The 285,451-nt window shown below is 45.1% G+C and overlaps 9 protein-coding genes and 1 long non-coding RNA gene across 18 annotated transcripts in view; 5 read left to right on the forward strand and 5 right to left on the reverse strand.

Moving 5' to 3' along the window:
• Positions 1–13,627: 13,627 nt before the first annotated feature.
• LOC307203764 (inactive serine protease PAMR1-like) lies at positions 13,628–23,403 on the reverse strand. Its single transcript, XM_079954875.1, has 6 exons — positions 21,772–23,403; positions 19,922–20,056; positions 17,200–17,367; positions 16,471–16,674; positions 15,274–15,343; positions 13,628–13,772 (listed from the first exon to the last, which is right to left on the reverse strand). Exons 1-5 carry the CDS (start codon positions 21,836–21,838, stop codon positions 15,330–15,332), a joined length of 588 nt encoding a protein of 195 aa, XP_079811001.1. The 5' UTR covers positions 21,839–23,403; the 3' UTR covers positions 13,628–13,772; positions 15,274–15,329.
• A 935-nt stretch (positions 23,404–24,338) lies between these two features.
• HINFP (histone H4 transcription factor) lies at positions 24,339–34,505 on the reverse strand. 3 transcript variants are annotated; one of them, XM_079954772.1, is made up of 10 exons: positions 34,408–34,505; positions 32,627–32,802; positions 31,600–31,826; positions 30,987–31,098; positions 30,296–30,448; positions 29,314–29,391; positions 29,102–29,222; positions 27,882–28,020; positions 26,839–26,963; positions 24,339–25,854 (listed from the first exon to the last, which is right to left on the reverse strand). In XM_079954772.1, exons 2-10 carry the CDS (start codon positions 32,790–32,792, stop codon positions 25,380–25,382), a joined length of 1,596 nt encoding a protein of 531 aa, XP_079810898.1. In that variant the 5' UTR covers positions 32,793–32,802; positions 34,408–34,505; the 3' UTR covers positions 24,339–25,379. The 3 variants fall into 3 exon arrangements, with proteins under 3 accessions (XP_079810898.1, XP_079810899.1, XP_079810897.1); XM_079954773.1 differs by having other exon boundaries at positions 34,350–34,441; XM_079954771.1 differs by lacking the exon at positions 34,408–34,505 and adding an exon at positions 34,108–34,399.
• A 3,871-nt stretch (positions 34,506–38,376) lies between these two features.
• On the reverse strand, positions 38,377–82,644 carry LOC307203790. Of its 2 annotated transcripts, XR_013833349.1 has the most exons (3): positions 80,886–82,644; positions 69,559–69,633; positions 38,377–38,937 (listed from the first exon to the last, which is right to left on the reverse strand). It is a non-coding gene; the product is annotated as an uncharacterized lncRNA (long non-coding RNA). The 2 variants fall into 2 exon arrangements; XR_013833350.1 differs by lacking the exon at positions 38,377–38,937 and having other exon boundaries at positions 69,548–69,633.
• Positions 38,899–56,080, forward strand: POU2AF2 (POU class 2 homeobox associating factor 2). Of its 2 annotated transcripts, XM_079954841.1 has the most exons (5): positions 38,899–38,984; positions 45,871–45,980; positions 52,209–52,251; positions 53,615–53,910; positions 55,254–56,080. In XM_079954841.1, the coding sequence occupies exons 1-5, from the start codon at positions 38,975–38,977 to the stop codon at positions 55,659–55,661; spliced, it is 867 nt and encodes a 288-aa protein (XP_079810967.1). In that variant the 5' UTR covers positions 38,899–38,974; the 3' UTR covers positions 55,662–56,080. The 2 variants fall into 2 exon arrangements, with proteins under 2 accessions (XP_079810967.1, XP_079810968.1); XM_079954842.1 differs by lacking the exon at positions 38,899–38,984 and having other exon boundaries at positions 45,365–45,980; positions 53,720–53,910.
• POU2AF3 (POU class 2 homeobox associating factor 3) lies at positions 64,051–88,728 on the forward strand. Of its 3 annotated transcripts, none has more exons than XM_079954855.1 (6): positions 64,051–65,256; positions 69,596–69,712; positions 77,104–77,198; positions 82,651–82,714; positions 84,055–84,284; positions 86,527–88,728. In XM_079954855.1, the coding sequence occupies exons 2-6, from the start codon at positions 69,706–69,708 to the stop codon at positions 86,881–86,883; spliced, it is 753 nt and encodes a 250-aa protein (XP_079810981.1). In that variant the 5' UTR covers positions 64,051–65,256; positions 69,596–69,705; the 3' UTR covers positions 86,884–88,728. The 3 variants fall into 3 exon arrangements, with proteins under 3 accessions (XP_079810981.1, XP_079810982.1, XP_079810980.1); XM_079954856.1 differs by having other exon boundaries at positions 64,272–64,313; positions 69,592–69,712; XM_079954854.1 differs by lacking the exons at positions 64,051–65,256; positions 69,596–69,712 and adding an exon at positions 70,428–70,678.
• An 11,723-nt stretch (positions 88,729–100,451) lies between these two features.
• Positions 100,452–130,339, reverse strand: POU2AF1 (POU class 2 homeobox associating factor 1). The gene is made up of 5 exons (XM_079954853.1): positions 130,309–130,339; positions 108,650–108,789; positions 107,505–107,547; positions 106,716–106,987; positions 100,452–102,710 (listed from the first exon to the last, which is right to left on the reverse strand). Exons 1-5 carry the CDS (start codon positions 130,322–130,324, stop codon positions 102,396–102,398), a joined length of 786 nt encoding a protein of 261 aa, XP_079810979.1. The 5' UTR covers positions 130,325–130,339; the 3' UTR covers positions 100,452–102,395.
• Positions 130,340–174,312: 43,973 nt separating this feature from the next.
• LOC307203715 (uncharacterized protein) lies at positions 174,313–192,316 on the forward strand. 3 transcript variants are annotated; one of them, XM_079954728.1, is made up of 12 exons: positions 174,313–174,369; positions 175,284–175,537; positions 178,074–178,195; positions 179,960–180,005; positions 180,132–180,169; positions 180,265–180,911; positions 183,963–184,068; positions 185,041–185,187; positions 186,148–186,208; positions 186,790–186,956; positions 188,651–188,752; positions 190,134–192,316. In XM_079954728.1, exons 2-12 carry the CDS (start codon positions 175,285–175,287, stop codon positions 190,254–190,256), a joined length of 1,812 nt encoding a protein of 603 aa, XP_079810854.1. In that variant the 5' UTR covers positions 174,313–174,369; position 175,284; the 3' UTR covers positions 190,257–192,316. The 3 variants fall into 3 exon arrangements, with proteins under 3 accessions (XP_079810854.1, XP_079810853.1, XP_079810852.1); XM_079954727.1 differs by lacking the exon at positions 174,313–174,369 and adding an exon at positions 174,960–175,171; XM_079954726.1 differs by lacking the exons at positions 174,313–174,369; positions 188,651–188,752.
• Positions 192,317–207,383: 15,067 nt separating this feature from the next.
• Positions 207,384–219,542, forward strand: LOC307203742 (uncharacterized protein). Its single transcript, XM_079954827.1, has 7 exons — positions 207,384–207,565; positions 209,984–210,204; positions 211,851–212,018; positions 213,306–213,488; positions 215,354–215,474; positions 218,698–218,811; positions 218,998–219,542. The coding sequence occupies exons 1-7, from the start codon at positions 207,406–207,408 to the stop codon at positions 219,168–219,170; spliced, it is 1,140 nt and encodes a 379-aa protein (XP_079810953.1). The 5' UTR covers positions 207,384–207,405; the 3' UTR covers positions 219,171–219,542.
• Positions 219,543–223,452: 3,910 nt separating this feature from the next.
• On the forward strand, positions 223,453–273,593 carry LOC307203686 (uncharacterized protein). The gene is made up of 34 exons (XM_079954639.1): positions 223,453–223,915; positions 224,218–224,410; positions 225,352–225,479; positions 227,279–227,416; positions 229,298–229,518; positions 229,864–230,021; positions 230,604–230,831; positions 232,267–232,602; positions 236,739–237,137; positions 239,606–239,776; positions 241,195–241,352; positions 241,468–241,608; positions 242,557–242,695; positions 243,048–243,238; positions 245,110–245,235; positions 247,167–247,368; positions 253,771–253,933; positions 254,817–254,931; positions 255,992–256,261; positions 257,035–257,175; positions 257,904–258,152; positions 258,909–259,112; positions 259,665–259,832; positions 260,486–260,635; positions 260,771–260,950; positions 261,321–261,534; positions 263,286–263,369; positions 263,562–263,684; positions 264,544–264,698; positions 265,676–265,762; positions 267,603–267,749; positions 269,709–269,900; positions 270,772–270,893; positions 272,948–273,593. The coding sequence occupies exons 1-34, from the start codon at positions 223,739–223,741 to the stop codon at positions 273,189–273,191; spliced, it is 6,114 nt and encodes a 2,037-aa protein (XP_079810765.1). The 5' UTR covers positions 223,453–223,738; the 3' UTR covers positions 273,192–273,593.
• Positions 273,594–276,439: 2,846 nt separating this feature from the next.
• The window catches only part of BTG4 (BTG anti-proliferation factor 4), a gene marked incomplete at its 5' end in the record, with an annotated part of 9,035 nt that continues 23 nt past the window's right edge, over positions 276,440–285,451 (reverse strand). The window contains 4 exons of the mRNA XM_079955986.1: positions 276,440–277,261; positions 280,199–280,400; positions 283,392–283,529; positions 285,302–285,451. The exon at positions 285,302–285,451 is cut by the window's right edge and continues 23 nt beyond it. Of these exons, the coding sequence (XP_079812112.1) occupies positions 277,076–277,261; positions 280,199–280,400; positions 283,392–283,529; positions 285,302–285,451 (676 nt within the window). The 3' untranslated portion in view covers positions 276,440–277,075. The remainder of the gene's footprint in view (positions 277,262–280,198; positions 280,401–283,391; positions 283,530–285,301) is intronic.

Consider the following 285,451-nt stretch of genomic DNA (forward strand, 5'->3'; position numbering starts at 1 on the left):
TTCTTAACCTGAAGCACCACTTTAGCTAATGGGGTCTCCTGATGCTGCCGCGCCGCTGGAGCACGATTTCTGTTCTCATCCTGAAGCAAAGTTCTTAACTCAAGGTACCATTTTTAGGTTAGTGGAGTCTGTAACCTGAAGCGTATGTAACCTGAAACGTATGTAACCTAAGGTATCACTGTACTTGATGCAACATCATCTAACTTTCTCACAAACAAATCAGTGGTGGTGGACTTTGGGGCCTCAGATTTTGGCAGGGCCCTGTGTGACACCAAAGTTCACCCCCCCCCCGCCCCTCGCCTTCCAGTCTACATCACAGCTGAGATGCCCTTCTGCAGCACCACCGCTCTGCGCCTCCTAAATCCACCTCTGAAATCAGAATGAATGCTCAATAATTAGTTGGCGTTGTCTAACCCTCTAACTTTCTCAACAAACAGGTCGCTTGAAAGCAACCTTGGTGTTTACTCCAAAATAGTCATGTTTCCCTCACTCCCATTTTTACAGAACATCATCAAATTGTCGTCCTCCTGTTTTCTCAGGCTGCAGACGATATGACTTTGGGGGAGAATCAGGAGGGCTACCTGTGCAGGTGAAGTTTGCCTTAGTGCAACTTTCCCACCTTTCTGAAGAGGAATGGCTTTGAATGTATGCAGTGACATATTATGAATGTTAACCCACCACAACACCCTCGGGACTATATTACCATGCTGGTCACAGCCATTTCCATTGCATGTTTGCACTTCTTTCAATTTTCACTTTCTCGTGTGATACTTTTGCAATAGTCTTTAACAGGGCATCCCTGAAGGGGTGACATCAAAGGGCAGTGGAGATCCCTTTGGGGTCGTGTTGAAGGTGCTTCCTGCCATTGTTGTGTTTTGTTATTTCTGTGGGTATTGTGGGCGCTCCCTGATGATAGCAGAGGGAGCTCCAGGAATCCTGGAATTGTAGCATTGGAATCCTGGAATTGTAGCATTGGAAGGGACCCTGAGGATCATCTAGTCCAACCCTGCAATGCAAGGCAGGAATGTGCACCTGTGCCATACGGGGATCGAACCTGCAAGCTTGGTGTCATCAGCACCACGCTCTAACCAACTGAGCTGTGGGGAGTGTGTCATTTTGTTCCATCTTTTGGTGTAAGCTTAAGATGGGGAGACAGAAGCAGAAGTGAGAGTTCCACATGCATGTCTATTTGCTGGGTGAGGCTAATTGCTTCTGTTGCATTGCTGTATTTTGGATCTGCTAGTAGTTATTATGGGTCCCCATATGTTAGTTGTTCCAGCTTCTATTTATGTTTAGGAGGAAATCTTATCTAAGTGTTATCTGCACTGCACTAAAATGTGGATTCCCCTCCCCCCACGTTCTTTGTATTTGGCATTTATTTGTGGTATTTTTAAGATGCTGTGAACCGCTTAGAGGTTTTCTTTGGAATATGGAACAGTCTATGACTTACTTAAGGAAGCAAATATAATTTTAGAGCAGATAAAAAAAATGACTGCCACCTCAGTCTTTCTAATCAACATCTTCGTTTTATTTTGCTTTTATGTCTTCTTCTTTTTAACACTGAAGGGATTCTCCAGTTTCTGCACCTGTCCCTGGTCTGGAACTCCTTCCCCAAAAGCAGCTCTCACAGGACTCAGCTACATTAGTAAAAAACCCAGCACTTTGAATGTATTCTAAACATGCAACACCAGATGGCGCTGGAGAGCAAAGAAAATTTCTTTGTGATTTCCCTTAGCGCTTTTTTCCTTTCGTTTTAACGATTTAATTTCTGACTTATTTATAGCGGGGGATTTCTCCTGTGCACCCCATGAGCTACAATTCTCAGAGCGGTTTAACAACAGATCCCTCTTTCCAGGGAACTCTGGGAACCATAGCTCTGTGAGAGGTATAGGGGCCTTCTCACAACTCTCTGCACCCTTAACAAACCACAAGTCCCAAGAGTCTTAGGGGAAAGCTAGGATTGTTTAAAGCAGTATGTATGGTGCAAATGTGGTCTAACTCTATATGTTAAGGGCATTACTTGAGGAGGAGAATCTGAGGTCTGGTTTTCCTCCATTGGCAGAATGCTGCCATCCCCTTGTGAGTCATCTGCTTCACCCAAAATCACCACCTTGCCTGGAAGACAAAAGGCATATGGAAAAATGAGTGGCATTAATTTATCACCATCTGCTGCCAATCTTTCCCTGTGCCATGAAAAAAAACCCAACAAAACAGGCGGGGGGAGGTTGGGAGGAAACTGAGTGACGTGAGCGTAGAGATTGGTGAGCAAACTTGGAAGCACATAAAGAGAAGCAAAGATCTCACACTGAGTCAGACCTCCAGTCCCTCAGGTTCAGGATTGGCTCCTCTGACTGACGTCATCCCTGACTGACATCATCAGCATCAGGGTACCAGCCATGGCTACCCCCAAAGATTCCCAGGAGCTGTGGTTTGTTAAGGGCACTTAGAGTTGTGAATAGGCCCCCTATTCCTCTCACAGAGCTACCATTCTCAGAACGGTTTAACAACTAATCAAAGGGTACTCTGGGAATGGTAGTTCTGTGAGGGAATAGGGGGCCTCCTACCAACTCTCAGCACCCTGAACTGCAGTTCCCAGAATGCTTTGGGGAAGCCATGACTATTTAAAGCAGCAGCATAGAATCGTAGAGTTGGAATGGATCCCGTGGGTCATCTATTCTTCTTCAAACCCCTGCAATGCAGGAATATTGTCAGGATGCTGTCAGCAGCTCCTGGCTGTTGGTCCTGGAAAGTATTAAGACAAGGGGAAGTTTCTTACAGTCCTTTTTTATTTCAGTCTTTACAGAGAGGGGCTATAGAACCCAGTTTCTTGGATAATGGTGTTGTCCCAAGTAAATCTCCACCTCCCGTCTCTCTCACCTCCTCATTTGTAACTTCTACCGGTGCTGCTATGTGCGCTCTGTCTTTGAGCTCTTTGCTCTCCTACTTTTAAGGCTCGCCGGGTTCTGGGAGATGGAGGGTCTGGAATGCTTTCTAACAACAATGTGTCAGCCAGGTGTTGTTCTGGCTCTCCCATGATTTCCCAACTTCCCCCCTCATCTGCCTCTGAGCTGTGACTTCCCTCAAACCCCTGTTGTAAATCTATACTGTCTTCCTCTTCCTCCTCCCTGGAAGGGTCAGGATGGGAAGGTGGTCTCCACCATTCTTCTTCTGCCCAGTCCCTGAGAAATATGCACCCATACGTGGATCAAATCTGTGGCTTTTGTGTTATCAGCACCATGCTCTAACCAACTGAGCTAGTCGGCCATCATAGTGCTTTATGTGGCCTAGAATGAGTTGGCTCTGCTTGTCATTCGCTGTCTCTTGTCTGTGATTAACTCTGCAGTGGCAGACTTTGGGCTCTCAAATTGTTTTTGCACCCCTCCCCAGCCCACCTCTTGTACTCCATTCTACAGCATTCTGCGGAGCGGCACCCAGTGTGATTGCACCCATTGCGCTACCTTAAAACCACCTCCGAACTTTGGCTCCACCTACTGTCAGCTTCCTGCCTTCCACCCCAATAATCCCAATGAACACCAGCCACCACTGGCCTCAGAGAGAGAAGGGTCTTTGCCACACCCTATGGGATGATTTTTCTACTTTACGGGTGGGAAACCTTTGACCCTCCAGATATGAGATGTTGCTCAGACCAGCCAAAGCCAGCAATCAGGACTGATGGGAGTCGTAGTCCAACAATATCTGGAGGGCCATAGATTTCCTATTGCCACTGTTTTGGCGGGAAATGCCAGGGATTGCAACCTCCTGCCTTCAGAGCAGCATTCAGAGCAGCAGGGAAGTGAAAGCCAGCCCTAGAATGGTGCTTGATGAGGGAAATAATAATAATAATAATAATAATAATAATAATAATAATAATGTATTATTTATACCCCAACCATCTGGCTGGGCTTCCCCAGCCACTCTGGGCGGCTTCCAACAAAATATTAAAATACAGTAATGCATCAAACATTAGAAGCTTCCCTAATCAGGGCTGCCTTCAGATGTCTTCTAAAAGTCTGGTAGTTGTTGTTCTCTTTGACATCTGGTGGGAGGGTGTTCCACAGGGCGGGTGCCACTACCAAGAAGGCCCTCTGTCTGGTTCCCTGTAACTTGGCTTCTGACAGTGAGGGAACTGCCAGAAGGCCCTCAGCACTGGACCTCAGTGTCCGAGTAGAACAATGCGGGTGGAGACGCTCCTTCCGATATACTGGACCGAGGTCATTTAGGGCTTTAAAGGTCAGCACCAACACTCTGAATCTAGAAAACTTGCCCATTTTCGAAACGCCCTTGGCCCCATTCACTGCCACAAGGCAATTTCCATCCTAGCTTGAATGCGCCCTCTTGTGGCAAGAGCAGAGATTTAACAAGCTACAGGTACTGGCAATCTGGAACTCACTGTGGCTGTCTCCAGACTGCCTGTATTTTGCAGGGGAAATTCAGTCACATAACAGAACCGTGAGGTTTCTGCAGTACAAACAGATTGAAAGCACTCTGTCGCCCCGGTGCAACGAATTCACTTTTTTAAAAAAGGAACCAGACTTTTTTGCAGTTGAAAAGTGTGAGATAAACCATTTATTTATCGGAAAATGTAAAAAACAAATCAGGATGAATACAGGCTGAATGCGCGATAACAACTGGGCATCATCTAACCTCCACCTAAGGTGCACCTGGTGGGACGTGGGTGGCGCTGTAGGTTAAACCACAGAGCCTAGGACTTGCTGATCAGAAGGTCGGCGGTTTGAATCCCTGCAATGGGGTGAGCTCCTATTGCTCGGTCCCTGTTCCTGCCAACCTAGCAGTTCGAAAGCACGTCAAAGTGCAAGTAGATAAATAGGTACCGCTCCAGCGGGAAGGTCAACGGCGTTTCCGTGTGCTGCTCTGGAAGCTGTACGCCAGCTCCCTCAGCCAATAAAGCAAGATGAGCGCCGCAACCTCAGAGTCGGCCACGACTGGACCTAATGGTCAGGGGTCCCTTTACCTTTACCTTTAAGGTGCACCTGCAAACAAATCAGGATGCATGTTCCAGAAATAGGTCACCTGCAGGAGCCTGTAGATGCATGTTTACAAATCTAACCCTGTTGGCCTTGTGCTCCCCATGCCCTCTTTCTGGCCAGCACTGTTTCGGATGCAATTCAGTACAGTACGTATGTCTTTAACATGCGGCAACTGTACAAAGTGGGGCAGGATGTGGACAAGTTCCTTCTGGGGTTTTATAGGGGTATTTGAAAAGGTGACCCCTGCCCCATGGCACCATAGCATTAGACATGCTTTTGCAGCGGCAGCATACAAGCATAATTTCATTCCCTCCCCCCCCCCCCACTTCATATCTTCTTTGCTTCCCTCCACTCTGTTCCTTTTGGTTATATCCCCCCATAGAGGCAGGAACACTGTTTCCTCTTCCTGTTCAAAAGCCAGCACAAAATCCTCCCAGGAATCTTCATGAAAACTCCCCCTTCGGGAGCCAAGCTGCTGCTGGAGTAAGCATTGAATGTCAGAGAGAGAGAGAGTGAGAGAGAGAGAGAGAAGCCATGGGGAGTTTGCTTATTGCCAGCTTTGTCCCTGGTGGTTTATTCACAGGGGAGAATCCAGTGGGTAATTAATATTGCTTCTTGCGTGAAAACAAAGTACAGTACAGTGGTACCTCTGGTTACATACGCTTCAGGTTCCATACGCTTCAGGTTACAGACTCCATTAACCCAGAAATAGTGCTTCAGGTTAAGAACTTTGCTTCAAGATGAGAACAGAAATCGTGCTCCGGCGGTGCGGTGACAGCAGGAGGCCCCTTTAGCTAAAGTGGTGCTTCAGGTTAAGAACATTTTCAGGTATCGACTTTGGAAGAATGGAGGACAAAATTAACAGACTATGCAGAACTGGATAAATTAACTGGGAAAATCAGATTCCAAAAGGATCACAGGTTTTTTGAGGACTGGGGAAAATTTATTTGAAAACTGTATGTGAGGACTGTACAACGCTAGTGTGCTTTAAAGAAGCTTTGTGAAAATACAAGGAATATTGTTAGAAAGCAAATAAGGTCAGAAATGGGACGCAGGTGGCGCTGTGGGTTAAAGCCTCAGCGCCTAGGACTTGCCGATCGAAAGGTCGGCGGTTCGAATCCCTGCGGCGGGGTGCGCTCCCGCTGCTCGGTCCCAGCGCCTACCAACCTAGCAGTTCGAAAGCACCTCCGGGTGCAAGTAGATAAATAGGGACCGCTTACCAGCGGGAAGGTAAACGGCGTTTCCGTGTGCGGCTCTGGCTCTGGCTCTGGCTCTGGCCAGAGCAGCGATGTCACGCTGGCCACGTGACCCGGAAGTGTCTCCGGACAGCGCTGGCCCCTGGCCTCTTAAGTGAGATGGGCGCACAACCCCAGAGTCTGTCAAGACTGGCCCGTACGGGCAGGGGTACCTTTACCTTTAAGGTCAGAAATATAGTGTTTAATGGCAATATTAAAATTAAGGAATGTGAAGATAGGATTCGAACTACGAATGATTGTCAGAGAAGTTGAGGGAGGTCCAATAAGCTAAAATATGTGATGTGTAAATTGATATGACTGGAGTTTTTCATGGAAAAATTTTTAATAAAAAAAAAAGATCAAAAGAACATTTTCAGGTTAAGAACGGACCTCTGGAACAAATTAAGTACTTAACCCGAGGTACCACTGTAGTTCAAATGTAAGCTTTCCCCCCCCCCTTCACTTTCATTACTCTTCCTAAGTTTAACCACAAAAACAGAGGAAGGAGGTGGGTGACTTGCTTATTTTGTTATTATTAGTTATTGTTATCATTTGGAGGTACCGCTGAGCTTTGGAATCTGCGCTGCATACACCTTTAATGCACATTCGAAGCACATACTCTCCTTTGGGGAATTCTGGGCACTGTAGTTTACCTCACACAGCTAAAATCCCCAGCAAGCTTGAGGAAACTACAGGGCCCAGAATTCTTTGAGGTGGGGAATGTGCTTTAAAGGTATAGCATTGACATAGCCCTAATGTGAGGCCTGCCCTACAATTAGGCAGAGCAGGGATGGGGAGCCTTTCTCATCCTGAGGAATGCATTCCCTTCATGGGCAACTTTCTGGGGGATGTGCATCAATGGTGGATGAGGCCAAAGATATTTGTTTAAGCTCTCGGAATTTTTTAGTAGGGGCAGCAGATCTGGCCGCCAAGGAATGCATCCCCTGCTGCTGCCGCCACTGCCACAGTAGCAGCAAGAGTTATGGTCCACTCCTTGGAGGCTGGATCTGCGATATCTTTTCACATCCGGCCCCCAGTGGTGCCTCTACAGCTTCCTCTAGGTCTTCTCTCCCACCCTTGTTCCTGGACACCACCCTTCTGTATTCTACATAGGACAGACAGGTTGTCTCTCTCTACATGCACAAACACACACACAGAGGTGGATTAAATGGACACAAATCTGGCATCTGAAATGGGAATTTCAAAAATCCATTGGGAGATTTCAGCTTCTCCAGATACTCTTGTCACTGACTTTACATACCCTCCAACAGATTCTTCCATTGGGTTACTGTTTAGGGGCATTTTATTGCTGTTATTTATATTAATTTTTTTGGTCTCTTTATTTTTGGATCCTATTGTGATTTATGTGGCAATTATTCCATTTGGCTGTGTACTTTTTGATGCGTTTCAACTATTGTTTGTGACTACTTTTGTTATATTTGTAATTATGGGTTTTTTTCATGTTGTAAGCCGCCTGGAGTGTTTTGTTAACTATGCAAAGGTGGCCTACAAATAAAATGATATACCGCATTTTTCATCCCATAGGGTGCACCGGCCCATAGGAGGCACCTAGTTTTTTGGGGGGAAATAAGGAAAAAAAATTTATTTCCCCCCCAGGTGCGGGGCTGGGGCGGGGGAAGCCCGAGCTTCCCCCAACCCCAGCCCCCAGAACAGGCAGCTCTCCGCAAGCGGTGGGAGAGCTGCACGAAGCCCGAAGCCTGGGGGGCGCTGAGCTCAGTGGCCCCCAGGCTTCTGGGTCCAGGCAGCTCTCCGCAAAGTGGTGGGAGAGCTGCGCGACTTCGCACAGCTCTCCCACGGCTTGCGGATAGCTTCCTGAAGCCTGGAGAGCGAGAGGAGTCAGTGCGCACTGACCCCTCTTGCTCTCCAGGCTTCAGCGAAAGCCTACATTCGCCCTATAGGATGCACACACATTTCCCCTTCATTTTTGGAGGGGAAAAAGTGCGTCCTATAGGGCGAAAAATACGGTATGTATGTATGTAATCAAAGCCAGCTGCCTACTTTTAGGATCTGGGCAGGGGCATTGCTGGGTAAGTTTAAAAGATTCAAATCTGCATATATCAATTTCTATGGATAGATGCAAAATTTAGAATTTAAGTGTCAAAAGCCACAAGCCTACTCATTTCTCATTCAGATCATCCCAGATAAATTCTTCAGTTAATTTTCACTCCTCCTGAATCACTCCAAATCGGTTCCTCTTTGATTCATTAACCCCTAATTAATTTCCCAGTGGATCCCATTCCAAATCAATTAAATCCCCCTTCAATTACTGCCCGTTCATTAACACACACATCCCGGGTCTAAAGAAAATATTAACATTAAATTCTTCTCCAAAATTGAAATGCTACCCAGTGGCATAGATCTCCCCACTCAATCTGATTTCTGCCAAATCCATTAGCCACCCAGAAAGACCTGGGGGGCACTTTGGGAAATGTAGAAGGTGTGGGGATGGGCAGAGATAACCCTGGATCAGTACAGTGGTACCTCGGGTTAAGAACTTAATTCGTTCCAGAGGTCCGTACTTAACCTTAAACTGTTCTTAACCTGAAGCACCACTTAAGCTATAATGGGGCCTCCTGCTGCTGCCGTGCCACCGGAGCACGATTTCTGTTCTCATCCTGAAGCAAAGTTCTTAACCTGAAGCACTATTTCTGGGTTAGTGGAGTCTGTAACCTGAAGCGTATGTAACCCGAGGTACCATTGTAGTAGCATGCAGTGGAGGATTGCCGGGTTATAGGGCTGCGTTTTCTTGGCAGGGTTAAGGTCCACCAACTTGAGGTGTACACTTGCCCCTAAAAATCCTCCACAAAATTCCTCACCCACCTAAGAGGCCCTTTGCCTTGAAGTCAGTCAGCAGCACATCCCACCAAGAAGTCTGCTTAGGCAAGGAAGACATGTCTGCAGCATTGGGGGCGAGTAGAGAGGTGAAGAGAAAATGCAGTTTGAGGAAGCTGCCTGGCTTTGCATTCTCAGCCTGTCCTTGGTGCGTCTCTCTGGGCCTCCACTTTCTCCTGGAGGGAAGGGAAGCTCTGGGCAGCACTGCTGCACTGAGAACATTTGCATTGAAAACCCAGCATTTCCCCCCTCTTTCATCCTCTGCTTTTATCCTCTCTCTCTCTCCCGGTTAACCTTGGAAGGAGGATCTGCTCCTATCCTCCCCAGATCCCTCTTGTCACCAGCCAGACTGCAGGCAGCTGGCGGCAGGGAGAAAAGGCATCATTATACAATGCAGAACACATAGAAGGAGGAGAAAGATTTTTCCACATTGCAGGGTTTTGTTTTGTTTTTGCCAGGGACACTTTGAGATGCTAAAGCAAGCTGAGAAGTTTATCACGTCTTTTTAATGAAGAAGGTGAGACCTATGCACTCAACTGCGATTAAGGCAGCTTCTCAAATTTGGGGAAATACTAAATTACTGTCAGAGGCTGTCAGAGGTGAATGCACAAACTTTTAAGGTAGGAAAGTCTGAGGTGCAAGGTTTGAGGAAAATACAAGGGAGAGGAAGATTGGTCTGTAACAGGCTTCCTCAACCTCGGCCCTCCAGATGTTTCGAGACTACAATTCCCATCATCTCTGACCACTGGTCCTGTCGGCTGGGGATCATAGGAGTTGTAGGCCAAAAACATCTGGAAGGCCGAGGTTGAGGAAACCTGGTTAATAACAAAAATGATACCTCATGTGAACTGATATGGGAGGCTATGACTTGGCCCAAGATAAAAAAATGATACCCTGTGTGAATTGATCTGAAAGCTTTGATGGAGATGAAGCAGGAAAGGCGAGTAAAGGGTGTGAGAGGCTGCCATATGTGGTGGCAATGTAAAATTATTAAGGAAGCCTGGGCAGTGATATATAAAGATTTGAAGAAAATGTTGGAAATGACTTTGGTTAATAAAATTGAAGCAATGATCCTGGATGGTACAGAACTTAATGGATTTACCATGTAAAAGACTTTGCATCTGAGAACGGACACCAGGCCAAAACTAGCCCATCCCTATAGGAGGAAGAAGCCACCGCCAAAGAAGATGAAGGAGATTGGCAAAACAAACCACAGTGGTACCTCGGGTTACATACGCTTCAGGTTACATACGCTTCAGGTTACAGACTCCGCTAACCCAGAAATAGTGCTTCAGGTTAAGAACTTTGCTTCAGGATGAGAACAGAAATCGTGGTCCGGCGATGCAGCAGCAGCGGGAGGCCCCATTAGCTAAAGTGGTGCTTCAGGTTAAGAACAGTTTCAGGTTAAGTACGGACCTCCGGAACAAATTAAGTACTTAACCTGAGATACCACTGTAACTGTATCCCATGTTTCCCAGGGCATTTTCCTGTCAATTTCCTTCTTGCAAAAAGTCCAATTTGGGGTGTGAGGTGAGAGTGAATTTGTTAAGCAAGGATGCCAAACCAGCTTTAACTGTGCAGCTTAAATTTGCCACCCATTAAAAATAAAACTTACGGGAAAAATTGTAAGGACTAGATATTCTGCAAAGGTTCCACTGTAATGAACTATACTGGACACACCAGACAATTTCTTTTCTCCCCCCCTTCCTTAAAAAAGGGAGAAATGTTCAGGCATAAGCAGCAAGCTTTGTGTATTGGTTTTGTACATTAGTTAAACTTTTAAAGGTCACTTGTAATAATATGTATAAGGTTTTAAAATTGAATAGGTAAGGGTCTAAGATTCTCTGGATGTGCATAAATAAGTATAAAAAAATGGAACCAGGAGGGAGAGGGGGAGAGAAGTCAATTAAGATGTATGATTTTGATTGTGATTTTTTTTTATTGGGTTGTTGTTTTTTGATCTCATAAAATTAATAAATTGTATCAAAGAGAGAGAGAGAGAGAGAGAGAGAAATAACCTGAGGAACAGAGAAAGAGACCCTATAAAACCCTATAAAACCCTATAAAGCTGTCCTGTATGGACCCACATGCCTGCTGGCCCCTGTATTTCCCTCCTCAGTAGATATGGAACGCCAAGACAATGAAGGCCTTTAGGGCAAAAAGGAACACTAATCCACCAACCTCAGTCTGTCCTCCTCCAGGCTTCCCTCCCCCTAAAAACCCATCTGCTTTCCTATTTACAACTAATCCAGGAAATGGCATTTCTGGTCAACTTTGTTGCGTGGCGAGTTCCCGCCCCCCGCCAGGATAAATAAAGACACGAGACACCATAATTTAAGGTTATATGGGCGAATTAGGCCACAACTTTATTGAATTCAGGAATGAGAGGCATTGGCTTAGGCATTGGTCCTATCGACTATCCGGCTCCAGCCCATTTGCTGAAGACACGGGAAGGGTTAACACCATAGAGGGGGAGTCTCCTGCTGAGGCACTCCCCCGGGTCACCGCTCTGGGGCGTGCCTTTGGCCCACAGCTCCATAGGCTTCGGACAGGGCCACGCCCCCCGGAGTCCTTTATCGGACCACCCTTCGTTCAATGGGGGGAGGTGATGGCGTTCCTCCCCCCCCATCCTCTTAACCCCTTCTTACCAATGCCTAACCGCCAATGCCGAGGAGTTGTGACAAGTTGCTACGAGGTAGGCGAAAAACCAAATGGCTGTAAATTGCCAATTGGGAAAAATTCCTACCATGCCCCTTGCGGCAACAGACCGAAGTCCATAGCAAAGTCAGAGACCTCCCTAAAGCCTACCCAAAGGGAGGGAGGGTGGGAAAACGTGGGGGCTAGCTGGCGAAAAGAGGGCGAGCCCCCTCTGCGCCGGCCCTAAATAGGGCAGGCCATGCCCCCCCAGCCAGCTGATTGGCTGGCGGGGGGGGGGAGACGCGCCGGGATTCCCCTGTTCTCGCGGGGTTACAACATGTTTTGGTTTACAACTGGACCTCCGGAACGGATTATGGTTGTAAACCAAGGTACAGTGGTGCCCCGCAAGACGAAATTAATCCGTTCCGTGAGGCTCTTCGTATAGCGGTTTTCTCGTCTTGCGAAGCAAGCCCATTGACAGCTTAGCGGATTAGCGCTATTAGCGGTTTAGCGGCTTATCAGCGGATCAGCTGATAAGTGGCTTAGCGGCTTAGGAAAAGGGGGAAAAAAGGGGAAAAAACCCGCAGGAACTCGCAAGACATTTCGTCTTGCGAAGCAAGCCCATAGGGAAATTCGTTTTGCGAAGCGCTTCCAAAATGGAAAACCCTTTCGTCTAGCGGGTTTTCCATCTTGCGAGGCGTTCGTCTTGCGGGGCACCACTGTACATGGGTATATGGGAAATAATTGTGTGAAAACGCTGGCGGAAAACTGGGATGCGCGTTGTTAACCCAAAAATGGAAAACGAGCGAGGTCTCAACCAAAGAAAAATGGCAACTTAAGTTGACAGAATATGTGCAGCTTGCAGACTTAACATATAGAACAAGAGAATAAGAAGAACATACATTTAAAGGAGATTGGAAAATGTTTATTGAATACAGTGTACCTTGGTTTGCAACCGCTTTGGATTACAACCCTATTGGATTACAACCATGTCAAACCCGGAAGTGTGTGTCCCTTTTTTGGATTACAACTAATTTTTTTTGGGAGGCCCTACTGCCGCGTCTTGGGTTACAACCTGTTTTGGTTTACAACCGGACCTCCGGAATGGATTATGGTTGTAAACCAAGGTACATGGGTATATGGGAAATAATTGTGTGAAAACTTGTTTTTTGTTGTTGCTTGTAAGCCGCTCTGAGCCCGGCCTTGGCTGGGGAGGGCAGGGTATAAATAAAAATTATTATTATTATTATTATTACACTGACAGCATTAAGATAAATTAATCAGTGTAAATAAGTTTTGATGGGTGCAATAATGGAATACTGATTGGTATAGTTTTTGTAAAATATGCAGGCATTTAAGGTATGTAAAATGAATCATGGAAAGAGAAGAAGGGAGGTCATTGATGTCTTAAGGATGTAAAATGGGTATTTGAAATTGTAAAACAGATACACACACACACACACAGGGAAACATCTTCTGGGGCCAAGCTCGCATGTGCTTTTGGGTGCCGTGCTCTCTTGTGAGATTGCGGCCCTGAAAAAAAGTGCGACTTTCAGGGCTGCGCTCTTGCACATTTTGGGGCACTGTGCTCTTGCACGAGAGCACAGCCCCCCCCATGGGATGTCCCATTTTAATCAGGACATTTGAGGGCTATGTCCCTGCCTTCCACTCCACCAGTCTCAAAGAACACCACTTGCCAGCGCTCCAAGGTCTCAGAGTGAGGTTCTCTCTCAGCACTGCTACCAGGTGGTATTGCACCAGCCTTGCCAGGGATCAATTCTGGAGACTTCTGCATGTCAAGCAGGTGTCCTGCCACCAACCTGTGTGTCTTGACAACTAAGGATTCCAGTCCTCTGGGAACCTCCCCACCCTAAAAGAACATGGCTGCTTACAGGGAGAGTCAGAACGCATGCGTTCTTTGCAACAGGTTTATTTGCACACAATTAACAAATTTCCAGTCGCCATTCCAGAAACTGGTTAGGAAGAGGAGATGAATCCAGCGGGGATTATTTCATCAGTGAGCCACATCCCTGAGAAAACAAGGGTTGCTTGAGACCTGCTGAAATCAATAGGAAAGATTCCATTGGTGTATGAAGGAAACCTTAGCTAATTAGACAACAGAACATGAATGCATTCATCAGTCATATAAATCTGCATACAAATGAATTAGTCATTTTGAATAAATAAGAGATTTTCAATGGTGCTTGTGTAGCAGGGATGGGGAATCTGGGTAAACCTGTGTCCTGATTTACAGAGGACAGCCTTTTATGTGGAGACATCCTCTGTTTTAGGAGTGGGGAACCTGTAGCCCCCAAGATATTGCTGGACTACAGCCGCCATCAACCCTAGCAAGCTGTTAGTTTCTGTTTTGCCATTGAGCAGCTGCTTAGAGTCACAAGGCTCTGTTTACATTCCAGAAACAGTCCAGGCTGTTGGAAGTCTCACGGGAGAAGGGAGACGGATGTGATGTTACTGGTTTCCTGTCCCTTTGTTCAGTTGCTCTCTGCTTTCATAGAGAGAGGATGTTTCTTTGCTGTCTGCGTAGTAAGAAATAAAGCGTAGCATGTAGCCATAAATATCATCACTTCTGCATGCTGTTTTGGATTCTCTGCTGAATGGAATGTGCCTGAGGCCTCATCAAAGGTTCAGGTCGTTAATTATTTGTCAGGAGGGCGATTCCAGAAGATGAGCTTTATCAGCTTGGCCGAACGCAGATTCCAACACAAGCCTGGTCTATGGTGGGTGATGCTGGGAGTTGTAGTTCAGCAACCTCTGGGAGGCCACAGGTTCCCCCTACCTGCTCTGTTTGAAGGGCTCTCTGGTCCAAGTTGGGGTTAAAAGACAAAGTTGGGAAATAGACCAGGCAGGGGCCCATCAATAGTTGCATTGAACAAGCACACAGGTTGCCTCACTGCAATCTCTTTCATCATAGTGGGGAAGACTGTATCTCTTACTTCAGATTATAATTATTTTTTTCAACGTTTCGATTTTTTTTTTTTTACATATAAATAAGCACGTGCACATTTTATTTATTTCTTTGTTGCATTTATATCCCACCTTTCCCCCCAATGGAACTCATCGTTCTCCCATTCCTCATTTAATCCCCACAACAACCCGTGACGCAGTTGGGCTGAGAGGTAGTGACTGGCCCAAGATCACCCAGTGAGCTTCATGGCTGAGTGGAAAACTGAACCCTGGTCTCCCAGGTCCTAGTCCAACACCCTAACCACTGCACCACCATTGGCTCTCTATTTTACAGGGTGTGCAAGCAGCCACCATATGGGGAACCTGTGGCCCTGCAAGTGCCGCTGGACTCCAGCTCCCATCATTCCCCACCATTGGTCACGCCAGTTGCAAGGCCTGATGGGAGTTTGAGTCCAACAACACAGAGAGGGCCAAGGGCGTCTCACCCCTCCCCCCACCTTGCAGCAGGCACCATCTTGGATGAGGTCTTCCCTCCTGTGTGAGGTGAATGACTTGCTAAGGCAAGTTAAATAGATTAAATAAGTTAAATAGATTAAATGTCACAGCTCTAGGTGTGAAGGGTGCCTGAAACTTACATAAAAGTCAGGTGTTGCAGCGCGCAGAGCGGCCCCTCCACAGGGGTTGGGTTTTTTTATCCTGAGGAAGCTGTGGAAGAGAAGAAATTGGGTGGTAGCCTTCGGGTTCTCACCAGTACAACTACTGGGGACCCCCTGTGGTGAATACCAGGGCCCCCATCTACTCCACAAGCTCATATCAGCTTTGTATCACTTTCCCCCCAAAGGATGCTAGGAAAGCATACTTTGCTGAGGAGACTCTTCCTATTGCCCTCCTAGAACTTCAGTTCCCAGGATTCCTTGGAAAGCCTGTGTGATGGTTAAGAACATCTGGGGCTAGCCCAAGATATTTGGCAGCCTGAGGTTTAAAAAAAGGACAAGATGGCAGCCCTTGGACTCCGTGCTACAAAGCCAACTAGACTGATAGCTGAATCTTACTGCAGCACTGGTCAATATTTTTCACCTCACCTTGAGGAAACAAGGCTGTCTTAAGGGGCACAGAACAGGCCACATACCAGAGACAGCTGTTCCCTATTCTTATCCCCCACCTGAGGGAGCTGCTTGCCTCTGTCTAATGGTAAGACCAGAAACTGAGAGTATCCTAAGTAAAGGTAAAGGACCCCTGGATGGTTAAGTCCAGTCAAAGGCGACTATGGGGTTATGGCACTCATTTCGTTTCAGGCCGAGGGAGCCAGCGTTTATCCACAGACAGCTTTCCGAGTCATGTGGCCAGCATGACTAAACCGTTTCTGGCGCAACAGAGCACCGTGACAGAAGCCAGAGCGCACAGAAACGCCGTTTACCTTCCCGTCACAGTGGTACTTATTTATCTACCTACACTGGCATGCTTTCAAACTGCTAGGTTGGCAGGAGCTGGGGCAGAGCAACGGGAGCTCACTCCGTTGTGGGGATTTGAACCGCCAACCTTCCAATTGGCAGGCCCAAGAGGCTCAGTGGTTCAGACCACAGCGCCACCTGCGTTTTACCTCTAATATCCTAAGTACCCTGGCAGGATCAGAGCAAAGTTCCATCTAACACAGCATCCTGCTTTCCACACCAGCCAATCAGATGCCTCATCCCCTCCAAAATTTCTCCAATAAAAATGGGACATCCTAAGGAAAAGCGAGACATTCTGGGATGAAATCAGAAACTGGGACGGCTTCTGTAAATCCAGGCGTGTCCCTCGAAAATAGGGGCACTCGGAGGGTGTGTACTCACCGCAGGGGACGTAGCAATCGCACTCACAAAAGTCACAGCGAGAGAACCATCGGGTCCAGCCAGATTGCTTAGTGACACAGGAGGAGATCTTGATGCAGCCATGATTGAGAAAGGCCCCTGGGTACACCTTATGGGGACAGGTGGAGGAGCAGCTCCCATCGATGTCTCGCTCGTTTATCTCAATCCGACCCCGGAGGCAGATCCCTTCGCAGAAAGACAGAAAGCAATAAAAGCAGACATGACGCCCGAATGACTCGTTCAAGAATATGCAGAAAATGGCGAAACTTACCGGAAAAATAAGAAATCAAGATAATGACCTTTTAAATAAAAGAATGGAAATGGTTTATTGAATATTTACAAATAAACTGTAAACAGATAAGAACATTGGCAGGATTATTGTAATAACCTCCAGTATATATTTACAGTGTATATCTATAGTAGATAATTAAATGAGCAAGTTAAATGAATTTGGATATGCAGAAGATATTAAAAATAAATTTAAGGAACAGCAAAAAGGGGGGGAAGGAAGTCAAATTTTGAAATGTTATATTGATTGTAAAATTAATGAAATGTATAAACATGAAAAGTATAAATAAAAACTTTTTTAAAAAAGAAAAAGATTGGCAATGGTGCCTACCTGAGAGGTGCCAGAACTGAGCTGCAGCAAGTTCGCACTGGAAAAAAAAAAAGCTCTGGATACATGCATGAAAGGCACACAATTATACTTACTGAGGCAAGTAGGTTTGGGGGTCCAGCGGCCACTTGATTGGCAGGCACTAGCAGGATCCCCCACCAGCAGGTACCCAGGCCGGCAGCTGTAGCGCACCACAGACCCAACCCACCAGTCATTCCCATAGACCACCGAATTGAACTCTGTTTCTGGTCGTCCGCAGTTCACTGTGAAAGAAAAAAGGCACACGCAGGGACCCTCCAGGTGGTTGCTTTGTGGCAACTGTGTTCCGCAACATGCCGTTGACACAAGAATTGTGCTTTAGCAGTGGGTTTATAACGGACCGTCTGCATGCCATTCTGCTTGACTGCCCATTCAGCTATGTTTCCTCCTTTCGCCTTTGAGAGGGACACTTTTGCACAGCAGTGTAATGCTGGCAGGACGGTTGGAGGGTGGCGGCTAACAGATTGAGGTTGAATCCTGACAAGACAGAAGTACTGTTTTGGGGGGGACAGGGGGCAGGCTGGTGTGGAGGACTCCCTGGTCCCGAATGGGGTAACTGTGCCCCTGAAGGACCAGGTGCACAGCCTGGGGTTCATTTTGGATTCATAGCTGTCCATGGAGGCACAGCTCAAATCCGTGTCCAGGGCAGCGGTTTATCAGCTCCATCTGGAATGCAGGCTGAGCCCCTATCTGCCTACAGACTGTCTCGCCAGAGTGGTGCATGCTCTAGTTATCTCTCGCTTGGACTACTGCAATGAACTCTACATGGGGCTACCTTTGAAGGTGACCCGGAAACTACAACTAATCCAGAATGCGGCAGCTAGGCTGGTGACTGGGAGCGGCTGCCGAGACCATATAACACTGGTCTTGAAAGACTTACACTGGCTCCCAGTACGTTTCCGAGCACAATTCAAAGTGTTGGTGCTGACCTTTAAAGCCCTAAACAGCCTCGGTCCTGTATGCCTGAAGGAGCGTCTCCACCACCATTGTTCTGCCCAGACGCTGAGGTCCAGCGCCGAGGGCCTTCTGGCGGTTCCCTTGCTGCGAGAAACCAAGTTACAGGGAACCAGGCAGTGGCACCCACCCTGTGGAATGGGCCTCCCACCAGATGTCAAAGAGAAAAAGAACTACCAAACTTTTAGAAGACATCTGAAGGCAGCCCTGTTTAGGGAAGCTTTTAACGTTTAATAGGTTATTGTATTTTAGTGTTTTGTTGGAAGCCGCCCAGAGTGGCTGGGGAAACCCAGCCAGATGGGCGGGGTATAAATAATAAATTTATTATTATTATTATTATTTGACAAAATAAAAACAAACGCAAAACGTCTGCGGTCGAAAAAGTTGCAGGATTTAGCAGGAAGTTATGGGACATGCACTGGTTGGAAATGAGGTGGTATGCCTGCCCCAAAACTTTTGCAGGCATATCCAGTACTGAAGATTAAGTGTAACTCCCCAGATGCCATCATGAGAACAAATCATACTGCAGAAAATATGTGATTTTGCTGGTTTCTGGTGCTGAAACTCTTACACAATCCTCAGAGTCTGAATTTCAGTTGGCCTCATTCCATTTTCAGTTCATGTTCCCCGCAAAGCATCCCTCCACCCCAAACATTGGGCCCTGCTTCCAATCCCAGGCCAGCATGCTGCTGAAGTATTGTCCCACAGGATCAGAGCAAAGGCCTACCTGGTCTAGCATTCTGCTCCCAACCAAGGCTAACCAGGCGTCTCTGGGAGCTTCATCCACCAAGTGGGACAAACTCTTTCCCTTGAGTTTGTCCCACCTGTATATCAAGGTAGACTATCTAGTCACACGGAAGTTCTGTTTAACTAGGATGACAGCCTGCCTTATCAGCCTCTCCTCCACCGTGAACCTGAGTAATCCTTTTTTAAAAAGAGAAGTTTAATCCTCTTTAAATCCTCCACGTCCCTCCCAGTTACTACTATACGATTAGCTAAACGCTTTACAATCTCCATTCTGTTTTGCCCTCATTAACAACACAATCGTTTCCAAGAGCGGGGATGACATGTGATTGCAGGAGGTGCGTGTGCTAAATTATTAATGATTTCCCCCCCCCCTAAGATAAAAATCCTAAAAAACCCACAACCCCATATTCCTCATCAGCTACAAATGATATTGCTACATTTTTTATCTTGGGGGGGGGGGAGGGGGTTAGTTGCATCCAGTAATGCCATGGCAAATTCAGAAGTACAGGGTCCCTTCATGACCCACACGCTCTCCAAAACTATTGTATGATCTTAGAAGGTTGTATAATCTTATAATTATACAATAATCTTAGACTTATACAACTACTAGGGATGCAATGCAACAGTCAGTTCAGATATCCGATGTGCTGCCTTTCAGCTAGATTTCTATGCACCTATGTGGGCAAATGAATTTGAGTCCTCCAACATCTTATTTTAAAGTGACTTAAAATTTTGTTTTCCATGATGTTCCATTGCACAGCATTCTCTTTTCAGCGCTTGGGTGTTCCTAAATGTGTGTTCCCCCTGCCCCCACTTCCCCCCAACTTGCAGAAGCCATCCTCAATGGCTGATTCACCTCCTTTCACTCTGATTGGTTCCAATCAGCATCAAGGATGAGAAGAATTATTCTCAGTGGCTAAAAAACCCCCCCTCCCCTTTCAGGATATTGGCGACAGGGACCCTGCGGCAGAATTAGCAATGGCCTTTGACCTGTCATGACCCTAGACCACTACACCCCTAGTTGCAGCTTGCAGCATAATTGGGATTTGAATCTACATATTCTGGATTTGCACATACCCCGGCAAAATGATTTGTACCCCAACCAGCAGCAGCTTCCATTCCCACACGTGCTTTTCTTCAGTTCTTTGTGCTTTCCTTTACAGCCTCCCATGCAGATGGGGGCAGTTCCAGACCAGTAAGTGTCCGAGTTTTCTGGAAAAAGAAGATTTTTTTAAAAACAACAACAACAACAACAACCCAAAGTGTAATAATTTGTTATATCCTAAAAATAAATTATAGTACAGTGGACGCTTGGGTTGTGAATGTAATCCGTGAGGGATGCACGTTTGCAACCTGCAGTGGTGTGTCTGATGAGCATGTGCAAAGCGCGATTTAGCGCATCTGCGACCGCCGAAACCCGGAAGTAACCCGTTCCGGTACTTCCGGGTTTCGGCGGTCCGTAACCCAAAAAAACTCAACCTGAAGCGTCTGTAACCCAAGGTATGACTGTATGTGATTGTTATACAGTGGTACCTCAGGTTACATACACTTCAGGTTACAGACTCCGCTAACCCAGAAATATTACCTTGGGTTAAGAACTTTGCTTCAGGATGAGAACAGAAATTGTGCAGCAGCGGCGCAGCAGCAGCAGAAGGCCTCATTAGCTAAAGCTTCAGGTTAAGAACAGTTTCAGGTTAAGAACGCACCTCTGGAACGAATTAAGTACGTAACCAGAGGTACCACTGTAAAAATTTATGAAATGCAGAGCTCTAAACTGTAGCCCCAACCATGTCTATTCAGAAGGAAATCCTGCTGAATGCAATGGAGCTGACTCCTAGGTGAGGTTAGGACCGCGGCCTCTATCTGTCAGCCAGATTGGTATAACTGAATGAAAATGTTACATTTGGTAAACCCCAGCATTTAAGTGACAGAATTAAAACTAGGTAGTGTACATACTAAGTGTCAGTGTCTGAAGAAGTGTGCATGCACACAAAAGCTCATACCAATAACAAACTTAGAGACTTAGGTCTCTAAGGTGCTACTGGAAGGAATTTTTTTATTTAGTGTCATAACATTTCATTTATATATCTGTTTAAATGGGAGTTTGCTACTTTCCTACTTCAGAGTCTGCAAGGTGCCCCACAACAATGCTGGCAGAGGCTGATGGGAATTGTCGTCCAAAACACCTGGAGGACACTAGATTTAAGAAGGCTGCCTTGAAGTTTAGCCAAGAGGTCTTTAAAACGAAAGAAAAAAATCTGTCAAGATTTAAACTCGACATCAGAAAAATTTAAAGTTTCAAATTTTTCAAATTTCAAACTTGTGAACTATTTAATCTTAGTTTAAATTCCTGGAATTACACAGCACAATAAACAACAATGGCTTTTAGCATCAAAACATGCAGAGCAATTAAGTTATTATCTTGATAATCCTTTTTTATAGGACAAGTCTATCCCTGTCCCATTGAGCTCAATGAGGCTTGCTCCCAAGTAATCAGATAAGACTGCAAACTTAGCTACCCTATAAAAGTGTCAGTATTTTGTCTTCTTTTAAAAAATTTGCTATATTGTAGGATTTTGTGTGTGTAAACTTTTATCATCATCTTTCCCTTGAACTACAATAAAAAGGTCATTTTACAGACGTGTAACTGAGGCTCAGATAGATTGTAGTTTGTCCAAGGTCAGCCAACTAGTTTCTGGCAGAGTGAAATATAAACCAGGGGCTACCTGGATCATTTAACTATGCACCATGAGTTTGAAACTTTATTTGTGCAACTGACTTGTAAGACTCGTCACTCCTTCTGCAGCTGCTGACCCAGAAATCAGTTCCTTTTAACCCAAAGAGCTACTTTAGCATGGATGAAGCTTCCAATACCAAGAAGGAGGACGCTCAGCCCTTACCTTGTACCTTGGCTCCCTGTGACTTACCTTCCAACTCCTTGCCCGAGAGGAACTCGCAGAAGGAAAGGAGGAAGAAGAGAATAATCAGCGCCATGGTGGATATAGCAGGGCTGGCACCCCGCCAGGGGACAGCTTTTCAGTGGCTTCAAAGGGAGAGGTGGAATTTGGGGAATAAGTTTTTTCACCTGCCCCCGTGGGCATGGCAAAGTTGAACTGATCACCAGAGGGCCTTGCAGCAGACCAGATCCATTCAAACTGCAGAGAAAATCACCCTCGCTTCTTTTTTTCCAAGATACTGTGCAGCACAGAGGTTAGGAAGCTTCCACAAATCCCTCCACAAACCCTCCCCGCCTCTCCATGCCACAGATAATCCCACAGCAGCAAGAGCGATTATTTTTTCTCTCTCTTCCAGAAACCTTATACTACAAAGTCCTGGAATCTCACACAGGAGCACCAAACATAGATGCTTTCCTAAACCAGTCATTTTCAAGTAGTTAGTGTGGGGAAGTGGGAAAGGACCACAGAGAATGGTGAGACACACTGGATAGAATTTGGGGTATGGAGAACTAGGACTGGGTGGCTTTTGAGCAAACCATGTCCTATCAGCTGCCTTAAACCTACCTTACAGGGCTGTTGCGTGTGAAAATGTCACAAGACACTACAGAGAGAGAGCATTTCAAAGAAAGAAACCTGGGATAACCTCTGGAACAGAAGGCAGCTTCTTTGCAAGACAAGCTCCGTAAAGGGATGGGTAAGGAGATTACAGGAGGGTCTCCTAAGGATATTGGCTGTGTGTGTCTCTCTCTGTGTAATGGACTGTTTTTAAAAGGGGGAACCCAGGAAAGCATGTAAATGCTGCCCCAGTCTGTCATTTCCAGGTGACAATCTTAAAGCGAAGGGAGGGAGAGAGAGTCAACTTTCCAAGTGCGAGTTATATTGTAGGAACCTTGATCCAGAGTTTCCTGGGACAAAACCTAGAATGCTAAGCTCTGGATTAAGAGCCTGTACTGGGAATGTGCAGCAAACAGAACCAGCTGTTCAAGATATATCCCAGATTAAGGCTGAGGTGGAATAGCAAGCAGATGCAAAATACATTTTACAAATTTCCAGCCCTTTCTTTACCAGGCTTCAGGTACCCATCATGAGGCTAAAGCAGAGGGACCATTTTAGTCCAGTGAACCACTTTCCCCCTTGGGAAACCTCCCAGAGGCATCAGTGGGTGGGGTCAGCACCAATGATGGGTGTGGCCCAAGGCAAAAGCAACAGGTATGACTCCTGCCTTTGTGCAGCCAGCTGTGTTTCAAGCACACAAGTGTCAGATTCGTGTGCACACATCTGTCATTCTCCATCCAGGAAAGCAATAGGTTTCATCACTGGTCAGGAACATATTCCAGTCAGGCAAAAGCACAGAGGGCCAGGTCTGTTGCAGGCATGGCCTGAGCAGAGTCCCCAGGCCTGGAGCACAGTATTTGGCTCCCAAATCAGAGGTTCCCCACCCCTGCGTAGAGGATCTCTGGTGTCATCATATGGGTATCTCGGGGGTAGTGGAAAATCACCTGCCAGCACTTTGGGACCCCTTTTACAAGGCAAGAGCCTGCCTCTCCCCCCTCAACAAAGAAATAATCCAGGCCACAAAGTATAGATACAATGCGCAGCAACAGGGTTGTCAGGAGTGGGTAGATCTTTGAGGCTGGCAGCTGCTTGGTCCTGCAGGAAGGGAGAGATGAGCAGGAATTTGACCTCATGCTGGGTCAGAGGAGCGGAGGACAAGTGTTGCTGCTGCCAGTCCAACACCAGAGACAAGTTGCTGTTTCTCACACAATCACTCTGTGTGGAGGGGTCTGGTAGCTACAACAAAAATGATTGGCTACTGAACCCAGCCAAAATTTGTGGACCCCTGACCAGGTGACACCATGGCAGGTGTTAGCAGAGAAAATGAATCCAGATGAGGCAGGAAGTGAACCCAGCTGCATGCAGCAGAGGAAGGCAACCTCCCCATACCCCACTTTTAGAGAAGCCGTCCCTACTGGAGCAGAAACTTCTTCCTGGCTGCAATACGGCCACTTGTTTTAAACTGTTTTTAATGTTGTATTTTAAATTGATGTGGCCTGCCCCTGGGACCTTACGGTGAAGAGTAGGAAAAATATATATATTAATGGGTGGTGTTCAACAAACTTGTTATGCCAGCGCAAGGATTTATATTTGCACAGTGAAACCTTCCTCCCCCTGTACAGTCCCTAGATCTGTTCTGGGGTTTTCCCCAACTCTCCAGAGCAGATGGTGGGAGGGCACTGGAAGATGAGAGCAGGGGGAAGTTCCATTACATGAGCTGGAATGCTTGCATTAACAGAATGATCATATAGCGCTACATTTGATACCATGTAATAATGAATCACGACGCTAAGCATGACAACAAAACCCATCTCCAAGTCTTCATGCAGCTCCACGTCATTCATCAGTTGTGACAGCCACCCCACCCTGGCCACTGACTTAAGGATTTGAGCTCTTGAACTGCCACCTGTCTCAAATCTGACCCAATCACGTGCACCTCCAGGACAGATTACAGCAAACATCATGTCTACCAAAAGACCTGGTAGTATTGTTGTTCTTTAATTATTATTTTTTTGTAACACAAACCTTGCGGGCCAGGAGCAGGAACCCCAATGTGGGGGAAGGACCTCAGGGCAAGAATTAGCACCCTGTTTTGTTCTGCTCTGCCTCTCTGTGCTGTGGGAGCCACTGCAACACACTGCTTCCTGCACTGCTCAGGTAACATGAAAGCCTGCAGCTTTCTACATTACCTAAGTGGCTCCCATGCTACAAAGATAATGCAAGCGGAGGTCATGCCAATGACAAAAAAGGCAGTAAGCAACTAACTGTGGAATAGCAGCTGGGAATAACAGGGTCTCAAAATCTCACACTCCAGAGCAAACAGATAACAGTGCTGGAACTCTCTTGCAACAGTTAAATGCAGAACAGTCTGGAAGGGACGGAGACTGCATCAGGTATTCCTGTCTATGCTGGGCAAATAGGATAACAGAAAGCATCTCAAAAGGCAGGGGTACCAACAGGTGAGAGGCAAGAGGCATACAAAAGAACCACAGAGTCCGAATGTGGGGCTCACAGTAAGGAACAAGGCTGGCCAGGATGCAGCCAAAGGAAAAGTAAACACTTCTGGCAGGGGCACTGGTAACCGTCAAGGCAAGGAGCATGAGTTGGCGTCTTGGAAAACCCACTGCTTTGACTCAGCCCTGATATTTTGCATTCCCAGGATGGTCTCCACAGCACAGGGTACACCAGAGGCAGCAGCCGTCCTCGCCTTCCTAAGTAACTGACAGGTGAACCAGCCCCTGCCCTCTGTCCTGACCATCTCAGAAGCTGGCTTCCTTCTTCCTTTTGCCAGACCACCCACCAGATCCCCATGGCAGGAGAAAAGAGGAAGCATCTGTTGGGTCTGGAGCCTAGGGAGTACTGCTTGAAGGGTGGGGAGAAACAAACAGTCCCCTTCTCCCTGTAGCATCATCTGGTTCTCACGATGTGCATTAGAGGAGCACAAGGTGCCAAAGCAGAGCATTCATGACTCCAGGCCACCTACTGGGATTGGTGGAAAGCACCTGATAATCCATCCAGGAGCCTCACACAATCTGGATGCCCAGTTCCTCAGCTGTCTTCTGAAGCCTGTCCATGACGTTCTCCTCCAGGTCCGTGGCAAACCCACTAGGCGCAGCTGCCCGGCTCTGAGAGGGTGCATTGGCCATGACGTAGTATACAGTCTCGCTCTCCCCACGCTCGTTGGTCCTGTTCACAACGCGAATGATGGGGCTGGATGGCGCACTTGGTTCTTGGTCTGGAGACGCATCAGCCTCTGGCTGAGCAGGCCCCTGAGGGGGCGTGGCAGCTTGCAAGTCCACGTCAGCATCTTCCTCCATTGACGGTTCCAATATGATGCCCTGCAGGCTGCCCTCAGCCCCCGCCAGGACCACACACTGGGCTGTGTCATCCAGGACCTCACCCTGCTTCTCCCGGTCCTTCAGCAGCTGCTCTGTCAGTTCTACGCTTTCATAACGCACCAGCTGCAGCCTCATGTAGCCGTCCTCGTGTTCCTTGTACCTGGGGGAGGAGTGTTGTGGGTTGGTGGGGAGGAGGAATAAGCGAGGTGTAAGCCATTATGGAACGCTGCATTCTAAGCTGTTTGTGCACAGCATCTACTAGGGCTGAAATCACAACCAAACCATGTGGAGATGGCTGATATAAGAGACGGCCAATTTCTAAAGATCCAAGGGACACGCTGGAAAGGTGTCATGCCACCTATGGGGCAAATTCACATGATAATTCTTTATACGGAAATCTCACCTCAAGGTGAGACAATGCTTTAAGGGCATAATAATCCCAGAGAAAAATATTCCATCCCACCTGGCTATTAAAGTAATGGGAAATGAGTCAAAGTTCTGTAAAAGGCAGAATATGAATGTTTTTGCAATGCAAAGGCTAATTGGTGAGTTTTGCAATGCCAACTGCCCCATCTAGTGGCTCTTGCAAAGAGCACAAGAACTGGTGATTTTATAGAGACTGCTTCAGCCTGTTTTTGCAGATCACAAGCCACTGTACTGTGGCAACCACTGCCATTGTCGTTTGTGGCCTTGGATCCAACTGGATGGCAACAAGCGTAGCCTTAGGGATGTGAATTGAGGAGGAGCAATCCTGCTCTCCAATTAGTCTCCTTGCTTGTTCTGTGCAGTCTGAAGAAAAAGGCCAGCAAGGCCATGTAGGTTGGGGGAGGGAGAGAGGTTGGAAGCAAAATAAAGGTATAAACACCCACACCCAGCTTTGTTTGCCTTTTTTGGGGGGGGGGGCACATGATTTAAGAGGGGACTGGCTAGAGCTCCTTGAAGGCTGGCAGCTCTGATTAACTTTCCCCCAGAATGCCATTGGGTACAAGATGGCAGCCAACAGCCCACTGCAGTAGCAAGCTGATTTCCCCCCTCAAAATCTTGCAAATCCCGCCCCCCAAATCACTCAAGCTCTCATTGCCTGCAAATGAGGGCCACAAAAAAGAGGAGGGAAGGATGAAATCCCATCCCTAAGCCTACATACCTGAAGCGAGGATGACCCGAAGGCCACTTGAATTGGTGTTTTTTCCTGAGGTGCACAGTAAGGTTGTTCCCACGAGTGAAGCACTTGTCACAGACGTGGCACTTGTAGCGGGGCTCCGAGTCACCCTGAGCGGGTGCGGAAAAAAAGAAAACAAAGGTATGCATCTTTTGGTTTGCTGGAAAGTTCCTATACACCATCTGCATCGAGCGTGCTTTCTGGTCAGTACAGCAGTGGCGAGGCACAAATATCTTCTACCAGCGCATCATTCAAGAGCACACGGTTTAAGTCCTGGATGAGAAATTCAGCATGCTGCAAACCTCAGCTTTCATTGTTGCTTTAAAAAGCAAGTTTCTAGATTAGGGTAGACAGCATGGTGCCCTCCAGATGTTGTTGAGCGATTACTCTCATCATTCCTGACCACTGGCCATGCTGGATGGGAATGATGAGAGCTGTAGTTCAACAACATCCTGCGGGCTTCACATTGGCTAACCCTCTACCCAAAAAGTCAGGCTGGTAAAATCTTTAAATAAGGGACTGAGCTGAATTTCCAGTACTGAAGGGGGAGAATCCCAGTTATTCTTCACCCCACCCCATGGCTGCAGTATTTTCAGGGAGATAATAACACAAAATTAGCTGGTGCAAATATTATTATTATTATTTATTAAATTTGTATACTGCCCTATACATGCTGGTCTCAGGGTGCTTCACAGGATAAAATCAGAATATAAAGCCTCAAAATAAAAACAAAAACAGCCCAATAACCCTTCCCCAACACATTTTAAAAGGGCATAGGATGTCAATCGACCAAAGGCCTAGTTAAAGAGGAATGTTTTTAGGTGTATAAGGTGTATAATGAAGGTGCCATATATCCATATGCCCTTTTGCTGGAAAACTGAATTTCACTTTAGCTCTAGCCATTGGCATTGTCAAATCTCCACCATATCCTTCATGAACGCTGCAAAGATTTTTATTGTCCCCTGGGCCTTGATGCTCTTTTGAAAATCGAAGAGTAAACAGCCCCAGGCTCTGTGACTCCATCTCACCTCATGAACCTTCTTGTAGTGCAGCTTGATGGAGCAGAGGGACCGGGCGCTGAAGTTGCAGGACTCGAACTCGCAGCGGTAGGCCGGCTCTTTGCTGTGTGTATCCAAGTGCTTCCGTAGATCAATGAGATTCTTACAGCTGGAAGGAATAGGCAAAAGGAAGGATCTCAACCTCTGGCACACTAGGACCGCAGCTGACAGTCTGCAGAGGCTCCAAGCTAGAAGGTGCACATGTTGTACCTGCGCTGCTAGTGAAAACAGCTCTACTATTTTCAAGTGCAGGAGAGTTCCCAGGAAGAATGGCTTGGTTTTGCAAGAGTGAAAAATGTCAAGCAGTGACTCAATAAAAGCATGCACCAAGGCTGAGTTTTCCTGCTACTTTTGGACCCAAGTACTAGAGGGACTTCCTTCCACCAAACAACCCCCTGCTCCACATTCTATGATTCTCCTCAGAAGCCACCCTCTGTTCACCCTGCTACCTGCGGATTGTGACCAGGAAGAGGGTCTTCTCAGTTGTGGTATCCCATTTATGGAATGCCCTCCCCAGGGAAGCTCATCCAGTGTCAATTCTGATGTCAATCAAGCATCAAACAAGGAAGCTTCTATTTACCCAGGCACTCCAACATTTAACATGTGCTAGTTTTCAGAAGGCTTTTCCTGCTGAACATTTTTTGTTTTGACCGCTGCTGACCTGCCAGCTTTATGCTTGTAGTGACAGACATATATTTGTTTTTACCCCTTTAATGTATGCAGCCCTGAGTTTTATACTGAAGGGTGGCATAGAAATTTTAAAAATGAAAATAAATAAATACATTTCCCCCAGAGGACAGGACAATAGTGGCCTGACAGATCAATCCTTGAATCCACAGATATTTGAATATCATTTGAATTAAGTATGGTGGCTTCTTTTATTAAAGTTAACAACCCCTATGTTGGGAAGGTGGGTAGATTAGGAATTTTAGGCCACAATAGCAATAATACAATTCAGGGCCAAACAATGGGACACAGTTGTCTGTGTGTTTCCATCCCACTTACGCAATAGCTATTTTTTGTCACAACTCAGGCCTCTGTAATTCCCAAAATCTTAAAACAGTGAAAAAGAGCCAGTTGCAAAAAATGCTGCTTCCTTCCTTAATGTCCAGCCTCCCTCTCTACCTTGCTCTGTGATTCTGTGCCCACCCTCCCCCTGCTTCCCTCTCCCTGGACCAGCCTCAGTTTACCTGTGGTCACAATAATTGCACTTGAAGGGCCGCTCCTCGCTGTGCCTGAAGCGGATGTGGTTGCGCAGGGAGGAGGGCAGAGGGCAGGTCATGTCACACAGAGGGCACTTGTAGTGGTTAACTGCCGAAGAGGAAGAAGAGGAGAGGTTAGCACACGGAGGGGAGGAGGGATGGAGGAGGGAAAAGAAGGAGAAGCTCCTGCCACCACCTACCATGATTCCTCATATGATCACGCAACAACCTCTCTGTGGCGAACCTCTTGGAGCAGTGGGAGCACTGGAATCGCTGCTCTGTAAAGAGGAGGGAGCAGGTGAAGATGAATCAGATAGGGAACAGAGAGGGGCAAGACTCAGGTGGAGAGTGTTTCTCCCTCTTGGCACCTGTTGGCAGCAACCAGCCCCCTCTAACTGCAAAACCCACAGAGGGTATCCTGCCACGGACCCTCGGAACATCCTCCCATGTGCAGTTCATGAAGTGGAAACAGTAGCAAGCTTCAAATGCTTCTTGAAGACCCATCTATCTATGCAGTCTCCCCGTCTCACAAGATTCATCACACTGCTTTGTTCTACTGATGCAGACTTCCTATTCACTGGAATTTGTTTTAACTTTGCTTATAAATGCTGTGATATGGATTTATTTTTTTTAAAGAAATGATCTCATTGTGCTTTATGTAAACCACTTAGGGATCTCACACAGTAAGAAGAATAGTTCTTTATCAAGACGGTGGAACCTAGGAATTGACAAGTTATCAAAAATGGTATATGGATATTGTAAATAAACCATCCAAGTCAGGCATCATGGAACTGCCCTGTCCGTGGGCATGTCTAACAATTTCTGTTGCTTCTGGAAAGACATCTCAGGATTTCCAGCATCAGCTTAATTGTTTCTTTAAAAGGACTGTTTTTAGACCTCATTGTGATGCCTGTCAGAGGACATTTTCACAAGGGGCACAACTAATGCACAAAACGTGTAAATGTAGCTGACCTGTTATGTGGAGTGATGAAAAGTCTTTTTTTTTTTTTTTGTCCAAATGATTCCATATATGAGACTATTTAAACTCATATATTGTGGACAATCTTTTTTTCTAGCTCTGGTAACTAGAAGAAGCTTTAAAGTTCCTAAAATACCACCATCAAGTGTCACTTTTGCCAGAAAGAAACTGTGTCTAGGCCCTCTGCCTGCTCAGATACTCACGTTCTAAAGCTGTCTGCCGGCGGATGTGGTCAAAGAACTTGGTGTTGTTGGAGAACATTCCGCCGCAGGTGGGACATGCCACCACCTTCTCCTGTGTGTGGCTGCGCAGGTGTTCACGCAACTTACACCGGCCTTTGAAGGCGCAGTCACAATCTAGACCCGGGAGGAAAAATGATTAGAATCGTATTTGTTCTGAGCAGGTCTAAGGATGCTAGTTAGGCACGATCCATTATGAAATCATCCAGAGGTGACCTCTGGGTTGTCTCCTGTGTTACAGAGGCCTGACTGACCTCATCTGGAAGTTGGGCATTTAGTGTTGCCCACTCCATGCTGAGGAACAGTCTTCCAGCAGAGATTCCACAGGCACCCCCCCCCCCCTTTGGCTTTCTGGTGTCTCTTGAAAACTTATTTATGCCAAGAGCTTAATGATTATGTTTATTGTTTTTCAATAGTGTGTTTTATTACTGCACGCTGCCCTGAGATTTTACCATATTGCAGTATAAACAAATAAACAACAAACACACTCAGCAGAACTGTGAAAAAAGATTTTCTAAATCCCACAGTATTTTAGATATTTTGTTCTGGCTCAAAGCAACAGGAAAACCTGGAGTTACCAAGATGCTCTGAATGCCACTGTGTAGATCCACTTCACCTCAAACCCCAAAGACTCTCATGCAAGGTGAACTCCTACCTTTCCAGCCACAGAAGAACATGTGGTTCTCCTTCCCAATTGCCTTGTACTCTGTGCAGAAACTGTGATCTTCCACATGCCTGTAGAACCACTCAGGGTTTTCAAACCCTCTCTGATGAGAAGACAGGGAAAGGAAGATAATTTCCTAATGAGCTGCAAGTCGGGCAGCGGAGAAATAGTCACATCTTGTAAGCCATACAGAGAATAAGTGGCAGACCAGCTTATCAAAATTAAAAACCAATAGGATTTATATACATGTCAATCTCAATTTCAATCCCCAGACGTTTTTGGCCTACAACTCCCATGATCCCTAGATAGCAGGACCAGTGGTCAGGGATGATGGGAATTGTAGTCTCAAAACATCTGGAGGGCCGAGTTTGAGGAAGCCTGTTCTAGAACTTTAGGTGTGTTTACTCAGTAGTGAGAAGAATTTGTACAAATTGATAGTTTTGTTTTAGAAAAAGAAAAGTGCAGTTTAGTTACAGTTCATTAACAAACTCCATTGCCTTCCTCATTGAATCTGGCTGTTCTCCAGCTTCATACACTGAACAGTCCACCCCCACCACCCTGATGCTTCCCCTGGAAATACTTCAACACCCATCCTGTCTCTCACCTCACAGTACTCCCAGAGGCAGAGGAAGTTCTCTTGGATCTCGGGGATAATGTTGCGACTCTGGAAGTCCAGCTGACAGGGGGTTAGGTCCGACTGGCTCTGTAAGGCGTGTAGTCCCCACTGCTTTAGCTTGGTGTGGTAACAATGGAAGTAAACATGGCGGGCCAGCTCTGTAGGGCTCTCGGGAGAACAGAATCCACACTCCTGCCAAAGGCAGGAGTATTTTTCTAAAATGCAAGAATACAGGAATTCATACTTGCAGGTAGATGAGGGCCTGCAGGTCCAAGGAACTAGTATGCATGGAACCAGAAGACCTTTCAAAGGCAGTTCTCCTCCATAAGTATGGGAATGACAAGCTTTTTTCATAAAGCAAACAACAAAGAGTCTTGCTCACAGTGTATCTGATCTGTGGCAAGTGCTAGTTTTAGAGTCTTCCCTTCCCTTCTCTTTTGGGAAATACCACCCTAACTTATGTGTAGGGCTGCTAACACTACTTCATTTTTTTTTTTAAATGTGAAAGTCTATGTTTCCCAGATTTCATCAAGCTGTGTTCCCTACTTTCTAAGCCTATTGGAATGCCCACATTTTCACTAGTCACATTGAAACTATACTGTGTGTTATCTGCTTGTTTCTTGCACTCCTGATCTGCCGCTCCATGCTACTTAAATTCTACACACAGAAAACTGAGGGCACAGCAGAGAAGGGCTTGCAAATTCACTTCATACAACCCTAGTGTGATCTTGACCACACTTTTGCATATCCCAAGCATTAAGTCTTTACAGCTGTTGTTTTCCCACTACTAGTGTCCACCACCAAACCTGGATACTGCTCTTCAGTTTATCAAACCACTGAGGATCCCACCCCCATTCAATAAAATCAAGCAAGTCAATGCAATTGTTATGGCAGGGCTGGGGAAAGAGATCTGTCTTGTGGGGGACCACAGAAGTAGCAGTTTTCAGAGAGTAACACTGTAACTTACACTAAAGACTAATTCAGGGTCAGTCTCATTTTATACTGCACCCCTTACCGAGAGAATCCACTTCATCATCCTCATCTTTGTCATGGAGATGCTGCTGCAAGTGCTTTGACACATGTTCACAGAACTCCTCCATCTTTGAGGCCACAAAGCTACAAATGTCCCACTCACACTGCAGGACCAAGGCTTGCTTGTGGCTCACCTTCCCAGGAGGCATGTTAAGAGCACTAGAGAAAGACAAAGAAGAGATTCTCTAGAGAAATACAATCTCTCTTAGATTCAGAGATAGAGACTGACAGCCTTCCTCTCATTCTCTACCACAAAACAAATTACCTCAACAAAAGCATATATATACAGTATATATTTGTGTGTGTGTGTGTGTGTGTGTGTGTGTATCAGATAGATAGGAGTATCATCTTCTCCCATGTGCCTCCCTTAGCTTAACATTATTTAGTGGAATTTTACTGGAAGGCTTTTGACTTTTTGTTTTTAGAAAAGTATCCAGCTTCCACAATTAGAAGAACCTTGGCTTTCTTATATTTCCTCGCCTGCAAAACACACACACACACACTGCATTACACTACAATTATATTTGAACTTCTAAATGTGAACTTTTACAGGTTTTGCAGTAACCGTTTTGAGGCTGTGACTGCTATATAGAATCTCAAACTGAAGCCATTTTTAAAATTAAGATTTTCCATTTTTTAATCTGATAGTTGAATTAACTGTGTAAGGTTTAAACACCGGACAGAACAGAAATCCACACTTGGCAATTTACAGTTCAAGTGCTTTTTACATTATTGCAATTCGATGCACAGTTACTTGAGAGTAAGTTCCACTGAACTCAACAGTACTCACTTTCACATAGATATGCATATGATTACACTGCAAAAAAGGGGTTCGTCTAAAATGGGATAGTAAGCGAGAATGCAATGAACTATTTTCTAATTTAAGGTATCTATACACTGTTTTGTAGTTTAGCTTCACATAAAAAAATAAATCAGCCTGTAGAAATAAAAGTGATAAAATAATACAGAAATCTCTACATTGCGCTTTTTAAGTACTTCAGATACATTACAGTACCTTGGTCACCCTTGGAACCACCCTTTAAAAGGGGTAGATTTTGTTATCTGACCCACTCTGCCAATGGGCAAGGATGGCTCAGGTGTGGGGAACCTTTGGCCCTCCAGATGTTGCTGAACTACAATGCCCAACAGCGTGAGCAAGGAATGATGGGAGTTCAACATCTGGAAGGCAAAGGTTCCCCACACCTGCAGGAAAGCAGATTGCCAGAGGCTAGCTTGAAAAACTGGACCACAAACCTTTCAACTTCCCCAGTCATTTTACTTATTATTTTTAGACCACACATAAAGCCCTGACAGTCCTAAGTTTTTCGTTTAGAGTTCCTGGCAGGGAAGCTGCAGCCTCTCCCAAAGCGAAAGGACAGTTGCTGGAGCGATAGATAAGAGATATATTTTGTTTTTCGGCTAGAGAAGTGGAAGTTGGTTATGTTTCATGGCGCTGCCCCTTACCTTCCTCAGATCAAGCTGTCCCCAAAGAAGGCCAAGGCAATCTCTCGATATACTGAATCTTATCTCCCCTCCTTCAATTCGGAAGCCACCCCCACGAACGTCCCATTCTCCCCCCTCCCAGGCTACTCCACCCTGCCCGATTTTCTAGGGCTCTGAGCAAGACAAGGCAAGGGGCTTCCCAGTCCCTCCCCACTCAGGAGCCCAACTGCCGAAGAAGCAAAAGCTCAGGGAACGAAAAAGACCTTCGGGCCTTGAACCCAGGGCTTAGAGGCCGGCACTAGGCCCCGTTTCCATAGTTACCGTCAGTTTTCCGCCCTTCCAACTTCCAGCGCTCGGTCGCCTTCCCCTCCCACCCCCGCCACCTGTGCGCCGACGAACGGCCCGGATGAACCCTCTCGGCCAATGAGACCGCTAGGAGCAGCTGAGGCAGCCAATGGCGTCGCATGAAAGGCGGGCCCCAGCCGGGCTGTCAAAACATAAAGTGGGTATCGGGCTGCGGAGTCCGGCTGGGAACAAGCGGTTCCAATGTTTTGGTTCCGGGTGGTTTGAAAGCCTCGCGGGTTTTTAAAAGGGGACATTTGTATGGAGAAAAACATAAACAAATAAAAGGATAGAAAAAGACGCTGTGCGCGCGTGTGTAGTAACTAGTACTTAGACGTTGTTTCCAGTTATTATGGATTGGAACTAAGACTTCACCCTTCAGCACGATCTTGTGGGTGCTTTTATTTTTCTATGTAGTTGTGTGTTAGCCTGCTCATCAATAAACAGCCTCTTGTTTGGGGCTTCCAAAATGATTAAACTTGCCTTGTATTAAATAAGCACTGTACTATAAACGCCCAGAACCATCTCATGCCCCCACCCACAATGTAAACTTCTGGTGAAACACTCCCTTGGAGCCTCTCCCAGGGGATCTTGGGAATTGTAGGGAGCCTTCATAAAAGTTAGGGTCTGGCAGACTGCCACTCTAATTTGAGCCCTGCATATGAATTCAGTTAGCTTCTTAGCAAGACAATGCGCTGAACTGGGTGATCGCTAAGATCCCTTTCTACAATTCTGTATTCCATGGTTTCCACCAGCTGTACCAGACATTATACTGCTCCTGTTCAAAAGGAATAGAGTGTGCCTATGGCAATCTATGCCAGCATGGTGATCTCCCCATATTTTGGTTGGGCTGCCATATGCTCAACAATATCGGTGGTTTGCTTAAAAAACAAACAAACTCAACAACTGTTATGTACTGAGTTGAATAAGATCCAAAATGCAGCAGTCTGATTGGTCCTAGAACAATAGGATTCAGAATGCAGCAGGAGCCACCCAATCCAGCTCCAGGTGGAAGTGAATCCGCAACCTGATTGGCCTACAGGAGAATCCCGGCATTAGCCAATCATGTGGGGCCCATTGTGTAAATAATGTATATAAAGCAGACATTCTGGGGGAAATTCCATTCCTCCTCACCACTATGAGCTGAATAAAGAGCATGAAATCCACTCTTGACTCTGAGTATATTTCAACAACTTTCGGGGTGTCCTGGTTTTTACTTTTTGAAATATGGCAACCCTATTTTTGGGTTGGGGCTGATGGAAGTTGTAGCCCAAAACATCTGGAGATCACCAGGTTGGTGAAGCCTGGCTTTTGGAACAGGGTGGCCCTGGCTAAAAATATGGCATAACCTTCTGTTCATGTCACTCCTCCGGTGGGGTGTTTAGTACCCTTTTATGGTTTGCCTCGGGTAAAAATGTATTGTGCCGTCCCTGTGTGAAACATTATATGGTACATCACTTTGAATGTTGTGTATAGTTTTGGTTACTGCATTTTAAAAAGGGTATTGGTAGGGCTGTAAAGGTGCAGAAATGTGCATGCAAAATGGAGTCATTTCCCTTTGGGGAACAGCAGTCACGAAATTAAAAGATGCCTGCTTCTTGGGAGAAAAGCAATGACAAACCTAGACAGCATCTTAAAAAGCAGAGACATCACCTTGCCAACAAAGTTCCGTATAGTTAAAGCTATGGTTTTCCCAGTAGTGATGTATGGAGAAGGCTGATCGCTGAAGAATTGATGCTTTTGAATTATGGTGTTGGAGGAGACTCTTGAGAGCAAGAAGATCAAACCTCTCCATTCTTAAGGAAACCAGCCCTGAGTGCTCACTGGAAGGACAGATCCTGAAGCTGAGGCTCCAATACTTTGGCCACCTCATGAGAAGAGAAGACTCCCTGGAAAAGACCCTAATGTTGGGAAAGATGGAGGGCACAAGGAGAAGGGGACGACAGAGGACGAGATGGTTGGACAGTGTTGTTGAAGCTACCAGCATGAGTTTGACCAAACTGTGGGAGGCAGTGGAAGACAGAAATGCCTGGCATGCTCTGGTCCATGGGGTCACGAAGAGTCGGACACGACTAAACGACTAAACTACAACAAAAAATAATGTTTGGCACTTTTTAGTTTAGAAAAATGTCAAGTATGTGGGGGACATTATTCAGGTTTATAAAACAATGCATGATGAGCAGAAAGTGGACAGAGATATTTTTTCTTCTCTCATAATGTTAGTACCCAATGGGGTCACCCAATGAAGCTGAATGGTGGGACACTCAAGACAGCGCCAAAGTGGGGCAACAGATGCCAGGGACATCAACAGAAGGTGAACATTGTAAGATTCAGGATGGACAGAAGGGAGTCTTTGTTCACACAGCAGCACAAAGTTAAACTATGGAATTTGCTTCTGCAAGTTGCAGTGATGGCCACAAACTTGGATGGCTTTACAGAAGTTGAGACAATTTTGTGTAGGATAAGTCTGTCCCTGGCAACTAGCCACAATGACTATGTTTTGCCTCCACTGTTGGAGTCAGCATGCCTCTGAACACCAGTTGCTGGGAATTCCAAGAGGTATCTTGTTGGCCATGGTGGAAAACTGGATGGGTAGGTTTTTGTCTGATCCACCCAGGCTTAATCCAGGGATTAAGAACAGTCAAGAGTTAGGCAATCGATCTAAGAACAGGAGGTGGGAACAAGAATTAACCAACTGGGCATGGAGATACACAGCCAAATAGACCTATCCCATAATCAGTCATTACTGTGAAATATTTATACCTAGCCAGGATAATCAAGGGCAAATCAGTACCGAATGGTGGCAGCAAGCAGTGGAGGAAGATGGAACAAAGGTTATGTACACAGCATTATATTTAAAGCACACTTCTTCCCCTAAAGAATCCTGGGTGTTTTCCCCTCATGGAGCTACAATTTCAAGCACCTTAAACTACAGTTCTCAATATTCTTTGGGGGAAAGTAATGTGTTTTATACATGCATGGTGTGCACACAGCCAAAGACACCTGCAGGCCCATAGAGGGGCATCTTCGTGGCAATGGCATCCTAGCCCTTTGAATGCCAGGGTCTAGGTTTTGAGAAGCACCACCTCTCACACTTCCTGCATTCAGAAAAAATAAATTGGATATTATTCAACAAGAATGGTTAAGCCTCATGTTCATATTCATCACATCCCCGATTACTAAACTCTGATCTTGCAAAGCTTATCTTGGGTTACTGATTGCTAAGAATTCTGGTTTGATCAAGCAGCTAAGCTTTGTGAAGCTTCAGATGCTCACTGCTCATGCAGCTGGTTATCATGAGCTTTAGGGATTTCAGATACAGCAGAATCCATGTTGCTTTTCCACTGAAATTTGACAAAGTGTTAACAAAACAAAAAGCTATTTCCTGCAACATGATATGCCATGTGTTGTGCTGCATTCGATCAGAACATGAAAAAGACGCTGGACTTGTGTAAACAACTTGCTCTTTACACCACCATCCCATAATATAATCCAGCTCCTGACAGCTGCAGTTCGCTACCAAAGCAGAGTAAACATGAACCATTTGACTATTCATCAAGTAGATGGTTTCAGCTGGAAGATAATGTTATTGAGCACAAATTGGCAAATACCCCCCTTTACTTATAGATCTGAAATTCTGCATAGGTGAATTTGAATTCTGAGATGCTGTCAAATTTTGAAGTGTACATTTCATTTCAGCTCTTTTTTTTAGAGAGAGAGAGAGAGAATAAGGCAAGGAGCAAGAGTCTTCCCCCACCTTCCTATGCAAAATTTATTAAGATTTAAAAATATATATAACAATAAATTATACTAGAAATGAAAGAGAAGAAACCTAACTAAAATTAGAACAAAAATTAAAAGTTTTGAAAAACTCCCTTTGGAAGAGGCTTCTAAAAATTGAATGATGTTGTTAATTGTTAAAGGTAAGGACTCGCGTAACCAGGCTTCTATGCTATAGTGTACTTAGCAGAATGGTTCAACTAGACCTTACAGGGGGGTCTCTTGGCTAGCCAATCCTGTGAAACATTTAGTTCAAAAAGGGTCTCTGTAAGCAATTGAGTTACAAATGCTGAATAGAAATTCTAAGAATAATCTAAGCAAACAGTTTTGAACAGGTCCCATCATCTTTAAGCAGTCAAGCACTTGAGGAATTTTATGTTAAAACACTCTACTGCAAAAGTATTTAATTTTTTATCACTAAAAGAACACCCCATTTATTTTATTTTTATTTTGCCCTCCCCTGCTTCTTTCTTCTGAAGTATCCTTTTGGTCCAGTGAAAGAGCCTTTTCATGGTGTTCCTCGCCGGCCATGCAAATTGCATCTAAACAGACATCAAAGGATTTGCATGTACGCAAATCCCAGGCAAGCCATTTCAGAGGCATTGCCCCAAATTGTGGAGAAGGCCATTTCCGTCTGGCTCAGAATCAAGCTTGACCAGGAACAGCCCTTTGCAGTGGCTTCATTTGCAGATCGGAGCACATGAAGGTTGATCATCCCGCCGTAAAGTCCTGTCGAATACAGAGGTGGAAGTGATCACTCTTCGCCATGGAAACGGGTAGGTGTCATCGACGGCACACTCTCTTGATTGTTACACAAAAGATCAGTTATTGACAATGGAAAACATACATATTTACGTATGTATTTCTATAGACACAAGACAGAAAAATGGGGCCCCAGACTGGGGTGATGCCTTTGAAGGACAGGTCCATGGAGAAGTTAGGAGCCTGATCATTTCATTCTTAATAGGGTAGCCTCAGGCAAGAAACTAGTCCTCAGGCTTAGTCCTATAAGAGTAGTATGGTAATGATGTCAATCTTTCCTACAGGGTTGTTATAGGGATTACTAAAATAATGGTACATTTTGGACAAATGTACAGTGGCTTAATAGGACGCAGGTGGCGCTGTGGGTTAAAGCCTCAGCGCCTAGGACTTGCCGATCGAAAGGTCGGCGGTTCGAATCCCTGCGACGGGGTGCGCTCCCGCTGCTCGGTCCCAGCGCCTGCCAACCTAGCAGTTCGAAAGCACCTCCGGGTGCAAGTAGATAAATAGGGACCGCTTACCAGCGGGAAGGTAAACGGCGTTTCCGTGTGCGGCTCTGGCTCGCCAGAGCAGCAATGTCACGCTGGCCACGTGACCCGGAAGTGTCTCCGGACAGCGCTGGCCCCCGGCCTCTTGAGTGAGATGGGCGCACAACCCCAGAGTCTGTCAAGACTGGCCCGTACGGGCAGGGGTACCTTTACCTTTACCTTACAGTGGCTTAATAAGCTGAGATTTCCACTTTTGCCTATGCATGTAGCCCTTTTCTTCTGCCTCTGCAGCCTGAACCAAACGTGGACATCTTCAATTAAACATAGTTTCCTCTTTTGTCCAAACTAGGAAACTGTGATTACCAACTTCAAGATTTTAAACCATGGTTTGAGATCCCGTCTTGTCCTAACCATAGTTTCTTTATCTGGACAAAATGAGAAACTGTGGTTAGCTGTAAATTTCTGCAGTTCATTCAGGTACAACACACAGAGAAGAGGGGAGAGGTCATGTATGTAAGCAAAAGGTTCCTGTCTGCACATTTCAGCCTATTAATCCAATGTATGGTTGTTGAAATGCAACCAATGTATTGTGTGAAGCATTTGAAAATGTGTTATGTAAATTCTACCTAGTATTTATTTATTTAGCAAAATTTATATGTTGCTTGATTGTAACACAACCTCTAAGTGATTTAGAAGAATAAAACATTATCATTATCAAGAAAAAGCAGTCAATGAACATTTGGCAGACTGGAACCCACTAACTACGTACACAGGTTTATGACAAAATCTGACACATTAATCTTCTGTTTCGGGGGGAGGAGATGGAAATGGGGAAAACTTAATGTTTTGTTCATATTTTGTTGAAAATCAATAAAAAATCTATAAAAATCTTTTATAAGAAAAAATTAAAAGACAATCAAAACCAGGTATTAAAATTTTTCAAAAGACAATTAAAATCAACACCAATATAAAGATAGATTAAAGCATATGTGATATTTTCTACATGTCTCTGGATAGGTTGCCTAAACAAAAATGTTTTAAGTAGGTGCCAAAAAGAAGAAAGCGAAGGTGCCTGATTTCAATAAGGCAGGGAGTTTCAGAGTGTAGCTGTTGCCACACTAAAAGATCAATTTCTTACAAGTGTGGAACAAATATTATTTGGCACCAGTAACAGTCCCAGTTCAGCGGATCAAAGTGGTTGAGTGGGCATATATGGAGTAAGGCAATCCTGCAAATAAATGGTCATCTTCTTGATAGCTCAATTGGTTAGAGCATGATGCTGATAACACCAAGGTCACAGGTTCGATCCCCATATGGGACAGCTGAATATTCTTGCTTTGAACTAGATGATCCTTGGGGGTCCCTTCCAATTCTACAGTTCTGTGGTCTTTTGTGCCAACTAGGAGTGGGTGGTGGCGATTACCTGGCCTCCTATTACCAACAATGCCATGGCTTATCAGGAGGGGAAGGGATGAGTTTGCAGTGGTCCTAATGCACCTACAGAGGCACTGGATTGACTCTGCTGTGTGTTTGCACTGTGCCAATTTCGGTAAACTCAGCTCCGCCACTGACTGCTACTGGTACTGACCTTGTACATATTACAAGAATCTTATTAGATTACTCTGGGCTCTCACTGGGCACTCAACACAACAACAAGGTGCTTCCGGGTGCGTGTTTATTGTGAGATTGGCACTCCTCGTGCACGCATGTTTTTTGCAATGATGTAATTGGCATCAAAACACCAGTCAATTAAAAATAAATAAAATCCTTATGTAATCCTGATTTACTCTTTCTGGGAGATATCCAAGAATTAAAAAAAACCTCTGTTGCCAAAAACCTGACTGAAACATTTCAGTGACTCATTTACAAATCAAACCCTCATCTGGAAGCATCCTTTGACTCCAGTTATTAGTTTAGGGTGGCAGCAGCGTTGACCAAGTCTGCAGAGGTTCAGGGCATTTGATGTCTACAAATATATGCTTGCCTTTCCTAGGTATTGGTGCCAGAAGCTACCTGTGCTATAAAAGAAAAAGTAACATTTATTCCCAGTTTTTAAATATAACCAGGGCTTTTTCTTCAGCTGGAGCTCAGCTCTGGCACCTCTTTTTCTAGAAAAATAGCACTGAATATAACATATAATAAAGAAAACAGCAGAGCAATTCAAACATACCTTTTTCAAATCCATAAGCCTGCCTTTGCCAACTTGGGATCTTGAGATATTTTGGACTATGACTCCCATCAGCCCCAGGCAGCATGGTCATTCTAGCTAGGGCTGATGGGAATTGTAGTTCAAGATGGCTGAACTTGAATTGTAGTTCAAGATGGTTGAGGAAGGCTGCTTTAGCTTAAAGAACAAACCATTTAAATCTCTGAATAGTATTGGTGGTAGTAGGGTAGATGAACCTTGTGCCCAAGGCTGTGTGCAGTGCACAGACTGCTATTATTATTATTATTATTATTATTATTATTATTATTATTCCCCTTTCAACATATATAAACACATAATGGAACATTAAACATTAAAAAAAACCTCTCAATGCAGGGCTGCCTTCAGACATCTTCTAAAGGTTGTGTAGTTACTTAACTCCTTGGCTCAGGGGTCACAGTACTCCATAGTCTCCCAACATTTCTCTGGTGAAAATAGGGATGTCATAAGTAAAAGCGGGACATTCCAGGACCAAATCAGAAACCAGGACAGCTTCTGTAAATCCGGGACTGTCCCTGGAAAAGAGGGACACTTGAAAGGTCTGACAGCCTAAGCGGGAAATTGGAGAAAGCTAGAAACAAGATGGTCAGCTACTTTTTTTCTCGGGGCTCGTCCAGACCTCCGCCTAATGTGAGCTTTGAACCCCTGGTACCTCCTTTAATTTACCCTCATCTGTGCGATGTTCTCCTCTAAATACTTCTGTCCCACACTTTGTCCTGCTTAAAGCTGTAGACTCCCTATATGCAATCCACATAGCTCTCCTGTTTGGATTTCCAAAGTATGGGGAGACTCTGGATTTAAGGAGGAGAAAGAGCAGGGCAAAAGTAGTTGGAGGAGACTGCCACATGGATGATGAAGAGGAATTAAACGAGGCCCAAGGGGTTCACAATCCACATTCAGCCAAGGTATTTTATAGGCCCCCATTCTTGGGGGGTGGGGTGGAGGAGCTTCTGTTGAAGCTCCATCCCTTCCTAGCAAAACTAATCTGGCTGCCGCAATCCAGGTGAAACAAAAGCTCCAAATGCAAACCCACAAAAGGTCCGAATTTTGGAACAGCAAACCAGCACTGGAAAAGATCAAACAATTCCCCCGTAGGGCATGAATGTTTGTTTTAGCTCAGGAAATGCTCATCTTTGTTGTTTTCTAAAGGATTAAGCAGAGCACCACGCTCCCACCTGTAACATTTGACTAAAAGCTCTCCCCAGCCTGATGCAGGCTTCCATCACAGGTGCAGGTTCTTTCCATGGGCAGATCCCAATGGGGCAAACGGAAGAAAAGAGATCCTGCCTCATTATCCTGGGCTGGCTGGCACAGGGATGGGCACTCTCAAAAAGGTCAAAAACATACAAACAAATAGCCAGTTTAAAGGCACGACTCAAGAGACATAATGAAGTGAACAATGGGCATTTTTGCGAGTGCGAAACGAAATCCTTTGTTGCAAAGGGCTGGCACACGGTTCTCTGCACAAGGGGCAGTTGTTTGCAGGAAGAGGCTGCACCACTTAGCCAAGCTGAATGCTTTATTCATAGCACTAGAAATCACGGACATCCAATGAAGCCGAATGTTAGAGGATTTAGAACAGACAAAAGAAAACCCTTCTTCACACAGTGGAACTCACTCCCACAAGAGGGTACCGACAGCCACCAGACTGGAGGGCTTTATTTATTTTAATTTTCCCCCAATTTTTTTATTAGTTTTCCAAATTTATAACAAACAAAAAACATCAAAAACAAACATACAAACATTTATCCTAGCTATAACAGTTCCACTTTTGTTAACATTGTTGGGTGACTTCCTCGAATCCCCCTGGCTGAGTTTCCATATAAATCCTTGTAGCAGTTTTCCAAAACTATTTTCACATAAAATTTACTTAGTCAATTAACATCTTTCTTTCTTTTCATTTCAGCTTTTAACATAGTATTCTACACCACCACATATTTAAATCCTAGGCCTATCTGGTACTCGCAAGTAATTCTATTTAAGTTATCTTAAAATATTTAGCCAAGTAATCTTTGAATTTCTTCCATTCCTCTTGGTACTCCTCCTCCTCCTTCTGGTCGCGGACTCTTCCGGTCAGGTCGGCTAACTGGAGGGCTTTAAAAGAGTGTTAGACAAATTCAATGGCTACTAGACACAATCACCAGAGGTGGCTGGAAACTGCAGGAGGGATGTATGCTCTTGTGCTCAGGGATGCTTAAGGGTTTCCCATGGGCATCTGGTTGGCCACTGTGAGAACACGATGCTGAACTAAAAGAGCACTAGCCTGCTCCAGTGGGCTCTTTTGTTATTATTGCTATTGTTGTTGTTTAGTCGTTTAGTTGTGTCTGACTCTTCGTGACCCCATGGACCAGAGCACGCCAGGCACTCCTGGCTTCCACTGCCTCCCACAGTTTGGTCAAACTCATGCTGGTAGCTTCAACAACACTGTCCAACCATCTCGTCTTCTGTCGTCCCCTTCTCCTTGTGCCCTCCATCTTTCCCAGCATCAGGGTCTTTTCCAGGGAGTCTTCTCTTCTCATGAGATGGCCAAAGTATTGGAGCCTCAGCTTCAGGATCTGTCCTTCCAGTGAGCACTCAGGGCTGATTTCCTTCAGAATAGATAGGTTTGATCTTCTTGCAGTCCATGGGACTCTCAAGAGTCTCCTCCAGCACCATAATTCAAAAGCATCAATTCTTTGGCCTTCAGCCTTCTTTATGGTCCAGCTCTCACTTCCATACATCACTACTGGGAAAACCATTATTACTATTATTATTATTACTATTAGTATTTTTATTAAATTTGTATACTGCCCTATAACCATCAGTCTCAGGGTGGTTCACAACACAATTGTTACAATATACAAAGCACAAAATACATAAGAAAAATAATCAAAACACAAAATACATAAGAAAAATAATCAAAACAAAAAGGCAGGCTCTTATCATGTTCATATTAGTTTCTGACTCCCACAGTTTTAACAATAGCTACAAGAAAAGGCACCCCATCTAAATTAGATTGCTGAAGCAAAGAAAGTTTGTGGGGAAACCAGAACTGAATTTGTATGTGAAAGGACCATGAGATGAGTTCTGGTCCTGAAAGCAAATTGCTGGGCTAAGTATGTGCACAGAGTATGGATGGGGGAGAAATCCAATATTGTTTGCATTTTAAAGAGACCCTACTAATTTAATCTCAGATCAATACATGAACCGAAACACAGCTATCCTCTGAAATTTGCAGTTGTCCAACCATTGTGTGCAAAAATGCATATAGGAAGGGAACCGTATGCATAAAAATATGTGCATTTGTGAAAACAATGTACCGAAGTACAGTGGTGCCTCGTAAGACGAAATTAATTCGTTCCACGAGTCTCTTTGTCTTGCGGTTTTTTCGTCTTGCGAAGCACGGCTATTAGCGGCTTAGCGGATTAGTGCTATTAGTGGTTTAGCGGCTATTAGCGGCTTAGCGGCTTAGAAAAAGGGGGGGGGAGGGGAAAAAACTCGCAAGAACTCGCAAGACGTTTCATCTTGCGAAGCAAGCCCATAGGGAAATTCGTCTTGCAAAGCACCTCAAAAGATGGAAAACTCTTTCGTCTAGCGAGTTTTTCGTCTTGCGAGGCATTCGTCTTGCGGGGCACCACTGTACATTATATTAGGGGAAATAGTTGTAAAATGTGTATATTAGCCAAAATTGCACACAGGATGTTTATCAGAGAAAATTCACACTAAAATGCTGACAAATTTTCAGGAGGACTTTAAAAAAACAAAAATGCAAATTGCTGCAGAAATGTAAAGAACCAAATTTAAGAATGCAAAAAAGAGAAACCAAAACTAATGGACTCCTCCATCCCTACATGTGCTTTCTTTGGGGAAAAGGCTGTGCTTGCTGCAGCTTTTGGAAGCTGTAGTGCAAAACATCTGTAGGGCATCAGTTTGTTGGAGGCTGCATTGATCTCTGCCCTTCAGTCCACCAAAATCCATCAGGCTTCACCCCCTATGTTACCAAAACCGCCCAGGCTTTGTCCCTGTCCCTGCCCATTGATCAGGGAGTGGCGTCAATAGCATTGCCTTGTTTTATCCTCACAACGACCCTGCAAAGTAGACTGGACTACCTAGTGAATAACCTGGCTGAGTGGAGAACATGTGGGCCTCCTCAATGATTAAGCATTGGGCTCAGAATGAAGTCCCTTTTGGGTGTCCTCCTCCCCGCTCATGGTTCTTTCTTTGGTTCAGTCCCTGCAGACTACGGCAAGCGGGTTTACCAAGGAGTCCGGGTCAAGCACACGGTGAAGGACCTGCTGGCTGAAAAGCGTTCAAGGCAGACCAGCAGCTCACGGCTGAACGTAAGTGCATGTTGAAGAGTGCAGTGTGATCTGGAGCAAGGATGCTGTAGGCTTGGGAGCCAAATGCGGCCTCTCTAACCGGCCCTCAGGACTCTCCCCAGGCTTCTAGGCCATGCCCCACACTGGCCCTGTGCCCTTCTTGAGTGCATTTGCTTGGATGAAGGATGGGGAGATAGAGGTGTGCATGTCTTGCATGGTTGCAGAAACCTCTGGCTTGCGTGTGGCTGGAATGTAACCAGCCATTGCACAGAGGTAAAAGTCACATCCATTGCTGCGACTCTGGCCTCACCCATGTCAAGGCTCTTCCCAGACAAAGGAATGCATGCACACAGCAGACAGTTAAGTATTTATTGTCAAATATAACACTTCTGCAGCTCTGCAGACCTACGTACACCAATCTAACAGCTAGGCAGCTATTTCCAGGTCCATGCTCCATGGAGCGGTTGCATCAACAGGAGACCCTTAACCAGTTTATGTATCTTCCCCTGATGGGCTGCACATATGCAAGCAGAGACTGTGCCTGCGTGGAAACTTCCTCTGCTCATCCCTTTTCATTTCCCTGCTGGTTCTGGAAGGCAGGGGTGCAGGAGGTGGGGAAGCACCTGGCCTTTCATTTGCCTGACCTGCCTCTTCCTCCGACCCATCCCGTGCTTCACCTTCCAGCTCTGAAGCTTTCCCTGCCTCTGATTCTTGCCTCCTGGCTAGTACAGGTCCCCACAAACCATTGCATCCCTCTTTTGAGTCTAGGCTCCAGCTAGCCCTGTCCTTGGTGTGCACTCATCAGTGTCTTGCTGGTCCCTGATATCTTTGGAAGTCTGAAAGAGGTACATACTGAAAGCAGATCTCAAAAAGCGCACTAATGCCAAAAGCTGGGTAATGATCAGTGCTGGTCTGCCTGCAAACCAGCAAAGCCACGGAACAAAGCTGAAACTTCTTTGGCTCTTTAGAATTGTCCTTTGCAGACTCTGGATCACAAGTGTTCCCCAGATGTTCTCCAAATGCTCAGAGATTCCCCAAATATCTGAAATCTGTATTTGATGTTCAATGGTATTTGATGTCAGCATTTGACAGTTGAAGTACGGCAGCATTTGACAGCCGACATGCGGTAGCGTTTCATACTTTATATTGATGGATGTCTCATACTTGATGTTGATGTTTCATACTTGATACTGATGGCACAAACAGCATTTAGTCATCTGGCATCATGCAATGACATACAGAATGTGACAGGGTGCGATAGCTAACATGCAGCGGCATTTAGTATATGACCACTTCTTAGGCGATTTCATATTTGAGGGCTGACAAAACAATGATGAGTTGCCAGCAAAGCCACATGTCTTTCAAGTCTTGGGTAAAAATTCACCTTCGAAAATGTGAAGAGGATTTAAAGATATACAGATCCAAAATCTGAATGACAAAATCAAGCTTAGAAGTTAGAACTATCCTGCAAGGTAGGTCTCCACATTTTGCAGATGTGGAGCTGAGGTTAGGAATGTCAGAGAATTTGGAAGAAAATGGGAGTATACCTGTATACATTGTTCAGCCTGGCCTCTGAGGTCATGCTTCGAGGGCCTTCTGGCAGTTCCCTCACTGTGAGAAGTGAGGTTACAAGGAAACCAGGCAGAGGGCCTTCTCGGTAGTAGTGCCTGCCCCGTGGAATGCCCTCTCATCAGATGTTGAGGAAATAAACAACTCTCTGACATCTGAAGGCAGCCCTGTATAGGGAAGTTTTTAAACGTATGATGTTTTACTGTGTTTGATTTTTTAATTTGCTGGAAGCTGCCCAGAGTGGCTGGGGCAACCCGGTCAGATGGGCAGCATATAAATAATAAATTATTATTATTATTATTATTATTAGAGGAAATTGCCAAAGTTTGCTTATCTGGCACATATTTGGAGCAGAAATAAATCCATACTTATGAGTATTATTGTTGCTGTTTGTTTCAGTTTGATAAAATACGTAATTGATTACATACCCCATTTGCATTACGCTTCCTTTGCATAGGAATGAACGGGGTGGAATAATGTTAATGGAAACATAATTTACGCAGTTAATCATCTCAGTTATGTATATTTGCCACAGGGGGCAGTGAGGTGAATAGGGTGGTTCTTGGTGGCAGGTGAACTGTGGCTGAAGGGAAACAGTGCTGTATATGATGGATACAGGGCAAGACAGAAAACAATGCCTTCTTGCATCCCTAGCTGAGGCTGAGAGAATAACAGCTCGCCTAAGGATGCTGAGTGGGTGGCTGTAGGGCATCAGCAAACAGCGAAGCAAAGACCTCTTGGTTCACAGCCAGATCTGCCTCTCAGAATCAATACACTCCGGCAGCTATCAATGGGCCCATTCAACCCAATCCAAAAGCTACAGTGTGGGAACAAACTTCCTTGTTTGCACAGAGCCCAGGCGGCACTCTGGTCAGTCTCGCAAGAGTGTTGTCACAGTTGTCGCAAAACAGATACTATAACCCTGAAAGCAAACAGCAGGTGAGTGGGGGGTGATTCGGCCAGCTGATGAGGAAGGAGCTTGCCTTTCCTTGGAACTGATATTTAGTGCACCCAAAACTCTGATTTGCCAAAGGAAAACAAAAAAGCAAAAACAACACTTTTCATGGGCAGATGATTCTAGATCTGTCTGTGGAGAAAGAGGGTGGGGCTCAGCAGATGGCCTCTTGTCTAAATGAACCATCAACACTGTTGGGATTTTGAAGTCCTGGCTCTTACCTGACAATCACGAGAGGCACAATTTGCATGGTGATGATATATGCGCTGTTTGCATTTTTTATTTCCCAGGAGGGTAGACTTGGGCTTCATGTGTGCCGTGGATCAACAGGGGTTAGCCAGGGGCAGTGGCGTAGCGTGTGTTGCCAGCACCCGGGGCAAGGCAAGTATCCTTGGCTCCACCTGCCAATAGGTTGCAACGGACAGGCAATGGCTCGGCAACCTACCTGAGTGGCAGCCGCAGCACCCCATGAGTGTTGAGTATGGCAGAGAGCGGGATTGGAGATTGGTTGGGAGTGGGTATCTTTCTAAAGCACCTTTTCCCAGATCCTCTCCTCAGTCCGCTGGGAGATTTTCTGTGTGATGGGGAGGGTACGCTATTTTTAAAATTTGTCATCCCTTCTTTCTTCTGAAATTTTGCGCTCCTAATAATTTTGTGCCCAGGGCAACTGCCCCCGTGGCCTCACCCATGGTATGCCAGTGGACGGGGGATTCATTTAGGAAAAGCAGTCCCTTACAAAACGCCACTCACATTTCAGGCCACACATTCTCCTCCTCCTCCTCCATATCTGGCCCGTTCTGCACATCTCTGGCTCTGTGCATCATTTTCTTTTGGAAATGGGACTTGATAGTATAAAACTATCAACTAAAAAGGGTTTTCCCACTGTAAATCCTTCAGGACAGGCCCTTCATAGTTTGTAAAGTACCATGTGCTGCTATATAAAGCAGCTGCAACAACAATATCCTATCGTCTCCTTCCAGCTGTAAACTCAGCGGGTGAGTGCCAACTGCCCTATAGTTAAGGATGGGTGAACCTGTCAAATTCAGTTGCTCATTTTTCCAAATTTAAGTTCTGTTTTCCACATCTCCGCATTACTTTGAGAATCATTTTACAAAGTCTTCATGAAAATTCATCAGCGTTTCAGTCCAAAAATTCTCCTAATACGCACACAAACACCCCCCTCTTTGTATGCAATTTTGCCGAATACACACATTTTTGCAAAGTGATGTCCCCAAATATACAGCATTTTTGTATGTTACCTGCACCAGCATATGTCGTTTTTGACCCCCCCCCCAATAGAGACATTACTAGGCTGGAGAACTGCATTGCAACATTTGGAGAATTGTGAATTCTCAAGGGTGGCTGCGTTTCTGTTCACCTATTGATTTAGGAAGTGCAAATTTGGAGGATTTGCCTCAAAATGCAAACTTGATTGAATTTCCCATCTTTCTCCACTTGTAGCCAAAACAGGGAAAAGCAAGAGGAATGTACCAGCATGTTCAGGAGAACCCAGAAATTTGCAGTTCTAAAAATAAAAGAAGGGGAAACCTAAAGGTCAAACAAACAAACAATCCCTAAAAAGAGAGGGCATGGCCAGTGACCACAGAATGCTGTCTGTCTGTTTGGGGAATGAAGGAGAAAAATGGGGGATGGAATGAAGTTTCCTGAAAGGGGATATGGTTTCCCAGCTGGAATCCTGAACAGCAGCATTCAAGTCAGTAACATTCTGTTGCAGACCTCTACCTATTGATTCTTTTATAATTTTACATTCTTATGATGTTTTAAGATTTTAACTGTACACTGCCATTATATTTTTCTTATGGGTAGGGCTTTTTTGCCCAGCCAGAACTCACTGGAACTGAGTTCTGTCACCTCTTTGGTGCCTTCTGGCACCTTTGTAGCATTGCGGTGGCAGGAGAAGAAAAGCTTTTTTTAAAAAAAGGTCCTCTCTCTAAAAGCTCAACCACTTGGGTTGGCCGTTACCCCATTCCACCTCTTTTTCTAGGAAAAAAGCCCTGCTTATAAATTACCATTTTGTAAATATTCTTATAAAATAAACAACACTTATTGTGCAGTCATTTGTGCTAGAATATCCCAGACATCACTAAATGCAAACCAGAGAGAATAATAACTATTTCTAGAATTTGCAAATGCTCCTTTTTAAACACTCAGGGCAATTCCAGACTCTCAATATTTTCAAATGGGATTGAATCACATACCAGCATATTGAGGTTGTGCAGTTTTAAATTATTATTATTATTATTATTATTATTATTATTATTATTATTATTATTATTATCCTGCTCATCTGGCTGGGTTTCCCCAGCCACTCTGGGCAGCTTCCAACAGAACACTAAAACACTACCTTATAGGGAGGTTTTGTGCAACAAACCCACTTCCCCAAAAGATCGGACTTGTTCTGCATATGATCTTTAATAATTCTTGGACAACAGGTGGGGTCCCTGCAGGCTGCAGGTGGGCAAATGTTGTCCACATCTTCAAAAGTGGGGGGGGGGGGGGAGAGACCCAGGTAACTACCAACTGGTGAGCTTGGCATTGATACTGAGAAAGGTTCTAGAACAGTAGAACAGATCATTCAACGGTCGGTCTGTGAGCACTTAGAAAAGGATGCTGTGGTTACCAAGATGCAGAATGGGTTTCTCAAAAACAAGTCATGCCAGATGAATTTCCTTTTTTAAAAATGGAGTTACAAGCTTGGTGGATCAGAGGAATACTGTGATTGTAGTGTATCTTGGTATTAAAGCATCTTGATTTCAGTAAGGCTTTTGACAAAGTCTCCCTTGGTATTCTTGCAGAGAAGCTGGTAAAATGTGGACTGGATGAGATAACTGTTAGGTGGATTTGTAGCTGGTTGAATGACTGGACCCACCAGGTGGCTCCACACTGCCAGTGATTTTGAGGAGTCCTTGGCTCCAGACAAGATCTTAGGGAGCTTGCATTGCTGGAGAGCTCCTGTCAGCCAGAGCCAATAATACTCAGCTAGGTGAACCAATGTTCTGAGTCAGTGGTAGGCAGCTTGGTAGGTAACCTAATGAGCCCCCCAGAGTGATGACATGAATCGGTTTTTCCAAAACAATCCCTGGGATGGTGTCAGTTTCGAGTTGCTGATGGAATATTGCATCGCTTCCCCCCTGCCCTGTGGTTTGTAACTACGGCAAGATCCAATGAGCTCATTTCCATGGAAGAGCACATGGCCAGGTGGGAAGCTGAGCGTTGTTAACCCGAAGGAAGTCTTGACACTGGCAAATTTTAATTCAAATCCAAACCTCTAAATTTGGTTGCTTGCCATGTCAGGAACTTCCTATTTGCACTATGCAAACTGGAAGGAGGTTCAAAGCCAATGGGAGCACTTCCCTACTCACTGCAATAGTCTTGTTTTTAGTGGAGGATGGAGGTTTGGGTGAGAATGAAGTGGCCCAGTTTGTATTGAGAGAAGGGAGCTCTCTCACACATCAGCCTTTGCAAACCTAGTGACTTCCAGATGTTTTTGGACTGCAACTCCCACCAGCTCCAGCTACCTGGGGACCAGGTTGGCATAGTTTGTCCTGCATCGCTGCCTTGTCACTAAGTTTATGCTAGCACTTCAAGCTTGCGTCACTGGCCCCAGAATTTCACTGGGATTCCCAAGGTATTACCCAGTCAAACCTGGTAAACGTGAGAGGGAAATTATTAAGATTTCAACACCTTGCTCTTTTTCCTTTCAGGGAAGTCTTGCCACAACACAGTCGTCATTTGTCCCACTGGCAGGTGAGTATATTCCTTCCTCCAAAGAGCCCATGGGGACATAGATGGGTTGTGCTGGTTTGTCTTTCTTGAAACAACTCAGTGAGCATGAGATGCCATAGACGTGTGTGTGTGTGTGTGTGTGTGTGTGAGAGAGAGAGAGAGAGAGAGAGAGACTGAGAGATTGTTAAACATCTCCCAAAAAAATATCTCCTGGTCACGATTAGTGGGAGAGAAATAATTTTAAAGGGAATGCTAAAGAAGGGAAAGAGAAGGGTTAAAGTGATAGAGTTGATTTCTAAAGAAGCAAGATGGACCGTAGAGAAATCTGTGGCTTGCACAATTTAGGAACTGACTATAGGGTATTCAACTAAGTTTTACTCAGAGTAAAATGGTAAAGGTAAAGGTACCCCTGACCATTAGGTCCAGTGATGGACGACTTTGGGATTGGGGTGCTCATCTTGCTCTATAGGCCGAGTTGTCCACAGACAACTTCCGGGTCATGTGGCCAGCATGACTAAGCCGCTTCTGGCAAACCAGAGCAGCGCACGGAAACGCCGTTTACCTTTCTGCCGGAGCGGTACCTATTTCTCTACTTGCACTTTGACCTGCTTTCGAACTGCTAGGTGGACAGGAGCAGGGACCGAGCAACGGGAGCTCACCCCGTCATGGGGATTCGAACCACCAACCTTCCGATTGGCAAGCACTGGGCTCAGTGGTTTAGACCACAGCACCACCCGTGTCCCCTTTACTCAGAGTAGATCTATTTAAATTAATGGACCGAACTTACTCATGCTCATTAATGGCAGCTCTGAGTAAAACATAGCTGAATGCTGCTCAGAGCAATACAGGCAAGAATTGGCCACAACAGCTGTGCAATAGGCCATTGACTGGTGGATAATTGTATGGCTATTCACCTGAGTTTAGGGGGTCTAAACATAGCTGTCAACGTTTTCCTTTTTTAAGGGAAATTCACTTATTCCGAATAGGATTCCTCACAAGAAAAGGGAAAAGTTGACAGTTATGGGTCTAAAGCAACTTGGAAATTCTGAACTATGGGCAGGGTGGGAAACCATTAAAGCTGAAAGCATTAGATGGGGGATGTTTTGAGCAGACGCCCTGTGAAAAACGAGTGAACAAAGTGTGGCTAATTCATAATCAATGTGCAGCATGGAAGCAGCCAGCGTGTTTCTTCATTCACAACAACTGTTTTTACCTCTATGCAAATGCAATCAATTGTTCATCTCAACCTTAATACAATTAATCAGCTGTGATTACTTTAATGGGATGGCAGCTCAAACGTTAGTGTGTGTATTGATATGCTGTGTCTATCCCCATGTCAACTCACTTCTGGTGCTATGGTAACTGATTTCTCCACTGCCAATAGGTTCTTCTGCTATGTCTGGTTACTATGGCATCCGAAGATCCCTAATGGCAGATGTGGATTTACAAAACAATAAGCAGATCTCAAGTGACACTTCCTCCCTCATAGCAAAGCCATTTGCGTATGAATCACCGGCAGTTCAGGGATATCCTTCGCTTCTAGACACCCATTTCATTGACCAATATACCGACCACCGAACTGCATCTGTCACCTCTGGAGCCTCATCCCTCTTTAGTGCCTCGTCGCCACTGACGTCGGTCATGCCATCCTTCCCAAGTGACTCGGCACATTTTTTAAGTGTAAGTACATAAGATAGAACACACTAGGCCCATTAAACTGGATCAAGCCCAAAGGCCTATCTAGTCCAGCCTCCTGTTCTCACAGTGGCCAACCTGGAACCAGTGTGGTGTAGTGGTTAAGAGCGGTAGACCCATAATCTGGTGAACTGGGTTCGCTTCCCTGCTCCTCCACATGCAGCTGCTGGGTGACCTTGGGCTAGTCACACTTCTTTGAAGTCTCTCAGCCTCACTCACCTCAAAGAGTGTTTGTTGTGGGGGAGGAAGGAAAAGGAGAATGTTAGCCGCTTTGAGACTCCTTAGGGTAGTGATAAAGCAGGATATCAAATCCAAACTCTTCTTCTTCTTCTTCCTCTGGGGAACCCCCAAGCAGGACTTGAGTGCAACAGTTTGCTCCCCACTTGAGATTCCCAGCAATTGGTCTCCAGAGGCATACTGCCTCAGACAGTGCAGGTAGAAAAGAACCATCATAGCTAGTAGCCATTTACCTACCTAGCAGATTCTTCTATCCAAGAGCTTAAGAAGAACCCTGGTGGATCAGGCCAAAAGCCAATCAATCAATCAATCAATCAATCAAATTTATACCCTGCCCATCTGGCTGATCCTCCCCAGCCATTCTGGGCGGCCCCCAACAGAATATTAAAAACGCGATAAAACATCAAACATTATAAACTTCCCTAAACAGGGCTGCCTTCAGATGTCTTCAAAAAGTCAGGTACTTGTTTATTTCCTTGACATCTGATGGTAGGGCACCAATACTGAGAAGGCCCTTTGCCTGGTTCCCTGTAACCTTACTTCTCACAGTGAGGGAACTGCCAGAAGGCCCTCGGAGATAGACCTCAGTGTCCGAACTGAACAATGGGGATGGAGACGCTCCTTCAGGTATACTGGACTAAGGCCGTGTAGGGCTTTAAAGGTCACACTAACAGATTGAATTTTGTGCTCGGAAACGTACTGGGGCCAGTGTAGGTCTTTCAGGACCGGTGTTATATGGTCTCGGCAGCCACTCCCAGTCACCAGTCTAGTTGCCACATTCTGGATTAGTTGTAGTTTCTGGGTCACCTTCAAAGGTAGCCCCACATACAATGCATTGCAGTAGTCTATCTAGTCACCATTCTGTTCTCACAGGGCCAACCAGATTCCCGTTATGGGAAGCCCTTGTGCAGGACCCTGATGTGTCCCTGCAACAGTTAACTCTCTCACGTATGCACACACAAAGAAATAAACGGAGGCTATCTAGGGAAGGCCTTATCATGCCTCCCTGCCCTAGCTGCTACCTGTAACTCTGTAGGGAGCTTTGCTTCTTGACCCCCTTTCTAAGCTGTGGGCCGTTTTCTTCCTTGCAGAGAGACTCCTGGGAACAGGCCATGCCTGACAGCCTTGGCCAATCGGATGTGTGTCCTCCCGACTCCCTTCAAGCACCTTCCATCACTGCTGGCTGCCTCTCCTCTCATGAGCCGGGAGTTTCCTCCCAGTACAGAAATCCCAGCTGGAATTCGCCCATCTCTGGGACTCAGTCCTACTCTTTCCATGCTCTGGACGATGTCCACTACGCAGCCGGCTACTCTGCGGCGTCTCCCTACCCATTCTCATCTTTTATGTCCAGTGTGGCCAGTGACCTGACTCCCAAGATGCTCCAGACCTCTTCAGAGGAGTCTTCAGACACAGCCCCTCTCCCTGACAACAGCTCCCTCTGGCCAAAGGAAGATGGGAGCCCCCTTTGGGGGTCGTACGAATGTCGAAGGACTTACTAAACCAAAGAGACTCACGACAGAGAGGCAAAGATAAGCCCCTCTGGTTTTATTTAAAGAACTGCTAAAAGGGTTCTGACCATCTTGAGAGAGCCTTTGTGGTGTAGTGGTTGGAGTGTTGGCCTATGAACTGAGAGGTTCAAATCCCCACTCAGCCATGAAGCTTGTGGGGTGACCTTTGGCTCGTCACAATCTCTCAGCCCAACCTACCTCACAGGGTTGTTGTGAGGATAAAATGGAAGAGAACCATGCATGTCACATTGAGTACCTTGGAGGAACGGTGGGATATATATGTAATCAATCTAAGATGTGGGTGGACTTTAGGCTTACGGGATCTGTTTTGGTTTTTGCTGACAGTATGCCAACTGGGGCCCAGTGCAAAATTGTGGCTCAGCTGAGTGCGTATTCTTGAATAAAATAAATTCCTTCCAGTAGCACCTTAGAGGCCAACTAAGTTTGTTATTGGTATGAGCTTTCGTGTGCATGCACACTTCTTCAGATACTGAAAGCTCATACCAATAACAAACTTAGTTGGCCTCTAAGGTGCTACTGGAAGGATGCTTTTTTATTTTGTTTCGACTACAGCAGACCAACATTGCTACCTACCTGTAACTATTCTTGAATAATTGAGGAACATGGTGCCCCTGGGCACATGCTGAAGCCAAGAATGCGTGATCAGAACTAGAGCCAAGCCTGCACAAAAATCCACTCCTTGTTTTCCCCCAAGCATTCTTTTCAGCAACCTGGGGACATTTTAAAAATGTTGCTGCTCTTAAGACAGCTGGCCATCAGAAGGCCTTGCCAATCTACTGCCGATTTCCCAGAGATCTACCTTCTGCTCATCCCTAGACTAAAGCTGCACACACAGAAAAACTCCACACTTATCAACAACCAGCCAATATCATCCAGATTGTAAGGCCCCATCTGCACTACACATTTACAGCAGTATCATAACCATTTTAAACAAGTTTTTGTTTAAGAATATTGGGAAGTGTACAGTAGTTTGTTAAGGGCGCCAAAAGCAATTTGGAGACCTCTGTTCCCCTCAGAGAGCTCCAATTCCCAGAGTTCCCTGGAAAGTGGGATTAGTTGTTGCAGCACAATTCTATGAAGGCTAGCAAACTAAGATATTCAGGAGAGCTCACACATACATGCCAGTCTCCCCTTGATAGTGCAAGAGTCTCTGTTCACCACAGGCCTGTTAGCTAGGGTTGTGCAGAAACAAAAATAAAAAAATAGAAATCCAAGGAACTGGAATTATTCTCCACACCTGCCTTCTCCAACCTATTCTGCTCGCCACACCTGTTTGGGATCTGTTTAGTATGATGCTGATATGGAGCAGGCATGACTGAGATCATGCAGGAGATCATCTCTGGATGGTTTTGGATCAGCATGAAGAGAAAGAAAGGGGAAACGCAAGATAACTTTGAAACATACACAAGCACCACACCAAGGGATTCAATCATATGCTGACAGATTCAGGTTGCATGGTAATAGTTCGTTGAGAGGTCTTCTGCAAACATACCCACGTCTGCCCAGAAACAGACCTTTTGCAATCAGGAAAGTGTTGGGGGAAAGCACGGCAAAGTGTGGGGTGGCACTTCCTTGATGCTATCTGAAAACAAAGCAGAATAATGTTCAATAAATAGCTGGTGTGGTCCAGCCTTCTTTACCTGCACACAAATCAGGGCAAATACTCAAGGAGCGATGCTGCAGGAGAAACTGTGGAGTTCTTCTGAAAATATTTCCTAGCCGCCAGGGGGTGCTGTGCACACGCCATGAAACCTCTGCCTGCATTTTGCCATCATTCAAAGCATGAAAAGAGCACCAACCTTGCATTGCAGCACTAGTCTAATGACAGCTGCTTTGCTCTGCTCTGCTCTAAAAAATCATTTGCATGCCAAAAACCATTTTCTCCTTTTGGGTCATAGAACTCAGAGAAAACCAATAGGTCGCCTCTTGATCCAGTTCCCAGGGTTTCAGGCCACACTCATAATACAAATACCCCCAACTTGAACCCTTTGAATGGATGAATTTTTCAATTTTGGTTTCTCATTTTTCCAGTTTTAAGTTTAGACCTTCATGTTCCTTCATCAGTTCATGAATAGTTTTGTTTTTTTAAGTCCTCATTAAAACCCACCGACATTTTAGTGCAAATTTCTCGTAGTACGCCATTTTTCCTGACATGCACATTTTTGCAAACAATTTACCACAACGTAAAGCTTTTAAATGTTATTTTCACTAATATATAGGCATTTTAATGTACATTTCCCCCTAATAGAGGCACTTTTGTACACATTACTGGGTTGGATAACTGTCTTACAAGATTCAGAGAAGAAAATCTGTGTTTCAGTTTGCAAACGGTTTCAGAAAATGCTAATTAAAGAGGGTCACATTAATTCAGAGCCAAACCAAATTTCTTCCCTTTTTTACCCAAGAATTATTAATTAATTAAATTATTGCTTTCATTCTTAGATTTGTTAATCGCTTGCTACCAGAAGTTCTCCATGTGACTTACAATACTGTTGAAAACACAAATATATTGATAATACCAGAAAACAAAGAGCGGGGGGGAGGGGGGACAAACCCCATAATCGTCACAAGACGTTTTGGCAGCACAGAATAACAAGCAGTATCATCCTAAGTCTATCAAAAGCCTGGAGAAAAAAATACAAGTATTTACCAGACTCTGATAAAATGTAGTTGAAGCCAGGCAGACCTCACTGGGGTGAGCATTCCACAAATGAGGAGCCCTAACTGAAAAGGCCTTATCCACAGCCTCTGATTCTCCCTCGGACGTGGGACCTGGAGAAGGGCCTGCGTGGGAGAGGTATTCTAGAAAATATTGGTGTCCCACGCAATGAGTAGCTTTAAATCTCAAAACAAGCACTTTGAATTGGGCTCAGAAGAGGCAGCCAGTATAGCTGGAACAGAGAATTGATGTTATATTATCTGTTCATCTGAAACCTGTCAACAGGCAACCACATTTTGCATGAGCTTCCAAGCTTGTTTTTCTATCACATTCACATTCTGTCACATTGACCAACCAAATGCATGGCATTCCCAAATACGATCACCAGGTGGTGGTGTTTGCGCATATACACACCCACCCACCTACCCACCCCTGGCTTTCCTTGGAAACTTGCCAGTGATTGTGAGGCTCTCAATATATAAGCACCCAACATGAACGATGCATTCTGGGATATATCCCAGAATCCTCTGCTGTGCACAGTGGTTCTGTGGCAAATGCAAGAGACTGCTCCTCAGTGGATAAAGCCAATGTGAGAATATTTCTCTGAGGGTAGAAAGTGTCTAAAACTAACAGTATAGCATGTTAATTCAGAAATTTAAACTCACACACAATAGGCATTTTGATCTATTTTTCATAGCTCAGCTGTAAAATCCTACACACACACACACACACATATACATATATATATTTATATATATCTCCCCCTGAGTGCTCACTGGAAGGACAGATCCTGAAGCTGAGGCTCCAATATTTTGGCCACCTCATGAGAAGAGAAGACTCCCTGGAAAAGACCCTGATGTTGGGAAAGATGGAGGGCACAAGGAGAAGGGGACAACAGAGGACGAGATGGTTGGACAGTGTTCTCGAAGCTACCAGCATGAGTTTGACCAAACTACGGGAGGCAGTGGAAGACAGGAGTGCCTGGCGTGCTCTGGTCCATGGGGTCATGAAGAGTTGGACACGACTAAACAACTAAACAACTATCTATCATCTATCTATCTATCATCTATCTATCTATCTATCATCTATCTATCTATCTATCATCTATCTATCTATCTATCTATCTATCTATCTATCTATCTATTATCTATCTATCTATCTATCATCTATCTATATATGAGAAAATAACTCTTTTCTGCTGCCAAACATCCACACACTGTCACAAGGGAGGCTCAAAAGCAGGGGAAATGTTTCCTTTCAGCAAAATATCAACTAAGAGAGAGAGATTGTCATAAGGCAGGCAGAGAAACCATTGAGTTTAGAGCCAGCTTGACTTCCGGGCTGGTTGGTCAATGGTTCCTGGCTCGCAAGATTCCTGCTGCATTCCCTGGAGGTTGAAAATGCTTCGGATCACTCGCTCTGCTATCTCCATCAAGCTGATCTACCTATGATACAAACTGAGGTGGTAGAATTCTGGATTGGGCTGTTTTAGATTACACACCTTGGAATGCTGTTCCCACTTACCAACAGCGACAATTCTGCCATGCAGTAAGGTAGTTCACCAGAGAGAAGGTTTGAGCAAAGTATTTTGTACTACTTTGCTTCACACAGGGGACTTGTGGTGGATCACACACACACAAACACACACTCCTACAGTCTCAAGTATAATTGGAATTCCTGTGTACAGTTCTGGTTGCTTCACCTCTAAAATAATATTTCAAAGTTGTAAAAGGTTCAGAAAAGAGCAATCCAAATGATCAAGAACAGACATAGGCAACCTTTGGCCCTCCAGATGTTTTGGCCTACAACTCCCATCACCCCTAGCTAACAGGACCAGTGGTCAGGGATGATGGGAACTGTAGTCCAAAACACTTGGAGGGCCGAAGGTTGCCTATGCCTGATCAAGAGGATGAAACAGCTCCCTATGAGGAATGGTTGCAGCATTTGGGGCTTTTTAGAGGAAAAGTGAGTTAGAGGGGACATGATAAGAGGTGTATAAAACAGAGAAAAGTTATTTTCCCCCTTTCATAGCACTAGAACCCAATGAGATAATCCAGTGAAGCTGAATGTTGGAAGATTCAGGCCAGGCAAAAGAAAAGACATCTGTGGAACTCACTTCCACAGGAGGCAGTTATGGCCACTGACTTGGATGGCTTTAAAATACGATTAGGCAAAGACACAGAGGACAAGGTTATCGGTGGCTATTGACGCCATGATAGCTATACTCTGCCTCCATGGATGGAGGCAATAAATGCTTCTGGAAGCCAGTTCCTGGAAACTGCATTCAAGTTCTGCATTCAAGTTCTGCTTGTGGACTTCCAAAAATGGGCACCTGGGTGGCTGCTGTTAGAACACGATGCTGGACAAGGTAGGCCACTGGCCTGAACCAGGTGGCACAGCCCAGAATTATTAGGCCTTATTCCTGCTGGCTAAGTGAAGAAGACATCTGAAGGGGGTCCCACAGGTTTATGAGAGAAGGGTTGTATGGTTTGAGGAAGAAGGCTGAATTTATTATGGGAAACGGGTTCTCTTTTTGCATTGTGGTGCAGTGGTCAAGAGTGGTGGACTCGTAATCTGGTGAACCAGGTTCGCTTCCCCACTCCTCCACTTGCAGCTGCTGTGTGACCTTGGGTTAGTCACACTTCTCTGAAGTCTCTCAGCCCCACTCACCTCACAGAGTGTTTGTTGTGGGGGAGGAAGGGAAAGGAGAATGTTAGCCGCTTTGAGTCTCCTTCGGGTAGTGATAAAGCGGGATATCAAATCCAAACTCTTCTTCTTCATTGCTTTCAGTTTTTAAAATTGGGACCAATTTTAAAAACAAGGAGAATATTGTGTTGCCATTGTTTTGAACATATGGTGCCTACAGTTTTAAGGAATTTAGGAGCTTTTTTTTGCAAAGGGAGGAAACCCCATTTGTTTTTCTTGTATAAGACCAGGCGTTTTCACCTTCCTCAAAGACAGCTTTCACCAGCCACGGTGCTCTCCAGATGAGCATCAGGCTAGGCCTGATTATCTCTACCTGACCTTGAAGCTCACTGGCTGACCTTGCATCACTCACCGTCTCTCAGCCTGTAACCTACCTCACAGGGTTGCTGTGAGGAGGAAGAGAGTCGTGCATGCCACGTTGAGCTCCTTGGAGGAAAAGGGGGGATATAAATATGGTCAATTAATTAATGGGACATGTAGCCCAAGACCTCTGGAGGACCTCTGGAGATATCTGCCTTAAGATATCTGAGCAAATAACAGAAAGCCTGATTCCTTGGACTTGTTGGGTGCCGAAGTTTGGAGCTTTGGATCCCAGCACCTGTCAGTTGCTCAACATTTCATTCCATTTTGGAATTCCTGGTCGTTTTTCATCTCTTTCTCAAAACCCTGTTTCGACTTGTTAGGATGGAAACCCAATCGCTGCAGGCTATGTGCACAGCTGACCCAACCTCCTCAGGGTTATTTTGGGCTGTTGCCACATCGCTTAGGAGGCTTGAACCAAGCAAGACCCAGAGAGGAAAATTACACTATTATACACATGTGTATATATTCAAGCAATCCTGGACTTTGCCCCCGAGACAAAGCAGGATGTTGAGGAAGGCAGGTGCCACGCGACAGCTATGGCCCAGACTTGTGAGATGCAGATTATAGCCCGGTAAACGAAAAGGGCCTCTCATTTCCAGACCTTGCTTGCAACATGCAGTTCAAGGGCGAACTCTGCAGCATAGCTAGAGGCTGGGTTCAGCCTGCTGTTAAGAAAACAAGAGGAGGAGCCCTTTTGGATCGAATCAAAGATAGTTCGGCATTCTGCTTCCAGTTGTAGAAACCAGACTTCCCTCCCCACTTTTAATTCTTCTTAATTAGCTGTGTTTATATTCTGCCCTTCCTGAAATATGCCCTCAGACCTGGTGCAGAGAGAGCACCTTAGAGCATGTACAGAGTGCATCTCTCATCACCCCCAGAACAGTAACCTTTTAAGGAACTGAATCCTGGAAGTTTGCTCATTCATTTGTGATCCTGAAAAAACAACACATTTTGGATGCTATGATGCAGTTCTGTCTAGTATCTGTTGTTGGGGTTTTTGGTGGGTAACCTCTGGTACTTGCTTTGAAACTCCCCCGTTTGGAGGTGGATAAAGAAGTACCTTGAACATATACAGAGTGCACATGTCTGTCATGCTGCATGAGAGGGATACTCAGAAGAAACAGGGCTGGCTCTTAGGAGCCCCACTCTGGTCGTGAGGCCTGACAGGCTTACCTGGTAGGAGAAGGGCTCTGCTCCAAGCTGGGCTAAGCACCATTAAATTTCCCACAGTCCCTTGGTGGAAGCTAAGGAACCACACTCTGTGCAACTTTCTTTGCTCTTCGGCATTCCAGGCAGGGATGATTGGGATTTAATCCCAACCAAGGAAGATGTAAGGGTGGGGTAGTCTGTTGATTTCAAACTCTCATTATTCAAGACTTCAGATCATCTCTCCACATTTCCACATCAGTTCGCCATTAAGTCATCGTGAAAATTCACTGGCATTCCCCCCCCCCAAATTTTTATTAAGTTTCGCAAAATTATACACAAACAAAACACACAAACAAACAAACATAAATCATAACCTTATTAAAATTACACTTATTAACATTTTTAAGTGACTTCCTCGCTTCCCCTTGGTTGAATTTCCATGCATATCCTTATAACGGCTTTCCAAATCATAATTCTTATAAACTTAACTTAGTCCATTAACATCCTTATATCTTTTCAATTTGAAATTGTATATGTTAAACATCACTTAACTTATATAAATTCCTAAGCCAATCTGTTGCTTGCAAGCTATTTCCAATTAGTTTAACTTAACAGAAAATTCACTGGCATTTTAGTGCGAATTTCTCCAAATAGAAAACCTTTTTGCAACACAGTTTCCCCTAACGTAATGCACAGCTGCATGTTATTTTCACCAACACATGCATTTCTCAGGCCACACTTTACCCTAGCAAATGCATTTTTGTATATGTTACTTGGCTGGGGAACTACCTGAGAAGTGCAGTTTTGTTTTGGTTTGCATCTTGTTTGTTTTGGAAAGGGAGAATTAGCATGAACTGAATTGAATATATCTCCCATCCCTAGTGAGAAGATTTTTTTGAAAAAAACACATACACAACTGAATTCCAGATAACATTTCTTTTAGGAAAAAGAGTCTACATTCAGGTTGCCGCCAGACTGTCTGTATTTTATGGGACAGATTCAACTGCATGTTAGAACTTTGTGCAATTAAAGCACAGTTTAAAAGGACGTTTCGCGGTTAGGAACATGAAGAAGAAATGCATTCGGAGTGTGGAATAAATGACTGACTAACAGCAAGACACGTATCCTCCACACAAGCAAATACAAATGAATGTTCAGTAAAGACCACAAATGAATGTTCAGTAAAGACATAATCTAGCCTCTGTATAAACTTTGTGCAAACAAATCAGAATGAATATACAGGTTATCTGGAGAAGCCCTCTGTCCTTTTTCAATGGTCAACTGAAAGCTGAGATGTGGCAGCTGGGCCCTGGGGCAAATTTTACTGGGGGTGGGGTGCACAAAGCCAGCCCCAGAAGCTTCTCCTAAGTCTCAAATGCTTTCACAATTCCTATAATCTGCCTCCTGATTTTAACAGATTCCAAAACACATGGGTTTGCCCATTGCTCCAACATGGTCTATGATGGAGAGAAGGAAGCTCTTCTGACATGCTAGCCACCATTGGCCCCTCCCTCAATGGTTGCCTAGCAACAACCATTCCATCAGGCTACCCGAATGGTTTCCATTTCAGGGGATCCTTGTCAGAACTGTGGGCTGTACCAATTAGCGCCCTTATGGGGAGCACAAGGACCTTTGATCTGGTGGAGCTATCTGCTAGCAGAAGCAGATCCCTCTCCCCTTGACAGTGCCCAGCACCCCCCTCCCAAACTGCTCTGGACAGTTGGGGGATCCCCTCCAAGTACAGTGTGAGACAGCATGATCATGAAAGGGGTGCTTCCCCTCTTTTACCAGAGGTCTCTGCTGCAGAAAAAAACAAGAAGTTCCAATTGGATTTCCACCCTTCCAACTTTAAAACAATGGTGCCTGAGCTTGTATTTTTCCTCTTCCCTCCCTCTACCCTTTTCCATGCGTGCCACGTCTTTTACATTGTAATCCTGATGGCAGCGATGATCTTACCACCTATCTTGTAAGCTGCCCCAGAAGCCTTCCTGGCTAAAGAGTGCTTTAAATGTTCCTTTTAAATTGTGCAACTTCTGATGGACTCAACAATATCTCGGGCTGGGCTGGGCTGGGCAGGGTGGGTATTGACAATGGTGTCTTCTTGGACTAGCTCTGTGGAATGGGAATTGGGAGGCCCTGTGCTAGAGTCTCACACACAGAGATTGTTTCAGTAGTTTTTCCAGCCTGGCAGTGGGGTTTTTCTGAACAGGAGCTGCTGGAACGTCACCCCAACGGCAGCTGCCTCGTATCAACTCCCTTCTCTCCAGTGGTCTCCTTGAGAGGAGAGGATTTCTCCCCAAGACTTTTGCTCCAGAGGAGTCCTTGTCTATAGTCAGGCACTTCTCTAGATAGAGCTTGGTTACCATCTGTTTTGGGACTCATCCTCATTGCAGAATTCTGGCTCCTTCCCCAAGATGGAGCCTGAGCCATGGAGCGCTGTAAGGCCAGGGCGTTCTGGGCCTCCTCTGATGAGGATTCCCCTGGCTGGGAAACAACACCTACAATCTTCCAGTGACAAAACAGCCCCCAAAAACTTTCATCAGCTAGTAAAGGATGCATTTTGTCAGGAGTGTGGTGTTATCAATCTTCTCAAGGATGCTAGTTCAACCGGATGGGATTAAGCAAGACTAATGAGTTGAGATGGTCTTTCAGCTGGTATCCCATCTTCTGACAGACATTTACACTGTTGTTTAATTGTTTTGGTATTGATGCATATGTTCTTCAGCTCAATCACAGTACCATTTTCATATTTTGCATCTTGTTGTTTATGTACGGCTTCCCTGATCTTTCAAGGCTAAACGAACAGCGCTGCATTTCAAACTCATAACCAGATTTACCCAAGCAAATACTGAGCCAGTGGAGAATTTGAGGGGTGGTTTTTGCACTTGCAGGATTGGAAGTATGCCCTGACGCATTCAGTGGAACTTAGTTCTCCCCCACCCAAAAAAGATGCATAGGATTGTAGAGTAACAGTGCAGGATCTGAGTGTCAGGACTGGACCACCTGGATCCTTAACTGACACCAGACAGCAGTTGGAGCATCAGGCCAGGACCAGGGAGCTGGGTTCGAATCTACACTCAGCCATGAAACTTCATGGGTGACCTTGGGCCTGTTGTCAGATAGCCACTTGCTGTGATTCCTAGCCTCAAAATGGATTTACCACAGATAAATCTATCAGCCTAGGCTACCTCCAAGGACTGTTGTAAAATACGGAGTATGGGAACCTGTCGCCCCCACCAGATGTTGTTGGACTCTTAGCTCTCATAATCTCTGACCATTGGCCATGCTGGCTGAGGCTGATAAAAGCTGGCACCCAACATCTGGATGGCCGCAGGTTCCCCACCCCACTGTGCTTCATAAATGGATAAAACTCTGGCAATACAGTGTCGCCACAACAACCTCCAAATGCACTTGCCCCATAAACAGACTAATAGGAAGCTGTTTGTCCGGATAGCATGGGACTGCAATGATGATGAATTAACGTGGCCAGCTTCAACTCAAGTTACCACAGAGTGTCCTCACTTATTTTACTACAAATAGTTCGAGATACTTGAAGAATGTCATTTTTCATTTTAGCCACATCAAAGCTGGTCTCAGTCCGGGCACAAGCCACAACTGGGCTGTCCACACCCCACCACCACCTTGGGATTAGCAGCGACCACAGCTTTTCCCTTTTGTTTTTTTTAATTAAAGAGGATAAGGGGGAGAGTGGGAAAAGAGACAAGATTCACATAATATAAAATAAAATAAAAATGTAACCCCCCAAATGCATATTGGGGTTAAAAACTAGAGTTTATTTCTCTGAAATACAATTTTACTCATGTTTACTCCAATGCTTGACAGAGCTTCAGAGGCCCTTACTCTCTGGTAAGTGCTCATTTTACACAGATATTTTTATCACATAAAAGTGGTTTATATGTATAAAAAAACACAACTTTTTAAAAAATGACATGTTGAGAAGAAATTCAATTCAGTTTGCCTTTAAAGGCAAACCCACCTAATTTGCACCTTCCAAGACAAAAAAAAAAGTGAACTGAAAACACAGACATCCTTCAAAATTTGCTGAAAGTTGTTAAAAGACCCCTTTCTCCCTCACAAAGCTACAATTCTCAGTGGTTTAGCAACTGATCTCTCTTCAGAAGCTCTGGAGATTGTAGCTGTGTGAGAGGAATAGGGGTCTCCTAACATCTCTCAGCACCCTTAAGAAATGACAGCTCCCAGAATTCTTTTGGGGGGAAGCCATGACAGTATAAATGGATAGCGTGAATGTGGCCATTGTCTAACCTCCCCCCAAGCTTTTTGCAAACGAATCGTGTTGAATGCTCAATAACCAGGTCATCTAGGAGCAACCTTAAAATATGGCCAACTCAGAAAATGGCGTTTTATGTGGCTGTTTTTTTAAATGGTCGTGTCCAGTCCGTTCACAGCTACCGCTTTCTGTCTTCAGTTGATTCCTGCGTTAGAGGCTACCATGTAGATTTTAAATTGTAGCATCAATGGCCAAATAAATGTTCGAACTAGAGCTCTTAAGGCCTCTGCATCATCTCACGAGATATTCCATTATGTTTATAAAATTGGAGATCAAAACATATCTCTGTTTCAACCCATCCCAGTGGGTTGGTTTCGTTTCTCATCTCTGAAGTCCATAAGTTAATTAGCATTCAAACTCAGAAAACTGTCTCGAGTAATCTGCCGCACCTTTTACTTAAACAAAAATTCAGCTATATTTTCCCATCTCCCTCTACCTGTCAAGCATTGAACTTTTTGAAAATATGAATTTGGAACACATACCGGTACATCAAGGCAGTGTCATGGTACCCTGGCTGGAATTTTTAATTTCCCCAATGTAAAAAGAAGAGGTTTGAAAAAAATGACTATGAATATTAAATCAACAAGAGAAAGCACAGCACATCCCATATATAGACCAATCAACTCAACTCGCAGCTACCCAATTTAAACAGGTGATTTATGAGAGGAGGGGAAGAAAGAAGTCTCCGCTTCTTTTAACATTAGACAGATCTGTTGTAATCTAAACAAAACACTCACTTCCTTTGACAGAACTCAAGCTCCTTTTGTTTTCTGTTTTTTCTTTCTTTCCAATGTTATTCCTTTGTTTCAAAAATCCAAGAGTTGAGAGTACCCAAGTTTTGGCACTGGAGGTTAGCAGTATTGCTACCAGGCCTTAATACGGGTCTGTGTTCCGCCTTAGATGGCAAGAATGCAGCCCTGGAATAATCCAAGTAACAGCAGCAAGGGTGTCCCTGAGCATGTGCAGAATGCCTCTCTCCCCAGAGCAATCACAGCACCACTCTCGGCACATCTGGAATCGTGAAGCAAGGCTTCTGGGCAGTTGTCTTGAGATCTGGCATCCTTTCCATTAAAAATTAACACACTAGCTGTTGCCACGGGTCAACGATGTGTTCATGATTGAGCAGTAATCCAAAAGTTTCTGTTTAATAAATACACACTTCAGGATGCGAGGCAGCTTCTCCGTCAAGTCCTCCACCCCAAGCAAATGTTCTGAACGTTCTTAATTGTCGCTTTTAACTTTAAAAAACAACAACCTGGTAATTTAATTGTTTTGTTCTCTTTGTAAACCACTTTCAGGTTTTGCTGTGATCAAGCAGTATATAAATCTTGTGAAATAAATATGCAATTTCTGCCTCTTGTGAGTAAAGTGTTTTTATCACTATCGATATGCTTTTTTCGGGTGGGGAGGGAAGCACAAGCCACCTCCTCTTGAACAGATATCCAGGAATTTTTCCTGCATCTCTCAGAAGTCTTTTCATCCCCTCTAGCGTACTTTTAAGGAGATTTGCATATATATGTATATATGCAATTTTTGTATATATGTGAATATATATGTATTATTATTTTTTAAAAAAAAGGATTACAGGTTACATGTGCCAGAGTCTATGGACTGATGAAAAGCCAGTAGAAAAGAAGTATTTCTAAACCCATACCACTCCCTAACTCAAATCAAGTTATATTTGTTGAACTTCTATAATAAAAAAAAATGAACTGGAACAATGGCCAAATTATAACCATGGTAGATGATTAACAGCTTCGCCTACACGCTGGTTGACCCAGCTGTCCCTGCCTGAGGCCTTCTGCTATCCTGTGAAAGGGGGGGGGGCAGGATTATGAAAATGCAATGTGAAATTTTTGGGAAATTTCATCCAAGGGCAACATTATCTCACAACACCCAGTGCCGCTGCGAGAGAACTGGGGCCGGGCGTGGGGGTGGGCAGCGATGCCAATTCATTTCTTTCCCAGAATGCAAACCAGAACAGCTGTATTGTGAGGGAGGGACACATCTGTCTATGTGAAGCAAAACTTTGGTGGGGTGGGGGAGCCACATGCAACGGGGAACATGAATAGGAAATGCCAGTGGAAGTGACTATAGCTCTGTTGCCATCCGCAAGCATTCCTTGAAGGCCTTGACAGCCTTTCCTGGCCCTGCCACGCCCCCCGAGGGCCATATTCACTCCCGGAAATCTCACATGTGGTCCCCCAAAGCGCACCCCGAACCCCACGGCCCCCAACCTGTTGCAGGAGACCCCCCGACAGCTGGCAGGGGACATCAGAGGTCCGCAAGAGAGCCTGCTTTCCTCTCCCGTGAAAATAACGCCCATCCTCAAGAATATCTGGGTTGTTTGTGGCAAGAAAGCTAAAAGGTGGGCGATGTCCCCCAAGCAGGGGTCCCAGGGAGGCAGCAGCGATGGATTTTATTCCATCAGACCCTCTGCTATGTGGGGAGATGCTCTTTTTCACTCAAAGGTAGGCCATTTTGTGGAGCCTTTGAATATTCAAATTGAAACTATCGCGCAATCATTGATTGTCAAATCATTGGATTCTTGAGGTTTTAAATACTTGGCTTGCGGGGAGAAAAATTCAAACTTATATCTGTAGGTATAAAACATTAATATTGTTTGTCTCCCACTCGAGATCTCCACAAAGGGTTTGGAATGATTTTTTAACTGAAAAAACCTTGTTTTCTTCTCTGTTTTCCACTTGAATTAGGAAGCCCAGCTGAGGATCCCTTTTTTTGTCCACAGAAGATCCCTGGGTGTAAAGGAAAAAAACACAACCCAGAATAAAGACCTTTTCTTCTTCTTCTTCTTCTTGCCCTGGAAAATGTCAGGTAAGTTTGATTTCAGTCTCTCTCTTTGTGGGGTTTTGGTGGGGAGGGTGGATTAATTCTCACCCGTGTAGTTTGTTGGGACAGTTTGCTTTCAAATAAAACAGGGAGGAAGAGGAAAGGGTGGGGAGAGTTAAGAACAGGAGGGCACCAGTGGCTCCAAAATGCAGTGAAATCAATGTTTCTTTAAGTGCATGCAAGTTAAATCTAACCAGATGCAAACTCATATACATAATAAATATATAAATATATATGCACAGGCGCACACAACACATCAGAGCAACAGGGCTACAGGAAAAAGAAGCGTCTCAGCTGGGAATGTTTTCGAGTGCAGCTGCTCCAAACTTCACTGTGAAAGGCAGCATTTAAATATATATATGTATATGTATAAGTATATATTTAAAACACACATTGCTTATGTGAAATTTTCACCTCCAAAGCCAGCCTCTCTGCCCAGGCAACCAGGGGCTACGGATCTCCAAATTACAAACATTTCTCCCCCTCCATCCCCGGGGTGCAATTTAAGACTTCAGCCGCGTAACTTGCCAGGTGATTAGTTGTGGATTTTAATATTCAGGGGACGATCAGAGCCCACCCACCACGACAGCGGGGCTTACCCAGCCACCTGGCTCTCCCCACTTCCCGGGAGGAAGAGGAAAGGCTAAATGAGTGCACCCCTAATACAGTAGGGTAGGGTGCGGTGGTTGGGGGGGGGGGGACAGATGGGACTTTTTTTTTTAATGGAGTGCGGCGTTCAATAAGGGTCGCTTGTGCCCAGAGGTCCCCCGTGCTATTCCTTTTGCGTCCAGCGGCGGCGCTGCCGCGCAAGAAAATCCACGCGGGGAAAAAACCCCGCTGCGCTCCCCACGCGCGATCGCTTTCCATTCTTCCCACGCGCAATATACGCTTTCCGTGCACGGCTTGGGGAGGCAGGCAGATATGCGAGGTGGAAGGAAATGGGTATCTCAGGTGGGTCTCTTGCGGGTAGGGTGTAAAGTAGGGGCAGGGAGATTGTCGGTTGGGAAGAGAAGCCGGAAACTTCCGAGTAAACAGGCATAGGATCGCGCTGCACGCGAGTCCCCTGGATTGCGACGGCTCTTTCTCCGGAGCCAACGTGCACAAGGTTGCAATTGTTATTATTTTTGGCGGGGGGGAAATAAATGCAAGCGATCAAAAACCGTGTATAGAGTTTGCAATTGCTGTGCACGTTGACTTCGGAGTCCCGAAGCCGGATCCGGGCCACGTTTTACTCGGAAGTAAGCCCCACCCCCGTGCTCCACGGCGCTTCCTTCTTTCCAGGTAAGTAAGGGCAGCTTGGCAGGCGAGGAGTCGCCCGCCGCCTTGGCAAGCAGCCTGGCTGGAGACGGCGCGGCGCCTTTACTCCCGAGCAAGAGGGCTGCGGTGCCTCCTAACCCGACCTCGGGAGCCATCCGCAGCGAGATTCCTTGGAGCGGATCCGGCCTGCCTCCGCCCGCTTTCCCGTTCCCACGTGCGGGTCGTGCAGGCCTCGGAGCAGGGGCCTGTTGGCCGGCGGCGCGGATAGGAGGCAGGCGCGGAACGGAGCGCGGTGGCCCGCAGTTACTCACGGCGCTTACGAGGGAAGCCCCGACCAAGCTCCCTCCGGCGCAGCCAGCCTAGCGCAGGGCTCCGATCCGTGGCGCGCTTACTCCGGAGTAAGCCCGGTCGAACTCGGCGTGCCGTGGAATCGGTTTGCAAACGGCTTGCAGCAGCCCGCTCCCCGTCTGTGCCCCCTGCTCTTCTTTTTCTTATTTTTGAGGCGCGGGGAGGGATCAGAGCCCCCCTCTCCAAATTTCACCGCTTTCTTCTCTCCCCCCCCCCCCACTTCCCAGTCCTCAGATGCCTCTGCAAAGCTCTCTCACACACACCCTCCCAAAGCAAACGCGGGATTTACTCACGAAAGCAAGGGTTCTTGGGCGAGATGTTTGCACCACCCAGAGACATGAAATGGCAGGATTCTGAGCTGCGGAGAGTGAATAGGCTTTTCCTGCAAAACTACCCTTCCCAGGCGGCCCCGCAAGCCCTGACATTGAAACCGGGTTGGGGATAAACGCATTTGTGACCTAGGCTCGCCTTGTGCAAAAGGGACACTTCAGGGAGCTGGCCAGACACCAGTTGTTCCTCTCCCTCGTGGAAATCGGCTCTAGTGTAGGTGGTTGGTGAGTGGCAGATATGGAGTAGCGGGAAAACATCATAGAGTTGGGCAGAAGAACCCATTTCATCCATACTTACCGCTGAGTTTAGAGGCCCACTACAATTTACAGAGTTGGTTTGCAAAGAATTACATAGGGTTGTACCCAGAATTACATAGAGTAGACCCATTGCCGTTATTGGACCTGACATACTTAGGTTCTTTGATTCCAGTGGGTCAGCTCTAGCATTGAATCCAGCCCACGATAGGAACAAAGGAAGCTGCCTTATATTCAGTCAGACCAATTGTGTGCTGTTGTCTAGACACTGGCAGGCAGCAGCTTTCCAAGGTTGCAGGCAGAGAGTCTCCCCCAGGGCATGCAATGCTCTAAGCTGCAGCTGCTCAAAAGCTCTTCTGAGTGCTTGCCTTGCATACCCATCTGGGTGGCTTTTTAAAAAACCAAGGGATGAACTTATTTACTGATTGCATTTATATCCAACCCACTTTTCTGGTAGCGCCAGGTGGCAGGCACGATTCTCCGCCTCCTCCTTTAACCCCCACAGCAACCCTAAGCTAAGAAGCAGCGACTAGCCCAAGGTGAACTTCACAGCTGAACGAGGATTTGAACCCAGGTCTCCCGGGTCCAAGTCCAACACACTAACAACTACTGTATACCACACTGGCTTCTGGGTATTGCTGGGCTCTCATCAGCCTCAGCAGCAGGGCCAGTGGTAAGGGGTGATGTACATTGGAGGCCCCAGAGAATTTGTATGGACACAGGTTCTTCACCCCTCTTGATTCTGGAATTCCGTTCTGCATGTTTGCAACACTTTGAGCCAGCCAATCTTCTAGAAGCCATATACGTTTCTGGTTTTTCAGAAGGGGGTGTCACACCCAGTGGTTGTGGGGCGGGTACCACCAGCATAAGAGTGGGGGCTAGGCTACACCAGGATTCAAATTCCCTCTCCACCATGAAGCCCACTGAGCCAGTCTTCTGTCTCTCAGCAGAACCTACTTCGCAGGGTTGTTGTTGTTGTGAAGCTAAAATGGAGAAGGGGAGAAAAAGTGTGTACTTTTTGAGCTCATTGGAGGAAAGGTGGGATATAAATGTTGCCATGACCAAATCACTACTGCTTCGTCGTGCAGCTAGCTAATTTTATACTGTACTTTGGACTTACACAAGGGCCCACCTCTTTAGATGAAAGGTATAAATTTACTGAGTCTTAATGCGCAATTGCATGTAATGCACACCTCAATTTTCAGAACCTTTGAAACCAAAAAAGGTATTTGCTGTCGAATGTAAATGTGCTGTCGAATCTAATGCGCACCTTAATTTTCGCAACGTAATTTGGCCAAAAAAGGTGAGCATTAGATTCGAGTGAATACGGTACTACTCCACCAAAATGTGGTAAAGCAACCTTGCTGTGTGTGTGTGTGTGTGCAAATTTCCTAAAATCCTAGCCTGATGGCAACATTCCCGCATCATGACTGCACTCAATATAAGCAAGGCTGCACAGAATCTTGAAGCAACACAGTCTGGGGTTTTTTGGGGGGTGGGGGTGGGGGGGGGTGGTACTTCCACCCAATAAGGCCAGCTAGCACTGAAAATAGTAGTGAGTTCCAGTAAAAGAAAGGCCTCTCAGTTTCCTTTTCCCATGTCACAAGACACCTTCCTTAAAATAAAAAATACTGCCGCTGATTATATACATTTAGGCATTTTGCAGTGGAATGGCATGGTCTCAGATGGTGCCAGATGCACAAGGGCCACCCAGGTTTCTCCCCCTGCTCTGTTTCCCAAACCTCTGCAAGGGAATAAAATTGTTGCAGCTTCTCATCTGGCAAACTCATTCTAGGAATCGTCAGTGCTGTTTGTCAGGGCAGGACACTGGGCAGATGTCTGTGGTCCCCTAAGCAGAATGAGCAGGTGCCCCCCCCACTGCAAAATAAAAATAAAAATGGGGGCTCACTGACCATCCCTGGAAATCAATCTGTAACGCATTACTACCTAAGGACCCCTCCATTCCCTGCAAACTGTCCTGCTCAGTTAAGACCATTAAATCAAGAATCTTAACATTATGTAGCTGCAGCACTGAACGTTGTTGGCTGAAACTTGATGCTTCTGTTTTCTCTGGACAGGTATCACTTGTTTGGCTGTTTAATACATAGCACTTGCACAGCACATTTTGAGCGTTGTGGAAGGCCTTCACATTTGCTCTCCCAGGCAAGTTTCACAACAGCCCTGTAATGTAGACTCTGGTATCATTCTTCCCACCCCGTGGATGGGAGTGAGAAGGACTGAGACTAACGCTGTGTACACACAGTACATTTAAAGGACGTCTCCCACCGCCCAAGAATCCTGGGAACTGTAGATTGTTAAGGGTGCTAGGAATTGTATCTCTCTGAGGGGTAAGCCATAGTTCCCAGGGTTCTTGGCGTGTGCTTTCAATGTGCTTATACAGCTTCTAAGCGTGAGCTAGAGTAAGCAGGTGGAACCATGGCAAAGGCGAGGTTTGAATTAGGGACACCCCAATTGCAAGGAATTCACAGCCAGGCAGCATAAGCACGTGCAACTGGGATAGCTCAGTCAATAGAGCACACTATTCTTAATTTCAAGGTTGCGGGTTTGAGCCCCACATTCGGCAAAAGATTCTTGCATTGCAGGGGGGTGCAGTAGACAGCCCTTGTTGTCCCTTCCGACTCCAGGATTCTGTCATTCTATGCATGTCTGCTAGGGACACGGGTGGCGCTGTGGGTTAAACCACAGAGCCTAGGACTTGCCGATCAGAAGGTCGGCGGTTCGAATCCCCGCGACGGGGTGAGCTCCTGTTGCTCGGTCCCTGCTCCTGCCAACCTAGCAGTTTGAAAGCACGTCAAAAGTGCAAGTAGATAAATAGGTACTGCTCCGGCGGGAAGGTAAACGGCGTTTCCGTGCGCTGCTCTGGTTCGCCAGAAGCGGCTTAGTCATGCTGGCTACATGACCCGGAAGCTGTACGCTGGCTCCCTCAACCAATAAAGCGAGATGAGCGCCACAACCCCAGAGTCGACCACGACTGGACCTAATAGTCAGGGGTCCCTTTACCTTTACCTATGTATGTCTGCTAGGAAGTAGGTCTCACTTTGCTCAATGGGGCTGACTCCAAGGTAAGCCCGCACAGGATTGCACCATTAATGACAACTGTCTACTGCCGGGACGAGTGCTAGTTGTATCTGCATAACTGTGCAACGCTCACTTCCTGTTGTTTAATGACCAGTTGTATTTTGTTGTTTAATGACTGCTGGTATTTATTTATCAAGACAAATATACCGCTTAATTATCATTTTTTAAATCTCTTAAGCAGTTTACATAAAATGATATACATATTAGTTTAAAGTAGCAATAGAAACAGATAGCGTGTTAGTGGTGGATTTATACTGGGCTGTCTGCACATCATTCCGCTTGGGAGAAGAACCACAAGGAGCAATGGGACATGCGCCGATCTGAAATGAAGCAGTGCGCCCTGAAAGCAGGATTACGCATAACTGCCCCATCATGAGCACAAATTGTTATGAATTCAGAATTAAATAGATGTGCCCATGAAGCCTTGCATCACAGCATAACCAAGGCTCTTCGTTACTATAAGAAAAAATATGGTGCGAAATATCGGGGTGTAGCCCTTGGCTGTAGCCAGGATTTTTGTTGGGGGGGGGCATGACTTTTGTTTGGTGGGGGAGGGGCTGAACCAACATGATTGGTCAGTTAGTTATGTATTTCTATTGTTTTACTTGATTGGGGGGTAGCTGCCCCCCTGTCCCCTCTTGGCTACGCCAATGGTGTAGCCAACACCGGTCCCTATTCAGACTGTAAGTCAACCCATTGACATTAACGGACGTGGCGCAACTCATTTAGGGTTATTGATTTCAGGAGGCCCACTTGGAGTAGAACTTTGTAGGAGACACCCCATTAGTTCTGCAATAAGCTTCTAGGATAATCTCCCAGCCTTAAAATTCTACTTGCGTCTCCCCAGTCGTGCTGAAATGTGTTCTCCTCTCTGCCACCGCCCTCCCCCTGAGAATCAAATGGGAGGATGTCCAAAACTGAGTTGCTGTTATGTGAACGGGAACTCATACTGGGTCACGACAGGACCATCAGGTATGACAAAAAGATACTGAGCGCCCTCCCTGTGGTGTGTGTCGGGGGGGGGGCAGATTCCTCAGACTTACTGAGCAGAATGGCATGAGACCTCCTTGAGTGTAATCTGGACTTAATCGGTTTATCGAACTCTAAACTCATGTTGGGGGAAGCTTTATTTGACAAATGTTTGACAACACGCGTTCTATCAGGAAGTGTTTACAAATTAAGGAATGGTTGTAAGGCCATCAATAATATATTCAGAGAGATATACTGACATCACGTTTTCCTTTTTTGAAAAAAATGCTTTTGATCATTCCACTCATCCAACAGTCTGCCATTGACCCCGTCTTTCTGAAGTATTTATATGTTATCCATAAAAGTCTGATAAATGTTCACACAAATACAGTTTTTAGTATAAGGGAATGATGGTGAACATTTAACAGTACAGTCCTAACTACATAGACTCAGAAGCAAGCCCCAATGGTCAGTTGAGTTTACTCCCAGGTAAGTGGAGTTGGAATTGCAGCCAAGACAGTAAGTGCCAAAGTGGCGTTGCAAACTAAGTGGGATTTACTTCAGAGTATTATTATTCTTAATAATAAAGTGCTATTATTTATATACTTCTTAATGAATGGCAAAGTAGGTGACTAGGCAGTTTGATGATAAAAGCCAATTACACGGACTTAAAATTGCAGGTATAAAAACCAATTATGCAAACATTAAAATGTAAACATACACAATGTGTTTCTAATGTTGTACACCACCCTGTGATCTTTTGATAAAGGGTGCTATGTAAAGTGTAATAAGAATAAGAATAAATTCTATGTTGTGCTCAAGCTGATGTAAAAAATCCAATTAAAACATGCAAAGGCTCAAACCACATTTTAAGGCCTTTCCCCTTACAAGTTTATTTTGACTTCCTGTTTTGTAATTCAGCATGACTTTCAGCTCCCTCCTACCCAGAGGTAAGTAAACCCTGTAAAGGAGGAAATATTTCACGGAAATGTGGTCAGGATTAGAACCCAAGTTCCCCAATCACTTGCTTAAGCAATTTATGGCTCCAAGCTGGTAAACCCTAAACTCACCTTTTACTTTTCAGAATATAAAATCCTATTGTTAAATTGATTCTTTTAGGAAAACCAAAGGTCTATCAAGGTGTCCGAGTCAAGATTACAGTGAAGGAGCTTCTGCAGCAGAGAAGAGCCAAGCAGGCTGTGGCAGATGAAGCAGTAAGCACCTCCTCCTCTTCCCACAGTTGTGGCTAATTGCATAATAATAATAATAATAATAATAATAATAATAAACTTGTTATTTTCTTCCTTTCAATTAGTGATGTGGCCTGCACCATGCCACTTGGTTGTGCAACACTTGAACGTGTGTGAACTAGAACCTGGGATCATGAAACAGCTGTTCCTACACAGCATCACTTCAGATTTAAGGGGTGATGCATTCGAAACCTTTCCTACCAAACCCTGCATGTAGAAAACTAGCTTGTCAGTGAGAAATGTGGGGCTTACAACCCTTCTCCCTAGCATATTAGCTTTCTATTGCAAGGATTAAAATATACACAAGAGCATTCACCATTGTCACCCTCCACTTGCAATCTGAAGCGGTGCAGTCCAGGAACAGTTTATTGCTCGTTTAGACTGGGCCTGACTACAGAAGAAACATTGTACTGGAGCTGACGCAAAGCCATATGAAAGTCTTCCTGCAATAGTTCATTCATACATACAGTGGTACCTCGGGTTACATACGCTTCAAGTTACAGACTCCGCTAACCCAGAAATAGTACCTCAGGTTAAGAACTTTGCTTCAGGATGAGAACAGAAATCGTGCTCCGACGGCATGGTGGCAGCGGTAGGTCCCATTAGCTAAAGTGGTGCTTCAGGTTAAGAACAGTTTCAGGTTAAGAACGGGCCTGCGGAACGAATTAAGTACTTAACCCGAGGTACCACTGTATTGGTGAAAATAACATACAAAATGCATTCTGTTAGGAAGAAAATGCCTTGCAAAAAATGTGGCTATTAGGCAGAACTGCTTCTGCCAACCTAGCAGTTCGAAAGCACGTCAAAGTGCAAGTAGAAGTGCACTGCTCTGGTTTGCCAGAAGCGGCTTAGTCATGCTGGCCACATGACCCAGAAGCTGTACGCCGGCTCCCTCGGCCAATAAAGTGAGATGAGCGCCACAACCCTAGAGTCGGTCACGACTGGACCTAACGGTAAGGGGTCCCTTTACCTTTACCTTTAGGCAGAACTGCATGCAAGCATTAATATTAGTAGAAATTCATGCTCATATGTCGACGAATTAAGTACTTAACCCGAGGTACCACTGTACTACCAATCACCCCTCAAGCATTGAACATTTATCTGTAAACCAGCCATAAGGTGCCCTCTTTGTTCTCATAAATTAATGCATGAAATTTTTGACCAGTATTTTCTGACCAATCAAGTATCAAAGTGCAATCATCATCTGGGGACCTTCTTTGTGTGCTTCCTCCACGAGAGGTCTGGAGGGTGGCAACATGAGAACCAGCCTTCTCTGTGGTGGCTCCCTGTCTGTGGAATGCTCTCCCCAGGGAGGCTCACCTGGTGCCTTCATTAGACACCTTTAGGCACCAGGCGAAAACGTTCCTCTTCAATTGACATTAGTGTTCTATGGCCTTTAAAATGTGTTTGTGGGAGGAGGGTTATTGGTTTGTTTTTGTTTTCTTACGCCTTTTGAGTTCGCCTTTTGTATTTTTATGTTGTGGACTGCCCTGTGATCTTCAGAGGACGGGCGGCATGCAAATTTAACAAATGATAAGAATGAAAGCCTAACCTGCTAATTTTAGCAGAAGAACATAGGAAGCTGTATTATGCAGAGACCATTAGTCCATCTGACTTAGCACTGTCTACAATGAATGGCAGTGGTCCTCCAGGTTCGCAGCTGTATCTGGAGATACAGGGAAACTTCTGCATGCAAAACTTGGGCTCTAACATCTCAACCAGAGGACCTTCCCTTTCTGTGGGTGGTTTGCAGAAAGTGGAAGTTTTTGGTCCAGAAGAAAGAGGCAGAAGGGGGTGAATTCAATGCTGAAGGACTGCTCCACACACACCAGTTTGGATGTGGCACCACAAGTCAGCTTTTGCAATGCATAAACGAGGTGGAATTTTTCGGGACTGTGCTTGAATTTCTGCTGAGTTGATACTCCAAAGCATCAGGGAGGGTTATGACACAGAGACCTGGGCGTTTCTGTCACCCTCTGATGCCTCCACTCTGGATGTTAGGCCAACGCAAGATTCCAGGTTACACCCATCCCTGTTTCACAATTTAAACCATGGGTAGTCTTACATGGTCTCTCTCTTTTTTAAAAAAGCTACAATTCCCATTTTCTAATGGTGCTGGTAGGGTGGGGAGGCTATAGCTCAGTGCTGCAACACCTTCGCATGCAGAAGGACCCAGGTTCCAATCCCTGGCATCACGATCCGAAAGAATCAGGCAGCAGCTGATGTGAAAAGGTTTGTGTCCGAGACTCTGGAGAGGCGCTGCCAGTCAGAGTGGGCAATAGTGAGCTAGATAGGCAAATAGTTTGACCTTACATAATGTAGTTTCCTGTGTTATCATTTGTTGAATTTACAAAGCAAGAGTGCGTAGACTTTTGGGACGCAGGTGGCGCTGTGGGTTAAAGCCTCAGCGCCTAGGACTTGCCGATCGAAAGGTCGGCGGTTCGAATCCCTGCGGCGGGGTGCGCTCCCGCTGCTCGGTCCCAGCGCCTGCCAACCTAGCAGTTCGAAAGCACCTCCGGGTGCAAGTAGATAAATAGGGACCGCTTACCAGCGGGAAGGTAAACGGCATTTCCGTGTGCGGCTCTGGCTCGCCAGAGCAGCGATGTCACGCTGGCCACGTGACCCGGAAGTGTCTCCGGACAGCACTGGCCCCTGGCCTCTTAAGTGAGATGGGCGCACAACCCCAGAGTCTGTCAAGACTGGCCCGTACGGGCAGGGGTACCTTTACCTTTACCTTTAATGTAGTTTCCTGTGTTATCATTTGTTAAATTTACAAAGCAAGAGTGCGTAGACTTTTGAGTTTCCAACATTTGTCATCTTTGGAGTAGACCCATTGAAATTAATGGACGTGGGTCGTTTAGATCTGTTCATCTGATGAGAGGAATTTATTAGGCTGCAGCCTGTAATCTCTTAAGAGTTAAGGTGTAGCTAAAAAAGGTAAAGGGACCCCTGTCCATTAGGTCCAGTCGTGGAAGACTATGGTTGCGGCGCTCATCTCGCTTTATTGGCCAAGGGAGCTGGCATGCAGTTTCCAGGTCATGTGGCCAGCATGACTAAGCTGCTTCTGGCGAACCAGAGCAGTGCACAGAAATGCCGTTTACCTTCCCGCCGGAGCGGTACCTATTTAGTTTCACTTTGATGTGCTTTCGAACTGCTAGGTTGGCAGGAGCAGGGACTGAGCGATGGGAGCTCACCCTGTCGCAGGGATTCAAACTGCCGACCTTCTGATCAGCAAGCCCTAGGCTCTGTGGTTTATACCACAGCGCCACCCATGTCCCATAAGGTGTAGCTAATCGGGCTCAAATGCTGATGATGGTAACACAGAGCATCCTATAGCTCAGGAATGGGGAAGCTGAGGACCTCCGGATGATACTGGACTACGCGGCCCATCATCCCTGATCAATGGCTGCACCGGCTGAGCCCCGGTTCCCCGCCCCTTCCATTGCAGGAAGGTGGGAAAGTGTTAACTGCTCTTTGAGAGGAGGAGTGATCAAGAAGTCACACACAGTACATTGCACTATGTGCAAAGAGCTCCCCTGGCTTATGTTGCTTTAGTGATTTGCATAAAGAAAAAGCCAGCCAAATACTGCTTCCGGGTTCACATCACTGGAGGGCTGTTTTCCACCTTCACAGATTAACTCTAGTACCCACCTGTTGCTATTCCTTGGAAAAGACATTTGCCCTTTGTCTAAGAAACTGGGCAATCTGGAAAGTATGTGTGTGTGAGAGAGAGCATCAATCCCTTCAGCACTGAAACGACCCTGGTTGAAGATACGTCTTCTGATGACATAAAAATCTGTGAATGTAGTTTAGTTTTCTAGCTGTGCTGTAAGAAAACAACAGTCGCTTTCTTATCTAAGCAGGAGGTTTTAGAACACAAGCAAGGCAGCCGTTAAGATGATCCTGCGGGCAGCCTGCAAGGGAAGGGGAGAGAAGAGACGGCAAAAGAGATTGTTTTTATGTATTGGGGCAGAAACAATATGCAAACTGAAACACAAAATCACCATTGGAAATTTGCACTTCTCCAAATTTGGCAGTGCATTTCTTCTATCGAGTAATGTGTGTGCGATAAAGTGTGCATAGAAATGCATATATTACGTTAAAAGAGCATACAAAAATGCTTTATGTTAGGGGAAATTGTTTGCAAAAATGTGTATATTAGAAGAAATTAGCAGTAAAATGCAGACAAATTTTCACACAGACTTCTTTTTAAAAAAGAATCTGCTTGCTGATGTGCAAATTTGTGTTTAAGAGTGGAAAAATGAGAGCCCGAGAGAAATCAAAATTGATAGATTTGCTCACCTGTCATTTCATATCATATCCTTCCTCGTGCAGGGAAGAATTTAAGCTTTTCTCAGTTTCTACTGACAATGGCTCGTGATACTGCCTCATGTCTGCTCCTGAGACTTTAATGCCATTTCACATTCCTGTTTCTGCTTTTTATTTTTTTAAATGTTTCTTTGCTGCCTCGGGAGTGTCCTAAGCATTGTGTGTCAAAAATGGAATATTATAAATAAATTATTTTTAGTGTAAATACACAGATTAATAGCAATCCCAGAGGGACCTCTCCCCAATATTTAAAACCAGTGGGTAGAGGGTTGTTGTAACATGCAATATCTCATCTGAGAAATTTCACTAGCTTTCTTTGTGACTCAGATGGCTTTCCTCAACATAGTTTTGGGTGATTGAAACTGCCTTCGGATTTCGCTTGAGTCGAAACCTGGCAAGGAGTGGAGGGACTGTGAAACACCCCCCCCCCTTGGGGGAAAATTTCGTTCATCTTATGGAGAACCCCTCTGTTTGTGGAAGAGCCATCCCATTTGCTTTGAGCTGCCTTCAAATTCCTTTTTAGGTGAACTCTGTGTCTAGGCTCTAGACTGGAGTTCAGTTGGAACAGCTGCTGTTACAGAGCCTGCCTTTATGGATTTAACTGTGATCAAACAAAGCAAGGTTGTAAATTCCAGCAGGGGAATGCTTTGCAAATAGGGGTGACCTTCCAGTAACTTTTAAAAAATATTTCCTGCTCTCGGTGGCGCTTCACCCTAAACACAGGCATGTTGATAGCAGGTTTTTAAAAAAAAATAATAATGCCTGTCCCATGGCAAAATAGTGCGTTCTTAACAGATTTCAGGAATTGCATGTTTCTTCTATGGGAGCATGCATCTTATGAGTTAGGTAACAGACTAACTAACATCTAACATGGCCACAACTTCAACCTACACAGATAACAGCAGAATCAACCTGCATTGCTAACTCCCTGCGTGCTCCTCTTGGAGATAAAGCCTGGACTTACCTCCACCGTGTTAAGGGGATGAAGGAAGGAAGGAAGGGGGGAGGGAAGGAGGCAAGGACTTCCTTCTGCTTTATAAATGGAGAACCACCCAGCTGTGCTTTGCTTTATTCCTTGTGTTCTCAGGTTTCCGGAGAAGGCAGTGGCAGCAATGTCCATTTGACGGAGTCTTTCTCCCCTCCCTGTGCAGGTTGGTACAAAAAGAGAGAGCACCTTTTTTCCTCTCTCCCCACCCCCCACCTTTCCCCTCTCTCCCAAAACACATCCCACTTCTTTTCCGGACTTCCTAAACCTGGCATTTAATTAGGAACCTAGCCAATCAGAACTTTGCTAAATGCAGAGGAGGACACACAGAGGGGGAAGCCAGCAAAGATGTCCTTGCCCCACCTGGCAGCCTCTTCATCTCAGTTTGGGGCTGGCCTATAGACCCATCCTGTTCCCAAAAGTTTAGTGGCTTGCTTTCTCTCCCATCCATTTCTCTCTCTCTCTCTCTCTCTCTCTCTCTCTCTCTCTCTCTTCCTGTTAATCCAGCGGGTGGTGGTGGGGTTAATCCTTTCACATCTTACATCAGCTCCTTCCTGGTGTGCAAGAACTCCTACTGTCAGAAAGTCCTTCCTGATGTTTAGTCCTTGTAACTTGAATCCATTGGTTCGTAGCAGGAGAAAACAAGTTTGATCCACCCTCTACGTGGCAGCCCTTGAAGATGGCTGTCATATCTCCTCTCAGTCTCCTCTTTACCCTAAGGCTACCAGATTCCCCCCCCCCCCCCAAATGAATCCAGTTTTCAACTTCAGTAGGAATGATAGGATATTGTCAGGGGACTGATTTGTAAATCTGGGGACGTCTGGTAACCTTACTTTACCCGGCTAAATATACCCAGGTCCTTCAACTGTTCCTCATAAGACTTGGTTTCCAGACCCTTGAACATCTTGGTTGCCCTCCTCTGCACACCTTCCAGCTTGTCAATATCCTTAAATTGTGGCACCCAGAATTGGGCGCAGTATTCCAGGTGTGCTTTGACCAAGGCAGAATAGAATGGTACTATTACTTCCTTTGATCTGGGCACTATACTTCTGTTGATGCAGCCTAGAATAGCATCAGCTTTTTGCTTTTTGCTTTTTGCTTTTTTCCCCTGCTACTGCTGCATTGTTGACTCATATAAAGCTTGTGGTCCGCTAAGACCCCTATATCCTTTTCACGTGTACTATTGATATTCCTGGTGTCCCCCATCTCCTATTTATGCAGCTGATTCTTCCTGCCTAGTGTCAAACCTTACACCTTGTCATGCGTTCTTCAATAATTGTGTTATTTTTATGGATTTTTTCTTTTCTTATTTGCTTGTTTTCAGCTGCCCTTTGGCTTGTGCAAAAGGGAGCATATAAATCATCTAAATGATGCAACTAACTAAAATGACAGCTGGCTTGTGCAAAAGGGAGCATATAAATCATCTAAATGATGCAACTAACTAAAATGACAGCTGTTTGTCCTTGCGTCCTACTGTCTTGTTCTCTCTTCTCCTTCCTCTCTTAGCCTCTTACGTAGACACAGAAGTTGCCTCTTCTTCGTCTGGCTGCGTACAACCCTGGCAGTTCCAAAACTGCACTGCCTGCGAGGAGCTCCCCAGTTACTTGGAGCAGCTGGTTGATTCCTGCCTTCAAACTGAGCTACCTTTGGATGCTACTATGGGGACTACCCAGGGCAACATGCCTTGCTCTCCCGACAGCTTCCAACTAGGCCCTCCCTACCTCAACCAAAGCATGGTAATTGTGCTTCAGTTTTTATGGGCTTGGGGTTCAGGATTTTACAAAGCACCCGTATGCTTGGGGGATTCATACAGCAGGAAAGTAAGAGCCACGACTGCAGGACAGAAATAGCCGAAAGCTGTAAATAGCACATCTGCTCTGATGAAGCCTTGCTTTGGGCATCTGTTAAAGCAATTAAAGAAAAAACAAAATAAAAAAATTCCTTCCAGTAGCACCTTAAAGACCAACTAAGTTAGTTCTTGGTATGAGCTTTCGTGTGCATGCACACTTCTTCAGATACACTGAAACAGAAGTCACCAGACCCTTCTATATAGTGAGAAGGTGGGGAGGGGTATTACTCAGAAGGGTGGTGGGATTGGGTGATTGGCAGATAGCTGTGATGAGCCTGTTGACGACTCTTAACGACTGCAATAGGTCTTACAGGAAAAAGCAAGGGGTGAGAAGGTGAAAAATGGCTTTGTCATGTATAATGAGATAAGAATCCAATGTCTTTGTTCAGACCAGGTCTCTCCATGGTTTTAAGTTTGGTAATAAGTTGCAATTCAGCAGCTTCTCTTTCCAGTCTATTTCTGAAATTGTCCAGGAGAGGTCAATGACAGTTCTCTTTCTCAAGCTCTGGGAGGAAGACCTTTCATTGCCTACAGACAGCCACCCAATCTTAAACAACTCCTAACCCACAATAATACTACAACCAGACTTAACACGGACACTGGCACCAGAGCCTGCAATAAACCCAGATGCCAACTTTGCTACCACATACACCCGGACAACACCATTACTGGCCCCAGCAACATCACACATACCATCTCGGGACTATTTAATTGCTCATCGTCTAACATTGTGTACGCCATCAAATGCCAACAGTGTCCTTCAGCTATCTATATTGGACAAACAGGCCAAACCTTACGACAAAGAATAAACAGACATAAATCTGACATCAGGAACCACAAGACAGAGAAACCAGTAGGAGAACACTTCAATCTCCCAGGACATTCTATACAAGATCTCAAAGTAGCTATTCTATTACAAAGGAATTTCAGAAATAGACTGGAAAGAGAAGCTGCTGAATTGCAACTTATTACCAAACTTAAAACCATGGAGAGACCTGGTCTGAACAAAGACATTGGATTCTTATCTCATTATACATGACAAAGCCATTTTTCACCTTCTCACCCCTTGCTTTTTCCTGTAAGACCTATTGCAGTCGTTAAGAGTCGTCAACAGGCTCATCACAGCTATCTGCCAATCACCCAATCCCACCACCCTTTTGAGTAATACCCCTCCCCACCTTCTCACTATATAGAAGGGTCTGGTGACTTCTGTTTCAGTGTATCTGAAGAAGTGTGCATGCACACGAAAGCTCATACCAAGAACTAACTTAGCTGGTCTTTAAGGTGCTACTGGAAGGAATTATTTTATTTTGTTTTGACTATGGCAGACCAACACGGCTACCTATCTGCAATTAAAGAAAGACAGTGTGATAGTGTGGTTAGATCATGGGTAGGCAAACTAAGGTCTGGGGGCTGGATCCGGCCCAGTCACCTTCTAAATCCGGCCCACGGTCGGTCCTGGAATCAGTGTGTTTTTACATGAGTAGAATGTGTCCTTTTATTTAAAATGCATCTCTGGGTTATTTGTGGGGCATAGTTCATTCCCCCCCCCAAAAAAAAATAGTCTGGCCCCCCACAAGGTCTGAGGGACAGTGGACCAGCCCCTTGCTGAAAACGTTTGCTGACCCCTGGGTTAGATTGTGTGACTAGGGAGACATGGGTTCAAATCCCCACTCAGCCATGAACCTCACATACGCCAGTCACTCTCTCTCAGCCTAACCAACCTCACAAGGTTGTTGTGAAGATAAAACGGAGAGGGGGAGAACTGTGTTTGCCACCTTGGGCCCCTTGGAGAAGAGGTGAAATATATAATGGTACCTCGGGTTAAGTACTTAATTCGTTCCAGAGATCCATTCTTAACCTGAAACTGTTCTTAACCTGAAGCACCACTTTAGCTAATGGGGCCTCCTGCTGCTGTCGCACCGCCGGAGGACGATTATTGTTCTCATCCTGAAGCAAAGTTCTTAACCCAAGGTACTATTTCTGAGTTAGCGGAGTCTGTAACCTGAAGCGTGTGTAACCCGAGGTACCACTCTAAAGGGAATCAATAAACGAAGCCTGGAGCCTTAATTATTATTGACTTTTTTCCTTAGATGCCTCCTTTTCTCTCTCCTCTCCCTTCTCCGTAGGGTCCCGGATCCCCAGATTCCTCTGACCCCTCCAGCTCATTTGATTACAGCTACTCTCCACCGCAGCCTCCTCCTTTCACCCCACTCTCTTACAGCTCCCCTTCCCCTCTGGATGCTAAGAGCTGCATGTATCCATCGTCAGAAGGAAGCCCCTATCACCAGCAGTCCCAGTTACAGTACAGCCACGCCCCTTCTGCGTGCTGCTGTACGTCTTGCGGCTCCCAGCATTTGGACGCTTTCAGAGTACCGGAATATTTTCCCTATGCAAACACGGACTGCAGGGACTATGCCCCTTCCGTCTCCGTAGCAGATGACTTCTTCCGGAGAGATCGGAGCTGGGATACATGCTATAGCTAATGGGGGAGCGTCCGGTGGGCGGCCGCTGTCCTAAACGCAGGAGATCAGCATAGACTCTGGTTGCCATTCTGGTTGGAGGAGGGTGCAAGCATCCCAGCTTCACAGAGTTCTTCATCGGGTGTAATGGAAAGGGGGTGACATTATTGGACCGTTTGTTCTCTGCGCTAAAACACACACACAGGAGAATCCACATTCTGCACGGAGAATAGCTGAATCCTGCAAGCGACTTAATTGATGTGGATGTCACTTGTTTTGCCTAATTTGCTTTGCCTCTGCTGGTTGTGGGGAGAATCAAAGGGGCTAGGCAGGGTGCTGCCATGGTACTCCTGGCCCACTGGGTATCTTATTCACCATATCTTATTTCATCAAGCACTGCCTGTATACTTGCAAGCACATCTCTGTAATCATAAGTACTAGAAACTTCTTTTTTTTTAAAAAAAAGGCTTGAGCTAAATTGTGCATCCAGCAACACATTTTGCAATTCTTCTGTACCCAATTGGAATTGCGGCATGCGCACAGCCCGTTGTTTAACACCCTGGATTAGTGGCATGTTTTACCCTCACAACCCGGTGTGCTCAATATATTTAAAACTTTGGTCCCCTCCAGATGAAGGGTGCTGTGAAACGCAAAAGCTTGCATACGCCTATCCATATAATATATATTCTGTTTCCTTCATCTCTTTCATGAATACAGCATGTATATGTGTTTGTGCTCGGATCAGATAAGCCAGTATATTGCCTCCACGAACATAACCCAACCTTTTCCTTCTTCTGGTGGTGTTTTCTCTGGGGTTCATTTAAGGGTGCGCACAACGTTTTAAACCACATCACAGCATTTCTTTCGCCATCCTGTCATTCTTGTATCTTTGATTCCATTAAACAAACGTCAGCCAATTTGCCGCAGATGGGTGTGTTTTCCCCCTTTCGTTCTCGCAGCACAAACTGATAGCTGGAGGCGTATTTCAATGCATTGCGTTCACACAGAATGAAATAATTGTAGAGTGGGCTGGGACCTCGGTGGCTATCTAGTCTGACCCACTTTTCAGTGCAGAATATGCAATTACAGCACCCCTGACAGCTGCTTAAATGTCTCCAGTGAAGGAGAGAGCCCAGCATTTCCACTGTTGAACAGCTCTTGCCATTAGGAAATCCCTCCTAACACAGCTGAAATCTGCTTCCCTGTAGTTTCTAGGTTCTAAATTTTTGTCCTGATAAAATTTTGATTTTTGTCGTGGGAGAGATACTTTCCATTTCCATTAAAGGCTGAGTGGGGAGGTTTATTGGATATTCCAGAGTAGTCCTATAGACATTGTCAGTATATGGGTGTAATCTATCATTGGGGGTCAGTTAGTCAAACCACCCCATCTTTCCTCACTTATGGCTAGCAGCATGCATAGCCTGCAGAAAATTCACCAATAAACTAGAACTTGAAATCCCAAGTAATTATTCTGCCTTTGCTCATCAACAAGAAGCACTTTGCATATCGGAAGTGTGGCTCAGTCTTCTGAGATCTGAATCACACATTTTGAAGCCTATGTTTACAAGGATTGTAAGAGGCAGACCCACATAGAATGCATTACAGTAATCAAATCTAAAGGTTACCAGAGCATAGACGACAGAAGTTAGGCTATCCCTGTCCAGATAGGGGCACAGCTGGGCCACCAGCCAAAACTGATGGAACAATAAAACAACAGGGTGGCGATACAATGACTACTGCAGTCGACGCAAGCTAATATCACCAACTGTCTGTAAACAAACAATAAACATCCATAAAAATGGCAAAAGTAGTTTCTTTCCCAAATAGGTTTTATCTTTATCAGTAAATAAAGAGTTCACTTGTATTATATCAGTGGTTCAGTGCTCATTTCTTCTCTTTCCAAAATAGATTTTATCTTGAACAATTGCAAACACAGTAATAAAGAGTCAACTTGTGCTATACCAGTGGTTCAGTGCTCAGACGGTGTTCCGGTAACCAGACGTTTCGTCACTTTTGTCACAGTCATCGAGCTGTCAGAATCAGTTGTATCAGAACTGCACTGAATTAACAAGTAGAATAAGGAAAATTAAAAATACACAGAATGCATAAGTAAGACATACCTTTGTAGTAAATAATATACAAGGTAAGACAGTATGTATACAACTTAAAGCAGGGGTATATCTACAAGAATAAAGGCGAGACAATAACTAGTCCATTCATACATACATAGTTAATACCCTTAGTCTCACTAATACAAAAATTCTCTATGGAAACTTACCTGTTCCCATCTGTATGTTTCCATAGGGAGGAAATGTATTTAAATTTGTGAGCCCTACCCATGTTTCCGAAGGGGGTTTAACAAACTGAAGGACATCATCCTCTTTCTATGCTCCTCCTGATACAATTGATTTTGACAGCTCGATGACTAATCTCTTTAACGATGAAACGTCTGGTTACCGGAACTCTTTATTTACTGCGTTCACAATTGTTTAAGATAAAAGCTGATGGAAGGCACTCCTCATCGCTGAGGCCGCCTGAGCCTCAAAGTGATGGCAAGGGATCCAAAAGTACCACCAAGCTACGTACCCGCTCCTCCAGAGGAAGTGTAATCCCATCAAGAGCAGGCAACCTCCCAGCCCTCTGGTCTAGGGAACCATTCACTAACAGTGCCTTTATCTGGATTGAGTTTCAGTTTGTTAGCTCTCATCCAGTCCATTACCAAGGCAAGGCTGGTCCAGTGCTTCCACTTCTGCACCTGCAATTGTAAAGGAGAAGTAGAGCTGTGTGTCATCAGCATATTGCTGACACCATACTGCAAAACTCTGCATAATGCCAGTAAGCAGTTTCATGTACTGAGATGTTAAACGGCACAGAGGATAAAATTGAACCCCGAGGAACTCCACATTAAAGCATTGTCCTCTGGAAACGACCGTCCAAGTAGGACCAGAACCACTGCAATGTGCAACCAACCCTTAACTCAGACAGCTGCTCCAGAAGGATACCATGACCAGTGGTATTGAAAGCCACTGAGAGGTCGAGGAGAATTAACAGGGACACATTTCCCCTGTCTCTCTCCCAACAGAGGTGACCAAAGCAATTTCTGTTCCAAAGCAGCACCTAAACCCTGATTGAAACGGTTCTGGAAAATTCATTTCCTCCAAGAATGCCTGGATCTAGTCTGTATTCACCTGCTCCAGAACCTTGCCCGAGGAAGGGAGATTAGCAGCAGGTTGGTAGTTACTTAGATTTTCTGAATTCAGGGAGGGTTTATTAAGAATGGTGTGGCCTCCTTCAAGCAGGCAGGGATCACCCGCTCTCAAAAGGAGGCATGAATCGTCTCCCTGGCCCAGCCAGCTGTTCCCTCCCTACTAGTTTTTGTCAGCCAAGAGGGCCAAGGGTCCAGAGCACAAGTGGTGGCCCTAACCAGTCCAAACAGCTTGTCCACATCCTTAAGCCTTACTAACTAAAACTCACCCAACACACCAGGACTAGACAGTGCTCTGAACACCCCTTGAGAGTCATCTGCTGTAATAGCGGAGTCAAGATCCCAGGGGATGCAAGGGATTTTGTCCTCAGCTACTGTTGGTTGTTTGGGGCAGCCTGTAAGAGGCCCCACACTACCCAGAAAAGCTCTGGCACAATGAGGATGCAATGGAGGCAGCAAAGTACAGTGGTACCTCAGTTTACGAACTTAATCCGTTCCAGAAGTCCATTCTTAAACCGAAACTGAGGAACGCTTTCCCTAATGAGGCCTCTCGCCACCGGTGCCTTTCCACCATTCAACGTCCGTTCTTGTTGTTGTTTAGTCGTTTAGTGGTGTCCGACTCTTCGTGACCCCCTGGACCAGAGCACGCCAGGCACACCTGTCTTCCACTGCCTCCCGCAGTTTAGTCAAACTCATGCTGGTAGCTTCGAGAACACTGTCCAACCATCTCATCCTCCATCGTCCCCTTCTCCTTGTGCCCTCCATCTTTCCCAATATCAGGGTCTTTTCCAGGGAGTCTTCTCTTCTCATGAGGTGGCCAAAGTATTGGAGCCTCAGCTTCAGGATTTGTCCTTCCAGTGAGCACTCAGGGCTGATTTCCTTAAGAATGGAGAGGTTTGATCTTCTTGCAGTCCATGGGACTCTCAAGAGTTCTTAGACCGAGGTAAAGTTCGCAAACCGGGACACTATTTCTGGCTTTGCAGATTTCGTAAACTGAATAGTTCGTAAACAGGGCTGTTCTTAAACTGAGGTACCACTGTGTACCTTCATTACTGCCTTCGCTGCCACACAGTAGACTCGATGATGAGCCCTCTCCAGGGTTTGGTTGCATTCAACTGGACTTTTCCTCCACTTGCGTTCCAGCTGTCTCCCAGCTTGTTTCCTTGCCCTAAGCTCTGGAGTATACCAGGGTTGAGAAGACGTGGGCTCCACAAAGTGGGAGAGGGCGCTCAGGGGCGTTCATGTCAACGGCCTGAGCCATTTGGATGTTCCAGAAGTGGGTCAAATCACGCCAGTCAAATCAGCCAGAAAATACCCCAGAGTCATCTGAAAACCCATTGGATCTATCAAGGTGGACCATCCCACTTGGTTCTTCACCTCTGTACAGGGGGGAAAGTGCTGAAAGCCTAAATCTCAGCAGGAAGTGATCTGACCATGTCAAGTGACCGATGTCAATATCGCACACTTTCAGATCATCCTTTTCCTGCCCTGTTGAGAAAACAAGGTCCAGAATGCGGCCTGCCACATGTGTTATGTATAAACATCTGGATTTGAAGGAATGTTGTATCTCCACCTCTAGAAGCCCATAGTGACCCCTGCTGGACGTTTGTAAAATGTTCCGTTTCCCCCCATGGCCTAATAGGAAAAAAATGCAATGACTTTGAGGATATGTTCCTGTTATTCCATTTAACAGAACATGTGTTTGGGTCAAAAAGGAGCTTTTTCCTTAGGTGAACAGCAGCATGGGGTGATTTTTGTGCAGATTGTGCCTGCGGGCAGGGGGAGGCTAACCCTACAACTACTGCTATTGATGTCATTACAGTGGTACCTCGGGTTACAGACGCATCAGGTTACAGACTCCGCTAACCCAGAAATAGTACCTCGGGTTAAGAACTTTGCTTCAGGATGAGAACAGAAATCGTGCTCCGGTGGCACAGCAGCAGCAGGAGGCCCCATTAGCTAAAGTGGTGCTTCAGGTTAAGAACGGACCTCCAGAACGAATTAAGTTCTTAACCTGAGGTACCACTGTATTTAAAAACTGTCCTGCTTAGTTTGCTTCTGACAAACAAGCTTCCAAAAGGAAGTCTGTCTTTTCACAATGCAAAGAAACTTAATTCTGCATCTGCGCTATGCCTTTAGAGCTACTAAAAACAGCCATGGCTTCTTCCCCCCAAAGAATTCTGGGAGCTGAAGTTTGTTAAGGGTGCTGAGAGTTGCTAGGAGGCTCATATTCCTCTCACGGAGCTGCAATTCTCAGAGTGGTTTAGCAGTCAATCCCTCTTGACATCAGTCTCTGGGAGTTGTAGGGAATTGGTAATTACAGAGTTAAACATTGTTTCCGGTTACTATGGGTTGGAGCTTAGGTGCCATGCTTTAGCTTTTTTAAATTGTGGTTACTTTCATTTTCCTGTGCAGTTGTGCCTTAGCCTGTTCCTCAGCAAAGAGCCTCTTTTGTCCTGGGTCTCCAAAGTGAGTAATCTTGCTTTATATTCGCAACACATCTCCACTGAAAAGTATTCTGGGCAGCAGGCGATGGGCAAGATCCTCTTTACCTGAGGCTCTTCAGGAATCCCGCACTGTCTGAACAGACCAGAGGTAGTCAGTGTGGCGCTCTCTGGATATGGTGAGATGACAGCTCCCACCATCCCTGCCCACTTGCCATGCTGTCTGGAGCAGATGGGAGTTGTAGTCCACTAACACTAACACCGCTGGAGGAGACAGTACTTGGCAAGAGGGATGAATAGTCTGACCTTGGGGAAGGGTCGTAGCTCTGTGGTGAAACATCCACCTTGCATGCAGAAGTCTCAGATTCAATACCCAGTTGCACCTCCAGATAGGGTTGGGAGAGACTCACTGCCCAAACCCCTAGAGAGCTGCTGCCAGTCTGTGCAGACAATACTGAGTGGACCAAAGCTCTGACTCTGTGAAAGACAGCTTCCTGTGGACCTGAGACCTGGAAGGAGGTTGCTTTCTCATGTATGGCCCAAAAGAAAGCAGGATTTGTGTTGCCTTCTGTGCTCCCTGCAAACACTGGTGGAGGAAGGGGTGGGTGGTGGGTGCAGCCCACCCCAGGTGTCATCCCTGAAGGGGGTGACATCACCGGGTGGCCCCCCTGGGATGCTTGCCCTGCCCCTGCGGGCGGCTAGCCCCGCCCCCTGGTGCACAGCATGTGTGCCGCTCAGGGTGCAAGAGCAGCTAGCTCTGCCTCTGCCTGCAAACAGTGCGCCTGCCAAAAGTTCCTTTTGTAGCGCAAGAAGCCATGATTTATAGACCCAGATAGAAGAAGCCCCATTCCTCGCCTGTTGTTCCAAGGCCAAGCCTTAACAGACGGAAATGAGATTAATCTTTATGGGTGTTTTGTCTTTACGTACCTGCACTCAGATGGCCGCATAAAGCACTTGCCTCGCCATAACAACTTGCCATAATTTCTCTGATTCCACTGCTAGCAATATGGTTTTCAGAAGAGCTGTTGTACATGGGAATTCTTTTTCTGTGTTGTTGTTTTTTTAAAGTCCTCATGAAAATCCATCAGCATTTTACTGGAAATTTCTCCCAAGATTCACATTTATTTATTTTTTGCAAGCAAGTTCCTCTGAGAGAAGGCATTTTATATTTTCACCAATTGCACCACCCAACTCGGCGAGGTGCAAATTTTGAGGGACAGCTGTGCTGAGATTGGTGTATTGTTTTCAGAAAGTGTGAACTGGATGGGGAGGGTCCTGGATTAAAATCCTAACTGGATTTATCCTCCATTCCTAATTCAAACTCAGCGCCCTCCCTATGTGTTAAGGAAACAGGAATTAAATGTGTGAACTCTAAACCTCCCCCCCCAACTCCCTGCCCCACAAAAGCTGGACCAAATAAGGAGAGCCAGATGCTGGTTCAGAAATTATTCAAATTCTTCTACTGGAAAAGAAAGATTGTATTTTCCTTGAGGGGGGTTGGTGGGGGCAGGAAGGATGGTCCAGAGACACGTCAGAGATAAACTAATAATTTGCAGGCGACTCTATCAATGTCAACAGTGAACTTATGGAATTACCAGGAGACAGTGGCAGGAATGTTTTTTTTTAAATGGAAGACTATTGCCCCATACAGTGGCTCCGGAAAGATAAAGGAAAAATTACAGGGTGGAGGTGGCAGATGAGCTTCAAGACTGAGCTATCTTGGACGAGTGATGTGAAGTGAAGATAACTGTTTTGGGCCCATTTTTGCAAAGCGCAAAGCACAGACGCTGTCCACAATCAACCTGACTTTGGAAGAAAATGCCTTTTAGAATTTCTGGCTCACATACCTGCGGTTTTGGGAAAGACGGATGGCCAGAGAGATGTTCAGATTACTATTTTCCAAAGATTGTGGCAACATGTTTTACACAGAGAGGCAAAAGAAAGAGAGAGGGCTGAAGCTGTGCACTGAATTTTAAAAATTCCGAGCATGATAATTTGGGAGAGAGCAGATTATTTGTGATAAAGATGTTGAAAGTTTTGTGGCATCCAGAGGTCACAATGTATAACTTGGATTGTAGGGTAATGCAAGTACATGCATTGATTTCAAAAATCCTTTGGTGGACTCAGCTTTTGAACCCAAAGGAAATAGTTTGCTGTTTAAGCTTGCTCACTTTCAAAACATGGACGTAATTTTAATAGAAACGTTACATTTACCTGTGAAATTTTAATAGTAGAGTCACTCAACAGTTTGGGGCCCATGGGCTCATTTGTGAGCATCTTATGCACACTGTCACAGTGCACAGACTGCAGTCACAGATGTGCATGTACACTTCAACCAGGCATACTAACTCTTCCTTGCCCCCACCAACAATTAGGCATGAAAATAGCCCTTCTCCTGGCAGCAATAGAAGGCTTCTTTCAAATCTCATTTCAGTAGGGGCGGGATATGAGTTCAAAGGCTGCTTTTTTTTATAATAATTTTTATTAGTTTTCCAATTTTAAAACAAAACAATAACAACGACATAAAAACATCCACCAATACAAACAAACACACAAATATAAATTCTTAACCTCATTTTCATAAGCCTCCTTTCTCGGACTTCCCCATACCTCACCTTTTTTGCATCCTTATTTTACAATTTTTCAGCAACCCTTTTAGCCAATTAAATTTAAATTTGTTATCTTTCTCAATTTCACCTTAAATAACATTTTCAGCTGCAATTCTGCATCTTCCTTCACCTTGACATTTTAGCACTCATCAATATTATAACAGTTCTTAAGATAAGCTTTGAACTTCTTCCAGTCTTCCTCCACCGTCTCCTTCTCTTGGTCACGGATTCTGCCAGTCATTTCTGCCAATCCCATAAAGTCAATTACTTTCGTCTGCCATTCTTCCAGTGTGGGGAGTTCTTGTGTTTTCCAATACTTTGCTAGAAGGATCCTTGCTGCTGTAGTGGCGTACATAAAAAAAGTCCTATCCTTCCTTAACACCAATTGGCCGACCATGCCCAAGAGGAATGCCTCTGGTTTCTTGTGAAAAGTACATTTAAGTACCTTCTTAATTTCATTATAAATCATTTCCCAAAAGGCTTTAATCTTTGGGCAGGTCCACCAAAGGTGAAAGAAGGTACCTTCAGTCTCATTACATTTCCAACATTTATTATTGGGCAGATGATAAATCTTCGCAAGCTTAACTGGGGTCATGTACCACCTGTAAATCATTTTCATAATATTTTCTCTTAGGGCATTACATGTCGTGAATTTAATACCGGTGGTCCATAACTGTTCCCAGTCAGCAAACATAATGTCATGTCCAACATCCTGCGCCCATTTAATCATGGCTGATTTAACTGTCTCATCTATTGTATTCCACTTCAGCAACAAATTATACATTCTTGATACATTCTTAGTATTGGGTTCTAGCAATTCTGTTTCCAATTTCGATTTCTCCACCTGGAAGCCAATTTTCCTGTCTTGTTTAAAAGTTTCCATTATTTGATAATAATGAAGCCAATCTCGCACCTTGGGCTTTAATTTCTCAAAACTCTGTAGTTTAAATTCACCGCTTTCTTGTTCTAAAATTTCAGAGTATTTTGGCCATTTGGATTCCATATTAAGTTTCTTCACCTCCTTAGCCTCCATAGGTGATAACCACCTAGGAGTTTTATTTTCCAACAAATCCTTGTACCGAATCCAAACATTATATAATGCTTTCCTAACAATATGGTTTTAAAACCCTTATGAACTTTAACCTTGTCGTACCATAAATATGCATGCCAACCAAACCTATTATCAAATCCTTCCAAATCCAGAATATCTGCATTCTCAAGAAGTAGCCAATCTTTCAACCAGCAGAAAGCTGCCGATTCATAGTACAGTCTCAAATCTGGCAGGGCAAACCCCCCTCTTTCTTTAACATCAGTAAGTATCTTAAATTTTATTCTGGGCTTTTTGCCCTGCCAGATAAATTTAGATATGTCTTTCTGCCACTTCTTGAAACAATCCAGTTTATCCACAATTTGTAATGTCTGAAACAAAAATAACATTCTAGGCAATACATTCATTTTAATCACTGCAATTCGGCCTAACAAGGAAAGCTTCAAATTCGACCATATTTCTAGATCTTTCTTTACCTCTGTCCAACATTTATCATAATTGTCTTTAAATAAATTCACATTTTTAGATGTCATGTTAATCCCCAAATATTTTACTTTCTTTGCCACCATTAACCCAGTTTCATTTTGGAATCTCTCTCTTTCAGCATTTGTTAAGTTTTTTTCCAGAACTTTAGTTTTGAGTTCAAAGGCTGCTTGTGCCTTTAGCGCCATAGGACGCCTTCCCTTGCTTTACAAGATGCATCTTCCTGGATCAGACCAAAAAAAGGACCCCTGGATGGTTAAGTCCAGTCAAAAGGCGACTATGGGGTTGCGGCGTTTATCTTGCTTTCAGGCCAAGGAAGCCGGTGTTTGTCCACAGACAGCTTTCCAGGTCATGTGGCCAGCAGAATTAAACTACTTCTGACGCAATGGTACACCGTGATGAAAACCAGAGTGCACGGAAATGCTGCTTATCTTCCCGCTGCAGCGGTACCTATTTATCTACTTGTGCTAGTGTGCTTTCGAACTGCGAGGTTGGCAGGAGCTGGGACAGAACAGCGGGAGCTCACCCCATTGTGGGGATTCAAACCGCCAACCTTCTGATTGGCAAGCCCCAAAAGCTCAGTGGTTTAGACCACAGCGCCATCTGGTCCAGCATCCTGTTATCAGAAGCAATCAGCAGGAAGCAACACCTTCCACCGTGGTTTGCCCTCAACACCTGTCACTCAGAATCTCTGTACACTGAAGTTATTGGTTCAGTATTGCAGCTCATGTCATCACCATCACCATCACCATCACCATTTTATTTGTATGTCCATTCATAGCCTTGTATGTCCATTCATAGCCTTCATAAATTTGTCCTCTTTATTTCTTTTTAAAATCTAAGCCAGCCAGTCCATCGCTGCTTCAGTATAGTATTAGTTCAACAACCAAGCCCCAACCAAACAAGTTCACGGCTGCTTCGCAGACCTGCTGTCTCCATGGTCAGGAACCAGGTGTTATCCCTGTCAACAGCTGCAAGGGCTGGTAGGTAACCATCTGCTAAACCATTTTTTCAAAAAAGAAAACTGGGGGGAGAGACAAGAATCTTGCCTCTAGCCTGGTGATTTTCTTGTACCTCTTGTAAAATGTGACTTGAGGCCACACGTTGCTTTCAACCGCTTTTCCTACTTAAACTGCTTGTCTTTATAGCTCTCAGGTTCCGGAGCGATTCAGTAAATATTTGTATGCTCTGGGCTCACGGATCAAACACTTTGATTAGCAGTGGCATTTACTGGGGGACACAATACACACACCTGGCTTTTCTTGAGTGGAAGAGAGAATCTGCAGTAAGGGTAAGGACGCGGCTAAACCCACAGATCTTGGCATGAGCCCTGATTTCTGGTTTTACACAGAGCAATAACTAGCGATATAGGAAGCTGCCTTATCCTTGGGCCAGGTAGCTCAATACTGTCTACATTGGCTGGAATTCCAGGATTTTCAGCAAGGGACATTCCCAGCACTCTGGGGTTGCCGGGGATTGAACTTTCGACTGTCTGCATGCAAAGCCGTTACTCTGCCACTGAGCTACAGCCCCTCCCTTAATACACAGGAACATAGAAAGATGCCTTATACCAAGCCAGACCATTGGGCCATCTAGCTCAATATTCTTTACGCTGAGGGACCAAAGGCAGACAGAATTTCAGGCAGACTTTTCTCCCAGCCCTGTCTGAGATTGAGTGTGGCACCTTCTGCATGCAAAACAGATGCTGTTGACCATTGTTGATAGACTTCTCCTCCATAGTCCAGCCACAGCAGAATGAAAGTCTATCTAGCCCAGCATCCTGCTTTTGACAGTGGCCAGCCAAATGCTTTCAGGAAGCCTACGCTCCCATGCAGCGCTATTTTTCTAGAAAAAGAGGTGCCGGAACTCACAATGAACACCTCCTTCATTCTCTTAGAATAGCAGTGACGCCAACCTGAGAAGGGCTGGAACTGAGTTCCTCCTGAAGAAAAAGCTCTGTTTGCGTGGCATGTCTGTACTGCATTGTTTTCCTCCATACATTAATTGATGAAATTTCATATTTGATGCCTACCCAGATCAAACCTGCTGAGACATGGCAACAAGTCTAAAACACTTGTACCAAGTTAAATCCTACATTAAGAGTTCATGCTCCAAAATGGGAAAAAAACCCAAATGTGAAAGATCTGCATTCACCATTGGCAGGGCAAAATTGGAACATTTGCCAGGTGTGGGCTATTTAATTTTTACTGTGATGAAAGTGAATTCTACCATCCTGTAGGCAACCCAACACCCCTTGCAATCTTCAGGAACCTGAAAGCTCTGCATTGCATTCTAAGTAAGGGGTGAAAAAGAGGCTCCCATCCTGTAGGGCAAAGCTCAACATTGCTTTGCTGCTCTTTCACATCCTGTTAATACAGACATCAAAGCTTTTGCAACACAGCTCTCCTGGTACGAGTGTGCACAAAGGCACATGCCCAGAGTTGGAACATCGGTTTACTTGTAAACAGCTCTACTAGCTTCGGCCAGTTGTGGGAAGAAGAAAAAACAATATTTTCCCTCTGTTTGAAGTCCATGTTCAGCAGATATGAATTTTACTTTACAGTGGTGGAGGGAAACCTGGCAATAGAAACAGATGCCATTGGACTCCATTTCCCATCAGCCCCAGTCAGCACAGATAATTGTCATGGGATCATGGGAGTTGTAGTCCAGCCATATCTGGAAGGCCACAGGCCCTCCACTACTGCATTACAACTTAGGACCAAGGTAGCTGGAGGATTGCCTTTCATATTGCTTGCGGATAAAGCTTGGGGCGAAGGAAGGAAGGAAGGAAGGAAGGAAGGAAGGAAGGAAGGAAGGAGAAAAGAAACACCCAGAGAAGAAAACTGGCAAACGCAATCGCTGAAAATGGCATGATGCTTCCACTGGTAGGGTAGAAGGCAGGGAGGCCAACAGTAGGTGGCGCCAGAGCTAACGGCAGGCAGAGGCAACTAATTCTAGTTTTGTCTCCATCCTCCTCCCTACTGAGTGCCACAAGGGCAACTCTAGGAGGATGGTGACAGGTACTACCACTCCCTGGACTAATTGTTAAGTAAGAAGGCAAGCGGGTGGGGGCTGGCTTTTGCTGAATAATGTTGGTGAGGCAGTGCTCTGTTCCCCCCAATAAAGTGGCCTTCACTGTGCAAGGGGTGCCAAAAGAGAGTAGGTTTGAGAGGGCAGAAAAAGATTTGGGCAGGTGAGGGTGTCAGGCTTGAAGGAGCATAGGCCATAGGGTTATGCCTGCGTGAGCATGCTGGATAATTCAGGTTCTACCCTACAGAACTAGACCCGACTGCTTCCATTTAGTCTCCCAGGCTTTGTTGATCTTTTAGATGAAGAATTGCTACACACAGCATTCAGTTAAAGCAACGCTTTCCCCGTTCCCAGACAAAGAGTCAGTTGTTTCTCCAGCAGTCGAAATCCAAGCCAAAAGAAGGGGAAAGGTGCAGAGGTGTGTGTATGGGGGGGGGGGGGAGGGAGAGAGTCTTAAATTGCCTTTTTTTAAAAAATGCTCCGCTTGGCCCTCGGATCCTGCAGACAATATTTGTCCCCAGATTGTTATACTGTACACACGATAAAAACTTTACAGCACTGAGTGCTCAGAATGTCGACAGTCCTTTTGGAAATGAAGCAATGCCGTTTGCCAAGATAATGTTGAGTGTACATTGGAAAAGTGTCCTTTCTCTAAGAGGGTTTGGCTTTAAAAGGTGCTCTCTGTAGCATCCTTCACAGGAGGAATATTCCTTGCATGGGAGATCATTCTTAGGAAAATGCGTATGCAAGCAGAGCCATTGGAACACTGGGAATGTGCTACATCAATGCTAAGTTTTATTATGATTTTTGCCTAAAGAAATAACAGCACCCAGCACGAATCCCTTCTTTAAAATATAAACACAAGCCAGATTTCAAAAACAGCAGGGACTCAGGTTGCCTTTCCGTCATCTTCATTGGTTTATCCTGACTATTATATACAAAAAACTGGGAGAGCTCCTCCAGACAACTCTGTGCATACTTTACTGAGCATACTTTTTGATTTGTTTACAGGGTGGTTATACGACAGTAAACGTTCACCCTGCATTCATCCTTATTTGCTTGTGGGCTGTTTCCTGTGAGTCAGCCACCCATCCCACATTTGCCTGTCACTTTCCAAACTGCAAAAAGTTTTTTTTTTTCCCCAAACGTGGATTTGGGGTGCTAGGACGACACTTTTAATTACGCAAACCTAAAGCTCGGCTATGTGCTTAAATCTCTCCTGGAAAATACTGACATTCTGGGGGACACTCTGAGTATCTTGGTGTAAGAAAACACAGAAGGTGAACTCTACATTCAAATATTTCATTTTTTTTTAAGTGTATCCAATCCTACTCCTACTCTGAGTAGGCCTATTGAAGTTAATGGACATGCCTAACTTGGGTTTGTATTTTTTTATTGGCTCTACCCTGAATAGCTTGTGATAATCCAGTGTTTCAAGAGATAATTGACAAAAGACACTTAATATGACAGGATATTTCTAAATACGTTTCGTAAGGGCTGAGCGAATCTCAGAAGAATGTGCGTCTTTAACAGATTGAGGGAAAGGAATGTAACGAGCCTTTCCCAACGTGACACCCTCTACATGTTTTGGACTACAACTCCCATCATCCCGAGTCAACACAGCCCAATGGCCACAAGCTGATGGGAGTTATAGTGGAGGGTACCAGGCTGTGAATGGCTGGTGTGAGCGCTTGGGGCTCCTTTTGTGCCATGATTTCTAGGCACAGCTCCGAACAGTTTTTGGGGTTTATTATCTTGCTGCTTCCTCCTGGAAAACCAATGTTTTACTGCTGAATTGGAACAAACGTCAGGTTTTCCATGAACTTCTGTTTGTTCTGATCCAGTGATAAACAGTGGGTTTGCTCGGGGAACGCAGTGGTGTGACCAAAACAAAAAACCACCCATGCCTACAAATCATGGACTAATAGAAATTGCAGCACAGATGAAAGTGTGGATAAGCCCTTGATCTACAAGTGAGGGACTTCCATCCCAGGAGTCAAATGTGGCCTTCCAGGCCTCTTTGTCTGCCCCTTGGTACTCTGCCCAGACCACACCTTCTCCTTAGGCTAGCAACACTCCACACCTTCCTTGAGCACTTCTTCTTAGAGTGTGACAACTGACACTTGCTTGCCTGGAGGGAGAGGGGTGTGAGTGGGAATGGGCACAGAAACCCCCAATTGAATTCAGCCTATGGTACATTCCTTGCAAGGGAAATGTGTCCCCGTCTGCTCCTTGCCCCCTTGAAAGATTTTTCTAGAGGAGCCCATAAGCAGCACCTATTCAATTCCCGAGTTCCAGGCAGCCTCCTGAGCCACTCATGGAACTGGGTGGGTGCTTAGCCATACGAATTAAGGTGCTATGGGGCTCCCCGGGTTGTACTTAAGCTGAAATAGGGTTCTTGTGGCCTGCCTTACCACTGTCCCCCTGTTTCTGCGCTTTATTCCATCATCTAGAAGGAAAGAGCCTATTCACAGTGTGGTATTCCTAATTGTGGGGCTGGGCTGCTGTATTTCTTTTGCCAAAACACGGGTGCTGAAGAAATGCCCCGATAAACCGCCATTTCTCTGCATACGCAATATGGAAAGGGGCTCAGCACACAGAAGACAAACCGGGTTTTCACACCCAAAGGAGAGACACAGAGAGAGAGGGCTGGGTTGTCCTTGAGCCACAAAGACTTGAGACGTTTCAAGCTATCCCTGTATGCCGAAACTCTGGCTTTAAAGGCCTTCGACCGGGAGGCTGTTGCTCAGATCGTATGTGCCGTTGTTTTCATCCTGCAGAAGAAGCTTCTCAATGGTCAGGGTGCCCATTTCCTTCCTTGAGTCCTCCAGCTCCTCGGGGACCGGATCTGGGATTGAAACGGGAAGAGGCAGAAACTGGGGTGCAGGGAGGGTGGTTGAAGCCGGTTGGTATTGCAGGGACGGTGCTGGTAATGTTGAAATAGGCTGAGTCCATGGGAAGTAGCTCAGAGGAGCTTGCTGGTCCATGACATCCAAGTGAGGCACAACAGCTGGTGTAGAAGTGGGTCTCGCCTGTTTGATTAAAAGGAAAAAACAGATTGACCCATCACTTGTGCTTCTCTGGAGCAGGAGAGGCTAAACTTTGGGGGGGCCCAAATGTTTTGGGTCTCCAGATCTTACCAGCACCCAGCCATGATGCCTCCATTCATTTATTAAAAATAAATAAGTCAAAAACAATGGTCAAGATTAAAATCCTCCAGACAAAAAACTGCAAAACTAGCAACGAACCATTACAAATAATGAAGGATACAGTATGGAAGTGAGAGCTGGAGCATAAAGAAGGCTGATCGCTGAAGAATTGATGCTTTTGAATTATGGTGCTGGAGGAGACTCTTGAGAGTCCCATGGACTGCAAGAAGATCAAACGTACCCATTCTTAAGGAAATCAGTCCTGAGTGCTCCCTGGAAGGACAGATCCTGAAGCTGAGGCTCCAATACTTTGGCCACCTCATGAGAAGAGAAGACTCCCTGGGAAAGACCCTGATGTTGGGAAAGATGGAGGGCACAAGGAGAAGGGAATGACAGAGGACGAGATGGTTGGACAGTGTTGTTGAAGCTACCAGCATGAGTTTGACCAAACTGCGGGAGGCAGTGGAAGACAGGTGTGCCTGGCGTGCTCTGGTCCATGGGGCCACAAAGAGTCGGACACAACTAAACAACAACAACAACAACAGTGTGAGTAACTAGGCTACAGATGGGGAACGTGGGTGTTGTTGAGCTCCATCTCCCATTAGGCCCATCCAGGACGGCCAGTAGTCAAGGTTGATGGGAGTTCTAAGATCTGGAGGCCCTTGGGTTTTGCACCCCTGCAATAGAGTGTTGGCCTAGGATTGGGAAGACCCAGGTTCAAATCTCCAATCAGCCATTAAGCTCCCTAGGCAACCTTTGGCTAGGAATGTGGGAGGATACCATCAGAAATGGAAATTGCCACAATTTGCTTGCTCACCCACAGGTCAGGAGCAGAAATTGCACAAGCGAATAAGAGCAGAATCTGCTACCACTGGATTAATTTTTTTTTTTTAGTCTGCAAAAGTCATATAAATAATTCTGTCATGCCAATGTGTCAACATGGCTCCAACCTCATTGCCCCTCTGCTAAAGAAGCATCAGCCTGCCTGAACCTTGTCCATATAAACAGTAATGCCGTTCGCGTCAGGAGGGGTTTTGTGACTTTGCCCCACACCCCACCAACTGCTGCTGGGCCAATCACTCACTCTCAACCTCACCTGCTTCATGGGGGACATTGCCGGAGAATAAAATGGGAGTTGGCAAAAAACCATGGCAGCTGCCCAGGGCTAATGAATAAATAAATTCTGCTAACTGATGCCATGAAATACCTGGGAGGAGAGGGAAACAACAACAATGGCAGCACACTTGCTTTGCATGCAGAAGGTTTCACATTCAATCCCCGGCAGCTCCAGTTTTAGAAAAGGTCAAGTAAGTATTGACAGCAAAGATCTCTGCCAGAGTGTCACTGCCAGCCAGTGTGGTTGACTCTGGGCTGGAAGGACAAAGTCTGACCTTGGTATGAAACAGCTTCCTTTGAGCCTACTCCCAATTAACTCTCCTTGCATTACTTTATTAGGTTCTCAACTTCTGGACCTGCCAAGAGAGATGGCAGAGAAATCCGAGGATTTCCAAACTGTACCAGAAACCACCTCAGTTTGTGTGTTCGTTCCCAACCCAGAACAGAAAACCTTCTTCCACATGCATACGAATGGGAGAGTTATGTATTGTTAACTTGCATGGTGGGAAATAGGCTGGATTCCTTAACACGGCTGATGTGTCGAGAAGCCCACCTGCTACTAGGCACCCTTGCAATAACAGGGTCCTTAAAGGTAAAGGTAAAGGGACCCCTGACCATTAGGTCCAGTCATGACCGACTCTGGGGTTGCGGCGCTCATTTCACTTTATTGGCCAAGGGAGCCGGCGTACAGCTTCTGGGTCATGTGGCCAGCATGACTAAGCCGCTTCTGGCAAACCAGAGCAGCGCACGGTAATGCCGTTTACCTTCCCGCTGGAGTGGTACCTATTTATCTACTTGCACTTTGACAACTGCTAGGTTAGCAGGAGCAGGGGCCAAGCAACGGGAGCTCACCCGGTCACCGGGATTTGAACCGCCAACCTTCCGATCCGATCGGCAAGCCCAAGGCTCAGTGGTTTAGACCTCAGCGCCACCAGTGTCCCTAACAGGGTCCTTGCTGTGGTGCAACAAGATTCCTCCCTCCCCCCTGCTGTTTCTAGGGATGTTGCCTCTTCCTTCCCCATATAGAAATTAATGGAGGCATCGTGGCATTAACTTGGATCAATCACTTGCGGAGGTGTGCATACCCGTAGCTGAGTAAAACAACTACAAGAGAAGAACAGAACATGTGATCTAAGTTCCTCCCACCTTCGATGGCACTTTGCTGTGGCACATAGCATGAGGCAGTGTTGATCTCTGACAGCAACAACTACATTTGCAAGAAATTCCAGCCCTGTGGGCTTCAGTGTGGAAGACAGCCCAGTATCTGCAGACTGTCCCTCTTGATCATGTCTGAAATCAGTGGGTGATCAGGTCTTTGGTTGGGAAATAGGCCTCACTGCTGCTTTTGCTATATACAGTTGGTCTTGTGCAAAGTGTTGTTTTAAAAAACAACAATGTAAAGCACCCTGAAAGCCATCAAATAAAATAATTATTCATAGCATTTGAAATGCATCTGAAAACAATGTTGTAAAAAATATTGTGTGGAAACAGACCAGGAAGAAAAGGACCCAGGTGCTCCTCACAAATATTCAGATCCGATATTTGATATTTTGGGTAGCAAGACAGAACAATGCAATTTATGGCACTCTTCAGTTACAGCAATTCAGAAGCTGCCAGTCGGAGCGATGAGATTCCTTGCTAGTCAAAGCCAATACTAAGCTGATGACTATACTCTCACTTTCTCTCTCATTTTTTTCCCCTGAGATGCACACAATGATCTTATTTTTTTACTTCTCACATGAGGAAGCTTAATTCTATAACAGCCTGTGCTTAAATTAGAGTCGAAGAGGATTTGCATCAGGAAAATAATCCCTTTGTGATGGCCTCTGAGAATTGTGATGTAAAACATTCACTGTATATTTAAATATCTGATGAATGCTTACTGGATATTGCATACAATGTGTATTTGTCACCCAGTGATACTTGATTTCAACAATACTTAATGTGCAATCTTGAGGGAAATATTTCACCAAGCCCTCAGGAGCCGGTCACCAGCTTGCTTAAAGGACCACCTTGTCCCACTTGACCACTTTGATCTATGAAACTGGCATTCTTGTAAAAATAGAATTGCCCCTTCAAAGTAGCAGCATCTTCTCTTTGGAACTCCCTGAAGCAGGTGCCTTCGTTGCACCCTTTTCTACAACTGCTAAAAGCTTCATTGCTTAGCCTAACCAAAAACGTAATTTTACTATGTGCATTTGTATTTAAAACTGTTGCTTTTCATCGATATTTTGATCATGTTATCGTCTCGGTGTTTTTAAAGTTTTCTGATTTTATCTGCGACATCTTATAAATGGCTGATATAGTTTTAAGTTAAACCACCTAGAGGCTGCCGTTGTTGTTAAAGGTAAAGGTAAAGGGACCCCTGACCATTAGGTCTGGGGTTGCGGCGCTCAGTTTGCTTTATTGGCTGAGGGAGCTGGCGCACAGCTTCCGGGTCATGTGGCCAGCATGACTAAGCCGCTTCTGGAGAACCAGAGCAGCGCACGGAAACGCCGTTTACCTTCCCGCCAGAGCGCTACCTATTTATCTACTTACACTTTGACATGCTTTCGAACTGCTAGGTTGGCAGGAGCAGGGACCGAGCAATGGGAGCTCACCCCGTCGCGGGGATTCAAACCGCGACCTTCTGATCAGCAAGCCCTAGGCTCTGTGGTTTAACCCACAGCGCCACCCACGTCCCAGTGTTGTTAGGAGGCATATAAAACATGTTCAATAAAAATGTAAGAAATTAGTAGAACTGGTCCACTGCAGTAACCCAGCCAGACTCACCGCAAAGTTTGTGATCAGTGGCTGAGATGCATAAGTGAGCACCGAAGACGTTCCGACAAGTGTGTAACTTGGGCACATGGGCTGGACATACATGTCCGCTGAATAAGGACAGCTGACAGCTTCATGTGAGACATAATCTGGGTAGGTGGTCCACTGGGTCAAAGGCTGCAGAGAGGCTGGAGAAGGTTGTGTTAACCACCCGGAATACAGCGACCCATCATCCATCACTGGCAGTGCAGAAGTGACAAAATCCGAATCTGTGCAGACTTGGCCTGTGAAGAGACGAGAGTCTTGAAGGTAGGGAGAGGTAAATCTGTGAGTTTCAGCTTCTCATTTTTTCCAATCTTAAGTCATTTCCACTTAGGGTTGTCATTTTTTAAGGTCCTCAGAATTCATCAGCATTTTAGTGCAAAGTTTTAACATACATATTTTCCTATGCAATTTTGCCTGATAGACACATTTATTTATTTTTGCAAACCGTTTGTTTCCCCTGCATATATTTTGCACACTGTTTTCGCTAAAATATTCATTTTTAGAAACACATTACTTGACTGGGAGATCTGCACAGCACAATGCAGAAAGGTGCAAATTTCAAAGGATGGTTGTGTTTCGGCTCACAGCTAGCTTTGGGGAAAGGCCAGTTAGGAAGGTTCGCTTCTAAACTGAATTGAATTTCTCCCCCAGCTGTACTTGAGAGTTAAGCTGTGAGAAGGTCAGAAACAAACCGGTGAGCAAAGAAGTAGAAACAAAAGCAAAAAATAGAATAGACTAGAATACTGAGACACTTACCAGTGGGTGAATAGGAAGGGACAGGCTGATGGGGGAAAAATACCTAAAGGAAAATAATAGTTTGACATCAGCTATTTAAGAAAACGAAATACCAGAGAAAATATTACTCAGAGGCCAACTAGGAAACTCATTTCAGTGATATTTAAACTGCGATCAGACTTCAAGGCCAGCTAATGAGCTTTCAGGTCCAGCATATGGTCAGGGCAATAGGGAGCTTGCTTAGGCCACCCATGTACCTTACATTTAAAGCACTATGATGTCACTTCTCCCAAAGAATTCTGGTAGCTGTAGTTTGTTAAGGGTGCTGAGAGTTGTTTTCTCTTCCCCGCACCCCATTCCCCAGAGCTCCTTGTGAAGAAGAGTTGACTATTAAACCACTCTGAGAATTGTAACCACTCTTGACAAGATGCATCTCCCAGAATTCTTTGGCGGAAGCCATGGCTGTTCAAAGTGGTACCACGACTCTTTAAATGCAGGGCGTGAATGTGGCCTTGGTCATTCTGCTACCCTCAGAAGAGCAGGGAATGACAACCTGGGAGAAGGCTTTCTCTGTGGCAGCACCTCAGTTGTGGCACTCCTTTCTGGCAGGAGTTTGTCTACCATCTTTGTTGTACAGCTTACCACAAATCCTGAAGATGCACCTCTTTACCCTGGCCTTTGACAGTTAAGGTGTTTTGTTTTGCGGGACCCACCTCATCAGTTTTGATTTAAAATAATAATAATAATGGTTTTACTTGCTCTTGTAACTGTATTATATTGTGAGAATCCGTCCCAGGTCTTGATGACGAAGGGTGGGTAAGAAATCTTATGACCAAACCAAATAAAGGCTTTTGATTGGAGAACAAAAGGGCAGAAGGAGTGGGGTGGGAATTCCACAAGCCACGCTGCCCCACAACAGGCCACCTTTTATTTCAGCTGTTTGCAAGTGCTGCTTCTCCTGGCTCAGTTTTTAAATTCAGATTTTCGCCACGTGAGCTTTGTACAAAGCTCGATTTCAGATCTGCTTAGCCTGCCAGCTCTGAGCATACGACACCAAGTTTGGCGTAGGTGACATCATGATGGAAACCCATATGAATCAACAAGGAGATTCAGAGAGGAAGAGGATCTTGCCCACAAATTGTGGTTTTGCCCACAGCTCTTCTTACCGTCGTCGCTGCCCCAGCAGTGGCCACGTTTGCATTCTGAACACTGCCACGCTTTCGCTTTAGGAGTTCCTTTACGGGCTCTTTGACACGGACGCCTTGATAGGGGCGGGTTGGGGGCGGGGGCTGCTCGGGTGCAGAACCTGGGAGGGGAAGATGATAATTATTTTTCTCTCTCAGTGCTTCAAATATTGCACCTTCCACTTGTGCAATAGAATTTCCCCTTGCTCCCTTCCACCACCCCCCACACCCAGTTTGAAGCTGGATTAAATGTGCAGTGTAGACATTCCCTGACCATTCCTTCCTCTCTCTTTTCTAGCAAATTAAAACAATTGCAAATCGTGAGGTCTGAGCCCCATGGCTTGCTATAAAACCTCCTCTGAATAATCAGCCTGGCAGTCAGCCAAGAAGCCACTCTGAAGCCTTGCGATAGTGTGAGTCACAAGGAAACACAACTCACTTCTGTATCTGAAACAGGTAAGCTTTATCACATGCAAAGTATTTGGCGGCGATGACTTGACACCGTATCAAAGCTTACGGGCGTAAGGAAATATTGATAAATCCATTGACGGCAGCAATTTTCGCGGCACAGGGCTTTGACTGCAATCGGTAGGCATACCTGAGCTGATAACCAGTGCTTCCTTCCCAACCAAGTTCTAACTAATCAAAACAGGTAACAGTCCCGTTCCTTTTCAGATGAGTCCAGCTTCACCCTCTCTCATTAAAGCCACATCAAAACATAAACAACTTGAATGGTTGGATGCAGGAAGCAAGCTGATTTATACAGATTCTGGCCCATCTAGTTCAATACTGTCCATACTGACTGGCAGCTGCTCTCCAGGGTTTCAAGCAGGGGTCTCTCCCAGGTCTTCCTGGAGATGCTGGGGATGGAACCAGGAACCTTCTGCATGGAAAGCAGGCGCTCTACCACCGAGCCACAGACCCAGAAGGTAGTGAGCAGAAATGGGGAAACACAGATATGTGCCATTCCACATAAAAACACTGCTTCTTGCCTTTTCACAGAATATGCACAGCTTGTAGACTTAACATATAGAATAAGTGAATAAGAAGAACATACATTTAGAGAAGATTGGAAAACGTTTATTGAATATATGGGAAATTACTGTGTACAGCTGAAAATGTTGGCAGCATTAAGATAAATTCAACAGTGTACGTTTTGATGGATGTAATAATGGAATACTGAACGGTATAGTTGTTAAGTTGTGGGCAAACATATCAGACAACACAGTGATTCTTCCAAAACAGCTCTTTATTTGTAAGCTGGAACAGAACTGAACTGAGGAGCTCAGTCAACCTGCTTATATAGAGCTCCAGAACAATCGTAACTGTTGCAACTTTCTAAAACTATCCAATCACTGAACGTCACTTTCGATCCTTCATTTGCATACAAACTATCCAATCACTGAACGTCACTTTTGATCCTTCATTTGCATAACTATCTACAGTATCCCCCTGCTGGCCCAGGGTGAGAACTTCAGTACATAACAATAGTTTTTGTAAAATATGCAGGGATTTATGATATGTAAAATGAACCTTGGAAAGAGCAGAAGGGAAGTCCTTGATATCTTAAAGGTGCACTTTAAATTGTAAAACAGAAAATTTAATAAAAAATATATTAAAAACAAAGGAAAGGATCTTTGCCTTTAGCAGGTACAGTCATACCTCGGGTTGAAGTAGCTTCGGGATAAGTATTTTCGAGCTGCGCGCTGCGGTGACCCAGAAGTAACGGAGTGCGTTACTTTCTGGTTTCGCCGCTTGCGCATGTGCAGACGGTCAAAATGACATCACGTGCATGCGCAGAAGCAATGAATCGCAACCCGCGCATGCACAGACACAGGTTGCGTTCGCTTCTGGATGCGAACGGGGCTCCGGAACGGATCCCATTCACATCCAGAGGTACCACTGTATAAGCAAGATCTCTAATGGTAGCTAATTTTTAACAGAGGCCTCCACTGCCAGAGGTGGTACCTTGTTTATAAATTGCCCCCTTTAGAGAGTTCCACCCAGCACCTTCAATCCTGAGGGGAGGGTATGTCACCCAGTGGTCAAGCACTGACTTTGCACACAGAAGGGCCTAAGTTCAATCCATGGCATCTCCAGTTTAAAGAGCCTCAGGTACCAGGCAACAGGAAAGAGCTGGGATGGCTGGGGTTGATGGCTATGCTGCATAATATCTGGATGGTACCAAGTTGCTGGTGGCTGATCACAGCCGGAGGGCAGTTTCCAGCCAGGCAAAGCACTCAAAGAGTAAGGAACAGGGCCAGGGAGAGGTGTAGCTTCAGGATAAATGTGGCCTGGAAAGTAGGCTATAGACTGGGGAGCATCCTGAGGACCAGGCAGAAGTCTTTGGAGAGCACATTCAACCCCAAGGCCTGTGGTCTTCCAATTCCTGCTTTACAGCCTCAATTCAAAGCCTAATCTACCAATTCAAACACTAATCTACCAATCTGCTACACACTGTTACCTTTCACCCCCATCTCGCCTCTGTTCTAAACGCAAGCACCAGGAAACCGCCTTGTCTTTGCCAGAGATTGTTCTGTAAATATTTCTACTGACCCACACATATTTTAAACATTTTGCAACTGACGACAAATACCTGGCTGGAGGAAATAAAACCATCTGCCAGTTTCAAAGTCATCCAGCAAAAAGCCTGTTAAGGCAATGTGGTTGGCTCACTAATCCTTGGACGAAAATTATATCCAATGCACATTTTATACTAGCCTGAAGATTCCCCTGAGGTTTGGGTACAGTTTTACAGGGTGCTGCTGTGGTCTGCCATCCAGTCCTTGATGGAGCTGCCGACGGGCTTGTGCCCAAGTCCATATTAACCCCATGCATTTCACCGCATCAGACCCTCGTGTTGCTGGCCGATTCCAGACAGATGGAGTTTTGATAAAGATATATTGTTTTAAGCTGTTTCTGTCCAGCAATGTGTTCATTGTAACCCATGCCAAGCTGTGGGGACTGGGAAGACTAGCCACACAAGGAAATAACCAGTGCCTCCTCCCCACCCCAATGAATGGAGTAAATAATTCAGGAGTAAACAAAGTGTACACCTAGACAACCCACCAGAGATATATGAAGCCTTTGGACCAGCACTTACTCCACATCACCAACGAAAACACAGGATAAGTATATATGACTCTACTTGCTCTCAAATAGTCCCTGTCTCTCAACCCACCCCATATATTCTATTGACCATCAACTTCCCTGTGTCCCCCATTGATCCTCAGTTTTCCCGTGCCTCGCCACTGACCCTCTACTTTCCCACAGCCTCTCATCTCTCTCCCTCCTCTTCACACCTTTGTCAAAAATCACATTGTAAGCTCTTTAGGGCAAGAAACTGTTGCTTTATCTTATGTTCTTCTGCAAAATGCCGTAAACATTGATGCCTGACTGCACAAATAGTGTGATCTTCTGATAGATAAACAGACAAGCACTGCCAGAGAATGAATGAATCACACTCTTGCACGCCACAAAACAGAAGCTTGGCTGGCAGGTAGGAGAGGCCAGATTCTTAGTTCCTGCGGTCACCATTCGTGACTAGAATTCATTTATATGGGGAAAGCTATAGTCTGGCCAGGGCAAATTGTGTCCTATGCCCCTGTCATTGACAGGCTCCCATAACAGGGATCCTTGGAGAGGCTGTACACCCAGGAAACCATGAAAAACACAAGCCCCATCTCTACAAAACACCTCAACTATCAAAATTACAGGCAGTTTGCTAAGTCTGTGATGACAACTTTAGGAACTGGGTCCCATCACCAGAAAAAAATTTGAGACATAGAGGAAGGGGTTGTATTCATATTAGTGCTGAGTAACACATCTCACCAGCACAAGGATTTCCACTTGTGCAATGGGACTTCCCCACTCTCCTCCCCCACCCCCATAAATCTGCTGCAGGGATTCCTCCAATTCTCCAGAGCAAATCTGGGGACAGTGCAGGGCACATGGCAGGGAGGAGAGTGCAGGAAGACCCATTGCACAAGTGGAAATTCTTGCACTAATGGGATGCATTAGTTGCATACCAACCATAGCCCCCCAAAATATGGAAAAACAACAACAGACAAAGTCACATGAAAAAAACACCCCAGTGAAATTGGTATAAAAGAAATTTATTAATTGATAAAACAAGACTGCATGTAAAATGAAAATATATGCACACATGTGGTAGCTACTGTTGGGAAACAATTACAACAATTTCTCCAAACACAGCAAATGATCTCCTGGGTTGCACCTCTTTTCATGCTCCATCAGAACAAGTAGAGAGTTTCTCACAGATGGCCGCTGAAGACCACTCCCTTAGAATGTCTGGTTGATCTTTTCAAAACTATGTTGATCTTTGTGCTTTTCAAAACTAAATTCATCTGAGCCAGGGGTCAGCAAACTTTTTCAGCAGGGGCCGGTCCACTGTCCCTCAGACCTTGTGGGGGACCAGACTATATTTGAAAAGAAAACAAAAAAACAAATTCCTATGCCCCACATATAACCCAGAGATGCATTTTAAATAAAAGCACACATTTTACTCATGTAAAAACATGCTGATTCCCGGATTGTCCGCGGACCAGATTGAGAAGGCGATTGGGCCACATCCGGCCCCTGGGCCTTAGGTTGCCTACCTATGCTCTAAGCCAAGCTATTCCTCAAGAACTTCATAGATGGAGCTACTAACAATGGATGTATTGTTCTCCAAAACTGTAGTTTGTGGGGACTCGGGGAGAGAGTGTCAGCCTATGTTGTCTCCTTAGGGAAAGACGAAAATCAGTGAACAACCACATGCCCAATTATTGACTAGAATGTCATCACAGAAAATGGCAAAGCTTATGTATGCAAGAAAGGGTAGACACAGATAAAGAGCGAGAAACAAAAGCAGAACTGCAACTCAGGATTTAAAAAAAGACAGAAATAAAAACAGGGGGTTGTGTTTTTCTGAAAAAGGAAAGAAGAAATAAGTTGGAAGATTACTGGGAGAAAGTTATTTAAAAAGTTGTTAAGGCAACATTTGAAAACTCGCCAGTCTTTGCAATGACAAATGTTTCTGGGGAAATGAGCAAGACAGGACATCGAAACGTACTAAAGCTGCTGGTGGTGTGAAAGCAGAGAGAGGAGGAAACCCAGAACCAAAAAAGCTCCTCAGATGATGATGTTGCAAAGAATGTGGCAGAGTTCAGAGCAGTTAACAAGAAAGAATAAAGAACCAGGAAATTCTCAAAGGTGGTGGAAAATGCTGCCCAGATGTATGGATGGTGGTTGGAGAAAGACTGAACATGCACCACAGGAAGATCTGTGAGATCAGTTTCAGAAGCTATTATAAGATGCACAGGTTGGGAATCAGAGAGGGGGAATCCTCAGCAACCTCACAAGCTTATTTTTTTTTAACTTAGTACCAACTTCATGGACACAGAAAATTTCCCAAAGATGAAACCAAGCTATGACACCACAAAGGTGGATATAGGCATATTGGAATGTCAGTAATTCAGGGGCATTGTGGAAAGGGGAAATACACTTGCAGGAAATGTTGGCAGACTAAAGAATTTGGAGTTTATGGGAGAGGGCCACATGGAACCATAATTAAGACATTTGTGGGGAACTATAAGTAAGAGGTGAGAATGTTCTTACTCAAGGAAGTATCTGAGAATGTAATCTGGGAGAGTAACGATAGATAATGTATCTATTCAACTTGTTTTGCTATGTTGTTTAATGCTCTTTTGCTTCAGTTATGTTTCATAAGGCCAGTTGTTTAGGGAAACAGGGAAGAAATTGAATTGTAACAAGTAGGGTTGAGGGCAGGGATGCAGGAGAAGTTGAATTCAGTTTGCATTTAAAGGCAAATCTAATTCTCACAATATACAAATGGAAACACCCACCTTTTGCAATTTGCACTCCTCTGAATTTTGCAATGCAGTTCTTCAGTCAAGTGATTTGTACACAAATGATTATATTAAACAGTGCATAACATGTATTTATTATCAGAAATAACATACAAACATGCATTATCTTAGGGGGAAACTAAGTATTAAGGAAAATATACTTTCAAGAAATTGTGTATTAGGCAAAAATTAATACAAAAATGTGTATATTAGGAGAAATTAGCACTAACACACTGGATAATTTTCATGAGGATTTTGCTTAAAACCAACCAACCACAAACTGCTGTAGAAATGTGAAAAAACTGGATTTAAAATTGGAAAAATGAGAGAACCAAGGTTGACAAATCCTTCCACCCCTGCTCACAGTTTCACACATGAGTCCATAGGTCCCAAAACATGGGTGACCCATGTCCTGGCGATTCACAGATAATAAAAAGGTTTCTATTAAAACAGCATGGCTGTTATGGCAGTGAGTAAGCTTCACCAGCAAGCTCTCTGCCTGATGCTCTAGCCCACCAAATAATTTTTGAAATCAATGCTTGCACTCTCATCACTCTGCAGTCCAAGCATTCTCACAACTGGATGTCACAACTGGATGTCACAAATTGTCCAACACCTTTATCACAAATAATTTCCCATGCCTATTCTCTCTCTCTGCCTCTCTATTTCACTTCTGTCTCTGTATATGTAAAACATGTTGCCACAATCTTGTGAAATAATAATCTGTGCCTCTCTCTGGCCAGCCACCCTTTCCCAGCCTGCAGATATGTGAAGCAGAAATTCTAAAAGGTATTCTCTTACAGAGTCCTGTTGATCACAGATGGCGTCTGTACCTTTCACCTTGCAGAAATGGGCCAGAAGCATTTATCTTCACTTAGCATCACTTGCTCATCATCACACAGTCTCCCGCCACAGTCCCCCTTCCTCCATTCTTCGTTTATCTTTCTGGAGCCATTGTATGAGGCAATAGCCCCTTCTGTTAAAGAATTCGTGTCTACCACCGTCTCCAGAGAATTAAGTAAGTTCACAGTTGACATTGACAAAAACACCTGCAAATTGTGCATTTATCTCTGAACCGTCTTTGGAACATTGGGGAGTAGCATGGGATGTAGGGATGGGGGGGGGGAGAGAAATATGATTCAGACCACATTTAAAAGTGAATCTATCTAATTTGTACTTTCTGAAACAATATGAGACCAAGACACAGCCATCCTTCAAAATCCCCTCTTCTCTTCATTTTTCAGTGCAGTTTTTCAGCCAAGCACAAAAGAGCATATGCTAGGGTACAGTATGCATGCGATTGCATATATTGGTGAAAATAACATACAAAATGCATTCTGTTAGGAAGAAAATGCTTTGCAAAAAATGTGGATATTAGGCAGAACTGCATGCAAGCATTAATATTAGAAGAAATTCACACTCATATGTTGACAAGTGTTCACGAGGACTTAGAAGAAAGTGCAAGCTGATGTTTAAAAGTGAGCTGATTTTTTTTTGATTTTTTTGGGGGCGGGGGAGAAATGGGGAGAAGCAAAAACTGTCAGATTTGGCCATCCTTGCTCAGAAGAACACTTGGGCAACTCTGTATTATCAGCAGGGACAAGGAAAAAGAGACAGTAGTGTTGATTCATCTCTCCAGAAAAAAATACTGCTTTGTAGAGGAGAGGGTTATATTCTGGGGAAATGGATCCTTACCCCAATTTATAATAAACACCATTTAACTAAACTGTTGTGTAGTCGGCTCTTCCCAGATGGCGTAGTGGGAGTGTAGCTTTCCACCTGGCACAGACTCAAGGGACCCCTGATGTCTTACTTGCAAGTGCAGTTGCAGAGGGGAAATGCATTTAAATCTTACAAGGAAAATCAGTGTGTCCTAGAGGACTTGAGATTATGAGAACCTTAAGAACAGACAAGGGAAATTAATGCCAAGCAGATTGATGGCACAGACAGAGGACTCTCTCTCTCTCTCTCTCTCTCTCTCTCTCTCTCTCTCTCTCTCTCTCTGCAAAACCTTGGCTCCTGAAGCAACTGAGATGCAACTCCTTCCAGCTCTATTGGCTTCCTCCACCACAGAAACATGCTTATCGCTGTTCTGTGTGTTGCACCAAGCACCACGGCAGTCATAGGAATGATAGACAGCCAGGAGGAATCTTGCTTTGGGAGGTTCAAATTGGTGTGAGGTCTTTCTTCTCCCTGCTCTGCATCTTGTCAGGGGCCAATTCTTACCATGAGATAAGAAATGTTGGCACATGCCTTCCAGAACTGAGGAAGGGAGCATGTATTATTATTATTATTAGTTTGTTTTTAAAGAGAAGTGATTTAAACACAAGCCAGATTTCATTCTTCACCTCCAGCGCATTCACGGTCTCACCTGCCGACAAGCTTCAAGGGCAATTAATGGTTATCGAGGAAAGATAACGTGCCCAGTAATTTTAATGTCCACAATTGTCAGAAGTCTTCATAAACACGCCTGCCCGATTTTAACCTGTTATTTCAGGTCTTCCACATACTCTGCAAATGGGAACTAGAGTCTAATTCCCACCATTCTATTTAAAAATAATAACAACTTTACTTAAAGCTAGGAAACGGCCTCCCACTAGGTCAGAATATTGGTTTATCCAACCCAGTATTGGACTTCCCAGTTGGCAGTCTCTGAGGCACAGCAAGATCCACCTGATCCCTTTAACTATAAACACCAAGGACTGAATTTGGGGTCCCCTGCATGCAAATTACATGGCCTGACACTGAGCTATGGCCCCTACCCTGTTGTTTGCCTTTACTTATTTCCATACATTTGTATCGTGCTTTTCTTCTCTCATGGGAGACATGTGATTCTGTCAGGGACTGGACTGAAATAATGGGAGAGGAGGAGGAGGAGGCAGAGCTGGAGCAGCTGGCTGACATGTTATCACTATTTTATTTTATTTTATTTTATTTTATTTTATTAAATTTCCCATTTTAACAATCCAATAAAAACCACATTAAAAACATTCCAAATTATAAAATAATCAAACTATCCAAATTTAATGCCAAATTATAAGTCTTGGTTGGCTTTCCATGCTCTGAGGTTGAGGCTGACATGTTATCACTAGAAAGCATTCCAGACCCACCAGCTCCCAGAACCTGGCAAACCTTAAAAGTAGGAGACGAAAGGACTCAGAGACAGATGACCCTAAACGGCAACCGTAGAGGTGGTGGTGCTGTTGATGAAAGGAGAAGTGGAAGAGAAGGGTGTGTGTGGAGATTACTTGGGACAACGCTATTATTCCAAGTGGCTGCATTCTCAAGGCTCTCTCTGTAAATACTGAATAAATAAAGTAAGGCAGCTGCCTCCTGTACCATCTTCAGACCAGCCTTCCCCAAGCTGGTGCCCTCCAGGATGTTGCTGGGCTCCAACTCCCATCAGATGCCCCCAGCTGGAACTGCCAATGCTTAGAGGATGGTGGGAATTGTAGTCCAGTGACATCTCATGGGCACGACGTTGAAGGAAGTGGCTACTTCAGACCTTGGATAAACTTCAGAGGCACCCAAGGTTTCTTCAAAAGCCACAGTGAAAGGCAACGTTAACCAAGGACCAAGGGCCCCTGAGAGTTTGTTGAGGGATTTTGAAAGGGTTTATTGGCAACAGCCCGTCACGGATATTCAGATCACAAAGGAGCTGAGCCCTCTTTTGAGAGCCTGCCAAGCTTCACTCACACTACCTCTCCAAGTTAGCTAGAAAGGACTTTTTTTAGATGAGTCACTAGGACTGTCCACTGAGCCAACTTTCCACTGAAAAGAGTTTGTCACCCTGCAAGGGTTTGCATGGCTGACTGGTTGCCTTTCAACCCCCAAAGTGCACACTTTCCGCTAGGCCTTTCCCCAGCCCCTCCGACACTCTGGCAGGTGAGAAATCTATCAATTCAGAGGCGCAAACCAGAACACACTACTGTTTTCCTTCCCTCCCCCCGCCCCCCGCTTGCATTTCTGGTATAATCACAAACACACACACACATTAAAATAATAAGCTCTTGAGGAGATACAATGGAAATCCTTTTCTGTTTGCAGAAGTATGGAAAGCAAACATTCGCTTGATAACACAAACCCCAAGGAGCATAATTGTTATGATTCAGAAAGTGTTTCCTTCTCAAGGCAGTTGGGGATCTTGGCTTGTTTCTCAAAAAATGAATTACACAAAATATTTTCTCACACTTTGGCACACACTGTGCACATTTGTTTTTTTTTAAAGAAAAGAAACCATTCTAAACTTTGTACTCATGCAGGCCTGATTCCTTGTGCACTACAATAATGTACAGTGGTACCTCAGGTTAAGTACTTAATTCGTTCCGGAGGTCTGTTCTTAACCTGAAACTGTTCTTAACCTGAAGCACCACTTTAGCTAATGGGGCCTCCTGCTGCCGCTGCGCCGCCAGAGCACGATTTCTTTTCTCATCCTGAAGCAAAGTTCTTAAACCGAGGTACTATTTCTGGGTTAGCGGAGTCTGTAACCTGAAGCGTATGTAACCTGAGGTACCACTGTACACTGTGCATACACCAGGACAGCAGGGGCTTTCTTGAATAGCACTCACAGGCATGCTCACATTACAGACCACCACCTCTTCTTCCCAGAGAACCATAGGAACTTAAGAGCCCCGGGGGATCAGGCCAACAGCTCATTTAGTTAAGCATCCTGTTCTCACAATGGACAACAAGATGCCTATGGAATGCCTATGGAATGCCTATGGAATGCCTATGGAAAGCAGGACCCTGGGAATTGTAGGTCTGTTGGAAACACCTCGCCAAACTACAGCTCCCAGGATGCCCTGAGGGAAGCCAAACTATTTAAAGTGGTATAAAACCACTGTGCATTTGTAATTTAGACAAAATCTTAGCATAGGCAGTGATTGTGCTATGCCCTCTGTACAGTCAAAGAGGAAGTATCAGAAGGCAAAATCATTTGCATGTGTGATTTGAGGCCAGAGCACAGACTACCCTGTGGCGTGGTAAACGGAAGCCCCTTAGCATTCGACAAGCACAGAAGCAAAACTGAGACCCTGTTTAGACAATCATGTATATTATTTCAGTTGTGACACACAGTTCACACTTATTCTGCCTTCTCTCGCCACCATTCCAGCTTGCTTCTACGTTCTTCCCTTTTTAAACCCTCTTAAATCAGAGCACCATCACGACTACAGGAATAAAACAGAGTTTGCACCTGCTGCCCCGACGCTGAGCACATTTACTCCAGAATAAGCGGCAGTTTGCTGTCGAAAATGGTGTTTCAAAAGTAATAAAAGGAGCACCTGTCACCAAACCTGAGTTTTGCTGTTAGGCTCATTTACATGCGGGGGGGGGGGAGTCTCAATACATCTGGCGGCAAGAAGTCAAGGACAAAAATGGTGTCTTCCTCCCATGGTATATTCAGAAGCAAATTGGACCAGCAGCTGAATCTTAACATCAGCAGGGGCAGTGGAACAGTGCGTCTCCTTCAGACTTCCTTTGTTGCTGCATTTCTAGCCACAGGCTGGCACTTGAAAACTCCTTGTCCTCTTTTTTTTTGCTCCGGTAATTTCCCCATAAAAACTCACTCTTTGTCACTGAATCAGACCAAACTCAAATTGCTGTTTGCTATTTGTTCCGATTCAGAATGGGTTTTCATGGGGGAGATGCCAGAATAAGAGTTTGGATTTGATATCCCGCTTTATCACTACCCGAAGGAGTCTCAAAGCGGCTAACATCCTCCTTTCCCTTCCTCCCCCACAACAAACACTCTGTGAGGTGAGTGAGGCTGAGAGACTTCAGAGAAGTGTGACTAGCCCAAGGTCACTCAGCAGCTGCATGTGGAGGAGCGGGGATGCGAACCCAGTTCACCAGATTACGAGTCCACTGCTCTTAACCACTACACCACAGGGACTTGGCACCAGGAACAGAAAGTAAAAGAGGCAAGCAGGCTGGGATCAGGAGGACCACAGGATGGAAAGAAATTGGGAGCCAGAAGAAACCGGGTCTAGGAATCAAGACAACCATACATGCTGGTAGCAAGTGCAAGAGGAAGCAATGAGTATGGGGGTAAAAGGGGAATATCTGGTAGACATGAATGCGAGGAGGAAACCTATAAAGCTGGCAGTGTGAGGAAGAAGCTGTTGAGCTGCTCTATCTTGGAGAGACTAACTGGAAGCCGGAGCTGATCAGACAAGACCACAGCTGGGACTATTTTGGGTAGATAATCTCAGAGCAGGTGGCTGGGTTGAGGAGGTGTAGAAGGACATCTGGAGGCAGAACAGCCTCTGCTTTGAAATGCTATTTTAGATGGTTTTGAGTGTGGGAGGGAAACGGTAATATATTTCATATCAGCAAGGTGAAAAAATAACTAATTGCCAGTCTGCATGACAGGTTATTTACCCATCGAGCCCAGTACTCTGACTGGTAGCAGCTTTCCGGGATCTCAGGCAGGGGCTCTTTCCAATTCCCTGTTAAGTTCATCTTCTCTCAGCTTTCCAGTTTTCCAGTCTTCAGTCACACCCATAGCACACTTTTAAAGTGCTCCCTTGAATCCTGGGAACTAGAGTTTACCCCACCACGGGGCTATAATTGCCAGCACTTTTAACAAACTACAGTTTCCAGGATTATTATTATTTTTTGGGGGGGGACCAATGTCCTTTAAATGTACTTACGGTGTGGATGAATCCTGCATTGGGTTTGTGGCTTATTTATTTTTTAAATTTGTAAGAATTTTAGTGCAAATCTCTCCTAATACACACATCTTCATATGTAATGTTACCTACTAGAAACATTTTTGCTAGCCGTTTCCGTAATATGCGTTCTGCATGTTATATTTTCACAAATTAAATGCATTAATAAACACACTTTACTAATGTGCATTTATGTACACATTACTTGGCTGCAGAACTGCGGTGCAAATTTTGGAGAAGCGTGAATTTCAAAGAATGCTTTTCTTCACGTATTCTTCCAGAAAGTGTGCGTTAAGCATGTGAACCAAACCTAATTGCTCCCCCATGTCTACCTGCTACCCCCAACCCTTTTAACTTGAGATTCCAGGGGTGTAATGCAGGGCCTTTGACACCTAAAATGTGCCACTGAAAGATAGCCCATTCGCATCAAGGAGGGCCCTGCCAAGCAGAATTGCCTGGGATAAAATCAGGGCGCATTCAGATTTCTAGTCTAATGCTCTCGCAGCTGAGCTACTTTGGCTCCTGTGTTCACAAGGACGTTGCCACATCCATGCCCTCTCCACACCTTCCTGTGCCATCAGGGTAAGACTGGGGGGCAGACATTCAGGGCCCTACTCAGCATAATTAGCAGAGATGAGGGGCCCCAATGCAGTATGGTGGGCTCTGTCACCTGTTGAACTAGGTGAATTAATATGACACATTACCATCAAGAGAGAGAGCGAGAGATGCCACACAAAAACTCTTCAGCCTAGGACTCTGCAGTTCCAGAGGATGTCTTTGACTCTAGTAAGTGCCGTATTTTTCCATATATAAGACGCCCCCATGTGGGGGGGGGATGTATCAGTGTATAAGACACCCTCTAATTTTTGACATTATTTTTTAGGAAAAAAACCTAGTCTTATACATGGAAAAATACGGTACAGTGGTACCTCTGGATACGAACGGGATCCGTTCTGGAGCCCCGTTCGCATTCTGAAGTAAACATAAGACGTGATTGTGCATCTGCGCGTGCGCGGGTCATGTTTCGCTGCTTCCACACATGCGCATGACATCATTTTGAGCATCTGCGCATGCGCGAGCAGCGAAACCCGGAAGTAACACGCTCCGTTACTTCCGGGTCGCCATGGAGCGCAACCCGAAAATACTTAACTTGAAGCTATTTCAACCCGAGGTATGACTGTATATGCTTCCTACGACTTCATGCTCTGTGATTCTCCTGAGTTGGTGGGAAAGTGGGGACACAAGAAGAGCCAGGTGCATCCTGGGACTTAAAGTCAACAGCCCTCTTCCATTGCTTGCCTCCCCCCCCCCAGCAACCAGTAGTAAGTAGCACAGGCTGCCCCTGAACATGGAGGTTCTACTTTGCCACCACCGTGAATTTGACAGTTTGCATGGACAATAATATGGAAGCCACACAGCCGTGCCCCCATGTTTGTCCCTGCAGCCCTCAGAATCTCAAGAGGAGCGCCAAAAAAGACACTACCTTGGAAGGGGTCCTGAAGAGGGATCTCTCTGTGACCTCAAGAGTACCTTTTTCCTCCTTGGCTGCTGTGCAGCTGTGTAAGAGGTAGCTGGCCTGTGGGAATGCCTTCTGCTTCCTACTGCGGTTGTCAACTCAGTGCTGGGTCAACACGCAGAAGACAACCCTTGTTTTCTTGACTGTCAGTTGCTCCCATCGCCCTGTCAGTGAGCTTGTGGCCTCAGTTTGACGCTGTGTGTGTCACCGCGATCCCCCAACAGTGTCAATTATCCAGCAACGCTCACCCACCCACCCTTGGTGCATGTTGAGGCCTGTTTGTTGGAGAGACTCTTGCAGGCTCCCTTCTGAAACTGACACGGGTCTAGCTTTTCCCAGGGTGGCATTTGATTTTCTGGAGCAAAGCTGTCACTTAAAGCTGGCAAGGAATGGATCCAACCCCCCCCCCCGTGCCCTCCCCATTTCTGGTCACATCTGGGTCAGGATGTTTCAATAAACATTTAACCCTGTGCAAAGATATTAAGCAAACACCAGGCTGGGAGTGTTTACTCAGTGATCAAAAGCCCTTGAGCAAAAGTAGAGCTGGTTATAGCGCTGGAGAATTCTGAGTATATGGCTGACAGAGCATGTGGGAAAAGCGTTTTGCACGGGCCTTATTGGCGCGTGTGGCAGAAGAGGAAAACCCCACCAATACAAAGCAGTAGTGGCCTATGTCCAGTGCTTAGCTCTGAGTGCTAGAATGGTTAGGTTGCAACAACCGGAAAGGCTGCAGACTCCTGGATACTGCCATCATGGTGCTTGCACAGAGGGAATGATAGCTCTGTCAGTGGTAAGGGAAGGGCGAATCCTGTCAATTTTTGTTTCTCCCAGTCTTCAGTTCTTCACGTTTCCACATCAGTTGTGATTCATTTCTATGCAATTTTTTCATAATAGACACTTTCTTTTCTGTGCAATTATGCCTGATATGCCTATTTTTTGCAAAACAGCTTCCTCTAACATACTGCGTTTATGGATGCTATTTTCGTTTATGCACCTTTTTAGGCATGCAGTTCCTTAGCTTGTGTGTTTTTGTACACATCGCTTGGTTAGAGAACTGCACTGCAAAATCTGGTGTGCAAATGGAGGTGTGCAAAATGCCGAAAGGCGGCTGCATTTTGGTTCTCGCACTATTTCAGAAAGTAAGTGCAAATTAAATATTAACTGAATTGGATTTGTCTGCCAGAAGGTCCCAGATTCAGTCCCTGGCATCTCCTGTCGTAAGGACCAGGTAACAGATAATGGGAAAGCCCTCTGCTGTAGATCCTAGAGAGCCATTGTCTGGCTGAGTATGCAAAGATACTTGCCTTTGTAGAAGGCCAATACCTCAATGGCAGAAGTCCCCACTTCAGTCCCTGACATCTCCAGGTAGGGCTGGGACAGATTCCCTGTCCGAAACCTTAGAGAGCTGCTGCCAGTCAGTGTAAACAACACTGAGCTAGATGGACAGGTGAACTGCCTCAATAGATTGCAGCTTCCGGTTTTGTGACAAGATTGGCCTAAATGGGAAAGGTGTCTCTTAAAGCAAGGTCTTTGCTTATATGTATGTCCTAGACATGTTACGACAGCATCACAGTTCCTGGACTTGAGGTTCCTGGCCAGGGAATTGATGAAGAGGCAGGTTTGGGAGGCAACAAGGGGTTGGGTGGCAGCCAAGATGTACAGCTGTGTCCCTCTCCAACAAATATATGCCACTCTGAGGGAGTGCGAGTCACTGATGCAATATAGTGGGCCGTGACCTGGGATTGGCTCTCCAGGATCACATGACATACTCCCAGGACCAAGAGGTCTCTGGTCCATGATATGAGTCTATCCTGGTTTAAGCTACAGTTTTAAAAATAAGGAGAAGGAAGTTGGGATCCAGATGATGCCAAACTCCGCTCCAGGCATCACATGGTTTGCTCACTCTGCCAATTTGGCAAATACACATGAAGTGAGAAAATGTCATGCTTCATGCTGGGCTCTCTTTGCTACCAATCATAACAGTGTATGAAGAGCCTACTGGATCAGGCCAATGGCCCATCTAGCCCAGCATCCTGTTCTCACAATGGCCAACCTGTGAGGAAATCGCAAGCAGGACCTGAGCACAAGAGAACTCTCTCTAGAACAACAACAACAACAATTTATTATTTATCCCCGGCCCATCTGGCTGGGTTTCCCCAGCCACTCTGGGTGGCTTCCAGCAAAATATTAAAATGCAATAATTCATCAAATATTAAAAGCATCCCTAAACAGGGATGCCTTCAGATGTCTTCTAAAAGTCAGATAGTTGTTTATTTCCTTGACATCTGATGGGAGGGCGTTCCACAGGGCAGGCACCACTGCCGAGAAGGCCCTCTGCCTGGTTCCCTGTAACTTCACTTCTCGCTGTGAGGGAGCTGCCAGAAGGCCCTCGGAGCTGGACCTCAGCGTCCAGGCAGAACGATGGGAGTGGAGACGCTCCTTCTAGCAGATGGTATTCAGAAGCATTACTGGATCTGACCATGAAGGCAGAGCATAACCACTCCCTGTGCTATAGTTAGATATGGGGCAGAAATTTGATTCAGTTCACAATTTAAAGACAAACACACCAAATCTACGCTTTCTGAAGCGGTACGTGAATTGAAACACAGCTGTCTTTCAAAATTCAAACGTCTCTGAATTTTGCAGTGCAGTTCTCCAGCCAAGCTACGTGTTCAAAAATGCACGTACTAGAATAAAGTCTGCATATATTAGTGAAAAGAACATGCAAAGATTACTTATATTAGGGGAAATTGATTTGCAAAACTGTGCATGGTAGGCAATATTGCATATAAACTGGGAGAAGCCGAAATTGACAGATTTGCCCATCCTTAGCTGCATTTTACATTTCAAGAAACAAAAAAATCTACTAAGAACCCTGCTGATGTTGTTGGCAGTCAAGCAGCTGTCTTACGAAGCCTCAATGAAGTTCGTTCCCCCCACCAACTTTTCCCATGGTGGCTTCGCCTGAATGGAGGCGCACATGATGGAACACATCACACATGGCGGTTCCATCTTTCGGTCTCACTTCTCAAGAACTCTCAGAGCTGGGTTCTTAACCCTCACCTGCTGCAGAATCAGTGAAGGATAAACATTTGACATCCACCTTTTCATTTCGACTGGCTGTGCTCGGGATGTCCAAATATTTGATGTCCTGAATTTCCAAGGGGACTCATCTGCACAGTGGCAGTTTAAGAACTGCGCTAAATGGATCCGTGGTCCTGCATCCTTTCCCCATCAGTCACCAACAAGATGCTTCTGGGAAAACCCCAAACCGTGGTGTGAAGGAAAGAACCCCCCCTCCCACCGTTTGTCCCCAGCACCTGGTACTCAGAGTGTTAATTTGTGGGTGAACATATCAGACGACACACTGATTCTTCAAACAGCTCTTGTTTATTCACAGGCCAGAACAGAACTGAACTGAAGGGCTCAGCCACCCAGCTTATATAGAGCTCCACTACAACGCAACAGTAACCACTTTCTGTAACTATCCAATCACTGAACGCAACTTTCAATCCCTTATTTGCATATGTGGACCTGAGTGAAAACTATCTACAGTATCACCCTGCTGGCCCAGGGTGAGAACTTCAGTACATAACACAGAGGGACACTGCCTTTGAACCTGGGGTTCTATTTTGTGTCCTTTGATAGGACCATTTACTCCATGAATTTGTTTAATTCTTTTTAAAATCTCCCTAAGCCAGTGGCCATCTTATGGCAGCATATTCCATAAATTAACTGTTGGAAATGCCCAAAATAAGAAAGCACTTCAAAATATGTGTTGGTTCACAGCCAGAATGTGATTGGTTAAAAGTTCGTTTTTTAAAAAAAGCATTCGCAGTAATGGCAAACCAAATGGAGTAGCAGCCTCCAGTTCCAATTGGGATGGAGGAGAAATTCAGATAGCCTAATTCACACTTTTCAAAACAACGCACGGACCAAAACACCACTATCCTTTGAAATTCACACTTCTCCGAATTTTGCAGTCAAGTTCTCCAGCTAAACAAGGCATACAGAAATGCATGGATTTGTATAAGATAGGGTTGCCATACATCTGGAATTTCCAGGACATAGCCGGGATTCAGCTGTTGGAAATTGTGTCCAGGCAGAAATTGCTGAAATATATGCGAAAATTCAGATGTATGGCAACCCATGTCAGAAGTGTAGATTTTGGCGAATTTCCTTAAAAATAGCTCAAAAACCTCATTATTATTTTTTAAGATTTTGCCATAAAAGGCTAAACAACTTTTGCATCTGGATTTTCACTTTTAGAAATATGGCATCCCTAATATAAAACGTGCCTATAAAGGCATATATTAGTGAAAAATAACAAAAGTAACATTTATTAAAGGAGAATTGCATACAAACATGAGTTTAATAGGCAAAATGTGCTCTTAAATGGCACTTAAAGTTCATGAGAACTTTAAAAGTAAATAAACATAATAAACGAACAGAAATGAGGAGAACTGTGCTTAAGATTTGGAAAAGTAAGAAACGGAGAGAACCGAAGCTGAAAGCTTCATCCATCCCTGTTGATGGATGTAAATACTGTACTTTTACCTGCTTTTTCTGATTTGTCAGCCACTTTGAATCTATGCTATATAGAAAAGAAGGAGGGAAAGAAATAAAGGTGGTTGGGTACCCTCTAGTTACATGCTCAAATGCAATAGCCCAACAGCAGCTGCCAGTGGCCTGATCAATGCCATTCCCCTTAACTCTTTGCTGATTATTTGACATTTTTTGAAGGCAGATGCAAAAGATAAGATTCACTTTCTAAAATGGAAATTGTTTGGTTGGCAACCACTGCTGTCATTTAAAAAAAAAAAAGCATTGCTGCACTTGTGAATCATTCAGTGACATTTGATTCACGGTGACTAATCTGACAAAAGCATTGGAAATATTCTCTCTGCATTATACATGCTGGAAATTTGCTTGCCCCACAGAAAGTAAATCGACTCGCCAAAAAAAGTGACTAAAAAAGGGACGTGACAAGAGGTAAATGATATTATGCATTGTCTAGAGAAAGCAGACAGTCTTTATCCCTCTCTCAAAGAAGCTGAATGTTGGAAGAAGGTTCAGGACAGACCAAGGCAGGTGCATAGTTAACCTATGACATTTGCTCCCACTCCCTGCAGTTACAGCCACCAACTTGGACGGCTTTAAAAGAAGGTTGCATAAACTCCTGGTGGAGAAGGCTACTCCTGGCTACTAGCCTGCTGTCTACAGTGGTACCTCGGGTTACATACGCTTCAGGTTACATACGCTTCAGGTTGCAGACTCCGCTAACCCAGAAATAGTACCTCGGGTTAAGAACTTTGCTTCAGGATGAGAACAGAAATCGTGCTCCGGCGGCACGGCAGCAGCAGGAGGCCCCATTAGCTAAAGTGGTGCTTCAGGTTAAGAACAGTTTCAGGTTAAGAACGGGCCTCTGGAACAAATTAAGTACTTAACCCGAGGTACCACGGTACTTGCACTGTCAGAGGCAATGTGTCTCTGAATAGCACTTTGTGGGATTCACAGTTGGGGAGTGTTGCTGTTGCGCTCATGTCTTGCTTTTAGGGCTTCACAATTGACTACTCTGAGAACAACATGCTGAACTAGAGGGGATTTTGGTCTGATCCAACACAGCTCTTCTTAGATCATTACGTTCTTAACATTCTTTCATCCTCCATCTCTGTAAAACGGTGCTTTAACTTCACCACTATCCTTGGAAGCCTTAGGTAAGTTACAGTGGTACCTCAAGCTGCATCTCTTCAGGTTGCAGACTCCACTAACCCAGAAATAGTACCTCGGGTTAAGAACTTTGCTTCAGGATGAGAACAGAAATCGTGCTCCGGCGGCACAGCAGCAGCAGGAGGCCCCATTAGCTAAAGTGGTGCTTCAGGTTAAGAACAGTTTCAGGTTAAGAACGGGCCTCCGGAACAAATTAAGTACTTAACCTGAGGTACCACTTTACCCTCTGTACGCTCCTAATGGCAAACTTGCTCGGCTACGGGCAGATAACACGATGCTGTGACATTTCCTGGGATTCCACGTACGTTGGTTTTTAGAGAATAACAGTGCCGTCCTTTACGGCAGGGGTTGACAGGCTTCAGGCTTGCAAGACCTGCCATATTTACACAAATCTAATGCGCCATCAAATTTAATGTGCACCCTAATTTTCTTCGATGTAATTTGACCCAAAAAGGTGTGCATTACTTTCAAGTAAATGTGGCACATTGTTTTTCAGTAGAACTCCAGGACTCAATCAGAGTGAGGTCAATTATCTATTGCTCCTCACAGATGCAAATCGATATCTAAGTTATGATTGATCAGGAATCCTGACACAAAATTCCCTGATCAGTAGTAAAGCAGCACTAAGACCTGATCAAAGTTAGGCAGTTATTATACAGGTGAGGATCACTGAGGCTGAGAGGAAAGAGGTTTGCACAAGATCATCCATAGCAGATTTTTTAAAAATCCATTTTACTTGCTATTTTTGAAGTATTGGGAATCAGAAATCCTTGCCAAACTACTGCACATGACACAGCTATCAACTAGGGGATTCTGCTCTCTCTTCTGCACACCTTACATGCTTACTTGGAAGCAAGTCCCATTGTATTCACTGGGGTTTACTCACTAGTAAGTGTGCTTAGGATCGCTGCCTAAAGCTGCTGAGCTATTACCCACTTACCTTGGAGAATCCTCCATTAAAGGTCAGTGGGCTCTACCCAGCTAAGTTATACTCAGAGTAGACCCATTGAAATGAACGAACCTAAGTTAGTCGTGTCCATTAATTCCAATAAGTCTACGCTCAGTAGAATTAGCATTGGATACAACTCAGCAGGACTGGCTTCTAAGTAAACCTATGCAGGATTTAAATCGCACTGTGAATTTGTATGTGTGCCAGAAAACAAGTGATGGTTCAGATAATTTGCCTTTCCAGTACACAAAAGCCAAACGTCTTCTCTGAAGGCATTGCCACAGATCTGTCAGCCTCAGATCTGTGGATTCTTAGCAGGCGCACTTGAAGCAAAGCTGAACGGTACCAAGGTGAGAGTTAAAAGAGTAAGAAGAGTTAATTCTATTCTGTTGGTTGCCAGCCAGGATTCAGTGACAAAACGTTGCAAGGTAGTTCTAGAGAGCAGTGTTCATCTGAGCATATGCAAAGTGCTCACCATTTATCACCCGGTAAGCACGGCTTGTTCCAAATATGCCAGAGAGCAAGAGGAAAAGGCTTCAGCCTTGCACCTCCTTCTTTTTTATGCTGTGAATGATTTAATCTGGAAGAGCTCCAGGGCCATCTCTGCTTAAGTCACAAACTCTCAGCCTCAGTCCCCCCCAGCTGCAAAATGTGAATAAGAATAAAGACCTACCTCAGAGTGGTTCCAGTACAACAAAAACTGAGAAGCACTTTGGAAAAAGGATAATAAAAATTAGCAGTTCTTCCTCTACAGTTTTGCTACAGAACTGTTCAACAGTGCAATCCTAACAATGTCTACTCAGCAATGCATCTTATTGAATTCAGTAGGGCTTACTCCCAGAGCCTATCTTTGCATTCTAGTTGTTATTATTATTATTAAAAAAAAAGAAGAGTCCAGAACTCACATTTTTGCCAGTGCATATTCTGGGGCAGGAGGGGGTCCTTTCCACCCCTCTTGGGCTTATTAGTTGCTCGTTGCACCTTGATGTGATAACAGGCCGTCAAGATGTTCCTTTCTGCTTTTTTTTTAAAGACCAGGTTCCCGCTGAACGGCGTGACGATGTCACATCCTCTAACCACAAGCACTAAAAAAAAAAAAATTCCCTCCCTTTTGCACAGTGCTGTTCTTTACCACAACATACAGTTCCTCCAAAGTTACTGTAATGTGAAAGATGTTGGGCACAAACGGCACAAATTTCTTATCTGAGTGTTAAAAACAACAACAATCACCCCACAAAGAACACCGCATATTTTCAGCCTAATAAAGTAAGCTGTTATTTATGGGAGGAAGGCACTGTTGTAGGATTCTTAAGGCCAGCAGACCTTTTATTAGGGGAACTTCAGACCCAGGAACTAAATGTGGCCCTCTGGACCTCTCTGCCTGGCCCTCGGAATGCTCCCTGGCCACACCCACTTTCCCTGGGCAAGGTCTGCTGTGCAGTCTGAGTGCTTTTTGCCTGACTGGAGAGCATCCTTGAACTCTGATAAAGCATTTTGCTTGTCTGAATGGAGGATAGTGTCGAAACTAGTCTGTAGTACAAGACTAAAATTTACATAGGTCGCTCCACCCACTTTTGCCTCTGGCTCCACCCACCAGTCAGATGTGGCCCTTGGAAGCTTGCCCAGAAGGGAATGTGGCCCTCTGACTGAACCCATCACTTAGATAACCTTGTGAGTGCCTGCTCACAACCAGTGGAAATTAGCCGGGTGAGTCATGAGGAGCCCTTCTGCTCATATTCTGATGTGAGCTAGAGGATTTGGGTGAAGAGCTGCAACTCAGAAGTGGCTGCTCCTTTGAGTACATCAGTTCAAACCTTGGTGATTCCAGTCAAAAAGGACCAGGCAACAGGACCTTGCCTGAGACCCTGCCAGGCAGAGGACAAAATCTGACCCTGGAGATTGAGTCTGTTTTAAGGTAGCTTCCAGGATACTTTAAATTCTCTGCTAAAACCAGTTGGCGGTTCTCCTCATTTATTTACACCAAATGAAGGACTTGTCTCAGTAACGATTCTCAAGAAAGGTGGCTGGTGCTCATGTGTGACCCCCACTCCAGTTTCTTTACAAGAATCTGAAGTCCCTGGGGTCCCTATGTCAGAAATGGGGAGGAAGCACCTGTAAGAATGTCATGCCTCATCGGACAAAGACGACCGATTCCTTTCAGGTTCATGCATGTGAAAATATAACATTTCCTATAAGGGTCAGAGCACGGTTAGTCATTTTAAAATCAAAAACGCCGCTTTAAAGTGGAGAAAGACTGACAGATGAAACAGCCCCAGCTGTTTCAGTGAAGTCTTGTTTTTAGAACATCAGGGCAGCCTGGCTGCTGGAGCAGACCAAAGGCCTATCTAGACCAGTAGCCTGTTTTTGACAGCGGCTGACCAAATGCCTGAAATACAAAGCCCAGGGGCAGGAGATGAGCATAACAGCCCCTTCTTTCTGGAGGTGGTCTAAAGGAAAAATTCAATTCAGTTTGCATTTAGAAGTGAACCTACCAAATTCTCACTTTCCAAACCAAAACACAGCCGTCTTTCAAAATCTGTGCTTCTCTGAATTCTGCAGCGCAGTTCTCCAGCTACATTACCTGTACAGAAATTAATATATTGGGGTAAAAAAGAGTGCATAAAATGTGCATATTAGTGAAATATAAACCTTGGGGTTGTAAGTTCTGCTCAGAGTAAACCCACCTAAATTAATGAGCTTAAATTAGTCATGACCACGAATGTCTATGAGTCTCCTTAGAGTAGGAGCAGCATTTGAAAGAGGCCCTGGGAATGTTGACACTGGGCATTCCATGTTGTTGTTGCAAAATGGTGGTTGACAGCCATTGACGGGGTCCATTCCAAAGTGCCACCAATGAGAAGACATGCCCAGGGAGGGGAGGGTGACTGGCGGCAGTAGACACATTCTTCAGTAGATGCAACACAAGGTGTGTTGGGGTGAAGCAATGCCAAGCAATGGTTCAAGTTGTTGCAGCTCCAAGCTGTGAGTCCACTCAGGGAACAATTCAAAGTGTTGGTGCTGACCTTGAAAGCCCTAAACGGCCTCGGTCCTGTATATCTGAAGGAGCGCCTCCATCCCCATTGTTCAGCCCAGACACTGAGGTCCAGCTCCGAGGGCCTTCTGGCGGTTCCCTCACTGTGAGAAGTGAGGTTACAGGGAACCAGGCAGAGGGCCTTCTCGGTGGTGGCGCCCGCCCTGTGGAATGCACCTCCCATCAGATGCCAAGGAAATAAGCAACTATCCTACTTTTAGAAGACATCTGAAGACAGCCCTGTTTAGGGAAGTTTTTTATGTTTAATTCTGTATTGTATTTTTAATATTTGATTGGGAGCTGCCCAGAGTGGCTGGGGCAGCCCAGTGAGATGGGCGGGGTATAAATAAAAAAATTATTATTATTATTGTTGTTGTTGTTGTTGTTGTTGTTGTTGTTGTTGTTGTTGCTGCTGCTGCTGCTGTTGTTGTTGTTGTTAAACACTGGATTTAGGGTGGTGGAGGTGGTTGCTCCACACAGGGCACCAATCCGAGAGGGCACAAAATATTAACAATAGCAAGAACAATAATATCTATATTTATACAGTAACTACTGAGGAGATTCATAAAAAAGCAACTGCACAAACATGAATTACTGTAAAAATAAGAAATATTGGAGGGCCCCCCAAATTTTGTCTTCACTGAAGGTGCCATATTACCAAAGCCCCCCCCCCCCCCCCGATTCAGGTCTGAATCTGGCACCATTTTATGTAGTGAAGCAAATCTTTAACTGGCCAGTCTCTGGATGGGATATTGGTGGGGAACCGGCCCTGAGTTCCATACAACAGAGGATATACAAATGTAATGAAATAAATGACTAGTCATGCAGCACAAACCTACACCTGCTTCCTTACTCTCAGGAAAGTGTGCATTGGGATTGCAGTCTTGGTCCGTTCATTGGTGCCCTGGACTGAAGTGATGGTTTTCACCGCAGCTCAAGAGAGTCTTACAACTGACAAATGTAAATAATATCAAACTCCTCGTTGGTATTTCATTAACAAGTCTGAGTGCATTTGAAGATGAATGGGAAGACATCAGTTTGACTAACAAAATAGTATTGTTTTTATAAAGAACGCTTCATTATGACCAATTTGAATGTTAAATCTCATATAGAGGCTAATATTCTGGCTTCTGCACATGTGTGCAGAAACGTGCCTTTATTTAATAATACTTTTTCTCCAAGGAGCTTTTTCTCACAACTCTGTGAGGTAAGTTAGGCTGAGAGGATAGTGACTGGCTCAAGGTCACCCAGCAAGCTTCATGGCTGAGTAGAAATTTGAATCCTGGACTCTCAGGTCCTTTTCAGACACTGTAACTGCTACACTAACACACTGACCCTACACTATGTGTGCTTTTGTGTGTCTGTTGATCATTTCAATTTATTAAGATTTATATACTGTCTAGTTAAAATAATATAGAAGTTTACTTAAAATAAACAAGTACATAAATTGGTATAAAAATCAGAGATAAAACAATAATAAAATGATCAAAATATAGATAAAATCTGTCATCTATCTATCTATCTAAAACCAAGCACCAAATTTCATAACCCAAACAGATCAGAGATGGATGAAAAGGAATTTTTGTGCATGTGAGGCTACTCTCCCAAACTGGGACATTTTCTTAGAGATGATTTTTTCCCTTGTGCCCCCACAAAAAGCCACTTTTGAAAGTCAGAGGAAATGCAAAAATTGTGTGCGTTATGGTGCGTGGGAGGTCCTGATCAAAGAGAAAACCCAAAAGCTCATCCCAGGCACTCTTTAGGGTTTGGGGTGGATAAATTTGTCGGCTTCCATTTCTCCTTTTGCCAATCTTAAACTCAGTTTGCCCCAATTTGACAACTTTCTTCTCTTGAAGAATAAAATTCATGTGCACTTTGGCATACTTCCCCCCTAAATATGTGTATTTTCACAAGCTAAATTCCCAAATAGAATTTGTACATTATTTTCAGAAATACATACCTGTTTGTGTGTATTTATTCCCTGTCTGCATCTTTATTGGATCTGAAATCTTTTTTAAAATATGAAATTGCTTTAGTTGCTTTTATATATGGAATTGTCATAGCAGTTTTTAATAACATCAGTATATTTTATAGGAAATGATTTGCAAGTGGAATGAAAATAGATAATATATGCCTGTTTTGTACATGGTTTGGGCTTGGAAAACTAGAACCGCAACCCCACACCCCAAGAAGGGTGAATTCCCATCAGGCCAAAAAAAAAAAGACTCGAGACAAATAATATCATTGATTATATTTATTTTATATTTATTTAGGTTATATTTATTTTAAAAATAACAAACTGGAGGATCTGCGAACATACCTAATTAACCAAATAAAATTAAGGAATACCACTCCAGTCACACTGATGACACCCAGCAGGGTGGAGCAGGCAAGAAAGAGGAGACCCAGGGGTAATTGCGGTGGGGATCTCACCCACAAAGGGCCGGTGCCAATAGAAAAAAGAGGGAAGAGTGTGGGATGGAGCCGGTTTAAAAAATCTGGTCTTTACTTCTTCCCTATTGGGCCAAACTCCCCACAACATGTTCAAGCACATTTCTCACCCATCCAAACCATCTCTCCTCTTCTGCCACGGGAGGAGGGTGTGGCTTATTCCCCTCCCCCCCAAAGAGTCGAATGGTATTTCAGAGGATAGCATAGGGGCCAATTCCTAGGGGCCGTAGGGGCTTTGACCAATACAATAAAATATGTGAGGGGGTTGGGACCCCCCCCCAAGTTGATGGGCATTCCCATTCAAATGGTGTGCATGCACCGTGTTATGTGATCGATTATGCAGGACGGAGCTTACCTGGGCCCCCACAATATTTTATTCAAGTTGGCACCCCTGGCCAATAGCTCCATTTTGGTTCTGGAATTAAACTGCTGGTTAGGTTTGTATTAAAATGCCAAATCGACAAATTTCGCCTCATTCCTGCTTTAAGAAGGCCTTTGAATCCTGGATGAGATACTGCATATATCACATTAACTTCACCATCGTATATATCCAGTATGCGGTAACGGCAGCCAGAATCCTGTTGGCCCAGAAGTGGAAACAAGAGGAAATACCGACGATAGAAGAATGGAGACTAAAAATGACAGACTATGCAGAACTGGATAAATTAACTGGGAAAATCAGATATACTAAAGATCAAAAGTTCATCGAAGACTGGGGGAAATTTGTGGATTATCTGAAAAATATATGTGGTGTGAATACAACGCTAGTGGGATTTAAAGAGGCACTGTAAAAAAAGAAAATAAGTATTGTTTATTAGAAATAATGGGAGTAAGGAGGAAAAATGGCAATACGAAAGAAGGGAATGTGTATTAAAGGTATAACTACGGATGATTGTCAGAGACGCTGAAGGAAGTCAAAAAATAATTATGATTTGTTGTATGCGGGATTGAATGAAGAATTGGATGGAAATTTATAAAATGTATAACAATAAAAATTATTATATATAAAAAAGAGATACTGTATATATCATCAATAGTGTTGAAATGATGGCTGTAGTTCAGTTTGGACTGTTCTAGCACACTTTGGAAAGGAGGAAGTTTGCAAAGGGCATGTTATCTGTAGCGGCACAAAGCAGTCCATGCTTCTTCTTCTTTTTTGGCAGCTGACGGTCAGTCATCCATTTCTGTGCTGTAAACACAGCGATAAGATAAGCCCTGAGGTAGAATGCTAAACAGAACGTCTCCCCGCCCCACAAACACAGGCCTGTAACCTCTCTGCAATGCTCATTTAAAAAAGAAAAGAAAAAAAATGTTTGATGGAACAGGAACTAAAAGTTTGCTCTTCTCTCCCCTCAGGAACTAAAAGTTTGCTCTCTCCCCTCAGGAACTAAAAGTTTGCTCTTCTCTCCCCTCAAATGCATCAGGGGTTTATCCGATGTTTGGCAGAGAATACGGTGCGAGAGATGAGACAGGCTGGTACACCTTGGGGTTGGCCAGGCTGCTGCTCATATTGTGCGTTCGGAGCCAGTGGTTCGTTGTCCACTTGACATCACACAAAACAGCCACTGGCCGGAAGCAGCTTGAAATGGCAACGTGCCCTGGCTTACTCATGCTGGCAAGGCGTTTGTGTGCACCACACTGTGTCGTCTCCTGAACCTCAAATACTGTTTCATGTTTCACACAGCTGCTGGGAGCACATACAACATTGAACGGGGCTTTACACCGCTCCCAGGCAGGGCTCTGTAGCAGGCCTACAGCAGGCTGTCACCTGGCGCTCCATTTACAGGGGGGCAGAGGGGGTCTAACCCCACCCATTACCTTTTCAGGCATCCCCTTTGGCGACTGCAAGATGATGATGATGATCTGCTGCTCTGCCTTCAAACTTTTCTGGATTTTTACTTCCCAGTTTTGTCCCAGAGAAAACACACCTCCAGATGCATATTTAGAGAGAAAATGTGCACTTACATGCACACAGATATTCTCTTATTAGAGGAATTTTAAAATGTGAAATAAATTTGGAAACGATACAGAATTATGGGTTAAAAACAAACATTGTCCAGGCCAGAAATATTCATTCATCCTTCATACAAGGCCAGCCTATTTGTCCTTCGAACCTAGTACTGTTGACTCTGAATGACAACAGTCTTCTCAGGATCTTTCCCATCACTTGCTGCCTGGTTCATTTAGTGCTGATGCTAGAAATTGAACCTGAGACCATCTGTGTGCGGCAGGGCAGGTGCCTTGCCGCTGAGTTGTGGTCTCATCCAGAAGCAGACAATGTGGTGAAATAGTGCCACAAAACCACTCTCTGACACTACCGTTGCTGCCACGTATTTGGATAATGTGGTGTTGACATAAAGCAGCAACAAGGTCAGGGCTGTGCAGGTACCACATTTTGTTTTGTTTTAATTTGATTTCGACCATTGTAACCCGCCTTTCCAGCAACAATGTTGAGCTCAAAGCAGCATCAAGAATGAGCAAACAGCATTCACTATCATCATATCAAAAACATCCATCTGTCTCGGGAGGCACTGGAAGAGTGCGCCTTTGGGGGTGAAGTCAAACTGTCAGAGAGTTACAGCGACCTGTATAAGGCAAAAATAAAATAAAATAAAATGATTCATGCAATTCATTGCAAATGCGTAGTGATTCGAAATACAGTGGTACCTCGAGTTACATATGCTTCAAGTTACAGACGCTTCAGCAGGGGCGCCGACTTATAAAAAATATTGGGGGGGCGGGGGCCCATACTGACTTATAAAAAATATTGGGGGGGGCCCAAGACCTCCAAACCGCTGCTGCTGGGGGAACGAAAGGGGCGAGCCCCGGGCTGCCCCGACCTTAAGTGAACCTGTGAGGGCCCGCCCTTTGCGGCAGCCGATTGGCTGCCGCCGTGGGCGGTGAATATTAATGAGCTAGGGGGAATCCCCGCTTCTCACGGGGCTGACGCCAGCCCCGCGAGATTGTTGATGGGTCGAGAGCCCGCAACCCCACCCCCTCTCTAGATCGGGCCCCATGGAGTCGGCGCCTATGCGCTTCAGGTTACACACTCCACCATAGGCGCCGACTCCATGGGGCCTGAGGAAAGTATTTCTGTTCCTTCCAGCAATTCAAGACATAACACAGACTCCGACTCGCAGACAGACTTGCAGACTGACTAATAAACCGATGTGCCTTAATCATTTATATAGGCCGTTGCCATAGCAGCTTGCTTGGCTGACCTTATACCTGTTGGCTTGTCTCATACATGGGGTGATTTGTGCCCATGAAAGAAATTAACCCCTCTCTCCATGTCCAGCTCCTCCAACAACCAACACATATGATCAATCAAAGAAGATTTCTTTAACTGCATGACCGGCACCCGTTATAACAACAGCAACAAATGAGTAATCATTTTTACTGCCCAAAGTCTTAAGAAATCTTGTTCTTTACGTTGCTATGAAACTACGATTTTCTCACACCATCTCCAGGTTTATGCAGGGGACAGAAAAAGCTGTTCTTCCTTCCTTTCTTTTAGTTTTCTAGAGTAATATGCTCTCCCCCCCCCCCCGCCCCCAATCATTGTTAATGCTATGGCACATTAGGGATTTGCCACCTTAACCATTCAATGACTATCCATTAGCAGAGCGAGGAAAATCAAGAATTTTACATCAACGTATCTCAGTTTGTTTCAAAACACATCCTCCCCCCCCCCATGTTTCTATAGGAGCAAGGCATTTACTGTACTTTGTTTCCATGACAGGGAGCAATTTTTATTTTTAGAAAGAAAGAAAGAAAGAAAGAAAGAAAGAAAGAAAGAAAGAGAAAGAAAGCTATATGCATCTCCTTTCTGGAGATAGATAGTCTTTAAATGCACAGAGGCGAATATACAAAAGCAAGATGCATTACTGAAGGCCATGTAGGGAAGTTTTTAATGTTTGATGTTTTATTATGCTTTTATATTTGTTGGAAGCTGCCCAGGGTGGCTGAGGCAATCAATCAATCAATCAATCAATCAATCAATCAATCAATCATAAATTTAGCTGCTGCACATAGCCAACCTAAGATATTTGCTGTTTGCAGCAAAATAAAACATGGAAGCTCCATTCCACGGATGAAACTGGAAGTTGAATCTGACGTTAATACTGGCAACTGGACACTGCTCTCCACTGCCCCTGTTGGTATTAGGCTAGCTTAGGAAATTCAGGATAGGCTCTATGGCATATACAGCTCTGACCTCCAGCACCTCGCCATCACCCCAGCATCTGCTACCTCACTCTGCCTAACGGTAGGGTCGGCCCCACTGCTGATTTTGTACCACCTGAAGTTTCCCAGTAGTCTTCCTAGTGTGTGCATGAGACTTTTCCACACATCCTTCTAAACTGCACATTCATGGTGATTTGTGCTTGTGATACTATCGGAGCATTAACACCTGGTTGTGCTTGTGAAAGTTTGGGTGCTGTCACACTGTTCAGTTCCAATAAGTGCATATCCTGTAACTCATTGAAATCCCATAATTTTTTACACTGCAACTTTTCTGGTTTGTTTGTTTTTTGTCCTGCTTTTCGTTTGTGCTATAACCTCTCTGGACAGCAATAAAGCAGTAACATCAGGGAAGCATTGCAAAACAACCTGAAGCAGAATAGGTAAAAGGTAAAGGGACCCCTGACCATTAGGTCCAGTCATGGCCGACTCTGGGGTTCCAGCGCTCATCTCGCTTTATTGGCTGAGGGAGCCGGCGTACAGCTTCCAGGTCATGTGGTGAACCAGAGCAGCGCACAGAAACGCTGTTTACCTTCCCGCCAGAGTGGTACCTATTTATCTACTTGCACTTTGACATGATTTCGAACTGCTAGGTTGGCAGGAGCAGGGACCGAGCAACGGGAGCTCACCCTGTCGCGGGGATTCGAACTGCCAACCTTTCGATTGGCAAGTCCTAGGCTCTGTGGTTTAACCCACAGCGCCACCCACGTCCCATGAAGTAGAATAAATCCATTGCTAATGCACTCTTTCTGTTGTTAAGAGCATGTTGCAGAATCTGCCTGTGAGAAAACACCAGGCTAGAGGGGCCCTATATGTCTAGCAAGCTGCTTTCCTTCATCTGGCCTACTTACCTGGCTTCCATACAAACTTCCTCCTGTCCTCTCCCCAGAAAGTGATGGATGATTCACCTCTTCAAATGGAGGGAGCGCGGAAGAATGCATTGCGTGAGAAACTTTGCATAATGTTCTGGCATCTTTGGCAAGAGGAAGCAGCATCCAGGGCTCACACCAATTCGTCAGCAGTAATAATCATGCTTTTTTTTTTTTTTTTTTTTTTTTAAAAAGGAGCAAACCCATTGTGAGGGTCAGAACGCCAAGGTGTTCCCACAGGGCGAATAAATACCTAGTAGAGATTGCAATTATTTGCTCTTTGAATTGCAGCAGATCTGTATACCATAATAAGACAAGGTTCATAAAGCCTTCGGCAGTTTCAGAAGTGGTGTTTCATGCAGCATCAAGAATGAGCTGTTAAAGAAAGAAAAGTCCTCCTCTGCTTGGGCACACACAGAATGAATTGTTTGGGTTCTGAGCATCCTTGCCTTGCCTAAGCTGCTTTGGTTTTTTGGGAGGTGGGGGAGATTTTTGCCATCTTTTTTTCTATTTCTTCAGTGATTTTTCTTGAGTTACAAACATATCCATGCAGTGTTGAGGGCCAGAATCCTTCTGGTGGCAGGATGCCAATGACCTCAGGATCACACCAAACCTCTCTTCTTACCTTCCACCCCAAGAGAGCTCAGGGCTGCAAGACCTCAAGGACCGCCTCTCCCTATATGAACCAACCCAGATTCTGCAACCATCATCTGAGGCCCTCCTTCATGTGCCCCCTCTGCGAGAGGCTTGAAGGGTGGCAACACGAGAACAGGCCTTTTCTGTGGTGGCTCCCCAATTGTGGACTGATCTCCCCAGGGACCTGGCACCTTTGTAACATATCTTTAGGTTCCAGGGGAAAACGTCCCTCTTCTTATTAAGGTAAAGGTAAAGGGACCCCTGACCTTTAGGTCCAGTTGTGACCGACTCTGGGGTTGCGGTGCTCATCTCACTTTATTGGCAGAGAGAGCTGGTGTACAGCTTCCGGGTCATGTGGCCAGCATGACTAAGCTTCTTCTGGCGAACCAGAGCAGCACATGGAAATGCCGTTTACCTTCCCGCCGGAGCAGTACCTATTTATCTACTTGCAGTTTGACGTGCTTTCGAACTGCTAGGTTGGCAGGAGCTGAGACCGAACAATGGGAGCTCACCCTGTTGCGGGGATTCGAACTGCCAACTTTTCGATCAGCAAGTCCTAGGCTCTGTGGTTTAACCCACAGTGCCACCCATGTCCCCTCTTGGCTAATAAACAACCTATGGACTTTTAAACTGTTTGGGGCAGGGGCGGGGGGCGGATATCGTTTTCGTTTGTTACCATGTTACGCATTTTTGTGGTTTTTATATTGTAAACCCCCCTGTGAACCTCAGATGAGGGGCAGTATTGAATCATAAATAAATAATTAAAATGCTAAAGCATTTGGCAAAATACAAAGGCTGCACTGTTTCTTGGGATGAATCTGCCACCTGCTGGCCATCTCTTCCCTTGAATTCACTGTCAGAATTGTGAGGCTGGCTGGCTGGCCCAACTGTGCAGGGTGGCACCGAACTCAAGAAACCCCTGGCTGCTGGATCAGGCCCAAGGTCCATCTAGTCCAGCATCCTGTTCTCACAATAGCCAACAAGATGCCTTGGGGAAGTTTGGCAGCAGGATTCCTGAGCACGATAACCACCTCTTTGCTTGTGATTCTTCATTTGTGGTATTCAGAGGCCATTGAGGAAGATAGCCATTGTGACTAGTAGCTGATGATAGGCTTTGATTCACCATCTGGTTGGCAAGATGGTCCATTGGCCTGATCCAGCAGTGGATGCCGGTGCCTTTTTGCTGGCTGAAGAGGTGGTGGGGCACCCAGGGGGGGGGGAACCACCTTGGGGTCTTCCTCTGTCCAAGGTGGCTATTTCACCCTGCCTCATGGATGAGCTGACCCACCTCCCTTCGTGAAGTTGCTGTTCCCCTGCATGGCACTACTGAGAAATCTTGACTGTGCTTTCTAGGGTCAATATTTGACTGAGCCAATCCCACAACGTTGCCTCCCAGGATGAATACCAAACTGAGCAGCTTTTGGGAATGTCTCAGTGCTGCCTCCTTCAAGACTTTTGGACTACTCAGTCCCCATCTGCAGTTGCCAGCTTCAGATACAGCTCCTCTAGCCTGTTATGCAGACTTTAGCGGGTGGCGATATTCAAAAGATTTCTGCAGATCATGTTGTCATGTGTAAGAAGTCACAGCAGCCGTGTCCAGGCCAGTTTTCCCTCCTGTTAAGCCGGCTGCCTTATCTATTGCTTCCAGGCTGTTCTTTCTGGTTTCTTTCTGTCTGATTTTGCTGCTGCTGCTGCTGCTGTTTCTATCTCTGTCTTTACTGGCAATGTGGAGCACAAGTTCTGATTTCAGTAGTGAAAACTTGGGGGCGGGGGAAGAGAGAAAGATATTTTAGTAGAAAGGGTACCTGTTTCAGTACGACCCAAAAGACCTCTGGAATCATTCAAGGTTAAATTGCAAGTGAACAAAAAGAACAACAACAAAAAGGAGTGCATTTTTTAAGAAGACTCAATATAAGGCAGGGTTTTGTTTTGTTTTGTTTATACCTGAATAACTCAGCCTTTCATTCAGAACCATGAAGATTGGAATTCTTTATTTTTAGATGTAGGACAATGGCCTAACAGCAGAGGACAAGCCTTGCAAGCAGATGGTCAGATTCATTCCTTGGAGTCTCCAGGTATGGCTGATAGAGAGCCTTTTCTGAAACCCTGGAAAACCTCTGCCAGTCAGTTTAGATGATGCAGAGCTAGATAGACCAGTGCTTTGACTCAGGGTAAGTCCGTTTCCTAAGAATCCCCCAAATATTGGGGTGTTTGCTTATGATACCACCACAGAAGAAACACACCTCTTTTCTTTATACAGAGGAGGAAATGCTTCTGCTATGACATGGGAACGTATCTAAAAATAAATAGTCTATTGTTTTCATGGACATGTAAATTTATGCAGGGTTAATCAATCTATTTATCAATTAGGTAAAGGTAAAGGTAACCCTGCCCGTACGGGCCAGTTGTGACCGACTCTAGGGTTGCGCGCTCATCTCGCTCAAGAGGCCGGGAGCCGGCGCCGTCCGAAGACACTTCCGAGTCACGTGGCCAGCGTGACGAAGCTGCAACTGGCGAGCCAGCACCAGTGCCGCACACGGAAATGCCGTTTACCTTCCCGCTATAAAGTGGTACCTATTTATCTACTTGCACTTAGGGGTGCTTTCGAACTGCTAGGTGGGCAGGAGCTGGGACCGAACGATGGGAGCTCACCCTGCCGCGGGGATTCGAACCGCCGACCTTACGTTCAGCAAGTCCTAGGCACTGAGGTTTTACCCACAGTGCTACCCGCATCCCATTTATCAATTAATCAAATGCAATTTATATGATGCATCCGTTATAGAATTCACCTGGCTGAGTGCGGAACAAGAAATCACCCCATGGAATTTTGAATGATATGGGTGAAATTGGAGGTGCGTGGGAACGATGATGTCGCATTCATTAGGATTCTGTCCATTAAAAAACCCCGCACCAACCTTGTAAAATGAATTTGCCAGCCTTCTCAGCCTCACAGGAAACCTGTGAGAAAGCTTTTTTTTTTTTTTAATGTTATAGTTTGATGTGGGTACGCATGCTGGGAACGGCGCGGACAGAGAATTCACAAAAACATCCAGCCCTCTCTTGTGGAAGACCTCAGACCACAACTCTTCCAACTCACCCCGCCCCTCCAAGGCACTAAAGTGCTTTTCATTAAGTCTTGGTACTGTGGCTGCCAAAAAACCTTCAGGGGAAACAGTGATTCTTCATGCCCTCTCTGAAATACCAAAAGTCTTGGAATGACCCCAAAGTATGAATCTGTTGAGGGTAAACTTTTAAAAAAAGAAAAGGTGCTGTCCCAGGGACAGAGTGCTGTGCCCGTTAAAGATTTAGAGCTGCCCTGCCTGTTTAGGAGGAAGATTTGCAACAAAGGCTGTCATTGAATGTTTTGTACAACCTGAGCCCTCGGAGAAACCTTCGCTGACTGGGTGTCCCATTCAGCATAGCTGTGTGTAGCCCACACACCTTGGAGGGCACCAGGTTGGCAACGTCTGCCTTAAACTTTCTCCAGATTTGAAGGTTGGCAATTCAGGCAGTGGTGTAGCGTGGTATGGGGGGGCCACGGGAGCAAAATTCTGAAGGGGTGCAACTAAGCACCCCCACACACAGGTGCTGGCTTCTGCAGGGATCCCCACTCCAGTGAAGGTGGCAAAACAGCCCAGGCCCATGGTGAACAGGCACAGATGGAGGGAGGTGGTCAAGGGGCGACCCCAGTGCAGTCCAGCCCAGTGCTCGTTTCTGCAGGCATCAGGAGGATTTGCCTATCAATGGCCTCATCAGGTGGCCAAGCTGAGGTGAGGGTGGGCAGATGGCGCAGTGTGGACTTGCTTGGCTCCAGTGGAGAGAGAACTCTGGTGGCATTGGCAACTTGCTTGTCCCGGGCTCCGGCAACCCACGCTATGAACTCAGGGTCCTGCCAAAGGGGATGGGAACATGGCTGTGAGCAGAGTGGCCAGCATCTAACAACCCACAGAACAACCTGTTGACACACCTGCCAAGCAGAAGATGAGGTAGCTGTGGCTGTTCCTTTCTCCAGAGGGCAGCAAGGTCCAAGCATCTCCTCAGTCCCCCAAGATCAGCAAATAGCCTGTTTGGCTCAGAAGTGCCACCATGCCCACACTGCATGAGGAAGTATAGGGAGGGACGGAGCAAAAGGATAGAGCATTTTCTTTTTGTGCAGGTTCAATCCCTGGAATCTTCAGGTAGACCCCAGCCTGAAACCCTGGAGAGCTACTGCCAGTCAGTGCAGACAGTATTAACTAGGTGGACCATTGGTCTGATGCGGTATAATGTAGCTTCCTCTGTTTCTATTTAAACCGGTTCTTTATTCGGGGTCATGAGGACTAGCATCTTACTTCACATTTAGGAGAAGGACCATCTGCTTTGCAGGCACAAGGTCCCAGGTTCAATTCTCCAGGTAGGCCTGGGAGGAAACCCTGCCTGAAACCTTGGACAGCTGCTGCCAGTCAGAGTAGACATTACTGCACTAGATGGACCATTGGTCTGGCTCAGTGTGAGGCAGCTTCCTATGTTCCTATGAGGTGTGCGTGTTTCTTCCCCAGCATTAGGGCAGACCAGGTGATTTTCAAAGGAAGAACGTTTTTTAAGCAGCTCTGATGTTTACCAAAAGGCAGGATTTCCATACTGGGCACTGCCCAGCACGGTTTGGATTACACGTTAAACAGTGTCACAATAATTCATGCTTCACAATCCAAAGTGTGAAGGTTTTTGCCGCACCCGGGTTCCCAGGAAGGTCAGATATGCCTGTTCAGAAATGTGAAATTAGCAAGTGGAGGAAAACTCACGCAGGCCTTCTCCTGAGCACTGCTCTCAACCAGTTGAGTAGAGTGCTGGTGAAAGTGTAGCTTCATTTCTAATCACGGCTGCGCGTAATTTGGGTTTCTGCACATGTGCAGAATTCAGGGGCAACTAAAGGAGTTGGTGTCCTGTGAATGGCTGCCTTCAATTTTCTTAAAGAGCCAGTGATTAAGGCTTTGGAGTTTGGCAGTGCATGGGGCTCTGCCCAGGGCCAGCTCAGGAACTAGAAAATAGTGGCAGACTGTGAGGCAGAGCCAGGTTTAAATTCCCATGCAGTCTTGAAGCTCAGGGGGCAGCTTTCTGCCAGTTCTCAGCCTAACCTACCTCTGGTAATGGGGTGGAAAGATGATGTATTTGGCGTGCCTTTTACGAGGAGCCTAACAAATCCACACTTCCTGAACCAGTGCTCATTGAGGCACAAGGCTCGTCTCCTTTGAAATGCGTACTTCTGCTAATTTTGCAATGCAGCTATTCAGCCAAGGAATGTGTAGAAGAAAATATAATAAATGCACACATTAATGAATAGTATGCATGCAAAATGGGACGCAGGTGGCGCTGTGGGTTAAAGCCTCAGCGCCTAGGGCTTGCCGATCGAAAGGTTGGCGGTTCGAATCCCTGCGGCGGGGTGCGCTCCCGCTGCTCGGTCCCAGCGCCTGCCAACCTAGCAGTTCGAAAGCACCTCCGGGTGCAAGTAGATAAATAGGGACCGCTTACCAGCGGGAAGGTAAACGGAGTTTCCGTGTGCGGCTCTGGCTCGCCAGAGCAGTGATGTCACGCTGGCCACGTGACCCGGAAGTGTCTCCGGACAGCGCTGGCCCCTGGCCTCTTAAGTGAGATGGGCGCACAACCCCAGAGTCTGTCAAGACTGGCCCGTACGGGCAGGGGTACCTTTACCTTTACCTTTACTATGCATGCAAAAACACATATATTCGTGAAAACAGCATCTCGAAACGCATTCTATTAGGAGGAAATTGCTTGAAAAATGGACATGCAAAATTGTATGATACGCTCGTATTATGAATGTTCACTTGGACTTAAAAATTTGTTTGTTTGTTTGTCAATGTTACACAGAAATAGAACAAACTAAACTTAGAACTGGTAAAATATGAGAAAGTGAGAGAAACTGAAGTTGGCACATCTGCTCATCCCTTTCCACCTCACAGTGTTCTTGCGATTGCCACATCCACATGTACATTTAAAGCATTTTTATGCCACGGGTGGCGCTGTGGGTTAAACCACAGAGCCTAGGACTTGCCGATCAGAAGGTTGGCGGTTCGAATCCCTGCGACGGGGTGAGCTCCTGTTGCTTGGTCCCAGCTCCTGCCAACCTAGCAGTTCAAAAGCATGTCAAAGTGCAAGTAGATAAATAGGTACCTCTCTGGCGGGAAGGTAAACAGTGTTTCCGTGTGCTGCTCTGGTTCACCAGAAGCGGCTTAGTCATGCTGGCCACATGACCCGGAAGCTGTACGCCGGCTCCCTCGGCCAATAAAGCGAGATGAGCGCCGCAACCCCAGAGTCGGTCACGACTGGACCTAATGGACAGGACCCCCTCTACATTTACCTTTAAGAGCCATGGAGAATCCTGGGAACTGTAGTTTCTTAAGAGTGCTGGGAATTGTACCTGTGTGGGGTCAGCTCCCTTAACAAGCTACAGTTCCCAGGATTCTTGCGGGCAGGGATGCCATGACTATTGAGTGTGGGGGTGGGGGTGGGGGTGGATGTGACTGGAAATGGGGAAGGCGAACCATCAAGCTCTTTGGAGGAAAAGTGGGATAACATCAGTAACAATAGCAACAATATTTTTGTTGTAATAATAAAAAAAGGACAGTGGTACCTTGGGTTAAGTATTTAATTCGTTCCGGATGTCCGTTCTTAACCTGAAACTGTTCTTAACCTGAAGCACCACTTTAGCTAATGGGGCCTCCTGCTGCCACCACGCCGCCGGAGCACAATTTCTGTTCTCATCCTGAAGCAAAGTTCTTAACCTGAGATACTATTTCTGGGTTAGCAGAGTCTGTAACCTGAAGCGTATGTAACCTGAAGCATATGTAATCTGTACTGTACTGAGACACTGTACTGAGACAGGATCCCTTCCAAGAGTATAGAGCCCTTTGCTGCTGCTTCATATTCAGCTAAGGGCTGCATAAAGCAAGCCAAACATTTTGCTAGCTCCAAGACAGGATGGGACATGTTTTATGGGGGCACCAAAGGTACTGTGTCCCGATTGCTTTATCTGCCAGCTGCTCCCAAGGCATAAAAGGCGCCCAGCAATGAGCGCTCTTCGCCATTGCTCTCTGTTGACTTATGATTGGAATGTGATTCTACAAGCACTCAAAAGGCGGCTGTGGGTTCATAACTCCATTTGCAAATTCCAACCTCCCTCCTGCACTGTAAAAAAACTTTTTGTCTCATTTAAAACACAACCAGTTAAATATTTGAGTTCCAAAACACAGCTTTGACTGGGGCCAGTTTAAGACAGCTTGCTGTGCCTGCATGAGGCTAGGCAGCAAACAGCACCCCGTCCTCTAAAGCACCCGAGGGCGTAGCATAGCACCTAAAGTAAGGGTAAAGGGACCCCTGACCATTAGGTCCAGTCGTGGCCGACTCTGGGGTAAAGCTCATCTAGCTTTATTGGCTGAGGGAGCCGGCATACAGCTTCCGGGTCATGTGGCCAGCATGACTAAGCCACTTCTGGCAAACCAGAGCAGCACACGGAAATGCCGTTTACCTTCCCACCAGAGCGGTATCTATTTATCTACTTGCACTTTTTGGCGTGCTTTCGAACTGCTAGGTTGGCAGGAGCAGGGACTGAGCAACGGGAGCTCACCCCGTTGCGGGGATTCGAACCACGGACCTTCTGAACAGCAAGTCCTAGGCTCTGTGGTTTAACCCACAGCGCCACCCGTGTCCCCAGCATAGCACCTAAGGGTGGTCAATTTTTGTTTTGTACCTGTGAACCAGAATATCTCACAAGCTCCTCTCCCCACCCCCCACCCCCGGTTGTGAAATACAATGTTAACTTAAATAATCAATAGTTATTTTCACTAGTGCGTGCATTTTTATGTTCATTTTACCCAAGTGTGTGCATTTTTATACAATTTGCTTGGGTGGGGAATTGCATTGCAAAATTCAGATACATGCGAATTCCTAAGGGTAGCTGTGCTTCCATTCATGGATTGTTTTAGAAAGTGAAAATTGGATAGTTGCACCTTTAAATGGAAACTGAATTGAATTTCTCTCCATCCCTAGTAGAGGCTCACATTCCATTTGGCTGACCACTGTGAGAACAGGATGCTGGGTGGACTATTGGAGTGAGCCAGTGGCTCTTGCTCTCTCTCTCTCTCTGTGTGTGTGTGTTTATGTTCTTAAATTCACACCTACCCTGCATGCACACACCTGGGAAGCACCAGCTGCTTCAAGAATGGATGAAAACTTTTAAGCATAGTTTTGCAAAAACCCTGAGTCCTCCCTGCTCAGCTACATAGCTGGCAAAGAAGAGACTGAGAGGAGATATGACAGCCATATTCAAATATCTAAAGGGCTGTCCCTATGAAGGGTGCAGCAAACTTGTTTTCTCCTGCTCCAGAAACTAGGAACCAGACCAATGGATCCAAGTTGCAAGAAAGGAGATTCCAACTAAAGAGGAGGAGGAACTTTCTGATTATAAGAACTGTTTGACAGTGGAACGGTCTCCCTTGGGAGCTGGTGGACTCTCCTTCCTTGGAAGTTTTTAAGCTGAGGTTGGATGGGCGTTTGCCATGTATGATCTAGTTGTGATTCTGCATTGCAGGGGGCTGGTTTCGATGACCCTTGGGGTCCCATTCAACTCTACAGTTCTATGATTCTGCGATTCCTGCTTGAAGCTATTGTGTGAAAAACCAGATAAACAATTTCTATCTAATCACAAATCATGCCTTTGGTTGCATTTTTCCTCCTCCATCATATATTTCATGGCCAAATGCAGTTGGCTGTGTTAGGCTGCAGACACAGGGCAAAAAGGAACCTGCCCCCATGCTCCCCTGCCCAGCCAGCTGCCCCTAGCAAGCCTCTGATACCTGCCTTTCCATCTACTGCATTGAAAATATGGTAGATATAAAGAAAAGAGGCCTTAATTGAGAGTGTTTTCATAGCTGTGATCTAGTAGCTCTTGGACGCCCATTTTCTGCTCCTCTCTAGGTTGTGTTTAGGGATGGTGCCTTGCCACCCCACCCAAAAAAGGCACTCCTGTCCCATGGTTTGCACTTTCTTCCCTTTCTTTTATAGCAGTACAAACAAACTGCAGGTGCTGTGCATCTCCCTATAAACCGCAAGAGCCAGAGTCCTGCCCTGGATACAAAAGGCCTTCATTGCAGACACTGGGTGACCCTGTTGTGTTTTTTCAGGCCATGATTAAAAGGGCAATTATTCACCCAGTGTTGATAGTTGGGGCAGCTTATTGATCAAATGCAAGAGACAACTTTGATGGAGGGAAGACTGAACTTCAAACTTGACCGCAGAATCTCCCTGGATTCAATGCGCCTTCATTTTTCTTTAGAATTGGGTGGACTCGCATGCAAATCAGACCCTCCACGCTGAAATGACAAGGGGAGGGAGGCTGCTGCTGGGGGGCTCTTGAACTGGAGCCAGTTGGTGGTATGGAGGCGGGTAAAACTGAGCAAAGTAAAGCACGATGCAGAACAACATGGAGATACTGTGTGTGAAAACGTAGGAAACTGCCTTGATTCCATCCAGGCCAGTGTTGTTTACACTTAACTGGCAGCAGTTCTTCAAGGTTTCAGGCAAAGGACACTCTCAGCTCTAACTGGGAGACACCGGGGACTGAACCTGGGACCATCTGCATCCAAAGCAGATGCTGTACCACTGAGCTACAGCCCTTAAGATCCAGGATTGGACCATTGGTCCATCCAGGTCAGCATCGTCTACACTAACCAGCAGTGGCTGCCCAGGCTTACAGGAAGGGTACATCCCCAGCTTTACTTGGGAGATGCCAAGGACTGGAGCTGGGATCTAAAGCAGATGATCTCCACTGAACTAGAGTCCCTCTCTCAAGGCACAGACCATTGGTCCGTCTCACTCAGTATTGTCTACTGTGATGGACAGTGGCTCTCCCAGATTTCAGGCGGAGACCTCTCCGTGCCCTGCCATTGCCATTGGGGATTGAACCTGTAATCTTCTCAAGAGAAAGCAGATGCTGTACCACTGACCAACCACTGTAGACTGAAGTTTTATTATTATTATTTAATTTTTATTCGAATTTTATTTACAACCCCATACACAAATCCACCCTCATTAAACGTGAACATAACATACACTGAGCATAACATACAACAATACAAACAACCAAATAAAAGACTTCCTTTATCCTGTATCTGGCCTCCTTATTTACTTCTTATAAACTGTTTCCTTTATGAATAATTATTAAGATTTTTCTAATTATAACTTAAATATCCACAAAGTCTCCTGCAGACATTAATCGAAATAAGTCCAGGTATGTATTTTAGGGCACTGTTTTGTGAATGTAGACTGAAGTTTTGAAACCATTCAGGATAAAGGGCACTGAGAGTTCTTCTGGACTCTGCGCTGTGTGGGGAAACTCAGGGGGCTGTGGTTGTGCTTTTTAACAGCATAAGATGATATGTCAACTGTTGACCCATTCTGTAGAGTGTAGACCTTGCCTCAGTTCCCAAGACTCTAGTGTAGGGGTGGGGAACTTGTGGCCTTCCAGATGTTGATGGGCTGCAACACCTGTCTTTCCAAACCACTGACCATACTGGCTGAGGCTAATAGATTCTGTTAATAATGATAGCTCAGTGAAACCCCCCCAAATCTCTGAGCATCAGTTTCTCAGAAGGACAAACCAGTAAGGGGGGGCTGTTGCTTTCCTTCTCTGCTTTTCAGATTCTCCAAGGTACATAGAGTAGTACCTCAGGTTACAGACTCCGCTAACCCAGGAATAGTACCTCGGGTTAAGAACTTTGCGTGAGGAGGAGAACAGAAATCGTGCGGTGACAGCAGGAGGCCCCATTAGCTAAAGTGGTACCTCAGGTTAAGAACAGTTTAAGGTTAAGAACGGACCTCCAGAATGAATTAAGTTCTTAACCCGAGGTACCACTGTAGCTAGTCGCTGTATAAAGTGGGATTCTTGAAGCAGCTTGCCGGGTCAGAGAAGCCTCCCACACCCTGAGAGTGCAGGACCCAGACCTGAGACCTAGGGGCAGCTCCTGGTGATGTCACTGGGGCGGGCCTGAGTGATGTCACAGGGGGCGGGCCACAATAATGTTATTACGTATGACACATCGCACATTAACGACAGTCACTGAGAGCATGTCGTTCAAATACATAACAGGAAGACTAACAAATGAGCAAATGTGTTACTGGTTGGAAATCAAGACAGAAGCCTTAAGCTAAATGACTGTTCCCAGGTCCAGCTGAAGTGAGGGGATCATTCCTTCTCACCTGCTTAGGGAGCCTGGGTAGGGAAGGCACTCTCAACCACCTGGAGAGTCAAGGCTTTTCTCTGCCATCTGGGGGGCAGCAGGCAAACCTGGAGACTTCAAGTCAGCCCTGGTGGTCTGGCAACCTTAGAAGAGAGAGACCTTTGGTCTGTTCCCACAGGGCTCTTGTTTATGTTCTAGTGGCAGATTTCACCTGCAGGGTTCTGTGTGGCCAGGCAAATCTGTACCCTGCCTGCCACCTTGTGTTTTGGAAATAGAGCAAAGGGGTTGAGGAACCCCATTTGCAAGTGGTCGGCCAGGGCTTCACTGGAACCCAGTTCAGGAACCCCTGGTACCTGCTCTTAATGCCTGGGCTCAGTGATGGTGAAACACATGAACGAAAAATAAGGAACAGCCAAGGAAACGATTCAGCCAGCATTCCATCTTCCTGTAAAGGATCGGTGCGCCAGACGGTTCACGCGTGTGACATGCCTGCCAGGATGGACTCTTTCCCCCCGGGGATAAAATGGCTTTTGTTCCAGGCAGCTGATACAATTGCCCCAGGCTGGGTGCGATAACTCCACACAGCCTCCGCCGGCTGCCTTGTTTGTTCTTCCCATGGAGGGAACGGCTCATTTCACGGGGACAGAAGTGGGCCGCAATTGTGAAGCTTAATAAGAGGCTCTCGCTCGTTCTCAGTTTACAAATAAAAACAAAAGCCTCATGCAATGCAATCAGAGGCATCGCTCCAATCAACACAATCTTTCTTTCTTTCTTTCTTTCTCAGATGTCAGTGCAATGCAGCCACTTCCTTTAGAAATCGCCATGGGCATTTTAGTGTGTGGTCACCTCTCCAAAGTGCTTGTGCCTTTTCAGGCTTCTGCAAGTGAAGAACTGCACTGCAAAATTTGGCGTTTAAAAGTGAATTGAATCATATTTTCCCCCATCCCTATCTGTGGCTAAGCTGATCTTTCCTCTTCTTGTTCAATTTCTTACTACAAAATGTTAGCTTTCTCTGATCACAAAGTTCCCGCCCAGAGAGTAAATGTTGCAGGTGTGCTTTTAGTGCATGCTTGGTGTGCATTATTGTGCTTTCACTGAATGTCGCACAGAGCTGATTCCTGCATCCCAATCTACTATGGTAGGCACAGAACAGAGGTTTTTTTCTTCTTCTCCTAGTTAATTGGCAACCCCGTTTCCATACAGTTGCCCTTTCTTGCTCCATTCCTGGTTTTCCCCCTACTCAGATGGCAAGGCGCCATCCCTGGGTTATGAAAATCACTTCAGCTCTCTTCAAAAAAAGTCCTCCATGCATTGGCAAACATGTGGACAATGGCTTGTTGTATGTCAGACCAGCTTTATTCTTCCAATATCCACATGTTGAGTGTAAGGTAAAGGGACCCCTGAGCATTAGGTCCAGTCGTGACCGACTCTGGGGTTGTGGCGCTCATCTCGCTTTATTGACTAAGGGAGCCGGCGTAGAGCTTCTGGGTCATGTGGCCAGCAGGACTAGGCCGCTTCTGGCAAACCAGAGCAGCAAACGGAAATGCTGTTTACCTTCCCACCAGAGTGGTACCTATTTATCTACTTGCACTTTGACGTGCTTTTGAACTGCTAGGTTGGCAGGAGCAGGGACCGAGCAACGGGAGCTCACCCTGTCATGGGGATTCGAACCGCCGACCTTCTGATCGGCAAGTCTTAGGCTCTGTGGTTTAACCCACAGCGCCACCTGCATCCCCATGTTGAGTGCAGATGTCTGCAAAAGAGTGGCTGTGTATGAACATCTGCCCTGGGTTAGCACTTCATATGTCTTGTACCCCTGTATGTTTTAGTGGGATTGAGAAATAGCTTACTTGCTTCCAACCAACCCATATATATTTTATTGATGTGTTTCCTGAGTTATCATATCATTGTTGTTTATTGAATTGTAAACCGCTTTGGTGAAAGGCACTATAGATATGAGTTTATAAATAAATGCACAGAGAAACCCACAACTTTCATTGTGTGTGTGTTATGGTTCATATGCCCACTTTGCACAGGTGTGGAGCTGCAACCAGATTTTGAGTGCCCCTTCTGGCTGGGGCGATAAGGAAGGACAAATGGTATGTTGACTCTGTAGTCCTGCATTTCTTCGGCTGAGTAAATATTTGATGGTACAGCGGTCAGGAGGGGTACCTCCCCCCTACACTGCCAACTTTTTTGCTTTGAGCTGAGCTGCAATGAGCCACTTAGGCCTGGGTAAAAAAGGAGCAGACTCCAAGGAACACCTGTGCATGCCACCGGCTCTCATTTCCCTATGCAAACTTAGCTCTGGTAAAGTTAAATAGTCTAGCGTTGGTGGCGGCAGCAGCAGCATCCTTAAGCCACAGACACACTTGTGAAAAGGCAATCCAAAATCCTCCAGGGGCAACTGTGGGGAATGCAGATATGGGAAAACCCAGACTATGATGGGGAAGGTTTGGGTGTGAATTAAGGCTATGGGAGAAAAATAGGGACATGGGTCTAAACCACTGAGCCTCTTGAGCTTGCCGATCAGAAGGTCGGCAGTTTGAATCCCTGTGACGGGGTGAGCTCCCGTTGCTCAGTCCCAGCTCCTGCCAACCTAGCAGTTCAAAAGCACACCAGTGCAAGTAGATAAATAGGTACTGCTGCGGCGGGAAGGTAAATGGCGTTTCCATGTGCTCTGGTTTCTGTCACAGTGTTCCATTGTGCCAGAAGCGGTCTAGTCCTGCTGGCCACATGTCCTGGAAAGTTGTCTGTGGACAAACGCTGGCTCCCTCGGCCTGAAAGCGAGATGAGGGCCGCAACCCCATAGTTGCCTTTGACTGGATTTAACCGTCCAGGGGTCCTTTACCTTACCTTTTTCTTCTTTTTACCTATGGGAGGAATGCTCTTCTTAGGTTCCTTGAAATTAGTCTCCCACGCAAGGAGCTTCAAATTTCAATTTAGACCAAACTTGGCAGCGGAGATGTGCAGATCCCTCTTCCAAATATCTCTCCAGCATGCCCAATAAATTGCAAAACTTCTGCCTGAAATTTGTTTTGCTTCATTCATAATTCATCGGATGTTTAGCTGTCGCAACACTTTTCTTTTGGCAAAACCTGTGGATGGCTGTGGACATGATTTAGCATCAGTTGTGGGACTGTGGTGGAGACAAGATGTATGGAAAGTTCGGCTCAATAGGGTCTGTGTGATATAGCAGTTATTAGCATGTCAGAGTAGGACCTGCGAGACTCAAGTTCAAATCCTCACTCAGCCATGAAGCTCATTGGATGACCTTGGGCCAGTCACTGACTCTCAGACTAGCCTGCCTCACAGGGTTGTTGTATGGCTAACATGATAAGTAGGAGAACTACATCTGCCATCTTGAGATCTCCTCAGAGGAAATATGCATTATAAATCCAGCAAACAGATAACTAAATAGGACGGTTGGTGAGGAGTGCAGAAAGTGAAGCTGGATCTTGGAGCACTTCCAGGTGGGTACTTATTATGGGATGGAGGGCTTCTCATGCATGTAATTCTTACCAGCCCATTTTTAAAAAACTTGTTTTTCCATTTCTCAGGTAAATCCAATGAATTGGGGGGGGGGACTGTTGCAATGGCCCATTTGTGATCTCTGGGTGAGTTCACCCACTGGCAATATTAAGGCCTCATCTGAAATCCCCCTTAGCTAGGAGCCAAGATTATATCAGAGACAGGAGGGCTTGAGATTTCATAGCAGCACAAGCTGGCCCTGAACTGAGCACATGGGACATGTATGAAACAATCAGCTCACCTCAGATAAAATGCGTGAAATAAAAATGTATGTTTTACAGTTGCCACTTGTGTACTGTTCTTCTTTCTTTGTAAATGAGAGAACATCCAGGCAGAGGGCCTTCTGGGTGGTGGCGCCCGCCCTGTGGAATGCCCTCCCATCAGCTGTCAAGGAAATAAACATCTACAGTGGTACCTCGGGTTAAGTACTTAATTCATTCCGGAGGTCCATTCTTAACCTGAAACTGTTCTTAACCTGAAGCACTACTTTAGCTAATGGGGCCTCTTGCTGCTGCCACGCCGCCAGAGCACAATTTCTGTTCTCATCCTGAAGCAAAGTTGTTAACCCGAGGTACTATTTCTGGGTTAGCGGAGTCTGTAACCTGAAGCAAATGTAACCTGAGGCATATGTAACCCGAGGTACCACTGTATATGACTTTTAGAAGACATCTGAAGGCAGCCCTATTTAGGGAAGTTTTTAATGTTTGATGTTTTATTCAATTTTTAATATTCTGTTGGGAGCTCCCTAGAGTAGCTGGGGAAACCCTGCCAGATGGGTGGCAAATTATTAGTAAATTATTATTAAATAAATAGTATTTAAAAATTATTAAATAAATAGTAAATTATTATTATTATTATTATTATTATTATTATTATTGCAATTTGAGGGTGATCCACAACTTTGGGCTTTGCATCTTTTAAATTTGGCCATTTGAAATTGGGGAGTGCAAAATGCTCTGCCATAAGTAACAAATAAAACCCCACCTTGATATCAGAGTGAAGACTTCAGCAGGTGCTCTGAATCATTTAGGATAATGAAGTTTCCCATTTATCTCAGCTGAGTTGGGATTTTCTCGTGTGAACTCATTGTTTAAGACAAAGCCATGTGGCAAGAAGCCAGTTCCAGAAGTTACCAGGAGAAACTGGTTCCAACTTGGAATCTGCTCTCCTGAAGTCATAGATCAGCTTCTTATCAATGCATCTAGCCAATTGTATGACTAGAAGAGAGAGAGAGAGAGAGAGAGAGAGAGAACGAAAGATCTTGGTGAAATGGCAAGCCTGCAAGTGTTGACAAGCAGTGAATCAATACACAGTGCAAGAAGAAGAGGAACAACGTTCAGATTCGACCCAGGGAATCAAAGTACTTGCATTCAGGTTGCTTAAACCGAAAGTGACAGATATGACCATCGCCGCCTCACCCATCCACCCAATGTGGTTTTTCACACAGTCCGCTGTTAGTCTTCAAGTCATTGTGAAAAATCAAAGGAAGCAAATTTACTGTATTTTTTGCTCTATAAGACTCACTTTTTCCCTCCTAAAAAGTAAGGGGAAATGTGTGCGTCTTATGGAGCAAATGCAGGCTGCGCAGCTATCCCAGAAGCCAGAACAGCAAGAGGGATTGCAGCTTTCACTGTGCAGCAATCCCTCTTGCTGTTCTGGCTTCTGAGATTCAGAATATTTTTTTTTCTTGTTTTCCTCCTCCAAAAACTAGGTGCATCTTGTGGTCTGGTGCGTCTTATAGAGCGAAAAATATGGTATATATGAACAGAAACAGCCCTTTTCCAGTATAGTCTATCCTAAAAAAAAAAAAATAATAATAATTTCAGGCAAGTCTCCTTCAGAATGCTGAAGAAACCAAGGCCTGTGGTTTACTCCCACAGTTGCCATGTTCTTTGCCTGGAACAGCTCTTGTTTTGGCAGCTGGCATGACAGACATGAAATATGCACAAAAACTTTTCTCATTGGGGGAAGTCATACCACTTGTGGAACATCTGCCAAACTTGTAGCTGCTAAAGGCACAGGAGCTCCCTGCCCAGCCCCCACAAAAGGAGTGGGTATTACTTTTCCATCTCACTGCAATTTCATGTTTTGGGATTTTCTTACCCAATCCTTCTTCTCTGATTCCACCTCCCACTATCAACCAACCACCTCCTTAGGGAAATCTACAGTGGAATCAGCCGGCTTCTGTGCGTTCTTTTGTAAAGGTGTTTTCACCAGAGAAAGGAATCGCATGCCTCTAGCACAAGACGAGGGCCACCTTCTGTTCTGCACAAGCTTCCAGGGGCCACATGCTGTTGGTGGGCAGGGCCAGAGACAAAAATGGGTGGAGCAACAAATGTAAATTTTACCTTTGTGCAGTGGGCTAGTTTCTACATACACTCTCACACACCCCTTCCTCCTACCCCATTCTCATGCCATCCAAAAATTTTCCCATTGAAACCAGGATGCCCCATTTTTGGTCCCAAGCTTCCACGCAACAGCATGAGACCAAAAAAATGCTCGTTCTTTGGTCTTGCGAGACCATTTGTATATGTTGGAAGCCACCCAGAGTGTCTGGGGTACAAATAAATAAATTATTATTGTTGTTGTTATTATTATTATTATTATTAATCTCGCACTCTGGTGCAAATCAGGAGGTTCACACCAGATTGTTGAGCTGCAAGATGCTCCCTTCTCAGTCTGATGCTCTGGCGCAGCCCTGCTGATTCACAGCAGAGCGCCGGACTGGGAAAAAACCAGAGCTTCTTTCAATCCTGCACTCTGGCACACTGCTGCATACCCTCCCCTCAAGGTCGCCCACCACGCATGAAACCCGGGACGAAGGCAGAGCCTGGAACATCCTCAGAGAAAGTGGTGCCATCCTACTGAAAATGGGGCACTCGGCAGATATGCATTCTCAGTATTCGAGGACACATTCCAGCCATTATTTGAGGAGGCTGTGAAGGAAGGGGTGAGTTTCAGACAGAGGAGTTCAGCAAGCTAGATTTGGCCGCTGGGCCTGAAGCTCCCCACCTTTGCTCTGATATGTTTGTAACCGCTGCTAGCACTAGATAGTGGAAAGCCATTTCTGTTTCTGCAGCTTAAACAGGTTGTCTTAAAGTAAAGGTAAAGGGACCCCTGACCATTAGGTCCAGTCGTGGCCGACTCTGGGGTTGTGGTGCTCATTTCGCTTTATTGGTCAAGGGAGCCGGCGTACAGCTTCCGGGTCATGTGGACAGCATGACTAAGCTGCTTCAGGCGAACCAGAGCAGCGCAAGGAAATGCCGTTTACCTTCCCACCAGAGCGGTACCTATTTATCTACTTGCACTTTGACGTGCTTTCAAACTGCTAGGTTGGCAGGAGCTGTGACCGAGCAGCGGGAGCTCGCCCCGTCACAGGGATTCGAACCACCGACCTTCTGATCGGCAAGTCCTAGGCTCTGTGGTTCAACCCACAGCGCCACCCACGTCCCTTCAAACAGATTGTCTTAATTATGTGTTTATTTGCTTTCATTTTTTGTATTATAGTGCTGGTGGGCATTGCTCTGAAGCGGAGTTGCTGTACGCCACATGGGAATCCCTTGCAACGAAAGGGTGGGCTAAAGATACTCAAAATAAATCAAGAAGATGCTTCAACGATGTGGCAGAAGCGAGCGTGAAATACGCGGCGTCTCAGCCAAGCTTTGCATACTTGGTGCGCTTGGGAATGGGTTTAATCGGCTGTAAAAAGAACGAAAGGCAGCTGGACACATTTCTCAACCTTGCCAATTAATTAGGCTTTAACAATACCCCCACTTTTTTTTAGATAAATAGCAGATGTCACAATTATTTGGGACTGTACCACAGCCTTAAGTAAAGAAAGAACTTGGCATCCCTCCACGAAATCTTATGCAGATGGCTGGTAGCCTTTATCTATTAGAAGACAAAGGAAATGTTGGCAACCTGTCATGTGCTCATGACTCAGTCTCAAGCTAAATGGGCAAGGAGTCTCTCAACCCCGCACTCCCAGCTGCAGTACCTCTGGGAACAAACTTTGCTCATAATGACTGCATTTCCCTTGCAGCTTCTGCTTTTGAATCTTGGGGGAACATTATTCTGCAGGCTAATATTGCCAGCTCATTGACCTCTGCTTTTTTGAGTAGCTGTTAGCAGGTAACACACACACACACACACACACACAGAGAGAGAGAGAGAGAGAGAGAGCGAGAGAGCGCAGCACAGCACAGCACAGCACAGCACAGCACACTTTCTCCTGTCCCAGATACCTACCTCAGTTTTCTCCTGTGGGGGTGGGGTGGGTGAAGCACAATCTAGTTTCAAAACAGGTGAGGGGTGCATGACTTGCCTTTTAAACCTAATTATCTAGCTGGGATACCCAAAGCAAGAATCACTGCCCGTTTTGAGAATAAAATGGTAATATCCACTGGTGGGAACCAAGCTGTGAAATCGAACCCTGGATTACGAGCCATTGTGTCTCAGCCCCATGGGTCTCAGTATTTCCTGCACAGCTTTTAACACATGCATTGTTGATGGGCTTGTTGTCGCTAACATTACGGATGGATTTCTTTCCTGATTATTCTCAAATAGGCACCAGCTTATTTAAGAGCATACCACACACACACACCCCTAGAAGCTCATTTTGTTTTCTTGCATTCGTTGGAATGCTTTTGTAGTACTTTGCAGCAAAGATGAAGTGGTAAGGAAATAAAGGGGATTAACTATTCCTGGTTGCGGGATAGGCCAGCATTGTTCCACCGAATGCAACACACACAAGGTTGGTGCAGATGCATTAGATGTAGTTTAGATTACCAAGCACGAGTGGGGGCTGGTCCATTATTTGGACAAGTGGGGCACTGCCCCACCAACTTCCACTTGCCCTGATCCAACTCTCTTCCTTCTTATGTACAACCAGTCCAGGGTGGGTTGGGTAAAGGGACCCCTGACCATTAGGTTCAGTCGTGGCCGACTCTGGGGTTGTGGCGCTCATCTTGCTTTATTGGCCGAGGGAGCCAGTGTACAGCTTCCAGGTCATGTGGCCAGCATGACTAAGCTGCTTCTGGCGAACCACAGCAGCACACTGAAATGCCGTTTACCTTCCCACCGGAGCGGTACCTATTTATCTACTTGCACTTTGACGTGCTTTCGAACTGCTAGGTTGGCAGGAGCAGGGACCGAACAACAGGAGCTCACCCTGTCGCGGGGATTCAAACCACCGACCTTCTGATCGGCAAATCCTAGGCTCTGTGGTTTAACCCACAGTAGAAAGTACTAGTTTTCACCTTCCTCTTCCTTAGTCTTGACCCTTGTAGAACTCAATAGGAAGGATGGCAAGGGGGCAAGACCAGAAATCTTTCACTCTACCTGCCATTGGCCTGGACTGTTCACCTCTTGTTTCAGTTACCTGAATTCCTCCCCACCAGTCTCTATGGGGTACCAACTACCACTACCAAGCATGATTTGTGCTCCAGACATCCAGGCCAGCCATGTTTTGTGTGATTATCTTCCTACCTCCATGGGAATCACCATCTGCCACCCCGAAATAGTGGCCTCCAAGGATGGAGCAACACTAGCAAATGGCGCATTGCTAGCTTCCATGTCATGCTGAATGATAGGTTGCTGGATCCGTCCAAAGACTCATCTAATTCAGCATCCTTTTCTCACAGTGGCCAGTCAGATGTCTCATCTGGGAAGCCCATAAGCAGAAACTGAGTGCAACAGTGCTCACATCACCTGCCACTTCCAGAAACCAGTATTCAGAGGCATGATGTTTCAAGCTACAGTGGAAGTAAAGCATGGTCCATTGTGACTGGTAGCTTTATTCTCTATGTTGTCCAACCCGTTTTTATAGCCATCCAAGTTGGTGTCCATCATTACTGCTCAGCTTCATAACTACTGCATCTCTGAACTGTACAGACATTGCAATAATCTGCTTTTCTTTCCGTTAAAACAAATTTAAAATATATTTCCTGCTTGGTTTTAGATCCTAGCATTCATGCTTGGTTTGACACAACTGGTCAATAATTTCTGTGCCAAATTGTAAAGGGATGAGAGATGCCGTTAGAAGCTCAGTGGGTTCGCCCGGCCTTTTTAAAGGGCTCTGCTAAACATGGACAGAGCGCATTTTGCTCCAACTTGTTCTAAAGATTCCTTGGCTCCTAAATCCTGTTTCTGCTGCCATATATTCAAGTCTCGGAATTAACTCCACTTGAGGGAGAAAAACATGTCCCCTGCCAACTGAAGCTGGCAGGAAGCCTCTGAACACAAGTTGCTGGAAATTGCAGGTGTTGCCCTCAGGTCCAGCTCACTGGCTTCCCACAGGCATCTGGTCAGCCATGGCGAGAGCACATGCCCTCCAACGAAAATAGGGATGTCCTATTCTATTATTATTATTATTATTATTATTATTATTATTATTATTATTATGCTACCCATCTGACTGAGTTACTCCAGCCACTCTGGGCAGCTTCCAACGTATATAAAACATTAAACATTAAAAAGTCCCTATACAGGGCTACTTTCAGATGGTCTTCTAAAGGTTGTATAGTTAATCAAGAATGTATAACTTGCTGTTAAAATGGAATACACAAGACGAAATGGTTAAATCGGCTATGATAAAGTGGGCTCAGGATATTGGGTATAATATTATGTTTGAGGACTGGGAAAGGTTGTGGACACCGGGCTGAACTTCACTGCATGTAATGCTTTGAAGGAAAATGTAATGAAAATGATATATAGATGGTACATGACCCCAGTTAAACTTGCCAAAATATACCATTTGTCTGATAATAAATGCTGGAAATGTAAAGAACATGAAGGAACATTCTTTCATCTCTGGTGGACTTGCCCTAAAGTGAAGGCCTTTTGGGAAATGATATATAATGAATTGAAGAAGGTATTTAAGTATACCTTTACTAAGAAACCAGAGGCCTTCCTTCTGGGTATTGTCGACCAGAAGGTGTTAAAGAAGGACCGAACATTTTTTATGTATGCAACAACGGCAGCAAGGATACTCATCGCTAAGAATTGGAAAACTCAAGATCTACCCACACTGGAAGAGTGGCAGATACAGCTGATGGACTATATGCAACTGGCTGAGATGACTGGTAGAATCCGTGACCTGGGGGAAGAGAGGATCGAGGAGGACTGGAGGAAATTCAAGATTGATTTACAAAAATATTGTAATTTGGTTGAATGCTAAGAAGGATGCTAGATCATAAATAATTGCCTACCATTGAATTAGACCTGATTTTGACGATAAGTAAGATTAAGGAAAATATAAACTTTTTGGAGAATTGCTAGATTTTATTTAAATGAGTGGAGATAAGATTGTGAACAAGTAGGTAATTTGCCTGAAAAATTTCTTTTTTGTAATGATGTAAGTGGGAGTGGGAGATGTGAGGGAGTCCAAAGAAGCGACAAAACTATGTTATGATATAAGTAATGTTGTTTAATATCTACGCATTTGTTTTTAAAAGTTTTAATAAATTTGCATTAAAAAAAATAAATAAAGGTTGTATAGTTACTTATCTCCTTAGCTTGGGAGGTCACATAACTCCATGCTCTCCAACATTTCTCTGATGATAAAAAGAGACGTCCTAAGGAAAAGCAGGACATTCCAGGATCAAATCAGAAACCAGGATGGCTTCTGTAAATCCAGGGCTGTCCCTGGAAAATAGGGACACTTGGAGGGTCTGAGAGCAGGACGGGGGAATAGGTGAGCCACCAGAAGGCTGCTCCTTGTGCTCTTATGAGTAACAGTAAAGGAGGGCTATTGCATTCATGCCTTGCCTGGGAGCTCACCAGAGCCACCTGCTTGGCGGACCAGAAGGGCCTTTGGCAGGGGCTTTGCACCCCATTTCAGCACTTTTTTAAAAAAATTGTTTTTATTGATTTTCCAGTAAAAAACATCCAATTAAATATCCAATCATAATACTTCAATTAAAATAAAAAAAACTAAAATAAAAAATATAGACCAAATTATATTTATTAATTTCTTGGGGCTCCCCATGGTCTGGATCTCTGGAGCATATCTCCACATTTTAGTCCTGCTTCTCCTGTTGTTTCCATATTTTCCACATCTCGATTTTAACGCTTCATAATTCTTTGTCCCTGGGTCCAGGATTCTCATTCATGTCAAACATCATATACTTTCATCCGCCAAATACAGCTTTGTTAATATATATTTTTTCCAACTGCCTTTTTATCAGCTCGGCTGAGCACCCCATTTCAGCACTTGAGGGGAAACAGGAAGTGCCCCCTCAACCTGCCCAATGGCTGCTGTGCCGCTGCCTCAATGCTGCCGCCACTTGTGCTTCATACGATTTTATGAGATCTTGGCAAGTTCTCATTGGAAATCTGCATCAGTGCTGACCCTGTACCGCTGCTGGTAGCAGAGACTTCTGCTGCGTGAGGTGGCTGCTTCACCCCACCTCATGGAGTGGCGTGACCCTTCGGCCTGACCCAACAGGGCTCTCTACTTCTGCCTTTAAGTTCTTTTTTATTAAATCAGTCTATTAGAGGAGAACTTCTGTCCAAGATTTGAGTCTGAAGGGACCCACTGACCCTCTAAAAGTGCCTGTTGTTTCCCTGCCTGCTGGCTCTCCGCCGCAGAATGCAATAACGCCAGGGAATGTTCACAAGCATTCCAACTTTGGGGGCGAGGAGGGAAACATGTCAGCAAAAGAACAAGGGTAAGCCCCAACAAAAGAACAGTGGCAAGAAAAACTGATGGACTATGTGGAACTGGCAAAATTGATGCATAAACTACGGGACAAGGACAACTGTGACTTCAAAGAAGAATGGGGACCCTTTACAAAGTACTTAAAGAAACAACAAAACGAATTGGGCTCCTTGGCAGGTTTTGAATAAACATACACAATTTTATTTGTTAAAATAATAGATGGATAGGAACTGAGGGAAGTCGTAGGGGAGGGAGGGGGGTATGTGGGGGTGGGAGGGGAAATGGGGGGGAAATACAATCGCTGAAATAATTTGTTATGTGAAAATAATCAATAAAAATTTCTTTAAAAAAAGAAGCAGCAAAAGAACAAGGGCAAATAGTCTGGCTTCCGGGAGGGGAAAAAAAAGGCCAAGTTGAAAGGGGGGGGGTAATGCATAAAGGGAACATAGACAAGATACGGCATTGGCAGGATATGGGGTTAAGAGAGGCACTGGAAAGAGGCCTGAGGCCTGGAAAACTGTGTGGGAAGAGGACCCAAGCATTAAATAGCTTAAGGATGGGGCTGCAATAGGCAACAGTCATGGAAAGAACAAGGAGGGCATCCTAGTTCATCTTGCTGCAAGAGGAGCAGAAATCTTTGATGTCCCCACATGGAAAGGTAGACCTAAAAATGAAGGGTGAGCCTATTTAAAAGTATGTAACATGGGGTACCGGTAGGTAACAGAACTACTCCAAAATATATTATATTAAGATTCTGAGCTGTATGTTTTCTAATGTAGAGAGGAAATATTTCTGCAAACCTATTCTGCATATGTGTGTGTGTGTGTGTGTGCGCGCGCGCACACACGCACTGCTTTTTTCTGGGGGTACGCATACCCCTAAACATTTTGTGAATCTAAGTTTGACCTCATTGAGAGGCAGTATTTCAATATGAATAGGAAAATGAGAGTACCCCTAAACATTTTTTTAAGGAAAAAAAATCACTGTATATATGTCTTAACCAATTGTCCCGCATGTATACACCCCCCCCCAGCATCTTGTACAGTATATATAGGTTTCCTTGATTCCACAGCACCATCTTGTGGTTGGTGTGAATAGGACATCCTCCTTTGGCACCAGCCCCATAGCTCTGCTCAGCAAAAGGTGCTGCACTTGGGGAAAGGAATGGGTTTGTAACCCCGTGCTGCCCAAGCTCCATGGAGTGTTTGCCTGATACAAGCCCTGTGCCGTAGAATTGAGCTGCAAAGGACAAAAACAATTGCAATGACATGGAATGTTCATAAATATTCTAACTTCTGAAGGAGAGGGGTCAAGAGCAGAATATCCATAAGAAGCACAACTACTGTGAGGGGAGAGGCCAGCTTGTAGAGAGGGGAAAAACACAGGCAGGGCCTGGGAATTGGAGATACGATGTACTGTTGGCAGGATGGAGGGACACAAGCAGGACTTTGATCCATCATAGCAGCAGTAGGCTAGAGAGTTGATAGGACAGCCATTGTGTGTGTGTGTGAATCTCTTTACATACTGGACTGAAATATAAATGTGAATTCCTGGGGCTGGGGTGGAGAGGGAGTTTAAAAAATGGGGAGGGAAACAGCCCCCCCCCTTAGGACTCCCCCGCCTTTTCCATTGGTAAAATTGGAAAGATTTGGGAACACTGAAAAACTTCTTCCATGAAATATTTTCCTTTACGGAATGAGTATGCTGCTTTGGAACTCAATGCCTTGCATACTCAAAATGTAGTATGGATAACTTTATACAAGACACTAATTCACACTTAAAAATATCCCACCACCACCATCTCTCTGGGATAGCGCAGTCAGTAGAGCATGAGACTTAAACTCAGTGTGTTGGGTTTGAGCCCCATATCTGGCAAAAGATCCCTGCATTGTAGGAGGGTGGACTGAATGACCCTCGTGGTCCCTCCCAATTCTGCAATTCTATGAATCCCAGTTTCCAGGAATGCAGGCCCTCCAAGTGTCCTAACTTTCCAGGGACATCCCTGATTTAGAGAAGCCATCCCGGTTTCTGATTTGATCCTGGAATGTCTCACTTTTCCTTTGTTGTTGTTGTTTAGTCGTTTAGTCGTGCCTGACTCTTCATGACTCCATGGACCAGAGCACGCCAGGCACTCCTGTCTTCCACTGCCTCCCGCAGTTTGGTCAAACTCATGCTGGTAGCTTCGAGAACACTGTCCAGCCATCTCGTCCTCTGTCGTCCCCTTCTCCTTGTGCCCTCCATTTTTCCCAGCATCAGGGTCTTTTCCAGGGAGTCTTCTCTTCTCATGAGGTGGCCAAAGTATTGGAGCCTCAGCTTCAGGATGTGTCCTTCCAGTGAGCACTCAGGGCTGATTTCCATAAGAATGGATAGGTTTGATCTTCTTGCAGTCCGTGGGACTCTCAAGAGTCTCCTCCAACACCATAATTCAAAAGCATCAATTCTTTGGCGATCAGCCTTCTTTATGGCCCAGCTCTCACTTCCATATATCCACTTTTCCTTTTCCTTAGGATGTCCCTATATTCACTGGAGAAATGTTGGAGGGTATGGAAATGTTATGCCTCTAGTATGAAATTGCCAATTCATCAGTTGAAGAGTCATGAAATGGTGGGAACTCTGCTAAGCCGCTGGGTGTCAGTAGAGAATCTTACAAGAACAGCACCAGCCTCTTGACTTCTTATGGAAGGCTTACAGCTGCTTAATGAAGAAGTACAAGACAGACAAGCTCATTGCCTGGCGATTGACTGACACACAAAAATGCAGCTGAGGAAGCTTCTTCCATCACTTTCTCTTCATGCATGCCATGAAAATCTCCACCTGCTTAATTTCTGCCTCTTGGGCTGCTGTGAAAGGCACATAAACAAGGCCAATCATAATAAGAGATTGCAATCCTAATATATGGTGCCCTGAAGGCGCACTCAGAGCTTTTTGAAAACATTGGCTTCATTAGGCTTATGCTGCAACAATTACAAACGTGGGAGGGTGTGTGTGAAATAGCTGCTCTGGAGAGGATGAACGTGAGAATAAAAATTAGTAGAGGTTTGCCTGACCTTAGCAAATAGACCAGGTATCCCCAAACTCAGCCCTCCAGATGTTTTGGGACTACAACTCCCATCATCCCTGACCACTGGTCCTGTTAGCTAGGGATGATGGGAGTTGTAGTCCCAAAACATCTGGAGGGCCGAGTTTGGGGGTGCCTGAAATAGACCCTCCCTGAGTGTTCCTGACTGGCAGGAATGTGTCCTGGAGCTCTGATAATACTTTTTTCTCGCCTGGACGGAGGAAAGAGAGGAATGTGTGAGCAAACGTTTCTTGCTCTTCACACTGTTGCTGGTGGTCCTGCCCAGCACTGGCAGAGTGGCCCTCGGAACGTTGCCTAGAAGGGAATGTGGCCCTTAGGTATATCATGAGAAATATGCACTGAAATGCTGATGAATTTTCATAAGGACTTTAAAAAAAAAAAATTGCAAAGGGGTACAGAAATTTCAGGGGAAACAAAAGAAGACACCAATCTGCATGAAATGCCCATGTATGCATATGCTAATTTATGCGCACAGGTGCAGATTTAGAAGTAATGATTAGAATGCAAATATAAATCTCTATATCCTTCCAGTGTCTTTGTGTTCTCCCCCGCCCCACCCCTCCCCCCGCAAACTTGGTCCATCAGAGCTCTGGCTTCTTGTATTTAAACAGTTGCTGTTAAGAAAGGATCGTGATGTTGGCTTAAATGACTGAGATGGATTTAGAGGAATCCTAGTACAGAATTCAGCAGCCAGGTTGCTCATTAGGGCAAGATGATTTGAGCATATTGCACCGTTCCTGGTCTGACTGCATTGGCTACAAATTAGTTTCTGGGCCCATTCAGAATGTTGTTTTTGACCTATAAAGCCTTAAACAGCTCAGGATCACGATACATCAAGAACCGCCTTTCTCCATATGAACCTGCCTGGTTCCTTTGAGGCCTTTTTTTGTGTACCTCCTCCACGAGAGGTCCGAAAGGTGGCAACACGAGAAAGGGCCTTTTCTGCAGTGGTTCCTGTTGGTGGAATGCTCTCCCCAGGGAGGTTCACCGGGCGACTTCATTGTACACCTTTAGGTGCCAGGTGAAAACATTCCTGTTTAGCCAGGCCTTTGGCTGATTGACATCTGGTGCCCTTTTTAATGTGTTGTGGAAAGGGGGGTTATTTGTTTGTCTTTCTTTTTATTATGTATTCTGTGTTTTTATATTGTGATTTTATGTTTTGAACTGTCCTGAGATCTACAAGTATAGGGCAGCATACAAAATAAATAAATGTAATATTGATGATGATGATTAAACAAAGCTGGTTGCATTTAAAGAGAGGTTTTCTACATCTCTTGATCTTCCATTTCATTGGACCTCTGACACAGACCTTGGCTTTTCACTAGGGCTTACCTTTAGCTGGTACAAAAACAATTAGTGAATGCCTCTTGAACTCTAGCTTGAAGTCAACTCACTATACCCAGAAAGGTTCGAACATGTTTCTGTTGATGAGACCTGACTCTTCGCCTCTGGGTAAAATGGGTGCCACTGTCTTTCCCGAAAGAAGCCAAGTGAACACCCTGTGTCTTACTTTCGTGCCTGTCTGATGAAAGCCAGGGAAAACATTTAGGATTTTCCAAGTGAGTCATTCATACTCCCACAAATCTTTTTCTCCTGGCGCTTGAGCTGGAGTTTGTAAAAATCATAGTGTTTGTCTGGGCTGGAGAGAGGAGCAGGGGAAAGATGCTGTCCAGTGTAGAAGGAGCATACATTTATGAACTGGAAGTCTTGGTGGGTTGAGATTCTAATCATTAAAATGGTCTCATTCTTGTTGTTTTACCTTTCTCTTGGATTATATCCTGTGACTGTTGTTTTTCTGCAGATGACTAGCACGGCTGCCCATCTGCAGATTCACACAATAGGAGTATAGCATCTAGATCAAGGGAAGTAATAGTGCCACTGTATTCTGCTCTGGTCAGACCTCAACTGGAGTACTGTGTCCAGTTCTGGGCACCACAGTTCAAGAAGGACACTGACAAACTGGAACGTGTCCAGAGGAGGGCAACCAAAATGGTCAAAGGCTGGGAAACGATGCCTTATGAGGAACGGCTAAGGGAGCTGGGCATGTTTAGCCTGGAGAAGAGGAGGTTAAGGGGTGATATGATAGCCATGTTCAAATATATAAAAGGATGTCACATAGAGGAGGGAGAAAGGTTGTTTTCTGCTGCTCCAGAGAAGCGGACACGGAGCAATGGATCCAAACTACAAGAAAGAAGATTCCACCTAAACATTAGGAAGAACTTCCTGACAGTAAGAGCTGTTCGACAGTGGAATTTGCTGCCAAGGAGTGTGGTGGAGTCTCCTTCTTTGGAGGTCTTTAAGCAGAGGCTTGACAACCATATGTCAGGAGAGCTCTGATGGTGTTTCCTGCTTGGCAGGGGGTTGGACTTGATGGCCCTTGTGGTCTCTTCCAACTCTATGATTCTATGATTCTATGATTCTATAACCCGACCACAAAGGGTTTCTTCCGGATGTTGTAGGATGCCAACTCCCATCAGGTTACTGGTCAGGGGTGATGGGTGTTGTAATGCCTGCAACATAACCATTATCAACATAATTCATGCTTTGTTGCAAAGGAGTCAACTCCTGTGGTTGAGGTCCCTTCAGCACCCAATAAAATATTTCAGTCCCCACCAGCTCCACCCCCAGTTGATAGGCATTGCCATTCAAATGGGGTGCGTGTGTCGTATCTTGTGATTGATTGTGTGGGGCAGGGTTTACCTGCCGCCCACCTCAATATTTTATTCAAGTTGGCACCCCTGCTTTGTTGTAACCAGTTGCAATCAGGTACCCATGCCCTGATCATATGCAATTTTTCACCCATAAGAATAGCAGCAGCACAGGGGCCACTGTTACATGGGATGTTTAGAAAATATTAGGATCTGCCAATATCGGTTCTCTCTGTTTCTCATTTTTCCAATCTTAAATCTAGTTCCCCATATTTTGCAGTAATTTGCCAAAAAAAGAGCCTCATGAAAATTAATCAGCATTTTAGTGCGACGTTCTAACAAACAGATTTGTATATGCACTTTTGACTAATGTACACCTTTTTGCAAGCAATTTCCCACAATATTATGCATTTTTAATATTAATTTCACTCAAAGTTTCATTTTTATGCAGACTTTCCCCTAAAATACACACATTTGTAAGCATAGTTTGATTGGAGAACTCTAACAGAAAACTGTTTTGGAAAATGTGAATTTGATCAATTTGGATTTGAATGCATATGGAATCAAATTTCTCCCCCATCCTTATTTCACATAGGACTTTCTCCAAATTCTGTTTCCCACGTTACTCTTTCTGTATCATACCTGAATGTGGGATGAGTGGAGCAATATTTCCTGGCAATATTTGCCAGCAGAAAGAGTTTCATTGTGCAAAGGCTGCACATATGTCTAAATAAAGATTTTTTTGCTTGGAGAATTGGTGTTCCCATTCCTAGCCTTTGCCGTAGGCGGTATTTAAAAAACAAACATCCAAGTTAGGCATGCAGGACAAGTCCTGGAAAGTCTGAGTGGTTTGAAATGCTGAGGGATTAAAATACTCTATCTGTGCTGATAATCTTGTGTGAAGAGCACAGAGTTGATACTAATATGATTCCTAGAAGGAGCCTGGACCATAAAGAAGGCTGATCGCCGAAAAATTGATGCTTTTGAATTATGGTGCTGGAGGAGACTCTTGAGAGTCCCATGGACTGCAAGAAGATCAAACCGATCCATTCTGAAGGAATCAGCCCTCAGTGCTCACTGGAAGGACACATCCTGAAGCTGAGGCTCCAATACTTTGGCCACCTCATGAGAAGAGAAGACTTCCTTGAAAAACACCCTGATGTTGGGAAAGATTGAGGGCACAAGGAGAAGGGGACGACAGAGGATGAGATGGTTGGACAGTGTTCTCGAAGCTACCAGCATGAGTTTGACCAAACTGCGGGAGGCAGTGGAAGACAGGAGTGCCTGGCATGCTCTGGTCCACGGGGCCATGAAGAGTCGGACACAACTAAACGACTACACAACAACAGAATGCGCCAGTCAGCCACACTTGCATTTTGATGCTTGCTTTCCTGCAACCTCCCCTAGGAGAGAATTGATCTCAACTGCCACACTGGTTTAAATTAAAAATGCTTGCAATCAATTTGGCAGTTTTCTTAGCCAAGGGAGGAAAAAACCTCATCTTTTGTTCTCACACTGCCACCAAATCTATCTGTGGGCAGATCAATTTAAAGCAGATCCAACACAAATTTAAAATACTCGACTTCCCTCAAAGAATCATGGGAACTGTAGTTTGTTAATGGTTGCGGGGAAACTACAGTTCCCAAAATTCTTTGGGAGATGTCATATGCTTTAAATGTGTGTTAGATGCACTTTAAATAGATGGTGCAGATGTGCACTGAGCACCTTACAGTTCTTTGAAAACACTAATGCCATACAGCACCTCAGGGCTGGGGGTATTTCCTGCCAGAAACCCTGGAAGGTTCCGAACAGTAGTCAGTGGTGGACCTTTTTGGGGGTCCTGTTTATTCTGTTAAATCGGCATGACTATGACAGAAACGATGACAGAGTTAAATGCACGAGTTAATTAATAACAGGTGTTATCCTTTTTATTATTCTATTATTAAACAGTACTTCCTTCATGTGTGTATACACAGAGAGAGAGAGAAGGAGAAAGGGGGGAGAGGGGGGGCACTTAAATGAGACCAGTGTGAGCAAGTGAAATGTTGAGGATTAGTTATTTGTGGTCTTACTTGCAAAGATACAGGAAGGCGTATGGCATTTTCAAGACAGTGGCTCAATTTGTGATCTGTAACCACAATACTCAATAATTTAGTAGACTCCCAGCTGCTAGAACTTTGGTCCCCTTACACCCTTGGAGGCGTTTGCTAAAGCAAAGACATGTAAGATTGCACTGTTGCTTCATAAGAAGAAGAACTGATAATATTTTGTTGTGGATGTTCTATTGTTGTGGTTTTGTTCTATTATTGAAGGACATGCTTAAATGTTACATTGCAAATGGGCCCCTCGTTAGAATGTCTAGCCTGGGCAGATAGAGATAAAGAACAAGGATTTATTGTCACACTGAGGCATCTAATCATAAGCCTGCATTTTTATCAAAGCTTATATTTTTGATCAGGGCCTGTATCTTAAAAAGCTTAAAGATTTTCAAATGTTTCATGCCAGGCAGAAGAGCAGCTGCCTAAGAACCTTGGCAATGTTTTTACTCCTAGACAAGGGGCCCCCCTGATTTATAGCAGAAAACAATTCTCAAAGTCGTAAAAAGGGAATTACAGGCTGACAGCCAAGGTTACACTGACCTAGTCAGCCATCAGCCACCAGCCTCCTGCCAGACAGGAGACGCCATCGAGCACTCCTGATATATGGTTGTCAGGCCTTTTGTTTGGAAACCTTCAAATGAAGGAGATCTCTCAATGTTGATGTGAACTCAAAATCCTTGACATATGTTTAAGATAAAAATTCAAGATTAACCATCTGTTTTGGAAGGCAATAGGGCAAGGAGGGCAAGAGGTGAGCTGGTAATTAAGATTCCTTGTTGAGACACATGTAAGATATATTACTACTTATTTGTCATTTATAGATAGAAGAATATATAGCTTTTTGATTTCCATAAAAGGGCAAAAGGAAATGGGTGTATCTTTTGTGATTGGTTCTAGCAAACAGCCAATAGGAATTTCAACCAGGCTGATTGGACAGAGGCAGCCACAGGAGGAGCAAGGGGGCTGGATTAAGGAAATATAAGTGCTGGCCAGAATGGCAAGAGGCCAGGCCAGAGCTTGGTAACCATATACCACTGTGCCTCATATTTATTTGTCTGACAAATAAATTATTATTTTAATTTCTCTATTGCTGCGTTGAATATTTCATTCCAGCTAAGTGTTAACCACAAGCAGGGTGCTACAACACCAGGATGAGGGAGGTTGCAGGAAGGAGGGAGAGAAGACCAAGACCTTATATGGTAATATAGGAACTTATTATAAGTTTCGATTTCCCAGAAATCAGGTGACTTACAAGAGATCAGGTGGTATTCTATTTTGCAAATCTATCTATATATATATTTAAGAATAATTTTTTATTAACCGACCAATCACATCAAATCAAACCAAATTACATAAATTCCAAATTACACAGCCGAATTTTAAATTTTTGTTGGGGGTACCCATATTTCAAGTTCCGAAGGGGATCCAATCAACTTCTTGCTTCTTACTGCTGTTTTAATGTCCACAAATCTAACCTTATGATGTTCACAGTACTATCCAGTCCTTTCTTATTGTTTTTCCACATCTCTTGTTGTTATTTTCATATATTTTTCCTTTCTCTTTGTGACCTCTGATAATCTCCGCAAGCTGGTTAGAACAGTTTGTAATCCTGCGTAGATATTATTTTTTTTATCCAGTAGCCACATCCAGACGTTTTCCATATAACATCACTTCCATACATCAAAACAGTCTTAGCGTCATTAATCTTCACCAATCTGCCTCCTTTCTCAAAACCTCTCAACCCGTCAAAACCTTCTCAACCCGTCGTCTTCTTTCGCAGAGGTCACTTAAATTAGCAGACTTCACTCCCCTTCTTCACTTGAAATATGTGCATTTGCTTCTTTTGTAATTAATTATTCCAAATTGCTGCAACTAGTGCGCGATCAGAGACAGCGTCCAGGAGAGCCGAGGTCCACACGGGGACATTCTGCCTAGGGCCCTCACCCCCTTCTTTCGAATTAGGGGGTGATTTATGGGCACAGCAGGCAAGGGCAGTGTTCCCCATTTCCTTGGGGCAACAAGGGAGGCTGCCTACTCCCATAACAGCCTCTTAATTACCCCGTGTGGGTCGGAGAGATGGTATTGTCGGCCATCTTCCAATGCGTACTGATCGCCCTGTGCCTTTGTTCTGCATATGCACTTCAAATAAAAATCCTGTTAATAACCTGCAAGAGCGTTTTGCCGCTTTGTGTGACTCTGTGCTTCAGGGACCCAAATAGTAGATATGTGTGGTCCTTCATCCCGATACAATGGGGAAAAAATGTTCTGGGGTTCAGCCTGCACACTTGTTCCCTGCTGCTGGCCCTCAGCTGTGTCCTAAGTGCAAATGCAATCCTGGCCTTTTTTAAAAAAAAAAAAATCCAAGGAATGTGGGAGAGGGGGCACATTAAAAGGGGGAAAGATTCAGGACCACATTGGGATGGAGAGGACCTTCACCTCCCATCATCCCTGCCCACTGACTGGCACAGGACCACTGGGTTACTACCACTGGTGCGGGCAATGACCAGTTGCCTGGTAGTTTAAGGCACCTTCCTATATTCACACAACTGGAATAGTAGGCAGAATGTTTTATTAAACAGAGGACAGGCTTGAGGCCTAGCTCCTTCCCTTGAGGCAGTAGTGACTGAATAGTTACCATGGTAACCATAGGGGACTCCTGATAGCTGTGAATCTCTCTGTGCTTTTGAATGGGAAGGTGTTACCCTCTAGTGGGAACAAGGTGTGTGGAGGGGAAGCAGTCAGAGCACATAGTTTTTGAGGACCTTGAGCAAACCGTGAGGTGTGAGCAGTACCTTAGACTGCAAGGTTTCAGTCTGGGGTGAACGAGTTGTATAACAGAGTGCAAGATGTTTGCTTCCCCTTGCAATCTGCTAACAGGATCATTCTGTGCAGCTGTTTAATATTAGCTACCTGCCGCTGCCAATTATGTTTTTTGCATTGTTTTTCTGCCTTTCGCCGCCTACGTTATCTGTCAGTCAGCTGCTTCTACAGCTTAATTGGGAAACAGGGTGTGGTTTCTTACTGACAACTGACGTCTATCCAGAGTTACCTGGGTATAAATTATCTTTTTCTTTTTCTTTTTCTTTTTTTAAAAGTAGGCAGGGAACCAGCTTTGAAACACCCAGAAACGGCTTCCAGAACCTGACAGGTTACAACCCAGATTGATTTTATCCTGTAAACATTTTCCCTCTTGCTTTCATGAGCAAATAAAGTCAGAGGATGCTGCCTCCACCAGCTTCTACTATAGGGGAACAGACAACCTAAGCTTGGTCGCCTCCCAGAATTCCTCTCAGTAAGTGGGAGTCTAGTTTGCACAGTGATGGCGCTGACATGCGGAATCATGCACCCTTGGCAATGAGTAGGAAAGTGAGCCTCATCGAGGGAATGTAATCTTCTTTCTGCAGGATGGAAGCACTGGTGAAAGTATTTCAATCGGATACCCAGCCATTGACAGCCAGCCCAGATATCTGTGCCAAGGAAGGTTATAGCTATGCAGAGGACCACGGGTCTCCTATGCCAGGGGAAACAGCAAGTCCCAAAAGCTATTTTCAACAGAGCCCGTCTTTACCAGCCTCTGGTTTAACCGAACTCAGCAGTGTGGAATCCACTACCTGGAATACATCTCCAGCTAAGGTTCAGGAGCTGCCTGCCAGGAGAGGTAAGATGAAACCTTTCTGTGCATAATTGAATACTGTCGTGCAACATGATTTGCGGTCATTTCATCAGGCAAGAAAACAGACTGATTTCTGACCTGCTTCTTGCAATATATGTTAGTGTGCAAGAGAAATTCCCTGAGGATAGTGACCTGAGTTAAGTTACAGACGATTCAGGTTGCATTTTTTTTTTTTTGGGTTACAGACCCACTTAAACCCAGAAGTACCGGAACGGGTTACTTCCAGGTTTCGGCAGCCGCGCATGCACAGAAATGCTAAATCGTGCTTTGCGCATGCGTAGACACACTGCTACGGGTTGCAAACACTGCAGGTTGCGAGCGTGCATCCCACACAGATCACATTCGCAACCTGAGCGTCCACTGTATATAGGAAGTGTCCTTGGTATATAAGGGAAGGGCCATGGCTTAGGGGTAGGGCACCTGGTGTGCATGCAAAAGGTCCCTGGCGCAATCCCTGGCAAATCCAGGGAGGGCTTGGAGAGATTCTGTGCCAGAAATCCTTGAGAGCCACTGCAAGTCTGTGCAAACAGTACTGAGCTAGGCAGGCCGATGGTTTTATGGAGTGTAAGGCAGCTTCCTATATAAGTGTGTTGCAATCTCTATTGGCCTGCACTGTGAAGGGGATTTCCTGCAGTGTTTTTGGAAGAACACAGAAGTGAACTGTGTACATCTGCATTCTGCATTAGACGGATGGGGTGAGCAAATTGACTGCGACTTTGTTTTGCATTCTGCCCCATGTTAATGGTGTCTACATGCGTCATGAACGACAGGAAAGAGGCTCAAAGTGGATTTTGATTGTGAAAGCACCACTGTTTTATACCACTTTAACCATTGTGGATTCCCTCAAAGAATCCTGAGAACTGTAGTTTGACGTGAGGGACTGAGAATGCTCTGTTAGATATTCCTAGCTCTCTGCAGCTAAAATTCCTAGCACTCTAATATGAGGATATAGAAGTTAAATCAGTTTAATTCTGTGGTGTGCTTATGTCTTGTAGAGAGCTAGATAGCGGAGGTGAAGTTTGAAAGAACTTCCAGCCCAGGCTCCTGACCAATATGCTACTCCTCTTCATAAAACATTTTCACTTCAGATGTCACTGGGTGTCACTTCCAAATTTACTGATTTGCTGAGCCTTTCAAGGCTATAACAAGAATTGAATCCCATACAGACAAGTGCAGCTAATAACTGCGAAATGAGGACCCAAACATCCAAAGAAACCCTTAATATTGCAATTGAGACATCTTGAGAGGAAAGTTGCAGCTGAACCTCATGCATCTTTGCTGAGAGAAACCTCAGAACCTCCACCGCAAGGTCAACAGAGCTTGGTCCCAGATCCTAGGATCGGAATGAGGGAGAGAGATTCCATTTAGTTCACATTTCAAGGCTGACTTACCTAATTTACACTTTCCTAAGCAATACCTACACTGAAGCACAGGCATTCTTCAAAATCTGCACTTTCCCAATTTTTGCAGTGCGTTTCTCCAGCCAGGTAATATGTAGGGAAATGGATATTCTAGGGTACTGGGGGCATAAAAATGCATCAGTTGGTGAGGATAAAATTCAGGAATGTGTTCTATTAGGAAACATTGATTTGCAAAAATGTGTATTTGGGGCAAGATTATGGTATAAAAAAGTGTGTATTAAGAGATATGCACCTGAAAATAGTGATGAATTTTCATTAAAACTTTTTTTTTTTTTAATGCAAACTGATGTGAAAATGTGGAGAACTGAACTGAAGATTGGGGGAAAATGAGAAACCAACATTGACAGATTTGCCCATCCCCAAATTGGGATTGCAATGTGCTCTGTTTTCCAGGCAGGCTCTGGGCCCAAACATTGTTCTCCATGACCAGTTCCTAGAAGTGTTGATGGTAGTGATAGGAAGACTTGATTAATAAGATGCTTATCATTATTCATGGGAGGCCTTTTGAGTGCCAAGCATTTTGAAATTGGCAGGACTTCAAGGAATTTCCTGTTGTCAGTGAATATGCAAAGGTTGGTGGAATCCACTATGGTAGCAAAAGTATTTCAATCACCCACTCAGGTGAAAGAAATAAAAGCATATTGCAGGGCCAGGGTGCTGAAATACACGGCTCCTAAACAAAACTTTCCTCCGAACAAGCACACAAGAGTAGAAATGATTGCATTACCTGCCAAAGGGCATAGCCGGGCAACACTGAGGTTTTCTCTATACTGAAAAACCTGAATTGCTTTCATGCCCCTTTTACCATCCAAAGCAGCCTAGGAATTGTACTTTAGCAAAGAGGAAAAGAACTCTGCTAAAGATTCCTAGCTTCACAGAACATCAGGTGCCATTGTTTATGTTCTGGGTTGTTGTTGGTTTTTTTTAAAAAACAAACAAACATTTTTTAATTATTTAAATTTTGATTATTATTATTTTTAAAAAAAATATTGGTTTATCCAGTGGTGTTTATATACTGCTTTGGGAACACAAGCTGAGAAGCATGGAGCAGGCCCTCTGTAAATGCATGTCACCACCTTTTGATTTATTTATTTTTCCAGGTTCAGCATTGACTGTGGGTGCCCCTCAAAAGCAGTATGTGGGCGTGAGGGTAAAAATGCCAGTGTGTGAACTGCTGAGAAAAATCCGTCTCTCCAAAGGGACAGAGTCCAGTGACGTCAGGGTAAGATACTCGCCCCATTTCCTGAGCACGAGGATAATGAAGATCGGGCTGTTCCCACTGTGAGATGCCCCTTGCACCTTCCCTTGTTTTGCTAAGCTATGTGGCCAAACCAAATTATTATGATTCCCAAGATGGAGATTCACACTTCCTTCCATTAATTAACTCCATGTTCTTCCTGCCCCATTTCCTTTCATCATTGTCATTTATTTATTAAAAACAGCAGATACCTTTAAAATAAAAATAAAACAATCCTGTGCAGGTGGAGACCATTTTGGGTATGTGCAGTTGATGCATGACCACCGACGCGTGGGTCCTTTTGGGCCTGGAAGAGGCAGGTATAGGAGCAGAACAGGCTTATGTGTGCTCTGCCAACGCACGTGGGGGCCAGGAATGGAACCCCCCATGCAAATCGGTGCTGCCTGTACAAAATAGACACTCGTGGCAAAGACTCATTTATTTAGCCACTTAGAACAAAGAAAACGTTTTCAGTTGTTTCTGGAAAGTGCAGATAGTGGGGTCCCTCTTGCCATTCCATAGAACAGGGGTAAAGGTAAAGGGACCCCTGACCATTAGGTTCAGTCACGGATGACTCTGGGGTGCGGGGCTCATGGCCGAGGGAGCCAGCGTACAGCTTCTGGGTCATGTGGCCAGCATGACTAAGCTGTTTCTGGCGAACCAGAGCAGTGCACAGAAACGCCGTTTACCTTCCTGCCAGAGCGGTACCTATTTATCTACTTGCACTTTGATGTGCTTTTGAAGTGCTAGGTTGGCAGGAGCAGATCTTTGCAACTTGCAGGAGATGCTTTCCCACAGGCTACAGCAATCTTCTGGGGGTACACGTGCTAAGGCAGCATTTCCTGTATATGGCTTCCTCTGCTGTCACGTTATATATAAGCCCTTTGTCAAGCACTACATTGTCAAGAGTGCTTAATAAAGAGCATTAGTAGCTGCAGACACAGCGCAAAGGGGAGATCTCCTGCACAAGCATCATTGGAGGAAAGGCCTCCAGTGCCTGCTCATCTCAGTGGTGTCTGCACAAGAGAATTTCCCCTTGGGTTCTGTTGCATCTCTAGGTCATTCCTGTCTGTCTCCCACTCTTCCATACTTGCAAATAATCAACCACATTCTCCACTAAAAGTGCCCCAAATGCTATACAGTAATAATTTTTCCTAAAAGGTGACTAATTCCTACCCTTTTATTCCTATTTCTTCCTGATGGTATCACCTCTGATAGGATTCCATGCCAGTAATATTTCCCTTACGCTCTTGCTCATTTTGCTAAATTATTGCTTGTTGCTGTTTTTGTAGTATTAACTTTAAGTTAATTTATACACCACTTAATGTCAAAACTCATTTACCAATTATGACCCTGTCTGAAAATACCCTAGTTCACTTTTCTAGTACTGCTGGTATGGTGGTCAGGGAATCAAACTTTGTGTTCGGTATTGATATTTATCCTTCCACTAAGAGTCACACACTAAAAGTGTGAGTTTCTGGGCTACTTCTCTCGAACAGAAAAGTTGGCTACAACTGAAGCTCAATTTGTAGAAGGGATCACCTTGAGATCACAGGGGTTCCCCTGCTTGTGTCACTGCCATTTTTTCAGCTTTTGCCCCAGTCAATGAGACATCCCAGGCTGTCTACAACTGTGCTGGCCGGGACTGATGGGAGTTATAGTCCAAAGCTTCTGGAGGGCACTAGGTTGAGGCTGATCTATTTTATCAAGGTTGATAATTTCCCAAATACATTATTTTTCTTTCCATAGGAAACACCTGCAAAAGCAAATACCAAAAGGTCTTCAGGAAGAGCAGGTAAAATAGGGGGGAAAAACTTGTGTGTGTATGTATGGGGCAACCCTACATGCAAAAACCCTTGCTTTAATTGCTTTGGTAAGTGAATACCTATAGATATTTATATATTTCTTTTTTCCTGTACAGGGAAAAAAAGAGCTCGCTCAGAAAGGCATGACAAGCAAGTATGTGGGACACTTTTTCTCTTCCGTAGCCTGCATTTCCCAAGCAAATCAGACCGCAGACCTCACACATTCATTTCTTTCTCTTCTTTTTAAAGAAATGCTGTCAGGCTCAGACAGCCTTAAAAAGCACAGAGGACTTGGACATCCTAGTCGAAGTACTTCAGGAAGACCTGAACAAGAGCCACTCCAAGCTAGAGCCTCGGTTGCCTACGCAGTTCCCACATGGTGCGACGCAGGGATTTCAGCCTCCCTGGTGGGAAACCAACGGCAACTCACAACCAGATGGCAACTGGCTGGGAAGCAGCTGGGAGCCTGTCGGATTTCAGCCGTTGTCTGCTTCAGGCGCATTGCCTCACCCACGTGCTGAGATTTCCTATGGATTTGATTGCAGAAAGACGCAACAACGTCTGGATCTTACCGACACGTTCCAGAATACCTGCGTGGAAGAAAGATGCTGGCTGGGGAATGGGTCTGTTGAACATCCTGGGGAGAGTTCCCAAGGCTTTTCCAAGGAGATTAGGCCTCACTGCCACGACCCACTGGGGCAGGCTTTGCCAGAGACTTGGGAAGAGGACACTGCTGCCTTGCATGGCAGGGAATGTCTGAAGGCAAGTGCGTGGTCTTCCATGGGGCAGGAGGCTCCTGCCATTTCTTTCTTCCAATTCCAGCTCTGCCGCGAGGAGAGTCGGCTCAGGGGCATCTCGGTGGACAAGCTGCTCATGCCGGATAGAAATGGGAACAGGTTGGTCAGTGGTTTGGTTTTGTACCTGACAATACTTTGGTTTTTTTCAAAAAAAAATTATTGGTTTTCACAGTATTATAAACAAACAAACACATAAGACAAACATAAATCCTAGTCTTATTGAAAATTACACTTATTAACTTTGTTAAGTGACTTCCCTGCTCCCCCTTGGTTGAATTTCATTGCATATCCTTTTAATGGTTTCCCAAATCATAATTCTTATAAAATTTAACTTAAACATTAACATCCTTAAATCTTAACTTTATGAAATTAAACATATTAATTCATCACTTAACATAAATAAAATCCTAAACCAATGAAGTATCTGCAAGCTATTTTCAGTTAATTTAACTTAACATATTTAACTAAATAATCATTAAATTTAATCCACTCTTCCTGATACTCCTCCTCCTTCTGGTGACAATACTTTCAAAAGTTAAAACATCTTTTAACAAAACCCTTTGTAACTTGGGTGATGGAATGATTATACACCCCATGATTCTTGCTACCTTTCCCCGTGGCCTTTGTTTCATTTCATTGCGGTTCACAGATGTATCCTGAGAGCTGCTGTGAGTCTATGTTTACTTTCTGACCAGTGTCCATTGCAATGTTCAGAGTAACATATGCAAAACAAAAGTGAGGAGGGGGCAGTTCCCTGCCCCAACAAACTTGAAGCCAAATACCAATAACTAGGGAGAAAGGGAAGGGAAGAATTTGGTAATGAATTTTAGTAAATGCTGTGGCTTAAAAACTCAAGTTTTAAAGCATCCGAGGAAGGGATCCTGGATCTGGAGGACAATGGCTTTCTTATGTATATATTACAGTAAAGGTAAAGGTAAAGGGACCCCTGACCATTAAGTCCAGTCGTGGCCGACTCTGGGGTTGCGGCGCTCATCTCGCTTTATTGGTTGAGGGAGCCAGCGTACAGCTTCCGGGTCATGTAGCCAGCATGACTAAGCCGTTTCTGGCGAACCAGAGCAGCGCACGGAAATGCCGTTTACCTTCCCGCTGGAGCAGTACCTATTTATCTACTTGCACTTTGACGTGCTTTTGAACTGCTAGGTTGGCAGGAGCTGGGACCGAGCAACGGGAGCTCACCCCGTTGCAGGGATTCAAACCGCCGACCTTCTGACTGGCAAGTCCTAGGCTCTGTGGTTTAACCCACAGTGCCACCCGTGTCCCAGGTATATCATAGGAAACTTCTAAGCCCATAGGTCCATCTGGCTCAGCGTTGTCTACACTGACTGGCAGTGACTCTCTATTATTATTCCCATATTATAGATGTGTCGGGGATTAAGCCTTCCGCTTATCCTCACAGCCACTAGCGTTACTATTCCTCTTATTGCCAACTTACCAATAAGTCATTATCATTGTTCTTAGAGTGGCAGAAGCCGATGGTGCTTCTCTGTCATCGATTTTCTTTCCTTCCTTATTTTCAAACATGATGGCCATAAATCTGAATGGGGAGGTTATCCGGCAGCGTCAGGTCACTGATAAGGGAACAGGGAGGAGACTTCCAGAGAACTCAGAGGGCCTATTCACTGGAACCTGAACAAAACAAAGCAACGTTTTATGAGCCATTTCAGTAGAACTGTGTATGTTTCTATTTCAAATATTTGCTTCTAAATCTTAGATCTAAAATAAAGGGAAATCCCTTTCCCCTTTCAGAGCTGAGTCAAAGCGAGGCCGTGCCCTTTATTTTGAAACTGAATAACTTTGAACCAGCATACCATAGAATCTATGATTCTATGTATCACAGAATCATAGAATTGTAGAGTTGGAAGGGGCCCTGAGGGTCATCTAGTCCAACCCCCTGCAATGCAGAAATCTCAACTAAAGCATCCATGACAGATGACCAAACCAACCTCTGTCTTAAAAACCTTCAAGGAAGAAAGTATTGGGGCTTGGATAGATATCTGGGGATGGGTTGGGGTTTTTTCCCCCATTTTGGTTTCATGTTTTGCTAGTCTTAAATCCAGTTCCCCACAACTTTAATCTCCATGCGGGGGAAGGAGTTTTCTCATCTGCAATCCTTGAGAGATGTTGCCAGTCAGTGTAGACAGTATTGAACTAGATTGACCAGTGAGCTGACTCGGCATAAAGCAGCTTCTTATGTTACTATTTGTTAAATTTGCAAATAGTAGGGGTGGGGATCGTATCTGGGGAAGAGCCATAGCTTAGTGGAAGAGCATCTGCTTTGCATTTAGAAGGTTCTAGGTTCAATCCCCAGCATCTCAGTGGGAGGCAACTTCCTATGAGCCTGTGAAAATATCCTTTAGACATTTGCCCAGCAGCAGAAGCTCTCATTTGATTTCAAGCCTCTCCGCCCTTGCTGTTTCTCTCTGTTTTGCGAAACCACATACTCCCCAACATTTCTCTGATGAAAATAGGGCATCTTATTCAACAACAGCAACAACAACAACTTTATTATTTATGCCCCGCTTATATGACAGTGTTGCCTCAGCCACTCTCGGCAGCTTCCAACATACAGTGGTACCTCAGGTTAAGTACTTAATTCGTTCTGGAGGTCCTTTCTTAACCTGAAACTGTTCTTAACCTGAAGCACCACTTTAGCTAATGGGGCCTCCTGCTGCTGCCGCACCACCGGAGCACGATTTCTGTTCTTATCCTGAAGCAAAGTTCTTAACCTGAGGTACTATTTCTGGGTTAGCGGAGTCTGTAACCTGAAGCGTATGTAACCTGAAGTGTATGTAACCCGAGGTACCACTGTATATAAAAACATAATAAAACATTAAACATTTAAAAAAATTCCTATACAGCTTCCTTCAGATGTCTTCCAAAGGTTGCATAGTTACTTGTCTCCTTGGCTCAGGGGTTGCATAACTCCATATCCTCCAACATTTCTTTGATGAAAATAGGAATGTCCTAAGGAAAAGAGGGACATTCCAGGATCAAATCAGAAACCGGGACAGCTTCTGTATATCCAGGACTGTCCTTGGAAAATAGGGACACTTGGAGGGTCTGGAACCACCTGTGGCATTTCTGAAACCAAACCAAAACTCCTCTTGTTTTCTCTCCCCTTCTGCCCAGGCTTCTTCACAATGCTGTTTCTCAGGGGAAAAGGGTGCTGGCATATGCGCTGGCAAGGAGGTTTGCACATCTCAACAGACTTGATGGGAAGAACGCAGCGAAACAGGTACGAGCTGCTTTTTAGCAGAAGGCTGTTTGCAGGGCAGCAATTTTATAGAAATGGACCACATGAAATAGAGCAAAAAGGGGGGGATTTTTGAAAAGTTGCAAGCTGCATTTTTAAAAAACACAGAAACCATTTGTCCACTAATCCCCAAAAGGTCAACAGAATAAGAGTGTTTTCACTTGTCTGTGAATGGTAAGTGTCTTAAGGTGCAAGGGGAGGGAAATGGAATGGCGGATCTTACTTTATTCTAGGTCATGCTCCCTAACGCTAATTCACGTTAACTGAAAGCCAGCTTTTGAAACTGCTCTTGCACTTGTTCCTCTACTAGTGGTAGGAAACCTCATACACCCTCAAGCAGAGAGGAGGAATCTGTGGCTGTCAAAATATGCTAGGACTTCAACTCCAGTCAGCCCCAGTCAGCGTGGCCAGTGATCAAGAGATGGGATGGGAATTGTAGTCTAGCAGTGAAATATACTCAGTCGAGAGTGGATTTCATGCTCTTTATTCAGCTCATAGTGGGAGGAGGAATAAAAGCTCCCCCAAAGTATCTGCTTTATATACATTATTTACACAATGGGCTGCAGGTGATTGGCTAATTCCGGAATTCTCCTGTAAGCCAATCAGGTTGTGGATTCACTTCCATCTGGAGCTGGATTGGGTGGCTCCTGCAGACCAATCATACTGCTGCATTGTTCTAGGACCAATTAGACTGCTGCATTCTAAATCCTATTGTTCTAGGACCAATCAGACTGCTGCATTTTGGATCCTATTCAACTCAGTACATAACGAGCAGCATCCTAGAAGAGCAGGGGGGCACATGTTCTCTTCCCTTTGAATGGATGTAAAGATTATTGCTTGCTAAATTGCAGCAGTTGCGATATTAACAACACAGTGACAAGGTGCCACTCTCATTTGTGAATAGCTCAAAATTTCTATCTCTCCTTCCCCATCTTTTTTTTTAATCCTTCAAAGACTGCGTTGCACATAGCAGCTCAAAAGAACCACCATCTTATTGCCAGCGACCTGCTGTCTCTGGGGGCTGATGTAAACGCGAGGGACAGCTCAGAGAAGACTCCCTTGCACCTCTGTGCTGAGAAGGGTTATCTGAGAGTCTTGGAAGTAAGTAGAGTTTGAAAGTGGGGCCTGGCTGGGTTAAAGGTAAAGGTAAAGCGACCCCTGACCATTAGGTCCAGTTGTGGCCGACTCTGGGGTTGTGGCGCTCATCTCGCTTATTGTCTGAGGGAGCCGGTGTACAGCTTCTGGGTCATGTGGCCAGCATGACTAAGCTGCTTCTGGAGAACCAGAGCAGTACACGGAAATGCCGTTTACCTTTCTGCTGGAGCGGTGCCTATTTATCTACTTGCACTTTGACATGCTTTCGAACTGCTAGGTGGGCAGGAGCAGGGACCGAGCAACGGGAGCTCACTCCGTCGCGGGGATTCGAACCGCCAACCTTCTGATCAGCAAGGCTCTGTGTTTAACCCACAGTGCCATCCGCACCCCCCTGGCTGAGTTATATGTCTATTAATTTGAGGTAGGGATGGGGGAGAAATTCAGTCCAGGTCACCTTTAACCCCAAATCTACCTAATCTGTACTTCCTGAAACAATATGCCGACTGAAGTATGGCCATGCATCAAAATTACCACCATTCTGAATTTTGCAATGTTCTCCAGCCAAGGACTGTGTACAAAAATGTGTGTGTGTGTGTGTGTGTGTGAAAGTAACGTGTGCATATACATGTATATATTAATAAAAATATTGTTGGAAATGTATGGTATCTGGGGAAAGTGCTTGCAGAAATATGCATGTATATATGTCAAAACTGCATACAAAAATGTGTTTATTTATGAGAGCTTTGCTCTAAATACTGGTGAATTCGTACAATTTTTTATTATTATAAAAAAGATCGCAACTTTCTGCAGAAATGCGACCTAAATTTAAGATTAGAAAAATGAGAAACGGAGAGAAACCAACACTTGAGAGGTTTGTCCATGCCTATCCTTTTGCAACTGTTTGGCCCACTCTTACTGCAGCCTGCCAGGATATTTAAAGTAGCCTCGTCTCTTTTTCCATGGCAGGTCTTGAAACACTGTCAGGAAGTTGGCATCCACGTTGAAGTAGACGCAACCGACAATCAGGGTATGTGGAGAAGTTTGGAGAGGCTAGGGAACTCTTTTCCTGCCTCTTAGGATACAATCTGTCAATCAAGGCATGCACCTAATACAGCGGTTCTCAACCTGTGGGTCCCCAGATGTTGTTGGACCACAACTCCCATCATCCCTGAGCTCTGGCCTTGCTAGCTAAGGGTGATTGGAGTTGTAGTTCAACAACATCTGGGGACCCACAGGTTGAGAAAGGCTGACCTAATACATAGAAATCAACCACATATCTTGCTTTTCCTTAATTAACTGCAGACATGGGGGAGCTCAATGTTTACTGGGAAGGCAGTGTGTGTGATGGGGGGATATCTATTCACTGCCCCCCAATGATATTCCCTCCCTCAGTCTCCTAGTAGCACACAGGGAAAGAGATGGGATCTCTGTTCCAACCACAGTGAGAAAGTGACGATACGAGCCTCCACTCTGTTGTTTTCCGCACTGTGAATTGGGTTTGCACATGCCTATAATTATTGAATAAAGAGCAAAACGCATGCTACATGCTAAGCACACGTCTGGTTTGGCCTGCAGTGTCTAATGCTCCTTCTGCTCCTCTCTAAACAGGCTTAACGCCAATACAGTGCGCGGGTTTGGCTCACTGCGCTCTCGCGATGGACTTGGAGAGCCGCCATCTCTCGGCTGAGACATGGAAGCTTCTGAACCTCCGTAAGAATCAGATACTGAGTGGTATCAAGTGCTTGATACAAATGGGAGCCAACCCATGGGAGCAAGTAAGTGCTTTGGTCTCAAGCGGAAATGTAGCTTGATTTTATGAAGGGTTTTGGAGTGGGTGTAGGGTCTTTTTCTTTCCAGGTCTTTCCCCTTCTGCTCACTTGTATCCTTTCTCCTATCAGAAAAGAGAGTTTTGCCAGCTGTCAGAGGCTTTCCACACTTTTTTTAAAAAAAAGTATTTGTGGTACAGTCATACCTTGGTTTTTGAACAGCTTAGTTCTCGAACCTTTCTGCTCCCGAACGCCGCAAACCCAGAAGTGACTGTTCTGGTTTGCGAACTATTTTTGGAAGCTGAACGTCCGACAGGGCTTCCACAGCTTCTGATTGGCTGCAGGAGCTTCCTGCAGCCAATCAGAAGCTGCACTTTGGTTTCCAAACATTTTGGAAGTCGAACGGACTTCTGGAACGGATTCCGTTCGACTTCCAAGGTATGATTGTACTACAAAAGAGAGTGCCAACTGGCATAAAATTGGTGTCGGTAAATCATGTGCATAGATACAAATTTGGAAATAGCGGATGGTAGCTAACTACCGTATTTTTCACCCCATAGGGTGCACTGGCCCATAGGACACACCTAGTTTTTTGGGGGGAAAATCAAGGAAAAAAATTTGATTTCCCCCCCCCCCAGCCGTGGGCTTCGGGATCAGCAAAAGGGGACCTTCAGGGACAGCCTCTCTAGCCTCCGTGGGGCAGCGCACTCCGCTGCCCTGCAGAGGCTTTGCACAGCCATCCCCAAGCTAGAAGAGGGAGACGGAGCGCTCCATCTCCCTCTTCTACCTTCAGGGACAGCCTCCCTAGCCTCCGTGGGGCAGCTCCCGCTGGGCTCCCACCAGGCTCGCAAGGCTTGCAGAAATCTGCGCGAAGCACGGGACGCCCTTCGGAGCGCGCCCCGAGCTTCAGGCTGCTGCCCGAAAGCCTTGCGAGCCCGGCAGGCACTCCCGCAGGCTCCCAAGGCTTGCGGATAGCTTTCTGAAGCCTGGAGAGCAAGAGGGGTCGGTGCGCACCAACGCCTCTCGCTCTCCAGACTTCAGCGAAAGCCTGCATTCGCCCCATAGGATACACACACATTTCCCCTTCATTTTTGGAGGGGAAATAGTGCGTCCTATAGGGCAAAAAATACGGTAACTTCTACTCAGATCAAACCCATTAAAATTAGTGCACCTAAGTTGTTTTTATTATTATTCCTTTCATTTCTATATTGCTTTATATTTTTAAGAAATCTGAAAGCAGTTTACAACACATTAAAGCATCAAATGAAACCCTCTGGAATAAAACACTGCTGAAGGAAGTCAAACATAAAATACACATTCAAAGCAGCATAATTAACAGGAAACTTAAAATAGTAGCTTAAAGATTTCAAAATAAAACATTGCAAAGTAAATCAAGTACAGAACGAACATTTAACACAGCAAAGTTGACAAAGCAAATTATATTAAACCTTTCAAAAGAAAGCATTACTAGAGGAAGTCAGATGTAAAATGCGCATTTAAACCAGCTATTCTCCTAAAATAGGATACTACGACTCTGCTAGGAACCCGTGTATTAAATTGTTCTTAGTTCCGGAGATAGTCTTCTTGATACACGTATGTTATTTCGTTGACATGTTTTGCTGGGATCTCTTCTAAGCATAATGTCTACGCAAAAGCTGTATCCAAACCAGGGGACTATGACTATCCTCTTATTCTTTTCCTAGGGAACAAACTCATCAAGTCGAGTTTCAAATTATTTTGCAAAAGTCCAGCAAAATAGTGAACTGATGCGTTTTTTCCAAACTCACAGGCCCCAAAGGCAGCAGGTAATTCTATTGGGTTGGTGAAAAGGGTGGCAGGTAGACTGCAAGAGGATTGGTTGCTTTGCCAGTTTTTGTGTGTGTGGTCCTTAAGTATTATGGATGACAGACAGAAATGAAAGAGAATGAAGCTTTCAGTCATAAAACCAGCCAGATGGGTGGGGCATAAATAATCAGTTGTTGTTGTTGTTACTTGGGAGTAGGAATGTGGGAGAAACTCAGTTCCAGTTTGCATCATTTAAAGGAGAACGTAATTCTTTATTACAGTGGATGCTCAGGTTGCGAACGTGATCTGTGCGGGAGGCACGTTTGCAACCCGCAGCACCACGTCTGTGCATGCACGGGTTGTGCTTCTGTGCTTCTGTGCATGTGCAAAGTGTGATTTAGTGCTTCTGCGCATGCGCAACCGCTGAAACCTGGAAGAAACCCGTTCCGGTACTTCCGGGTTTCGGCGCGTCCGTAACCCAAAAAAACACAACCTGAAGCATCTGTAACCCGAGGTATGACTGTATTATTACTATTATTATTATTATTACTACTACTGCTACTACAGTGGTACCGCGGGTTACAGACGCTTCAGGTTACATATGCTTCAGATTACAGACTCCACTAACCCAGAAATAGTACCTCGAGTTAAGAACTTTGCTTCAGGATGAAAACAGAAATCGTGCTCTGGCAGCGCGGCGGCAGCAGCGGGAGGCCCCATTAGCTAAAGTGGTACCTCAGGTTAAGAACAGTTTCAGGTTAAGAACAGACCTCTGGAACGAATTGAGTTCTTAACCCAAGGTACCACTGTATCTAAATTCCCATGCTTGGTTGCAACAGTTTAAAAAACAACTTTAGACAGAGCTTAAAAACTTACAGTTACAAAAAAAATGCAAAAATTTGTATCCTTTAATTAAATGAAACATACACACATTGCCTCACTGTTATTTTTTTCTAAGCCCAGATCACACTAATGAAGTTGCAAAATAACTCTAGGGATTGAGGGCAAGAGAGAAGGTGAATACATGGTGTCACAAAGCACCAGGCAATCTGTACTTGGCACAGCCAACTACTGTTGCAAACTTGCAGAACCCAGCCTTGGCAGTAGGCTGTAGGGGACATTGAAGTCGCACCTTTGCCCCTGAGAGTCTTCTTCAGCAGCCCCTGGGGCTTTGGGGTTTCATTAGTCAGTACCCGCCCCCTGCCTCGTATATCATTGCAACCTTCAAAAGTAGAAATGCCCTTTGTTTTTGTTTTGTTTTTAAATTAAAGCTGAGATCCTTAGGAAATGCAGATTCTTCCATCAATACAGCTTTGCTGAGATTCTGTGGAAGCCTGGCTTATGCATAGCTCTTGTCCGTGTTAGGAAATGAGACTGATTGAATACTTTCACCTTGTCCAGGATTACAGCTTGCTCTCTGGACTAGATGAAATCGCCCTTCTGTATTTGCAAGGAGAAGATGTGGAGCCACCAATGGTTTCTTTTCCAAGTTTCCTTGACCGTTCCCATGAAGGTGCAATGTAAACAGGACACCTAAGCACACCAGGAAGCAATGGACTTCCTAGAACACTGGCTGCTGATATATCAGATGTGTTTCAGGCTTTGTATACTTGATGATCTGAAGCCCGCAGAATGCCTCGATGGACTTCAAGAAATCTGGAGTGCCATTTCTGCCAGGCTGTTGGTGGAAGAACAGCTTGAGAATAGACAGTAAAAGTCTTTGAACCTGTGAAGGCTTGGGCTTTGCTGGATTCATGTCCTCAGAAAAATTGTAGTGGAAGAGCACTGAAGATTATAGATGGCAAAGGCTGGCTCTATTTCCCCAAGCCATATGTGTCAAGATAGAGAAGCTCTGAGGTCTTCTCCCCTGCCTTAAATGACCTTGCTCTCAAAATATCAAGTGTAGGAGACGATGCTCCTTAATGGATGGTGGTCCATGGAGCAGGCACAGATTATTGCCATGCAAAAATTCAAACTGATCCCCTACAGAGGGAGGGCTTCTGTATCTCATTGGCAGAGCACCTGCGTTTTATCTCTGGCGTGAACTGGGGAAAACAAAGCCACCCTTGATCTGAGGATGCATTTTCAGCAAAGCCACAATGCTTTGTTTATTGATGCAATCAAAGTTTATGGAGGTTGTTTTGAGTGTGTATAAGAAATGCACAGACGAATCTGGAACCGGACAAATGGAGCTGGGCATTTCACCAGGGCTGAGTGAAAACTGCTCCCCCATAATTCTGCACACTGAATTTTTGGTGAAAGCTCTCGATACAGTATTATGTAAACAAACAAACATGCATACAAACCTCTTGTACCATCTCCAAGATGAAGACATTTAATACGGCACAAGCTTTTGTAGACTGCAGCTCAATGCAACAGGTGCAATTTCCTTTGCACCATGAATCTTTCTTTCTTTCCTTTCTTCCTTCCTTCCTCTTTAATCAGTGAAATCTAAAATCTACCTAGCATCTGCCACAATCCAGTCCAAAGTTCATTGTGCTGAAATCCTTTGAGGTTGGAGCTGAATTGCAGCCATTGTTCTGACATCCTATATTTATGGATCTTTTTGATTGGACCCAGCACAGGGATGGGAAACCTCCAGCCTATGGGCCAATCTTGGTCTGCCTGTCAATCAGCTGGTATCACTTTTTCCTGCTGTGTGTGTGAGAGAGAGAGAGAGAGAGGGAGGGAGAGAGAAGTTTCAAGAAGACTCCTGTTGGGCAATAATTTTTTAAGAGAGCTCATTTCCCATGTAGTGGAAACAGCTTTCTTTTGTTTTCTGCAAGTCAAACAGGTTTTGGGGGGCGAGGGAATACAAACACCTACCAGATCTGTTTAATGATAGACAAAAGTTAGCTGGAAGATACTGTGTACAGTGATTCCACTTTGAGATTTCCCCTTCTCTCCCTCTCTGCACACCAAGACCTGCACTGTACCTCTTTGTTCAACAACTTGCTCATAGCTCTACGTCCGGTTCCAAATGTTGCCCTTTCTTTTGGTAAGCTTTGGTTCTTAAGTTAGTGGTTTCTGTGAAACTTCATTAGTTGCTACACATGGAGCAATACGATACTAATAATGTTTTTGTAATTAAAAAAAAAGCAAATTGAATATATCCAGCAATTGGTAAACATGGAGTATTCCCACTGATTTCAATGGGAAATGTGTTTTTTCAAACAAAAGATTGTGTATAATAAGATGATCCTCATAAATGGTAAATATTTGTAAATGCACTTCGATTATAGTTTGGGGTTTTTTCCATGTAGTTTATTTTTCTTTGAACTGTTTTGTTGACTGAAATTGAAGATTGCTGCTGTTTTAATGACTCCAGATGATTTTTGACTTAAAAGTACACGCTCTACCATAAAATGTACAACCTACTATAAGAGAAAACATGCAAATCAATCCAATAAGTTTATGGAAAGATGGGCATTTTTTTGGTAATGTTCTGGAATAATAAGCTTAATGTACTACCCTGTGCTGTCTTTAATTTGCTGTAATGTTAATAGTTACTTTTTATGTCAGTAGTTGGAATTTTGGTTGTCAATGCTTTAATGATCTAATAAAGAATATATCTATTTTTAAAAGGTCACATTCTTCCAAATGCAGTGAAATAATAATCTTGCACATATGGCTGTGTAGTTCCTCCAGAATCAGCAACTAAAAATGGTCCATCAGGATTCCAAGACTGCAGTCCTAGGGTGCACTTGTACATAAAACTGTACATAAAACTGCTAGTACATTTGCAAAGCTAAGCATTGGATTGGGGACCACATGTTGAGATTCCTGCATTGCGGGGGTTGGACTAGATGACCTTTGGGATCCCTTCCAACTCTTCAATTTTATGATTCTATGTGTGCACAGTGAGGTTGTATTAGTGATTTTGAATTTGTAGGCTGGCTGTGGATGATATGTATAAAAGTCAAAAATCATCTTGGCAATGCAAGTAAAGCAGTTATGAGAGGGTTTTTGATACAACAGAACACAATAAAGAAAAGACTTTGGAATGAAAAAAAGGATAAGATTTTAGACAAGATAAGAGATGGTGAGAAAAAATTGAGATCAAAACCTAAATCACAGGAGGTTCTGAGAGAAATTAAATTTTACCAAGCACAATACGCTAAATTGATAAATCAAGAAGTTGAGTGGAAAATTAAACAGATGAAACAAAGATCATTTGAATCAGCGAATAAGTGTGGGAAACTGCTTGCATGGCAGTTGAAAAAGAGACAAAAATTGAACACGGTTATCAATTTAGAGATTGAAGGGAGGAATATCCAGAAACCAGAGGAAATTAGAAAGTGCTTCCAGAGATATTTCAAACAACTTTATATGCAAGGGCCGCAGGAAGAGACTGAGATAGACCATTTCCTAAAAATTAATGGACTACCAAAATTATCCCAGGAAAAGAGAACAATCCTAAATGATAAAATAACGCAACAAGAAATTGAGGGTGCCATTCAGAATATGCAACTAGGCAAATCTCCAGGACCTGATGGTCTTACCTCCAAGTATTACAAGACATTGAAAGATTTTTTGACACAACCACTAATGGAGGTCTGTAACCAGATCATGGAGGGGAAGAAGGCACAAGAATCGTGGAAAGAAGCTTTCATCACATTGATACCTAAAGTGGAATCTGAAAAGACTCAACTTAAGAACTACCGTCCCATCTCACTCCTAAATGTGGATTATAAAATCTTTGCGGATATTTTGGCAAGTAGATTTAAAAAAGTGCTAAATGAAGTAATTCATAAAGATCAGGCAGGCTTTCTTCCAGGTAGACATTTGTTTGATAATACTAGGAACATTATAGACATTTTGGAACTTTTGCAAACTAATATTAACACAAAAGCAGTGTTAATTTTTATTGATGCGGAGAAGGCCTTTGACAACATTTCTTGGAGGTTTATGAAGAAAAACTTGGAAGGGATGGGAGTGGGACGGGGGTTTGAAAATGGAATAGAGGCAATTTACTCAGAGCAAAAAGCTAAATTGATAGTTAACAATGTGGTGACAGAAGAGTTTAAAATTGAAAAAGGAACACGACAAGGTTGCCCCTTATCCCCTCTGTTATTTATTTCAGTCCTAGAGGTGCTTTTGAACATGATTAGGGAGGACCGGTTGGTGCAAGGAATACAGGTCGGAGTGAAACAGTATAAATTGAAAGCTTTTGCAGATGACTTGGTAATAACATTACAGGAGCCAGAATTTAGTACGAAAAGAGTTTTGGAACTGATATATGAGTTTGGTCGGGTGGCGGGATTCAAATTGAATAAGCAAAAAACTAAGGTTTTGGTAAAAAATCTGACATCTTTGGAAGCAGAAAGGTTTCAGAATGAGACAGAGTTAAATGTGGTTTAAAAAGTGAAGTACCTAGGGGTTAATTTGACTGCTAAAAATTTGAATTTATTTAAAGATAATTATGAAAAATGTTGGTCAGAAATTAAAAAGGATTTAGAAATTTGGTCAAGATTGAAACTTTCCTTGCTGGGTCGAATTGCAGCTATAAAGATGAATGCATTGCCAAAGATGTTGTTTTTGTTTCAAACTCTGCAGATTGTGGACAGAGTGGAATGTTTTGGAAAATGGCAGAAAGATATTTCTAAGTTTATCTGGCAGGGCAAAAAGCCCCGAATAAAATTTAAAATATTAACTGATGCAAAAGAAAGAGGGGGGTTTGCCCTGCCAGATTTAAAGTTATATTATGAAGCTGCAGCTTTCTGCTGGATGAAAGATTGGTTACTTCTTGAGAACACTGATGTCCTAGATCTGGAAGGGTTTAACAATGCTTTTGGTTGGCATGCATACTTGTGGTACGACAAGGTAAAGATTCATAAAATGTTCAAAAACCATATTGTCAGAAAAGCAATATTTATTGTCTGGACAAAATATAAAGACTTACTAGAAAGTAAGACCCCGAGATGGCTATCACCAATGGAGGCTAAGGCCCGGAAAAGACTCAATATGGAGGCCTGTTGGCCGAAATATTGGGAAATAATAGAAAAAATTGGAGACAAATGGAGGTTGCAGAGCTTGGAGAAATTAAAGAATAAGGTGCAAGATTGGTTACACTACGCTCAAATTCAAGAGGTTTTTATATTGGATAAAAAGATAGGATTCCAGGTGGAGAAGTCGAAATTAGAGACAGAACTGTTGGAACCAAAGACTAAGGTACTTTTGAGAATGTATAACTTGCTGCTTAAATGGAACACACAGGATGAGACTGTTAAATCAGCCATGATAAAATGGGCTCAGGATATTGGGTATAACATTATGTTTGAGGACTGGGAAAGGTTATGGACCACCGGAATAAAATTCACAGCATGTAATGCCTTGAAGGAGAATATTATGAAAATGATATATAGGTGGTACATGACCCCAGTCAAGCTTGCAAAAATATATCACCTGTCTGATAATAAATGTTGGAAATGTAGAGAGGCTGAGGGGACATTCTTTCACCTCTGGTGGACATGCCCAAAAGTGAGGGTCTTCTGGGAAATGATCTATAATGAACTAAAAAAGGTATTTAAATATACCTTTGTTAAGAAACCGGAGGCCTTCCTCTTGGGCATTGTCGGCCAGAAAGTGTCAAAGAAGGACAGAAGTTTCTTTATGTATGCGACAACAGCAGCAAGAATACTTATTGCAAAGTATTGGAAGACATAAGACTTGCCCACACTGGAAGAGTGGCAGACGCAATTGATGGATTATATGGAATTGGCTGAAATGACTGGCAGAATCCGAGACTTGGGAGAAGAAACAACGGAAGAGGACTGGAAGAAGTTTAAGGACTATTTACAAAAACAATATAAGTTGTATGAATGTTAAGTATCTGCACGATTTAGAAAATCTCAGTTCCAGCAAATAGATTTTGTAAAATAGAAAATTAAGTTATAAGTAAGAAAAGGTCGAAATTTAAGGCAACAATATGTTTAAATTTAAGGTATGAGTAAATGATAAAAATTATCTTAAATCTAGAAGTATAATATTTGGAAAGTACAAAATAAGGTATGAAACAAGGTAATAATTTGCTGATATTTTTAATATAAATAATGCAGGGTAAAGGAGATGTGAGGAAGTCCAGTTAGTTATATATAAAAAAATTGTATTGAATGGTTGGTTTTTTTCTTTTTCTTTTTTCTTTTTTCTTTCCTTTTTTCTATATGGTTTTTTGGTGTATTTGTTCTGGCTTTTTTGTGTACTATTTTTTGGTGAAGGGATCTTGTATGTATATTGTGTACTATGAAAATTTAATAAAATATTAAAAAAAAAATCATCTTGGCAATGAATTCACAAAATAACTTGTACAAAATAGGCCTACTGATACACAGTGAGAAACATTTTTTTGCTCTAGTGGATTATGAAAGTTAGACTTTGAATCATTGTGTGTGTGTGTGTGTGTGTGTGTGTGTGTGTTTGTGTGCATTATTTAATCATTGTGAAATCTATAACAAACAGACTTTTTTCTGAGAATATCTGGGAGCTTAATCCATTTCCTCCATCCCTCACCTTCAATAAATATTTATAATTTCCAGCACTTGGCAGGCCTGTTGTTTAACTGCAAAGAATGTGAAAGATGGCTGTTAGGCATTGCCAAATGGCTCTACTCACAACTCACTGGTATGTGTGTGTGTGTCTGTAACATCATTTCTGTAAAGTCAGGTTTACAGCCTAGATGAAAAATCAGCTGTTATGGGTGCTGTTAGGTTGGTTCTGCACTGGACCTCTTTAGCACAGCGAAGGCATTTCCTTTCCTGCTAGATGTGGAATTAACTAGAAGAGGAAGTGTGGTGGAGTGGTTAGAGTGTTGGACTAGGAACTGGGCAGTCCTGGGTTCTAATTTGGATCAATCCTTGCCTCTTAGCCTAAGCTACGTCACAGTGTTGTCGTGAGGATAACATGGGGAGAAGACTTGTGTTTCCATGCCACTTGGAGCTGCTTGAAGGCAAGGCAGGATATAAACGCAACAATAATCTTAACTAAGAATACTGTTCCTCATAGACAAGTTCTTATTATAATACCTAGTCAAAAGTAAGTTCCTTTCAATAACAGTGCCTTATAATGCTAATCGAAAGCCACCTGTTTGCAAGTTGTGCTGTTGTGGTTTGTTTGCTTTTTAGCTTCCTGAGTCTGTACAGCTAAGAGATCAATTGCTCCTTATTTAATTTCGCTTTACTAATTTTTTTTCATTTCTCTCTCTCTCTCTCTCTCTCTCTCTCTCTCTCTCTCTCTCTCACTCTCTCTTTCTCTCACTCTGTCTCCCTTTCCTTTCCATTGGAGGTAAATAGTGTAATTTTGCTATCATGAAAAGAAAGGGATAACAGAATGAAACAAGCATTATTATTTTTTTAAAAAGAACCCCATAATTTTATTAATCTAGATTTCCAAGATAGCCTACAAAAGAGATCCATAAAACAAATATAAAAACAGATCAGAAACATCAGAAAGAAGTGTGCATGCACATGAAACTTAACTTGGTCTCTAAGGAGCTACTGGAAGGGGGAAAATTTTTTATCAGAAACAAAAGCAGTTATCGTAGCAACAGTAAAAATACAAAAAGCGGTAGATATAAAATCAGTTAAAATCCTGGGCAATCCCCCCCCCGAAATGTCTAAATTTGTGGGTCTCCGGGCAGCCCAATCAGGTGGTGGCATATAAATAATAATAATTATTATTATTAAGAAAGTCTACAGAGTGGCAGGGATATTTAGAGAATTACCGGTACCTCTAGTGCTAGGGTTAACAAACAGATAGGTTCCTTTTTAAAAAGAAAAGAAAAGAAAAGCTAACATTTTCAATTAATATATCCCCCCCCCACAGACACCTCTGTGATGATGATGGCATTAAAATATCTTGTTCTTCAATAAAAGAGAAAAGGGGATACCAGATTGTATCAAAGGTATCTTTTTTTGAGATGCCCTTGATTAGTCACCGATGGTATGTGAGGCGTTCTGATAGAGTAATACTCCAGATATTGTTAACCCAAGCCTCTATTGGTATATTAGATGTTTCCTTCCATCGTTGGGCAATAACTGGTAGTCTAGCTGCTGTGAACAGGAAGGATGGAGTTTGGGGCCAAATCTTGTGATAATAAAGCAAGTGCTGAATTAGGAGGCATATATTGTAAAACAAGCAATTTGACAACTCACTTGCAAGAGACAAAAGCTCAATAAATAAGGAGCAATTCAGGGGCAATTCACATATTTTTAGTACCATTTTGAGGCTTGCCTCTGTTATGTGTTTTCCCAGAGGAGGGATCAGGCTGGTTTTTTGTGAACAGGATGTTGGACTAGATGGGCCACTGGGCTGATCTAGCAAACAGGCTCCTCTTCTTATTGAATACAAGAAACAGAACACAACACAAAGAAAGGCCTATCTTCCTGTTGATTAGAATCTGGGCACAAAAACATCAGCCAGGATTGATGGGAGAGGCGGTTTCAAATTACACTTGAAAGGCTGTGGCTCAAACACCTTGCTGGGATTAGCATTGCTTCTCCCAAGAACAAAAGAAGATGTCATGGGACTGGGGGAGACTGGCATATGCGGGAAGAAATCTCAGGAGTACAGACTCACCTTTATAGTGGGAGCAGTTTCACTGAAAATAATGAGAGGGCAAGTTCACAAGAAAGCCACAAGGACCATAGGCTAAGGTTACCAGATTTTTTTCAAAGAATCAGCGGACACTTTTTTTTTTTTTTTTTTTGAATACTGAAAAAGAGAAACCTGCTGGTTTGTGGCCTTCCAGCAATAGATGTGTGTGTGCTTTTAAAAACTTTTTATTGATATTTTGCAAAACCGGGTAATCATGGGAACATTCAGAAACACACCAAGACAGAACAAGAACAACCCCATATTAATTATTGTATGTCGATACATTTTTAGGAAGAAGTACAAGTGATTGGGAGAGCAAAATCTGCAAAAAGATCATCCTCTTACGTTTCCTCTCCAAAACCCAAGTTGAGTACTAAAGTAAAGGTAAAGGGACCCCTGACTATTAGGTCCAGTCGCGGACGACTCTGGGGTTGCGGCGCTCATCTTGCTTTATTGGCCGAGGGAGCCAGTGTACAGCTTCTGGGTCATGTGGCCAGCATAACTAAGCCGCTTCTGGCGAACCAGAGTAGTGCACAGAAACACCGTTTACCTTCCCGCCAGAGCGGTACCTATTTATCTACTTGTACTTGGACATGCTTTCGAACTGCTAGGTTGGCAGGAGCAGGGACCGAGCAATGGGAGCTCACCCCGTCGCGGGGATTCGAACCGCCAACCTTCTGATCGGCAAGTCTTTAGGCTCTGTGGTTTAACCCACAGCGCCACCCGCGTCCCAGTTGAGTACTAGACAGTGGCATAACTGAAGTATTAAATTGGGGGTGTGCTGTTTCAGATACATCAGATTTGACTTGACCCTTAGCCCTGCATAGATCATGAGTTAACCTTTCCATAAGATTCTGCCCCACCACACCAATATCTAAATTGTGCTTTATTTTATGTGCATTCCTTTTTAAAACCCTTTTGAGAATTTAAGAAGATAGGAAGAGGCATGAAAAAATTATTACAATTCTGTGAGTATATCACACACATACACAAAATGTGTCCCAGCAATACAAAGTGCAAACAGTAGTAGCTCGGATTGCCTTGCTAACCTCAAATGACTGAATACCACATTCATTAGTCTCCATGCTTGGTAAGCTTCTTTTGCAATAGAGTGCCCAATTTTAGTACAGTGGTACCTCTGGTTAAGTACTTAATTCATTCCGGAGGTCTGTTCTTAACCTGAAACTGTTCTTCACCTGAAGCACCACTTTAACCTGAAACTGTTCTTCACCTGAAGCACCTACTGCCACCGCGCCGCCGGAGCACAATTTCTGTTCTCATCCTGAAGCAAAGTTCTTAACCCGAAGCACTATTTCTGGGTTGTTGTTGTTTAGTCGTTTAGTCGTGTCCGACTCTTCGTGACCCCATGGACCAGAGCACGCCAGGCACTTCTGTCTTCCACTGCCTCCCGCAGTTTGGTCAGACTCATGTTTGTAGCTTCGAAGACACTATCCAACCATCTCGTCCTCTGTCGTTCCCTTCTCCTTGTGCCCTCCATCTTTCCCAACATCAGGGTCTTTTCCAGGGAGTCTTCTCTTCTCATGAGGTGGCCAAAGTATTGGAGCCTCAGCTTCACGATCTGTCCTTCACGATTTCTGGGTTAGCGGAGTCTATAACCTGAAGTGTATGTAACCTGAAGTGTATGTAACCTGAGGTACCACTGTATTTTTAAGGACACTGCTGCCCATACAGGTTTAGCACATTTCCTTTCTCTGTTCCTGCTCAGTATGGTAGGCTTGGTTTTATGTGTGATGTTTCATCTACAGAGATTCCTGATAGGAATTTATATGATAGGACTGGCTCTACATCTCCATTTCTCCTAGACAAAAATGGACAGCGATGGTAGGGTTGATGGTAGGGTTGAGTGTATTTTTTAATACTCTCTTTTTTATCACGTTGTTGCCTACGAGGTCCGTTCATTTCTGAACACAGGATTATAGTGGAATTTTCTGGGTGGTGCTCAAGTTGTAAAACTCAGGTGCAAAACGGTGAGGGAAACCAAGCATAGAAGGATCTTTGACTTCATTAAAAACAAAACTGCTAGACACAGGGTGCTTTGAATTTATATGTAAGATTCATCCTGCGTTTTGCACACAAAAATATTTGCCCTACTGTGTATTTAGCCAGAACTTCTCTGTTACAATTGCTGCCTGTGACAATGGAGAGGAACCTGGGCCCTATATATTGGGCTCCAACTTACAGCTGGGGTTGTCAGTGGTCAGGAACTATGGGAGCTGTAATCCAACATCAAGTTCTTCACTACCGGCTTATAACATACTAGATAACTGTTGCAGAGCTGAACTTCTTCACACCTCTGTCCTTTGATATCCATAAGATCTAAGTGCCAAACATCCCCATGCCAATTGGTACATGAGCAGTCAGATTACATTTTCCAGCCTCCTGCTAAGGTGGACCAAGTGTTTGTGTGCCAGGTAAGGCACCAGGTGATAGACTAACCTTTGCATTAGGATGACTCACCTGTAAAGGTTCTCATGACTCTGATGTAAGTTCAGATAAAGGGATTTCTCTGGAACCCAGCAATTCCTAGTAATGTGGGTTAAGGCATGTTGCATCCTGAGCTCTTGGACAACACCTACGCAGTTAGAAAGTCCGTGAGGCATAGGCAGTGCCCGCTGTTTAACGGCATGCTTCTTTTCCCCCCATTTCATGAGCGTGCAATGTTTACTGACCTGAAAGAGACGGAGAAGAATTCCTAGTCTCTTCTTTGGCAGACATATTTTTGCAAAAAAAAAAAGTCTTGTTGGGGAAAGCCTGCAGAGTCAGTGATGCAGCAGACACTTTGCATTGTAACAACACCTCTAGGCAACACACAATGTGAATAGGTGTTACACACACCTGAATCCTTTACAACCCCTTCTGGAATTTGGCAATATGCCCAAAATGATGGGTTTCTGACATGTTTAAGCCAGGATGCAAGCCTCAGTACCAGAGCTGCATTACCCAAAGTCTTTGCTCATTCTGTGTGTGTGTGTGTGTGTGTGTGTGTGTGTGTGTGTCACTCAGCACAAAACAGCTTTCAAGCACACACACAGTTATCTTAAAAAAAGTATTATTGGTTTTTCACAATTTTATACATTTTAACTTTAACCATTTCAAACATTAAAATAAAAGGTTCTTTTGTACCTTCGGACCTCCGTCCCTCCTTCCATGGGTTCCATAATTAAGTTAAAGTTTTCTGCATCTTTTATCATTGTCCATCTGTTGTATGTCCATAGTTACCATAGTTAATCTCACATTACAAGTGTCACTACATCCCTGCCAACGATTTTAACCTTTTACAGTGGTCTTTTAAATAAATTATAAATTTATTCCAGTCTTTTAAAAATACTTGATCTTCCTGTTTTCAGATCTTTCCTGTCAATTTCGCCATCTCTGCATACTCCATCAGTTCTATCTGCCGTTCTTTTGTTGGCTCAAGCACGCACAGTTCTCAAAACAATTCCTAAAAATCTTTAAACAGTTCCCATCACCACAAGCATGCAAAATACACAAATCAAAAGCATTCCAAAAAGCAATGATGAAAGTTTCAAGAAGAATCTGTACAGTAAATCAGTAAACAGTCCCCGAAAGCACAAATCTCTACCTCACACCTTGAGGGTGATTTCCTGTATTACTCTTTGTTTCACAAAATTCTCAGTCCAAGTTGGTCAACAGCTGCTTTGGGGCTCAAATCACACACACAACAATTGCTTACGAAAATGTGTATATTGGGAGAAATTTGCACTAAAATGCTGGTGATATTTTCTTTTTTGGGGAAAAGAGGAAAAATAGAAAAATAGAAATTGACATATTAACTCATCACCACTGCACACCAAACTGAGTGGGGAGAGGGTGGGTTTGGATACCTGTTGATCAGCCTGCAGAATCCACAGCTCATCTCCCACTGCCAACGTTTTTAAAAGGGAGCTGGATTTAAAGCAATTTTGCACTATGACATGCAAGGCAGGGAGTCCAAAACCTACTGGAAATTGAAAAAGGAAAGGGACCCCTGACCATTAGGTCCAGTTGTGGCCGACTCTGGGGTTGCGGCACTCATCTCGCTTTATTGGCCGAGGGAGCTAGCGTACAGCTTCCGGGTCATGTGGCCAGCATGACTAAGCCGCTTCTGGCGAACCAGAGCAGCGCACGGAAATGACGTTTACCTTCCCGCCAGAGCAGTACCTATTTATCTACTTGCACTTTGACGTGCTTTCAAACTGCTAGGTTGGCAGGAGCAGGGACCGAGCAACGGGAGCTCACCCCGTCGCGGGGATTCGAACCGCTGACCTTCTGATTGGCAAGTCCTAGGCTCTGTGGTTTAACCCACAGCGCCACTCGTGTCCCTTAAACTTAAACCCGCGTCCCTTAAACTTCCAGTTTAGGTGTGCCTAAATATCACTTTTTGGATTGCATTCAGTGTGCATAGAAAGAGAGAGGGAGGCTACAGATTACTCACTGTATGATACATCACAGAAATCAGAGGTAGAGAAGTGCACCTTCTTATCATGCTGTTTACTTCTATGGTTGCCAGGACAGTTTTGCTTCACCTCGGCCTCAGCCCTGAAAAGCAAAGTCCTTGCCAACACCTTAAAGCCACAATGTCTAAAAATAGCCAAGAGCCATTTCTCTGGAAGAAGCAGGTGGGAGGAACCTTCAACAACACAGTGGGATTCTAGGGACAATAAACTTCTTTATGAGCCACTCCTGTATATAGATTGCCTGGATAACGGCAACATTTCTTTGGAAAAGCAATTACGAAGAAAGCAGGTCAAAGGCAGGTGTGAGGATGTGCTGGATTAGTCCCACCCCTACGTCTATGGGCTCTTTGTTTTGCCCTACTCCCATTGCTGGACTTTTAGCAGCTATGCAACAGATAGTCAGCAAGCAAGCCTTCCTCCTAACTTTATAGAATAAGGACCCAATACAAAATACTGCAAGTAACAAAAATTCTGGCATTGTTTAGTAGCAAGGAGCAAAGGTTCACCAGTTGATTTTCCCCCTCCTCATTCCTGCCTCTGTTGAAAGCTCAGTGTCTCTGTCAGGGGAAAACATGAGCAACTTGTCCCTGACTATGGGAACATCTGAGAAGGAGGTTTTTTCTCCCCACCAATTCAAACCCTTGCACTACCTTTTGTTCATTGCTGCAACACCTAATTCACAGCATGAACCTCTGTGCTATGAATGTGCATTGAGCCATTCAAAGAAATTGCCCAGTGTCCCAAGCTTCTCTTTGTAACCAAAGGACTAGAAATTTGATTTAAAAAAAAAAGGAGGAGGAGGAGGAAAAGCTTCTCAAAACACCCAGGGGTGTTTTTTTTTTGGGGGGGGGGACTTCACAGTACAGTGGTACCTCAGGTTAAGAACTTAATTCATTCCGGAGGTCCGTTCTTAACCTGAAACTGTTCTTAACCTGAAGCACCACTTTAGCTAATGGGGCCTCCCGCTGCCGCCACGCCGCCACTGCATGATTTCTGTTCTCATCCTGAAGCAAAGTTCTTAACCCAAGGTACTATTTCTGGGTTAGCGGAGTCTGTAACCTGAAGCGTATGTAACCTGAGGTACCACTGTAATGCTCGTCCCTCAGATTGTTGAATGAATCATTGATCTACAGCGGGTGTGGTAGTTCTGAAGAAAAGGGCCTTGATATATTAGGTTAGTTACCACTGTCTGCTACTAACAGTCAAATCCATTTTATAACAATTATATCTTATCTTTATGGCCAAATGCCATTTGTCAACAGATCACAGTATGCAAAACAAACACCTGTAGGGAATATAATTGCCAAGGAGTTTAATTAGATAGGGAGCGTACCGCAGACCACAGCAGGCAAAAATAGATCTCTAGGCAGCGCATGAGGGAATCGGCTGTCACAAGACACAGTGAGGATGAGTGCCGGATGGCGCCACAAGTCTGCACCTCTGACCTGACCTCCCTCCAGCTGAGTTGCTGCTGCATTCAGGGGTGGCGTATGGACAGGAGTCAGGATGAAAATGTTCCACTGGAGCCGATCCAGTGCTTTTGCCAGCATGCTTCCACCATGCCAATCTCTCTGCTTCTCTTCTCCATGACAGCATGCAGCAGCGACTCAGCCCACAGGAGGGCAAGTAAGCAGCGCACAGCCCCACCATGCCCTCTCTTGCTGGTGGTGAGCAGTAGTTCAGATGGCTTTGAAAGGGGAATTGATAAATGCACAGGGATTAAAGCTCCATCACTGGGTATTAACAACAGCACATAACTGGCATTCCATGTTCAGAGGCAGTGTTGGGGGGGGGGCAGTGGTAGCATAGGGCTCTTAGCTTTAGGGTTGCCATGCAACTGGAATACCCCACAGTCGAAAGGAGTGTCCAGGCAGAAATCACACAAAAAAAAAAGTCTTGGAAAATCCGGACATATGGCAACACATGTCAGCAGTGTTGTTTTTGGCGACGACAGCTCAACAAATTTGGCCAAAAGTAAAAGTTCAACAACTTTTCTGTCTGGATTTTCACTTTTTGAAATATGGCAACCCTGGTTATCTTCATACTCTGTTTGTGGTCTAACTGGGAAGCAGGAATGCTGGGAGTTGCCAAGCTTTTGGGGGCCCATAACCATATTTGGAATTTTGAGAGGAAGAAGAAAAGAAGAAGAGTTTGGATTTGATATCCCGCTTTATCACTACCCTAAGGAGTCTCAAAACGGCTAACATTCTCCTTTCCCTTCCTCCCCCACAACAAACACTCTGTGAAGTGAGTGAGGCTGAGAGACTTCAGAGAAGTGTGACTAGCCCAAGGTCACACAGCAGCTGCATGTGGAGGAGCGGAGACGCGAACCTGGTTCCCCAGATTACGAGTCCACCGCTCTTAACCACTACACCACACTGGCTCCTTCTCCCCTTTTCTGGCTGCTTCTCGCCATCCTCTCCTGGAGCACCTCCACCACGACCCTGAGACAGGCAAAAAGCGAGAAAGTGAAAACACGCTCACATATGCACTCTTTGCCATTTCGGGGTGTAGATAAAAGTTAGATCCAGTGGAATGAAAACAGATTCTCTTGAATTTGCATGATTTTACATGGATCCCAAACACTATCAAATCAAAGCTTATCGTGGTAGACTGCGCTGTTATACCGAGTCAGTACAACAGTCCATCCAGCTCAGTACTGTCTGCTCTGAGTGGTAGCGAATCTGCAGGATTTCAGTCAGGGGTGTCTCCCAGCCCTACTGAGAAATGCCAAGGTTTAAAACTGGGACTTTCTGCATGCAAGGGCTGTGCTCGGCCACTGTACTCTACAATTCTTCCCCTAAAAATGAAACACAATTCTAGTCCTCATGCTTCTCAATTAAAGGCTGATGTAGGGATGCGGGTGGCGCTGTGGGTTAAACCACAGAGCCTAGGACTTGCCGATCAGAAGGTCGGTGGTTCGAATCCCCGTGACGGGGTGAGCTCCTGTTGCTCGGTCCCTGCTCCTGCCAACCTAGCAGTTCGAAAGCACATCAAAGTGCAAGTAGATAAATAGGTACCGCTCCGGCGGGAAGGTAAACGGCGTTTCCGTGCGCTGCTCTGGTTTGCCAGAAGCGGCGTAGTCATGCTGGCCACATGACCCAGAAGCTGTACGCCGGCTCCCTCGGCCAATAAAGCGAAATGAGTGCCGCAACCCCAGAATCGGCCACGCCTGGACTAATGGTCAAGGGTCCCTTTACCTTTTTAATGCAGCTATGAGAAATTGCCTTATACCAAGTCAGACCGTGGCTGAATGTAGCTGAGTATTTTCCATGCTTCCTGGCAGCAGCTTTTCATGGTTTAGGATGGGGACATCCACAACTCTACCCAGAGATGCCAAAGATTGAACCTGCGTGCGAAATAGAGGTCCCATCACTGAGCTACATCCCTTCCCATGCACATCTTAGCTATACAGTTGGAATAGGTAAAGGTAAAGGGACCCCTGACCGTTAGGTCCAGTCACGGACGACTCTGGGGTTGCGGCGCTCATCTCGCTTTATTGGCTGAGGGAGCCGGCGTACAGCTTCCGGGTCATGGGGCCAGCATGACTAAGCCACTTCTGGCGAACCAGAGCAGTGCACGGAAACGCTATTTACCTTCCCACCAGAGCGGTTCCTATTTATCTACTTGCACTTTGACGTGCTTTCAAACTGCTAGGTTGGCAGGTCTGATCAGCAAGTCCTAGGCTCTGTGGTTTAACCCATAGTGCCTCCTATACAGTTGGAATAGAAAGCACTAAAAACAAAAGGCAAGCATATGATCCCAGGATGCTATGCTTATGTATATTCAAACACACTTAGGAATTTAGTTAGGCAGGATCAGCCTTTAACTGTAGTCCCAGCTCAGAAACTGTGACCTTTTTGCACGGCACGAGAAGCATTGCTGCCACCTATTGGGTACACTTTTCAAATTGAATTGACAATGCAGCAAGGGTGAATTCCCTTACCACCACAGAGTTGAGCTTTCCTGCTTTTGTGGTGGGCTAATGAATCACTTTCCCAGCCAGGAAATATTCAGTTGTAGCTGCACATAAGGGAGAATTCCAGTTTGCAACACTTCTCCTAGCATAGCATAGGTCCAGTGACTCAGCTCTTCAGCAGCAAATACAATGTTTTAAGTGCCTTATACAAATGTGGCACTAGATGTTGATAGTGAGCTTATGGCAAATTCAATATATTTTTCAAAACGTTTTTTAATATATGTCTAGATTCCACCCAGGAATCAGAACAGGAAAGCATGGGAGCTTAAGACACAGTGTTATAGACAGTGCTCATCCTACTCAGAGTAGACCCATTGGAGCCTAAGGTACTCTGCACTGGAAACCTGCATATGTGAATTTCACAAACTGATTGGAAGTCAATTAGTGAGATCGCTACACCTGTCCTTGATATTCTACTGCACCCTTTCCCAATCTGATGCTCTCCAGAAATTTTGGACTTCAATTGGGTTTTGAAACATAGCTGCCTGGAGCTAATGGCACCAGGTTTGTGAAAGCTGTTCTAGTGCAACTCAGCTGTGTCATCTGATCCTGAGGGATCCATTTCCACCTTGTTTAATTTACACACTCTTACTATACTGAAATATTTAAAAGTGGAAGCCCATCAATGCTGAAACAACTGAATGTTTTGAATCCACGAAATATGCTTGGCCTTATCTTTATTTTGTTTGCTTTCATTTCTGGAAATTTGCAACTACAAGGAGAAGATTGTGAGAATGAGTTTAATTGCACAAGAAGACAAAGAAACCCTTCGACATGCCCAGCAGGTATAAAGTAGCCAAATAATGATTTGTCGGTTTGCTTTTTAAGCTGCACTTGTTTGTTGTGTTTGCTAGATTTTTCTTCAGCGATGCCCAACATGGTGATAACAGAATGAATGATGTAAGGAGGGGGCTGCAGCCCAAGATAGGAAAAGAGGTAGTAAGGGAACACCTAGCTCCTTTAAATGAATTCAAATCTCCAGGGCCTGATGAGCTGCATCCAAGTGTAATAAAAGAACTTGCAGGTGTAATTCAGACCCTTTGTCTATTGTATTTGAGAATTATGGGAGAAAAGTTGAGGTCGCTACAGACTGGAGGCAGGCAAATGTTGTCCCCATCTTCAAAAGGGGGGGAAAGATATACCCAGATAACTACCGACCGGTGAGCTTATCGATACTAGGGAAGGTCCTAGAACAGATAATTCAGCAATCAATCTGTGAGCATTTAGAAAAGAATGCTGTGATTACTAAGACCCAACATGGGATTCTCAAAAATAAGTCATGCCAGACCAATCTGATTCCTCTTCTTGATAAAATTACTGCATCTTGATTTCAGTAAGGCTTTTGACAAAGTCCCCCACTATATTCTTGAAAGGAAGCTGGTAAAATGTGGGTTGAACGAGGTAACTGTTAGGTGGATTTGTAGCTGGTTGACTGACCGAACCTCATTAATGGTTCCTCGTCATGCTGGGAAAAAGTGACAAGTGGGGTGCCGCAGGGTTCTGTCCTGGGCCAGTTGTTGTTCAACGTCTTTATAAATGACTTGGATGAAGGAACTGAGGGAGTGCTCATCAAATTTGCAGATGGCACCAAACTGGGAGGGGTAGCTAATACCAGAGAAGACAGAATCAGAATTCAAAATGACCTTAACAGGTTGGAGAACTGGGGGCAAGCTAACAAAATGAATTTCAGTAGGGACAAACAAAAGATTCTGCACTTAGGCAGGAAGAACCAGATGAACAAATATAGGATGGGGGACACCTGGCTTACTAGCAGTACATGTGAAAAGGATCTAGGGGTCTTGGTGGACCACAAGATTAACATGAATCAACAGTGTGATGCAGCAGCAAAAAAAGCTAATGCTATTCTAGAAGTATAGTGTCCAGATCAAGGGAAGTAATAGTACCACTCTATTCTGCCTTGGTCAGACCACGCCTGGAACACTGTGTCCAATTCTGGGTGCCACAATGTTGACAAGCTGGGACGTGTGCTGAGGAGGAGGGCAACCAAGATGGTCAAAGGTGTGGAAACTAAGCCTTATGAGGAGCACTTGAAGGAGCTGGGTATGTTTAGCCTGGAAAAGAGGAGATTGAGAGGAGATAGGATAGGTAAAGGGATCCCTGACCAGGAGATAGGATAGGTAAAGGGACCCCTGGACCCCTGTCCAGTCATGACTGACACTGGGGTTGCGGCGCTCATCTTGCTTTACTGGCTGAGGAAGCCGGTGTACAACTTCCGGGTCATGTGGCCAGCATGACTAAGCCGCTTCTGGCGAACCAGAGCAGCACACGGAAACACCATTTACCTTCCTGCTGGAGCAGTATCTATTTATCTACTTGTACTTTGACATGCTTTTGAACTGCTAGGTTGGCAGGAGCAGGGACCGAGCAACGGGAGCTCACCCCGTCATGGGGATTCGAACCACCGACCTTCTGATCGGCAAGTCCTAGGCTCTGTGGTTTAACCCACAGCACCACCCACATCCCATGGAGATAGGATAGTCATCTTCAAATATCTTAAGAGCTGTCACATGGAGGAGGGAGCATGCTTGTTTTCTCCTGCTCTGGAGGGTAGGACTCGAACCAATGGCTTCAAGTTGTAAGAAAGGAGATTCCAACTAAACATTTGGAAAAAACTTCTGACAGTAAGAGCTGTTTGGCAGTGGAGCAGTCTCCCACGAGAGGTGGGGGACTTTCCTTCCTTGGAGGTTTTTAAATAGAGGTTGGGTGGCCATTAGTCAAAGATGCTTTAGCTGAGATTCCTGCACTGCAGGGGCTTGGCCTTCCAGCTCTAAGATTCTATAACTCTGTGAAATATTTGAATGATTGCTTGACTGATCTGCATAATTTAAGAAACAAAAAAAAACCAAAAAAAACCTCACCATGCCTTTAACACCCTAGTAACAACACAGATTTCTCATTACCCATGTAGGTTAAGAGCCAAACTGTGATAGCAGAAAATTGCTGATAAATTACATATTGCATTTATGGCGTGAAGAGTTGAAGGGTCTTTGTTTTGCTGCTGAGTGATTGATGTGCTGTTAACCTTATAAAGCAAGGGTGATATCCAATGCATCACAGGCAACTGAAAGTTTCCAACTGCAATCCTCATCTAGAATCCACCCTTTGAAGGTAAGTGCTCCAGAACATTACCTGTCAGCATCCCTGTATTCATCCCGATTTCATGTCATGCATTTTGCTTTCAGGTTTTTTCTGCCTGGGTAGCGATTCATCCCCTCTCCCATGCCCAGAAGGCACCTTTCGCTCAACAGGAAGGTCTCCCTCCCATTCATGTGTGGCCTGCCCTGTGAACTTCTTCAATGCTAAGCTGGGCCAAGCAGCTTGCTTCCCATGTGGCTCGGAGGCTGTGCAGCCCAAGGAAGGTCAAAGAACATGTGTCTGCCTTCGGGAAGGCCGAGTGTTCCAGGTAACTGCAGGCTGAATAGGTGGGTCAGCTGGAAGCGCCCTCATCCTCTATGTATTTGTCCAAGCACCTTCCAAAGTCAAGTAAAAGAGTAGCCATGACTGCATCTAAAGGTAAAGGTAAAGGTAAAGGGGCCCCTGACCATTAGGTCCTGTCGTGACTGACTCTGGGGTTGCGGCGCTCATCTCATTTTATTGACTAAGGGAGCCGGCGTACAGCTTCTGGGTCATGTGGCCAGCATGACTAGGCTGCTTCTGGTGAACCAGAGCAGCGCACGGAAATGCCGTTTACCTTCCCGCCGGAGTGGTACCTATTTATCTACTTGCACTTTGAGTGCTTTTGAACTGCTAGGTTGGCAGGAGCAGGGACCGAGCAATGGGAGCTCACCCTGTGGCGGGGATTCAAACCGCCGACCTTCTGATCGGCAAGTCCTAGGCTCTGTGGTTTAACCCACAGCGCCACCCGCGTCCCCTGTATGACTGCATCTAGTGGCCTTAAATCCCATAAACCACTTAAAAGGATGTCCTGCCTTTTGCCCATCCTTGAACCTCCCACCAAACGCTTCCATTGGATGTCCCAGAATTCTAGTGCTAAGAGAACACCTTCTCCCTAGCACGTTCTCCATCCTATGCATAATTTTATAAACTTTGTCGATATTCTCCCACTTCCTAGTGGAAAAGGTTCCTTTTCAAGCCAGAATACTGTTCCATAGATCATAGAGTCACAGAGCTGGAAGGGACCACAGGGATCATCTAGTCCAACCCCCTGCAAGGCAGGAATCTTTCACCCAATGTGGGGCTTGAACCCACGGCCCTGAGATAGGGGATGGATCTTCACACAGGGGGGGAATGCTATAAATAAGTCAGAAATTAGATCGTTATAACCAAAGGGGGGGGGGAACCTATGGAAAATCATGTATGAAAATTTCTTGCTCTCTGATGCCATCTGGTGTTGCATGTTTATAGTGCATGCCAATCCTTGCTTCTCTACCTATGTAGCTGAGTCCTAAAAGTCTCATGCTCTACCAACTGTGCTCCATCTAACTCACTATTGTCTACACTGACAGCAGCTCTATGAGGTTTCAGGCAGAGGATATTCCTAGCCCTCCCTGGAGGTGCTGGGGATTGAACCTGGGACACCTTCTACATGCAAAACAGATGCCCTGCCCCTGAGCTATAGTCCTTCCCTTAAGCTATAGGAACAAAGGAAGCTGCTTTATACCAACTCAGACCATTGGTCCATCCAGCTCAATATTGATGATGCTGACTAGCAGGCAATTCCCAGCACTTCCTGGAGATGCCATAGATTGCACTTTCCTCTAAAATAAAATGCCGCAAACCTTGTAGGCTTTCCCCAAAGGGAAATATGCCCTGTGGTTTGGGTCATTTTGGTTACCTTTTTTTAATTCTAGAGGAACACTCCCTTCCTTCCTTCCTTCCTTCCTTCCTTCCTTCCTTCCTTCCTTCCTTCCTTCCTTCTCCCTCCCTCCCTCCCTCCCTCCCTCCCTCCCTCCCTCTCTCTCTCTCTCTCTTTCTTTCTTTCTTTCTTTCTTTCTTTCTTTCTAAGAATAAATCAAGAAAAGTGGTGTGAATCACTGAGCTAACAAAAATAAATAAATGCAAAACACAGGCATCGTATTCTCGTTGCAGCCTAGTGATGCCCAATGCCCGTGTGCCCCTGGGTATAAAAGCCCTATAGAAGACCAGAGATGGGACTGTGTCAAGCAGATGTATGACATCTGTAGAGATGGTGCTGTCCGGAACGAAGAGGGGCAATGCTTAACTCAGGAAGGATGGCGCCACTACTGCTCAGACAAGGTACTGCAAGTTATGTCTTAACACAAGTCAGCCAGTTCCCACTGAATGGCTGTGAGTAATACTTGGGGGGGGGGGGGTTTAGTCTAAATTCTCTTGCTTCATTTTGGGTAACTGATCTTCCCAGCTTTGCCCATTTCCAGTCAGTTTCCCTTCACCTGAAATTTCTTAAGCAACCATGCCCTCAGTTTCGGTAGATTTCCCAAGCGCCAAGCTTGCCAACTGCCAAAGGACACAGCCATTGCTCATGGTAAATTCTGCTGCTGCAGCAGCTTGCGTGCCTCTCAGTCACAACAATATTACAAAACCTGAAGTGCCAAACAGTTTGGATCTAAGGTCTAGCAAGGCTTTAGATTTGAGCTAGGTCGCTGCTCAGGTTTTTCAGGATTTCCTTAGCTCCTAATGAGCACCTTTGACAGCAAGCGGAGCTGTACAAAAGAGGAGAGTGTTTCAACTTCCCACCTAAAGATGAATTCAAAGCCGAAGCAGCTACTCCCACACTCATTGTCCTCTGCTCTGAGCACATCTGTCAAGCAGCAGCTCATTTTTCAGAATCCTGATTTGTGGGTGACGTTTTCGCTCATGTTTGCAGTGATGTTTACAGTCATTTTTCAGAGGACTGACCAGCAGATCATCGTTCCAAGTCCTAACCCGTGGGTCATGTTTTCAGTCCTTTTTAGCCTTCCTGACCCACAGATCACATTTTCAGTCCTTTTTTGGAGTCATGGGTCACCTTTTTGGCCAGTTTCCAGAGTCCTGACAACCAGGTCCCATTACTGAAACTCCACAAGCAGGACTTCAGCACAACAGCCCTCTCCCAGCTTGTGATTCTGAGCAGCAGATACAGTGGTACCTCTGGTTACGTACTTAATTCGTTCCGGAGGTCCGTTCTTAACCTGAAACTGTTCTTAACCTGAAGCACCACTTTAGCTAATGGGGCCTCCTGCTGCTGCCATGCTATTTCTGTTCTTATCCTGAAGCAAAGTTCTTAACCTGAGGTATTATTTCTGGGTTAGCGGAGTCTGTAACCTGAAGCGTATGTAACCTGCAGCATATGTAACCCGAGGTACCACTGTATTCTTCTCAGTGAAGGTAGAATGTAGCCCTCCAAAGTCATCCAAGTTGGTGGTCACCATGACTGCCTCCTGTGGAAGTGAATTCTGTTGTTTAATTTTGCACTGTGTAAAGATGCCCTTTCTTTTGTCTCCCCCCAAATCTTCCAGCATTCAGCTTCATTGGATCAGCCCCACTGAGTGCCAGCCCTCATGTTCATCTCACTTTCTCTGCTAGGTTTGTGCTCTCCCCAAAGATTATCAGGGATATGACAAAGTTCTTGGCCTCTGCCTTTGCCAAGCGGACAACCTGGACAGTCTGTGCAACCGCCTGTGCCGAAGACGACAAAGGAGAATTTTCCAATTTGTCAGTGAAAAAGAATCAGCCCGATTTTCTTTGGCCTTCAGAAATGGGAGCCAGGTAAAAAACAAAAACAACCAGAACTCATCAGCAGAAGTGTAACAGGCTGGGCTCACGCGGGGTTAAAGACCCTTGGCTATTTCTGTTAGCAGGTTGCTAGCAGGGTCTCTGTCTCTGGTGAAATAGAGCTGCCCAATCAGCATGAAAGGGAAGAGTTATTAGCCACTGAGAATAATAATAATAATAAATAGTACATTTTTATTTATACCCTGCCCTTCCCGGTTCAGAAAACTGGGCTCAGGGTGGCTAACATCAAATTTAAAACACCTAATTGCTGCAACAAAAAAACAGCATAAAACACAGTATAAAATGTGAATAACAATAAATTCAGAATTCAAAAATCAATTTACGGAGGAAATCCATCCAATAAACATTAGATGATCACCAGGACTAGCTGGCTAAATTAGTCCTATTTGGGCCAGTGAGGAGACCAGGGGAGAATTAGCTGTGGGATCCAGAGCGGGTAATCTTCATAAAAAGGGGAGGGGGAGGGAAGGAAGGGGAATAAAAGATCAGGCTAAGTTCAAATTGAAAGCCAGGCAGAATAGCTCTGTCATACAGGCCCTGCAGAAGGAAGTTAAATCCTGCAGGGTCCTGGTCTCATGGGACAGAGCATTCCACCAGTTCGGAGCCATCACTGAGAAGGCCCTGGTGGAGGATAATCTGACTTCCTTAGGGCCTGGGAAGAGGGCATCCCTCCCTTTGTGCTTATTGGAGCCAATCAGAGCGAAAGGCAGTGAGTCAGCCACTGAGGATTGGCTCCTAGGGTCACTCTGGAGAAGGCACTCAGGAAGAACAACGAGGAGGAATTGTTCTTTATGCTCCAAAGCTCAGCATTTGGGAACAGGGAAAACACAAGATGCTACAGTTTCAAGAGAATGGTGTGCAAGTTCTGTTTCATACAATAGAACTTGGAGGAAAACACAATTTAAGTCACTCCCAAAGAAAGGATACTGGAGCATTCTGAATCACGTGCACAGAAAATAATAGAAGTAGCTGAAAGGCAACACGTGGAGATCTGTATAGATTGTTGCAATGCATCCCTCATTATTATTATTGCATTAGGTTATTGCATAATCTTAGATTTATAATCTTAGAAGGGGGTGTGGATGCTAGGAAGCATAGCCATGACTATTATGCAGTGATCCTGCACCTCTGAATTTGTCAGTACACTGCTTATCATAAGCAACTTGTTTTGTTGGGAAGCTGCATTGACAAGGCAGGTGTGGGGTGGGCTAGTAGGCCAGCATCCTCCTACCTGCCTTCCCAATGGTCTTGTTGCTAAGGCTGTGTGCAGACTCTTGTTTGCACTGCACCCAATGCGCTCCCATCGTGGAACTGGGAAGAGATGCACAAACAACACTAGCCACAGTCCATATCTATCCTGTCATTTCTTAGGAAACACTGTGTTCTGATGCTCTTTCTCTCAAACCAAAGTCAACATGAACTGAGAAAAAGAGTGACCTAGTTGTGGTTTTATGGCAGTAATGTGCAAACAGCCTTTGTCTCTCTGCCACTGATGCTGCTTGGTTGCAACCCTGCTTTTCATTGGGGTGAAGCATCAACGGCACCCATGCCAGGTCAAGACTTTCCACTGCCTGAAGCCAACAACAAGATACAGTAGCATCCCCATCCCACATCCAGGTGGACCAGCAAAGTCCAATAGCAACCAGAGGACCACAACTTATGCAGCCCTAATGTAGAGGTTCCTTTTGGAACCCCTGCATATCTTTGCAAAATGTACTGAGAGCTGCGGTGCTTTAGCCAGTTCTGTTGTGTACATCCAAACTGATGGCCCATCAGTGCAAATACTGCCAGGATGTGAAGCCTGGGCTCTCAAGACTTCTCCTTTAAATTCTTTATAGCTTGACGTTTTATTGGAAGAGATAAGAGTGTCGCTGCAGCTGTTAGATTTCCACACACTAAATGGGTGCACCTCAGAGGAGAACAAGAAATCGTGTCCTGTATATGTGGTAAAAACAAGTGGTAAGGAACAAGTTCTGTCATTTTGATTTATGGATTGCATTTATAACGCCTTTTCCCTCCAAATAGTTCAAGGTAGCGTACCTGGCAATGCGGGTGGCGCTGTAGGTTAAACCACAGAGCCTAGGACTTGCTCAGAAGGTCGGCAGTTTGAATCTCCATGACGGGGTGAGCTCCCACTTCTCGGTCCCTGCTCCTGCCGACCTAGCAGTTTGAAAGCATGTCAAAGTGCAAGTAAATAAATAGGTACCGCTCCAGCGGGAAGGTAAACGGCGTTTCCGTGTGCTGCACTGGTTTGCCAGAAGTGGCTTAGTCATGCTGGCCACATGACCCGGAAGCTGTACGCCGGCTCCCACAGCCAATAAAGCGAGATGAGTGCCGCAACCCCAGAGTCGGTCACGACCGGACCTAATGGTCAGAGGTCCCTTTACCTTTACCTTTAGCGTACCTGGCTCCATCCACCTTCTCCATTTTATCTTCAGAACAACCCTGTGAGGTAGGCTGCACTGAGAGACAGTGACCAGCTTAAGGTCATCTAGTGATCTTTATGACAGGGGAAGTTTGAACTCAGGGCTCCCTAATTCTAGTTGGATGCTGGAATGACAACATCACACCCAATCTCTCTTTTTCTTAGTTTTCCACTCTTAATCCTGTTTGATTAATATTCTGCCTTCCCTATGATTACTCTTTGTGTGTGTGTTGTGCATTTTCCTGTTTCCTCTGTTTCCTGACAGCACAGCAGAAGACTGATTTAAGTGCACAATTTAGATATATCTGTCATTACCTAAATAAACTCCACTGCTGTTTTTGGCTTGTACAAATAACCGTATTTGGCTTGGTGTTTGATTTCTACAGACAAATGTGGTAAATCAAAAGCATTTGCCAGTTGGCCTCGAAGCTCCAGAGATAAAGTGATTGTGTTTTATTTATTTAAAAACATTTTTAGACTGCTCGTCTTGCAAAGCAGATCTAGAGAGTGGATTAAAAGTAAAGTGTAGTAAGAACAAACATAGACAACAACAAAAAAAGAAAAGAAAAAGATGAACCACAATTACTTAGGGGAGAAACTTGATTCAGTTCTCATTGAAAGCCGAAACTACTTCATACTTTCCAAAACAACACAAGAACCAAAACACAGCCCATTCTTCAAAATTCACACTTTTATAAATATTGCAGTGCAGTTCTCCAGCCAAGCAGTGTGTACAAATATACATACATGGTGACAAAATGTCCATGAAAATGCATATATTGGTTAAAATAACATGCGAAAATGCATTGTTTTAATGGAAATTGTTCTGCAAAAACATATTACAAAAAATTGCATACAAATGTTTATATTAGGAGGAAATTATATTAAAATGCAAACTGGTGTGGAAATGTGAAGCGCTGAGATGCCAGGGGTTGAACCTTCTACATGCCAAGCAGGACTCTTCCGTTGCATCAAGTGCCTTGCAATGAAATAACATTTTGCCAGGCTTACCCTGGCCCATCAGATCAGACCCTGTTGTTGTTTTATTATTATTTGTCTGAATTATCTGAATTGCTTTTATACTGCTGCTTTTACTGGCTTCATGTTGTATTTTTGTTTTGATTATATTTTAAATTGATTTTAAGTTGCACACTGCTCAGAGATTATTCTTCTTTAAAATTAAGCGGTTGATTAATACTATAAGAACAAACAAACTAACAAGACCACTCACCTCTCTTGGTGTGGCAGCATTGCTGGACGGAAGAGGTTTCACTGGGATCCCGATGGTGGAATTCAAACGGCAGTGCCCTTCCTGATAGGCGGTGAGGGCATAACCCCTACCACCTATTAGGAGCCAGATCTAGCCTGCACCCTGTATTAGACAATGGGGATGCAGGCTGGGATGTGGGCGGAGCCAGGGCGCAGCCAATGGAGCCGATGGTGGGCTTCCCTTGAGGTTGTAGTCCCCGCCTGCCCCTCCAAATGCTGGGGTATCCTGTTAAAGCAGCCTTTCTCAACCTGTGGGTCCCCAGATGTTGAACTACAACTCCCATCACCCTTAGCTAGCAAGGCCAGAGCTCAGGGATGATGGGAGTTGTAGTCCTACAACATCTGGGGACCCACAGGTTGAGAAACACTGTGTTAAAGGGATCTAGGGGGAGTGGCCATGTCTGCGTGCCCAGGGGGGGCCAGGGCTGAAGGCACTCCCCCAGATGGCAGTCACTGCGGGGGTCACCCTATTGGATGTAAGTCTTAGGAACCCCCGCCTGTATTGACCATGCGTCACTTCCAGCTGGTGGGCCGGAAGTATTTAGATTGCCCCATGCCCAAGCCAAACCTCTTTCATCTGTTCAGTGGTACCTTGGTTCTCAAACTTAATCCGTTCCGGAAGTCTGTTCCAAAACCAAAGTCTTCCAAAACCAAGACGCGCTTACCCATAAAAAGTAGTGCAAAATGGATTAATCCGTTCCAGACTTTTAAAAACAACCCCTAAAACAGCAATTTAACATGGATTTTACTATCTGATGAGACCATTGACCCATAAAATTAAAACAATAATCAATGTACTGTACTATAAAATAAATAAGACAGTATTGTAGATGATGAAAATTAAAATTATTATTTTTTCTTACCTGCACTGATGATAGTCATTGTTTGGCTTTTATCCATTTCCACAGTAGCACAATCAATCAATCAGTAGCTGAACTGGGTTCCACACAGTCACAAAAACAAATTAACCGAAAAAGCCTCAAAAACAAAAATGCAAAATAAATCGCAAAAACAAAAGTGCCAAACTTAATCTATTCCGGAATTCCGGACTTCCAAAAAGTTCAAAAACCAAGGCACAGCTTCTGATTGGTGCAGGCACCCCAGAAACAATAGCTGACAGCCACATCAGATGTTCGGCTTCTGAAAAATGTTCGAAAACCGGAACACTTACTTCTGGGTTTTCAGCATTTGAGAACCAAGGCGTTTGAGTACCAGGGCATTTGAGAAGCAAGGTACCACTATATTCAATGAAGTTGTGGCCTGTTTTTACCCAAATCCCAGTCTTATTGGTCTCTTATTTATATGGGTTTGAGTATGGGAAGTCCGATGCCTGGTCATGCAAGTAAATATGCAAAGAAGTTTGTTGCTGCATTGGAAATTGTGGATACAAACAAACCTGGATGACTGCAGATCACCTAGAAGAAATCTAGGCAGAGAGAGCAGGCCTATGACCTTTGGTTTATTTGGTTTTTTTCAATGTCATTACAGGAAGAGGATTCCTGGGGGTGTACGATCCTGAACCAGAGCTCCTACACTACTTCCTTACCTCAAATGCGGTTCTATTAGACTCCCAAAATAGATTGCGCTCCATGACATCTACAGGTATTATATATTGTGCTTTTTTTCTGGTAGTACTCAACAGTATGCTTGTACACCACCCAGTTGGAATTGCCTGTTGACACAAGCATGAGCCCACACAAGCGCTGAGCAGATTCCTAAAGCTCTTTTCATGTGCAAATCTTCAGTTGTATGCAGATGCTGCTTCACTTGGTTTTTATGTTCACACAGGGACATCTAGAGAAGAAGATTTTGCATTTTACAGGTCCTGGCCCCAGCAACCTTCTGATTCTACACTGAAAATGACGTTCAGTGGCATCCTGAACCCTACTACATGCCTCAAGATTCACGATATTGTCATGTTCATTGTTTCTAAAGATCATTATCCAGTTTATGATGTGTAAGTAAGCATTGTGGTGGGAAGGCCTCGTTCGTGCATTCTGAACAACGTGCAAACCGAAACACAGCCATTCTTTGAAATTCACACTGAATTTTGCAATGCAATTCTCCAGTCAAATAATGTGTACAGTGGTACCTCGGGTTACATACGCTTCAGGTTACATGCGCTTCAGGTTACAGAATCCACTAACCCAGAAATAGTACCTCAGGTTAAGAACTTTGCTTCAGGATGAGAACAGAAATCGTGCTCTGGCGGCGCGGCACAGCAGCAGCAGGAGGCCCCATTAGCTAAAGTGGTGCTTCAGGTTAAGAACAGTTTCAGGTTAAGAATGGACCTCCGGAACAAATTAAGTACTTAACCCAAGGTACCACTGTACAAAAATGGGTCTGCTAGCATAAAGGGTGCATACAAATACATTTTACTAATGAAAGGAATGTACAAAAATTGCTTCAAAATGTATTTATTTCATAAAATTTATATACAGCTGGATTGTAAAAAAAAAAACCTCAAAGCAGAACAAAACAATGCAATTATCAGTTAAAAACAACTATATAAAACATTCAAAAAACAATTAAAATCCATGATAAGCTAAAAACCAGATCAGAGTGCGATGCTGATAATGCCAAGGTTGCAGGTTTGATCCCCGTGTGAGAAAACTGCATATTCCTATATTGCAGGGGGTTGGACTAGATCAGGGGTGTCACCCTTTGGTCACCCTCAAAGGGCCGGTTGTATTTGTAGGACTTACAGTACAGGAGAGAAGGGTTCAGGCAGCCGTTGGATCTGTCACATCACAGGATGGCATGTGCTCAATATAAAAACAAGTGGAGGTTTCCTGAATGCATGTAAAGTGAAGGTTTCCTGTGTAGAACGGCCGGCGCTGCTAGAGGGCAGACGTTCTCTGGCTTGTAGGCTGCCGCGCATGCGCTGAAGAGGCGGCTTTCTTGTGTCAAAAAAAAAAAGTGAGAATAAAAGGTGAAGGCTGGCGGCCGGCGGCGGCTACACGGGCCACATGACGAGGTCTGGCGGGCCGGATTTGGCCCGCGGGCCTTGTGTTTGACACCCGTGGACTAGATGATCCTAAGGTTCCCTTCCGACTCTATGATTCTATGATCAACATTCTACATGTCAGGACAGGCTTGACTAAACAAATATCTTTTTATTGGGTGCCTGCCTCATGTCAATAAGGGAGTTCCGAAGTATAGGTGCTCCCACATTCTTAAGAGTTAGCCATGGGGAAACTTACTTGCAGTTCAATATACTCCCACGGAGAAGTTAAAGCAAATGTTTTGCTGAGATGGCGCTTGGGTGGTAAATGTACATTTTCCATCAGAAGACCCCTGCTGGATTACATCAAAGGCTTATCTAGCTCAGTATCCTGTTTCACAATCTCTCACCAATCAGCTTCATCGTATGACCCCTAGTTCCACGATTATGCATGACAAATAAAAATGGCTACCCGCTATCTCAACTCCATGCATCATTTTTAATGGCACCCTCACCCCTAAACTAGAAAGTCCCAGAAATTTTAACTATTACTCCTATGGAAGTTGTTCCACACACCTGATCATTTTGGTTGCCATTTTCTGAGCAGGTAATTATAAACACAAATATTGTCAACACAGAATGTCCTTCTGTTTCCTGTGATCAGTAAAACTGCTATAAATGGATAGCAGCTTCCCTAATACGTACATTCTGTTTAATCTTGCATCGCTGTCCTGTCTGTTGTGCTGAGGACGGAATCAGAGTTAAAATTGCAAGTACCGTTTTTGGAATCGAGATAATTTGGGCAGCCAACATGTTTGTCTTGTGTCTTTCCTTAGCAACAGCCTGTACAATACAAACCACGACTTTGACTGGGGAGGTTTCCGCAGCCTAGCAGAAGAAGCTAAGTTGGCCTCAGGCTCCGACAACTTCCTGCTTTTCTTTTACCAGTTCCATGATCCCGGAACTTATGTCTTGAGGCTAAGTAGCAACCAGCACAAAAGAATGGTTTGTTTCAGGTCCTGGCATGTTTGCTTACAAAAGAGTTTCCAGTGAGGTGCATTCATTTGTCTGATAAACATTTGCAATGGGTGGTGTGTCTCATCTGTGGGAGGGATGGGTCATTGGTTCAGCAGCTTAATCCTTGGTTTACATAACTTTTGGGCCACCTTTCAGTATAAAACTCGTGGCACAGATCATAAAAGAAAACAGCAGAACTACAAAAGCAAACATCAGAGCACAGAAACAGCGGCCCATCAAACTAACAAAGTCTAGCCCAACTTTGCCATAAAACTAAAAAGGAGCTCTAGAACAGGCTGAAACACATGGGTAATTTTTTAGAAGGATCTGCTTGGCACCAAAACAATAGGATGAGCACTAGGGAAACTTCCTGAGGGGCTACAACCAAAAAGGTCCTTTCTGCCATCATCACCCTCCCAACGGCCTCAGTCCAGTATACCTGAAGGAGCATCTCCACCCCCATTGTTCTGCCCGGACACTGAAGTCCAGTGCTGAGAGCCTTCTGGCGGTTCCCTTGCTGCGAGAAGCCAAGTTACAGGAAACCAGGCAGAGGGCCTTCTCGGTAGTGGCGCCCACCCTGTGGAACGCCCTCCCACCAGATGTCAAAGAGAAAAACAACTACCAAACTTTTAGAAGACATCTGAAGGCAGCCCTGTTTAGGGAAGCTTTTAATGTTTAACAGACTATTGTATTTTAATATTCTGTTGAAAGCCGCCCAGAGTGGCTGGGGAAACCCAGCTAGATGGCCGGGGTATAAATATTATTATTATTATTATTTACATCAGATGAAGGGGAGGGACCCAGAAGACTATCCTCATATGAGGATCCAGGCTGCTTTGCAAAGAAGGAGGCAACCCTCCAAGTAGCCAGGTCTGTATTTTAGTGATCCCATTCTCCACCTTCCCTGGAGCTGGGGAAATCATTTTTCAGGCCAAGGGTAAGATTCCAGAGGTGGGGCAACATGCCAGTAGTAGGAAGGGCTAGAAGCAAAATAGGTGTGGCTAGAAGCAAAATGTGGGCAAGGCCTGTGACTCTTGCTTTTGCACAGCAGGCCACATTCCAGCAACCCTTGTGCTGCGTTTTGATCAATGGCCTCAGCAGTAGATGAGAGGTCAGTAGTACCATGAACAGCTCCGTGAATGACTCAGGCTGGAGACTCCAACAGAGCAGAGCTCAAATGTTGCTTCAGCACCAGCCAACCTACCAGACAAGTAGGAGCTGCAGCTCTTGTCAGTTGTTATGTCTGTCTTTGGTGAGAGACGCCTACTCATTTAAAGGGGTACAGCCTGGCTCCGAATGAGTGGCACTAGAGCAGGCATGAGGAACCTTTTTCAGACAGAGGGTCATCTACCCTTCTGTGCAACCTCCCAGGGGCCACATGCAAATACAATGTGTGGATTTGTGAACATGTATTAAGAAGTAGGAACGCAAGTGGCGCTGTGGGTTAAACCACAGAGCCTAGGACTTGCCGATCGGAAGGTTGGCGGTTCGAATTCCAGCAACGGGGTGAGCTCCTGTTGCTCAGTCCCTGCTCCTGCCAACCTAGCAGTTTGAAAGCACATCAAAGTGCAAGTAGATAAATAGGCACCGCTCTGGCGGGAAGGTAAACGGCATTTCCGTGTGCTGCTCTGGTTTGCCAGAAGTGGCTTAATCATGCTGGCCACATGACCCTGAAGCTGTACGCCGGCTCCCTCGGCCAATAAAGCAAGATGAGCGCCGCACCCCCAAACGACTGGACCTAATGGTCAGGGGTCCCTTTACCTTTACCTTTACCTTTATGTAAGTGTGTTGAAGTGGGGGTCCAGCTATGGAACTGGTCATCTCATCTTAGGACCAAACAAGATGTACTGTTAAATACATCTTTGCATTTATTGTGCAGCGCTCTTGGCCGTTTGTTTGTTTGTTTCATTTTAAGAGGAAATTATATCATGCCCAATAATTACTGGAATCCCAGCAGGTGTGGAAGGAGAAAATTAACCTCTTCTCTCCCCTGCTGAGGTCATGAAGAAAATAATTCCTTTAAAACTGGTAACTGAATTGGGAAGAAATCCCCCAGTTTGTGCTGCCCCTCCCCTCCATACAAAATAAATTCCAGCTTGGGGGAGGGAAAAAAAGTATTTTCCTCAGCATCCTAGCAGGGAGGAAAGGTTAAGTTTTCACTCCAGACTTGGTGGGATCTGAAATAATTATCGCACAGACCCAGTTTATTAAGTTTCCATTTAATAATAATATTTTTTTCTAAAACTCTTCCTTGTAAATGCAAGTATGTGGCGAGAGGGGAGAACAGGATTTATATGATGTTTAAAAATCAAAACCTCTAAGAGGTTTGCATTAAAATTACCCATGATAAATCAGATATTAAAGCAAGCAAGCTGAAAAAAATTCACAATGAAATCAGCAATATTGAAGCTAAATGTTACAAAACATAGTTACATGATGTATACATCTCATCTGGTCCTTACAGACTCCCCTTTCTGTGTTTGTGGCTATGTGTGAATCTTCCTCCTTTGTGCCTCTGACTTGGGTTTCCTGTGTCTGTCTGTTCCTTTCCTGAAGTATGTCAGAGTCATGCCGTATGGTGGGCAGTGTTACGATGAGGGTCCCTTCTTCCCAACGACTCCCAGACACATGGTGCAAGTGGGGGTTGCCAGGATCCCAGACCTCATTCTGAAACCTGACTGGCGAGCAATTATTGGGATTATATTCGGAGTCGTCTTTCTCCTCATTGTTTGCCTGCTACTGATTGTGAGTAAATGAAAGACAAGGGGAGGCAACTACCCCCTAAATTTGTGCATTTGTAGGCCTTATTCACACATTACACTGACCACAGGTGCAAGCTGTCTCTACACATGTACAAGTCTTTGTGAGAAAGAGTGAACACTTGCTGATTTGTACAGCACAGTTATTGTATACACAGGTACACAGATTGTACACTTGTTGAATGTAATGTGTGAACAATGTGTGTGTGTGTGTGTGTGTGTGTGTGTGTGTGTGTTTTCCTGGGAATGTCCCTGCTCCTGTAAGTTCTTTTCTCATGAATTTTTCAGACTTTTTGCCAAACCTTTGGCTTGTCCAGGAAAGGAAGCCATTCCCCACGGTTCCGAAAGTTACAGCTGAAATATAATATAGACAAATATTCCTCCAGAGAATCCACAATCCTTACCCTCAGAAAATATCACCCTGGAATGCAGCAAGCAGGCAGTTTGGAAAAGAACTTCAGCCACATGGAGAAAAGAGAAGGTATGAATAATCTTTTACAGTATATGATACAGACATTGCAAATAAATAAAGAACCAAATCGCATTTGATGGGTGCATCCATGGAGGACTCCTTCTTCATGAGAGGTAGCATAAAATCCTTTCCTTACTGCCAACTAACCTTTGAATTAATTTAGATTTGGGGTCTGTGGGGCTCTGGCCCTCCAGATGCACTACAGAGCCCATCATCCCTTACTATTGACCATGGTGGTTGGAGCCGATGGGAGTTGGAGTCCTCCAACAACAACTGGAGGGTCACAGGTTACTTACCCTGCCTTGATAAATATTGGATTGCACTCGGAGGGGAGGGATATTGTGTTAAGGCATGGAGTTGCAAATGCTATCCCAGAATCCCTGTGATTTTCTTCTTTGCATAATACAGAATGAACTTGTGGAAGCCTTCAACCTGGTGCCTTCCAGATGTTGCTGGACTACAACCCCCATCATGCTGGCTAATTGAATGATGAGTTGTCACCCAACATCTGGAGGGTCAGGGTATCTGCTGAGCTCAGATCAGAGAGCTAGTGTGATCAAATGACTAGTTTGTTGTTGCTGTTAAGAAACAAGGGATACCTGCATTCAAATCCCACTACAGTCAAGAATAGCTTCAGTATTTTGTTTTTAACACAAGTCACTATGCTTTGGCCTCAGTTTTCTGTCTGTAGAATGGGTATTCGGCAATAATCAACCTTACAGCCCAGTCTAACTATGCTTACCAGCTGATGGAACTTGTCCAAGGAAACATGTTCGCAAAAAATTGTATATATTATTGAATGTATTGAGCAGGATATTGTTGCTGTGCTCCTCTACCCTCCTTAACACACACCTCACCTTCACATTCCTCTGTTATTATTACTGTAGCCATTATTACTACTATTGCTGTTTGTGCTAATATTGCAGCACTCATTTTACCTCTCTTCCTAGGCAAGTGTGAAATATGGGACACGGAAGAACAAATAGATCTGGACTCATTCAATACCAACGCCTTCTTTGAAATTCTGGTCGCGCAGTCTCTGGCAGTTACAGCCAAACTGAGCCAGTTTAAGGAAGAGGTGCCTGGTGGTTGTTTCCTCTGTTTGGATTTTCACCAGCTGAGCTGGTTTTAGAAGTCATTGTTGGGGGTTGGCATTGTGGAAGCAGGAGGGTGGCTCTGCAAAGGAAGCAAGAACAGGCAGTGTGTGAAGAGCTCAGCCTTCACCTGAGGGACTGAGAAGAGCAAGCAGCTTTATAAAGCCAAGTGGAATGTGATTGGCTCCTTTAGTCACCTGACCTGGGCAGGGAGTTGTGGCAGCAGACCATTGGGCATCTGCGGTGATGGGACCACTGGTTGGCCCCTGTGAGAATAGGGTGTTGGACTAGAAGGGTCTTTGGCCTGATCCAGCAGGTCTTTTCTGATATTCTTACGTTCCTAACAACAGTACGATTGTACCAAGACGAGAGTCGCATCTTGATGTCTTCAGTACACTATAGTACTCGGGTGGCGCTGTGGTTTAAACCACTGAGCCTCTTGGGCTTGCCGATCAGAAGGTCAGCGGTTCGATTCCCTGTGACGGGGTGAGCTCCCGTTGCTCTGCCCAAGCTCCTGCCAACCTAGCAGTTCGAAAGCACACCAGTGCAAGTAGATAAATAGGTACCGCAGTGGGAAGGTAAACGGCGTTCCCGTGTGCTCTGGCTTCTGTCACGGTGTTCCATTGCACCAGAAGTGGTTTAGTCATGCTGGCCACATGACCCTCAGCCTGAAAGCAAGATGAGCACCACAACCCCATAGTTGCCTTTGACTGGACTTAACCGTCCATTGGTCCTTTACCTTTTACCTTTTTATCTAAGACTCAGAGAGAAAAGGCTGACCTTTACTCACTGACATTGTTGTTCTGTAGCAAGGTCGGTCACCAGGTTAGTGACAGGCCTATGCCCGAATTCCAGTGGACTTTTGGAAAACTGGGGGAGGCCAAGTGCTGGTTAAAGTGACTAAGACAGTTTCAAGGAAAGAGATTTATAAGTAAAAATGAGTCACACAACAACATTGCATTGTTTTCTCCTTTGCAAAAAAATAAAAATCCAAAACAACAAAAACAGTACAATTGCGATCAGGACAGCAATATTTGCTAATTGCAAGCTGCCACAGAAAAGGGCCATACCTCAGCATCGGTTTTGCTTGCAGTTGGTGCCAGGTTTAATCCCCAGCACCACCAGGTTTGAGAGATCCCTGTCTGAAATCATGTAGAGCTGCTGACAGTATAAACAGTCCTATGCAAGCTAGACCGGGCTGCATCTACACATGGGAAAAAACACTATAAATAAGTCAGAAATTAAATCGTTATAAGAAAAGGAAAAAAATGCATAGAATGTTGTTGTTGTTGTTCTTGTTGTTGTTGCTATCCAGCGACATCTGGTGTCGCATGTTTATAATGCATTCAAAACACTGGTGTTTTTTTTACTAATGTAGCTGAGTTCCATGAGTATTAAAGTTCTAGCACCCTTTAGATATCCCTTCTTTGGGATCTAAGGAGCCAAAGGGTCCTTCCCTTATTTTAGCACAGGAATAAGGTAACAACATATCCAGATGTTGATGGACTCCAACTCCCATTAGCCCCACACTGCATATTCTATGGGTGTTGTAGTCCCTCTACATCTGGAGGGGCCCTGGTTTAGCATAGCACCTGAGCCATTTTTAAGAGTGCTGTTCTCTCTTCCTCAGTTCTTCCTGCTTTAGACTATATTCCAATAGATTGCTATAACAATTGCATATGTCTTATAGTTGCATGCACAGAGAATATGGGAGCATAAAATGGGAGCCAAGCCCAGCACAACTGCAACCTGCTCATTTTGCATGCCTCCTTTCCCTTTGCAGCTGAAAATCTTGTACCATAAACTTGTGGATGAAGCAGCCATGCTCAGAGATCTTTGGCTAGCCAAGCTGTGCATCCCTGACAGAGCTGATCCTTGTGATGATGTACTGATGGGGAACTATGTCAAAGCAAAACAGCAGGTAGAAGACTGGATAAATCGAATACCTCTCCAGATGATCAGTTATTTCTGATTAATGCAGGGGTGGCTAATCTTTCTTGGATCAAGGGCTGCATTGACTCGTGGTCAGGAAACATTTTGTGGGGTTTCTGGGGGGGTTGCAAAAAAATTTTTTGTCATTGCCCACAGAAGTTATTAGCAATTTATTTATTTTTTTAAAGCATGCTCTTTGGGGCCCTCCAGACCGGTGATTTTCAACATGCCATTGATGCAACTGTAGTGCATTACTAGTGAATTTATAATTGTAGGTATAAAGGTAAAGGACCCCTGGATGGTTAAGCCCAGTCAAAGGCAACTATGGGGTTGCTGCGCTCATCTCACTTTAAGGCCAAGGTAGCTGGCATTTGTCCACAGACAGCTTTCCATGTCATGTGGCCAGCATGATCTAAACCGCTTCTGGTCCAATGGAAGACTGCGACAGAAACCAGAGTGCACGGAAACGCCATTTACGTTCCCACCATATTTATGTACTTGCACTGGTGTGTTTTTGAACTGCTAGGTTGGCAGGAGCTGGGACTGAGCAACAGGAGCTCACTCTGTCACGGGGATTTGAACTGCCAACCTTCTGATCGGCAAGCCCAAGAGGCTCAGTGGTTTAGACCACAGCGCCACCTCTTTATAATGGACCATCCATATATCACTCCACTTTATTCATTACTTTGTGATACTTCCCCAGTGTTACCACATTATTGCTGTCTGGAGGCCTGTTCTTGTGCAATAACAGTAATACCCTACAGTTGCATCAGCTTAAGTGGGACAGCAATAATAGAGCAAAGAACCTCATCAGGACCTAGGGAGGATGGCAGCAGCTACTGGGAAAGGCTGAGCTTGAATCAGAAGGGAAGGTTACAGGTGAGGTGAGATGGGACATCTTCATCTGGTCCCGAACTTCTTGACCAGCTCCTGAAGTTTTGATTCCTACAGCCATGTTTGCTACTGAACCTATGCTGAATAAAGCTTTCTGTCTTACAAGTAAGAGCCTCTGCCATCATGCTATGCCAGGACAGTGTGAAACAAAAGGAACCGATTTTGTGGATGATGGAATCCATGCCATGAGGGAGAAATTATCTGGTTTCATTTTAATGGGAACCTACGAAATTTGTTCTTCCCAACCTATTTGCAAACTGAAATGCAGGCATACTTCAAAACACTTTGTCCTCTAGAGTTTGTGATGCAATTCACCCACCCAAAAAAAAGTTTACAAAAAAGCACATACATTATAGTAGGGAAATTTGCTTGCTGAAATGCGTGAATCAGGAGAAATGCATACAAAATACAGCCCTGCTTTCATCTAAAATTTTTTTTGAAAAAAAGAAAAACACACAAACACATGAGATGGAAGGAAGAGATAACCCCGACCAGAGAAGAATGGCAAATCAAGTTGATGGACTATGCCGAAATGGCAAAACTAACTGGGAAGCTCAGGAATCAAGAATACAAGAAATTTAAAAAAGAATGGGAAATGTTGATAATGTATATGCAAAATCATTGTAAACAGGTCAAAACACCAGCAGGATATTGAACACACTTGTAATGTAACAGAACGTATAGACAATTTAGGAAGATGAAAAACTAGAGAAGTGCTGATATGCAGTTGAAAATAGAATCAATAGGACCCATGGAATGGATGGGGGTGGAGTCAGGAGATTCAGAGTAATCTCGATAATTAGATTGGGAATTGTTTTAGTTGTATGTTTATATTTTGGAAAATCAAATAAAAATCTGTTTCAAAAAAGAAAAAAGAAAAAATGGGGTAAACTAAAGCCTGGAGAAAGTGGGAGAAACTGAAATTGCCTGGTTTGGTCATCCCAATTGTGAATGTGTGGATTTAATATTTCATTAGGCAGAGGAGGAGATTCTGCTCCGAAAGCACCTGGCCACAGAATATGAAGAAAGCGTGAGCAGGCAGCTCCACTTACTGAGCCAGGACATGAAACGACGTGAGGAGCACTGGGTGGCATTTAATTCTGCTCTGCGGGAAGCCATAAGGTTGACAGAGGCCCTGGCGGAGGCTCTGTCCTCTGAGGAAGGTCAAGTCTCAGGTTCTAAATCAGCCCATCACAGGTAAGGGCCATTCTCTGCGACATGTAAAAGCTTCAGTGACATTATGACCTGGCTGTGCATTAAGACTTTATTTCAGTGTGTACTTAATGCGATCTGAGGCAGGGATGTTGAATCCTCAGGCCTGCCCCTCCCAGGACCCCCCTCACATCTCATGGGCCCTGCTTCACACCCTCCTTGAGTGTTTTTGACTGGCTGGGATGCACCCTTGAACCCTGATAATACCTCTTGCCAGCTTTTCTTATTTATGGGGAACTGTTTATATGCAGACCTGACTTTCCTACCTCAGAGTGGATACCCTGAGACCATTTTATTTCTGCTTTTTGCTTCTTATCATGGTGGCTTCAGGTTATCAAGCCTCATTGATGCTGCAAGCAACCAGGTGTCCAGCACTGTCATACAGGAGACTCGTAGGCTCATGGCATGGGGCATCCTGGGAGAAGGAACAGGAGCTCACCTTGTTAACAGAGAGAGAACCAGGCTACTCACCAAGGCGGAGCTTGTAGGTAAATGTAAACTCTTAGCTTCCCAGAGGGGTTTTTCTTCATTGTGCACATCTGCACAATATGTGTGCGTGATTGAAATTTGTTTAGTTGTGATGGCTCCCTCCCCTCCACACAGACACACACAAAAAGATTCATGGGGAGAGTTGTTCTGTGCAGGTAGAGAATTTGTTGTCAGATATCCCAGCCCAAGGATGGGGAACTTGTGGCTATCCATCTGTGGACTCCAACTCAACCAGCCCAAGCCAGCATGGCCAATGGTCAGGAATGGTGGGAGTTGGAGTCCAACAAAATCCAGAGGGTTCCCCATCCCTTGGATCAGGCATCCCCAAACTCAGCCCTCCAGCTGTTATGGGACTACAACTCCCATCATCCCTAGCTAACAGGACCAGTGGTCAGGGATGATGGGAATTGTAGTCCAGAAAACAAACAGCTGGAGGGCTGAGTTTGGGGTGCCTGCCTTGGATGAACTACAGTTCCCAGGAATGCCTGAGGGGCAGCCCGTCTCTTAAGCAAGCATCCTTTGCAGAAAGTTACTCAGCTGTACCATTGAGTCTGTGTGTATCTTTCCATTGCTCTTCCCAGGGTCAGATGGCTCTGTGAAGGCACACGATGTCCTGTACCAGGATGCTACCACTGGACTTATAATGCCCAGCCATGGTGCTGTCATGCTGCTGGCCAGTCAGTCCATGGAGCCTGTATCTGCCCACCATTTCCTGCACCCCGACACAGGAAGATTGCTCCCGATAGCTGGGAATGTTGGCTTCGACCCAGTCAACTCTAAGCTGATCCCTGTGGTTGATTTAGCACCTGGTAAGAGCCATGGTTCTTCTATAACTCAATTAATCAGCCCTAAACGGAGGTGCTAGCTTGTGTACTGTTGTTGAACCATCATCACATTGGAACCTGTAACCAATCATGAACCGGTGGTTGCCCAACCCATGCACCTAGAGCTGCCATATGTAGAGGAAGACCACTGGACCATCTGCTCTGACTAACACTATTTCCCCAAAGATTTAGATGGGGATCTTTCCACCCAAGCTCCTGTCCTGTCCCCAGCTGGGGGCACAGAGTCCAGGGACACCAAGCCACATATCTGCCAGCACCACCCTGAGATCTAGGAAGCAAAGTCAGCTCAAACAAAGGGCATGTTGCAGCAATGGCAGGTTAGGCAAAGCAGACAGTAAGTTCAGATCAGCAATGGCAAGCAAAGCAGAGGTCAACATCCACATGTAGCTGCTTGGGAAGGTTCCACCCATTTTTGCCTCTGACTCCACCCACCAGTGGCACGTGGCCCCCTAAAAGGTCGCCCAGAGGGAAATGAGAAATGTTACTCCCTGTCCCCCAGTCTAGACTGTGGAAATGTTAAGGATTGTAGGAAATGATACACTGAATAAATATTATCCTTCCTTGTCTCGCATTAGTGAGTGATGTAGCAGAGCAAATTCCCCTTTATATAGCTGGAAGCTAATTTGCAGATTCGTTTCAATCTCTTAGTTAAGATTATTTCCTGGTGTCCCCTTTTATCTCTCCTGAAAGAATAAATACACGAAAGTCTTTCTGAGTAAAGTAACAAAAAGTTTACTCACATTTCAGTTCACGTTATGATCCCTGAAAGGCAGGCTTTTCTTAGTACAGTGGTACCTCAGGTTACATACGCTTCAGGCTACAGACTCCGCTAACCCAAAAATAGTGCTTCAGGTTAAGAACTTTGCTTCAGGATGAGAACAGAAATCGTGCTCCGGCAGTGCGGCAGCAACAGGAGGCCCCATTAGCTAAAGTGGTGCTTCAAGTTAAGAACAGTTTCAGGTTAAGAACGGATCTCCAGAACGAATTAAGTACTTAACCCGAGGTACCACTGTAGTTACATAAAAGACAGTGAGTTCATCTCAAATGGAGACTGAATTCATGTGCTGCTGGCTGAGAGCCAGCAGACAGCAAAATTACATTAAGAGAACAAAATGGCTGCAGGAGAGCAGCATGGCAGCAAAAGATAGAACAAGACAACTAGACTGCGACTGAGGAAATGGCTGTGTGACTCAGCTCTTTTATGGAGTCAGCCAGGGCCATGCCCATCTCCCAGGTCACATGCAGGGGGAGGACGCTCCAGACCAGTGGAACAGAAAGCTACACTGACTGGATGTCCCCTGCCTGTGCCCACTCTAGAGAAATAAGGAATGTTGCATTTGACTGCTTCAATGGATTATATCCCACATAGACTGTAATCACCTTTGGTTTCTCTGCTTAGGGGAGATTCGTCACTCGGAAGTTCCCATCTTGCCCTATGTCCCGTATCCCGTGTGTCTCCACTCTGGTCTACCAGTGAAGACTCGCCTGCCAGTCCTACAGCCTGAGAAAGTGTTTAAACTGGGAGGCCTCATGCAAGACCCAGCGACGGGGATCGAGGTGCCAATACTTGCCGTTACCATTCACCCCCAAACTGGCCAGAAGCTGTCTTTGGGTGGGACATACCTGAATCCTCTAACAGGAACGCTGACACCTCTTGAATTGGGGGGGCCTATGAGGTTCCCAGAAGAAGGGAGAATTGTTCCAATCCTTGGAGTCAGTTTGGATAATAACACAGGTAAGTGTTGTGTTCTGTTAACTGGGTTCTATTCTCTTGGTTTCATCTACCTGGCTTGCTTCTGGAAGAAAGAGAAACAGCGGGGAGGATAGGTCAATGGCAGGACACCTGCTTGGCATGCAGAAGGTCACCGGTTCCATTCCCAGCATCTCCAGGTAGGGCTGGGAGAGACCCCTGCCTGAAACCCTGGGGAGCTGCTGCCAGGCAGTGTAGACCATACTGAGTCAGATGGATCAATGGTCTTGATGCAGTTTGAGGAAACATCCTATGCCTTAAAGGATGGATATTAGGTCAGTGGGAGATCATCTGCTTTCCATATAGAAGGTCACAGATCCCCAGCATTTCCTTCTAGGGAAAACTAGGAGACCCACTGCCGGTCAGAATAGGCAGCATTAGGCTAGATGGACAAACAGTCTGACTCAGTATAAGGCAGGTTCACCTGTAAGATTTGGATGTCTGCAGTGCAGGCAGAAGGTCACTATGCTGAGCTATGTCTCAACCACGATGGTCATCTGGCAACCAGCAGGCAAGACCCAGCTCCCCAAAATCCCCATCCAGCCCCTAGTAGTTTTTCCTGCATTGTCCTTGTACCAGCCTTCAGGTTTATCCTGCTGGCAGGTTCTGTTCACTGGAACATAGGAAGCTGCCTTATACCAAGTCAAGTCCATCTAGCACCCTACTGTCTTCACTGCCTGGCAGTAGTTCTCCTGAGTTTCAGGTACAAAGTCCTTCTCAGCCCTACCTAGAGAGGTCATTTGGGCTTGAACTCAGGATCTTCTGCAGGCAAGGTAAATGCTTTGCTTCTGAGCTACAGCACCATAAAACACCAGTCCTGAAAAACCTACATTGGCTCCCACTACATTTCCGAGCACAATTCAAAGTGTTGGTGCTGACATTTAAAGCCCGAAATGGCCTCAGCCCAGTATACCTGAAGAAGCGTCTCCGCCCCCATCATTCAGCCAGGACACTGAGGTCCTCCCTTGAGGGTCTTCTGCTGGTCCCTTCACCACGAGGTTACAGGGAACCAGGCAGAGGGCCTTCTCAATAGTGGCGCCCTCCCTGTGGAACACCCTCCCTTCAGATGTCAAGGAAATAAACAGCTATCTGACTTTTAGAAGACATCTGAAGGCAGCCCTTCAGACATCTGAAGGCAGTTTTAAATGTTTGATGTTTTAGTATGTTCTGATATATGCTGTGAGCCGCCCAGAGTGGCTGGGGAAACCCAGCCAGATGGGTGGGGTATAAATTATTATTATTATTATTAATTATTATTATTATTATTATTATTATTATTATTATTATTATTTCCCCTTCTGCTTCCTCTTCTTCTTCTTTTTTAAATAATATTAAAATTTCAACAATTACAGAAAGAAAAAATAAACATACCACATTAAACAAAAAACAAAACAACACACCACAATATAAAAAAGAGGGGAAAAACAACAACAGAGAAATAAAGCCCATTAAACAAAAACAAAAACGCAAAAAAGAAAATGCATCAGATCTCCTCATTACCATTCTTTCATTAGCTTATTTCCTTGACCTCCTCACACCTCCCTTTTTTGTATTCTAGGTCTATTATCTATTTCAGCAAATCCTTTCCCTCTTTTAAAATTTTTGTCCTGTAAATTGTCTTAATATAATGTAGCTTTACTTTTCCTCCTTTCACCAATTAACAGTCAGTTATTCCCAAATCCTTTATATCCTTCCTGCTAAAATCATATAATATTGTTCCAACATCCTTCTAACAGATATTAATTTTACAGTGTTTCTGTAATTAGTCTTTCAATTTCCTCCAGTCCTCCTCCACTGACTCTTCTCCCTGCTTCCTCTTCTGTCTGTGGTCAGGCCAAGACATTTTGCTGCCTGAGGCAAAGGTCAAGATAGCACCTTCCCCAATGTAGAGAAACCAAGTAGAGAGGCAGCAGTGGTTGAAAGTCACATGACAGCATCCTCCACAACACTTGAAAGCATTGTGGTACCTTAGTGGGCACGTAGCAAGCCATGAGGCACACATAACTCTGCCCTCCTACATTTTGATGCTACCCCCAGCATCTGCCACCTGAGGTAGCTGGCCTGTGGGTGGGCCATTAGCCCTTCAAGGTGCTGGATGTTGATGACACCTTGGTTTCTACCACCACCATCTTGCTTTTTAATGGAAAGCCACAGGTGATGGGCATGAACTTAATACGTGACACAGCTCAAATCAAAAGGTCTCTGAGAGAAACGGTTGATTTAGAAGCATTATTTCAGAAGATAAAAAATAAAATCAATAACCACCCCAGCCTTTTCATGAAGATATTCTAGAAAGAGTGAGAGAGTTGAAATTAAAGCTATGATTGATTACTCTTAAGAGGTGCTGCATTCATTAATTGAACAGCTGAGGCAAATTTGACTTTCTTGGAAGTAGTTCAGTTGATCGATTAATGTAATAAACAGCGCATTAAAATAGGTCTGTTAGAGTCTTCCAGCTCAGCTTAGTAAGCATTTTTCACTCTGTTCAGTTTTGTATCAGTGATGTTAGAAAATGAGATGAACAGATTCCTCATTTTCCTCCGGTCTCTGTCAACTCCATGGTAATGACAGGATGAAGACATCCAGAAATTGGGGAGAGGGCAGACTGAGGACCTCCAGCTCCAACTCAGTTTATCCTAACTTCTTTGTCTAAACTAGGCTCCAAGCTCAAAGAGTTTTTTCTTCCTGGTTAGTATATGATCCACTTTGTGTCTCCCGCTTGTGTTAGTAAATAGAGCTGGTCTTTCTCTTTGACCAACCGATGTGGAGTGTTAAAATTAGGTCATGATTCTTCATTCCCTCAACTTTGGGTAACTTTTTCTGGTTCAGACAAAAAATGCAGAAAGAAACTGTGGGTGTTAGAAATGAGATTTATTCCAGGCCTGACATGTTTGAAATAGATCCTTCCTTGGGGCGCTATAAATATACAAACCGCATACAAAGCAATTGGGATATCGAGTGCAGAAGATGATAACTCAGTTCTGTGGTTGTTTGATCCTGGCTCAGAAACAAGAGTGAAGCATCACTCCAAGGTTTACCCATTTCCTGATTTGTCTCAGTTCTGCTCCATGGGCATCCAAATATTCTTTTCTGTGACTGAGGGGAAGCCTCACGAACCTGAACCTGCCTAATCTGTATTTTCTCAAACAATATCTGATTCAAAACACAGCCATCCTTTGAAATACTCACTTCTCATAATTTGGCATTGCAATTCTTCAGCCAAGTAATTTGTACAAAAATGCATATACTAGGGCTAAAGTGAACATATGTAAGTGAAAATAGTACAGTGGTACCTCGGGTTAAGTACTTAATTTGTTCCGGAGGTCCATACTTAACCTGAAACTGTTCTTAACCTGAAGCACCACTGTAGCTAATAGGGCTTCCTGCTGCCGCCGCACCGCCAGACCACAATTTCTGTTCTCATCTTGAAGCAAAGTTCTTAACCTGAAGCACTATTTCTGGGTTAGCGGAGTATGTAACCTGAAGCATATGTAACCTGAAGTGTATGTAACCCGAGGTACCACTGTACACAAAAATGCATAAGGTTAGGGGAAATGGCTTTGCAAAAATGGGTATATTAGAATCAAGATTGTAAGGCAGAGCAACTTTCATGAGGAATTTTCTGGAAAGATAAAAATTACAATGATGTGGAAATGTTGAACTTCCACATCACATTTAACTGTAACTTCCTGTTCCCCTCTTTCTTTCTTTCTTTCATTCATTCTTTCCAACTGTTTAAACCAATTCATGAACCAAGAACCTATACATTGACCACTAATAATGAAACTTATGTTGTAGATATTTTCCCATGTTTACTATGCTATTTTTGTGATACACAAATGACATGAGAAAACTTGGTATACTTGTTTGTATAACATTATTCTTGTTTATAAAACCCAATAAAAATAAAAATAAAAGCTGTAACTTCCTGTGACAAATCTTATTGTTTACTGTGTAAGGGAGTTGAATTGAAAACTAGTTGTGTGGTAAATACCAGGCCTTTGAGTGAAAGGCCCTATTCAAATAAAGCATTGAAATGGAACCTGAACCTGAACCTTATGTGGGAAGGTGAATATCCAGATTAACTCTTTTTTCTTTCTTTGCTTGTCTTTTAAATGCAGGAGACCTCATTCCAGTGGGAGGCCTCCATGGGCCCTCAGAGAACCTCCTCCTTATAGGGGATTCCTTTAAGGAGCCACTGAGCGGGAAGGTTGCCCGTGTCCAAGGCATTTGCCTTCAGCAAGACAAGATGGCCGCTCACGCAGGGGGCTATCAGGCGGTATTGGATGCCAACCTCCTTGTAGCTCAGATCCACGTGGCTCAATCACTAAGAGAGTATAAGGACGCCATTTGTGAGGATCTGTGCTCTGCTGGAGATAGGCAGAAAGCCCTCAAAGCCGCAGAAGAAGATATGAAAAGAGTACTGTCTGAGGTGCTTGATTATTTGTTGTACCAGCTAAGAACCCTAGAGAAACAACGGGGCCATGCGTCAGTTCTCAAGAGCACCGGCGGCAAGCTGGGTAGGTGCTTTGAATTACAACTGTATTGTTCTACATCCTTCTGTAGAAATGAATCCCTGCCAGTTACTGTTCCGTACAAATCAGTCTGTACTTGAAGTTCCACAGGTGTTAAGTTGTGGGTGAACATATCAGACGACACAGCGATTCTTCAAACAGCTCTTGTTTATTCAGAGGCCAGAACAGAACTGAGCTGAAGTGCTCAGTCAGCCTGCTTATATAGAGCGCCAGTACAACGTTACTGTAGCAACTTTCTATAACTATCCAATCTCTGAACGTCACTTTCGATCCTTCATTTGCATAACTATCTACAGTATCCCCCTGCTGGCCCAGGGTGAGAACTTCAGTACATAACAACAGGCACTGGCGTAGCGTGGGGGGTGCAGGGGGGCCAGCCACACCGGGCGCAACATCTGGGGGGGCGCGCTCACCGCCTCCGGAGTCGCCGAAGAGCTTTGGGCGCAGGCTGTAGCAGAGCCGCATGTCTCGCGGAACCAACGAGCTGTGCGCGCGTCCGGGATGAAGGCGTCCGGCAGGCAGTGGCTCTCAGCGCTCGCCACGGTCCCCGCGCGTCAGGGCCGCGGAGGGCGCACAAGGCAGCCCCTCCTCACAGCCCCGCCACTGCAGCTGCAGCTGCTGAGCCATGTTGCATTTTCTTCGCCTCTCTGCCCTCCTCCTCCTCCGGGCAAGCGGCGTCGTTTGGGCGGCAGCGCCAGCGGCAACTCGCCTCAGATCACCTGACACGGACCCGCCCCCGCGCCGTGGGTACCTTACCATAAATACCCCAGCCCAGGCAGCAGCAAGAAGAAGCTGGCAGCGGCAGCAGGTTAGGGGTTAGGGGCGCAAATTACTTGCCTTGCCCCGGGTTAGGGGGCGCAAATTACTTGCCTTGCCCCGGGTGCTGACAACCCACGCTACGCCGCTGACAACAGGTGCAGCCTTTGCTCAAAGCAATCCTGTGGGGCAGTGGTTTTCAACCCTGGGGTGCCTTGAATGATGGTCAGGGGGTGCTGCAGGCAACACTGGCCTCTGGCCTTCTTTCTTCCCCTCCCTTGTTTGACGCCCTTTCTTGTCTCTGCCTCCCAAAAGCTGGCACAGTTGTTTGTTGCAGCAGCCCTGGCTACAAACTTCCCAGATGGATGGTGCCACTGGGAGGCACCTCTCTTTGGGGTGGGGTGGGGGCAGCTCAGATAACGGGACAGTAGCAGTGGCTGCCCGGAGGACTCCCAAGGAGAGGGGAGAAGAGAGGAGGCTGAAGGAACTCTCCACAAGGGAGGGTGTTTGAAAAACAACTGGGCTCCTGAGCCCCACAGGGCAGCTGCAGAAAGAATGTAGTTGGTCAAGGGAGCTGTGGACCCCAAAAGTTTGAAAACCTCTGCTGTGGGGGATGTGGTGCAATGTGAGTTGTATCTACACACTACACAACATGTTGAGAGTGGGCCCACTGAAATTAGCAGACATAGCTAACTTCCACTGGGTCTACTGTACGTAAGTACAAGCCTGTGTCTATATATGGGACACAATAAAATGCAACATGGTGCAGTGATTAGAGTGTTGGGTTAAGGATGGAAAAAATCTGTCCGTTTTGAGTTTCTTATTTTTCCAATCTTAAAGTCAGTTCTCCAGATCTGCATCCATTTGTGTGGTTTTTTTCTGAACAATTTCATTAAAATTCATCATAATTTTTAGTGTGTGTGTCCCCTAACATACACATTTTTGCAAGCAATTTTCCATAAAAACATGCATTTGTGTATGTTCTTTCCCTGACTATACACAGTACAATAATACATTCTTGGGTCAGAGAGCTGCATTGCAAAATGTGGAGGTGGGCAAATTTGGAAGAAAAGTTTCAATTTGCACATTGTTTTGGGAAGGGTAGATTAGGTAAGTTTGCAAGAAAATATGTACCGAAAGAAATTTCACTCCCCAGGCTCAAATCCCTGCTCAGTTGAGAACCTCACTGGATGATCATGTACAAATAACTCTCTCTGAGCCTGGCCAACCTCACATGAGAGCCAGTGTGGTATAGTGGTTAAGAGCGGTGGACTCGTATTCTGGTGAACTGAGTTCGATTTCCCGCTCCTCCACATGCAGCTGCTGAGTGACCTTGGGCTAGTCACACTTCTCTGAAGTCTCTCAGACTCACTCACCTCACAGAGTGATTCTTGTGGGGGAGGAAGGGAAAGGAGAATGTTAGCCGCTTTGAGACTCCTTAGGGTAGTGATAAAGTGGGATATCAAATCCAAACTCTTCTTTTCTAAAAGGATGAGGAGGAAGAAAAGAAAATGCACACTGCCCCTTTAAGGAGTTGTAAAATAAACGGGTAACAGAGAAATAAGCAACATACAAGTTATCCTTCTTTCCATATACGGTACACACACCCAAATTCACCTGTTGTCATGATGATGGGCATTTGCTAGTACAGTATTTGTACTGACTTGGCTATCCTTTCCCTGTCTCAACCAAATTAGGGATGATCAAATATCCCAGCACAGAACTCTGGATCCCTGCCGTCTTTGGGATGAAAATCCCGGATCCAGGAGGTTCTGATTTGATGGTGCCCATCCTTGGAGTGGAATGTGACTGGAAGACAGGGCAGCCAATGCCGTTAGCTGGGACCATGGAAGATGCAGATGGGAAAGGTGAGGGCTAACACTTTGGACTGGAAGCTCCCCGCAGCAGGAAGGAAAGTGAGCAGGTGACGCACAGTCAGCTACAGGGCAGTGGTGTCATGCTTAGCAGCGGTACAAGAAGACGATCTCTGATTTGTTGCTCCAAATGCTGTATTATTTTATTGTGTTCTTGGATGGCTACAAGTTGGGGGCAGTGCTTGATTTTTCAAAGGATGGGTGCCATGGTGTTACTGTTAGCATAGGTAAAGGTAAAGGGACCCCTGACCATTAGGTCCAGTTGTGACCGACTCTGGGGTTGCAGTGCTCATCTCGCTTTATTGGCCAAGGGAGCCGGCGTACAGCTTCCGGGTCATGTGGCCAGCATGACGAAGCCGCTTCTGGTGAACCAGAGCAGCGCACGGAAACGCTGTTTACCTTCCTGCCGGAGCGGTACCTATTTATCTACTTGCACTTTGATGTGCTTTCGAACTGCTAGGTTGGCAGGGGCAGGGACCGAGCAACGGGAGCTCACCCCGTCGCGGGGATTCGAACCGCCGACCTTCTGATCGGCAAGTCCTAGGCTCTGTGGTTTAACCCACAGCGCCAGCCATGTCCCTTACTGTTAGCATACAAAGCCATTTTAACAGATTGGGACCAGTTTACTTAAGGGATTTCCTTACCCCACTTCATTCTGTGGAACTGGCACTATTACAGGTGCCACATAAAATTTGTTCCACTCTTGCAAGAAATCAATCTTTTAGTGTGGCGACATCTACACTTTGGGCCTCTTCCTCTCTCATAATACTACAACTCAGGGCCATTCAATGAAGGTGAATATGGGAAGATTCGGGACAGACAAAAGGAAATGCTTTTTCTCATGCACTGTAGAGGTAGACTATGGAATCCCACAAGATGTACCCATGACTACTAAACTGGAAGGCTTTAAAAGAGGATTCAACAAATGCATGGCAGATATGGGTGTCAGTGGCTACTAGGCCCAATGGCTATGTTCATCCTCCACTGTTTGAGGCAGAATGCTGGGAATCCCAAGTTTGGACACCGCTGTTGAATCTGGGTCCTATTTGTAGGCTTTCCAGAAGCTTCCGGGAAGGATAGGATGTTGGATTTAGATGGGTCTTTGGCCTGATGAAGCAGAGCTCTTTTGTTCTTCTGTTAAGTAGGAAATATATATGCTGTTGTCTAGTGGGGAAGGTGGAATGAGTGGAGACAGTGGTCCCATAGTGAAGCCCTTTGTGGTTCAAATCACAGTCTAGAATGAATGGGGTAGAATCCAGAAACATTAAGGATGTAGCAGCCCGCTACAAAAAGCAACAACACACAAAATACGCTTCTCACAATGGTATGGGTTTAATCATGCTTCAGAGATTTCTGACTTCATGCTCATAAAAACTCACATTAATACCCAGTTTGGCTCTGACTTCTTGCAGGTCTTGTTCCACTTGCTGTTGGCTTCAGAACAGTGGATCCCATAACAGGCGAGACCGGTCCAGTCATTGGGGCTCAAATTAACCCTTGGACAAATGCTGTCATTCCTGTGGTCCAGTCCCTGGGAAATTTACCAAGAGGAAATCCAGACCCGGAACTGGTAACTCCCATTCCAAGTTATTATTATTTTTAAGGGGAGGGGGAAGGCGGTTTGTTATTTGTCAAACTCCTTTCTGATTCTTGCAGCCTGTTATGGGAAGTCTTTGTTTTTACAGCTGTCTGCTTTGGAGAAAGAAAGAAATGCCAAGCAAGCATACTGGCACTGCCAGCGGGCAAAAGAAGAGGAGCTCTTTAAAGAGCTGGATTTTATATGTCTGGATGTCTTGGATGCAGCCAAGGAGGGGAAAATGAAAAAGGTGCATGTTGGCTTTACCTGCAACACCTGCTGTGAAATTGGAAGAGTGCCCTGGCCCTCTGCTCTGTATGCATGCTGGGCTTATTCCCCTGGGCTGGGGTAGCAGCACTTCAACAGACTGTCATGTCCTTGTTAAAGACAGATTCTCCCCACCTATAGATAGGAAGCTGCCTTATAGAACTCAGGCCACTAATCCATTAAGCTCAGCATTATTTTCATGGGCTGGTTGGACACAGAGGAATGTAGGAAGGAACGGGCTGGGAAATCCCCAAGGGAGGAAGGCTCAGGGCCCAGGGCGTAGTGGTGGGACAATGATGAGTGGTCAGAGGGAGAAGTTTGGGAAAAGGAAGTGTCGGAAACCGAGCAGGGAGAGTCAGTGATAGAGCGAAGTCCAGAATCAGAGGCAGAAGCTGAAGCAGGAGAGTAGAGAGGCCAAGGGAAGCTGAAGCAGGAGAGTACAGAGGCCAAGGGGCAGAGATGAGTCAGGCTGCTGAAGAGTCACAGATATCTCCCCTTCCTGCTGTGACAAGCTCCCCTCCCCCCCTTGTCTCCCAGAACTAGAAGAGGCATGAAAAGGGCACAGGAGAGATTAGTGACTCACAGTCACAGTCTCCGATTGCTTGGGGAAAACCCTGGACATGAGGGAACTTAGGCATTTGTGGGTGTTAGAACAACCAAGAGGACCTCTTCAACTAAAAATAAAATAAGACCCCAGTCCTTATGATTCTGCATAAAGGGCTGAATGAAACACAAATATAGGAAACCACCTTATACTGAGTCCAATAACAGTTACATCCAGTCCAGTATTTCCTGCACTGACTGGCAGTGGCTCTGGAGGAGGCGGTCTTTCCCAGCCCTACCTGGAGATGCTGGGGGGTGAATTGGGAAGACTTTCTGCATGCAAAGCATATTTTAGCTTAATTCTCGTTATCTCCCCTCCCCCTTGCAGTTAAGGTATAGGATCAAATTAAGACCTGCTGATGAAATCTATCACCTACTGGAAGAATTCTCTGCCCAGGAAACTCAAAGGAGAGCTAGCAGAGATCAGAACATGCTGTGGGACACAGAACAGTCTCTGAGGATGAGAGGTATGGAGGCACAGCTTCTGGCTGTTGCGTTTGTGTGGCTGTCTTGAACCACAGCTGAGCTGAAGTTTCTCACAAGACAGTTTCCTTGGAAAATATCTGAGATGTTTCCTTTCCTCGCCCCCTTAGAAAAAGACACATTTGCAGAATTTTCTCCACTGTTTGTTGTTGGTTGGTTGGTTGCAATGGGCCCCCTCCCACCCCACTCACACACCCCACCCCACAATCCCCTGGGCCTCAATTTCCCCAGCTGTGCCCTAGAGCAGCGCTGTTGCATCAAGCTCTTCTGTAAAATGTCCTTGCTAAGCTTCTAACGGTGTTACTCATTGAGACGATTGTGTTTTGGTGACTCCAGTTGACAAGGACGAGAGAGACCAGGAAGGCAGAGTTCGGCTTTTGCTCAGGAAGATGCTGGAGAAACTGGTCCAGTTCGTCCGGAGGATGCAGCTAGAAGAAGGACGGATCCAGATGCAGTTGAAGGAGGCAGAACGGCAGTGGAGCAGAGGCTTGCGCATGGAAGATGCCATCAGAGAGAAATCCAGAAAGGTGAGGTCACCACCAGTTCCCCAACATGATCTGCCATGATCTGGCTTTGATGTACTGTACATTAAAAACCCTGATTTATGTGTCTCCGGTGGTATAGTGCGGGGAGGAATGCAGGTGGGTACTGTAAAACTCCAGTACTTTTCTTAGAGAAGAGGTGATCACAGCATCTGTTAGAGTGCCAGGGCAATTTACAAAGTCTTCCTGCTCTAGCAAGTGAATGAGCAGATAATGTGGCCTTCAAGTTGGCTTGCGGTGATGAGAGATTAGCATAAGGCAAGTCAGAAAATGAAGCAAATCATCAAGTACTTCTCTGGGTACTTCTTTCCTTTTCTTTGATGGGGTCCCTTCTTCACACACCCTCAAAGATTTCTGGGAACTATGGTTGGCTAAAGGTGCTGGAATTGCAGGTGTCAGATGGTGGTGTGGTTGCTCAAAAGTAAACAGGCAAGACTCCGACCTGTCTTTTCCAGGCTTTATTCTTGGTGCAAACTACTTACAGTGAAGAGCGTTGTAAGTTCATGTCTGGCTCAATCACTAGCGGAATCTGGGAGTGGTCGGTCTTTGTACCTCCCCCAGCATAAAAGTCGCCTCACCCCCAGGCTTTTCCGCCCCTCCCTGCACCGAAGCCTACTGCGCAGAATAGATGCTGGCAGGGGCATACTTCCCGCCCCTCCGGTTTGCTCTGGCTTGGTGTTGAGGCTCTCCCTAGCATCCCCTGGTCCCTGCACCTCTTCTCCACTGGAGGTGGGGCTTTCCTCCTCACCAGAGGAGGAAGTACTTAGCAAGATTTTCGGAGGCTCCCTATAACACAACTGCCCTTCCATCTCTTGCCTCTGAGTTGATGGCAGTTCCCTGACATCCAGTCTGTAGTGAGTAAACTCCAATTCCCAGAATTCTTTGGGGGAAGCAATGTATTTGAATGTGCTTTAAATGTATGACATATATGGGTAACACTTTTTTGCCTGTCCTTTGCATTTCTGTTTGAAACCCTGAATTATCATAATAGTGTTATAGATTTTGCGTGCCAGAGTATGTGGGCGCTAGCTAGGGATAAGCCATTAAGAAACAAAGGCTGGACTGACCAGTTATTAACCCATCAATGCAAGTCATTGATAAAACAGAAGACTGCTGGGCACAGAGAGGGAGGTTGCCAGGGTTACAGTGGGAGATAATGGAGACAGAAGGGGAAGTTGCGTTTTGGCAAGGGATTTTTGGGAAGAAGCAGCAGGAAGTAGGCAGAACAGGGTTGTACCCAGAGACCAGAGAGCATGGCTGTCCTCTGCTCAGGACCCAAGCTTGATGAAGTTATGGGAGAAGAAACAGGAGGCACTCTTGAGGTGTAATATTCTGCACTCCCTCCATCAGTGTCTATACGTGTAAATAAAACCATACATCTCAAAGACACTGCAGTCTCTACTGTGCCTAATTTTCAAGAAGGAAACACAACTCTGGGTAAGTGCCTGAAACCTCCTGGAATCTTGCTAACACTCAGCAGAGATTGGGGATGGCACATAACAATAATGTCTAAAGTAGCACATGATAGGAAAGCAGGTAATGAACAACCAAGCATGGGATTGTCTCCAACTAAGTACTACTCAGAGCAGACACAGCAAAAGCAATGAACTGGAGTTAGCCATGTTTAAGCTCAAAAACAATAAAACAAAAACAAATAGTTGTGCATCATATTTGTGGCCACCAAAAGATGGGTCCCAAATTTTCTGGGAACATTTTGCCGCATGCTTCATGTTAACATTTTGCAACACAAAAATCTTGGCAGTCACATTTCTTAATGCTTAATGCTGCTCTTAAGCAAGATGGTGGGAATGGGAAGAAGGGGTTGAGATCATCCCCACTTCTCCGCCTTCTTCCAGATCACACTGCATCTTGTGGCTGGATTCCAGGAACACATTGCAAAGCAGCAGACCAGCTTGGAGAGTGCCCACTGCAGGCTGGAATATTTCCGAATATTATCAGATACGCTGGCCCTACAGACAAAGGTATGCCGTTCTTGTGAACATAGGTAGCAAATTGAAAACCAACTTACTACTGGGTGTGCCTATGGGCTCTTCTGGACTGTCACCATTTTGGGGTGGGATTCATTCATAGGTTGCACAGCTTAGGTCCAAGCCATCTGAAAGACCTTATTCCCTCATATGCACCTGCCAGGGTTATGAGATCTTCAGAGGAAGCCCTTCTCTTGGTCCTGACTCCCTCACAGGCACACTTGGGCCTTTTCAGCTTGGCTGCTCTGACTTTGGAATCCCTCCCTATGGAAGCTAGATTGGCTCCCTCCTTGTTGTCATTCCACTGGCAGGTGAAATTTTTTTTGTTCCAGTAGGTGTTTGGGAACTGACTGCTTTTAATGAAAGGGCTGAAGCCATGCTGTTTTTATTGTAATTATTGGTATGGTTTTAATAGATTTCATGTGTGTGTGTGTGTGTGTGTGTAATTCTATCAATGTTAAATCAATTTTTAATGGTTGATTTTCTATGTTTTAAGCAATACTTATTTTTATTTGTAAGCTGCATTGAGTTTTGTCCATATATATATATATATAGCAGTAGTAGTAACAACAACAACAACATAGTGCATCGGGAGTTCTTGCGCAACAAACCTGCTTCCCCAAAAGATCAAACTTTTTGCAATAAGAAAGGTGATGGGGAAATAAACTAGAAAGTGTGGGATAAACTTTGCTTGATGAAACATCTTCTAATCTGTGGTGCAACCACACCTGAATACTGCACAAAGTTCAGGTTGCCTCACCCTGAAAAAAGGATACTGTAAAGCTATTTTCTTTAAAAAGCTTCAGGGAGGGGCAACCAAGAAGATCAAGGGATGGAAGAACTCCCGTATCAGGAAAGATTACATCACTGGGGGCTTTTTAGTTCAGAGAAAAGGCAAGTAAGAGGCAACATGATACAAATGTATACAGTTACATACCCTCTAACATTTCCCTGGGACATTCTATTTAAGTTGTTGTTGTTGTTGTTATTGTTGTTGTTGTTGTACCCCGTCCATCTTCCTGGGTTGCCCCAGCCACTCTGGGCAGCTTCCAACATATATAATAAAACATTAAACATTTTAGAAAAACTTCCCTATACAGGGCTGCCTTCAGATGGCTTTGGGGTCGCATAACTCCATACTCTCCAAAAAATTTCTGATGAGAAATTTCTCTGATGAAAATAGGGACATCCTAAGGAAAAGTGGGACATTCCGGGATCAAACTGGGACACATTCTGTAAATCCAGGACTGTCCCTGGAAAATAGGGACACTTGAAGGATCTGCAGTTATGCACAGTGTGGATGAAGTGGACTGCTGGAAGATTCAGTACAGAGAAAAGGAAATACTTCTTTACACAGTGCATACTGTAGATAATGATGGAATCTGCTCCCACAGGAGGAAGTGATGGCCACCAGCTTGGATGACTTTAAAAGAGGATTAGCTGAAATTATGGAGCCTGAGGCTCTCGGTGGCTATTTTCTGCTTCCACTGTTGGAGGCAATATGTGTCCAAATACCAGTTGCTGCATTTGGGTCTGGCTTGTGGGTTTCTCACAGGCATCTGGTTGGCTGCAGTGAGAACAGGATGCTAGACAAGATGCCCTGATGGCCCTGCCAGCACCTTTCTTCATATGTTCTTAGCCTCCTTGCAAACAAATCAGAATGAATGCTCATTAAACAGCTAATATTGTCTGATCTTCCTGCAAACAAATTAGGATGAATGCTCAGTCATCTGGAAGCTTCCTAAAAGCTTAACCCAAGGGTGATCACATGCTGCAAAAATAAAGGTTTTCCCTGGATTGGGCTTATTCATATTATTTAACACTCAAAGAGTTGCTTCTTTACTGGTTCCTCTAGCTGGGTTTAACCCTGTGAAAAATTCAAGTGGCAAATGTTTGCTGAGAGTTAATCTTCTTCTCTGTCTCAGGACCTTCTCTCCGGATCATCCCAGTGCTTTCTGAACTACCCGGGCGCAAAGTTCTACAGCACAGCTGGCACTGCCCATGGAAGTTGGGAAGTCATCAATCAGAAACTGATCCCGCTCCTCAAGTCTGTGGTTCAGACTCTGGAGGAGAACAAAAGGGGTCCCTTGTCTCCTGAGATGCTTCTGGGTCTGGGATCAGGAGAAGGTGTGGTCTGCTGTTTCCATGGTCTTTGCAATGTTTGTCTTTCAACTGAGCAAGAGATGAAACCGTATTCTGAGCCGTGAAATAAGTGCAGTTGAGTTGCAAGGCCAGCCCTACCATTAGGTATAATGAGGCAGATGCCTCAGGTGGCAGATACTAGGAGGAACTTGTGGCAGCCACCCAAGCTTTTTGTGCTGGTCCAGTGGGTTACCTGAGAGGCGTGGTCAGAGGTGCAACATGGAGGCAGTCCATAGTAGCTGAAGCTGGGTGCAGGGCAGGGAGTCGGGTGAAGTCAGGAACAGGCATGCAAGCAGGGAGCCAGGGCGGGTCAGGAGCTCAGGCAGGAAAGCAGGAGAGGGTTCAGGCAGGAACTAGCAACCAACAATGTTGCTCCCACAACTTGGGACTGGGGCTGGCTGGCTTTTATCTGCCCCGAGGCATAGGGTGGCCCCGATCCTCTGGTGACTCGCCTCTCCTGGCCTGGAGACGAGCACTCCTCCTGCGGGAACTTAGTTCCCTCCGCTTCTCTGCCCTGAGCCTCTGCCGCTCAGGAGAGGCTGGAGGGTGACCAGACACAGAGGCAACCTCAGCTTCCCCTAACGGGGCTGAGAGTGGAGCACCTGCAGGCAATGGGTCCTCCATCATCTCAGGAGCCAGAGCAGACTCAGCTGATGCCTGCACCTGAGGACCCAGCACAGGTGAGGACCCTTCAGGCTCAAGCCCCAGCCCCGGCTCAGCTGGTTCTGGAGGTGGGGAATCCTGTGCAGGCTGGGATCCCTCAGGTTCAGCCTCCAAGTCTGAATCCCAGGCCATCACACTTTTGCTCTTGAGCCATTCCCCACCATCACTTAAAAGGCCACTTTCATTCTTCTGAGATGGTGCCCCGGTGGGGATGTCTGCTTGTTGCTGGTCTGGGACTGCTGAAGAAAGCTTCTCAGTGAGTGTGCAAAGTTCAGGCCGCAAATTTCAGCAGGCATTCTGCTTGTGCATGCATTGCTCCACTAATTCTGCATGTGTTGTTGGAACCACCCACTGCATTGTAGATTTTTTTGTGTGTGGTTTTTTTTGCAATGTGAGTCTCCAGCCAAGAAACATGTAAAAAAAATGAACATACCAGTGCAAGATGTGCATTAAATGCATACACTGGTACAAAAATGCTTTCTGGTAAAAGACTTTGCAAAAAAGAAAAGAAAAGAACACATTAGAAGAAATTAACACTAAAATGCTGGTGATTTTTTTTGTGAGAATTTTGTTTTTATTTATAATATAAATCACAAACTGATGAGGAAATGTGGAGAACTGAAGAATTGGAGATAACAAACTGGAAGAAACAGAAATGGACATATTTTCCCATCACTAGGCAGCACAGCCCCATAGCCAGTGTTGCAGTAAGATTAAGTCTTGTTGCCCCAATGAATGGAAAAGGCATATTATATCTCCTGTAGAAGCCCAAGGAAAGCTATACGAGTACAGTGGTACCTCGGGTTAAGTACTTAATTCGTTTCGGAGGTCTGTTCTTAACCTGAAACTGTTCTTAACCTGAAGCACCACTTTAGCTAATGGGGCCTCCTGCTGCCGCCGCGCCGCCGGAACCCGATTTCTGTTCTTATCCTGAAGCAAAGTTCATAACCAGAAGCACTATTTCTGGGTTAGCGGAGTGTGTAACCTGAAGCGTATGTAACCTGAAGTGTATGTAACCCGAGGTACCATTGTATATAATACTCATGCCTGCTTATAAAGTCTTTGCCTATTAAGCACTCAACAGTGCAATCCTAAACCCATTTCATGAAGATTTAGTTTCTTTATTTGTTTACTGTTCCCATTTCTAGCCTCATTTTCCCCTCCAAAATACTTGACAATTCTCAATGAAAAACAACCACCTGATGGTGAAACATCAAAACAGGAGAGAATCAGGAGCATCTCTAAGAGCTCAAAGAAAAGCACTAGCTGACAAAAATCTAAGCAGCAAGGAGATCAAAGTCTTATCCAAAAAATTAAGCTTTTCAAACCGCTTGTAACAAAGTAATTCAGCTGCAAGACACATTAGGATAAATGCACCAAGCACCCGGGTTTTGGGGGTGGGCATTAATGCTGTGGCGATGCTGTTGTTCCTTTGAGGAACCTGTGAGTACCTCCAGATGTGGCTGGACTACAACTCCCATCATCCCCCTGATCATCAGCTACATTAGCAGGAGTTGAAGTCTGACCAACAATGCTTGGAGGCTTGCAGGTTCCCCACCTGCTGGACCTACAGAGCAGAATGAAATGAAGTGGCAGCACCACCCACTGGCAGCTAACGGAATGACTGAGCAGTGCATGTTGGAGTCATCAAAGGGGTTTCTGCAGTCGCTTCACATAACATTGTGCCTTTGGGGCCTACTAGAAAACAACCCTCAAAGTTTGGGCTGAGGAGGAATGCTGTTGCACACAGGGTCTGATTTGGGGCTTCCCATAATGGGAATCTGGTTGGCCACTGTGACAAGGTAAAGGTAAAGGACCCCTGGATTGTTAAATCCAGTCAAAAGCGACTAAGGGGTTGTGGCGCTCATCTCGCTTTCAGGCCAAGGGACCCAGTGATTGTTCAAAGACAGCTTTCTGGGTCATGTGGCTAGCAGGACTAAACTGCTTCTGGTGCAACAGAACACCGTGACAGAAGCCAGAGTGCACGGAAACACCTTTTACCTTCCTGCCACAGCAGTACCTATTTATCTACTTGCACTAGCGTGCTTTCAAACTGCTAGGTTGGCAGGAGCTGGGACAGAGCAACGGGAGCTCACTCCGTTGTGGGGATTCAAACCGCCGAGCTTCTGATCGGCAAACCCAAGAGGCTCAGTGGTTTAGACCACAGCGCCACCTGTGTCTACTGTGACAACAGGATGCTAGACAAGATGGACCACTGGCCTGTCTCCTTCTGGTGTGCTTATGTCTCTGTGCTACACAGACTCCCAATTATTTATTTTGTCTAGGAGAACTATTTTTATACACCACTTTTCAGGGGGAACCTCACAAAGCGGTTTCCATAAAATTATCAAAACAATGAGCATCAATAATTAAAAAAGAGACAATTGCTCGGAAAAGAGCAAAAACTCTCTGCATTGAAGATGCCATTTCTGATTTTATTCCCTTTTAATTTCCAGGTTTGGGCGGGCTCAGAATCTGTCTGTGAGGATGTGCCCTTGCATTATTCAAACCCTGACCACAAGATTTTAATGTGGAGGCATTATAAACACTCTGCATCTAAACTGCTTCCCTCTGCAGTTTAATTCCCCCCTCAATTAATTCAGCAGCATACCCGGAGTCTGTTAGCACAGGATTCCTTCTGTCCTCAACTTGGCAGCAAGTGGACGAAGTACAGAAAATCGATGGCATCCCTTTTACTCCCCACCCCCACCCCACTCTCCTGGGAATTCAGATCTATCAATTGTGATGCAACCAGACTCTTAGTTACACAATAGATCTAAAAGGGGGGTTTGTTGGCAGACAGGGCTAGGCTAGAGCTGGGAATATGGAGAACAGGATGGGGAAGATACGCAGGCAGGCAGGCATTAGGGTTCTGCTGACAGGGCACTCAGAAAATGCTAAAGATTTTTATTTTCATTCAGTCCTTCCTCAAGCAACTGTTGCTTGTGCACAGGCCTATTACCATATCTTATGTAGACGAATTTGGTTCACTTTGCACGCATTTGTTTATTGTTTAAGCTACTTAGAGGGGGAACCTACCCGATTTGCACTTTAGAAGCCAACACACAGCCATCCTTTGAAATTCACACAACTCCAGATTTTGCAAGGCAGTTCTCCAGCCAAGTGAAGTTTGCAAATGCCCATGCTAGGCCGAAGTGTTTCCCACATAAAATGTGATATGTTAAAAATCCATTTCCAATGCATTGATTAGCTCGGTCAGCAGAGCATTAAACTATTAATCTCAGGGTCGCAGGTTTGAGCCCCACATTGGGCAAAAGATTCCTGCACTGCAGGAAGTTGGACTTGATTATCCTAGCGGTCCTTTCCAACTCTATAACTCTATGATGCTAAGATCCCATTTGCGACACCAAGCTCTCATCTAGAAGCAACTCCTGAAGTGTCTGGGATGCAATATCAGTTTGGTCAGGAAGGCAACCACACCCATGGGTCATGGCAGGTCCACGAGTTACGTCAGACATTGCAGATGCGTCTTGAATTCTGCCCACTAAGTTACTACCTCGTATGAACAGAGAAATCCATCAATTTCAGTTCTATTTCTCACTTAGGGACACGGGTGGCACTGTGGGTTAAACCACAGAGCCTAGGACTTGCCGGTCAGAAGGTCAGCAGTTCAAATCCCTGCAACGGGGTGAGCTCCCGTTGCTCAGTCCCTGCTCCTGCCCACCTAGCAGTTTGAAAGCATGTCAAAGTACAAGTAGATAAATAGGTACCGCTCTGGCAGGAAGGTAAACGGTGTTTCTGTGTGCTGCTCTGGTTCGCCAGAAGCGGCTTAGTCATGCTGGCCACATGACCCGGAACCTGTACGCCGGCTCCCTTGGCCAATAAAGCGAGATGAGCGCCGCAACCCCAGAGTTGGTCACGACTGGTCCTAAAGGTCAGGGGTTCCTTTACTTTATTTCTCACTTTCCTAAATCCAGATCTCCACATATCCACAGTAATATGTGGGTTGTTGTTTTTTCAAAGCTCATGGAAAATTGTCAGCATTTTAGTATGAGTCTCTCTTAAAATACTTTTTCATATACAATTTTAAGTAACACAAACATTTTTGCAAGTTATTCCCCCTTGTATAATGCATTTTAATGTTGTTTTCATTGTGGTGCATTTTTATGCACTCTTCCCCCTAATATATGCATCATGGTTATTTTTTAGAACTGCATTGTAACATTTGAAGAAGTGGGCATTTTGAAGCTGAATTCTCCTGCGGTGCACAGATTGGTTCAAAATGTGCATATTAGGTCATTTCCCATTAACGTGCAAACAAAACACAACTTCTCCCCAGTCCAGACTGCCTGCTGCACCTTCTGGCTTCTGTTAAGCAGCAGTGATCTGGCTTCAGCCTTAAATGTCCTACCATTAAAAATAAATAAAATAGAACCCCCATAGTTTCTCAAACTTTCTTTTAAATGTACAAAGTCTTGTCACTTGTCCATATCTTTGGACTGAAGACTAGGGGGTGGGGGTGGGGATCCAGTTCAAGCTGGGAAGAATCCCAAAAGCCTTTAAGATTTGTCAGCAAATAGTTGGTGGTTATTTAAAAACTACCAGAACTGCATTAACGTAATTAATAGCAGGCAGGGTAAAAACCACACATTTCCTCTCGCATGTTGTTCCTTTTTGCCCCCTCCGCTGGTTCCACATACAGAACCCAACACAGCTGGCTGTTGAATCTTGCATCTGCACTGGCAATGGAAAAAAACATACCCTATCTCTTCTGGGGGCACCAGGCCAGCTTAGGGGGCCCAGAGCAGCTTAGTTCCAGGGACTGAGGGGCAGCTACCCCCCCCCCCCAGCATTGGATATCTGAGGCAGCTCTCCCTCTCTCTACCTAATAGTAGGACCGGCTCTGTTTGGAAAGGAGGAGTATTTAACCCTTTGTTCCCACCATGGTTGCAATTTGCTGAAACAACCATTGGCACTAGTGGTTTATTTTTCAAGATAGCAGCTATGCAAAGGTAGAAATGCCACCTCAGATTGGGCCCTCAGCCTCTCAGCTAAGTCACCAGCTGATCTAATTAAGCCTCAGCCCATGCCATGGACTACTTCATAGCTGTCAACATTTCCCTTTTTTAAAAGGGAAAATCCCTTATTCCAAATAGGATTCCTCACAAGAAAAGGGAAAAGTTGACAGCTATGCATCTGTTGCCTTTTCCATCCCCATTATCCAATTTTAGACCAGGAATAAAACATAGGTCCTCAGGTCCGGGGGCCCTAGGTGGCCCTCTGGGCCTCTCTTTGTGGCCCTTGGGGCTTTACTTCCCAGGTCACACTCCATCCTGGCCCTGCTTTTCTTCCTCCTTGCCCAGCTGGAATGTGTCTTGCTTGAACTCTTGCTTACCTGGACAGAGGATAGAGAGGAATGTTTGAGTGTAAGTGGAAACCAGTCTACTGTTCCAAGGTCAAATTCACCCTTATTGGTCTGCTCGCTTTTACCTCTGGCCCCAGCCACCAGTGGCCCTCAGAAGGAAATGTGGCCCTCAGGTTGGAAAAGGTCCTTGCTGGTCTTTTAGAATATCAGCCTTTTGGACCTGAAAGCCGTCGCTTCGTTGGCTTAGGGCAGCTGTCTCACTTAACGCCACTGCCAAGCTGCTCCACGTTCGTTTGCAGACACCCTGCTCTATGCAGTGCTTCCCCTCCCAGAGAAATGGTGAATTTGATAAGCCTTCAAAAGAAGCATTCCTTTGACACCTCTCATTCCTCCTATAGGCTACTCATCCAGAAGCACTCTGAAGGTGTCTGAAGCTGCCGGCGAAGCATTCCGGACCGAAACGAGGCAGGAAATGGCTCTTGCTGCGGCAACCCTCTCGCCTGGGCCACCTTCTTGGTCCACACCAAGCAGATCCCAGTTGTTGCAAGAAATCCAGACCAGGTGAGATGCATGGGTTTTCCTCAAACTCCAGGGCCCAGCACAAAACACCCAGGGGCTGGGGTCTTTGGGCTACCCTCTAATGACACCCTTGCCATTGGCATAACCCTAAGATTCCCCCTCTTCTGCACAAACACGATGCAGAACAGCTGTGCAAAACAGGGAGAGCTCATCCCTGAAAGGCCATAGGATAGGCAGTTTCTTTTAGGAAGGAGCCAACACACTGCTCAAGTCAATGGGAAGGCTGGGAAGGAGCTTGCTGGTTACTACATCTCTGTGCTGTCTTAATTCTTCATGGGATTGTGGTTATGGTGTTTTTTCTTCTTGGCCTTCACAGTGTTTAGAATCATGGGGCTCTTAAGCTCTGGGACAGCTCAAATGGTAGAGGATGAGACTTAATATCAGGGTTGTGGGTTCAAGCCCTGCATTGGGCAAAAGTTTCCTGCATTGCAGGGGGTAGATGATCCTAATGGTCTCTTCCAACTCTGTGATTTTATGATCAGAGGAGGTTCTGCTTCCCCCCCCCCCTTGGCAGTTCCAAGTCCTCCCCAGCCTCCACTAATGCTCTTTGCTCTGCAGAAAATCAGGGGGGAGAACTAGCACCCATGCTCCCTCTTTCAAAGTAGCTGAAGTCAGAGAAGATAGGGAAGATCCATTCCTCCTCCAGTCCACATTCCCACCATTCAGCCTCTTCCTTTTGCTCCTTCTCCTGCATCAGTGCCTTTCAATCAACATCTGATCCCAGCAGCCCCTTGGGGCTCATGACAGCTCCCGCCTCTTCCTGCCGTTCTTTCAGCAACTGGAGAATCAATTCATCTCTTTCTCACATGGCAGCTTATAAATCTGCCAGTGCCTCCTGACATCACCTGTGCTGTTGTTTGGGCAGGATTTTCTTGGAGAAGCATGCCAGCGAGATGGTGCACCTTGAGCTGTCCTTGATGGCTGAGGAAATCAACATGATCTCTTGCTTTTGCGAATCCTCCAAGCTGAGAAAGGACCTGGTGAGAGAGCTGTGTGTCACAGAGAGGGGCGATGGGCAAGAGACAGAATTTGCTTTATGGAGTTTCCTCCAGTAAATGAGGTCTTTAAAGGTGGATGATTGGTCTTGATGCTCAGCATCCAAATATCTGAAACGGTTGCATGAATCAAAAATGGTGCTATGGTTCCATCCCCGATATTTCCAGGTAGATTTGAAAAAGAACCCTGGAGAACAACTGTCAATCAGTGTAAAGTCTGGAAAAGGGATTGGGAGTCTGTGGTCCTCTAAATGTTGTAGGACTCCACCTTCTATTATCCTTGACCAAGGGCCATGCTGATGGGAGTTGGAGTCCAACAAGATCTGGAGAGACAAAGCTTCATTTCCGAGCACAATTCAAAGTGTTGGTGCTGACCTTTAAAGCCCTAAACGGCCTCGGTCCAGTATACCTGAAGGAGCGTCTCCACCCCCATTGTCCAGCCCAGACACTGAGGTCCAGTTCCGAGGGCCTTCTGGCAATTCCCTCCCCGCAAGAAGTGAGGTTACAGGGAACCAGGCAGAGGGCCTTCTTGGTAGTGGCACCCTCCCATCAGATGTCAAGGAAATAAACAACTGCCTGACTTTTAGAGGACATCTGAAGGCAGCCCTTAGGGAAGTTTTTAATGTTTGATGTTTTATTGTATTTCTAATATTCTGTTAGGAGCCGCTCAGAGTGGCTGGAGAAACCCAGCCAGATGGGTGGGGTATAAATAAATTATTATCATTATTATCATTATTCCCCACCCCTGGTGGTTCCCCCACCCCAATAGCCTGACCCTGAATAAGGCAGCTCCCTACATCCTAATGTCTTTACTGAAACCTAAAAGCATGAAATCCAATTTTTTGATAAAGTCTAATTTACCAGTTCACACTGGAGCCTTGTTGAGCGATAGTGACCTCTCCAGGTTAGCAGCAAAGGCTGAAGAAGGTTCTTCCACTGCCACCTGAACGTTGACATTTTTAATATCCGTTTTGTGTTCTTTGATCCCTTTGCATCGAGAAATTGACCTTATTGCCCTGTGCTTCCCATATCCCTATATTTCCAGGGAACGACACAAAGGCATAACTTGGGAGCGGCCAACGACTGGGACAGCCTCCTGAAGGAGCTGGCTGAGTATCACCAGCATGCTGAAGAAGAGCTTAGACAGCAACACTGGGAAGAAATTAAATGTGCCGGGCTCAGCCCCGAGGAAAGAACCCTCAAAGACGGGGCTTTATTCTCTCTGGAAGAAATCCTGCAGAATCTTGCGTCGCTGGGTGCCGACCTGCAAAAAGCAGGGGCCCCCTCTAGATTAGGCCTTGCAAAAGCAAACAGTGTGAGTTGCAACTCCCGGAGTCCTGTGCTTTGCAGACTCCTGTCTTCATTCCCTCTCTCTGTAACCTGTGTTATTCAATGACAGGCTGCTGTGGATGCATTTGGCAGAGAGGTGGGTTGGGTTCGATCGGTGCATGGATATTATGGGGAGAGGGAAAGGTACAGAGACTTTGGGGAAAGGGCCATAGCTTAGCTATAGAGCACATATATAAACAAATACTCATCCCCACTGGGTTTCCCATTGTCGTAGCTCTAGATCCAGCACAGACAGCAAGACAAGCCTCAGTGCCTCTACTTCTCAACCCAACGTTCTAGGCTGCTAGTTCTTTGTTCTCCTTCACTGGCCCACAGAGCTTGATAACACCACCTCCAGCCAACAGTAGGGGAAAGGTCCAATTTGGACCACACTTCACAAAACAAGGCAGATCCCTTACAGACTTGGCTGGAATCATCAACTTAGCAAAGAGATTGGTTTGACCACTTTAGCAGTCCTTTATTCTTTGCAGGAACCCCATTCGAGGGGGACAAAAGCACAGGCTTGGTGGGGGCCCCAAGGATGATGTCTAAACTAAAAAATATGTTTTTATATATACTGGAAGCCACCCAGAGTGGCTGCCGAAGGCCAGCCAGATGGGCAGGGTATAAATAATAAAAATTATTATCATTATCATTATCATTATCATTATCATTATCATTATCATTATCATTATCATCATCATCATCCCCCCTGGAAAAAACAATGCCCTTACAGCAATGTTATATTTTGCTCTGCAGGAAACTCAAACTTTGGAGAGCAAGCTGGGCAGAGGCTCAGTGGCTCAGAAACTGCGAGCCACGGCAAGCAAGATAGTGAAGCAAGAAGCTATGAAGCAAATGTGGATACACAGAGTTCTGGATTGTTACAACCATCTCCAGGTACAGCCCAGCCTCTTGTTTCAGAGGAAGGACCATAGCTCAGTGACAGAAGACCTGCCTTGCATGCAGAAGGTCCCAGGTTCAATGGTCGACAGCTCCAAGTAGGGCTGGGAGGGAACCTTCTCTGAAAATCTGGCTGCCTGCCAGTGTAGAGAATACTGAAATAGATGGACCAAGTGTCTGACTCAGGCCAAGACAGCTTCCTATGTTCCTCCGCATCAGTTCTCCTACTTTTAATGGGTAACTATATCCTGTATAGGGACGTGAGTGGTGCTGTGGGTTAAACCACAGAGCCTAGGGCTTGCCGATCAGAAGGTTGGTGGTTCGAATCCCCAGGACAGGGTGAGCTCCCATTGCTCGGTCCCTGCTTCTGCCAACCTAGCAGTTTGAAAGCACGTCAAAGTGCAAGTAGATAAATAGGTACCGCTCCGGCGGGAAGGTAAACAGCATTTCCATGCACTGCTGTGGTTCGCCAGAAGCGGCTTAATCATGCTGGCCACATGACCCGGAAGCTGTACGCCGTCTCCCTCAGCCAATAGAGCGAGATGAGCACCGCAACCCCAGAGTCGGTCACGACTGGACCTAATGGTCAGGGGTCCCTTTACCTTTACCTTTATATCCTGCATGCACTATCTTCATGAGTTGTTCCAACTTTGCTCGGTTGCAGCTCCTCCCATGGTGACGCCACTGCTAACATTGGTGTGAATTTCTCTACCTTCTGCCCTAAGAGATGGAGCTGTCCGGAAGACGTATTACAGGTTCTGGATAACTTATGCTACACAGCTGCAGGGGAAACGGTAGCCCGTGAGGTGTCCCAGTCAGCTGAGCAACATCAGGTGGAGAGAGTGATGACCTTTCTCCAAAAGTCCTCTAAGGAAGGGGAAATACTTGTCTCTTTCAAAGAAATGGATGAAGCTGAGCTGAGGAAGCTACAGGCACTGATCCAAACGGAACTGCAAGCACAGACAGAGGAAAAGGTACAGAAACTGTGCTACATTGGCCTGGCTGCATCCAGATGTGGCTGTCAGTCTTTGGGGAAACAGCTTCCTCCCTCCCTTTGGCTGTGGATAAGCAGAACAAAGCAAAAATAGTCTCTTGCCGTTTAAAGAGATTTTAATGATCACAGCAAAAGAACAGAGTCCATTCTTGGAGTGAAGGTGCTCCCAGTTAAGGTTTCCACCCACTCCACCCCAAGTCACCCAAGTCACTTCCTCGTCTTGCAATCTGATCTCACAACCACTGTGTCTTCTGTGGAGCTACCTTATCTAATCTCCTTGACCTTGGACTGATCGGCTGGACACTTTCCAGCGAACCGGACTCTGATCTCTCTCCCTCTCCCTCTCTCTCTCTCTCCCCCCCCCTCCAGTTCTTTTTCTCCCAGCTATTCACTACCCAGTTCTTCCTAACTTTTGTCTTCTGAACTCTGTCCCTCTGCAAACCACTGCTCCAAATCTATACTGTCCCACTGCTCCTGAGAAAATTCAGGATCCTGATCTGGAGCAGGGGGGAGGCTCCCACCCTCCTCAGCATGGTCCCTGACAGTGCCCCAAACTCAGGATTCATCTGTAATGTATCAGGAAAAGGCAACAGCTAGAGGTAGAACACCGACTCTGCATGCATAAGGTCTGCATGCAATGGTATGAATCTGCGATTATCCACACTTGCCTTTCGTCCACTCTTCCCTTCATCCTTTTAAAAATGGTTCTACAAGGGTTTCTCAATGTTTCCTCCAGCTGGAGGCCAAAGAAATGGAAGTGATTCAGGAGGTGGCCAAGCAGACCCCAGGCCCCGCGGCTGCTGAACAATTGGCGTATTTTCTCCTGACTCAGAGGCATCTACGGCAAACAGTCTTGGTATCAGAAGGTATCTCGAGGCTTCAAAAAGCAGGCCCCAGAACACCAGGCGATGAGAGCTCCACAGAAGACCTTGCTCAGGAGGTAGGGACATGTGTTACTGCCAATGGACGTCTCTAAGATATTTTTGATAGTGGAGAAGAATGGCTGTCAAAATTGCAGCATTGTGCAGATACTACAGGTCAGCTACTCTGAGTGCTGGAAGATTGACAGGATGTAAAGCTCTCTTATATTTAGCTTCAGCCAGCCTTCAGCAGCCTTTTGCTCTCCAATTGTTTTGGACTACAACTCCCATACATTTCAGCCAGGGGGCAGCCACTGGGAAGGCCCTGTCCCTCATTTAATTCAGCGGGGGGCACCCAGAGCAGGGAATCTTATGGTTCAGGTAGGTACGTATGGGAGAAGGTGATCTTTCAGGTAACCTGGCACCAAGCAGATACCTTTGAATGTCAGTTGCACTGCAGCAGAAAGCAGGGGAGTTCTGTTTGCTTGTCAGTTTCCCAGAGACTGAGCACAGTTGAAGGCAAGATTCTATGCTAGATTGAATGCATGCAGCAAAGCTCTTCTATTGCTCTTTTTAAACAAAATAAGAGGGTGGCCTTGATCATATTGAATCTGGGCCTTTCTGTGTTTCAGGAGCTGCTTGTGGATGAAGAGATGAAGGGCATTGCTCAGCTGCTGAAGGGGAAAAAGGAGTATGAGGACTCCATGCTGGAGCTGCAACACACGACACGGATGCTGCAGTTGAGGGAGAGGCAATTTCAAGAGACGGTCCAAATGCTGAAGGCTCACTCCTCAGACAAGGTGACAATGAACTGACATTATTATGATGCATTGAAATTACATCCTGCTCTTCCTCCCCAAGCAGCCCAGGGTAGCAAACAGACACTTTAGAAACAAAAAAGAAAGCAAAAACAGTAATATATATATATATATATATATATATATATATATATATAAAAACCATTACAGTGGTACCTCGGGTTAAGAACTTAATTCGTTCTGGAGGTCTGTTCTTAACCTGAGGTACCACTTTAGCTAATGGGGCCTCCCACTGCTGCGCGACTTCTGTTCTCATCCTGAAGCAAAGTTCTTAACCCAAGGTACTATTTCTGGGTTAGCGGAGTCTGTAACCTGAAGCGTCTGTAACCTGAAGCGTCTGTAAGCCGAGGTACCACTGTAGAAGGTTTGCTGTTGCAGCTCAATTCCTATTTGCACTGGCCTGTCCTCTGCTACCTCCCAAAGCAGCCAATTTGTGTTATGCCTTATGGTAGCCATTTTGAATGCTGCTCACAGCCTTTCCTCAATATTCCAAGTGTGCCCACTGACCTGCAAAGACTCACAAGCCCTACATTATCAGTGACTATTTTTGCTGACTCCTCTGCTATTGTGCAACCTAACCACTGCCTGTATTTCCTATCTTTCTCTCTTGCTGTTTCAATGCGGCCTTCAAACAGCAGCGCCTGGAGGATGCTCGCCAGATAGCTAGTGGACTGCAGGACTTCAGGAAGCAGAAAACCAGAGAGCTGGCAGAGCAGCTGAGAACTTACCTGCTGGGCAGGCAGAAGGCAAAAGAGGGAACCTCAAGCAATCCCAGTCCACCCCAGGTAGGATTTGCCAATGGAAGCCATTGGTTTTCTGCAGAGAAGATTCAAATGAGGTTGCCAAATGAGAAGAAGTTAATCACTTCTTGTTTCTTAAAAAAAATTAATTAAAAGTCATGGTTTCTTTCTGCCCTGCAGAGTGAAAGTCCTCCTCTAGAAAAAAAAGGCAAAGGAGGAAAAAGAAAAGAGAAATGGGTGGATTCCCAAGAAGCTCGGTTGGTGGAGCTGGAGGAATCTTACCGGGAGCAAATATTGGAAGAGAAAGCAAAACTGGAGGATCAGCTGGAAAGAGGGGAAATGAAGAAGTGGTCAAAGCAGGTGGGAGCAGGAGGGCTGGCCCTTCTCCAAAGTGAATGAACATTGTCATTCAAATGGTGTTTGTGCACCACGTCATGTGATCGATTATGTGGGGCGGGGCTTACCTGGACACCCCAATATATTTTTTCAAGTTAGCACCCCTGCATGACTTCTACACACACAAAATGTAGCTCTGTCACTGAAGGAGAAACTGTAGTTCCTGGCTTCTGAAGTTTCCAGTATTGTGAGGTCTATTAAAGAGGCTCAGAGCATTATGCAGAAATGCCCCTCGCCTGCCCCAGCTGGACTCCAGGAAGTGGAGGGTCAGGACTTACAGATATTTAGAGGGAATGCAGACAGCAACTCAGTGCTTAACCCTTATTCTTGTTAGAAACTGATCAGAGAACATGATGAGACGGTGACCTTCTTGGACAAGGCATTTCGCCAAGATGTGCACAAGCTCAGAGGGAGGGTGGAGAAAGATCAAAGGAGAAAATACTCAGGTCAAGAAGACGGAAATTCTCTGACTTCTGAAGCTGCCTCTTTGCCGGGACAAAACCAACCCAGCCTGGCTGAAGACAGAGTTCTCTCCCTCTTGGCAGAAAGTAAGTCTCCTTGGCTGCTAACAGAAAGTTAAACCAGCCTTGTCCTTCATCCATGGCCCAGTGAGCACTTTCAAAATAAAGTGAGCGACACTCAGTGATGGAAGCTGAGGCTTCAATCACATAAATGGAGAGACCTTCGTTGGTTGCTAGCAAAGCTGATGATTTTGGGGTTGCTGTCTCAGACCAATAGCCCCATCTGAGGTTTGTTTACTTGGGCCATGTTAATGCCATGCATTTTAAACCCTATTATACCACTTTAACAGCCATGGCTGTTTAAAGAGAATTATGGGAGCTGTAGTTTGCTAAGGGTGCTGAGAGTTGCTAAGAGGTATCTAGTCGTCATCGCCGTCCCAGCTACAATTTCCAGAGAGGTTTAAAAAGAACCCCTCAGGGATCTCTGGAAATTGCAGCTCTCTGAAACGACTAGGTTGTTGTTGTTGTTTAGTTGTTTAGTCGTGTCCGACTCTTCGTGACCCCATGGACCAGAGCATGCCAGGCACTCCTGTCTTCCACTGCCTCCTGCAGTTTGGTCAAACTCATGCTGGTAGCTTCGAGAACACTGTCCAGCCATCTCGTCCTCTGTCGTCCCCTTCTCCTTGTGCCCTCCATCTTTCCTAACATCAGGGTCTTTTCCAGGGAGTCTTCTCTTCTCATGAGGTGGCCAAAGTATTGGAGCCTCAGCTTCACGATCTGTCCTTCCAGTGAGCACTCAGGGCTGATTTCCTTAAGAATGGGTACGTTTGATCTTCTTGCAGTCCATGGGACTCTCAAGAGTCTCCTCTAGCACCATAATTCAAAAGCATCAATTCTTTGGCGATCAGCCTTCTTTATGGTCCAGCTCTCACTTCCATACATCACTACTGGGAAAACCATCGCTAGGCACCAAAGGCCTAGGTACCTCCTAGCAACTCTCGGCACCCTTAGCAAACTACAGCTCCCATAATTCTTTGGGGAAGTCATGTCTATTTGAATGTATGGTGTAAATGTGGCATTGGTCAACAAATCCCATGGGGTCATAGCCATTTCCAGAGCAGCATGCTGAGCCGTATCCAGAACTACTTTCTCTCACTCTCAATTTCTCAATTTTGGTTTCTCCCAGTTTTTCCTTTCTCAAGTTCAGTTCAAGTTCAGTTCACCTCGTTTATGCATCAGTATGCAAATTATCCAGCAAAAAATCTGCACAAAAATACAAGTGCATTTTCAGGCACATTTTTTAGCAACATAAGTAGTTGTTTAGCTTAGTATTACCTACACTGACAGGCAGCAGCTATCCAGGATTTCAGGCAAGAAGCTTTTCCAGCAATACATTGAGATGCTGGGATTGAATTTGGGATTTTCTGTATGCAAAACCAGTGCTCTACTAGTAAGCTACAGCTCTTCCCCTGACAGTTTTTTCCTAATATATATATGTACATGCTTTTCCCGTGAGATCAGCCTTACACAAGCTTTTTGGATGCTGTTTTTGATTGGGAAATGGCACCATCAAGTTTGGAGGAGTGTGAATCTTGAGGATAGTTGCATTAAGAAGAGAAATGAACAATTTTCTACCCCACCTCACAGACAGGAGGGGTGGCATGGATGTGAATGTGTCTACACCATTCTTTTTCTTAGATCACACTAACTAGTTTAATAATAAATAATAATAATAAATTTTTATTTATATCCCGCCCTTCCCAGCTGAAGCCGGGCTCAGAGTGGCTAACAACAGTAAAATAATGCAGCATTCTAAAATCAATGCTCCTCCCTTGCAGATATCAAGGTCTTGAAGCAAACTGAACTCCTGGTGAGTTTACGAACCACCCTGCTGAATCCTCGGTTCACAGCTCTTCTGTCTGGTAAGGCTTCCAAAGTGATTGTTGTCACATCATCTGGTGCTACGTCTTACTTTTGCAAAGGATTGAAGGCTCCTGTGCACACCGGAACGAGCTATATTGCATGTTAGTTATGAAATGCGCCCTGTGAGTAGCCAAACTTGGCCAAAAAAAACCTGCCAACAAGCAATGTGAATTCTCTTCCTGTTTGTGTAGATAGCAATGGATCTGGTGGTGTGACATCTTCCAAGCTCCTTGCTCTTCTGAAGGATGTGAATTGCCAAATCCAAAAGTGTGCAGCGGCAGTTGGACTGCTGGACGTCCATCGTCCGGAATATGGTAATTCCTTTGCATTGCACTCTCTGTTCTGCTTTCAGTAGACAAAGGCTTCAGCACCATGGACAGCACCATGGAGGGAGGCTACTGGATCAACAGCTTGATTGGGGCCTTGGTTCATTGCCTTTGAAGATATACGGTAACAGCTGTTCTTGCTCTCTATCCCCCCCACCCCTCTCTCTGTCTGTCTGTCTGTCTGTCTGTCTGTCTGTCTCTCTCTCTCTCTCTCTCTCTCTCTCTCTCACACACACACACACACAATATAGCTACACCCCGTTTACTCTTGTGTCTTATCTCTATGGCCTTCTATGGCCAGTGTGGTGTAGTGGTTAAGAGCGGTAGATTTGTAGGCTGGGGAAACGGGTTCGCGTCTCCGCTCCTCCACATGCAGCTGCTGGGTGACCTTGGGCCAGTCACACTTCTTTGAAGTCTCTCAGCCCCACTCACCTCACAGAGTGTTTGTTGTGGGGGAGGAAGGGAAAGGAGAATGTTAGCCGCTTTGAGACTCCTTCGGTGATAAAGCGGGATATCAAATCCAAACTCTTCTTCTTCTTCTTCTTCTTCTTCTTCTTCTTCTTCTTCTTCTTCTTCTTCTTCTTCTCCTCTCTGCTGCCCACTTCCTTCTCAAACCATCCCAAATTCTTTTAAATTCTTTTGACACATCAGTACAAGTCAAGTAATTCATGAACACTTGATATGCATCCTTTTATCCTTAAAAGCAGTATTTTATTTTTGTCTCTGTTGCTTTAATTGAGGGACTTTGAAATGCACCAGCCTATATTGTACAAACAAGCAAAAGTAATTGAAATGAAATACCCAAGAGAACAAATGTATTTTGGCTCATGTTTGTTTTTCCTTGCAGATAAAGTAAATTCTTTTCAGGATATAATGGACACTCAGATGGTCCCTAAATCCAGAGATCTTGTCCCTCTGCTCACATCAACCCTTTCTGCAAGGGAATTTGTCGTGTACCAATATGGAATAGTGATCCTGAAATTCCTCAGGCCTCATATTGGCGTAAGTGTTCACAAGGTTTTTCAGGGAAACAGTCCCATGGAGTGCACAATGGTACGCTTTGCATGGAACCCAGCAATTTGAGCAGAATCTTGAAAAAAAGATTGAGTTTTAATGGCTGTGGACTGGAACATATGCAGAGGAATACAGTGGTACCTCGGGTTAAGAACTTAATTCATTCTGGAGGTCCGTTCTTAACCTGAAACTGTTTTTAACCTGAGGTACCACTTTAGCTAATGCGGCCTCCTGCTGTCGCCATTGTGCAATTTCTGTTCTCATCCTGAAACAAAGTTCTTAACCCAAGGTACTATTTCTGGGTTAACTGAGTCTGTAACCTGAAGCGTCTTTAACCTGAGGTACCACTGTAATGCTGTCTTCTACTCATGCTACTTTTGTGCTGCCCCACCCCAAGAATTCCAAAAGCAAGAAAAGAGCAACAATGATGCTATTCATTTAAAGCACCGAGAGACAGTATTTCTTCTCTTAACACAGCCTTCACAAACATAGTGCCCTCCAGATGTTGTTTGACTACAATGCCCTTCATCCCTGACCATTGCCCATGCTGGCTGCTGGTTCTGCTGAGAGCTGGAGTCCAACAACATCTGTAGCACCAGGAAGACGAAGGCTGTCTTAGCTGTCCATCACTCCACGTGGCTCCCAGTTCACATCACTCTCTCCCTAAATACTTTATTCCTTTTTGTCTGGAAGTTCTGTGAGCTTCAGCCCCTCTGTGATGTATTGCAACAATGGAAAACCTCCCCCAAAGAAATGGCCAAGTTAGCCCTCCAAAACATTGAGCAAAGTGGTTTGATTTCATGTCTGTAATTAAAGAACAGGCAGATTGAACGTGAGGGATGTTTTGTATTTGAGAAAGTGGCAGACTTATTCTAAATTTTGATCAGATATGGCTTGTGCTTTGGACGTACAGTGCACCAGAGAGGCAAACATATCCATAGCAGATTGTTTTCTTTCAATGTCAGGCACCAGAGATTGATCTGTGTGTTGCTTCCAGCATTCCCTCCAGCAACACACCAGGAAACGCCTTCCGGAACTCTTTCCATTATCAGGTACGTCCTCTTGACAGAGGGAATCTTCGCCAAAACAAAACAAAGAACAAATGCCCCATGTAAATGAATGTCTGGACCTTCCTTATATCATGTCAGACCATCTAAGGCAGGTGTGGGGAACCTCAGACCCAAAGGATAAGTGTCCAAGCCTCTCTATCTGGCCATGGGACTCTAGCTGCCAGACACTTGGAAGCATCCCACAATGAATTTTGACATGTGGGAGGGACAACTGGCCTGTCAATCATGTGGTGTCACATTATTGATATGCTGTAGTTGACATGTGGGTTGTTCTGCCCACCCGTCAAAGGCAGGATGGGACCAAATGCAGGGTGCAGGTCCCAGCACCAAAAAGTTTCTCCACTCCTTAAAGTATGGAATTCACTCCCACTAGAGGTAATGTTAGCCAGCAACTTAGAAAGCTTTAAAAAGGTATTAGAAAATCCCTGGGTGATATCACTGGTTGCTAGCTGTAGTGGTGGTGCCCTCCTATCAGGCTTTGGGGGAATCAGATTCCTCTCCTGGTGGCAGTAAATAAGCAGATCAAACAAAAGGAGTGTTCTTACCAGGTAAGTGCTTTAATAATCACAGCGAGAAAAAAAGGAAAGGGCATTGCTCCCGGTAAAGGTAAAGGTACACCCTCTCCATCCCCACTCCTACGTTGGTGTGGCGATCACACAGGGTCCCTGGACGTTTAACAGTCTATTGATCCCTGTGCCACCACTGTGATCACTTCCCCGCTGCCACCAACCAGTTACTCTCAGGTAAAACACTGGGTCCAGTCAGTTGTTAAAAGTGAACCAAATAAACAAGTTTATTTTATAAACATTAACAAGTTTATGGTTTCTCAGATAATATTCCTGTCAGTATCTTAACTTTAGTTTCTTTACGGGCCTATACCTTCCTAATACCTTCTGACTGATTATCTCAACTGTTTGACTGACTCCTCTTAACAAATTCTCTCTCACACACACACACCCGACTAGCCCAACCCACAGACCTATACTCTCTGTCTCTTCTAACTCCAGACTGTCTTCTCAACCACCCTAACTCTAACCCGCTCTCAAAAAAAGAAAAGAAAAACCTGTGTGCTTAAACCTTATACACAGTTAACTCTGCCTCTTGGGTTCCCATTGATTAGTCATTTTACAATTAGTTAACCCTTTCCTTATGAACCCAGTATGATGTCACACACCTAGGAGGGCAAACGCCACAGTTGGGTAATCTGAGCTTGTTGCCACTGCACTTTTTGTTCTATCACTCTCATAGCCCATCTAGTCTTAGGTGAAGGGAAGTCAGGAAAGCATTCTAAAGACAGTGCCTCTCTCCTGCTGTTTCCTCTTCTAGCTGTTCCTCACCCAGTATTTCCCAGCTTTTCCCCTCTGGACTATGCCCCTCTGCAAACCGCTGTTCTAAATCAATTCTGTCCTTCTGCCATTAGGAAGGTTCAGAAAGGGGGGAGTGCAACTCCCACCATTCCTCTTCAGTCCAGTGCCTGACACCTCCTCTGCTATTAGGGACAGTGTGCCTCTGAAAACCAGTCACCAGGGGACACCGGTGAGACAGTGCTATTGTTGCCGCCTCCCGCTTGCAGGTTTCCCATATTGGGCATCTGGTTGGCCACTGGGAGGAGAGAGCACTGAGCCAGATGGATCTTTGAGTCAGGCTCTTCTTATGAATTCTGTGAAAGGAGAGAGGGTGGGGGCACAGAAGATTGGAGAACTTTATAAGTATCAGAAGCCTGAAGGCGAAGGACCTGGAGCTAAAAGCATCAGTCCTCAGTTTTTCTCATGTGTTCAGTATTTATCTATTTATTTAAATGTTGCCTTTTCACCTTCCTTAGACCTCTGGCAACAAACTGTTCGTTCTAAGGGAGTGCCTGAGTTGCGTGGGCAGTTTTATCCTGCTTCTCGTGCACTGCCTGGCTCACATCACTGCCGAAGACCTCAGCCAGGATTCCAGTCCAGCTTTTCGGAGGCTCTTTTACCAGGTACAAAGCAGTCATAACCGTGTAAATCCGTGGACACTTAAAGGGCATGGTAGTTAAAGGTTGGGACATGGGTGGCGCTGTGGGTTAAACCACAGAGCCTAGGACTTGCCGATCAGAAGGTCGCGGTTTGAATCCTCGCGACAGGGTGAGCTCCCGTTGCTCGGTCCCTGCTCCTGCCAACCTAGCATTTCGAAAGCACGTCAAAGTGCAAGTAGATAAATAAGTACCGCTCCGGTGGGAAGGTAAATGGCGTTTCCGTGCGCTGCTCTGGTTCACCAGAAGTGGCTTAGTCATGCTGGCCACATGAGCCGGAAGCTGTACGTCGGCTCCCCCGGCCAATAAAGTGAGATGAGCGCCGCAACCCCAGAGTCGGCCACGACTGGACCTAATGGTCAGGGGCCCCATTACCTTTACTAGTTAAAGGTTGGCGGCCTCCTGGGTGAGACTCCAGGTGTGAGCAGACTGGGAAAGAGCAATGTGGTATCCATCTGTGAATTCCTGTCATGGAGAAGCTAGTAAGAGTGTTCGCTGCACCCACGCAAAGAAAACAGGGACCAGAAGCTCGACAGAACTATACCACTAAGCTGCTTTGCCTAGGCTCAGTGTGTCATTTCTGTTAATAGATAGAGTTTATATGCAGCAGCAGCAGTTAATATTAGTTAAATGAATCCTTTACTTGGAGCACACCCTCGGTTGAACAGTATTCAGACTGACACTTTGTATAAAATAAGGAAGTTTGTGTTTATTAAAGGAAGTACATTCTGGATAGGAAAGAATTCTATAGCCCTAGCTAACTGTCTGTTTGGAGAAGCAAAGCAGCCATGCTTGCCCCTTTGTTCTCAGAAGATAGATCCAAGATGACCTCTTGTCTTGAGGTCCAGAGAAAGAATGGGAGGAGGAGCAGGAAGCTATAAACAGGATGCAACCTAAGACATATCAGTCTAAACATCGGAGAGATAAAGAAAAGTCGGTGCGGGGATAGTCACAAGGATGGTTTGGGGTCTTCACCCATGCAAACCCCTCCCAGCAAGCTGAATTGCACCCAAACTTCCAACAATTTCTATGTGCATCTGTATGAAAATCAGCAAGGATTTTGGTGTGCTGCTTCCTTCCTAGCCCCTCTCTGTGTTTCATTAAAAAAGCAGAGATAGGGATTTAGAAAACCAAGCAGAGTTGCTGTTAATCTGGGCCCTGCCAGGCCTGTACAGGCACACCTCATTTTATTGTGTTTTGCTTTATTGTAGTTTGCAGATACAGCTTCTTACAAGGACGTGGGTGCAGCTGCAGGTTGCCTGCCCGGTCCCACCTACCACCCCCCACTACTCCTTTTCTGACCAGTGGATCTGGAGCCAGGTTTTCCTCCTTTCCACCCCTATAGACTACAGTAAAGTGTAAACATAACTTTTATATGCATTGGGGAACACAAAAATGTGTGTGAGACTCACTCTATTGCAATATTCACTTTAAAATATCTGCACTTCCTCTGCCACTGTCCTCTGGTCCTTGACCTGGACCAGGTTCCAGCCCAGCTCAGCCAAGGAGCAAATGTTTGAAATCCACAAGCCCACTACTGAGATGGGTCACGTTGATGATGTGTCATTGATTCACCAGAATTTAAGGGCCCTAATCTACCTGGACCCAATGAGGTGTCTGGGTTAATTTTCCAGGCAACCAGAAGTACATCCAGGAATTTGCTTCCAGCTCTGCTATGCTCCGATTAGTGACTTGCCTGCACCATGAAAATAGCTCCAAGGGATTCTTTGAGACCAACAGATTCAGCTTGCCATGAACTCATTTGAAAAGTTATTCTGATAATTTTTCTCTCTTTCCCCCTACCCTTCCTTCATATTTCTCTTAATTTTTGCTACCTTGAAATTATGTGCATTAAGCATACTTAAGGAGAGGGTGCAATATATATATATTTATATATTAACTATATTATTTATCATTGCATCTAAGGCACTCAAGGCTTGCCTGGGTGAAATGTTCTCTCTCAGGCTTCAGACGTCAGCAGTTCTGGAGGACAGTAAATCCGCTGCAATGATGATTAATGAGGCTTTTCTGAAGGGAGAGGGGCTTGCAGATAAGAAAATCAATCTCCTCTCAGGGCTCTTGGATGCCAAAGTGAAGCCTTCTGAAGACTTAGAGGAGGTAATTCTTCACACACACACACACACACACACACACCAGTCCACTCTCCACCCCTTCCCAGGGTCCCTTGTGCCACCCCAGAGAAAAGGACTGGTTGCTTTTCAGTCAGGATTGAAGAAGGCTGGGATAGCCCCAGACAGCTTCACTATACGTTTATGAATTTGCAAGGGGTGTTGCAAAAAAATATATACCGTATTTTTCCATGTATAAGACTAGGTTCCGCACCCCCCTAAAAAATAATGTCAAAAATCAGGGGGCGTTTTATACACGGATACATCTCCCCCCATTTTCTTAAATCTGAGTCCCCAAAAATAGTGGGCATCTTATACATGGGGGTGTCTTATAGACGGAAAAATGCGGTATGTTGCAGCATGGAGCAATTCCTATTCAAGCTTCCAGCTGGTTGTGTCCTTTTCCAGGATATTCCATTCTCTCTTTTCCCCGCCCCAGTTTTCTGTGCCATCCCCAAAGCAGCAGGTCAGCATACTACTTTTAAATGATCACAAAGTATTAAAAAGCAAAAGTCAACATACAAAGCCACTAATATCTTTCAAAGCTACAAAACAGAAGGTGGGAGACTTATTGCCCTGCAGTTGCTGTAGTTGAACTCCAACTCCCATCAGTACCCGACAGGTCAGTCAGGGATGATGGAGGTTGTAGTTCAACAATAGATGGCCATGGCTCTCTGTCCTTGACATGCGACCAGCACAGAAGTTCCCACCTGCCTGCATAACCCCTGCAGATGTACCCAATAGCACCTGCTGCTTTGTCGAATTCTAAGGTTGGAAGGTCCACCAAAGGTCACCTAACCCCCTGGATGCAATGCTAGAGAAGCAAATTCATTAATGGTCACCTTGCCTTTCTTTGCAAGCATGAGAGCCTCTTGCTTGATGTGGATTTTGACGACTCGCTCAGAAGCAAACTGCCCGGAAAGAAGAAGGAATATTATTCCCACATCTTGCCCAGCGGCCAGGAGATTCTCCCATCGACAAGGTGAGAGTGGCCTAGGTCACAAGTGGTGGTCGATGACAATGTACTGAAAACAGGTGGGTAGTCAGCCTGGGGCCCTCCAGACATTGCTGGGTTGCAAACCCCATTATCCTTGACCATTGGGCATGCTGGCTAAAGCTGATGGGTGTTGGAATCCAACAGGAACATCAGGAAGGCACCATGTTGGCTGTAGTAAAAGAACTGAATTGTGTGTTGCTACTTGCCCCCATCACAACCCTGTCCTGCTCGCTTTCAGCTTACATGAGGTCTTGCTCTGTGGCCATGCAACACATTTCCCACTTTGCCACTCTGAAACTATGCACTTTGTACCTTGCTCAGTCTGGAATCCCAGAACCAGCAGCCCGAGGCTGTGGCGCTTTTCTCAAGTGCTTCAGATGTTGCATGCATTATTATTGTCATTATTTATTAAATTCATATACTGACCTTCATCCGAAGATCACAGGGTGACTGAAAACATGAAAACGAAACATAAAAACACAAAATATACAGCATAATAACACAAAACAATGCCCCCACCCCTCAAAAAAAGACATTTAAAAGGCCATAGATTGTTTAATCAACTAAAGGCCTGGTTGAAGAGTTCACCTGGCACCCAAAGATATGTATTGAAGGTGCCAGGTCAGCCTCTCTGGAGACAGCATTCCACAAACTGGGAGCCACTGCAGAAAAGGCCCTTTCTCATGTTGCCACCCTCCGGGCCTCTCGTGGAAGAGGCACATGAAGAAGGGCCTCACAATATGATTACAGTGTCTGGCTTGGTTCATATGGAGAGAGGTGGTCCCTGAGGTATTGCAGTCCTGGGCCACTTAAGGCTTTATAGGTCAAAACCTGCACTTTGAATTAGATCCAAAAACTAATCAGAAGCCAGAGCAGTGCAGTGTAGACACTTAAGGTCTAGTTTGTTCAGTGAAACTGAGTTTTGTGAAGATGTCCAAACCCAGCCCAGCGGATTGTGAAACAGTTGTTGTTGCCATTTTAGCTATAGTTTGGCATTATGTCTTACCACGACTTCCTTGCATAGCCATAGTTCGTTTGTCCACTCCATCTCCAATGCTCACCAAGTTGCTTATCTGTGAGACAAGCCATAGTTCACTGAACAAAATGCTTAAAGCAAACCATGGCTTAGTGTTATGTGTCAGTGCATTCAGTGTCCCAGTCATTTGTACAACAACCTTTGAAAGTAGGCCAATGTTGCAGGTATTGAGGGCTGGAAGAGAGCAGCTGAGCAACGGCAACCAAAGGCTAATGGAAAGCATGAAGTCGGGAAGATAAATCTCTGAAGTCACATCCACAACATACATTTGTATCTTGTGGCTTCCCATAGACTCCTGGGAACTGTAGTTTGTCAATAGTGTTGGAAACTGTAGCTCTGCAAGAGGTGGACTACAATTCCCATTATTCTTTAGAGGGCAACCATGACTATAAAAGTATTGTAAATGTGCTTTAAATGTATGGGTGTGGATATGGGTTCAATTACTACACAGCATGCACCAAGGCCTATCAGGAACGTGCCCCCACCCCAGCACAGCGGGAGAGTCAGCCTCAGAAATTGAGCTGAGCGAGGAAGAGGCTGACACTGTTGATGAGAGTTGTTTGTCTGATTTTAGAGAGAACAGCCTGGGGCCCCTCCTCTCCAAGGAAGAAGTGGTTAGTTCCCAAGGGGAGGAGGAGTTGGACATCGGTCAAGGCATTGCCAGGCAACCAGCAGATAAGACAGTTTTGGAGGCTGAGTCTTGTGAGAAAGAGGTAGCACAGCCCTGCGGTCCTAAAATGAGGAGATTAGAGAGGCTGTGAGAGCAACGGAAGGGAAGGAGACGAAAGGTGGGATTTTGGCGTTCTTCCTGTTGGGGAAGGAACAATGAGTCAGACTGAGAAACTAGATTAATGAGAGCAGGCAGATTGCCATGCTCTGAATGTGTTTTTCTTTCAAATAAACTTGTATAAAACTGATGGAGAGTCTTCGCTGCTTTATCGGGCTGCTCGCTTGGCCAGAGATCATTATAAGGCCTGACCTGACCCTTCCTCCCTTTCCTTAGCTCACAGGCCAGCAGTTACCCCCACACCACCCCTGAAGCAGCAGCAGACAAGCTGGATGTGCTCAACGAGAAGCTGGTGACACTCCTGCAAGAGGAGGAAGAGTGCATCTCCAGGAGCGGAGATGATGGAGCTTCACTGTTTGATGAGCTCAAAGCCATCAGCTTGGAGAAGGACTCTCTGCTGAAGGAAATAAAAACCCTGGAAAGGAAAGTGGCAGAAGCCAAAAAGGGGAGGCCGGAATGAATCCGTGGAGTCTTAGAAAAGAAATGGGGGCAGGAGTGAAAGAGGCAACAAATTAGGATTGTGCCTCTCAGGTGGGCACCATTGCCATTTTTAGAGAGCGAGGTTCATGGTGAGTTCCGGCATCCTTTTTTTCTAGAAAAATAGCATTGGAGACGCCTAATCGCCCCCAAATGCTTGACTTGACATAGCTGCCTGTTTTCTCTCCCTCTACCCCAATGTACATCTGCAACAAGTCGTGTAATGTCAGCTTGCAGCTTAAGCCAAGGATGGCAAGAGTCCGTCGCCAGGACATGATTAGCAAAGGATTCCAGTTCTCAGTACAATTGGTTTGTTATGGCGAGGCCCACACGAACACAGCAAGGCTGGTAAAGACCATTCCCAAGGCAATGCGTACATGTTGTTGTTGTTGTTGTTGTTGTTGTTGTTGTTGTTGTTGTTTAGTCGTTTAGTCGTGTCCGACTCTTCGTGACCCCATGGACCAGAGCACGCCAGGCACTTCTGTCTTCCACTGCCTCCCGCAGTTTGGTCAAACTCATGCTGGTAGCCTCGAGAACACTGTCCAACCATTTTGTCCTCTGTCATCCCCTTCTCCTTGTGCCCTCCATCTTTCCCAACATCAGGGTCTTTTCCAGGGAGTCTTCTCTTCTCATGAGGTGGCCAAAGTATTGGAGCCTCAGCTTCACGATCTGTCCTTCCAGTGAGCACTCAGGGCTGATTTCCTTAAGAATGGATGTGTTTGATCTTCTTGCAGTCCATGGGACTCTCAAGAGTCTCCTCCAGCACCATAATTCAAAAGCATCAATTCTTCGGCGATCAGCCTTCTTTATGGTCCAGCTCTCACTCCATACATCACTACTGGGAAAACCATGGCTTTAACTATACAGACCTTTGTTGGCAAGGTGATGTCTCTGCTTTTTAAGATGCTGTCTAGGTTTGCCATCGCCTTTCTCCCAAGGAGCAGGTGACTTTTAATTTCGTGACTACTTTCACCATCTGCAGTGATCAATGCGTACATACCCTACAATATTTCTCCAATGAAAATAGGGGCATCCTAAATAATAAATAAATAATAATAATAATAATACCCTGCACATTTCACTGGGTTGCCCCAGCCACTCTGGGTGGCTTCCAACACATATAAAAACGTAACAAAAGATTGAACATTTTTTAAAAAAAACTTCCCTATACAGGGCTGCCTTCAGAGGTCTTCTAAAAGTTGTATAGTTACTCCTTGGCTCACAAGGTTGCACAGCTCCATGCTCTCCAACATTTGTCCAATGAAAATAGGGACGTCCTAAGGAAAAGCTGGGCATTCCAGGATCAAATCACAAAACCAAGGTGGCTTCTGTAAATTCGGGACTGTCCCTGGAAAATAGGGCCACTTGGAGGATCTGTGCTTAGCGGGAATCTGAGATTAAAAGGGAGATCGGAGGGAGGCCCCATCCTTTGCCATTTGCAGGTGGAAACACTGAGCATGGGAAACTGCCTTATAGCTAGTGAGGCCATCGGTCCACCTAGCTCAGTATTGGTAAGACTGATCGCACCAGCCCAGCTCTCCAAGTATGGAGTATGGAGAATTCTCAGCCCTACCTGCAGATGCTGAGGATTGAACCTGTGACCTTTCGCATGCAAGGAAGATGCTCTGCCATTGAGCAATTCCCCCTGCAATACAAGCTGAAGAGTCTCCGAATACATCATGCCAGATACTTCCTTCCCTAGCCCATCTTCCTGTTGCTTCCACTTGAAAATGCTATCAACATTAAGCTAGAAGGAAATACCAAATATATATTTAGTGGCTGACCTCAACTCTGAGGGTTTATTCACGTTAGCTTTGGGGAAAAGTAACATTTGCCACAGCTTGGCATTCGGATCGTTGCATTTTTAGAACAAGGGAGCGAGGAGGATGGGGGGGAACCTTGTTGATGGGGTAGGGGGGCAGAGATCATTTGTCCTCAGGTCTGCCTATGGAGACAGGCAACCTATGAAGATAAGTAGAGATAAACTGGGGAGTTGCAAAAGAAATTAGTACAAGGCTTACCTTGGGCAAAGGGCCTCAAAGCCCACTGCAAAAACTTTGTTCTCCTAAACTTTGTGTTCCGTTACTACTTCGCCACCACTTGTTCAGACATGTCCCTGCCACAGTAACGGTGGCAGGCATTTTGCTCCCCACCTGCCCCACACTTTCCTTTATCAGCAGGTTTTTTTTGGGGGGGGGGTTGTCCATTAGGCACTAATGGCCCACCCCCAAACCCTCACTTTAAACATCTATTGCAAATCAAGTAAACATATCTAGCATTGTGCCACAACAGCAGAAATCATACCGAGCCAACAAACAGATAAAGCTTTCCTTCTCTCTGAGAGTAAGCCATGTTTATATTCCCTGCATGGGAGGAACGATTTACATCAGCCTTTTAACTTGGCAAGGGATGGGCACTTTCCAAGAAAGCATTTCTCATGTTAATAGCCTCAAGAGTACAGTTATGGGCAGCTGTGGTGCCAGGCCAAGAAATTTTGCTGCTGAGTCAAGAAGCAAGACTCTGTACGTGTTCCCCACGCAGCAGGAGTCACCAACCTTTTTAGACTTGTGGGCACATTTGGATTCTTGAGAGAGTGCTGTGGGCACCACCCCCTCTGGTCATTTCCCCCCTGTGCCCCCCTGCATCAGCTAGAGACAGGGGTCTACGCAGTGTTTTTCTGGTGGTGGTAATCACCAGTATGGTACACCATCACGTCTAATTTTTTTTGCTGCCAATGGCAGCCATTTTGTCCCAGCCTCCACAGCACTTTTATGAAGATATGAGTATTAGCACCTCATTTTTTAAACAAACAAACAAAAAAGCACTGAGTATATATGAGTACACAAACTTCTGTTTCACAAGGGATCTGTGTAAAATCAAGGGCCAATAGAAATCTGAGCTTTACAAAGCATATACAGCTTAGGCCCAGGCTATCTGCAGGACTGCAGTGCAATGCCATTCTCTGGCCAAGTTATGTGTACAAAAATGCACACACAGTTTTCAAACATAATCCATTCCAGAAGACAGTTCGACTTCCAAAATGTTCGAAAACCAAAAACTGAAAGCAGAAGCCTCAGTACAATAGGGAAACTCAAAACTGAAGCCACATGGAATGTTTGGCTTCCGAAGATGGTTCGAAAACCAAAGCAGTTACTTCCGGGTTTTCGGCATTCGGAAGTTGAAATGTTTGACTTCCGAGACATTCAAAAACCAAGGTTCCACTGTACTGTAAACTGTACATAAAATGCATTGTTTTAGGGGAAATTGCCTTGCAGAAGTATGTATCATAATCAACATTGCATAAAAACACATGCATATTAAGGAAATTTGCTTTAAAATGCTAATGAATTATCATAAGGCCTTTAAAAAGTAATAATAACTGCAAACCAGCTTGGAAACATGGAAAGCTGGAACTTTAAAAGAGTGGGGGGCGGGGAATGAGAAACCAAAATTGACAGATTCATCCACTCTTAGTCTTGAGCCAACCTAAGCAAAACAAAAACAAAAGCAGGTGTTGGGGTTTTTTTTAATAAAACAAGCACATTTTATTAGTAATTAATTTCCTTTTTAAGATTTCCACAAAGTTGTCATTAGGCAGTTCCATTTTCAGTCTTGCCATAAAAATACATTAAAAGCATTCAATTAAAAGTTATCTTTAGCCTTCAGGTGTATCAGTTTAAAAGGTTTTACAAACACAAACGAAATAAGAAAAGAAGTAGCTGGTGACAGTGACAGGCAAGAGTTGAAATAAATGCTTCGAAAGAAGACCTTTATTTGAACATCCTGGTATAGCTTCCAGCTTCCTCCCACATATTGTCCAAAGAGTTATTCTTCCCCAGTGCCTTAGTGGGGAGGTGCTGTCCATCATTATCGATTGGCGTTGACCCAGTGGTATCTGTCTACTCGTGGACCAGTGAAGGTGGATGACGGCCGACAGACTTTGTAGCCCTTGCACTGAAGGCAGCATGTACTGGTGGGATGCTGGTGGGATCCATCAGGTACATGAAGCTTTCGCCGAGGATACTGGGACCATAGCTGAAATGGCTCATGGCACTGAGATTAAATCAAGAGGGAGGGCCAGGAGTGGGGAGGGGTTTTGGAGAGAGAAGGTATATTTTGTGCTTGTGTGTAGTCTGAAATAGCACAACAACTCAATCCAGCCTTACTGTGAAGTTCAACTGAATCAAGAAATTCAATCCTACTACAGCAGGCATCCTCAAACTCGGCCCTCCAGATGTTTTTGGACTACAACTCCCATCATCCCTAGCTAACAGGACCAGTGGTCAGGGATGATGGGAATTGTAGTCCCAAAACTTGGCGGGCGAGTTTGGGGGTGCCTGCTGTAGTAGGATTGAATTTCTTGACCGCGTGACCTAGTGACATGGCAACTGGGCAAGTTCTTAAATACAAGACTATCCTTGTCTCATTTTATCCCATTCCTGCAGCAGTCTTAAGCTGTTTTGCCAGACATAATTTCTTTGCCATCAACAACCTCCTCCCCCAGGCTGCTAGATGGGAATCTGGTCATCAGCTCTGCAGAGACCAGCTCTTCCCAAACACTTTCCGTTCAAGCTGGTCATCCTAAGAACTCTGTAGCTTTAAGAACTGGTGCCCACACTTGTTTGTTTTCTTCCTCCATTCCCATCCCCCTTCCCTTATACAGTGGTACCTTGGGTTACAAAAACCTCAGGTTACAAATACTACTGGTTACAGACTCTGCTAACCCGGAAGTAGTACCTCAAGATGAGAACAGAAATCGTGGTTTTAGGTTAAGAACGGACCTCCGGAACAAATTAGGTTTGTAACCAGAGGTACCACTGTATGTTAGTCCCCTGCAAGAACCATCTTGTTTAATCATCATCATTTGTGGGCAATCGCACACAACAGCAGGGATCATTCAATTTGAACCTTGAGGGTTAATTCTTTTAGTGTTAAGTCAGCTACACAAGAGGGAGGAAGGGTGGAGGTTTTCCTTAGCAACCAGGGTGGATGGCAAGATATTTAGTGACATAGCTCATGCTCTTATTGGCTGTGTAGTTCCAAGGTTGTTTCCTCTGTACGTTTTGTTTAGTGTCTCCCTGCTATGTACGAGGCCTGAACTAAGAAAGACAATGCATATGTTTAATGAAGCTTTCCTCAGTAAATTGTTATCGGGATGTCTTTCATCTCTGGGTTTCATCTGTGTTGTTTAAGTTACTTTGCTAACTTGGTTTGGATGCAAAAAGTCCTAGATTTAATCCCTGCCATCTCTAGGTAGCCCTGAGACACACCTGCCTGAAACCCTGGAGAGCAGCTACCAGTCAGTGTAGGCATTACTGAGCTAGATGGGCCAAGGGCCTGATTCGGTATAAGACACTTTCGTATGGAAACCATTCTAGGAGCCCATTGGTTCCAGGAACCATCTATATTTTAAAATGGTCTCAGTCTGGCCGCTTCCCTGCTATTCCCCCTTTAATATGCGTTTAACAGGTTTGCTCCATTCCATATACAGTGGTACCTCGGGTTAAGAACTTAATTCGTTCCGGAGGTCCGTTCTTAACCTGAAACTGTTCTTAACCTGAGGTACCACTTTAGCTAATGGGGCCTCCCACTGCCACTGCGCTGACAGAGCACAATTTCTGTTCTCATCCTGAAGCAAAGTTCTTAACCCAAGGTACTATTTCTGGGTTAGCGGAGTCTGTAACCTGAAGCATCTGTAACCCAAGGTACCACTGTATATGTTCTTTAAAACTGTAGGGCAGGGATGGGAAACATTTTTCAGCCTTAAGTCTGGATCAAGAACTGGCCTACAGGTGAGCAGAACAGCTTGTCTTGAAAGGGGCTCACTGTCCATGCTAATCAGCTGACAGCAAGCCCCGCCTTCTCTGTCTGCAGGTACTCTTTGAATTCAAATGGGTGTGTGCTTACAAGCTCTGCTCACCAAAATTAATGGGTGCAGCTGATTTAGGTGCATTACTTCCAGCAGGTCTACTCTGAGCAGAACTTGGCTGGAAAGAACCCAAACAGCACCTTAAAAGGCACATGTCCCCCTCTGCAGTCCCACAAAGGTGTCTGCCAAGAAACAGCACCCACTTGCGGGTCAGGATTATTTCAAAGGGCATTCAGCGCTGGCGCATGCCGCGAGTGAAGCCCCTTGCCAAGGAACCACCGTAAGCACCCTTTCAGCTCCCAGCTGTTCCTTTGCAGTTGCATCTTTACCCACCCTCTATCCCTGATGTCGCACGTGGTGGTAAGTGGATATGGCTTGCAGGCAGGGAAACAGCCTCACAGGCCAAATGAGGCTGCCTCAGTGGAAGAGATGGGAAGCTGAGCTCACTCCATCAGCTCTGCTGTGACAGGTCCATCAGGCCTCCTCTCTCCCCTCCATCACCTGGGGGCAGCTAGTCCATCACACCGCCATATTGGGAGAGATGAGAAGCTCATTCCATCAGCTTCGCTGAAGGACCAGCTTCACCAGGAAAAAAAACCCAAGCTGGCCGTTATGATAACAACTGCTTAAGAATTGGTGTCAGAGTTTGATTTCCCCGCTCTCCTTGCTTGCCATGTTTTATTTTATTTTAGAATGTAACCCTGCAGGCAGGGATTGTCTTGTTTCAATTGTACGTTGTCACTCTGAAGGCCTTTTTGGCAGAAGAGCAGGGCACAAACACTCTAAATCAGTGTTCCAGCTGTTGTTGGACTACAGCTCCCATCATCCCTAGCTAGCAGGGCCAGTGGTCAGGAATGATGGGAATCGTAGTCCAAAAACAACTAGCTTGGGAAATCCTGCTCTAAAAAAGAAATAAACAAGGAGCTCCGCTGAGACTAATTAAGCTTGCAGGATGGAGGTTCCCCCTAGACAGGCACGCCAAGAAACCCAGCCAGATGGGTAAGGTATAAATAATAAAATTATTATTGTCATTATTATCCACTGTGCCCCAGTCAGTCCTAGCAGCAAAAGCATTGAGAGAAAGCTACTCACTACTCATCCATGGCGAGCTGCTCTCTCACCTGGTAGACGCTGTTTGGGTTGCTCACAGTGGGGATGTTTTGGGGCTCGACAGTGGCACCCTCCTCATCAGAGCAGATGCTGGAGGGGCAGTCCAGGGCCTCTGCCTTATCCACAGCCTGCCTGATGAGCTGAGGGACATCGTGGTCCTTTTTGTCCTCTTCAAAGTGAGCCACTGTAAAAGGCTGGTTATTCTCCCCATATCTAGACATAGAGAAGGAAAGAGAGAAGGTCAAGGCTCACCAAGCAGTTATAGGCAGAGAAGACATAACATCTTCCTTATGGGATTCATCCAATCCAAGTTTGCATGGGATGGCTCCAATTGCAGGCTAAAAAAGGTAAAGGGACCCCTGACCATTAGGTCCAGTCATGACCGACTCTGGGGTTGCGGCGCTCATCTTGCTTTATTGGCCGAGGGAGCCGGTGTATAGCTTCCGGGTCATGTGGCCAGCATGACTAAGCTGCTTCTGGTGAACCAGAGCAGCACACGGAAATGTCATTTACCTTCCCGCTGGAGTGGTACCTATTTATCTACTTGCACTTTGACGTGCTTTCGAACTGCTAGATTGGCAGGAGCAGGGACTGAGCAACGGGAGCTCACCCCATCACGGGGATTCGAACCGCCGACCTTCTGATCGGCAAGTCCTAGGCTCTGCGGTTTAACAGAGTGCCACCCGCATCCCCAATTGCAGGCTACATCAATACTAAAGGTGGAGTCCTAGCATTGATTGGCAGCCAGAGCATTCAAAGTGTTAGCCTATGGGGCTAAATTGGAAGGGATTTAGACTGAGAACTGGTATAAAAGAAGAAAGCTTATGCTCGTTAAGGGGAGTGCATTCTTGATAAGAATCAGTTCCATAGTCCTAGCTAACTAACGAGCTGGAGAAACAAGGAAGCCACGCTTGACCTCTGTTCTCAGAAGAGACCCAGATAAAAGTGTGAGAAGGTAGGCATACATGAAAGAGGATGCAATTTTACACACATCACTTTGACTTCAAGGGATACATCAACAGAGGTGGAACGTGGGGGGGGGGGCACGCAAAGGGGCCATGGCTCTGCGTGTATGATTTTGAGAGGGCGCAATGAGGTGCCCCCACAACAGGATCCCTCACCCCACCTCCTTCTCCTCATGGCCAGTGGAGGGAAGCCTGTGTGTGCTCTGTCCTTGGATCATCCAAAAAAGGGGGCAGGCCCCACCAGCACCCACCAAGGAGTGCATTGATAATAGCACCGTGCCACTCCTCTGCTGGGCTCTGGCGTGCGAGGGAGCTGCAGAGGCAGCATCCTTGGCGACGGCCCAGCACCGCCGGGCTACCCTTTCCCCACCCTGGGCACCAGCAACCTGTCCTATGCCACTGTACAGAGATCCAAGGACAGAGACAGTCTAGGAATATGGAGGTCTCCCACTCCATCTGTCTTAACCTCCTGTAGACCAATCTAAGCAAGCCAAGTTGCAGCTCAGCTTCCAACACAAAGTACTTCAGCTTACTTGTTTTCTATCTAGTAGTGATCCTTACAATAGCCCAATAAGTAGGGCCATCTCTTCCTTGAAGTAGAATGAGGCAACCACCTCAGCAGGCCCTTGGTGCTGGGTTGCAGCAGCCATCCCCAGCTATTTCGTCTAAGCTTCCCACTCCATCCATTCCCCTTTGTTGTCTGAGGCTCTCTTAGCCCCTTTCGACTAACCTGGCACCCTGGCATGCCGAGGGACAGTGTTCCATCGTCATTGCTGAGGAAATATTTCAAATGTTAATCCAGTTAACTTCTGTATGTGGAATGAGGAGGACACTTGTCTTTCACCTCAGGTGGGAAAATGTCCTGGGCCAGGCTTTCCTGAGGTGGAGGCCCCATTCTAGACAGGGAGAGCTTTTGGCCCTCCAGATGTGGCTGAACTACAATTCCCATCAGCCTCAGCACGTATGGCCAATGGCCAGGGATAATGGGAATTGTACTTTGGCCACCAATCAGAAGGTTGGCGGTTTGAATCCCCGCGACAGGGTGAGCTCCCGTTGCTCGGTCCCTGCTCCTGCCAACCTAGCAGTTTGAAAGCACGTCAAAGTGCAAGTAGATAAATAGGTACCGCTCCAGCGGGAAGGTAAATGGCATTTCCGTGCGCTGCTCTGGTTCGCCAGAAGCGGCTTTGTCATGCTGGCCACATGACCCGGAAGCTGTACGCCGGCTCCCTTGGCTAATAAAGTGAGATGAGAACTGCAACCCCAGAGTTGGCCACGACTGGACCTAATGGTCAGGGGTCCCTTTACCTTTTTACCTTTAGTTTGGCCACATCTTCTATACCTTAGCAATGTTGCTGCATCAGCCTTCAGAATCCCTTTATCAAAGGCAGATCTAAGGGAAAGCAATCAGTTCGGTTGCACTGGGTGTGGAGCTCTTGGGGGCCCCACAGCAGGCACCACAACTATGAATCCAATGGAAAGCGAGAGGTGGGAGGGCTGATGGATTTTAGTGTCGCCCAGACACCAATGAAATTTGAGGTGCCAGGGTCTGCCACTCCCCAAATCACATTACAGTGGTACCTCAAGTTAAGTACTTAATTCGTTCCGGAGGTCCGTACTTAACCTGAAACTGTTCTTAACCTGAAGCACCACTTTAGCTAATGGGGCCTCCTGCTGCTGCCGCACCGCCGGAGCCTAATTTCTTTTCTTATCCTAAAGCAAAGTTCTTAACCTGAAGCACTATTTCTGACTTAGTGGAGTGTGTAACCTGAAGCGTATGTAACCTGAAGCGTATGTAACCCGAGGTACCTCTGTATATCTGCAGAAGTAGGGTTTAAAGCAAGGAGGAAACAGCTGTGCCAAGGAGGAGAGGCATCAAAGCAGGCAAGGGCCAAGGACTCTGCCAGGCAGCAAGTACAAAAGACAAACACAGAGAACCCCAGATGCCTTGAGCAGGGACTACATTCCACCTCCTTCTTTGCTTTGTGATACATCGCACAGTCCTGCGCTCAAGGCTTAGCAGTTGGCCAGACTGTCGCTCAGTGATAGATCATCTGCTCTGCGTGCAGAAGGTCCAGGTACAACCCCCAGCACCAACAGATTCTGTTTGAAACTTTGGGGAACCTTTTGCCAAGGTATTGAGATGGATTGGGCAATGGACAGAAGGCAATTTTCTTATCCAAATAAGTCCCGCTCCATCAACTCTTTTTAGTAAGGCCCTTCAAACACACCAAGAGCTCACCTGCAGCATACATCAAATGGGTCGACCCAAATGGTCATCTCCTTTGGTAATCCAAGGCTGCTGAAGTCAACGTTGCTCTCCAAACATGCCCGCTCCAGCAGAGGGTCTCTTGGGTTGAACTGGTTTATCCTTATACACCTGGACAAGCAGAAGAGAATAGAAGAGGTACCCTGGGTGGCCCATTGAACCTCCTCTTCTATAGTCCACACACTACAATAATATCAACTTAGCACTGAGGACACATGTACTGTGCAATCCACCCAAAGTAGCCCAAAATAGCCCCACCTGAACTAGGGAAGGCCACAGTGGCTCATGATTCCCATTATGCAACGGGAACAGGCTGCATATCCATCCCTTGGCACCTGCTGTGCATATTTTACCTGGGGGGGAAGATGGCACAACTTTTTTGGTGCAAAAGACAGCCATGACCCAAGGCTTATATGGTCCCAGCTCATACACCAGACAAAAGCAGGATGGCACCAATTCAGTACATAAAATGCTAATGATTATCTGCTTGTGATGGCATAGAGGTGATCTCTTTCATGGTGGCATCCGTGTTACAGGATGCACACCCTGCTGAAATACAAGATGCCTCATCTGTATTGGCATGCCGTGGGCTTTCAAAGACACACCTGTTTACACACACATCCCCTCAGTCTCTGAACCCAAGTCTTAATTACTATGATGTTTTCATGGGGTTATTTTACTGTGCATTTATGGATCTTTGTATTTTAATGCTTGTGTGATTGGTTTTTATACCTGTAAACGGCTTGGAAGACTATTTCGGCATTGAGCAGCACATAAATTATAAATAGCAATACTGCTAGTGCTGTTGTCAAGCCAGAATAATATACACCTAGGCATTCTTTGTTGAGAGTTTCAATGCAAACAAGTTGACACATCCCTGAATATTCAGTTACTTGACATCAGGTGCTTGGGTTTGTGATTTGGCACCTGCTTTTGACTGCCAAACATTTCATATTTGACAGCTTGTAAGACTTCCTCTCTCTTGACACCTGGCAGACATCAAATATCATCAAAGTCCAATACATAGGTTTAGAGGCAGAATTTCATATTTGAGGTGTTGCATGTCTAAGTGTGAAAATTTCAGGATGTTTTGACTATATATATATATATATATATATATATATATATATATATGTATGTACACCCTAGCCTTACAATCTTCGGGCAGTACTCAGTCACATATTGGCAAATTCAGGTTGTGCAGTTATAGCTGATTTGGAGGTCTTGCACAACAAACTCACCTCCCCTAAAAGATCAGGGGGTTTATTCCCCATAAAGAAATTGATGGGGGAAATGCAGTCAGAAGTGTGGGATAATATTTGCTTGGTGTGATGTCATCTAACTTCCCCTCAAACAAATTATTTATTCCTATTCTTATTTATTAAATTTGTTTAGATCTCGGGACGGTTCACAAATTTGAATGAATGCTCAGCAGGTTGTCTGCAAGCACCCCAGGTATTGTGTTTCAGTTGAAGACCATCTCAGAGAGATCCCCTAAGCAACACAGAGAGAGTGCAAAGCCATACTTCAAAGATGCTGCTGGAGTTATGAAGCCCTAGAGAAATTACGTAGGCTGGTAGGATAGACAGGACCATTAGGGCAGACAGGACTCTGCCCCACCAATCTCAGTTTCCCTCAACCAGCCCCCACATGCTTGCCTTCTCACTTACAACTCATCCAGGGATTGGCACTGCTTGTCAGCTTCCTCCTCCCTGAGTCTCAGCATTGCCCTTGCAGGACTTAGCAGAGAGAGGGAGGATGGGCACAAAACCTGAAATTAGGGGCTCTGCTTGAGCACCAGCCACCATTGGAGACATGCAAGCCCCCCATTTTGCACAAGAGCTAGGCAAGGGATGCTTGGAGGTCGCATAGGGGCTACTCACCTAAAGGCTTGCCCTTTTGAAGGCTTGTCAGGGTACCAGTGGCTCTTGTACATCTCAAACATAGCTGCCATCAACTTGGACGCAAACTTCTCCATTTGCTGCTTAGTTAGCACATTGTGCTTCTTCACTAAGCGTGTGATGAAGAAGACG

This window comes from Podarcis cretensis, assembly GCF_951804945.1.
Source record: "Podarcis cretensis genome assembly, chromosome: 15".
NCBI classification, from domain to species: domain Eukaryota; kingdom Metazoa; phylum Chordata; class Lepidosauria; order Squamata; family Lacertidae; genus Podarcis; species Podarcis cretensis.

What these genes read in the sequence shown, in the direction of transcription:
- LOC307203686 (XM_079954639.1), top strand. Translation starts at nt 223,739, where the DNA reads ATGCCGTATGGTGGGCAGTGTTACGATGAGGGTCCCTTCTTCCCAACG. An exon ending in ACAGTCTCTGAGGATGAGAG is followed by an intron (nt 242,696 to 243,047) that starts GTATGGAGGCAC and finishes TGGTGACTCCAG; the next exon opens with TTGACAAGGACGAGAGAGAC. An exon ending in TCCTCAGGCCTCATATTGGC is followed by an intron (nt 264,699 to 265,675) that starts GTAAGTGTTCAC and finishes TTTCAATGTCAG; the next exon opens with GCACCAGAGATTGATCTGTG.
- HINFP (XM_079954772.1), bottom strand. Translation starts at nt 32,792, where the DNA reads ATGCCTCCTGGGAAGGTGAGCCACAAGCAAGCCTTGGTCCTGCAGTGT. An exon ending in TGATGAAGTGGATTCTCTCG is followed by an intron (nt 31,827 to 32,626) that starts GTAAGGGGTGCA and finishes CTTGCATTTTAG; the next exon opens with AAAAATACTCCTGCCTTTGG. An exon ending in TGCAATTATTGTGACCACAG is followed by an intron (nt 28,021 to 29,101) that starts GTAAACTGAGGC and finishes TATTCCTTCCAG; the next exon opens with CTGTAAGAATCTCATTGATC.
- POU2AF1 (XM_079954853.1), bottom strand. An exon ending in CCCTTCCTATTCACCCACTG is followed by an intron (nt 106,988 to 107,504) that starts GTAAGTGTCTCA and finishes GTCTCTTCACAG; the next exon opens with GCCAAGTCTGCACAGATTCG. An exon ending in CACTGATCACAAACTTTGCG is followed by an intron (nt 102,711 to 106,715) that starts GTGAGTCTGGCT and finishes TTAATCAAACAG; the next exon opens with GCGAGACCCACTTCTACACC.
- POU2AF3 (XM_079954854.1), top strand. An exon ending in TTTCTCCCCTCCCTGTGCAG is followed by an intron (nt 82,715 to 84,054) that starts GTTGGTACAAAA and finishes TTCCTCTCTTAG; the next exon opens with CCTCTTACGTAGACACAGAA. An exon ending in CCTACCTCAACCAAAGCATG is followed by an intron (nt 84,285 to 86,526) that starts GTAATTGTGCTT and finishes CCTTCTCCGTAG; the next exon opens with GGTCCCGGATCCCCAGATTC.
- LOC307203742 (XM_079954827.1), top strand. Translation starts at nt 207,406, where the DNA reads ATGCTGAAACAACTGAATGTTTTGAATCCACGAAATATGCTTGGCCTT. An exon ending in GGGAAGGCCGAGTGTTCCAG is followed by an intron (nt 210,205 to 211,850) that starts GTAACTGCAGGC and finishes TTCTCGTTGCAG; the next exon opens with CCTAGTGATGCCCAATGCCC. An exon ending in GCGCTCCATGACATCTACAG is followed by an intron (nt 218,812 to 218,997) that starts GTATTATATATT and finishes ATGTTCACACAG; the next exon opens with GGACATCTAGAGAAGAAGAT.
- LOC307203715 (XM_079954728.1), top strand. Translation starts at nt 175,285, where the DNA reads ATGGAAGCACTGGTGAAAGTATTTCAATCGGATACCCAGCCATTGACA. An exon ending in AAGGTCTTCAGGAAGAGCAG is followed by an intron (nt 180,006 to 180,131) that starts GTAAAATAGGGG and finishes TTTCCTGTACAG; the next exon opens with GGAAAAAAAGAGCTCGCTCA. An exon ending in GAGCCAACCCATGGGAGCAA is followed by an intron (nt 186,957 to 188,650) that starts GTAAGTGCTTTG and finishes TTCTTTTCCTAG; the next exon opens with GGAACAAACTCATCAAGTCG.
- POU2AF2 (XM_079954841.1), top strand. An exon ending in GTCATTTGTCCCACTGGCAG is followed by an intron (nt 52,252 to 53,614) that starts GTGAGTATATTC and finishes CACTGCCAATAG; the next exon opens with GTTCTTCTGCTATGTCTGGT. An exon ending in ACTCGGCACATTTTTTAAGT is followed by an intron (nt 53,911 to 55,253) that starts GTAAGTACATAA and finishes TCTTCCTTGCAG; the next exon opens with AGAGACTCCTGGGAACAGGC.
- LOC307203764 (XM_079954875.1), bottom strand. Translation starts at nt 21,838, where the DNA reads ATGGCGCTGATTATTCTCTTCTTCCTCCTTTCCTTCTGCGAGTTCCTC. An exon ending in CTCGGGCAAGGAGTTGGAAG is followed by an intron (nt 20,057 to 21,771) that starts GTAAGTCACAGG and finishes TTCTTTTTCCAG; the next exon opens with AAAACTCGGACACTTACTGG. An exon ending in GTACAAATCATTTTGCCGGG is followed by an intron (nt 17,368 to 19,921) that starts GTATGTGCAAAT and finishes TTTCTTTCACAG; the next exon opens with TGAACTGCGGACGACCAGAA.